The sequence below is a fragment of the Saimiri boliviensis genome, chromosome 8 (genome assembly GCF_048565385.1).
Source record: "Saimiri boliviensis isolate mSaiBol1 chromosome 8, mSaiBol1.pri, whole genome shotgun sequence".
Lineage (NCBI taxonomy): Eukaryota > Metazoa > Chordata > Mammalia > Primates > Cebidae > Saimiri > Saimiri boliviensis.
In genome coordinates, this window is record NC_133456.1 from 11167602 (window position 1) to 11439283 (window position 271682).

The following is a 271682-nucleotide window of genomic DNA, read 5'->3' on the forward strand; positions in this document are numbered from 1 at the left end:
GAAAGGACTGGATTGTGCAAAGATGAGCTTCCTGGCCCTGGAAGAATCCAAACAGAGGCTGTGCAAACCCTGGGAGCCCGGGCTTGGGACTGGTCTGCGTGTAGTGCCTGTTCAGCCCAGGGAAGTGAAGCAAGTGGTTGCAGAGGGCTGCATCCTGCCATCCCCAACGGCCCACAACTGTACACCCGGGCCCAGGTTTCCGCTTAGGGGGCCAGGAAGTCCAGGCCCTTTCTTTCTGCCAGCAGCTGGGCGTGCAAGCCCCCGACAGAGAGAAATCTTGAAGACAGCTAGAGCCACGGGGGCTGTGAGTTCAGCACATTTCCTCCTCCAGTCTCCGCTGAAGCTGTCACTCCACTATTAAATCTGTGACTCCAGGCCTTAAGCCTGTTGAAGGTCGAGCCCCCAGAAGGGTCACATATGCTCCTGCCTTGGGCCGCGGGGCCCGGGACTCTTCCCGCGGGTGGAATGGAGAGGAGCGGCGGGGGTCTGAGGCGTGGGGGCGGGGGCGCACCCGGGGTGCTCGGACAGCGGCTGGGGCGCAGGACGCGCAGGCCACTAGGGCAGGCTCCGGGCTGCGCGGGGACGAGAGGCGCGCGGGCACGGGTGGGCGCGTGGCCGCGGCGGGGGCGCGCGGGGGCGGGCCGGCCGGGGAAGCGGGAGGGAGGGAGACAGGAGGGCGGCGCCGGCAGGTTGGCGGCGGCCGCTGTTTGAGCGCAGGTCCCGGGCCGGGCGCTCAGAGCGCTTGGAGCCAGAGCGGCGGGGAGGTCGCAGCGCGCAGCCCGCAGCCCGCAGAGGCGCTGCGGCCCGTGCAGTCCCAGAGGCCCCGCGCAGAGAAGGCGGCGGCGGAGGAGAGGCCGAGGTGCCGCCCGCCGCCCGCCGCCCGCACCCGCGTCCCCCAACCCCGCCGCCGCCGCCGCCGCCACTGCCCCCCCTCCCCGCGGCGCCGCATCTTGAATGGAAATATGGCGGTGCCGGCTCGGACCTGCGGCGCCTCTCCGCCTGGCCCAGCGCGGACTGCGCGCCCGTGGCCCGGCCGCGGCCCCCAGCCCGGCCCTGGCGCCCGGCGCTCGCTGTGGCTGCTGCTGCCGCCTCTACTGCTTCTACCGCTGCTCGCCGCCCCCGGCGCCTCTGCCTACAGCTTCCCCCAACAGCACACGTAAGTGGCCTCGGCTGGCCGCGGGACCCCGGCGGAACCCTGCGCCCCGCTCTGCCCCCCAGTCCGCGGTGCTCCTTCCCTGAGCCCAGCGCCAGGGCAGAGGCGCTGGATCCGGCTGTCCGCTGCGCCCGGGGGCGGCCTCAAGCCCGGAAGGCTGGCAGCCGCGGTCCCGGCGCTCTGGCTGCGTCGCGAAACTTCCCCACGGTGCCCCTGCTTCCCTCAAACCCCCCGAACGAGGCAAGGCAAGATCTTCAAGCCCTGGGAGGAGTAGGGGGTCCGAGCTTGTCAGCTGAGTCCCCTGCCGCTGTGACCCGGTGAGGGGGAAACCCAGGGTGGGTGAGAGGGCGGCCAGTGACCCCTGCCCGGCAGAGTTGGAGCCGGAGGTGAGGGACAGCTCCACACCTGTCTTCAAGTGCCTTTTCCTTTAATGGGGGGCTGTATGCCCAGGATGCGAGCACCTCTTTGCTGTGGCCAGTGCCACAGAGGCAGTCCGTGTCCCCTGTTCTGGCCCCCCTTCACCTGAGGAGAGAGTCCCCTGGAGAGCCCAGTTGGGAGGTGAAGGCGTTGGGGTCCTGGCATAAGGTGAATGGTGGGAAGGACCCCTGCCTGCGCCTGCTGCTGCTGCCAATAGGGTAATAGCCTCTCCTGGCTCTGCCAGCTTCCGCAGGTTTTCTGGTCCTTCTGATCTTTCTCCTCCTCCCCAAGAGCCAGCAAACTCGGCTGCCTCCTCTGGGTGAGCTTGGCCAGATGTGTCTGGGGCTGGGAGTGGACTCTCAGTGCATGTGGCCTTTAGGATGTATCAGTTTCCTGACGCTGTGCCCGTCTGTCAGTGCCCAATGCACTATGTCAGTGCCCAGACGCCCCTTTGGGGCACAGTGACCACCCTGCTTCTGTTATCTGTCGCCGGGTCTGAGGAGCCACCTGTCCCTGGATTCCTTCACCAGCGTCCTGGCCTGGAGATTGGGGCATGAGTCGTCGGGCTGCTGGTGGCCAAGGGGAAGGGTCTGGCCTCAGGGAAAGGGAGAGGCTGGCCCTGCGTCATTTAGACCAGCTCTGCCCAAGGGTAGTAGCCCCTGGTTCTGCCACAAAACCTGCCGACTCTGGCTCGTAGGCTCTCTAAGATGAGGGAAAAACAAACTCAGAAAAAGCGCCTCTGGATCTCTCTCTCCGTCTTGTCATCTCCTTGCACAGCCTGGCTGTGCTCAGGCGGGTGATCAGTTGGCAAATTACAGGTGCCACACGGACGCGTCCTCTGTCAACCGTCTGGATTTTTCGTGTATGCGTGTTGGGGGTGCGCAGGGAAAAAAGAACCATGGAAGTTCAGGGCTGGTGTGTGCGTTATTGTCTTTCTTTTGCTGTGATGGAAATGGACTTCAATCACAGTGCTTAAAAAGAGCAAAAGCATTATTTTTTGTTCTTTCTTCCTCAAAGCCAAGCACGAGCCAAGCCACAATTATTTTTTTTTTCTTAGCTGTTACATAGCTCCTTGAGTGAAGGTTTAAGTAGCTGTCTCTTTCCACCTCTCCCGACCTCACTCCATTTCTCTGCAATGTGCAGTTGGTCAGATCGCTTCTGGGCCTGCACGAGTCTCCTCTAGAAGGCTGATGTGAGACCTGGCCTGAGCAGATACCTGTCCCTCTGTCCCCAGCCAGAAGATAGCAAGATGGGTGTGACGGCAGCGGCACATTTCCAGCTGGACGCTCTTCTCTTGTCGATATAGTTGGAGCTAATTTGAGGGTTTGGGACATGTCTTGCAAACCATAATTAGAGAATGAGAGTGGGGATGGGGTGGGGACTGCGCCGCTCTGAGGGTCCAGGGGGAGGTGACTAACGGTACAACGACACAGAGGGTTTGCTGTAACAGCCAGCGCCCTTCAGCTGCCCTGGTCCCGCAGACGTGATGCCCATTGATCCTTGGAGGGAGAGAGGGGAGGGAATCTTGAAGCTCCCCACACATGACCATGGCCAGTGGAAATGGTGCTTTTGTTCAACTGATAAGAAATGTTTAGGCTGTTGCTGGGGCCAGAGGGTTCTGTGGGGCTGCTGAGGGTGGTCTCCCAGAATCTTCTGCTGGGTCAGTGTGGCCAGGCCTGGATGACACTTTGATACAGGTGGATTTCCAAGGAGGAGAGTGGGTCCCAGCCTCATGGCACTGGAGTCACAATCCCTCAGTGGGGAGGGCCCTCGATGAGTAAGTCATTTTCTCATTAGTGTCTGCCAGTGCAAAGGGGACCAGCTTCGCAAGCTGCTGGATTTTAAGCAAGTGTGGGTTTGGGGTCCACTAGCTGTGATTTCTGCAATCGTTCTGGCAGCATGGCTCTCTGCCCACCAGGCAAAATGGACCAAGGCTGCTGCTAGATCGAGAAGGGCAGAGGGGTTACTGCTGAAGGGAGGACAGGGCTTCAGGGTTTTTTGTGGGGAGGGGGGCTCTCTCGCCTTACCTAAACCTGGATCAGAGTTTCAGACAAGGAGGAGGTCACGTGTGTGCACGTACGTATGCATACATGTGTGTATACTCGTCCGACTGAGTGTGGGGGGCCTGAGATTGAACACACCTTTCCACTGCCTCCTCCTCTTTCCAATTATGCCCTCCTCAGCATCAGGCCACCACCACCAGCTGAGGGGCAGCCCTCACTGCTTTGCTTCCCCTTGTGCCTTTCCCCATTCCTCCCCTGTCCCCTTTCTTAGGGTCTTTCATTAAGTGTACCTGTCCTTCTCTGCCCACCTCTTTTGTCCTCTCTGCTGGGTCTCTGTACCCTGTTCCCCAGTGCCCCCAGGTTTCTCTGTCCCCTACTCTGTGAAGTCTTGGCTGAGTGCTGGGTGGAGCACCCAGCAGAGCTGGCCTGCCTGACTGCACCCTCTTAGCCCAGCTCTGCCCTAGCTATAGTGTTGGCCAGTGCCTCCCTTCCTCTGAGAGTGGGCAGAAGCAGTGAGGGGCCTGAGGGGTTTGGACCCCTAGCAGATTGATGACAACCAGAGTACGTGCTCCTCTCCCGAGTGGACACATGGGGAGCAGTGCCCACAACAGGGCATGCGTCAGTCTAGCTACAGTTAATGGTGGGTGACGTGTGTCTGTCTGGGCCCGTGAGCACCTGTCTCCACCTCCCTGTGGCTCTCCCTGTTGGAGGGAGGCAGCATCACACATCTGGGTCCCCCATCTTCCCAACAACCTGCCGCAGCTTTTGCAGGAGGGAGGGGTGAGGCTTTGCAGCCTGCTGCTGCCGTCACTGAGACGCAGAGCTGCCAGGTGCTCACAGCCCTCCTGGTGTGAAGGATTTTGGGGGGACCCTTGGCTGCTGTTCCTCTGGACTCCATCTTTATCAGGCATCTCCTTGTGGTCAGCTATGCCAGGCTAACCCCTGAGAAAGGAGGAAGCTCATTGTAGGATGAGTCCCCTCATAGTCTGCAGGTGAATATCACCCCAGATTCTTCATCATACTCGTGTCCCCATAGAGGGACTGACTCCAGAGTGAAGCTGGCCTCTAAGTGGACTTCTGCAGTCAGTGTCCCCTTCTCCCCTGCCTGTGTGCAGGTGGGCACTGCCAGCTCCTGGCACCTCAGATGTGTGTGCGTGGACACTGCGAGCTCCTGGGAGGATGTAGTCTGGGGACATGCTGGGTATGCTGGGTGTCAGGTGTAGACCCTGCGGGCTCCTTTGGGATGACCTTGCCTTAGTTTCCGCAATTGAAATGATAGAATCTGCTTAAGAGGCAGGTGGTAAGAATTAATGGGAGAGGATGCCACCTCTGGTGGGCAGGGAGAGCTCTGTCAGATGCCATGGCAGCCACTGTTAACATCAGCATCAAGCCCAGATGCTGCAGCCATGCAGTAGCCAAACTCCAGGGCTCCCACGGACTGGGTGCCCACCTATGTCTCTACTTTGCTCATGCAGCCCTGCCATGACTGCATGCTTTTCTCAGGGGTTTAGATCCCCTCCTTCAAGGCCTCACACCTGAATCTTCTAGAGGCCTCCCCCATCCCAGCTCTGGGCTGTGCCACTCTCTCAAGGCTACGCCCACCCACACCAGACTCTAGCTCCTTGAAGGAGACACTGGGCCACCTCCCTCCCTCACTCCCTGCAACACAGCTTGACTGTGGTGGGGGACGTCGCTAAGCTAATGGTGATTTCCCCTACGGAGCCCAGGCCAGGCCCTTACCCACATTAGTGCCTTGACCTCAGAGCCTGTGGTCATGTCCATCCTCCAGATGGGGAGACTGACCTCAGAAAAATGAAGGGACTTGCTTCAAGCCCACAACCATGAGCGGCAGGGCCGGGAAAGGATGGATCTGTCAGACACTTCACTGCCCAGCTGGAAGGCTGGGGACATCTGGGCAGTGGGCCCAGGAAGTGGAGGGGACTTGAAACTTAAATATTTGGGAAGCAAATGAAGAGGCCTAGGATGTGAGAGCTGGGCCTGGGGCTTCCAGCTGTAACTTTACTGTGCCTGTCTCTCTTCCTTGGGTCTCAGGCAACCCTGAGCGGCCTTCCTTGGCATGAGGCTGTCCTGCCAGCCCCAGCACTTATAGCCCCAGTGCTGACCTCAATCTGCCTCCCACATATGCACAGGCCATTGTGGGGCACCCCCAGCCCAGAACTTTCCCTCCCTGAGGCTTTGAGTTATGGGCCAGGCCTGCTCTGCATGGTGGGGGCGGGGTGGAGGAGAGGGGGGCCTTCATCTCAACCTGAGATGCCATTTCCCTCTCCAGATTCCAGTCTGATTCTGGAGAGAAAGGTCATGGAGATGGGGGTGGGGCTGGGGGTTGTTCATGGAAATCTGAGGCTGGCTTTTCTAGTCCCTTGGCAGTTCTGCCAGGCCTGAGGGGACTTCACTGGACTAGGATCTTATAGATGCTTGGGGGAACTCATGCCATCTGGATGGGTGGCACTTGGGGGGTTTGGGAACCAGGGTTCAAGGGCTTGTTGCTAGGGAACTCTCCAAGGGGCAGCTGGAGGTTTGGGAGTCAAGGCAGGTGGACCTGGGCTCTGTCTGGCAGGGTGGTGTTTCTCTCTCTTCCCGCTTCCAGCCACCCACCCCACTCCCATGTGGAAATTTGTCTCCAAACATGGTGCCTTGTGTCTTTAAGTGACTGGGCTGCGGCCTCAGGCCGGGGGGCGGGACATGCTGGGGCGGGGTGGGGGTGAGGGGCTTTCCCATTGCTGGCTACAGCCCTCCAGCCAACTGGGGAGATTCTCTTCATGTCAAGTTTTTTAATTTTTTTTTTTTCTTCTGGTGCCTACTGTCTAAACAAGAAGCTACAGAATCAATATTCCTATTCCCCAAGGGAAGTGTATGTGTGGTTTTTGCTTTTTTCCTTTTCCCTTCTTCTCTTGTCCTGAAGAGCCTCCAGAGCTGCCTGTGGCTAAGGGCAGAAGGTGGGGCCAGTATAGGTGACCACAGAGATTGAGATGGCCTTGCCAGCTTGCAGGGTCCCCACAGGGGTCTCTCAGGGCCTCCCTAAAGGAGTCAAGGGTTTTGTCATTCAAGTCTACATAAGGTCAGGACCTAAGGGGCAGGCTCAGCCAAGCCCTGCCCTGCCCTGCCACTGTGAGATTCAGGCTGTTGGCTTGGTGTCCCTGGTCCTGGCCCTGTTGGGCCCTATGGTGCTTTTTCTTCTGGATCTGGCCTGGCCCTGCTCAGTCCCCAGCCATTGCTGTTACTCATGACTGAGCCTGGTGAGGAGAGAGCCTCAGAGACTAGGAGACTGTCTAGCTTGGATTAGGTGGGGAGAATCTTCACAAAGGAGTTCCAAAAGCCCCCATCTTAGGTCAAGGGCAAGCCCAGCCCAGTCTTCTCAGTTGGGTAGCTTGCTTGGTGGCCTTGGACAAAACCCCTCCTCCCCCTGAGCCTCAGTTTCCTCTCTTCTAAGATCTTTCCAACTCTGACATTCCAATGCCCCAAGGCGACAAATCTGGGGTCTTCCCGCTCTTCTCCATGTCCTGCTTTAGCCGCTGCCGCTGGGCCTCGTCTCTTCCCGTGCAAGGGTGCCTGGACCTCCCGTATTCCTTTGGCCATACCTTGGGTGCCTCACGGCTGCTTTTCAGATTGATCCACTTTGAGCTCTGATCAGCCTAATTGTTTAGCAGAGAGGGAGGGGCATGGGAAGCCTTTCCTACTAATTAGTATCCATCTCTCCCACCTTGGAAAAAACAAAGGGGAAGGGATGGTGAAAAGGGTGAGAAGTCACTCCCTCTACCTGTCTTTTCCCCGCCCCCCTTAGACCCTGGGCCCCTTTCTTCCTCTTTGATGCTTGTCTTCCCTGCTAGCTAGTTCTTTCTGAGCAATACCCATCTTGGCGTGCAGTGAGACTCTGCCACACCTCGCAACAGCTGTGTGACCTTGGGAACTTCCACAGCCTCTCTGGGTCTTGGGGCCTCATCTGTAGAACAGGGCTTCCGTGGCTGTACAGCCACATAGGGTTGGGATGTGACAGCCTGTGAGGGATGGTGCTGGCCTCAGGGAGTCTGTGACAAGGACATGTGGATTCCGACTGGATCCAGGGGGTGTTCACAGTCCAGCTGGGCCTGCACTGCAAGTGCCGAGCCACTGTCCCCTCATCCATAGCACCCAGTACCCATCCAGTACCCATCCAGGCCCTGCAGGCACTTGGGACCCACTTGCGGTTTGTGGGTCTTTCCTCTTGTGCTTGGCCCTTACCTTTGCCTGTGTGCATGTCAGCTTGTATGTGGGAGTGTCTATACCTGTGCATGTGCACATGTGTCGGATGTGTTCACATCTAAACATGCTTGTGGGTATACCCACTTGTGTGTGTGTGTTTGTACTCACACATGGATGCATGTGTGTAGGTGTGTGTGCCTGGGCATTCTCGTGTATAGGCAGCAGTAGGGGTATGTGTGTGTGTGTGTGTGTGTGTGTGCGTGCATGTGCATGTGCACATGAATTCAAATGTGGGCATGTGCTTGGGAGCCTGTGTAGTGCAAGCATATGTGTGGTTTATCTCTGTGGCCAGAATGGGCTTCTAGGGCCCACCTTCACCACCCGCCTTTGAGGTTAATGCCAGGGCTTGGCTGGGCAAACACTGGCAGTGGGAAATAAAGCATCCTGATCGTTAGGACCAGTGTTTTACAAACTTTTATGTTAGAAACAGCCTGAGTTAAGGCTGAGCTGGAAAGTTTGATCTTCTACCAACTGGCGTGATGACAGTCTGTGAAGGAAACAGAGGCTGCGTCCTTGTGATTCAAATTTTTGCAAATTGAATGGTATTTAGATTCACTGGAGGACTTGGGACTCAGTGGAGCTCTGTGAGTCCTTTGTGAAGTGAAGCATCTTTGCAAACAGCCCTTTCCCGTGTGGAAAATCTGGAGGGTGGGCGTGGAGGCTGGGGCTCAGGCAGAGTGGTTAACTCTTGCTGTGTGACCTTGGGCTGGCATTTTGCCCTTTCAGAGTGGGTGCTTCTCATTTGCACACTGAAGGGCAGGAGACTGGCAGCCCTTGAGTATCTGCTGTGGGTTTGGGTCCTCCCCCTCCCCGCAAGACACCGTGGGCACGATTTGGGCTGTAAAATCTTTGGCTTGATGATCCCTGCATGTTCTCTATCTGGAGCATTTCCAGCAAAGACACTTCCCTTCAAGGATGGATTTTTGTCTACTGAGTCTTCATAAATAAGGCTGTCCAGGTGCCCTGTGATGGGCCCTGGCCTCAGGTGCTGTGTGGACCCAGTTCTTGTGGGTTCTGGTGTCTGAGATAACTGTGAGTTTTGCTTTCCTGGCATTTTTAGGGCCTGCCTGTATGTTGTCAGTGCTGCGATGGCCCAGGACCCTTCGCATTTTGGGAAGTGGCTGTGAGGGGTTCAGGAGCCTATAGGCTGGGGTAGGGAAGCTGGGTAGAACCATCTCCTTGGGCATCACGGGCTTTGCATGCTTCCCTGACTTGGAAAGGACATGCCACAGCCACAGAAATCCCTGAGGTCCTGATGTTGCCATCATATAGACAGGGAAACTGAGGCCCAAGATGGGTGAAGGGAACCTTCAAGCCCCACATTTCTGCCAGCTGCACATGCTCTGTGGGCAGGGCCCAGCCCCCATCCCTAATGCTTAATACAGACTGTTAGGAGGGTGACTTCACATGCAGCCTTCCTTGCACTGACGTACAGCTGTTTCTCTTAAATAAAAATATTCAGCTGGACGTAGTGGCTGACACCTGTAATCCCAGCACTTTAGGAGGCTGAGGTGGGAGGATCACTTGCGCCCAGGAGAAGAAGACCAGTCTGGGCAACATGGCAAAACCCTGTCTCTACCAAAAATACAAAAATTAGCCTGGTGTGGTGGTGCACACCTGTGGTCCCAGCTACTCAGGAGGCTGAGGTGAGAGGATCGCTTCAGCCCAAGAGGTTGAGGCTATAGGGAGTTGTGATGCTGCCACTGCACTCCAGCCTAGACGACACAGTGAGGCCCTGTCATTTATAAATGAATAAATAATAAATAAATAAAATCGATGGCATGGGGTCAGGGAGCAAGTTGAGGTCTGCTTTGGCAAACTCAAATGGTATGAGGCCCCAACTCCTAAGGTTTCTGTGGGGCAAACTCTGATGATGCGGTGCTGTTTCAGAGACAAAAGCTTTCTGGGTCCCCTTGGGAGCGACAACTTTGTCACCAGGCAGCGTGGCCTTGGAGGGTTCGGTATGTTCCTGAGATGGTAGAGGCCCGTGCTCTGCCTTGAGTTTCCAGCCTGACATGGCATTTCAGTCTTGATCACTTCCTCCCACAGCCATTTTCTCCTCCTGCTGGTGCTGCCTAAAACACTGCATTTGAAGCCTTAAAGGTCAGGCCTGGTGCTACCACCAGTTCCAGCAAACAACTAAACAACCCACCCCCGCCCTGCCCCCTTCTTCAGTTATGAGAAAAGAGAATGAGCTGGCAGAGCAGGGCTCTGTGCTCAGGGCCCTTGCAAATGGGCATTTCTCCTTTCTCCCTGTAAGCTGAGTCCTTGGTGGGTGTGTTAGGGCCCTGGAACACCTTGTCTAAGTCCTTGGTGGGTGTATTAGTCCTCGGCGGATGTGTTAGGACCCTGGAAGTCTTTGTGTCTCTCCTTAGACCACTCCCCGAGGCTTGTTGGAGTGTCTTCCATTGGGGGCTATCTAGGACCTTGTACCCCAGAAGCCTGCCATAGGCAGAGCCCCACTTCTCCATCTGGCCCCTCAGGTCTTGCCTTGACTGGCTCCAGCCTCTGGCCTTGGGACTATCTGGGACACTTGAAGGTCCTGGGAAGAGCTCCAGCTTCCCCACCTCTGGCCTTCACTCGCCTTGTCCCTCTTCAGGCTGCTGGCTCTTCCCAGGGCCCTGGGGCAGGAGCCTTCCTGACCAACACCCTCCTCTAGCTCCCTGCCCTTTGTGGGTCCCTCCTCCAGCCCCATGCCCCTCCTCCATCTCTGTGCAGGGTCATGGGGTCTTGAGGAGTAGGCATTGAGCTGACTGCCACCCCGCCTCAAGATCTGAGTCTGAGTGCATTTGGCTGCCAAGAAGAGGCTGCTTCTGTGCCTACCATGGAACCCCAGTGTGATGGGTTTTCCTCATGGTGGGCCCTTTATCCCAACAGGGAGCCTACAGGTGTGTGGTGCGGCTATCAGCGAAGACCAAGTGTTCACCTGTGCTCAGCCTGGTGGCCTCGCTTTTGTTGTGGCTGTCTGTCCTTGGCCAACTTCCTGTATGGCAACAAGATGGCTGCCACAGCTCCAGGCATCATGTGCAGACCCAGGCACTAGGCATGGAAGAGATAGCTCCTCTAGGAGCTATCAAGAAGGGAGGAAACCTTGCCCAGAAGCCCCCAGCTGACTTCCCCTCACACCTCATTGGCTGGCACTGGGTCACATGCCCACTCTAAACCAATCACTGGCAATCTGAACAGTACACTGTGATTGGTTCAGGCTAATCAGGATTTACCCTTGAGCTGAGGGTGAGGTCACCTTGGGGCTGGAGGTGGAGATTCTGCAGAAGACAGGGAGTGATGGAGGATGGGGAGGCAGTGTCTGCTGCAGGGTCAAGAGGAGAGGATGGATGGTGGGAGTTGGGGCCAAGAAGAGGTGGGAGGCGAGGGGAGAGGTGGCCATGCCAAGGAAATGTTTATAAAGGAAGTAGTTGTTTTAACCACATCAATCAGTACAAGCTGGGCCCTGGGTGGTATACTTCACACATGTTAGGTCAGTCCATTTTTATCCCAGTTTCACAGATGAGAGAAATTGAGGCTCAGCCAGGCTAAATGATAAAATCACACAGATGGTGAGTGGTGGGGGCAGGATTCCTCCTAGTGCTTGGGTCCAAGCACTCAGCCCTGCCAGACACATCCTTCCTGCATCTCACCTCCTCCAGGCAACCCCTGGCCACAGGACCCTCAGGGTGTCCCTACACTCCCACAATGTTCCATCATGTGTCCCCTCGGCAAGGGCTGCCTTGCTCGTCAGGCTGATGTCCTTGGAGAGTCTATTTCTTACCAGGCCTGTGGTGCCCCCAGGTTCCTTGGAGGCACCTCAGGACCAGAAATAGGAGATTTTTGGCTTCCAATCCCCCTCCCAGTAGAACAGCCCCACCCTTCCCTGTGTTATAGATGGGGGTCAGTGGTAACTGTGGGACCAGTTGGTGAGTTTAACACTCACGTGGTACAGATGGAGAAACTGAGGCCTGGAGCGGGACACTGCCTTGGGCCTCTCAGCACTTGAGGCATGGGCTAGACCCAAACCTGGGGGTCGGGGGAGCAGCCACTGCCCTGGAGTTGCTGTGCTGTGCCAGTGAGGTTTGGTCAGTCAAGGGCCTGAAGGAGGCTATTCAGGCCACCCCCTGTCTCAGGCGTTGCCCAAGGCAGAGTGTTGAGGACAACAGCAAGTTGTGGGTTCAGATGACGTTTAAAGATAGGGCTGGCATGAGTGGGCTAAGAGGATGGCCAGAGGGGCACATCCTGCTGCTGTGAACAGCACAGCTGACCTGGCATTGGAGGGCCACAGCCACGGAAGTGACACATGGACATGGCCAAGAGCAAGGCCCAGACTTGGCTGGGTACTGCTTGTGAGACTTCATTCTCATCTTGGGGGAGGGTGACTTCAGGGTGGGATGTACTTGCCTATAGTGGGGTATTCTTTTGCCTACTCACCACGGAGGACTGGGTATCATTGGTCAGCACCCCTGGTGAATATGATGAGATCCATATTCCACTGTGGCCAGGAGCCTGGCCCTTCCCATTACTCTCTGGTTCTGTTCCCTGCACCAATCCTGGGTCCAGGCTGGGCAGTGTCCAGGAGCCAGTCAGCCAAGGGCACAAGTCTTGAGGTAAGCCCTGGGCTCTGTCCTTCTTCTGGATTGGGGTGCCCCTCTGGCCAGTGTTGTTCCCCACATGCCACGTGAGGAAAAAGGGATCTCTGGAGCTGTCCAAGGATCAGGGAAGGGAAGAAGCTGGCCTCCACTGGCCACGGTTGTGAGTCCCCCTACCGACAGTCCTCTGATCTGGGTCTCCTTCTGGGGCTTTCTCCCAGTTGCATGCTGGGACTGGTGGTACTATTGCCTGTTCTCACAGAGTAGCCAGGCAGGGAAGTCTGAACTCGCTGTCAATTCTCCCACCCTCCATCCTTCACCCTCCTTCTTCCTCCCCATTCCATGCCCACCTCACCCCCTGGACTGTGCCTAGCAGTACCTGGGCAGAGTGACTTGTGGCGAGGGAGGCAGCATGTTTAATTATTTAAACCACACCTTGGCTGGCACACGCCCCAGAAACCCTAGGGGCTTGTACAGCAGACTCGGTGGGCCTCCCTTGGCCTTCTTCTCCCAGTCTTCTCCTAACCCACCTTAGCCTGACTGTGGTAGTCTGGGCAAGCCTCCTGCCCTCCTCATCTGAGCCTCGGTGTCCTCACCGTTCTCAGCACCCTCCATAGAGAGGGATCCTTCTGCAGCTGACGATGGTGTCCCCCTGCCACCTCATCTGCATAGCTGTCATCTCTGTCCTGCCCTATAACCAGTACTTGTGGAGACCTCAGCAAGGAGGCTGCTTCTGATGGGCATGGGGGGTGGGCACGGGGGGGGGAATCTCTGTCCTCAGGACTGAGTGCCCAGTGGGACAGAAGCCATCTCCTTCCATGGGGGCTTAACAAGCACCTACTATGCACTGAGCATGGAGGAAGCTGGGGAGAGGTTGGATGGGCTGCAGAGGGCCCTGCCATCCCCAAGCAGGATCCACCTGTTGTCCCGCTGACCTCTACCTGTCCTTCGGTGCTTGGCTTTGAGTCACTGTCCCCTGAAACCTTCCCTGACCTCTTTGTTTGGGTCAGGGGCCTCCTAGTCTGCTTCAAGCCTCTCTCCTCCGCATTCTTGTCCTGAAATAGACCTTGCTGCCTGGCTGCTCAGGGGCAGTGTGCCTGGGCAGGGTGGGCGCAATGGCCCATTGCCCTTTGCTGAAGCTCCAATCTAGTATACACCATACACCCAGTACTCAATAAATGTTTTCTGAGCAGGGAGCCCATGGTCTGCAGGTGTCCACAGAGCCAAGCTGGTCCTGACTATGAAAGATGGAGCAGCCTCTTACATTGCCTGGGACAGAGCCTGGCTTTGCCGGGGCCAGAGGGCAAAGGCCACCCCCACATATCTTCCTATAGCTTTTGCAAGGAGTTTTGCCAGCTCAGAGGCTGCCTCCAAGGGCTTCCCTCGGGAGAGGGGTGAAGGGGGGTGTCCAGGGATCCAATAGGCTATATTATTTAATGGGGTGGGGGCAGGGCCCAGGAATTAGCATGTTTTCTAGGACTCCCTCTTGCCCCCGCCAAGTTGAGCCAAGGTAGAGGACTGTGGCCATAGGGGATAGAAAGGTAAGCACAGGACCCCCACCCTCTGCCCATCAAGGGGCACAGAGGCTTCCAGGGATGGGGGATGGTGTGTATTGGTTCTTAGCAATGTCCTGACCATGGTATCTATGGGAGCCAGCAGAACCCAAATGCCTGTGCATTTGGCCAGTCACTGAAGTCTGTGGCCTGTCCCAAGGAGATCATGTGACTTCCCAGCCAGCTGCCCTGCTCCTTCCAAACGGCTCCTCTGCTTAGACACTTGCCCATGCACCATCTGCCCTGTCACCCACTCCACAGCTTGCCTACCTTTCAGAACCTGCTTCCCAACCATCCCTTCCCCACCTGAATCCACTCCCACACTTTAGCTATGTGTTAGCCTGAGTGGGCTCTGGGATCTCCAAGGGCCAACTGGGTCCTTGCCCTTGGGATACTCAGTCCATAGGGTACATAAACAGTGAAGAGGACATGGGAGTGAGGCCAAATAAATAACACCGTGCATGACTCGTGCTCCAAGCAGTATCCAAGGGGCCATGAGACATCCTGCCTCAGGCCTGCAGGGTCCCCTGCCATTCCCATGGCCCTGGGCCTCCCCAGTCATGGTGTGGGGATCCTGGGGAGATCACCTGGACCCATTTTTCTCCAAGGATAAGCCATTGATGAGTGGGGGAAAGACAAGGGGCAGGGGTGGAGTTGGGGAGAGGCTAAAGTTGCATATAGATCCAGCCCCAGCCCCAGTTCTGGAGGCTCCCAGCAGGCCCCACCTCTCTTACTGATGCGCTTCCTGGGACTGCTGCTCCCCTGGGCAGTGCCTCCTAGCACCTGCCACACCTTGGGCTGCCCAGACCTCATGACTATGGCCCTGCCTGTCTGGTAACCCACAGCCCCAAGTTCCCTGGTACAGAGCAGCTGGGGGAGGGGGTTGTGGGGAACAATCCCAAAGGCCATTAAGCCTAGTGATTTACACAGTTCCTGAGCCAGCACGGGGGAAGTATATTTCATAGGTGATTTCCAGACTGGTGGCATATGGAGGAGGCCATTACTCTAAAATGAAGAAGGATGGAGACTTCATGGGGCCATCTAGAGGGCCCAGGAGCCATGGGCTTTGTTGGCCTTGATGCATATGCCTGCTGTGTGGTAGAAAGCCTGGTTCTGGGAATTATAAAGGGAACCCCATATGTGACCTTGTTGGTGCCTCAGTTACCTCATCTTTAAAATGGGATCACATTTCCTATGTTTCATAGTTCTAAGGATGGAACATACAGTCATTCAGCCACCATTTTTTGAGCACCTTCTGCCTGTCAGGCGCTGTTCTCAGGAGATGATGTTCTAGTGATAATATTTGTGTCAAAAAAAAATACCAGGAAAATGGTGAATGCTTTGCACTTGTGGGCACCTCTTACTGAGAGGTGGTGGGGGTGCTGCAGCAGGAGGGAGCTCCCGTGGAGCTGTGGGAAGAGGTGTGGGTGGGGAGGTGGCGTGGGTAATAACAATATCACCAGCCTCTAACGTTTGTTGGGCTGAGCCTCATTACTCTGCTGCTCCCACCCTGAGGGCAGGATTGCAAGATACAAAGTACAGAGCAGTGTCAGGATGCTGGGGCCAAGAGGCTCTGCATCAGAGCCCAGTGGTGATGGTTACTGCTTTGTGTCTGTGGAGTGAATGAATGAAACCAGTTCCTGAGAGACTAAGCTCCCACTCAAAGAGGCCCGCTTCCCTGGGTGCAGCAGTCTCACTGCCCTTCCGTCCAGCGTGTAGAGGTGCTTTCATGTACTTGAGGATAGGAATTCTGCAGGCCTCAGTGTGGGAGCAGCCTGCCTTGGTGCCTGCAGTCCGTCTGTGGGTGGTCACAGGGTATCACTGTGTGCGGAGCCCACTGCTGGGCCTTGCACATGCTGTGCCCTCCATTTGGATTGCCCTTCTTCTCTGTGGTGCCACCTTCACCTGGCCAGCCCCTAAGTCCAGGTCAGGCCCCTTCCCGTGCATCCCATGTCCTGTCCCTAAGGCTTGCTGGACTCCTCATCAGGCCCTGATCTGGATCAGGTATCAGCTTCCTCTGCTTGGATTCCAATCTCCCAAGGGCAGGCCTGCATCTGTCCTGCTTGCTGCCAGATCCTTCCCAGGTGCCCATAGTAGGTACATAGTTACCATCAGAATGAATGAATGAGTGAGTGGGGACTGAGCTTGGGAATTTACAGAAAGTTGGAAGCACCTGCAAAGTATTTTTTGCCAGTAATGAGACCTGCTGGTTCAGCCACCTGCCTCTCCTTAAGCCAATCCTGAGGCTCACCAGGCAGGGTGGCTTCTCTTGGACTGGGGAGACCAGAAAGGTAGGGTCTCTGGGTCTGCACTAGAAGCCCCTTCCTCATGCAGCTGTGGATCCCTCACAGCCTGCAGAGGGGATTTGCATTGCTAAAGGATTCACCACAGAACATCAGAGTCACGGGTTCATGGCGTGTCAAGGTAGGTTGAGGACTCACATTCCATTTACATGCAGCTTGGCACACTCTGAGGGTCCAGGCGCTAGCAAGAAGCAGATCCCAGAGGAGGCAGGTGTTCTCCCCATAGCTGGCTCAGGCTCCCTGGTGGGGGCATTAGAGGGAGCTGGGTCTCTGTCCCGCTGTGACAGCGTTCCTACAGCAGGATAGCCCTGATGGGGTATAAGGAAGGACTTCCCCATCACACTCAGCTTTGGCTTGTGGAGGCAGTGAGTTCTTGAGGTAGGGGTGGGCCAGCCCCCTTCTCAAAGTTGGAGAAGGCTGTAAACAAGGGGCAGCCCTTACCTGCAACCTACTTCCTGTGTGGCCATTGGAGTCCACTTTGAGGTTAAGGAGGCCTGACGGCCGAGTGGACAGGGCCATGGCTCTGGAGCCATACTTGACTGGGTTCAGATTCTGGTTCAGCAGTGTGGTCTCAGGCAAGTTGCACCATCTCCACAGGCCTCAGAGTGTTCATCGTGAAGTGGGCATGAACTGGCCTGCGCCTGACCCAGGTACCATTGCTGTGGTGGAAATCTCACGGAGCGTCCAGCATACAGGCGCTCCGCGTCAGCGCTGCCTGTCCCTGGTGCTTGACTGCCTGCTCAAGTGGGGGCCCCTTTCCCAGCCCTGTCCTCCAGCCTCTCTCCTACTGCAGAGGGAGGTGGTCAGGGCAGGCCAGTCTGGTCAGGGGAAGATGTTCTGGTAAATTTATCCCCAAGCGTTTCCCAAAGACTCTCCTTGCCCAGGCTCCAAACTAAGCTCTGTAAAAAGCTTGATGATGGGACTAGGCTGCAGCCCCAGCCTAAGGTGAGGCTTGGTAAAGAGTGGTAAGAACTGTGGCTTTGAGAAGAGGGTGGGAGAAATCTAGGAAGGCTTCCTGGCAGAGGTGACTTGGCCAGGTAGAGGAGGGACAAGGCCATAGAACAAAGCTGGTGGCCCTGATGGGTTGAGTTCTGTCTTTGCTTGGCCTCTCTGTACCTGGGATGTTCATGGGGGCTGGAGAGCTCCTACAGAGGCCTCTGCTCTGAGGGGGAACAGAGGACCTTGAGGGGGTCTCTGTCTTCCTCAAAGCAGGAGGCCATGTTGAGGACATACACAGAGGACAGCTATTTGTGGCTTAGCAAGGATTTGACTCATGCTGTGGGGTGGGGAAGATGCGCAGGAGGGGAGATGGGGATGTGTGAGTCAGAATCTGACCAGAATGGTTGGTGACACATGGACAGGGTCTGTCCTGCCACCTCTAGTCCAGCTTCAGCTCCTGGTGTGGGGCAGGAACAGAACACTTTAGCTCCTGAGTTCCTCCCTGATGCACCTGGTGACCTCCACAGGTGTCTCAACTCTACTGTGCTCTCTGAGATGAGGCTTGGGTGTGGCTGCCCCATTACAGCACTGGCTGGTCACATAGGGACTGCAGCAGTGTTCACCTCCTGAGAGCCACTCACGCTGAGCCTCAGCTTACCCGTTTGTGAAATGGGCTTGAGTAGGACTTATTATGTTCCCTGGGGGATATGCTGGGGAGAGGAGGTGTTCCAGACCCCAAAATGCCTGTAGTCTGTGTCAGTGGCCGGGATAGGTGGTTCCAGGCCTGGGGAACCCTGGATCCATCTCCTGGATTCCTGTCCCCATGCCCCTGGCCTTTCCCCTGGGATGCCCGGACTAGTTTGTTAGCACCTCTCACTGATTGCTATATCCCAGCTCTAGACTTCTGGGAGATTCACAAAACACTTATACCTGGTGCCGGCACCTTGGTGATCCCTGAGCCTCAGTTACCAGGGCAGTTTCTGGTTTTACCCCAGACCTCAAGAAAGGGTTCTCCCTCGACCCCTGCATAGTGAGCTATAAGTCACTGTTACCGTGTGTGGCTGCCTGTCTCTGTATCCTAGGAGTTTCTCAGTAGAGTGCAAAACACAGGAATAAATGGAGTGCTGGGTGATGGGGGCTGCTGAGGCCCCTATGGCTCCCAAATCCAGATGCTTCAGAACAGCCTCAATGTTTGTAATGATTATTTACTCAATACGGAGTCATGTTTTACAGCGCTACCTTCTAAAATACATTTATATTTATAACTACCCTACCAGTTACATATTGGAGCTCCACACAGGATTTGGTTGGAAAAATAAAAGGTGAATGACCTTGCTGCCAGAACAGTTTGAAAACCACCAGGATGGCCCAGTTCTGTCAGTCCACAGATGGGAAACCAAGCCACAGACAGGGGAGGGTGTGAGCCTGTGCAGAACCCATGGACTCTGGCCCCGGGAACTGGAGCCCAAGTGTCCAGGAGAGAGCTCCATGGGGTGAGTGAAGGTTCTGGGTGGCCAGTGTCTGGGGACAGGGTGTCAGAGATAGGGTGGAGGACAGCCCAGGCCTGGGTACCTCTTCTTCAGCACTTTCTTCTTGCTTCCTGGAAGAAGTGGCTGCTCCAGCGCCAGGCCCTTCTGGGAGAGCCATGAATTATGCACGGAAGCCACAGGCCTGGGCAGGCCCATCATACACAAGCCTTAATAATTCATATAGAAAGGAGCCAGGGGAAGGGAGGGCCTCCTGGGCCAGCCCTAGGGCAGCCACCATGCTGCTAACTTCTCCACGGGCTCCCCCTGCTCTCCCCGCCTGCCTACCCCATGGCCGGCCACACACAAGCTAGGCAAGAGGGCTGGGAGGTCAGCAGGACTCTGGGGAGGTGTATTCACTCAGCAAATGGCATGTTCTTCCAGGCTGGAGAGCAGGAGCCTCCTGGCTCAGGGCTCACAGCCCAAGGCAGAGGCGAACAGTAAGTGAGAGGGAGGATGTCTGATGGAATACTAGCCGAAAGAATCACCCCAGGAGGGGACATGGAGATCAGTGCCTCTGGGAGGTGCAGTTTCGAATGGAGGGGCAAGGGGGTCTTCACAGAGCAGGTGATGTGTGGAGACTGGAAGGAGGTGAGAGGCCCTTGAACTTCTGAGGACTGTTTCAGGCAGAGGGAACAGCATGTGCCAAGGCCTGTGCAGGGACTGCAGGGGCACGTTCAGGCCACACCAAGGGGCGAGGTCAGGGGGTGCCGCTACAGGGGATGCAGCCACTAGATGTGGGCTTTCCCCTAGTGCGATGGAGTTGACAGGGGACGGACGTGACAGCAGGGCACTCCAGCTGTGTGTAGAAGGGAACAGATTGGGAAGGTGGGTGCCGGCCAGAAGCTGGAGGCCAGTGAGTGAGCTGCAGCTGCAGCGGTGCAGGAACCCTAATGGGCGCCTGGCCAGGCTGGGGCCAGGGAGGTGGTCAGCAGTGGGTGGATTCAGGCACATTGCAAAGGTGTAGCACTTGCTGATGGATTGGATGTGGGTGTGAGAGAAAGTGCATCCTAGGTCACCCCAAGGCTTTGACCTGGACCCAGGGAGCTGCCAACAGCAGAGGCAAGGAGTGGGGAGAAGAGGTGGAGACGGTCCCAAGGGAGGTCAGGATCTTGTTTCGGACACTTTCGGTTTGAGAGGCCTCTTAGCCACACCAGCAGCTGGGCATTGAAGACTGGTGTTCCAGGTTGAGGTATGTGCAGCCTGAGTGGCGTGTGTGAGCACTGTGACCTGGAGCACATCACTCAATTTCCCTGTGCCTCAGTTTCCCTCTGGATTTCAGATAGTGATCTGGCTGCTGTGCAGATGAACTAAGGCAGTGCAGTAAGGTCCCTGGCCTGTCACTGGCTTAGGCCTGAGGCAGCGAGGGCCCCATCAGCGCCCTTGAGGTATGGATCCCTAAATGGCCCATGGAGGCCTCAGGCTACCCCTTCTTGGTTAGAGAGGGAAACTGAGACCTGCAGAGGCCAAGAAGCAGGGCTGAGTGGGCCACCTGAGCACTCTCATTCCTAGGTAGTGCTGCTCCCTGGCTGCAGGCTATGCTGCTTCCCTCGGCTCCCAACAACCCAGCAGGCTACTATGAGTAAATACTGGGCTGGACCTGGTGCCCTAATTAATGCCGGATGATGGCTCACCGTTAGTCTGAGGGGGAGGCACAGGGTGCTGCCTCCCAGCTGAGCACCAATTAAAAGGAAAAGCTCTTTCTCAGCAAAGAAAGGGAAGGGATAGCTCCGTAATTAATAACCTTATAAAGGAGCAGGAAGTATTTGGGCAGGGTCCCAAGGCACATGTGGTCAAGGCAGATGGCTTTGGACCAATTTATGCTTGGGCAACACCTGCTCCTCCCCAGCTCCTCAGGGTCTCCAAGGTCCCTGTGCAAACTTTGCTCCTGTGTGCATGGGATGAGTGGGTGAGATGGGGATGGTGCTCCTGGAGGCATCATGCTGCTCATTCTGGGGTCCTTTCAACTGAATCACAAATAGATTGAAGATGGGTCTATGGCCATACCACCCTTAATGTGCCTGATCTCATCTGATCTCAGAAACTAAGCAGTGTTGAGCCTGGCTGGTACTTGGATGCAAGATGGGCCAGCCCCCTTTGAGTTCTGTCCTTCAGTTTACCAACTTTTAAAGTGGTGGGTGGTTAGCTGAGGAGCTTTACTCTACCATGAATCAGCTGAACAAGCATGCTTTCCTCTCACTCTGGCTCCAGTTTCCCCTCTGTGGTCTATATAGTGTGAGGCCAGTGCTGATTGGCCCCCACATCTGAAGGCACTATAATCTTGATAGCCTGGAATTGCATGGCTCAGGTGGCCTCTGGGGAGTGAGTGACCTCGGCTAGACTGTTGCCCTCTGCCAGCCCTGTCCTTCTTGGGAGACCCTGCCCTGGGCTTTGAGCCCCCAAAGCTGCCAAAACCTGAGAGCTTTCTCTCTTGCGTGGACAAGCAGAAAGGAAGGTCTGGTCACAGGAGGCCCTGCCCTTCCCCAGCTCCCTGGACAAGGCACCCTACCAGGTCTCTGCTGCACTGGGTTTCTAGGGGCAGTGCAGGGAGGGGCTGCAGCCCACCTGAAGGCCACAATCTAAGGAGGAGGCGCAGTCATCCCACACTTAGGGAGCTGCAGGCTTGAGGAGGGAGGCTTGACTGTGGTGAGAGCAGTCCTGCCTTCTGGATGGGCCTTCTGTGTGCCATGAGTGTGTAGGGCAGTCATCGCTACTAATGTGGGGCTGTAGTTTCCACTTACCTCCTCTTTGGGTCCTTGGAGGTCCACGGAATGGTGAACTGTATCTCTATTTTCCAAATGTGGAAATGGAAGCCTAACAGGAAAGTTCTAGTTGAAGGTCTTGCAAGAACCAGGGCTGGATCTGGGCACTCAGTCCAGATACACAGGGACATCCACCCGAGTGGTCAGAGAGGACTCCCCAGGGGAGGTGGCCCAGGAAATGCCGCCATCCTGGAGTTCATCCCTGAGCTTCCCGCTGTTTGCAGCAGGGCAAGTGCCTAAGGGAGGGACTAGCCTTGTTCCAAGCCCTGCTTTAGCTGCTTTCTGAACTTGGAGTGACACCTTCTCCAGGCTGGGATTGGGGAGTGGCCTGCTTGCCTCCCCACCCTGTCTGTCTTTCCCCTTCAGAAGAATGCAAAGATGCTGAGGTGGGAGGTAGCAGGCCAGTGGAAATAACCAGAATAATTAAGTAGCACTTTATATTTTATAGTTTTTGTTTTTTGAGACAGTTTCGCTCCATCACCCAGGCTGGAGTATAGTGGCACGGCCTCGGCTCACTGCAGCCTTGACCTCCCAGGCTCAGCGATCCTCCAACCTCAGCCTATCGGGTAGCTGGGACTACAGGCATGCAACACCACATTCAGCCAATTTTTGTAATTTTTTTGTAGAGACAGGGTTTCACCATGTTGCCCAGGCTGGTCTCAAACTCCTGGGCTCAAACTCCTGGGCTCAAGCAAACTGCTCACCTCAGCCTCCCCAAATCCTGGGATTACAGGAGTGAGCCACCATGCCCGGCCTGCACTTTATTTTAAATTGTTGCCTTCCCCAGAGCCGGGAGAATAATTGGCCAGCCTATCAGGAGAAAAGCAAGAGACCTGGGGCACCACCATTGCCAAGTTTGCTTCACCGTGTACTTGGCAGCAGTGGCCTTTGCTGTGCTTGCTCCCTCACACTCCTCACCTGCCCCAGCCTCATCTTGTCCTGTCATCCACGGCTCTTGCTTCCCCTGCTGCCCCACCGCAGTATGTACCCCTACTCCCTCATGCAGTGGCTGACCCGCCAAGCTGAAGGGAAGGCCACAGACTGATTATAGGTGCCCAGTGGAACAAACACGGTCGATCCAGACTGGCCATCTGGGAGAGGCAGCAGGGCTTTGATGACAAAAATGCCTCCATGTGAGTGGTGAGAAGGCCCACAGAGGCAGAGCTCCGGCGTTCCGAGCTCCTCCTCCCTACAAGGCCTTGACCTTTCCTGGCCTGCCCCTGTCTGCTCTTGAACAGAGCCCCTCCCCCATCCTTTCTTGCCCCTCGGCTGGGTCCAGCCGCCCACACCCACCCGTGCCCTCTGAGGGTGAACCTGCTGTGTCACCTGTCTCTGGTTTTTTGATTTGTTTAATTATAGATGAGTTTTCTGCATAATTTATTCCAAAAGCCTGGATTATACTGTACAATTAAATCACATTCTGATCAACAACTTCACATATAAAATTAACAACTGGCAACAGTTTAATCTGTGCTGCTGCATCTGCACACGGACTCCTCTCCGTTTTCCCCCTCTCCTTCTCCCCCTTTCTCCCCTCTCCTCCTCCCCCTTCCTCCTTTTCCCCCCTTCCCCCCTTCCCTGCTTCCCTTTTACCCTCCCCCTCTCCTGAGCATTTGCAGCTGCCCCTGAGCGGGAGGGCCCCCACCTGAATGTGTTGCAGTTCCACCTGGGGCCTCTCCAGCCTTCTAGCTGGGGTCTTAATGGTCCTGTCTGCTAAAGGGGTCCTCAGCTGCAGCTCCTTACCCCCCCCACAGATGATGTCACTCCCTGGCTTGATAGTGACAGCCCCTCTCCCTCCCTGACTCCTCTTGGACCCTGGAAACCAAGGCCTGGCATCCTGCAATACTGGGTGTCATCTTTCCTGCAAAGCTGCCTCAGCCTGCCAGGCCTTTTCTGAAGCGCCCCTCCCCACAAGCCTCCCCACCCCTCACACAATTTTTCATCGAAAACATCCTGAGCCCTCAATAAGTCTTTAGATCTTCGAGGAGGAGCTGTATTGCATGAGCTGTTAGCCCTCAGGGGACTGCCCAGTAAAAACCTGTGGATTTGCCCATTAAAACTATTCAGCCAGTCATTATTACCCCCATTTACAGATGGAAAAGCTGAGGTTCTGAGGGTCAGAATGCTCCAAGGTCACGCAGCAGCAGAAGTGCCTTTTCCCTGAGGCTTCCCAAAGGCTGCAGTGTCCTGGAAAGATGGGGTCATGGAACAGATGGAGTCAGGACAGGTGTGCTTCTCTCTAAGTATGTGATCCTGTACTCATCCTTGCCAGGGGCTTCAATTTTCTTGTCTGGGAAATGGAGCCACAATGTGTTCACTTCCCTAGAGTCGGGCACATTGGAGGACGTGACTCAGTCTCTAGTCTCTTGTGCCCACGCCAGTCATTAAGCCACTGCAGCACCTAGATGCCTGCATCTCCTCCGGGCCAGTCTCCCCTCACTGCCCTGTTAATTTGGCACTTAGAAGCACTTAGGGATAAGCAGTGTCATCTCAATGAAAAGCATGGAAAATTACAAGGATGTGGGGAGCCAGCAGGTGCACCTCCCTGTTGGGTGTGGGGCCTGTGGGCAACACTGTCTGGTCAGGGAGGCATTGGCTGAGCCAGGTGCTTGATTCCAAGCAGAGGAATCAATACCTCAGCAGAGGGAAGTCTGGGCAGGATTTGATCAGCTTACCTTTGACCCAGTGCAGGTAGGGATTCCCATGCATCCCTTGTGTTTCCAAGGCCCCCTCCCTTCTGCTGGAGTGAGTACGATTGACTGGCCAGGGTTGGGCCTCGTTTGGTGGGTAGCTTCTCAGCCTCCAGGCAGGAACAGTGCAGGTGCATAGTCAACTCCTTGCCCCCTCAGTGCCTCTGTGTCACCCTCTGGAGCTGGCACTGGGACACTGGCCAAGTCCTAGAACCCACAGTCACATCTCTGTGACAATGGAATGAATTATCTATCATTTTCTTTTTAACTCTAGGATACACATATTGCCTCCTAATTGGGTTTGGTTTAAATGAATAATCAGAGTAACTTGTTTTCCCTGGCACTGTGCTGATGGGCAATATGCTAGGGCCTGGGGTCTGCCCAGCAGGTCCAGGATGCCAGGCAAAGGGTTGGAGCCACTCCTAGACCTTGGGAGGATGTGTGTGTGGCCTGCTGTGTCATAGCAGGCCAGTTTCTGCAGTCCATAGCAGAGTCTAGAGCTACTCCGCCTTGTGGGTGGGAGTGAGGAAACTGTGTGTGTGTAAGAGAGAGAGAGAGAGAGGGAGGGAGAGCAAGCGTGTATGTCTTGGGGAAGAATTGGACTTTATCCTGAGACTTGGCTCTTCTAAAAATTATTTTAGTGTTGAAATAGCCTTTTTAGATGAAATGATGATGATTATAATAATAATGTGTTGTCTGGGCAAAATAAAACTTGGCATCCATGTCTCTTCTCCCAATTAATTTTCTTTTACTTATCTGTGAAATCCTAGAAGCAGAGACCTATAGACGTACTAAGAGTCGATAGTCTTGGGTGGAACCAGTGATGTGCTGGTAAATGTTTACAATTTGCTCTCCAGGGGGAAAAACATGGTTTCTAGCATGTGCCAATTCCTGTGGTGTAAATATTCCCACCATGACCTATTTCAAGCTCCCCAGGTGATGGTACCAAGTGCAGCGTTGGGAGGAGGTGCACAGAATCTACTTTTGTGAGTCAGCTCTTGTGACTCCATCGCAGTTCTGGAGAAAGTCCTATGTTCACTACTTCCTGGATAGGTGACCTTAGGCAGGTCGATAAACCCCCTATGCCTCAGTTTCCTTATCTGTAAGGTGAGATGATAGTGTTTGCTTCTTTGTGAGGACTGAAGCAAGAAAGCAGGTGATGTGGTGGCACTGCACCTTGTACATAGTGGATGCCCTTGCAGATAGGAGTCCCAGGAAGGATTGATTGGCATTTTATCCCCTACACCAATCAGTGGCTAAGGTGAGGGTCCGGGCCAGGGCAGAGCTAATGGTTCCCTTCAGGGATCAGATCCTCACTCTGCCCATTTGCCCCCTGCCTGACTGACTGTGATAGCCCATCCCAACATTAGTCCCCAGGGCTCCATCTCAGAAACACAAAGGAGCCACCGGCTAGGTTGTCCACCCACAGCCAGGCCCAAGAGATGAGTGCCCGATGAACGGGGCCAGGGGTCATGTAAGCTCTCGATTCTTTGCTGCCCTTTGCCCTCCCCAGGCTGGTAGCTGAGGCCTGCTTGCCCTTCTTAGCCCAGGCTGCAGTCTGGCCTCCACACACACACTCAGGGTTAGATTTTCTCCTGTGGTGGGGAGCGGAGGAGGGAATCAGGCCGTGGCTCAGCCAGCAACAAGCCGAAGCTAATACCTCTTTCGTTTGATGTTGATTTTTTTCCCATCATGGTCCTGACATTCAGCTTGGCAAATTGCAATTAGTGATCTGCCTGCCTCCTGCTCCGAGTTCCCATGCCAACCGACCCAGGCACATACACCACAGTGGCATGGGCCCAGCCCCCTAGCCACAGGCCTGAGGTGGGAGGCAGGGCAGGAGGCCAGGTGGAGGCTTGGTCTCTTCTGACCCATGGAGCCAGAATAGTCCTGGCCCAAGTGTCACTGGGGAAGGCAGCAGGCCTAGGGAGTTGGGGCCAGATGCAATCTCCTGGACCCCAGGGCTTCCGGGGTACCTCCAGAGACTGGGAGACTGGCATCACCCTGCCCCTGCTCCACACTGTGGTCTGTGTTTGACCCATGGCTTATTTAAATCTTCATGGTAATTTTTCTGTGCACTCTTCCTGGAAAGGCCTTGGTTTGTAAAATGGGAGTGTGTCAAGTGGGACAGAGAAATTGAGATACCTTTTCAGATGCATGAGGGCAAAGAGCACCTTTGTGGTTCTGTGTGTGGCCTCTGGCAAGGTCTGGTGTGGTTTTGCTCACCTCATCCGGCTCTGCCTAAGGGAGTGGGTCACGCATCTGAACCCAGGCAAGGCCTCGCCCCAGACACCTTCCCTCTTGTGGGAAGGAATAGGGTCGGAGAATAGAGGGCCATGTGACCAACTGTCCATCCTGTCCACTCACAAAGATCCCCGTGCAACGAGCGCCCTTGACTGACCTATTCTCATGTGTTCTTATAACACCCTGAGAGGTGGCACCAAATTATCCCTGTGAGAAGGAAGCTGAGATGCAAATGGGTTAAAATGATCCCAGAGTGGTACCAGTGTGAGGGAGACCTGTGCAGGCCGTGGCTCAGGTAGATTGTGGGGCAGGATGGTCTGCAGTGGACCCATGAGTGGGTGGTTCCTGCTGCACATCCAGCAATGAGCCTCAGGTAAGCGTCTGTCTACAAGGGTATTGGACAGGCAAGGGCTGCCTGAACTGGAACTCTCCATGTCCAGTGCTCAGGTGAGACCTAGAGGGGCAGGGACCTGCCAGTTATGCAATGACTTGGTAACAGCAGTGTTCCCTCCCCTTCCCCAGGCCCCACCTGGCCTTGGGAACAGGTGGCTTCAAGATTCAGCAGACCTCACCCCCTGAGGCTCCTTCGTGTCCCCCTCCTCCCTAGTGTCCAGAAGTCCCCATGTTCAGAGCAGCTACATCAAGGGCTGGCTCTTCACAATGAACAGTGGCCTCGCTGCAGGCTTCTCCGAGCCGCTGAACTCCCTCAGCACATCCACAATGCAGTCTTCTCTCCTCCCTGCCGCCCCACAGTGCATGTGGAGAGCCTGGGCCACCAGGTCTGGACTTCAAAGGGGAATCGCAGGCGCTTGCTGGTTCCTTGCTGTGGTTCCTCCTCCAGTGAAAATTAGGGTATGAGTGGATGACTGCCCCTGGTGCCCCCAGGTGGCTGGGGCGGGGCTGTGCCAACTCCAGGTGGGCCCTCCTGATGCCTCTCTCCTCTCTCTGCATGCAGGATGCAGCACTGGGCCCGGCGCCTGGAGCAGGAGGTTGACGGCGTGATGCGGATTTTTGGAGGCGTCCAGCAGCTCCGTGAGGTGAGTCCGGTGCCACTTGCTATCTCTTCCAAGGGAAGGGGGAAAGCTTCAGAAATAAGGAGTGAGGAAGATTGGGTTTAATGGATGTCCTGGTGTGGTGGGACCTGGTGGGACCTGCTGGGCCCACGGTGGTGGGGGAGGTGGGGACATGACTGAACAGCAGCGCTCCTCCGGGGCCTGGCCTGCTCTTCCTGAGGTCATGGCCAGAGCAGCGACCCAGCTTGGATGCGACCCTGTTGCTGAGAGGGATTTGCAGCTTTTTGGGCTTTCAGGAGGGAGAGGTCTGTGTCTGAGGCACACCTGGGATGGGAGCTCAACCCAGGAGGGACCAGTGGACGTGGGGGGTGCATGGGAGCCAAAGGGATCCAGGAAATGACGGGGATGGCCAGTCCATGCCAGTCCGAAAGCGGTGCCTGAGGTGCTGTTGCAGGAAACAGTGGAAATCCCATGCCTGGTGAGATGAGGGATTCAGGTGCGGGAGGGGTGATTGATTAGGCACCAGCCACCACATCCATCCTGGGAGATTATGTTAATGTTTGAAATAGTGATGTGAAGAGCAGGCCATCCGTCACCCCCGGAAGCTGCAAAATGTGCTGCTGTCAGGCCCCGGGCTCCTGAGCCATTGCTCTCTATGTGGAGATGCAGCGCCTGGGAGGGCCGAGCTCTTGGAGTGACAGGGCTGCGACTCCCGGGGTACGTGTGTGCGCTCTTTGAGGATCTTGTTGCCTGGGGCTTGGGCCAGGAGGTGCTGACCAGAACGGAGCAGGGGATTAAATGGGGATCTCCCACTGAGAACTGCAGGGTAAACCGGCCTACTGTGGCTGGTTCAGTCGGGAGTCCAGGTCCAGGGTTTGGGGATTATATACCCACTGTGTTCCTGTTGTCCCTGTTGGTCAGGGCCAGGGTCAGCAGATGTGAGGCAGGGACCATGGGGATTGTCCCGAGTCCCTTCCTCATGCTTAAGTTATAGCTGGTACCCAGGAAGTGGGTGTGGCAGCCAGTGTGTTGACATTGGGTGTGGATGTGGGGCCTCTGGCACAGGCTGGGGCAGATCAGGGTTGGCTAAGGACGTGGCAATGCTGTGGGGAGGGAGAGTCCAGGTCCTGGAGGTCTGTGTCCTCCCCGTCAGTGGCCCAGCGACACTCAACATCCCTTTCCTGGTTGCTAGGCTTGGATCTCAGTAGCCCCCATCACACTCTCTTCCTGTGAACTCTGAATGACTCAGCCGCACTTGGAGGCCGGCAGAGCTTTCCAGAGACAGTGCTGTAGGAAAAGCTGTTCCGGAACAGGACTCAATTTAGGCTCAGGAATAGCACCCAACACTAACCGGGCTCCAAGCAGCCACTGCCAAGGATAGCTGTGTGGGCTAATGAAGGAATGATAGCTCCCTGATATGTACATCTAGCACCTTTCCAAGTTTCGTATCAGGACATAAGCTATACCCCACATCAGGAGTTAACTGTAGCCCTCTGGTCAAGAATCCTTCATACTTTGAACCATCAGCTTGAGGATGTTTATTTTATACTTACGGGCAACTCAGGCTCTGAATGTCTGGCAATGAGAAAATAATGTACACACATCAAGCTTGAGGTCTGTCTGGACCAGTGAGCTTGCTGGATTGTGAGAACCAGAGATGGAATCCCAGCTCAGCATACCCATCGTGTGCCCCTGGGTGAGCCCTGGATCCTCTCTGATCCACATTCTTGATCCCTGACACAGCTGAGAAGTCTGACTGAAGGACAAAGTGGTTAAAATAGCAATGGACAGGGTGATACAGATATGCTCCTTTTTTGGAAATCAAATTTGAATTTCCCTCATTGATCGTTTTCACTCCCAGGGATCATTTTCCTTCCTTTCTGATGGGACTTGAGAGATTCCAGACACTTTCATCGGTGAGCCTGTCCCCACCCACTCCTGTTCAGCAATCACCAAGGTGGTCATGCTGCTGGCTTGTTGCAGAACTGGGGCCTGGACCCTGGGCTCCTGACTCCTGTTCAGGGTGCAGCTCCGGCTCTGGCTCTGCTTCCCCTCTTGGTAGGGTGGACAAGATGAGCCTCGGGCAGTAGGGAGCTGGGTCAGAGCAGGGCCATGCTCAGTGCGGCAGACAGGCAGGCAGAGAAGTGCTGACCTGGCGTCCCTGGCTCCTCCTGGCACTCTGGTGGAGCGCCTCTGCCTGCCAATGGCTGCCAGCTCTCCAACGGCAATCTGTACTGCTCTAGTTTTCCTCATCTGGTTCCTCAGCCTCTTACTTCCTGCAGATAGCTATGGATCTGTTTCTTGGCACAGAGCACTCTGGTGAGGTGGGTGTGGGGGTAGGGGGGCAAGCTGTAGAGTTCTAGAGGAAGAGGGCAACCCTGTGGGGTTGCTCCCTAGCCCCTCATGACTCAACCCTGACCCTGACTGAGCCACCATTGCTCTCCAAATGCACACAAAGATGGTCCATGTGCCCAGCCCATGGCTGGCTCTGACAGGTCAGGAAGATGCTTGGAGCAGAGCCCTGACCCAGCTGTGATGCTGCTGCAAACCCTGGCACCAGCCCTGCCAAGCTGGCAGCCTTGGCCCCACTGGGGCTGCCCTTCCTCAGCCCTCCTTGATCTGATTTTGAGTTGCCCCCCAAACGGCTGGTGTGATCCTGGCATCCAAGCCCCTTGGCCTTCTTCCCTTTGAAGGCTGCCCAGCCTGCGTACCCCCATCCTAGAGGCTGCCCTACACCCAGTAGCTCGGAGCCATGAGGGCTGGCAGCTGCCAGAGTGCAGAAACTCCAGACAGTAGCATTTGGGAATGTCTTCCTTGCCTTGGCACTTTCCTCCTCCTGACCTCACCATAACCCCCGTGGGGGCATGGCTGGGTGCAGACTGGCCCATTTGCAGGTTGAAAACCATGGCATACTTCTGTGGCATGCGGGCACTCCTGTGAAGACCCCATTTCATTTCCTCATCTAACACCACAGCTAGTGCATAGCCGGAGCTCTCCTTGTGGCCTGGTGCTCACGTGCTGGTCCCATCCCCATGCTTGGCCAGACACCCTGAGCCGAATCCTCCCGGGTTCCCCAGCCCAACTCCCACCAGCCCTGGCCCACTCTTGGCCTGAATAGGCCACAAAAGTATGGACCCTACTGTGTTCTCCCCCTACAGAGCCCCTGGGGCCTGAGTAAGGTGTTTGGAGCCTCCTTTCCACCCTCCCCTGTCAGTACCATATTGTCCCATCCTCAGGGAGAGCAGAGTGCATATGCTTGGGCTCTGAGCTCCCTTACATAATGAGGTTGATCAGGATGATGAATAATTAATTCATCAGGTGCCTGGGGGTGCATGGGGAATGGGGGTGGGAGGATGTGGAGCTGGGACAGGTCTCCCCTCTCTGAAGCCCAGGTCACTCTGATGGGTACAGCCAGGAACCTACCTTCATCCGGCTAGGTGTCTAGGGTCCAGGGGGAGCAACGCTGGGAACCTGGTGGGTAGGAAAGCAGGAGAGATTATAGTCGGACAAGATGAAGAGCTGGTTGGCTCCTGAGGCACACCACTCCCGGGATGCATTCCTGACTTTGGAGAGACACGTTCCTTGGAGGATCTCCAGAAGGAGGGAAGCTCCTCTGCCCGGGATCGGGGCTGAGGCTAGAGCTGCCTGGCCAGAGCTGGGCTAGGAGCAGGAACCTGGGACAGCCATGTTTGGAGGCCACAGGCTACCCTCTGGGAAGGCTCAAGCCAATTCTGGACCCATGGAAGCCTTTCCCAGTCCTCATCAACTACTCATAGCTTGCCTGCCAGTCAGGGCAGAAATGGCATACGGTGAGACCCATGTCCCAGCTGCCTCCACCCCATGATGGCCTTAGCCCAGCTACATGCTACTAGTTATTCCTGTGGTTCTATCATACAGATGGGAAAACTGAGGCCCTGGCTGCTGTCTCCACCAGCCAGTCCCATCCTGGATCCCTGGCAGGCAAGCCCTGAGTGGTGGAGGGGAAGCTGGCTAGCAGAGGAGCCACCCAGGGCAGCCCCTCCCCTGGACTGCTGAACCTGTATTCATAGAAAAGGTGACCTGAGGACTTGGAAATCCCCCCAACCTGAGTCTTTTGTTCCCCTCCCCAATGCTGTGCTTCTCTGGACAGTCATGGTGATTCAAGTTGATGGTGTCTGTGTGTCCCCACTTCTTATGGGTAGTCGGGAATGGCATTTTCCAACCAGTGGTTGCGGCACAGTCCTACTCCATCTTGTCTGCCCCCGGCCATCTCTGTGCCCCGTCTGCTCAGCACTCCACAGGAATGTGTAATTAATATTTGTGGAGTACTACATCTGGAGCTGGCTCCCAGCATGGACCAAAGCCTGGCCATGTTCAGGGCCCCTTTCCCGAGGGGTCAGGGAGGTAAGACAGGGCCCCTCTGCAGGTGCGTTTGCGACAGGCCTCCTCTTGTCCCCTTCCACCCTCCTCCTCAGCTGGTACAGCCAACTTCAGAAGCATGTGCATACTCACACACTGACTCCGGGGGTGCTGGCTGAGGCTGCACTCTGGTTCCATCTAGGAGGGTGCCCTCTGGGCATCTGGGCATCCCAAGTGGGGTTAGCAGTGCCTGAAAGTACCAGGGACCCTCAGAACCTTAAAGGGGCTGGAGCAGAAGAGGAAGAAGGAAGCCAGTGGGGAGGGGTGCCCTGAGGGCCAGATAAGAGTAGAACAAGAAATTGTCACCCCCAGACCCCACAGAAGGTCCTTTCACCAGAGCACTGTGGTTCACATGTGCCCCCAGGAGACAGGCATGCAGCTCCTTGGCCAGGACCCCCACTGGCACAGGCTGTCACACTGATGCAGTCAGGTGAGGGGTGGAAAGCGCAGCACAGCCCCTCTGCAGGGCTCCTGCAGCCTTGGAGCCGGCATCTCAGGGCTCTGCACTTGCTTATTGTGCAGCCTCCACCCCTCTACCCAGCCACCTCCTGGTGAGGCCCAGCGGCACCCTCCTCTCCTGGTGTAGATGATGGGGATGTGGGGCGCATCAGGGTAGGGGGTGACGGGGAAGCGCGGGTGTGAAATATGCCGCTGGATAGGGATTGCTGTCGCTTGCCTCCCTAAAAACCCACATATATTATTCTTTAATGGAAAGTTAATTGTCTTATTATTCCCTCCATATGGTCCTCTTGCTTGGCACCCAGCGGGGATGCGTGGGACTAAAGGGGGGGCTCCTGGGAGGGCGTCTGAGACGTGGTGAGGCCGCTGCTCGAGCATAATTGGGTAGAGAGAGGCAGATGCACAGCAGCCTGACCAAAGCCCTGCCTAGACCCCCTCTGTGTCCCCCCAACCCAGCCTGCTCTCTACCTCTTTCCTTCCCATGCCCTGACCTGGGGCAGCCTCTTCTGATACCCACTACCCCCACCAACCATAAAGTCTGGGAATGTTCTCTCGTGAGCACTGTGTGGGAGACACAGGATTGGATTGGGAGTGGCTGTTGCCCTCCTGGCCCCTCCAGCCCCGCCCCCCGCCATACACGCACACACTCTGTTGTTCCTGGCAGCAGAAAATTCCATTTTTGAGAAGCTTTTCTAAAGCCATTTTGTCCATGACAGGTGCTCTGGCCTGGGCCAGCTGACTGGCTTAGGTGGCCCATATCCTTCCACACACCCTCACCAGAGAGGGGCTGTGTGGTCAGGGGGACTGCCTGAGATGCCTGCCCCAGGGACCTGGCTTATGTTGGCCACCCCTTCTGTGGTACCAGCCACCTGGAGGCTCCCCCACCCTAGTGGCTCCTCCAGGGCTGGTGAGGATGGGCCAGGTATGGATCCCCTTCTCAGCCCCTTGCTCCCTGCCAGGCCTCCTCTCTTCCTGCTCCTTGGGATGAGGGTATCATGTCAGAACAGCCTAGAGCAGATGGAGATGTAATGACAGGAAGGCTCCAGAGAGGCCTGGGTGCACATGGGTGCCTGGCTTCTAGAGTCCAGGCAGGGCAGGACTGGGGTAGGGAGCCCTGCTCGGAGGCATCTGGGATTCTGAGCAGCCTCAGCAGGGAGTTGCCCCCTAAGTTTCTATAGAGGCCATGGACGTAGAGGGGCAGGTCTGTGGGAGCAGCATCTCTGGGTAGGATCGGCTGGTGGTGCAGTCATGGAGAGGGCCTCCAGCTTCCAGCTTGTGCCAACGGGTCACTACAGGCACATCCAAGATCAGTTCCCAGGACATAGGGAACAGCTTCGAGTAGGAGAGAAGCGGTAGGAAAAGCTGTGCCTTCTGAAGGTAGGACCTGCCTGTGGTCCCACAGCTGAGGCCTAGCTGGATTTGGATTTGAATCTAGGGTCTGTGCTGGGGCAGCAGCTGGATGGTGGGAGGTAGTGAAAGGATGAAGTGGATAGGAAGGGCAGGCACTGTGGGACCTGGAACATGTCCTGCTTCTCTGAGCCTTGGTTCCCTCACCTGTGAAATGGGGATCCAAGCAGTCCTGTCTCACGGGGTATGTGAAGATCTCAGGGGAGCAGGGGCAAGGGACAGCTGCAGATAGAGCCCTGCATAAGTGTGGGGTACTTTTGTACTACTCACCCACACAACCACTATCAATTGCTTGCCCTTCCAGAGGTCGATCATAGTTTAGAAAAGTTCACATGCCCAAGGTGTCCTCTCAGCTTGGTTCAGCCCAGGGGTTTAGAAATTGGTCCCCTCTTCTCTGCTGATCATGACACCTTTTGGGGACAACTCCCTAAGATAGATACAGAGGCTACCAAGCTGGGGCAGAGCTTGAAAACACAGGGCCTGTGGACCAGGGAAGGAGAGGTGGTTTCTTTGACCGGATATCCAGGGAGCCAGCTGCAGAGACACTGCAAGGGAGGGAGAGGGTGGAGACAAAAGGAGGAGCCCTATACCCTGGAAGACTGTGAGTCAGTTTCTCCAATCAGTCAACAAGTTGGCAACTTGTGTCTTAGGCCCCATGGGCTTAGAGAAGGGAAGGGACAGCTGAGTGTGGTGGCTCATGCCTGTAATCCCAGCACTTTGGGAGGCTGAGGTGGGCAAATAACTTGAGGCCAGAAATTCAAGACCAGCCTGGCACACATAGCAAAACCCCATCTCTACTAAAAATAGAAAAATTAGCTAGGCGTGGTGGTGGACACCTGTAATCCCAGCTACCCTGGAGGCTGAGGCAGGAGAATTGCTTGAACCCGAGAGGTAGAGGTTGAACCTGGGAGGTGGAGGTTGTAGTGAGCACAGATTGCTCCACTGCACTCCACTCTGGGCAACAGAGTAAGATTCAATCTCAGAGAGAGAGAGAGAGAGAGAGAGAGAGAGAGAGGGAGAGAATGGAGTGGAGTGGAGTGGGGGACCTACAAAGCCATCCAGATCTGAGCTGTGCCTAGATGTTGTTGGGAATGGGGAGGTTAGTGGGTAAGAAAATAGAGTGGCTGAGGCCAGGGCTGAGAATCAGGGGTTCTTGAGGGTAGAATCTCTCAGGATCTCTGCAAGGTTCTCTGCCTGGGTTCTCTGTCCCTTGGTTTAAGTGAGAGACCATCTCAATGGCCATGAGCAGAACCTCCCTAGGCAGACAGCACTGCTCTGCCTGGAAGATTTTAGTCACTAACCCTTGGCTTTGCTGCAGGGCCCTTCCCTGAAGTGAGGGTCACTCAATCCTTCCATCCTGGGAATTAGCAAGGTTTGTCTGAAACTTCCTAAAACCCTAAACACACACACACACACACACACACACACACACACACACACACACTCTTCTGATGCACTTGCTGGTTCTCTTCAGAGGTCCCCAGGAAGGCTGGTCTTGCAGCAAGATGGCAGGGGGAGGTCAGCCTGGACTCAGCCCTTACATCTTGTTGAACAGTGGCCAGGGTCTACTGTCTACCCGACTGGCCTCTGCATCCATCTCTGAAGAGGGACAGGCCTGCCGTGTCCAGAGCCAGAGGCTGTTCTGGATGTTGGAGGGTGGGAGATGGGGCTTGGGGATGGAGGGCTGAATGGGTTTCGTGCTCATCCCCCCTGGGGACAGTTGAACCAATCTGCATTCCTCCCCCATCCTTCACTCCCTTTCATTGCTGGATCGGTGGTAGCCACAGGGACACTTGCTTCAGATTCGTGGAGCCCCAAGCACTTGGTGGAAGCAGAGATGTAATTGGTTCTGACAAACCACAGCCGGCCCCAGGGGCGGCAGGAGCAGCATTTACCACAACCAAGCAGGAGATGGAGGCTCAGTACGGCCTCCTTCCACCTTCTTCAAGTGTGACTGCCCTCACCTTGTAAGTAGAGATTTTGTTTGAAGAAAGTTTCTGAGCCATAAACCTTTTCTCTTTCTTATATCTCTCTCCCGGCCCTGGGACCTGATGGTTCTGAACTGAGGCTGGCCTGCTCCATGGAGAGGGGAAGAGACTGAGGCAAGGGGTGGCTCCTGGGAAAACCCCCTTCTTGTCCTCTTTAGGTTCTCGTGAAGCAAGGAGCCAAGTGAGCGACCCTCAGGGTTTGAGTGCCTGACCTCAGTATGCAAGGATGTGGAGTCTGGATGGAGAGGCAGGCTACGCACACACACACACGCAGGCGTGCAGGTGGCATACGCGTGCCTGTGGGCTATACATGTCCATAGGTGCCCACAAGGCTGGCATGGAGGAGGTGCCCAGCTAGTCACTATTCAGTAGATGAAGAAGCAAAGTGGCAGGCCTCTGGGACTGAAAAGGGACAGATTTGAACTCTGACTCTGTTCCATTCAGGCTTGGAAACTGTCCGCCCCCATGGAGAAACTGAGACTAGTGCATCAGGGTTGACTGAGCTTTGATGCCAGATGCCCTTGGAGAGGTAGCAAGCATGGGGTGTCTGCCAGGACTTGGCTCCACGTAGATGATCCCTGGATTGATCTTTGTGAGAGTATGGAGGGCTCAGAGGCAGTGGAGAGGAGCTGGCTGTGAAAGTGTGCTGGCCATGCAGATATCGGTCTGGGGCTAGGGAGGCTGGCCATTCCTAGAGTGACTTTAAGTCATGGCCCAGGTGTGTGGCTCTAGGTCAGGGTAGCAAGGAGCCTTTTTCAGGCCTTTGGGTGTCCTCCCCTTCACTCTCACTAGACCTCTCAGCTTCTTCAAGTCCACTTGCCACTCTCCTTGCTCCCGCCGCCCCCTGCAGGCCTCTCCCAGCTTTAAACCCAGTCCACAGCTCCCCTCCTCCAGGAAGCCCTCCAGATCAATGCTGAGGCCAGTGGTGTCTGATACTTGCTGCTGCCTTCAGCTTTTGCATCTTTCAGGTACAGATTGACGATGGGGGTTGCCAGGAATCTTTGGCAGGCCCAATCTGGTGTTCCCATCATATGAGGTATGGAGACCATGGCCAGAAGACTGGGTCATGCCAGGCTCTCCAGGAGTCCACCTGAGCGGAGGTGGTCAGACTGGAAAGGCAGCTAGCCCTGGTGATTCTTGGTCCCGTAATCCACTGTAGACCCAATTCCTGACCTGCTGAGGCTTGTGTGAGGGGGAACATGGGCTGATCGTGCTGCATGAGAGATAGGCAACACTGCGTGGGGAATGTGAGCACACATGCCTGCACATAGAGAACAAGTGAACCCATGTATGTGAGTGCTATAAGTAACATGTGAGCATTTGTGTGTCTATAGACGGAAGTGGTCATAGAAGGTGAACGTGTACATGTGTGTGTGCTCAAAGGCACGATTCTGAGTGCTGCCTGTGGAGATGTGAGCAGGCGCACATTAGGGTCGGGTGGGACTGTGAGGAGGCAGGTGCAGAGAGCTCTGTCACCCGAGGAGGCGAGAACTACTTAGCTGATTAATTAGCAAAGCTGAGAAATCTCGATTGTGGGTGAGGAGCATGCGCGTACACACACAGACACACACACAGACACACACACACACACACACACACACACACACACACACACAGTTCCCCCATGCATGGTGAGCATCCCTCCAGTCACTCTGCCTGACACTGCTCAGCAGCCCTGTGTGGGAGCTGGCTGCCAGGTGGTTGTGGGTGTAACCTGGGATGCGGCTGGACCAAACATTCCTACTGCAGAGATCACAGGTCTTGGCCAGGGCAGTTCTCGTCCCTAATCCAGTGCTCACAGAGGCTGGTGGTGAGGCCACCAAGGACCTTGTCCCCATTTCAGACATTTGCAGCCCACTCAGCCCCATTTCTCAGATGAGAGAGCTGTGGCTGTTAAGGAGCATGGAGCCAGAGCCTCCTTTCCAGGTCCTGGGCCTGCCGGGGAGGCAATCATCCTCCAGAGTTTGCAGACATGGTCAGGTGATTATCCAGTATGCTTGGAAGAGTTACCTTCCAAAGCAGGGGGATCTGTCTGTCTTGGTTCCTTTGGGCTTAGAGAAGAGCTGGTGTCCATCAGGGAGCTTTCTACAGTACAAGATAAACCACTCCCACTAATAACCCCTAGATGCTTGTCACAATCTTGCTCCCTCTACATGCTTTGTAGGCAGGCCCCGGGAGGCCTCATCCCCCAGAAGCCTTCTTAACACCTCCCTTCATCTGACCCTACAAAGTGAGGGTCCCCCATGCTCCCCAACTCCCAGAGCCCTGGTGCGCCTCCCCCTCAGCATGAATCACTGTGATTTCGGCTGCCCGTTTCATATCCAGCATTTGAGCACAGCTCCTGGGACCCTGATGGGGTCTGCTGAACTTGTACCTGAGTCTTAGAGTCTGGGTTTGTTGCTGACTCCTGGCAGGCAAGCCTGTGCCCCTCAGAGACCCGTGGCCTACCAGTACACTGCATCATCATGCGGGGAGACCCGGAAGCTGGGTCAAGTGGCAGCCACTTGCCTCTTGATCAGGAACTGACGGAGGAGCCTTCATTATGCTCCATCTACCGGTGTGGAATAAATTGGTTTGCAGTGAATTTATTCCTTTTAAAGAGGGACTTTCACACCAGGGAAAACTTTTAAAAAGAACATTTATATAAAAAGCAATTACCGTGCCAGTAATTTGTATGTATTCTACCCCTTCCATCGCTGCCTTTGTGTTCAAACGTGGCCACCTCCTGGGCAGCTGCAGCCTGGCTCCCAGCCTCCTGACTGCAACCTCCTGCCTGCTGGAGTGGCCTCCTCCTCCGGGAAGGGTCAGGATGCAGGGCCTAGGCCCAGCAGGGGTATAGACTCCAGGAGTTCAGCTGGGTGGATTTATGTTCAACACAGGTGCTTTGGAAATTTCCTCCGGTGTGTATCTCTGTCCTGAAGTTGCTCCAATCCCAGTCTCAGGACTGGCACATCTTTCTGGGCCCTTCTTGGCAGCAGCCAAGCACTTACAGACACCTCCTTCCCAGCAGCCTCACATCCCAGTTCGCTAGAGGAGGAGGCAGTGATGTGGGAGCAGGTATTTTCCCTCCGAGGAGCCACTAACGGGCACCCTGCTTCCCCAGCCATTATTGCTCTCACATTCGATGCATTATGTAAATTGTCTCCGTTGCTAAGTGGTAGAGGAGCCACTCAGGGGAAACGAGGGAACGGGTCTAGAGCCTTCGTGGGGGAAAGCAGGAGACTGGGCCCTGCAAACTCATCCTCTGCATCAAGGAGGGTCTGGCAGCCTCCCCTCTTAGACTAGGATCCCTGAAGCTGGCATACTGTCTCCCCCTCAGACCACAGCTTTTTGTGGGTTGTGGCTTCAACCACCACAGCAGATAGGGGTTCCCAGGAGGCTGGATAGGTTCCCTCACTGAACAGGGCCACTGGATTGAGGCTTTGGTTTCCACTCAGATTGGCTCCTGGGGTAGGACACACGCCCCTCTGTTGCCCAGGGAGGTCTGCTTCTGCCACCTCCATGACTTTCAGCAGTGGCTGGGCACTGGAGCCCTCCAGGAATGTGCACACTCACTCACAGCCTTTGAAACCCTTGGAAAACTAGAGAAGGTCATGTCTAGTCCTGAGCTAGGTGATCTGCTTCCTCCACAGATCCTAGAGGACCCCAGTGAAGTGAGTACCCAGTGAACATGGGATGTAGAAAGGTGAATATTTGGGGCAACCCGACATCCTGGGGTGCCAGCAGGTTCTTGGGTCCCCAGCAGGGCTTCAGTCTCAATGAGCCATGTCCTGGGCCTGGTCAAGGCCTGGGCAATGGAGGGAGCTTTCCCAGGGTACTCACCTGGCCTGCTGTCCTGCTTTTTGAGGAGCTTCCATGCTCCTCTCTGTGATCTACAGAGCCCACCCGGGGGTCCAGATTCAGCATCTCCCACTCTGAGGAGCCAGGCGCTCTGGGCTTCTTCCAAACTGTGTTGGACTCCTCTCAGCTGAGCTTGCCCTTGGCATGAGGCCTGCAGTGCAGGCTCACATGAGGGAGTATCCTCCCTCCCTGGGACTCAGGGGCTCCCTCACTCCTAGCGCTCATTCTGCCCCTAGGAAAGGATGTCTGTCCCATACAAGGAGGCTCCTGGGTTGAGGGGTTGCTGCTTTGTGCATTTCCTGAAAATTACACAGAGTTCGGGATTCCAGGGAGGGTGTGAGAGGTGGCAAAGACATTTGCAGCCTACTCGGCCCCCTTTCTCAGACAGCCCTCCTCTACCCCTGTCCCTTCCCAGGCAGGGCTGTCTGCCTGGGTCAGGGTGAAATGGTACAGTTTTACAAAGACAGTGCTTCCACGGCTGCATAAACTCTGGGGGAGAGCAGCCTGGACAACATGGGAAAACCCTGTCTCTACAAAATATACAAAACTTAGCTGGGCATGGTGGGGTGCACCTGTGGTCCCAGCTACTTGGGAGGCTGAGGTGAAAGCATTGCTTGAGCCTGGGAGGTTGAGGCTGCAGTGAGCTGTGATCATGCCTCTGCACTCCAGCCTGAGTGACAGAATGAGACCTTATCTCAAAAAAAATTAGGAGAAATTTGGAGCTTCTTCCTTACCACCTGACACTGTCCCCTAGGATGGATGGCATTATCTCTCAGACCTCTGTGGCTGCTGTCCCTCAACTTGCTTTGTGATTACTGCCAGCTTTTGGGAGTGTTGGGGTAGTACCCAGGGATCACCAACACCAATTCAGTGTTTTGGTCTAAGGAGCCTGGTCTGTACTCAGCTGATCAAGGAATTGAAACCTCAAACTGTGTTCATTGCAGTAAGAGTAAACAGAGGTGGTGATGTCACCTGCTGCCCTTTGGTGTCCGCTGTCCTGAAGCCAGAGGCTGGAGTCAAAGCAATCAGTCCCCTGTCCCTGACTCCTCTGCCTACTCCTCTTCTCCTCCTCCTCTGTCTCACTCTATTTTTCCCCTCCCAGCCTTCCTCTCTCCTTTTTTTTTTCCTTTTTCTTATATTTCTAGATGGATTTTTAAATTCAGGTTTTTCAAATCAGCGTTGCACAGGTGCCTGGTGTAAAGTCATAGTTTTACCAGGCAAGTTATGTTAGGAGCACAGCAGCCCCTTCCTCTCCATTTCCAACTCCCCAGAGGCTGTCACTTTCTAATCTCTCAGCTCCATATCTCTAAATGACATACTTATGTCGCTACTTCACGATTGTTCAGTTTTAGGCATTATCCATGGGCGTCATCCTGTGGGAGAGAGGACTTTGCGCCCCTCTCCCAGCCCGCCCCTCCCCTTCTTATGCACCATGTGATATGGTGAGGTAGGGCTCACTGGTAACATTGCCCTGACCTGGCAAATGCTATTCAGAACTGCTCCTCATGGAATGCTTTTGGGTATGATTTTTTTAGTTGTTTCCTGCAGGTCCAAACTGTCTAGATTTTGTTAGTTTATCATGTTTATTATTATTTTGAGACAGGCTTGCTCTGTCGCCCAGACTGGAGTGCAGTGGCACCATCTCACTGCAACCTCCACCTCCCAGGTTCAGGTGATTCTCCTGCCTCAGCCTCTTGAGGAGCTGGGATTACAGGCGCTCACCACCACACCCAGCTAGTTTTTGTATTTTTAGTAGAGATGAGGTTTTGCCATGTTGGCCAGGCTGGTCTCGAACTCCTGACTTCAAGTGATCTACCCGCCTTGGCCTCCCAAAGTGCTGGGGTTATAGACATGAACCACTGCGCCTGGCTATTGTTAGTTTATTTGCTTAGTCTTCTGTGAACCTTTACTCTGCCCCCAACTCCCGGCCACTTTATCTGACCTAGCTCTCATACACCTGTTAAATTCAATTCACCTTCCAAGAAAGTCCTGCACAGAGCCTCCCACTTTGCTCCAATGAGGACCAGCTGTTCTCCCAGCCTGTAGCACCGATGTGTCCCCAGGATTTCCTTTCCCCTTCTTGGGGTGGGGATCTACTCTTTCATGGATCCTATGGCCTTCTCCTCTTCCTTGAACTTCTCCCTTCTCCATCATTTTGGTAGAGAACACTTTCTTTTTTTATTTTTATTTTTAGGTGGAGCCCCCAGGCTGGAGTGCAGTGGTGCGAACTCGGCTCACTGCAACCTCCACCTCCCAGATTTAAGTGATTCTCCTGCCTCAGTTGCCTGAGTAGCTGGAATCACAGGTGTGCACCACCACGCCCAGCTCATTTTTGTATTTTTAGCAGAGTTGAGGTTTCACCATGTTGGCCAGGCTGGTCTTGAACTCCTGACCTCAAGTGATCCATCCACCCCCCTTGACCTCCTGAAGTGCTGGGATTACAGGCCTGAGCCACCGTGCCCAGCTGAGAACATTTTCTGTTGGCTTCCTGAGGACAGGCAGAAGGGAGCCAGACTTTGGAGACTGTCATGTCTCAGAAAGCCTTCCTTCTCCCCAATCCTCAACAGAGATTTCAGGTGGGTTGGCAGTCCAGGGTGGAAACCATTTGCCTCAGATTTTCTAAGGCAGCACTCCATTCCTTCCAGCTTCTTGAATTGCTGTGGAACGGTCCCCAGTCATTCAGATTCCCAATCCATTGTACATGCCCTGGTTTTTATCAGAAACTTGTAAATGTTCTCTCTTTGCCCACTGTTCAGAAATTCCACACTGATCTACCTTTGTGAGGTTTACTTTTATTTCTTACCACTCACTGTAAGGTTTATTTTCATTTCTTACCACTCACGCTTTTGAACTACTTGTGTCCCTCAGTTCTGGGATGTTTTCTTGAATGGTTTCTTTGACTCTTTCCTTCCTCTCGTTTATCTGTTCTTTCTAGAAACTTTAACTCAGGCCCTGTTCTTTTTTCTTTTTCTCCTCTAATATTCCATCTCTGTGCCTTTCTGTGAGGAGATTTCTCCATTTTATCTTCCCATCAAATTTTACATTTAACCATTGTATATTAAATTTCCAGGATGTCTATTTTGACCTTTTTAAGAATAATATCTTGTTATTGTTTCATTCTTGCCACAATGTCTATTAGTTGTCTGAGGACAGTATAGTTTCATAGATTTTTAAATTTATTTTGAAATGATTTTAGATTTACAGATTTTTTAAAAAAATAATAATTTAGATTTACAGAGAAGATACAAAAATAGTGCAGAAATTCCCTAACCCTTTGCCCAGTTTTCTCTAAGTTATCATCTTGCATAACTATGGTATAAATATCAAAACTAAGACATATTTAAGATATTTAAGATATTGGCACAATATCGTAAACCAAAGTGAAGACCTTATTTGGATTTTACCAGGTTTTGCACTAATGTCCTTTTTCAATTCCAGGATCAAATTCAAGGTACCAGTTTGCATTTAGTTGTCATGTCTCCCTAGTCCCCTTTATTTTTTATTTTAAAAAACAGGCTTAATTTACTTTTTTTTTTTTTTTTTTTTTTTTAATACCCGATGTTGTAGCTGCACCTGGAGCCTGCAGGGGTGTCAGGGGTTTACTTGGGATCAGGCAAGGCAGCCAGGATGGGAGAGTTCGGGACAGCTCCTGGTGCTGAAGAGGACGGAGGGTGGAAACAGTGCCTGTGGGCCAGGGGATCTCGGGCAGGAGCAGGCTGCAGGGTGAGAAGGCTGAACTCGCAGGAACCAACGGGGATGGTGGGGAAGCAGGCGGCGCCTCCTGCCTGCCTCTCATATTCCTTCCCCAGATGTCTGCTGACCCTTCCCCAGGAGGCAGCCAGTGAGCTGGTGGGGTGCAGCGGTGAGCAGTTCCCAGTCACCACGGGTCAGAGGGCATGGCCTTTCCCCTGGACTCACTCACATCCCAGGGTCCTGGTGCTAGTGTAGCATCAGGTCCATGTTCTTGGCTGGAGTTCTGTGGGCTTGAAGCTTTTCTGACCTTGGCTTCAAGTGCTGGGGGCCTCAGGGCCCTGCTGGGGATAGTTTTTAGACCAATGGGCTTTGGAGACCCAGATCATCTTCCTGTGTCCCTGTAATGCTAAGGGCTGAAGAGTTAGAGAGCAGGGCACCATGGGGTGGGACAAGTGCCCTGGGCTGATGCATCCCCACCATGAGTCAGATGGGAGAGTTGAGAAGACCCTGTCCCCAGGCCCAGCAGATTAGCAGTGAGCATTTAAAGAGAGAAAATGGACCCATGTGTGCTTCACCTATGGACAGCAATGACACCCAGCCTTGTGACTGTAGCCTGAGTGAGGGGGGCAGCTGCCTCCACTCCCGATGGCCCAGGCGGAAGCACCAGGCCCACAATCTCTTCAGGGTGACCCTGACCTTTTCCACCATCCATGTGCATACCTGGGCTCCCTTTTATCAAATATTCTTCTGCTAATCTCATCTCCCTGTATGACTGCCCTGTGATTAGCTCACTTTACACAATATGATGTCTGTCATAGTTCCCCCTCTAAATTTTTATTTTCCCAGGAAAGAGTAAGGAGGGAATGGAATGAAGAAAGATTTCTGGATGTGGGGCCACCTTACAGGTCAGCTCTGGCCCCCTCCCCTGCACACAGGGACCCATGTACACCGACACATGCCACCCCAACACAGTGCCAGCTCAGCTCCAGAGCTTGTAGAGTCAATGGAGGTCAGTGGGCTGGGCCTGAGAGTGTCAGAGACCTCCCAGAGCCCGAGGGAAGGAATGGCACAGGCCTGACCGAGCAGGTTCCCCAGAGAAGGTTCTCCCAGGCTCCTAGCTGGTGTTTCAGGGCCTAGCCTTTGGGGTTCCCCAGCATTAACCCATTGCTACTAGAAGTGAACCTGCCAGGGCCTGGTAAGTCAATCACCACGGTCTGTCTGCTCCAGCTTCCAAAATGTTGTTCCTAGTGCCTCCTGCACACCTTTGTCCCTGTGGGTTTTGCCATTTTGAATAGCCCTTAACTGTCGTATCAGGGGGTTTTGGGAAAGAGAGAAAGTTCACCCAGCACCACCATTGTTTCACTTCTCTCGCAGCAGCTGAGTCCTTACTGTTTGGTTAAGTGAAATCCACGCTGGGACCTGGACAGTGAAGGATGAACAGGAGGTCCTTTGGCTAAGTGGGTAGGCAATCCCGGGCTGGTCTCTTATTTCCCTCTCACTATCCCTGACCCTCCACATAAGCCCAGAGACCCCCTGTCTACTTCCTAGAGCTCCAGGGAACCCAGTTTGAGAACTTCTGTCCTGTGCCTGGGAGTGTGTTGGGCACAGGACTTGGCTTGGAGTTAGCAGCAGGGAGTATCTGGGATTTGGAGAAGGTGCAGAGAGGCAGGGGCTCAGCTCTAGCCTCACAGGGACACTTGAGCAACCTGGTTCTCTCCCTGTGGTCAGGTATCCCTCATCCCAAGTCTCAGTTCCCCATCTGCACAATGGGAAGCCCTGGCAGGCCTGGCTTACACAGCCAGTGGTGGGGAAAGGCTTTGCTAATAAAGCAAGTTATGCCTTAGCTAACAGTGGGCCAGCTATTCCCTGAATATCTCCCCAACCCAGCACCTTCCCTGTGCTCATAATATAGCAGGTAGGGTTACCTGGGGTACCCGTGGCTAGGGGAGGGCACTACCCTGAACCTGGTGGGTGACTGAGGCTCATCTCTTTGGGGCAGCTCCCTAAGATGTAGCTGGTTCTGAGTGAGTCAGGGCAGGTCTCTGAGCCTCCCCAAAGCCATACCATAACCCTCATTAGTCTGTCCACCTGGGCTGCCTTCCTCATTCCCCATCATCCCTTATTAAGATTGAGCGCCTTCTCCTGAAGCTGAGGAAGTAGGAGGGCCAGGACCATGAGAGCAATCAGACCAAAAGAACCACCTCAGAGATCAGGTGACCTGGGCCTCATTTCTTCATATATAAAATGTGGAGGGCAGTCTCTGCCCTCAGCATCATTGCTGTTAAGTGATGAAACCAAGTCTTAGGTGTGTTGAGGCAGTGGCAGAGGTATGTGGGGTTGTGGGTGCAAGAGCTGGACCTGGGGCCAAAGGCTAGAGCAGGAGACAAGAGCAGGACCTCAAGACACAGCTGGACCAGAGCACTGCAGCCAGGGATGGAGTGGTGGGGGAGGTGCAAGACAGAGGCTTCCAGGAGCTGTGGGGAGACACTGGTCCCTGAAGAGAGGGTGGGCAGGGTAGCACCTTCTAGACAGTTTTTGAAAAACTCAGAGCCCAGGTTATGTAGCTATATTTTGCAGATAGCTGATGGTTACAAGGAACAATATTTAGCAAGAAAGGAAGCCTCAGTTCTGACTCTGATGGCATTTCCAGAGACTATGCGAGCTGGACCACCTTTCACAGCCCAGTTTATCGTTTTTGGTTGTTGTTTTTTAAGACAGTCTTACCCTGTCACCCAGGCTAGAGTGCAGTGGTGCAATTTTGGCTCACTGCAACCACTGCCTCCTGGGTTCAAGCAATTTTTGTGCCTCTGCCTCCCAAGTAGCTGGGATTACAGGTGCCCGGCTAATATTCGTATTTTTAGTAGAGGTGGGGTTTCAACATGTTGGCCATGCTGGTCTCAAACTCCTAGCCTCAAGTGATCTGCCTGCCTCAGCCTCCCAAAGTGCTGGAATTGCAGGCATGAGCCACCACACCTGGCCCCAGTTTATTGTTTTATTTGCTGGCTTCATTCCATTACTGAATTCTGAAGGGACGGTACTGTTCTTGGGGTAGCCACAAGGAGTATCACAAAGGGCATGAGACCAGGATCAGAATCTGAGTCCTGGTCTGCTCTGCCTCCTCTGACCTCTGCGGGGGCGGCCTTGGGTGCATAACCTTCCTCTCCCTGTCTTTGAGTTTTCTCCTGTAAAACCAGGTGGTACAACAGGACACTGTCCGTGTTCCTAGTTCAGGCAGTTAGGAGCGGAAGGAAGGCAGGTAGACAGAGGCTGAGAGGTAGGAGTGAGTGAGGAAGGGCAATGTGTGAGGGGCAGGCCTGGGAGGGCAACAGGGTTCCTGGTGGGTCCTGAGCAGAGATGCCTGTGGGGAATGGTCGTTCTGACCACCTTGGCCCATCTCTCAGAAAATTGAGGCCTAGAGAAGATTGGGACAGACTCTCAGCCACACAGCAAGCTGGAGCCGGAACACAGGATCCAGACCCCATCTCAGGCCAGTGGGTGAAAATGGTGAAGTCACAATGTTGTTCTGGCTGCAGTGGGCAAGACACATCTGTGTGATAGACCACTCAGCCGTGAATGGAGCTGACCCCATCCTTGAAATGTGTGAGCCTCTCCCCTCTCCCCACTCTACCACCCCTTGCCTCTTCTTGCCCTGGGCAGCTTTTGTGTCTTGGGAGCCAACCAGAACTCAGGCTAGGTGCTAATTAAAAGCCACCTACCTCCTTGCTGCAGAGGCTGAGCCCCTCCATTTGCACACAGCCCTTGTCTACCATTGCTAGCCTCGGGCAGATGACCCCACTTCTCTATGCCTCAGTTTATCCGTAAAGTAGGGCTAACACTTCCTGTCTTGCCTCCCTCCTGGGGTGTCACAAGGTTTAAAGGACACATGCTATGCATATGCAGGGCTGCAGACATGAGGAGTCCTGGATGATGGGCGGTGGCTGCCCTCCGCGGGGGCTGTGGGATGCTTTCCCGGGATGGGTAGAAGTTGATGATGCGTAGCTGGGGACGGCTAGGATGGATGGGGGCAGAACGTGGAGCGCAATGGGGGGAGCATGTGGGCCCGAGTGTCTGTTTTGCTGATTGCTCCTTTTGCTTTCAAGGAGATTAAACTATTTTTAGTCTGCGCTACTGCTGGTGAGACGCCGGAGGAAGCCTTTCCATCGCTGAGATCTTCTGGAAGCTGCCAAGTGTGGTCTTCAGCTCGATTCTGGGAGCCTCCCAGAGCAGGCGGGAGGGGCGTCACCATCTGGGGGCTGTGGGGACAGGCTGGTGTGTGCTTGCTCCCTGAGGTCCTTGTTGCACTGGCCTCCCTGAGCCGTGTGGCCCTGGCCTGCGGAGAACAGTAATCTGATGCACCCGATGTTTGTAACACTGTGTTTAAAAAAAGTAATTTATTTTCTAATTATTCCTTGTCTTGCATAACCATGCATCGCCAAAGTGTCGCTATTTAAAATATTTATCTCTCCACGCCGCAGGAGCAGCTCTGGAGCGTGGAGGGAGAAGAAATAAAAGTCCGCGTGCCGGTTGCAGGCATATTACTTTGACTCGTCCTGGCGGCTTTGACGTCTCCCTGTAAATACATTTATTTTTCATTAGGACGTTTCTGAGCTCGTGGCCCCCGGAGAGCGAAGTGATTATGCCGCTCATCTGTGAGAGCTGCAATAGAGAGGTGCTCGATGAGTGAGCGCCACCAAATGCCTCCGGCGCTTGTCCGCATGGGCGAGAGTCTGAGTGTGTGTGACTTGGGTGTGCGTGTGCAGTGAGCGCGCGGTGCTCGGCTACATGTATACCAGGAGAGCATGTGGTCATGGACTTTGGACCTTGGGTGTGATGGGGAAACCAAGGCCCAGAGGAGCCTGCTTTGGAGTGGAATCCACCTCACTGGCAGTGGGCATCAGGCCTGTGACCTCTTCTATCCCCAGGGCGAAAGCCTTTCTCTTCAGCTAGGGAGACTTTTGGGGTTGGGTGCCCAGACATGCTGGGTGGCTTCAAGGGGGACGCCATCCAGAGCCTGAAGCAGAGGGCCTACCAGTGTAGTAGGCAGTGTTCTCAGCACGCAGGGCAGGAAAGGAGCTGACCCTTCCCTTCTCTGCCTCTCCGTAGGCTGTGGGCTTGAGCCACAGCTGCACACTGGCCCTGGCAGCCCCCCTCCTCCAGCCACCCTGTGGAGCAGGGACTGGACTTGGCTCCTCCTTCACTAACAGGCTCTTTTCCAATCAAAAAAAAATTTTTTTTTTAGCTCACCGAGTCTAAGAGAGAGTTTTATGCTGAATTTTAAAATACCTTATTTTTTCCAGTCTCTAAACTGCTAATCTCCCGGGCCGAGGGATTCTGGGACAAAGGCAAGGCCTCGAAGTGGAAATCTGTAAAATTAGCTTCAGCGGTATTAGTGTTTGCAGTTGGAGATTGAAAAATTGCTTTCCCAGGGCCTGATTGGAGGCTCTGCTCTCCTCAGGGGAGAGGCGAGGACTTGGCACAGAGAGACGCTGGAGGGCAAGCTGGGGGTGGCTGAGGGACAAATATGGGGGGCCATTGTGGGGGCCCCTCCCAGAGCCTGTGAGTTGGCCAGGGAGGGTACGCATCCTCTGCTCAAGTCTCCCATATCAACGCCCGGCTTCTCCGGCACTTTGGGTACACAGCATGCGCCAAGCAAATGCTGTTGAGTCCGGCTAGGTCCGTTTCCCTTCTTTTCCTGAGGCCTTCTGGACTCGGTTCCCAGCCCCCACCCCAGTGCTCAGACACAAGAGGGAGGGGGAGGCTTCCGGAGCCTGGCTGAGGGGCAGCTCTGGTGCCTGTGGGTGCGCCTGTGTGGCCCATCAGGCCTCTTGTGTGCTTGATTGCCTCTGATTGGCTGCAGCTGAATTCAGCAAAAGCTATTATTTGCCCTTGATGAGCCAATCAGATGGCCTCATTGGCCATTCAGAGCAGGCACCGGAACCTGGGGGGAGATGGGGGCTCCACGAGACGGGGGCAGGGCAGAACAGATGCAGGACTGGGGTCTGGTTGTGTCCACCGTGACCTTCACACTGATCACATCTCCCTTCCCTGACCTACCACCTCAAACCGGGGCTCCCCTCCATATTAGCCTACCTCCCAGCCTTGGCCCTTACTGTTTCCTCTTCCTGCCGTGCTATGCCTTGCACACCTACCTGTCTGAGGCCCTCAAGACCTCCTCCGTGGAGCCCATTCCCATCTCGCCAAGCTCCAAAGCCTTTACCTGCCGCTCTCTCTTCCTTCGCCAGGAGTTACAGAAGTTGTGGGGATGGTGATCAGGAAGATTCAGAGAGACGGGGTGCAAATCCTGAGCAGCCCCTTCCCTGTTCTAGGACGCTGGATGGGCCAGTTCCCCTCTAGAGCTGCTTTACCTGTAATGGAGAAGGGCCTAATAATCACACTTCCTTGAAAGGGGTGAGGCCTGAGTGCAGGGATTGGGGGTATGAAGGGTAGGCCTGGGGAAGTCCAGCAGCCCATGTGACAGGGTTTTCTTCAACTTCTGTAGGCTAGGCCAGGATTTGGCACTGGTGGGTGCACATAGGCCGGGGCCTTTTGAAATGGCTGTGTCCTATTCAGGGGACATTTGGATGCACAGGGATCAAAGCAAGTGACCTGCTGTAGGCTGTGTGGTGTGTGTGCACTGCAGAGGGAGAGGCTGCAAGGACGAGGGAGATGGCTCACCAGGGGTTTAGGGAAGGCTTCCTGGAAGAAGCAGGGAGCTGAGGGGTGAGCACTTCTGGGGAAGCATGGACAAAGGCTGGGCAGGTGGAACAACTCTGGTAGGAGCAGGAAAGAGAGGAGAGGCTGATGTTGGGGTCTCAGTGATGTGGAAATTGGCTCATGGACTCTTTCTGGACCCAGTGAGAGAACCGAGCCTTCTGTCTGAGGTCATATTCCTGGGAAAAGACTGAGACTAGAAGATTTGCACACAGGAGGTCTCTGCATCATCTTCAAACAAGGAGGAAGTCCTAGCTTTTAGCAGGGATGAGGGACCACTTCCGCAGCTCAGAGAGTTCGGCAGGTGTCTGTGGTTTGGTTTTAAGGTTCTCAAGTGCAGTGATTCAGTTGTTCCCATCCCACAACCCAGGGCCCCACTCCTTTGCAGTCAGGGGTCTTGGCCTGGCCTTGTTGTAACCAGCCTGCTGCAATTGAAACTGTAACCCCCTGAGGATCTTTGACTTTTACAATTAAGTCCTGAACTTTTCTGCCTCTGGCTGCAGATGAGAATCTTCTTAGATCCTGCCAGGGGGCTTCTGATTTTCACATTTTACCTTAAATTTGTTTTGAATCACACTCAGTCTTCCCTTGTCTTCCTCCAAAGCACTGATAGCCCCCAGCCATAGCCATCCCATTCCATAGTTCTTACAATTGCACTTCCCTGAGCCTCTCTGACAGCTGAGATATTGCACTCATTCACAGGTATCCCATCCTAGTTCACGATGAGCAGTTGCACCCATCACTTGCCAGGATTGTCAGGGCTCCCCCTGCCTCCATGGTGAGGTTCTCATTGCCAGCACGACAATGCCCACTTTAGGGTCTGCCTTCTGGGACCACTTTTTTTGTTTTTTGAGATGCACTTTTTCACTTGTTGCCCAGGCTGGAGTGCAGTGGTGCCATCTGGGCTCACTGCAACCTCCACCTCTCCGCATTCACACGATGCTTCTGCCTCAGCCTCCTGAGTAGCTGGGATTACAGGCATGTGCCACCATGTCTGGCTAATTTTTGTATTTTTAGTAGAGACAGGGTTTCACCATGTTAGCCTGGTCTTGAACTTCTGAACTCAGGTGATCCACCCACCTCAACCTCCCAAAGTGCTGGGATTACAGGCGTGAGCCACCGTGCCTGGCTCTGGGACCACTTCTGGCACTAGCCCAGTAGGGTCCATTCCCTGGGGTTAGACTCTGAGATGGAGGTCGTGTGCAGGTGTTTACTAGAGAGTACTCTCAGAAACCACACCTGTGAGGGTTGAAGGATGCAGGGTTGGGCAGCAGGAGAAGTTGGGCTGTGAGGCATTCTCAAGCCTGAACCAATTCCACAAATAGCCCTGGAGCTGGGCTGGCCCGTCAGAGCTGTCCCCATTGAGGCCAAGGGACCAGGCCTGTGTGCACCCCCACTCCACCTCTGTGTCAGCCACAGGGAGTGGGGGCACATCTGCTCAGGGCACGGCCTGGGGAGGGACTTGAATGAGAGGAGTCAGCAGGCAACACCTTTGGCAATGAGGGAATGAGGGCCTCGTGCCAAAGAGGGAATCTGGGTGACGTGCCCCAGCATCCATGTTGTGGGGCCCATGCAGCTTGGACTCAGGTTCTGGTTGTGCCTCTTGCCGGCACTGAGGCCTCAGATGAGTCACAAGAACTCTCTGAGCCCAGTATCCCACCTGCAAAATGGACCGTTGCTACGCCTCCACATCCTGAGGTGGTTAGGAGTGGGATCTGAGGCTGGTTGAGGCACAGTGTGAGCTTGAAGGGTGCACACATGTGGGGCAGGGCCAGGTTCCAATCACCATCCAGGTGGGAGCTAGGGGGCCTTGCAGCAGGCTCCCCATCCTCTCATTGGGCAGGGCTTTGGGCAGCCAGGTTTGAGGAAATGGGAAACATGGGCTAAATCTGTACCATAGATAAAACCTACGGAAGTTATCCGAGTGCTTGGTCAAGGGCCTGTGAAAATAGTGGCGGGGCACGCAGAGGGTGTCGGCTCAGCCTGCTCAGTGGGTTAATTAACTAGCACAGATGGAGGCAGGCTGGGTTCAGGGGCTGGACTCCAGGACGATGGATGGTGTTTGTTCAACAATGTGACCAAGAGTGGGGGGCCATCAGGCAGCCCGGGGAGGGGCCCTGGGCTGGGCTCATGCCTGTAATCCCAGCACTTTGTGAGGCCAAGGCAAGCGGATCACCTGAAGTCAGGAGTTCAAGACTAGCCTGGCCAACATGGTGAAACCCCATCTCTACTAAAAATACAAAAAGCTAGCTGGGAGTGGTGGTGCACACATGTAAATACCAGCTACTTGGGAGGCTGAGGCAGGAGAACTGCTTGAATCCAGGAGGTGGAGGTTGCAGTGAGCTGAGATCGCACCATTGCACTCCAGCCTGGGCTGTAACGAGCGAAACTCCGTCTCAAAAAAAAAAAAAAAAACCACTGATGGGAGGGATAAAAGTGATGATGGCAGAGGCAGGGTGGCTATCCATGGCAGGGGCACTAAGGGCCATTGGGGTGGACGAGGAGCCCCTGCAGAGGTCCTGGGCTGTCATTTTTGAGGCCTTAGTAGGCATGGTGGTTCTGTACACACCGCAAATAACTCCTTGTTTCCAAGGGCCCCATGTAGGTGCGGTGACGGCTCAGAGGCAGTCCCCATGTCCAGGACTGGCACAGGGTGAGACCCCATGGGTCTTGCTGGCCAAGAACACCCTTGACGTCGGCCAGCGTGGCTGGTGCAGTGGGGCATGAAGTTGGCAGGCGTCTTTCGGATGTGGCTGTGGGCAGGGAGGGGAGGCCTGCTGACGGGAAGGGAAGGCTCCGAGTTGGGCATGCGCGTGGCGGGCATGCCTTTTACAAACGATTATCAGCCTCAGTGTTCCAACAGCTTCTCACTTTGTAAAAGCCTTTTCTTTCAAAAAATAAAAGAAGATTGGAGGCAAGTACAATATTTGGCTGTGGCGGCTGTTAATTTAGCGCTGAATGTCACCTCCGCCTTTCTCTTCCCTGATGCCAAGTGCTCCTTTCCTGGCTTTGGTGGGTGAGAGCAGGGTGATGGGGGTGAAGGGCAGGCTCTGGAGCCTCTTAAGATTCGAGATTCATTTCCTTAAACACACATTGTCTCACTCCAATTTCACGTCCGAGCAGTTCTGGCGAGGAATTAGCAGCCCCTGGGAGAGAGCGGGCGGGTTCTGTTTACACGTGGCGGGGGCGGGGTGGGGGAGGCAGTGCAGGCAGGGGGCTTGGGGGCCGTTTGCACAAGGAGCTCACACAGGAACTGGGTCAGAGACTGCCTTGCCTGGCCAGAGGGCCCTCAAAGGGAGCTAGGCCGAGGCACTGTCAAAAGAAGGTGGAATCCTGCCCCATTTTAGATGTCCTGTGTGCATGGAAGGTGGAGCTGTATAATGATTTTGGGAGCAAATCAAGAACATTGGGCTCTCAGGTCGGAAATGACTGTTTGGCCGAGCTCTCCACTGAGAGGACTGGCTGAGACCCAGGGGCCACCTTCAGCTTGCCCTCTAATGTGGCATGGGGCTCACAAACTCTGGAGGCTGCAGTTTGCTTTGAGTTGGGCTCCTCGGCTGTTTCCCCACATGGAGGCTCACCTCCCACTATGTCCCCTTCACAACCTTTGTGGGCTTGGGTGGTGACAATCCTGTCATTGTGTGGGAGAAGCAGCTCTACTCTGTGGGTGGACCCCCAGGACCCAGCCCCAGGTCTCTCTCCCACCTACTCAGTCCCTGGGGCCTGGGTTGGATGCCTGTGTCTCTGGTGGGGAGCGGGGAGTGTAGTGGGCAGTCCTCAGGGCACAGGCTTCCCCTGCCACCGTCTCAGGCCACTGTGTCTTCAGGGCCTTGAGGTCATTCTGAGTGTGGTACGGTGGAGAAGTCAGAGGACCGTGCTTTAAGCCCCTCCTTAATGGTGCCCTTTCAGGCTGACACTATTTTCATCCCTCGCCTTGATTTGGGTCTTCCTGGCTAGGCTTGTTTTTGGATGGCTTCTGAGGCTGGGTCTGCCCTTTTATGCACTTTCTGCCCTCCCCATGCCCAAAATCCACAGTCACCCCCTAGTCCCAACCCCTACACCTGAGGAGTCTTAGCAGGGCTATGCACCCATGGAGGTGGCCTTGGGGCTGAGCCTAAGACATGCTATGGAGGGTGGCTCATCCCCCAGCTCTCCTGGGCGACTGCTCATTCATCACTTCGTAGAGGGGAGACCTGCTCATTTATCAGCCCATTAGCTGGGTACGAGCAGCATATGGACCGGATTCCTGCTGCCCTCTTCCTGCCCACCTCTGATAGCATCATCTGGGCAGCTCACTGTGAGGTCCAAGGCCCAGGGTTGGATCACATGGGTGGGGGCCACCATCTTGCCCTGAGGCTGAGCCCCTCAATGAGGCAGCTGAGGGCTTGTCACTCTCTTGGCTTCAACAAATCTACCTTTGGAATTCAGCAATGCAGTCTCTGTAAGCCACGGGCTAAGAAGGGCCCTGCTTTTAGGAAACTGGGCTTTATTTTTAGTATTCAGAGAGAGATAATTTTTTCTCGCCCACCATCAGCAGGGAGATCAGTTGTTTTCGTGATGTTTCCAGATCCTCTTGTCTGTGGGATGGGGGTGGGCAGGAAGGATCCCTTGCCTAAGGGCTTTGTTGCGGCTCTCCCCCACACGCAGGAGGGAATCTGTGCCCTCAGACTCTCTGTTGCAGCCGGCTTTGTCAATGGGGTGTTCTCAAGGTCTGGGAGGGTAGTGACTAGAAGGGGGCACCAGCACAGTGTGGCTGGTCTGGCTCTGGGGATATGACCAGAGCAAGGCTCTAGTCCCTCTGAAATGGTGGGTAGAAGGACAGGGACTAGTCTGCCAGAGGGTATCCTAGGCCTGTACACACACACATAGATGTCCTCTGAGACCTACTGTGTGCTGTACTTAAGCACAGGAGCTTGGAGCTGAGCTCAGGAGAGCATGCACCCTACCTTGTTCATTGTGAGCCTTCTGCCAACATGTGCCATAAACCTGGACATATACACACCAGGATACGTATGTGGTTGGACACACAGACCCTGGGATATGTGAGTACCTGGAGACATACACTGAGTCATGTGCTTGAGTCTGAATTGCCCATGGGAACACCATCACCCTTCCCATGCATGCCTGTGAGCATTTGTGCACATGCATGCTGCCATGTACCACACAAGCATGCCTTCCTACACACATGTACAGATACACTCAGGCATACGCTGGCTCCTGCATCATCTGGGTTTATGGCAGGAGATAAATTAGCAGTTTAGTACCCTAAACCTGCCAGCACTGTAAACTCAAAGAACCTGATAGCCAGAGCTTCCAGGCATGTTGGTGACTCCACAAAGCATGATACTGTGTAGGAGAGAGTTTCCCAGCCTGCTTTGCAGGACAGCACTGCAGGGTAGAACATACCCAGGCCTAACTGGTAAAGGAGCCTGTCCAGGAACTGCCTACCCCGTGCCAGGGAGGGGCCACATGGTTACCATTTTGGAGCTTCAGCCTAGGGCATCTCCAGCATTCCCTAAGGGCCCTAGGATAGGAGAATTGATAGCAACTAAGAGGGGTCAAGGCCCTGGGGGAGGCTAGGTTGTGTTCATGGAGGGGACAGGGCAGTCCAGAGACCAGGCTGAGGATGTGGCTGGTCTGGCTCTCAGCTTGTTCTGGAACCTGAAAACGGGGGCTTCCTGCTTAGACTCCTATGGGGCACTGAGAAGAGCGAACCTGAGCCTTGCATGGCATGGCAGGGACCTTGGTTGGATTCTGGAGGAGCTCAGAGTAACCCAGGTTCTGTGGTGACTGGGGCAGGGAGAGGCTTGGGGTATGGAGTTCTGGGCCAGCAGGCAGGGAGGCTGCCAGCTCAGGGTGCAGGCAGGAAACCTGGAGGGGCTCATGTAGTCTCAGAGACTCTGGAGGAGCAATGACTGAGCAGGACCAACCCAGGTCACTTGCCCGGTCATGTCTTGCAGACCCCAGGGGAGTGGCCAACTGGGGTCTATCCCTAAGGACCTTCCCCAGCACTTCTGGGTGACCTGCGCCCACAGCCCCTGCTTGGGGAACCACTGAGTGAGCCTTGTTGAAGGATCTCCCAGCAGGCCCAGTGGCATGGGAGGGACGTGGGGTAGGGAGGAACCTAGCTCTCAGTTCTCTCCTTGCTGAGGAGGAAGTAGGGCTGCCTTACGTAATCAGGGCAATTTGTTCCGCTCTTGTCCTCTGGCGTCATTGCCCTCACTGCCTCCTTGCTCAGGGAGCCCTTGACAGAGCTAGAAGTGCAGGCCTCCCTCCTTCCTGCTGGAGTTTGCTGACAGATGATGTGGAAGCCCAGGGCACCATCCCCTCCAGGACCCCATGGGTACCTAGCCATGGGAAGGGGGCAGTGGGGGAGACAAAGTCACACTGCATGTGGGGATCCAGGCCTCCAGCCTGCAGCCTCCAGACGACCCTACAGTTTCTCAGATTTCACACAGGCAGTGAGTTTCCAGTGACGGTTGGGGTCAGAGCTGCCCCTGCCTGCTAGTGGCCCCTCCCCCGGCAGCTGTCCTCACCAGCCTTCCTTCTCCTCCACCTTTGCATGCTATTCCCCTGCCGGGAAGGTACACATCTCTTTTAGCCCATCCACCTACACTTTTCCCTGGAGCGTCTTCTCTGACCTCCTAACACAGAAGGAGGTGAGAAGCTGGAGTCTTGGTCATCCTGGCTCTACACTGATGCTTACTTTGCCCACTTGGACATCAGTTCATGCACCTGTAGTCTAGGGTCCTGGACTTCAACCTTACAAATAAAGATGGTTTCCTACAGGTAGAAGCACATCCTTGAAGTCCACCTACCCTCTGGACTCAGAACTGTCCTTGGCTTTCCTTCCCCCTGCAATCCCTCTGGGCAAACAGGTTGGACAAATGAACCCTTGGGGTCTGGTGGACAGCACCAGGTAAATGAATTAGGGACTTGTTATCCTGTGGGTTGGATTCCTGGGAGGGTTCACCCAACTGTCTGAGAAACAGCCCTTGATGGATGTTCAAAGTAGGATGGGGTTTGTGAACTCAAGACTCAGCTGACCCCACTGATTTTCATAGCCCTAGGGCAGGTGGCCCAATGGACATGGCCTTGGGGGCAGTCAGAGTGGCTTCCCAAAAGAGGGGCCAGGGGCGGGGTGGGGCCTGAGGAGTTACAGGATCCCACAGGCTGGAGACCAGCTGCTGGGGAAATGGAGGCAGGATCTGGAACAGGGTCTGTGTTCATGCATGTGGTAAGTCTGTGTAGTCATTGAATCCCAGCTTTGCCAGTTACTCTTCATGCCTCAGTTGCCTCATTTGTAAAAAAAGGACAACTGGGGCTTGTGAGAATTTGATGCAATGGATTGCTGGTGGGATTGCATTATAGGATTGGCCCTGCCAGTAGTGGCAGCTAATCCCATAATAATTGTCACCCAACCCCACAGCCCCGAAACCTGGGCAACAAGGAGGTGGCACACTGTGCCTGGAGTGGGGACCCAGGCGTAGCATCTGCCTCCCCTGGGTACAGCACACTTAACTGAGAAGTTCATGGCTGTTCAAGCTAAGGGCCCTCGTGGTGTTTGCCAGCGTGGCCAGGCCATCAGTCCTGTTTGCACAGTTCGTTTGCATGGCAAACACTGCGCGCGGGTGCAGGAAGGTAAACGCTGGCCCCTGTTGCCACTGGAGTTTTGCATACACAGAGAGAGAACCTGGAGCTGGAGGTGCCAGGGATTGTCCCTCTCCCCCCAGAGTGAAATAAGGGGGAACTGAGGTACAGAGAGGGGCCAGAGCCTGCCCAGGAGCACCCCTATGGACTGGGTCCAGAGATCACTGACCCCAGCTCCAGGAAAGCTTTTGGTGGTGACCCTACCCCTGCATTTTTCAGGTCCAAAATGGGAGCTTTCTTGTGAGAGCCCAGGAGAGACTGTGTGGGTGTGTGTCCCCAGTGTGCGTGTGTCTTTAGAGCACGCATGTCCCTGTCCTCAGTGTATCTTCAGCCTATACAAAGCCTCAGTGTCTTGGTCTTGTTTGATTGATTATTTAAGCTTCTGACTTGTTCTACAGAAGATTTAATGGCACTTACAAGGATACATAACATTCAGAAAGAGCCTACAAATTGGAAGTAGGAGAAAAAGGAAAACTAGGGGAGGAAGTAAGACGGCGTGGGGAGGTGCTGGCAGAGGTGGTAAATGAGACGGCTCAGTCGTGGCGCACTCCCTCAAACAACTTGCTTGCACATTCACGATGACTCTGGTGCCTACTGCCTTGTCAGTGCCTTGTGGTCAGCCTACATCAAGAACTCAAAAGGGGGAGCCTAGCTGGGTTCTGCTGGGACCCTGGTTCAGAGGCCACTGTGGGTCAGTCCATGCCCTTGCCCCCACCAGGTCCAGCACCCATGCTGTTAAGAGCCTCTCTCTAGTGGTGTGTTCAGCAGGATCAAGGGTCATGACCTTCAGGTAGACCCAGCAAAGTTCTACTGTTTAAAACATTTCAGAAGACCACAGACCACTTTTTGAGGTATGGATGGACTCCCACAGAGCCTCACTCAAGCCTGGGGCTAGCAGTATATCCTGTGACAGTGGACAGGCCCATCTAGGCTGCGATGCCTTTTCTATGAGCCTAAGTATGAGACTTGAGCAGGATCTGCAAGGGGCTTCCTGAGTACTGGGTGTGAATGTGGGAGGTCAGTGTGTGTGACCTTGTATGCAAGGTCAAGTACATGTGCCTACAGCTGCATCTGTGCACTGGTACAGGGCAAGTCCCTGGGATCACTTTGCCCCAAAAGAGGCCCTTGATACCGTGAGAGGCCATGGGCTTATCTTCTGGGCTTCTCTCCATCTCGCCACCCTTATCCCCCACACCTGCCATGCTAAGATCTCATGTTTTCACAAGAGCAGCCAGCCTGAGGGCCTCAGCAGCACCTCTTATTGTGATCAGGGCTGTCATTGGTGCTGTCATTACTTGCTGACATCTTTAGCAAATCTCAGCAGCACAGAACAGAATTCCAGCCTGTGAGGCCAGGAAAATTGGTCCCTGCAGGACAGAGTAGATCAGGGAAAGTACTCAGGACCTTGGGAGCAACCCTGGAAGGCAGTCCCATGAAAAGCCACCAGCACCCAACACTTGACCTTCCATCTTTGAGGAATGCCAGGATGGCCTAGCTGAGATAGCTCAGGGCTATGTGGACTGTGAGGGTGAAGGCTCAAACCAAACCATGAGGCTGGTTAAGGGCAGAGCGGGGATGTGGGTGCAAGAGTCTGGGAAGTCTCCTCTTTGGACAGATTGTGACCCTCCTGGCACCTCAGTTTCCTCATCTGTAAGATGAGAAGCCAACCAGCTGCTGACCACCTCCTGGGTGCCCTTGTTACAATCATCTCTATCCCCAGGGCATGACTGGTGGCTTTGGGACAAGGTTAGTTTCTGACCACTCTGAAGTCCTTGGGGGACCTGCCCAGCCCCTGAAGAGGGTTGCTCACCTGACCTATGAGGGCTGTAAGGGGTGGATGGAAGTGATACAGAAAAAGCACATTTTGCCCTTTGCTCCCTGGCCTCAATTCCATCTCATGAGGGTACTTATGGGGGTGAATTTCTGCCAGCTCTAGGCTACAAGGACTCTGGGTTACAATGACTGTTTCATCTCAGATGAGAACTCCATGACCCATTGAAACCCCTTGGAGCTGTGGCATGATTGGGAGGCCTCCCTGGCCCACCAAAGGTCCACTGGGGCCTCTGTCCACCCTGACTTCCAGAACCCTTCACTCCCAGCCCACTGTCCTTGCGTCTTGAGAGGCGGATAAAGGGGGCTTTAACCTGTTTGACACATCCGAAGATGGGGGCACACGGGTGAAGGGGTTAAAGAGGCCAGATGGCAAGGCAGTGGCCTGGCTTGGGTCTCTCTACTTGGGCCATCATAGGGTAGAGGGGGCTGTTTGTCCTGCTTCGAGGGCAGGGTCCTCATCCATGACCAGGCTGGGCCAGGGCTGCTGAAGATAGAGAACAGGCTGAAGGGCAGGCCAGACTTGTCTGTGGGTCAGAGAACTGAGCCACAGCCGAGGCCTGGACCTGATGGCTGGGGTCTGAGAAGTCCAGTGCCACAGGTACTGCCATTCACTGCCTGTAGTCTGCGGCCAGTTTCTTATTTCCCAGAGCTGTCAAATGACGAGGACTCCATGGGCTATGCACTGAGCCCTGTCTGGCCACACAGAGGACCTGTCATCACTATCCCCATCCTTCTGCAGTTAAGAGGCTGAGGAGTTCTGATGAAAGGAAGGCAGGGCCAACTGGGTGTGGAGGCAGCGGGAGAGAGCAGAGCCAGGGTGGGTGGCAAGGGGGCCCAGACGCCGACACAAACAGTCTGCTTCCCATAAACATGGGCGCCCACACCAGCCGGCCGCCACCCGGCGACTTCTGTGAGTTGGGAAAGTGCGGGTATGTTTACTCGCACTCCCCCGTGCCAGCTGGTATGCTGGGCACAGCTTCCCTCCCAGCTGCCTCGACAGCCGGCAGCTCCCAACTCAGGGAGGGGGAGCAGGCAAGGGCCCCTGGATCTTGCCTGCAGTTTGGTTCACCTCGGGCTCAAATTCCCCACCCGATACTATTCCAGGCCACACTGAGAGGATGAGGGCCCCAAGAGTCTCTGGCTGGTGTCCCTGTGGCTGTGCTGTGCCAGAGTTGTCTCCCCTGCTCTCCAGTCCATCTGATTAGACAAAGACCTGGAGGCTGGAACCGTCCAAGGGCACTCGTCTTGAGTTTAGCCAACAGATGCCCCTCCAGTGGGTCCATGCCCACCTCCCTCTACCCCAGGTCCTTTCTCAGTAGTTGCTTCTCTCTGGGGTGTGCTCACTGCTCCATTATCTCAGCACACCCAGAACCAATGGATGCCTATTGTAGGTGGGCGAGGTTGCAGGGGACTAGTGCCCCATGGGCTCTGGGATGCTTGGGTTTCCATGCCTCTGCTCTGTGAATTCTGTGAATACCTTGTCTGAGCACCACTCAGCAGTGGCACCTGCAGGAGGTCATACATCATTCCCATAAGGTCAGGGCAGATGCTTGGCTATGAAGGTGTCTCCATGGTATTGCACCACTCACCCCAAGGCCTGGGTCACGCATCTCAGATCAAGGAGTGGTGGGAGCTCAGAGGCAGGGGCTCAGGGAAGCTGCTCAGAGAGCACTTCTTGGGCAGGCACTCAGCAGCCCATGCTAGAGCATTAACTTGTGACCTTGGAGATAGATCATGGGGGGCTTTGGCCCAGCAGTGTTTGTTTTGAGGTACACAGGAGTGTGCCTGATGCTGGCATAGGCAGGCAGGGACAATGGAGTGTGCCTCCTCTCCAGCTCTATGCTCTGGGCCATTTGGGATTGTCACCTCTGTAGTAAGGAGACCTCATTTGATTCTTTTTCACTCCCAACCTGTCCACAAAGCATCCCTTGACCACCAAGGGAGTCAGAGCTTAGGGAAGATACTGCAAGCTTCACATAGGCACATGGCCATAGGAATGCTGTTATCTAACAATGGCAGCCTGGAATCTAGCCACAGTGCTTGCTAATGATGGGTGAATCCCTCCTCAGCACTCCCGACAGCTGGGCTGGAATAGTCCCTGTGGCAGGGGGCTCATGCTTACCCAGGTGTTGCTTTCAGGGTTTGGGAGCCCTGAGTGTGAGAAAGTTCTTCCCACTTCCCTGAGCTGGAATCTGCAACCCCCTGTTCACAGAAGCCATCAGGAACCTTGGAGAAAAGACCTCTCATTTTGGAGCTGGGTGGATACCATTTCCCTCTACGACTGTTGTCCCCTGAGATACAGGCCCTAACACTGGAGACCTTGCTCAAATCAGGCCTGATGTAAATGGATAATCAGGATTGCCACAGTTTTCAAGTCAGTTTGGAAATTCGCATATGTTTCAGAGGAGCAAAGGGCTGCATCCAGGAATGGGCCATGCCCAGTGTTTCTGGTGGGTGGTGCCTTGCCTGGGGGCATGTTCCAGGCAGGCCTCACAGAGGCAGGCTCTGCATAGGGGCAAGCACAGGAAGGTTGGCACAGACTGGCCCTTGCTTGGCTGGGAGGATTTGGTTTATTGTTTTGTGTTGGGTTTTGTGTCTTTTGAAAAACAGGAGATTGAGCCTTTTTATGACATAGATTTTACAGCGTAACGAGGCAGCGTAATTTCCCATTCTCAGCAGCAAGTGCACTTTTTACACTAATTGCATAATTAGACATAATGTACTAATTGCGGTAATGGATGACAGTCAACTAAACTTTAACTTTAAAAACAGGGAGGCGTTGCTGGGGGTGGTGGTGTGGGCTTCAGGCCCCTGTGAGTTTTGTGAAGGGAATCCTGCTGGTGAAAGCTCCTAGAAGTTGCCTCTTGGGGACGAGGGACCACAAAGCTACCGGGCCTTTTTCACCTCATGGTCAGGCCACATATCTCTCCTTCCTGGAGGATCCCCCTGTCCCCACCACCTGGGTATCTGCTCTCCCTGCCCTCATACCCTGTATCCCCAGCTTCTGTCCCCCCACAGGCCCCTCTGCAGCTACTGAGCAGTCCCTTATCCCCATTTCTCCCACCTTTTTCACCTGGTGCTACTCCTGCCAAGAGTCCCTCATCCCCGTCCACCCACAAAAACTCCTGTCCAGCCTTTCAGACTGCTCAGATGTCCTCTCCCCCAGAAAGCCCTCCTCAGGCTTTTTGTTGCCCCACACCCACCACCCCCAAGCAGGCCAGCCCCACTCCCAGGTGTCTTCTACACACCTCTCTCTGCTGCCACCTGTCTGGGCATCTATCCCCTCTGGGTAGAGTCCCAGGAGGGCAGGGATGAGGTCTGTTCCATCTCTGCTGCCCCAGTGGGGACGTAAGGAGGTAGGGGTGGGGAAGGATATGCTATTAATGGGCTGCCCACCCAGGAGACCAGGCCAGGCACCCTCCTCCCTGCTCCCACACTGCTGTCTGACCTCCACTGTAGCCTGTGCAGGCCGATTGTAATGGCCTGGTTCTGTGTCTGTGATGCCCTCTAGAGAGAGCATTTGTCCCAAGCATTCTCTACTGGATATGAAGGGGAACTATTAAAGGGACATCTAACATCATGGTGTACAAAACCTGAGTGTGACAGAACAACATATATAGCTGAGTGACCATGGGGTCACCCCACCTGGGATGGTGGTCGTGTGGCATGGCCACTTAGGAACCTGACATGGCAGTTGGCAAATGTCAGCAGCTGATGAAGCATGTAAATGAGTGGCATGTAAACCCCTGCGTGGGCACCGGCAGTGTGCTCTGGGAGCTCCAGGGACCCCTTGCCCTACTGTAAGCCTTGTGCCAGGCTGGTGAGGGACAGGCCTCAACCACCACCAGGGAAGCTATCAGTCACACACCCAGTCTCATGGCTGGTGTGTCTCCAGAGCTACCAGGTTAGGGTTTTTGTGCACCCACCATGGGGCAGCCCCTCAGTCCCATCAAAAACTGAGTTATAGAGAGAGTCCTGAGGGGTGCAGCCTGTCCTGGATCTGTCCCAGGTGCTGTCAGTGGTAGAGGGTCCCCAGGTGCCTGGCTACCCTATCAACCCTCCAGTCTTCAAGGTGAGGGTTGCAGTTATGTCAATACCCTCTTTTTTCTCACTAAGGCAGGCCAGGTTAGCAGCCTGGAAGGGGTGGGTGAGACAGGGGGCCCGGACCTGGCTCTGCCCTGACTGACTAGGGTCCTTGAACTGGTCACTACCTGTCCCCAACTCCCCTACCTCCTTCTTGGCCCAGCTCAGGCTTCCCAAGCCACCACAAGCCCCCTAGCCACCACCTGACATGAGTGTAGCCCAGTCTGGCAGCTGACCCCGGCCTCCAACCCCAAACCCTATGGTCTCTTGAGGTGGTTCCCTCCCCAGGGCTTGCTTTTGTGGGCTGGGCCTCAGGAGGCCTCACCCACCATCTCTTGTTCACTGGCTGCCCTCTCCGCAGGGGCCTCATGGGCAGTTAAGACTTTCACCCAGATGCTCCCTATGGTGAAATATGGTGAGAGGCGGGTAGAGTGCCTGTCTCCCCGGAGTCATGTCTCAGGGCTCAGCCCCACCCTGCCTGTGACTTGTCCAGCTCCCCAGGCAGGTGGAGGAGGCCAGGGGTGCTGGAGCACCTGGCGAAGCCCAAGGTGAGCTGGGTCTTTGAGGAGACAGCTGGCAGCAGGGCCAAGCCTGCATCAAATCTTTCTTGTTCCATTTTCTTTCTGATTTAATTTTCCAGAGATTAGGGCCATTCGCCTTCTCTGCAGAGAGGAGCTTTGCGTGTGAGTGCCTGTTTTGACTCCCGGGGATGGGTGGGTGCTTAGTTGATTGGGCTGGCCCTGCCAGTCTTCCCCTCATTCCCCTCCAGCATGGCCCTCCCACCTTCCAGAGACCTCAGTCTTTCAGCCTCTGCCTGCATCCACCCCAAGCCCTTCAGGCCTTCCCAGTTCATCTCTATGCCTCCTTTCCCATGGCCTTGCCTTCAAGTGTAGGGATAACAGCAGGAAAAGGACTGCACAGAGTATGACCTAAAGCAAGGGCTTTGGATTCCACCCAGTTCAAACGCCGGTTTCACATGCGCCTTAACCTCGCTGACCTTCAGTGCCCTATCCCATGGAGATGATCAGAATGGACCCTCCTCAGGGGTTGTAGGAGATTAGTGAAGTCATGTGTAAAGCACCTGCCCCAGAGCAGCCAGAGCCAACACTCAGGGCAAACGGAGCTGTTCCTGCAGCCTCCTTGGCCCTTCCTCCCTGCTTTTCCCCCCTCTCCTTTCCCTTCTCTCCTCTCCTTTCCCCCTCCCCTCTCATTTTCCTCTTCCCTTTCAGCTTCCCCCTTGCCCTAGACAGGTTTGGTGCTAGCTCAGGTCTGGGCTCCCCTGCTGCTGACTTTCTGAGACTTTTCAAAATGCGCTCTGATTTGGGCCTGCCCAGGTCACTTGTCCTGAGGCTGTTAGTTTCCTGTGGTGGCTGTCTCTGTGTTCCAGGTACATTGGGGCTGCTAGCTGGACTCCTTTCTCCCAGGCAGGACTGTTAGGAGCTGTGGGGACGAGGCTGGCTCCCTTTGCTCCTGCCAGCATGCAGACTTCCTGTTCAAGGTCATCTTTCCTGCTGGGGTCCTCCAGGCTCACCTCCCACTTACGCAGAGCCATGGGGGAAGCAGGAGGCTGGGAAGAGGGTTCAGGGCTTCTAAAGGGTCATCAGCCCCCATGGGCCCTGTGAAGCCCTAGGCCAGAGGACTGGCAGGACTTGCCCTGATGCCTAATCAAAGAACTGCTAGAGCTGAGAAGGTTGGGGCTGGAACCAGCCCTGGGGGAGGGGATAGGTAGAGGGGCAGGTCTTTTATCACTGGTGGGATGGGAGTGCCCTCAAGGGAGGAGGGCACCAGCTGAGCCATGGTCACCAGTGCATGCAACAGGGTGGGGAGCTAGGGACTCCTGGAAACAAGGGGCTCCAAGCAGACTCCTGAATTGCCCCTTGGGACCTCAGCCACCCTGTTCCCCCTGTTCCTTAGTCCTCTCCCATATGCCCTGTCTCAGTCTGCCACCCTGTCCCACCAGCATCCTGGCAGCTCTTTGTGGGTTAAAGCCACTACCTCTCCCTCCCCATTACTGCTGGCACAGAGTTAGGGTACCCTGGGGCCTGCTGGACCCTATTGTGCTCCTTAGTCCAGCAGAGGTGAAGCTGTGCCGGCCGTACTGCTATGGAAGCTGTTGGCTTTTTCTAATTCACTCTCTGGGCCAAGGACATCGGCAGGAATTGCCGTCCTGCTGTGGTGGTTGAGGCCCTGCATCCAGTGCACCCTGGACTTTCTGCCAGTTCCCAGCTGGCCCTGGGAGCCATGGCTGGAAGCTGGGGCTGGAGTGGGGATAGCCCTGGGCAGAGTCTGTGCACTGGAGTTGCCCTGGGCTCTCCTGGGCTTCTGCTGTGCCTGCAGGTGGAAAGCACCTCTCTGGACCGCATCAGTGTAAAGATGACCTATCTCCCAGGGTGAGACCATCTGCTGGGCTGTGTCACTTAGATCTCCTGGGCATTTGGGGCTCAGCTCAGGGCCCACCCCAGAAGACAGGGACAACTGGAGCAAGTTCAGGGGACTGTTGAGGGGAGAGCTGTGGCACTCGGGGCTATCATTCGAGAACTGTTGCACCTTAAGGGCTCATTTGGGATTGGGGAGCAGGCTTGGCTGGCAGCATGACCAGCCCCTGCACTCCTGGGATTCTGCTCTCCTCTCAGAAACCCCTTCCAGCCCATTTCCCTAGCCTTGCCCTACAGAGGATTTAGATAGCAGGGCAGGGTGGAGGGGATGCAGGGGCAGCGTGAATCAAGGTATGGCTGTGGGAACCAGCCTGGGCTAGGGACCTGCAAGCACATGACAGGTCAGTGGGCTTGACAGGCCCCAGGTGATGGCCCCCGGGCCGGCAGAAGGGTGCTGGGGTGGGTCCTCAGGTAGAAATAGAACAGGAAGAAAGCACAGTGCATGCATCCCTGGGCCCTGAGGGCTTGCGCAGATGCAGGCAGAAGTTGAGGAACCAGACCTGGGCCCAGCTGGCCACAGAGATCTGCTCTTGGACATAGAATTCAACATGTGCATTTACCAAGTGTCCACTGCACTCAGACATGGTGCTTGGAGGAGAGAAAAGGAAGCTGGCCGTGGCTGTGCCCTGTCAGTGGCGTCCCGGTGTCTAGGCTCCACCATTATCACTCTGGGGCCGAAGCTGAGGTGTCGGAGACAAGGACAGGGTGGCTGCAGTGTAGGGAGACTGCCTACACTTCCAGGCCGAGCTGGGAGAAGAGGGTGGGGCTGGAGGTGGGCAGACCCCAGGAGACCGAGGCTACCAGCCCAGGAATGGAGCCGATGGCTTTGGACAGCCCCAAGTGTTAAGATCTAGCAGGGGAGGATGGGGGCAGGGAGGGACAGTGATTCCATCTGCAGAATTCTGATGATCCCAAACAATAGCAGTAACAACAGGAGCACAGGCTGCTCAAGTCATGGGTGTGCTGTCCTCAGCCTGTGAGGTGGGGACTGCTGTTCTCTCCTTTAAAAGATCGGACACAGAGGTTCAGAGGTGAGTGACTTTTGGCAGAGTCTCAGCTTCCAAAGCCTCGTGTCACCTGTTAGTGCCCTGAGGTATGTCCCTGCCACCTGGAGACCCAATGCCTCAGTGGTCCCCTGATCCCCAGCACAGTCATCATGCCAGGCTGCAAGGACTACCCTGGAGCCCTTGGGTACTCCAAGAGGAGGAACTCCTGGACATTCCCAGGAGAACCACATGGTCCTGCCTTGGATTCTGGGGCTACACAGCCATGAACAGCCCAGACTGTGGCTGTACCTGGGAATGACCTTGACAGAGAGTCTGAGGTATGAACTTCATCCCAGGCCAGGAGAAGCCAGGCAGTGGCGCCCCCTGCTGGTGCAAGTGGGTTGGGGCACCACTCTCCAGAGACATTGGTGGGCGTGGCTGAGAGCATGGCCACAACACACCCCAGAGTAATCTGTCAAGCGATGTTCCCAAACCTGGAAAGGCTGGGTGAAAGCTGATGGGGAATCTGGCTTTGCCACTCAGTCGCCTGGCCTTGACCTGTCCTTGCTGTTTCTGTGCCTCAGTTTCCCCAACAGTAAGGTGCTAGGTTCTAGGTTCCCTGCCTTTCCTCAGTGACCCCCAGGGTCCGACCCCTCCTCACCCTCTATCTCTATTACCGTCTCCCTCTGTAGACCTCTGTCCTGAGGCAGGGCCCAGGGGCCCAGGAAACTTCCTGGCCTGGAACTCACTTGGGGGCTTCTCTCCTCCCTGGCCATGTGGCCAGGCCTCAAGTTTCGCCCTCTGATTGCCACTGCTCTGCGGGAAAAAGCGACTTCACCACAAATTATTTTGTTCTAAAAGAAGGACAAAAAGAAAAGAGAAGCCGGGAGGGATGGGGGTGGCGGGAGAAGGAGAAGATTGCCTTTGTGCTGTGCGTTAACCCCTGGACTGCCAGGCACTGGGTATCGGCAGGGCAGGGGCGGCAGCACCCAGCCCCCCTCACCCCATCCCCCTTCAGATGACAAGGTCTTATCTCCCTGCCTTCTTGCTGTCACTCTACCGACCTTATCTCTCTCTGCTTGTCTGTCTTTCATCAGCTGCCTCTCCCCACTCCTTATCTTCCTCATCACCTCCTCTCTCGCTCCACATCCCTCCACTTCTGCTCAGCCTGTGGCTCAGTCACGGCAGCCTATTCTGTGACCTCCAGTGGTGAAGGAGCCTGTGCTTGAGGCACAGACCTCCTTGGGTCACCTCAGTGAACACATGGACCCAGTCAGGCTTAGAGACGCATGCAGAGGTATATGATGCATACAGATGCACAAACATACATGTGCATGCACACGCCCAAGACCCAGCTGTGAACAAAGACACTTGCAGAAATCTGCTCCTGAAACTCACAAGCCCCTGGGGGTTAGAGGCCCTAAACCCGCCCCACCCTCAACACACAGGCACATGCACACAAGCAGGTATGTTGAGCCATCACACACACACACACGCAATCAGATTTACACTGCCACATGCACCTGCACACACACCCACTCCCCTTGGAGGAAGGCTGGGCAGATTCATTCCCCCCAACCTGCCCCCTCCTCCCTGGTCCCCCTGTTCCCCATATTCTGTGCCCTGAATGACAGAGGAGCCCAGGGGGCTGCCCAGAGCTCCTGTTAGTTTCTAGTGCCCTGGGGCAGCACCCACAAAAAGGGATCCAGATGCCTGAGCAGTGTGGAGCCATGGCGGTGTGTGTGCACATGCGTGGGCATGAGCATCTTGTTGGGATGGGGTGTGTGGTGTGTGCTTATTGACTCCATCTCCCTTCAACCTCCTGCCTCCTCTCCAGCCCACCCTTCCTCTCTGCTGTTCACAGTTACCTTGAGCTAGTCAGGGGGTGCTACTCATAACCCTGGAAAGGGGGGACCCCGAGGCCCAGAGAAGGCAGTGACAACCCCATCCCACCAACCAGAACAACTAGCCTAAACTGGACCCTCATCCCAGATGCAAGCTACAGAGCCCCTGGCCTTGTCCTGCCTTCAGGTCGGTGGGGGTGCTGGCCTTCCATGCCCTCTCTCAGAGGCCAAAGCCAGGGTCTGGGTGCAGGTGAGGACTGTGCTGAGGTTAGCTGCGCACATGGGTATGCAGGGGCCATGGCATGGGGACATGGGACCACCTGGCCTCACTCCTGGCCTCTGCTTCCTTCCAGATTTACAAGGACAACCGGAACCTGTTTGAGGTGCAGGAGAATGAGCCTCAGAAGTTGGTGGAGAAGGTGGCGGGGGACATTGAGAGTCTGCTGGACAGGAAGGTGCAGGCCCTGAAGGTAAGTGCGTGTGTTGGGGGCAGAGGAGCGCTGATGGAGAGCCAGGCAGAAAGGTCCTACACCATGAGGGCAGTGTCCTGAGCCTTCATTGTCATGTGGCCCTCCTGAGTTCAGCTGGGCCAGCATTAGGGCTGTGCCCATGCAGAATGTGGGCAGCCACAGCAGGAACAGGATGGTATTATCTGGAGTAGCTGCATGAGACTTGGAGTCTTGGGGTTCTGTGTGCGCCTGAGGCTGGGACTTGGGCAGGCCCTACCCCTCCCTCCTTCTAGGCCTGGGGTCTTCCCGTACCTCTGGCTCCCCAGGTTTGTCTGTGTGTGGTGCCCTGGATGAGCACCTGGCCAAGACAGTGACCTGCTGTAGGAGGAATCTGCCCCTGAGGTAGGCTGCAGGCTCTCTTGGGGCAGTGTTGAGGAGCAGAGAAGACCACGTAAGGATGGCAGCTGCTCTGCCCATGGCTTTGAATGTTTCTCTGCTCTCCCATCTGGGCCTCAGTCTTCCCATCTATATGCAGCAGGTTGTACCTCTCAGCCTCAGGCCACTGTAGTTCTGAGGGTTAACAGTACCTGCTGGGCTACACTGACAAAGCAGGCGAGCCCTGACATTCAGCCCATCCCAGGGAGACTAGGTGGGATGGGACTTCTCAGCTGCCAAGTGCCCAGGGAAGGTCATGTGTAAATTAGTGAGAGGCATCCAAGCTGATCAGAGGCATACCTGCAGTTGTTCCAGCCTGTGTCAAAGACAAACCAATCCAATAAAAAGGAATGAAGCAGGGTGTGGTGATGTGTACCTGCAGTCTCAGCTACTCAGGAGGCTGAGCTTGAGCACAGGAATTTGAGGCTACAGTGAGCCATGATCATGCCACTGCATTCCAGCCTGGGCAGCAGAGTAAAAACCTCATCTCTTTAAAAAAGAAAAAAAAAAAAAAAAAAAGGAATGACGTCTCCTGACGCTTGCTACAACATGGATGAACCCGAAAACATTATGTTAAGTGAAAGAAGTCAGTTACAAAAGACCACATATTGTGTGATCCTATTTCTATAAAATGTCCAGAATAGGCAAATCCATAGAAATGGAAAATAGATGCATGGGTGCCTGGGACTGGAAAGGAAGGGATAGGGAAGGCCTGCTAATGGGTACTGGGTTTCTTTTTCGGAGTGATGAAAATATTCCAAAATTAGATTGTGGTGATGGTTGCACAACTCTGAATATTCTAAAAACCACTGAATTGTATACTTTATTTGGGTGGATTTGCTGGTGTATAAGTTGTATCTCAATAAAGCAGTTTTTAAAAATAAGCAAGTCTACACAAGCTGTGCCCAGGCCTAGGCCAGGGTCCTGGCAGGGTTAAGTCAGGGTGGCCACCCCAGCCCATACTCTGCCAGATCCAGGCCCCAAGAGAGGACCAGAATTCCCTTCTCCAGGAACTGGGCCCTACTGTTCCCCATGGGATCCCCTGCCTGTCCCCATGTGACCTGGGGCCATGGAATAGGTAGAGGCTGCTTACTGGGGCCAGGGTCCCAGAGAAGGTAGACTCTGAGGACCTCCCACCCAGAGGACCGCGAGCAGGGCTCTTCCCAGCCTTCAGGATCTCCTGGTCACGGGTGTAGGGAGACAGCCAGGAGCAGGCAGAGCCACGCCTTCTGTGGGGATAGCAGCCCGTTATGCTCGCCTCTCAGCCAGCATCATGCCCCACCTTCTCACCTTTCTGAACGGGGCTGGCCTGGATGCCCTCTTTTGTTTTCCTTGTTTTCCAACTCTGTCTCTGTGCTGCTTCCTTCAAGACCCCACATTTGCACACTACTTCCCAGCTTTGCTGCCCGCTGCCTGGTTTACAGATGTGGGCTCCCAGCCCAGAACTTGTGTTGGAACTGCCTGATAAATGCAGGAAGGGGCAGCCCTCAGGCCTTTTAGCCTGCCACTCCCCCAGGCCTCTTGACAGCAGGGGTGCTGAGTGGTGGCAGAAATAGCCGGACCTGCCCACCACAAGTAGAGCCCAGGGCCCAGCCTCCTGCCCAGCCTCTTGGGAATCACAGGGCTAGAGTCTCTTTCCAAGCTGCTTTCCCCATCCCTAAAGGAACAATCAACTCTGATAGCTTGGGAGGGGCAGTGGAAGGCTTGAGATCCTGATCCCTGCGCGCCCCTTGCTAGACTCTGCCATGTGAGGCAGATAGGCATCTGTCTCCTTTCCACTGCACCTGCAGCCCAGCCATAGCCTGAGACAGCCGGTGCTAAACAGAAATTATTTCCCTTTTTTTTTTTTTTTGAGACTGGCTGGAGTTCAGTGGCTCAGTATTGGCTCACTGCCACCTTCATCTGGGTTCAAGCCTCAGCCTCCCAAGTACCTGGGATTACAGGCACCTGCCACCATGCCCAGCTAATTTTTGTTTTGTTTTGTTTTGTTTTGTTTTGTTTGAGACGGAGTTTCGCTCTTGTTACCCAGGCTGGAGTGCAATGGCGTGATCTCGGCTCACCGCAACCTCCGCCTCCTGGGTTCAGGCAATTCTCCTGCCTCAGCTTCCGGAGTAGCTGGGATTACAGGCACGTGCCACCGTGCCCAGCTAAGTTTTTGCACCTTTTTAGTAGAGACGGGGTTTCACCATGTTGACTGGGATGGTCTCGATCTCTTGACCTCGTGATCCACCCGCCTCGGCCTCCCAAAGTGCTGGGATTACAGGCTTGAGCCACCGCGCCCGGCCTAAATTTTTGTATTTTTAGTAGAGACTGGTTTTCCCTATGTTGGCCAAACTGATATCAAACTCCTGACCGGAGGGGATCCACCCGCCTTGGCCTCCCAAAGTGCTGGGATTATAGGCATGAGCTACCACTTCTGGCCCAGAAATGATTTGTTATGAGAAATGATGGGGAAAGGCATACACTGACCAGACAGACACTCACTGTGTGATGAGTCTATTGTGTATCATTCTCACAGCAACCCAGAGAAGGAAAGCCTGTAACCCTCACTTCACAAAGAGGAACACTAGGACTCAGAGGTGCCATGCATCAGGCCAGGATGTGGCAGAACCAGGATTTGAACTCAGGTCTCCCTGACTCCAAGCCAGCCCCTTGACCCCACATTATTCCTGAGGCATGCACTGAGCCCATAGCCCTTGGCCTTCCAGCGCTCCTCGGCAGTGAACTCCTCCTGCTGCAGCACCCCCAGCTCCAGACCCACGAGATGTTCCTGCCCATATCCCCAGAGGAAAAGGAGTACCACCCTTCCCCCTGCTTGGCTCTAATTGTTGAAGATGAGTTTTGGTCTTAATGATGTTTTTTTGTTTGGTTGGTTGGTTGGTTGGTTGTTTTTTTTTTGTTTGTTTTTTTGTTTTTTTTTTTTTGAGACGGAGTTTTGCTCTTGTTACCCAGACTGGAGTGCAATGGCGCGATCTCAGCTCACTGCAACCTGCGCCTCCTGGGTTCAGGCAATTCTCCTGCCTCAGCCTCCTGACTAGCTGGAATTACAGGCACGTATCACCATGCCCAGCTAATTTTTTGTATTTTTAGTAGAGATGGGGTTTCACCATATTGACCAGGATGGTCTCGATTTCTTGACCTCGTGATCCACCCGCCTCAGCCTCCCAAAGTGCTGGGATTACAGGCTTGAGCCACCGCACCCAGCCCTTAATGATGTTTTAAACGTGCCTTTAATCAAGTCCTGGTCTCTTTCTCCTTTTCCACATGTTTGCAACTTGAGTTTATATGGAGGGAGGGCTGTTGGGGGACTGGACCCCGATCCCCTATTCCATTGTTCCTCTCTCCCATCCAGTAATCCAATTTAAATCCTTTGCTCTGGTCTGGAATTCTAATTGGGGGCTTGCAAATAGGGAGCTGAGCAACACAGGACGGAAGTTCATTGTCTCATCTAATCAGGGACAATCAGATGTTTGTAACGAGTTTCTCCAAGCTGCAAAGGGTGGTTGCTGGGGCCAAGAGTCAGGCAGGAGCAGGCCAGATCAGGGGTCTTGCAAAGCAAGCAACCAGCATCCCCAAGTCCGAGAAACATGCTGGGCCCTCTGCTTCAGCGACATGGAGGGGCACCTGTCTTGGAACTTTGACCACCTAGGGAGATTGCCTTCTGAGCCAGGGCCCACTCTCTCAGAGTCTTGAGTCCCAGGAGGAATAGGGAGGTGCCTAAGTCCTTATAGCAAAGCTGGACCCAAATCAGGACTCTCCTGCCCTCCCAGCTGGGCCCTGGCCTGTGGCTCTCAGGAAGGCCATCCCTCATCGTTACATTCCTCCTCCATCTATTCATCAACATCTGACGATGGCTACTGTGTAACATACTCTCTTCCTGTGTAACATACTCTCTTCGGGTGCTGGGGATGTAGTGATGAAGGACAGGCCCTGTTTCTGCCCTCATGGAAATCTCAGTCCATCCCTGTCCCAGGCCTTAGTTTCTCCCCGTATGAAATAGGAACGTGAGCACCTTCCTGGCCCAGCACTTCTAGTTTCACAACTCCAGGGGCCTCACTTGTAAAGGCCACAGTGTGGACAGTCCCTTGAGGGTGGTGCCCCTGCAGCAGCATCCTGTGCCGTATGGCTTGGAGGAGAGGCCATTGGGGAAGGGCAGGCATTGCCCAGGATTGGGTGAGGGGTGACCCCAGTGGGAGAGATTCCAGCCTCTTCTCAGGAACACGGCCAAGTGTATCAAGGCTCAGCGGGCTTGTTTCCTGGAGAGTGGGAAGCCCAGGGCTAGGATAGAGAGGCCAGGACATCAGCATGGTAGCTGGAAACCTGCTCTCTGGGAGGCCCTTTTGCCTCCTTCCTCAAACAAACCAGAGGCGGTGAGAGGCCCTGCTAGGAATCTAGCACCTGGAGACCCCAGCCCAGGACTCAAGCCCAGCACCCGTCCTACCATGCCTATGCCCCCTCCTCCCCCTCAGGTCCCTCCCATTGTCCTAAGGGCCGAACCTTTGCCTTAGTGCAGCGTTTCTGAACCCTGGTTGCACACTGGAATTGTCAGAGGAGCTTCTAAAATCGTGGCACCCAGCCCCCACCTCAGATCAAGTGCATCAGATTCTCGGGGAGCGGGAGGGACAGGGCATCAGGATGTTTTAATGTGCCACAGATGATTCTGCATAGATTCAGAATCATGTGGCTTTCTCCCAAAAATGGTCAGCATCTTTCCTTGCCAGAATTACTAGCCTCTTAGTGCCCACCAGGTGCCAGACCAGAAATGAGCCTGCATGCTCTGTATTGCTCCGAATCCTCACACAGGTCACTGGGTTACTCTCCTCTCTCCATTTTACTTCTGAGGAAACTGAGCTTCAGAGAGCTTAAACCACTTGCTCCAGGTATCACAGCAAAACCAGGGTTTATTTATTATTTATTTAGGAGACAAAGTCTCGCTCTATCACCCAGGCTGGACAGCAGTGGTGGGATCTTGGCTCACTGCAACCTCCACCTTCGAAGTTCAGGCAATTCTCGTGCCTCAGCCTCCCAAGTAGCTGGGAATACAGGAGTGTGCCACCACGCCCAGCTATTTTTTTGGTATTTTAGTAGAGCTGGGGTTTTGCCATGTTGCCCAGGCTGGTCTCGGAACTCCTGAGCTCAGGCAACCCATGCCCCTTGGCCTCCCAAAGTGTTAGGATTACGGGTGTGAGCCACGGCACCCAGCCAGAACCAGGGTTTAGATCCAGGTAGTTGGGCTCCAGACCCCACAAACAACTCCCCAGCCACTGCCCCCCTCTATGCTACTATTAGTAGCCACGTGGCATTTGCTGTCCACAACGGGACAGGGTTGAGGGAACAGGAGATGGGACACTGGTTTCCTCTGACAGGGGCTTACTCTGTGATGACCTCGTGGCCTTGGGCAGGTCCCTGCTCCCTCAGTTTCTTCCTTGAGCAGTGAAGACAAGACACTGAGCACCCCTCCCACACCCCCATGAGGCTCAGATGGATGAGAGGGGGCAGTGTGCAGTTCTGGCCTTGGTCCTGGGGGCTCCAGTGGGCATTGTTCCCACCGTCGGCAGCCTCTCTGGGGAGTGAGCATCATTTAAAGAGTAAAATTAAAAACCCTTCTGCACGCAGCCGCCCTGCTTTTGCTGCTAATGGCCACTTAACCCAATTAAAGTGATGCATTGTTGGCAGTGTGACCAGGTCTGTTCAGGAACTGGGCTCTGGGCTGGGCATTCAGAAGGGCAGGAGGTGTGAGCCAGGGAGGGATCCAGGAGCTGTAGGGCAGCAGACCACTCCCTTTGTCAGGAGGGAGCTTTTCCTCAAAGCGCTTGCCCAGCTCCCACCTCCTTTCTAAAGCCTCGTCTAAAGCAGGGCATCAGCCTCGGCACTGCTGAAACCTTGAGCTGCGTCCTGCCTTTTGGTGGGGCTGCCTGTGCACTGCGGGGTATTTAGCAGCACCCTTGCCCTCTACCCACTAGATGCCAGCAGTACACCACTCTTCCAGTTGTCACAACCAAAAATATTTCTAAGTATTGCCAAACGTTGCCCGGGAGCAAAGTTGCCCCAGTTGAGAACCACTGGTCTGACGGGACAGAGATGCAGTCATGGGAACCACAAGCAGGGAGAACTGGGGGCCTCAGAGAGGTGCAGACTGAAGGGCTGGCAGGAGAAAGATTCCTTCAGTCCAAAGAGGTCACGGGAAGGCTACCTGGAGGAGGCAGCAAGATGTGGGGGCAAGTGTGGCACTGAGGCAGGTGGAAGCCAGTTCAGCTGGCTCCCCTGGTGCATTCATTGACGAGAGTGAGATAAACAGGTTGGCCCCTGGAGGACCAAGCCATGGGTGTCGCCTACTGCCAAGGCCTGGCCTGGAACCGAACACGAGTTCTGCAAACTTGTGAACATTTGTAGAACTGATGCCAGGGCTGTGGCTCTGGGTTCTGGCTGGAGCTCAGCCTCTGGGATCTGACTCCATGCTAGGGAAGCTCTAAAAGGTGCAATAATGGTGGACAGACAGGCAGGAAATCCTGTGGCATTGGCTGCCTCCGCCCACCCTTCTCCGGGCAATTAAAAGGTGTTTATATGGGGCTGGAGATGGCTTCTGCCTCCCCTCCATTATGGACATTAAGAGATCTTGACCCTTCCACTTTCCTGCTCTTGAAAGGCGCTGCAGACACGTGGAGCCAATTAAGCGCACGCGTGGGCGCCAAGCGCTGGAGCAGCCTTTTCTCCCTGATTGCAGCGTTTACAGCTGATTATTCTCCCCTCACCCAAACAGTGCCGCTGCTTCCTGGCAAGGTGCCGCCCACAGGAGCTGGCTGGGGGTCCCCAGGGATGGGGGAAGCATTGGGGAATGAGCATCTGTTGGGCCCATTCCATTGTGTGGGCACCCTTGGGGCCCTCCGCCTACAGAGGGAGGCAGCCAGATTGCTGGCCGGCAAGGAGATAAGGGACTTGGTGGTGAGCGCTAGGAGCTACCAGGGAGCACACAGTGGCAGAGCAACCACCCAGGAGTGGGTGTCAGGGCTCCTTGGAGAGGGTGGCCTGGAAGTATGAGGAAGGGATGGTAAACCAAGGGTCCCTGGGGTCAGCATGAGCCCTGGGTCAAGATGCTACCTCCAACAGCTGGACATGAGGGTGGGGATGGCCTCCTGTGCCTGCCTTTGTCTGGCTGTCGAGAATCTCGAGACCCCTTGAAGGTCTCCAGCTGGGAGCTGGCCTCCCTGGGAAGGTCAAAGGAGACAGTGCAGGTGGAACATGGCTGGGGCATGGCCAAAGGGTCCTCAGGAGAAATATGTCATCTCTCGTCTTCACCCAACTGCCTGAGCTAATGGTAGTCAGATAAGGGCCTGGCCCAGACTGCCAGGCCTTGGGAAAGGTTGGATTGTGGATTTGGGCCTGAGCTTCTCTGGCTCCTGACACTGCTCTGTGGAGGATGCCCTTATCCTGAGACCTGCTCCAAGATGCAGGGGCCTCATGAGGGGTCAGAAGTCATTCCTGACTAGCATCTGCTAGTCAAAGGAAGGGTCTAGGAGGACTGGCGTGCAACACCCCTGAGGCCCACAGAGCCTGGTGGGTCAGCCCCACACATCTATACCCGGCCACTGAATTCTCCCTAGAGGCTGAAGGTCAGAGGAAGGGGCTGACAGCAGGTATGTGTCAGGCCTGGAAGCTCAGCACCCTGGATGTTGTGACTGGTATCACCTACCTCCTATGGGGACACCTTGGCTGAGACACCCTAGGCCCAGCTCTTACCACAAGAGCCTCTCCCACCCTATGGCCTTGCTTCTGATGCTAGGTGAGTCCCCTGGGAGTGCCATGCAGCCTCCGTGTCTTTCATTGCTCACTCAGTCATTCAGCAAATCTCTGCTAGCCCCAGCCAGGCCCTAGGCCAGGTGTGGTTCCAATCTCTACTTGCTATGGGGCAGAATGCCCATTTTACAGATGAGGAAATGGGGGCTGAGACTAGATGCTAACCCTGGTCACTGCCTGGGTGAGGCAAGTTCCCAGTTCCCCTTGCTTACCCTGGCTCCTAAGCGTGTGCACCTGCCTCTCCCGGAGCTCCCAGAGATTGGGAGGAAACAGAGTGGTGCTGGCTGGGGCAAAGGGGAAGGCCAGGGGCAGGTAGGGAAGGTGAGAGAACGCCGGGTGGAAGGCAGAGCCTAGAGGCAGGACCTTGACTGGGTGGTGCTGAGGAGCAGCTGGAGAAGGTGGCCAATCCCACTCAGACAGGGATCCAAGTGCAGGCTGGGAACTGTTGCTCCGAGTTTCCTTTTCAGTACCCCTGTACCCCACCTCCAGAGGAGAGGAATCCAGGGCGGGGAGATGGGAGTCCTTCAAATGGAGAAAATGAACCCCGGGGAGGGAGATGTACATGGCTCCACTCCCCAGAGAAGACCTGCACAGAGGGAGGATCCCCTGCTAGTGCCCACTTCTCCAGGGGTCCCAGATGGCGAAGGTAGCAGATGCAGGGAGGCGGAGGGAAAGGGCCTGCAGGTGCCACGGGGACAAACCAGTCTAATTTAGGATCGGAGAAGTGAGAATTTTAATTGAGTTTTAATAGTGTCTGGCCCTTTGTTCTGAAATCCTTGTGTGTGAGGCTGGGGGAGGGTAGGTGCATGTGAGGAAGGGTGAGCCAGTGGCCCAGCTGATCCCTACCCTCCAGGGCCCCACACTTCAAGGAGATGGGAAACAGGCTGTGGGGTCCCAGTGTGCAGAGCAGACAGGCAAGTCTAAGAAGACAGCCTGGAGGAGGTAGCGTTTGAGCTGAGCCTTGGAAGGCAGGAATTTCCAAAGGTAAAAGAAAGGAAGAAGGACGGTATGTCAGTAGAGTTCCCAGCCAGGGCACTGGCCTAGCAGAGAGAGTGAGCAGAACTGACTCAGGCTGAATCTGCTGAGATGGGAGGACTGGGGGCTGGGAGGGGAGCCTGGAAGGTTCAGCCTGGGCATCAGTTTCCACTGCAGGGGAGAGGGCACATGTGGGTGATGGAGACAGGGCACAGGACTCTCCACCTGAGTTCTGGGGTGGTAGCTGCATGTCCACAAGCCTGGCCCCATGGAAGCATGGCCCTGGGAGCAGCCAGTCATTTCTCTGGTCCTACTTTCTGTGCCCTAAAATACATAGCGAGGGATGCCTCTCTATGGCAGTGGGTGCCTGTGGGAGAAGGAAGCCAAGGCTGACGGGGTGCTGCTGAGGAAGGCACAGTGGTACAGACCCAGCCTCAGGGTAGGGGGCATAGGGTGGCAAGAAGGCCATCAGGGGCCTCCTATACCCTCAGCTTTCTTCCCCAAGCTAACACCTGAGGTTTCATTGGCCCCAGATGCCATGGTGACCCCAGGCAGGGCCCCCTGAGGTTTTGCTGGAAGAGGCTCCACCTTGACCCTGTCCTGGGATACCAGGTACCTCAGGTGCCCTTGCTTCAGCTTCTGTTTACTAAGCACTGGCCCTTGCAGTGTGCGGCACAGTAGGAGGTTACCAGGTATGGGGACAGCACGAATAGACCTGCTGGGCCCCTCCCTTGAGGAGTGCAGTCTACTGAAGATGGCAGTGATGTGATGCCTGCCACAAAGGGTGGAGGGAAGGCATGCCTCTGGGGATACTTGAACAGGCCCAGGGGACCTGCGGGGAGGGAGGATATAGCCAGTCAAGGAAGAGTAAGGGGGCAAGAGGGCCCAAGGTCCCAAGGTGGAGATGCACGTGTGTGTGTTGGAGTGTGTGCATGTGGTGGCAGAGGGTCTTGCCCACTGGCTGGCTCTGCAGAGCACATGTGTAGATGCAGTATGAGACCACTCTCGAGGCAGAGATGTGCATGGGGCTACCTGGTGTCTAGCTGAGACCCCACCCAGGGACCACATCCCACACAGTCCTGACCTTGCCCTGCCCCAAAAAAGAACCTGTGGCCAAATGTCCCTCTTTGGCAGGTGCAGCATGGCATGGGGTGCCCATGACTGGAACCAGAGCACAGAAGGTGGCCAAGAATCATAGCCCTCATACACCCTGTGCTGCAGCCCCCGCTCACACTTGAGCAGCACCAAGTCCTTGGCAAACCTCACACTCTGTGGGCCTCAGTTTCCCTACCGGTACAGTTGGAACAAGTGTGGGCACACAGATCTGTCATCAGAGATTATGCCCAGACTTTGGTGACACGCGTCCAGCGAGGGATGCTCCTGGGGGTACCACGTGGGACAGGCCCCGTGTTTAGACTGATCTGTCCTCCTTTAGCTCCGTCCAGTCCAATCCTGGGCTGCAGGGTCTCCTACCAACCTTCCCCTCTCTGGGGGCCTTGTCAAGGGCCCTGTCCCCAGCTTCCACCTCTGAGGGCCAAAGTATCCGGCTGCTCGAAGCTTCCTGCCTCCTGGCACAGACCCCGGGCCCTTGTTTGAGAGGCTGGGCACGGTTGTCAGGCCCTTTGTTGCAGCAGCCTCCTGTGTTTGCCCACTCTGTGCCTCGGCAAATGGGAGTTGCAGCATGTTTGCTGTGTCAACACCAGCTGGAGCCCAGTTATGGCAATCATCTAGGGCATGACGCCCCATCCTTCAGCCTCCCAGGTGCCCAGGGTCCAGCCCCTCCCTGGGCAGGGTTGGTGGACAAGTGGGCAGCTCCCCACTCGTGATCCACATCTTCATCCCACAGGACTGCCAAGTGCAGGCTGGGCAGGCATCTGAAACCAGCAGAGGCAGCCCTAGGCAATGGGGTGGGACTTAGGAAAGGTCAGCAGGGAAGGCAGACTCCACCTGGCACAGTGGCCATGAAGCCTTCAAAGATTCAGAGTGGGGTTTCCCAGCCTTCATTCAGGATCCCTCTGAGCAGCCCTGGTTCTCTCCTTCCCTTTGTTCCTAGTCATCAGGTCTGGCAGCCTCCGAGGCGAGGAGCCCTAGGTGGTCAGGCAGATGGACAGATGAACAGATAGACAGACAGTGAGACAGGGTCAGGGCAGGAGATGAGAACACCAGGAAAGGGCTTGAGGAGACCAGAAACCAGGCAAGCTGACATCCATGCATGAGCTGCATAGGCATGGGCCAGGGGTCAGGGAGCCACAGCCCAGGGGAGGGCAGAAATCAGCAGCTTTGGTTGGTGGCTGGCACTGAGGGGCAGCTATCAGAGACAGATGGGGGAACAGGGGACCAGGGAGGGGAAGCAACTTACCTTGGGTCTGGGGGGAACCCAGTTCTTTCACTTCAGCCAAGGCTACTCCACCACTTAGGGACCAGGTCTGTTGGCTGAGTAGCAAAGCCGGGCCTCTAAATCCTGTTTACTTCTGAAATAAGGCCCCCCCACCCGCTTCATAAGTAGGTTTTCCAGAAATGAGTCTGTGAGGGTAACTCGGCTTCCAGGGCAGCATGGACCAGGCAACTGGATGTAGAGGGAGAAGTGCCAGGTGAAGTCGCAGCTATAGCACTGAGCCATCAGCCGTGTGACCTAGGGGAGTGGAGTGGAAGATCCTCCAGAATCCAGGGTGGCCGCTAGCTTCCACTGTCAGGGGAGCCAGGCTCCAAGTTCAGAACTGGGGTAGGCAGTTAGACTCCAGTCCACAGGATGTGGGATGGTCAGGGTGGAGGCCATTGTGGTTGTCAGGGAGGAGGCCATTGTGGTTGTCAGGGAAAGGTCAGAGGCCTGCTGCCAGGGCTAGGACTGCAGGGGTGTTGGGGTTGAGTCAGGTTCAGGCAAGGAAACCAGGATGGGAGAGTCTGGGACAGCTTCTGGTGCTGAAGAGGAGGGAGAGTGGAAGCAGTGCCTGTGGACCAGGGGATCTCGGGCAGGAGCAGGCTGCAGGGTGAGAAGGCTGAACTCGCAGGAACCAATGGGGATGGTGGGGAAGCAGGTGGCGCCTCCTGCCTGCCTCTCATATTCCTTCCTCAGATGTCTGCTGACCCTTCCCCAGGAGGCAGCCAGTGAGCTGGTGGGGTGCAGCGGTGAGCAGTTCCCAGTCACCACGGGTCAGAGGGCATGGCCTTTCCCCTGGACTCAGTCACATCCCAGGGTCCTGGTGCTAGTGTAGCATCAGGTCCATGTTCCTGGCTGGAGTTCTGTGGGCTTGAAGCTTTTCTCAGTTTGCACCTTGGACCCTTGGCTCCAGGTGCTGGGGGCCTCAGGGCCCTGCTGGGGATAGTTTTTTGTGTGTGTTATTTTGTTTGGTTTTGAGATGGAGTCTCATTCTATCACCCAGGCTGGAGTGCAGTGGTGCTGTCTCAGCTCACTGCAACCTCCGCCTCCCAAGTTCAAGCAATTCTCCTGCCTCAGCCTCCCAAGTGTCTGGAATTACAGGCAGACAACCCAGCCCCCACAACCCCCGCCACTCACCATCACTACCATGCCTGGCTAATTTTTGTATTTTTAGTAGAGACAGGGTTTCACCATATTGGCCAGGCTGGTCCCTTGGCCAGGCTGGTCTCCAACTCCTGACCACATCATCCGCCCACCTCAGCCTCCCAAAGTGCTGGGATTACAGGCATGGGCCACTGTGCCTGGCTGGGGGATAGTTTTTAGACCAATGGGCTTTGGAGTCCCAGATCATCTTCCTGTGTCCCTGTAGTGCTAAGGGCTGAAGAGTTAGAGAGCAGGGCACCATGGGGTGGGACAAGTGCCCTGGGCTGATGCATCCCCACCATGAGTCAGATGGGAGAGTTGGGAAGACCCTGTCCCCAGGCCCAGCAGATTAGCAGTGAGCATTTAAAGAGAGAAAATGGACCCATGTGTGCTTCACCTATGGACAGCAATGACACCCAGCCTTGTGACTGTAGCCTGAGTGAGGGGGGCAGCTGCCTCCACTCCCGATGGCCCAGGCGGAAGCACCAGGCCCACAATCTCTTCAGGGTGACCCTGACCTTTTCCACCACCCATGTGCATACCTGGGCTCCCTTTTATCAAATATTCTTCTGCTAATCTCATCTCCCTGTGTGACTGCCCTGTGATTAGCTCACTTTACACAATATGATGTCTGTCATAGTTCCCCCTCAACATTTTTCTTTTCCCAGGAAATGGTAAGGAGGGGATGGGATGAAGAAAGATTTCTGGATGTGGGGCCACCTTACAGGTCAGCTCTGGCCCCCTCCCCTGCACACAGGGCCCCATGTACACCGACACATGCCACCCCAACACAGTGCCAGCTCAGCTCCAGAGCCTGTAGAGTCAATGGAGGTCAGTGGGCTGGGCCTGAGGGTGTCAGAGACCTCCCAGAGCCGGAGGGAAGGGATGGCACAGGCCTGACTGAGCCCTGCCCCAGGAGCACCCATGCACCCTATTCACGCCCAGGAACTGCCCAGGCCCAGGCTGGGCTCAGACTAATGAGATACTAAGTGGCCTTTCCTACTCACAGCCTGGCACATGAGGGCATGTGTGTGGCAGGCAGGCTGGGGGCAAGGAGGAAGGGGCAAGGGGGCAGGATGCCATCATGGCCTGTACTCAGCACAGGTTGCCACACATGGATGCCACACATGGATGGGCTATGCCTCTTGGCAGGCATGCAGCAAACACGGCCAACAGGAACCCCAGTGACCCTCACCATCACCTGTCCGTCCACCCCACCTGTCAGACAACTTCCCACACTGGTGGGCTGCTGCAATCTCCCACACCTTCCCACTCTCCCACCCTGACCGGTGTGGTTCATCTGTCAGGCAGGGGCTGCCAGGGGCTGTGGACTATGCCCAGGGTATATGTACAGCCCTGAAGCAGGTCATGTGCAGCCCAAGCCTTGACTCCGACCATGCATACAACTCCAGCCAGGGCACCGATCCTCCTCCTCCTTCCTGGCGGCAGGAACATCTGCCCTCCTGCCCCCAGAGGCAGAGCTAGGCAGAGGGAGCAACACAGCAATTTAAGCTGTTTTGAATCAGTATTTGGTGCTGCCCCGGCCGTAGCACCACTGCTGAGCCCCCGCCGCTCCCCAGGTGGAAAACCAGAGGTTGCTGAGGCCCTGTCTGCACAGAGGGCCCCGTGTGGCTCAGAGCCTGCCACAGTGGTGGACCCCAGCCGGGCAGGGGCAGCTGGGAGGACCACCTTTGGAGCCCTCAGCTGGCATGGCCTACTTTCCTGCTCTCCCCACCGCTGCCCCATCAGCTCCCTGCCTTCTCTCCCTGCAACTCCCTCGGGATGTCAGGACGTGAATTCTCTTAAACTTTTAATTAAAAACCTTCTTCTTTCTCCCCACAAGGTTCACTTCTCTGTGATTTTTCATCTTAGAAGGAGAGGTGGAGGGAAGAGAAACGACAGGCAAGGAGCAGAGGCCAGGTCTTCTATGTCTCCGCGGGGGACCTGGGGAAGCAGGGCCTGGCCCCAGGGAGCTGCTGGCCACCCTCTCCCCTGTGGCACCCTCTGTGGCTTCCTGTCATGCCAGGGGAAGCATTTCTTTTCTTTTTTCCCTAAAGCCTACAACACAAAGTTTCCTATGTGGTCTCCCATTCCAGTACTAACCAGCCCTGACCCTGCTTAGCTTTTGAGATCAGAAGAGCATACACACTCAGAGCGGTACAGCCACAGAAGTGCAGGGGGGCATCTGAGGACTCCAACCCTAGGTGGTGCCACTGCCAGATGTGGGAAATAGCACCAGCTCCTGAGGGCCCTGTGTGTGCTCCTGCCACATCCTGCATAATCACTCAAGTACAGCATGTGCCTATTAAACAGGCCAGGACTTCCCCAAGTAGAAGGGACCCCCACTTTCCCAGAAGGGTGCTGTCAACTCTGGTAGCTTCAGGGTCACTCCCAAGCCCACTGGTCACAGGTTGGGGAAGTGCCCACAGGGTTACTCATCAAGTGAGAGGCATCCCAGGGTTAGTGTCATGGGCCTCAAGGTCACCAAATGGGTCATCGATGCTTCCCTGTAGAATTTCAAACTCAGAGCCCCGGGCACGGTGTCAGGTCCTGGCTCACATGGTCAGGACCCCAGGTATGAGACACAGGTCCTTGACATCAGGGAACCAGAACAACATCTCTGATTATGGGGCTGGAGAGGAGCTGGCCCACCACTCTTTCCCAGGCAATGGCCTATTAGCCTATCCCTAACTCGGAAGGGAGATGCCGCCATGTCCTCAGGTCCCAGTTTTAGAGAGGGAGCCCACTAAACAGAAGTTCTTCCTTGTGTAGGACCATGATGCCTCTTGCAGAAGCCTAAGCCTCTTTCTGTGGCTCCATCTCTAGAGAACTTCAGCTGAGACTCCCCCTCCCGTAGTCCCTCCCTAGCCCAGGAAATAGGGGTTGAGTCACCAGCTCCCCATGTTCCTCTCACCACCACAACTCCTCTGCAGGCTGAGCACCTCCATCTTAGGGCTTCCAGATATAACCCAGAGCACACAGACTCTTCCAGGATCACCCCCCAATCCCACACTGAGGTGCCACTACCCGTGGTTGCACATCTCCCTCCCCCAGAGGCCAGGCTCCCCTCCAAACCCCCAAAGACTCAGGGACCCAAAACCCCAGCCATGCCCCAGCCGTGAGGGAGGAACAGGGGCACCCCTGAAAGCCCATGCCTCTGAGGGGTCCCACTCCTCCACTCCTCCATCCCTCTACCCCATTCTCCCTCTTCAGCCTGCAGCAGCCAGTGGACACAGCTGGCCATCATGGGGAGTGCTAGGACTGCAGAGAAGAGGCCGCCATGGCCCTGAGGGGCTGGAACAAGGATCCCTGCACACTGGCCCCTCAGGCTGCCCCGCATTCCCCTCCTGAGGCTCCCTGCATATGCTCTGCTTCACAGACCCCAAGCCCACCCCGACTGGCCCTGGGAGTGCTCAGGGAAACATCCCCAAGGAGTTGGGTGGGGCTGTGGCAAGATTTGGGAATGGCTGAAATTAGAATTATCCAGGAAGAGGGACAGGCAGGGCACGTAGGGGCATAGCACAAGCAAAGGCAGGAAGGGGCCTCGCACAAGGGCCTGGTTGGAGGTTGGGGCAGTGCAGGGCCAAAAAGGTAGAAAGAGCAGCGGGAACCTTCAACACCAGACAGGGATTTCGAACCTGGCATTGGACAGCCTGGCAGTCCCTTGAGTAAGGCAGAGGTGTTACTTGTACATTTCACAGACACATGTTGAGCACCTCCTGTGTGTCCTTGCCTGGCCCAGCCCCAGGCAGTGCCCACTTCTGTGGCTCTGGAGATGGCAAGGCAGGGGTAATCACAGGGGAGGAGCGTGTGATCCCTCCCAGGGAAGGGTGCAGTCTCCTTGGGCCAGTGGGAGCACAAGTACAGTCCTGCCTCTCACAGCACTGCCACCACCTCCCAGCTGGCTAATCCACAGGGCCCATTAATTTTCATACCTGATACAGCAGGGATGAGGGGCTCTTCCTCCCATTGTGGCACATGTCAGTGCTCCCTGAACCCCATCATGCCAGGCTCCACCCATCCATTCATTCCCCACATACACACTGAGTGTCTGCTGTGTGCCAGGCCCTGCTCTAGTTGCTGGGGACTGCACAGTGACAGATCAGCCTGGTCCTGCCCTTAGGGACCTTGTGGACCTAAGGAAGGAAGCAGAGCAGATGAGTAATGTGAGAATGCATAATGCGCTGTCACGGATGCCAGAGGACAAGCAGCGGCAGGGGCAAGGAGAGGGTGCTGGCTCCCTCCCCACATCCACAGGTGCAAACCTGGAGCCTGCACAGGCATGAAGACAGGAGGAGGAGGCGCACTTTCCTCCTGGCTCTGGGTCTGAGCCCCACCCACCCATCAGTGACCCAGCTTCCTGAGGATCTGTAGGGCCCTCCCCACTGCCCAGCCCTGCCAGGAGCCTAAGTAAGCAGGAGCCTCCTCCAAGTTCCCCAGGGGCCTGCCCAATGGTACTGGGAGCAGGTGGGGAAAGGTGCAGGGTAGGCCAGCAGATGGTGCTGTACCATCCTGGGTTACCAGCCCAAGGCTACCCTGAGCAGCTGCTGATGTCAGCAAAAGAGAACTCCAAGTGCCCTTTAGAGTTCACAAGCAAGGGTGGCAGGGCCTGCCTAGGCCAGAAATAAGCAGGGGTGTTGTCATGTGGTTGGGGTCTGCACCGTAGATATGTGTGCCTGTATGTATGGCTAAGGGGTGGGCCAGGGCCTCTGTGGTGGAGCCTGCATGCATGGGGATATGTGAGTGAGACGTGTGTCTACACTAGAAGAGTCTGAGGAGATGGGGCGGGAGGAGGAGGGAGAGCTCTACCATGTCAAAGTTCCTGCTGTGCCCACATTCCCATCTCACTTATGGGCTCTCGTGTGGGCATGCTTTAGGCACCCACAAATGCATGTATAAAACCCATAGACACACGTTTCTCCCCTCTCTTCCCCTGTCTGCAACCGCAGGAGCACACGTAGAGCCCGTGTTTTCATGTGGAGACCTGCAAATGGAGATGCACACACACGAGAATGGGATACATGTGCGCATGTGCATCTTGGCCCATGTATGCCCACGTGTGTCTGTGTGCACCTTATGGACACACGCACATACTCATTCACTCCCAGTGTGCAGCCCTACCACGGCTGTCTCATTCCTCCCTCTACTTGCCTCACCTCTGCACCTAAAGGTGGGCAGGTCCAAGATGAAGAGCTCTATGTTATGGCCTGGAAAACTGATGCTCAGAAAGGAAAAGAGACTTGCCTGAAACCATACCACGACTCCATGGCTCCAGCTGGGACCCAGGTCTTCCAGCTTCCCAGCTAGTTCTAACATGGCCACACTGCATGTGCTGTGATCTCCACACTCCTCTGCAGAGCCCATGGGGCCCAGGACAGAGCAGGAGTTTTCAGAGCCCCTGCCTTTCCTGTCTGCCCTCCCCTCAGCAGGGGTACCCTGGATCCCAGAGTGGGGAGTGCCAAATCAAGGGTCACTCCACAGTGGAGCTCTGAGCTCACAACCATAACAGTTTGGGAAGGAGAAACATTTCCCTGGGCCTCATGCACCACCTAAAGGTGGCCTGTAGGAGAAATAAAGGTCTCAGCCAGGCCTCTGCTGCCAGCCCCACCACTCCTGGCTCTAACTCATCCTCCTCCTTTCTTCGTGGGAATCTCTCCCCTCATGCTGCATCCTTCTGGCCCTGTCTTCTGTCTTGCTCTTCCAAAATTCCCTCTACCCTCCAGAGGTGTTTCTGCGTTTGTTTCAGCAGCTCCTGACGTTACCATCTGGAAAGCTCTCAGAGATGGGCCATGCTCTCAGCATGGGCCCAAATGGGCCCAGCCCTGGCCAAAGAAGGGACAAGGAAGAATCAGTCCTGACATGACCTCAAGAAAATCTGGTCCAGAGTGGCCACACCTGTAAATCAGTTGATGCCTGCCCCACTGTAACCACAGCTGTGACAGGGGCGCAGGGCAGAAGCTAAGCAGAAAGAGGCCCAGAGCAGGGAAGTAAGAAGCTGAAAGCCATTAAATTGCCTGTGCAAAGGAGGGGAATGCCCACAACATTCTGGGAAAAGGAAATTATGTGTGCAAAAGTACAGAGGTGTGAGAGTATAGCATAGTAGACATTCATCAAGTCTTCCTCGTGCATCTGAGTATATGTGCAGCCAGGTCCTTCCATTCATTCATTCACTCATTTGTTCACCAAATAGTTACCAAGTGCTGGACACCCTCTGGAATGGGGAAAAAACAAACAGCATTGTTCCTGCCTCTGAGAGTGCACAGCCTGTTGGGGAAATTGCAGGACAAAGCAGTGAGTTCCTTGATGAGGGGCACACAGGCACTGTGGGAGCCTGGAAGAGAGGACCTGATGGGACACACAGATACCTCAGGAGTCTATGGGAACCCCAAGAAGGGGTCTGGGCAGGACTGGGGCTTATCAGCAACTTCTTTTTTCATTTGTCTGTATTTGATATCCGGTCCTCAGCAGCTCTCATAGGTGGGAGGACCCTTGGCAATCCAAGTCTGTGTCCTTCATTGTACAGATGGTGAATCTGCAGCCCTAGGCCTAGAACTCAAGTCTCCAGGACTCCTATTTCCAGAGTACAATTGTATTGACAAAGCTCATCCATAGCCAAACCCAACCCTGCACTCACACAGGGCTCAGCTGTCTCTGCACAGCACCTTCTATAGCCCAAAAGTGGAATTGCAGGCCCAGGACACTGCTTCTTGGGTAGAGCCAGCCCTGGCTGGGCTCCTTCACAGTAGAGCCTGTGCCCTCAGTCTAGCGGGAGCCACTGGTGACTTTGGGCATTTCATTGGCCCTCAGTGTCCCACCACAGAATGGCAACAGGATTCCTAGCCTACCTATCACACTGGGTGGCTGTGGAGATAGGGATGTTGGCCCCCATGACCTGTGTTCTCCAGGAGGCCTTTCTGCTGAGGGGAGGAGAGACGGGCCCACTGCTGGCTTTCCCTCCTCTTCAGCGTCTCTGAAACCATCTGTCACTTACAAATTCTCTTCATTTCTAAATAAAATGATTTGTTAATTTGAGTGAGTGATCACTGCGCGCCTGAGCCTCTTTGCAGGCCCAGGAACAGCTTGTGGGCTCCCGGAGCCCTGCGCTGCCGGCCTGGCGCAGATTTGAAGGGTTGTTTTCGATTTAAATGTGAATTGGATGAGGAGAAAAATGTTTCTCTTGGCAATTTCATAGGAGCTCGCTTTTCTGACAGATGTTGGAGTTTATTATCCCATCGGGCCAGCGTTTTGTAGAGCAGAATTGCTAATTATTTCAGAGGCCTGGCCTCAGCCGACAGAGGTGGTGGGTGCAGCTTTGGGCAGCATCTCTCAACAGGGCAAGGCAGGCACTGAGATGAGAGACCCAGCCTACCACCCTTCCACTGCCCTCCCAGGATCTGTGATTGTTTGGAAGGGAGGCTGCCCTGCCCCTTGGTCTCTGTTTCATGGCTTACCCTGGAGGAGGCCATGGGGTCTGCTCTTGCCAGCCCTGCTTTGACCTCATGGTAAGGACTCTGGAAGGTACTTTTGTGGCCTCAAACTGCTTGTATATTTAGATAGTCCATGGGTTGTGGATGAGAAGACTACAGAGAGCCCAGTGGTTTTCTCCCTGTGTGAAGCTGGAGCTGCTGACTGTGAGGATCATACCTGGGCTTGGCCACGCTTGTGCAGTGTGGGCATGTGGCTCAGTGTCTCTCTAACCTTGGGCTCTGTGTGGGCCTGTGGGGGTTGGGCATGACTGTGTGCTGTGTTTGCGGGTCTGGAGCTGCCTGGCGTGACTGCATGCATCTGTGATTGAGATGTCTGTAGCTATGCTGCATGGACCTCAGAGGTATGGTTCCATCTAACTCATTTCTGTCCCCAGTCCCTGCACTGCAAGGGAAAGGAGGCCTTGGAAGATGGATGACCAGAGGGCACTATACGGCAGAAGGGATGGGGCAAGACTGGCTCAGCTACTTCAGGGATGTCCCAGGTTTCAAGGGGGCTTCATGGTGAATTGACTAGGGGGGTGGGTTTCATGGGGGAAATGTGGCCCTGGCAGCTGAAACTCTGGCTTCTGCTTCATTCAGCCAAGGAACTTTTTTTTTTTTTTTTTGAGATGGAGTCTCAATCTGTCACCCAGGTTAGAATGCAGTAGCACAATCTTGGCTCACTGCAACCTCTGCCTCCCAAAGTCAACTGATTCTCCTGCCTCAGCCTCCCGAGTAACTAGGTTAACAGGCATGTACCACCACGCCCAACTAATTTATGTATTTTTAGTACAGATGGGTTTTCACCATGTTGGATAGGATGGCCTTGAAATCCTGGCCTCAAGTGATCCACTTACCTCAGCCTCCCAAAGTGCTGGGATTACAGGCATGAGCCACTGTGCCCAGCCAGCCCAGGGACCTCAACCTCACTTGAGGCACCTTACAGCAGGGAAGCCCACCCTCCCAACAGAGGCCTCAAGAGTCCTGCAGTGCTTGATCCAGAGGCCTCCTGACTCCACACAGCCATGGTCCAATTCCAGTTAATGGTCTCTGACCCAGGGCTGAGGGTCAGGGGTTAGAGAGAGCTGGTAGAGGAGGCAGCAGTTCCTCCAGTGGTATTCTCTGAAAACCATCCTGCTGAGGAACACCCTCACTTCTGCTCCTATTCTTATCCCCATCTCTCCTTCCTGAGCCCTGAGACAAGGGACTGGATACCCTTAGTGCCCCCAGTCCTGGCCAGCTCAGGATTTAGGCCTGTCCCCTCCAGCTCCTCATGCTCCACCACCACCCCTCTACTCCAACCAGCTCCACTTCCTATTTTTAACACATAGGTGGCAGCAGCAGCAGCAGCTGGGTGGGATTTTATAACCCTAATTAACACTGATTCCCTGGGGCCCCAGCTCTAGACTCCTCATGCAACCTGAGACCAGCAGAGCACAGGCGGGGAGGGTCCACCCTCTGCCAGGTGAGGGAAGATGGAAACTTGCCCTCTCCCTGTCCCAAGTCTTGGGCCCTGGCAGTCACCCTAATAGAAGGCACCAGGAGACAAGGGAGGGGGTGCCCAGCACCCCGCCCCCAAGGCTGAGATGGTGCCAGGCATCTCTGACCATGTGTCCCTGACAACCAGGCCCCCTCTCCTCTGGATAAAACTCCACGGTGACATCCTTCCATTAAATAGGGCATGTTCAAAAAAGAAAATTGCTACTATTTTCCCCTTTTACTTCACTGTCATCAAAAATTGATCCCATATTGCATCCTTATTTCAAAGAACAAGCTAAAAAAATAAAATAGAAATTCCCACTCCTCAGAGCAGCAGCTACATCAAGCTTTCCCCCACCCCCATCCTTTGCCTCCCCGCCCCCAAAAAAGAAAAGAAAAACGGGGCCATGAGGGAAGGCGCCTGCTGGCCGTCTAGGGCTGTTGGAGTGGCCGTGGCTTTGGGATGCACGTGACCTGGGAGCAAGGAGGGGCTGGGCACGTGACTCTGCAGGCAGAAGGGGTTTCGATCTGGTGAAATGTGGTAGAAAATGGGGTAATTGGGGGAGGTTAATTTGGATCTAAATGGAGCGATTCGTTATCTCAATAAGAAATGTCTCGTTTTCCAGGGAGACGGCTGCGCCTGCCAGATGCTGACCTGCCCGCCGTTGGGGTGGTAGCTCATAGCAGACCCTGCAGCTAGCCTAGCCTCACAGGGCAACCCACCCTGCCCAAATGTGCGGGTTGGGGGTGGAGATAGCTTAATTTGGTTGATTCCCCAACACATCTGGCAAAGTATTCAGTAGCGCTTCTCAAATGCAAAATATGAATAACAACGACACGCAGAGGCTGAGGTGAGCGACCTGAAGACTAGGCACCCGGTCTAGCTGAGCCCAGGTTCACCCCAAGCCTCCTGGAAGTCAAGGAGACCCTGTGTTTTGTGTTCTAACTAGAGGAGAAGCCCAGTGTCGCTTGCCATGGGAAGGTGTTTGCAGGGTGGGGGTGGGGGGACTTCCAGGATGGTGCCCCTCGGCCCCATCCACCTTTGCTAGGAGCAGGGTCTGGAAGCTCGCACCTGGGCTGAAGTGTGACCCTGGGCATATCCCTTCTCCCCAGGCCTCCAAGCCCCATCCATTCTTTCCCGGGGGCCGCAGGCAGAGGCCGCTAGCAGTGCTGGGAGTCCCGGTCACACAGGTCTACAGGGCTTCTACTCCTGTCGCTCCTCCTCTGTTCTCCGGTCTTATTTGGTATAGGTCTTTTGAATTCTTCTGAGAGTTTCTTTAGGCAATTAAAAACAAATACACATATGCGAAAGGAACCGTACTATCTATATATGATATTTTGTACCTTTTTCAAACGTAACACGTGACCATCTCAGGCTGCAATGTGGAAAGCCTGGGCCCAGCAGCTGAACAGACTTAGATGTGAGCTCCAGCTTCTCCTCCTGCCAGGTGGGTGGACTTGGAGCACTTACTACATTGTTCTGAGCCTCCTTCTTCTGAAAAATGCATAAGTAGCACCAGCCTTGTACCCCAATGTTGTGACGGTCACATGTGGACACCAGGTACCCGTAAGTGATAACTGGAATCACAGAGGCCTCTGGTGGACAGTCAGTTGGGAGCTGGCACACCAGATTTCCTTGGTCTAGCCTGGTATTGGCTGCACTGTGTCTGGAATGAGCTGGGGGAGGGTGAGCCTGGAGACAAGTGGAAGCCCCATCCCCTCCACTCTGGTGGGGCCAGATCTGATTCATCCTGTGTCTCTGGCACCTAGCACAGACCATGAGCATGTAAGCAAAAAGAAAAAGAAAGGCCCTTCCCTTTAATTCCACACTGTAGTGTTGGTTGAGATAAAACAAAATTATCACAGGCTGGGGTGAGGGCTCAGAGGGAGGTGAAGAAATACATAATTGAAGGGCACACTTGAGGAGGGCTCCCCTGGGTAGGGACCAGACAGGTCAGAGCCAAGATCCATTTGTCAAGGCATTAGTGGTCAGGCGGTGGGGCCTATGGGTCCCAGAGACACAGCCCAGTGAGCCACCCCATACGCAGCCCCAGCAGGAACAGCCCTACCCCTCCTGTACCTCAGGAGGGGAGTTCTGGGTGTTAAAGTTGTTGATGGATCAGAAGCGAGCCACCAGATGCACCAGAGCACATGTTGGCAGCATGCATGTGCTTTCCCATGTCGGCACATGTGCACGTGTTTGCATGAACACACACACATCCTCCTTCTCCAACTCCAAGCCCTCCACCCCCAGGATTGCAAAGCTGTTGACCTCAAAGTCAGATAGAAGAAACCTCCTCACCCATCCCCACTAAAGCCACGGACCTCTGGCATCACCTTCTTTGAAACAACTCCCTCAGTGGACACCCAAGAGGGCTAGTCACAGGGGTCCCACTTACCCCCTTTCCCTTGGAGGAGTCCTGCAGTGGAGTGGCCTTGGGGGCAGGAGAGCAACATAGGACTCCAGAGTGGTGGAAAGGGCCCAGCCCTTTTTCCAGACAACAGTCTTTGATCTAGGTAGGGCCAAGCACAGCTGCCACCAAAGGGTCACTGGGCTCAACACTAATCCACAGCAGTGTCCCCAGCACTGATGCTGTGTGGGCCTGACCTGAGCCTGGCAGCAGTGCTGGAGGCTGGCCACAGGTAGAAGAGGGCTCTTGGGGGGCAGAGCTCCCTGGGTGGCTTTGAGGAAGGTACACAACTCCCTGCCTTTTTTAAGGACCCCTCCTATCTCATCTGTCCTCAGTCTGTGCCCTGGGAAAGTAGCAAGAACTCCAAAGCCACATGGGAAGACAAGTGCCCTGAGACCGTGGAGGGAATCTGAGGCGGCACTCAGGCCCGCTCAGGTCTCCTCCTGCCCGCTGGGTCCCTCCCCAGCTACAAAGTGTCTCCCACTCCATGCTTTCTGATCCGCAGCCAGCCAGAGGCCCACTTCCTCCTCAGAGAGGACTTAGGGTATCTGTCTCCTCGGCTAATAGGCAAGTAGGGGAGGGGGACTTGATGACACAGCCAGGTTCAACCCTCCACCCTGTGCTCAGAGAGCCATGGCCACAGACAAGCTGAGGAACCACCTCTGAACTCAGTTTCCTCATCTGCAAAATGGTGTAAAAATGGGACCCACTTTGCAGGGGCTGCTGTAGGCATTAATGAGCGACGCTGGGCACAGCAGGTGCTCAGTGGCATCGCCCTTGACAGCTCCATATGCAGCACAGGCGGTGCTGGTGCTGGGTCCCACAGTGGCTCTGCAGGTACAGGAATTCCTTGCTGACCCATATATTTCAGGAGTACTTTTTGCTCAAAGCCCTACCTGCTCACCCAGTCATTGGGCTTCTCTCCCTGGAAAACCCTTGCCCCTTCCCTGCAGCTTGCCCTGCTGCCTCCTCCAGGCAGCACCCAGGGTCCACACCCCACTTCCCGAGTGTCAACTGACTCTATCTCCAGCCCTTCTTCATGTATCCGAGTGCTGTCAGCCTCCATGTGGCCAGCACTTCAACATTCCTCTGTTTTATCATTAATGTGGCCAGGCTGCCTGAGTGGATGGTGTCATTTTCCCATTTTGCAGGGAGAAAAACTGAGACCAGGAAAGCTAAAATCACTCAGTCAGGGTAGATCTGAGTTCAGTGTGGACCCATCACTAGAAGGGTCTCTCCCTCAGAAAATCCAGCCCAAAGGGCTGAGGAGGTTGGGGGCTAAGCCAACTGGGATTCAGGGGTCCCTTTCCTAGAAGATGGCATGGTGGATAACAGACCCTTGTCCCAGAGGAGAGAGACTGCAGCCTGAAGGAAGGGAGAGGTGGCAACAATGCCCCAAATATTGCAGGCACGTGTGCACGGCCATTGCCCCACCCTCTCCAGTTGGTACCACAGCTCTGTGGCCGTTGCTAGGCATCTGTGAAGCCCAGGTGGGCCCTACCTGTTGTGGAACGGCTGTGCAGTGTAGGGTAGGCTCAGGCCCAGGCAGGAGCAAGGCTGCCTCCGCCTACCCACCCTCCTCTCACTTGGCAGCAGTGAGCAGAAGCCATTAGCGCCTGGCAGTTCATGTCCCACAGCTCTGACAAACGCCTTAAATGTTGTCACCACGGCTCCAGCTGTCCCACCGGTCGCCTTTACTCCTCGTAATAACCAAGTGTCGAGGCTGATTGCGGCAGCTGGATGCAGCCAGTATTCAGAGCAGCTCTTACCCTGGGCGTTTACACCTGGCAGCCAGGCTGTGCCCACCCCACCCACCACCTCCAGCCCTTTGTCTGCCTGTCACCTCCACCTGGGCCCTCAGTATCACCCCCAGGGCCAGCCAGTGCCTGGCTTTGTGTCCCAATGCTGGTGGGCAGCAACAGGGTGGGGCCTCAGGCATCCACCTCCAGCAGAGTGACAGCCTAGCTGGAAGGATCTGGCTCCTGCTCCCACTCTTCTGGATGGCCTATGCAGGGAGCCCTGGCTTTGTCTTGGTCTAGCCTCATCTGTTCAGGGACACAGGGAGTGGTCAGAGCCCGTCCCTGGCATGGACAAAGCTGGATTCAGTATGAGCTCTGCCATTTTAATCACTGTGCGGTCTTGGGCAAGTGAGTCACCCTCTCTGAGCCTTGATGACCTCGTTGGGGGAATGGGAATAATGTCTGGGCTTCTTGGGGCTTGGTGGGAGCATGTGTGTGAAGCAGGGTGCAGATAATGAAATGAGGACCTGTGGAAGAGGCTAGGCCACGTTCATAAGCACCAACCCCTGCAGCACCAGTCCCTGAGTCCAGGGAGGCCCAGGAGAATCAAAGGCCGAAATCGGCTCCCCTGGCCTCCATTACCCTCCTTCCCACCCCCACATCTTTGCCCTCTGGGCATTACTTCCCCTCTCCCGTTCATCTGACCTTGCCCTTTAAGTTTTGTCTGCTGCTCCCTTTCCCAAAGCCCACCCGGCTTAGTCTAACCATACTCCTCTCCCGTAGGGTTTATTTGCCCTTCGAAACAGCCCTGGACACTCACCATTCTCCTCTCATGTCTGCCTTCATCCTCGAAGTATTGTAAGATTGGGACTAGTAGAAGCTCCAAGTTAGAGAGGAAGTTATCAGGATTGAGAGAATGGCATCAGTGCTGTGCATTACACATACAGCTTCTGGCTCTGCCCCGTGGGGTACTGTGGCTGCTGATTACTGTCTGACCAACCCCAGGTCCTGATAGAACCAGGAGAGTAAACTAAGCCCCAGTCTCTTCAGGGGCCCTGGTAGAGTGGACAAGCACCCCATTCCACCCCCTGGCCTTGAGGGCTTTCCTCCTGAGGTACCTAGACAACAATCACTAATATCCAGGCTAGATCTGGGTTGATTATGAGGTCTCTGGTTACTGAGTCATTTGTTTACAGGTTCCCCAATCCTCTGATGATGCTAGAGGGCAATGGGTGGAGAAAGGTGAGGAATGAGTTGTCTCTGTCTGTTTATCAGACTCTTCTCAGGGATGCAGAGGTGATGGTGCAGTTAGCAGTGAGGACGGTAATGATAGTGGTGATTACCAGGAGATGTGAGTGCTAGCAGAGGTGACCACAGTGGGGTGATGGTTGTAGTGGTGACCGTGATGGTAAAGGTGGTGATGGAGGTGATGTTAGCAGTGGAGTTGATGGTGGTAGATGATGATGATGATGACGGAAGTGATGACTGTGATGATGGGGATAAAGGTAGGGATGGTGGAGCTGATGGTGGTGGGAGTAACATTGACAATGATGATGGAGTAATATTGGCAGTGGTGATGGGGAGGATGTTGGCAGTGAACATGGGAACATTGATGCTGATTAAATGGGGAGAACAGTGATGATGGGGATGATGGCGATGATGGTGAGAGGAGTAGCATTCTGGTGGTGCAGGGATAATGTTTGTGGTGGGTGATGGCGGTGATAGGGCTGACAGGGGCTCCCTGTGGAGTGTACCTCTCAGGGACAGTCCTCCAGGCAGCCCTGTCCCACTCGTGGGCTGTGCCCTCGCTGGAGGCTGGACACAGTGTGGCTTGCTTGGTGTTTTTTTTCTTCTAACCTCCAGTGAGCATAGCCTTCTGGGTAATGAGATGCAAATTGACAGAAAAGACAATGAGCCAGCCTGCGGCCAGTGGGGCAGCTTTTAGAGTCAGGCTGATTGCCTCTGTTCCAATTTGCATGGCATTAACTGTGCATGTCTTCTCCAGCGGGTTCGTGTATTTCATCAGCGGTCACCTGGATGGTTGCATCTGACAAAGGGTGATGGCCTGTGATCCCAGACCAGGGGTAGGGGCAGAGCCACTCTGACTCTGACCTGAATAGGGCTCCAGAAAGTGGCTACAAGAAGTCTGAGTCTGTGGGGAAGGGCAATGGATAGTGGGTGGATTGGAGAATCCTCATGGCCACCAGGAACAGAGCCAGAGCAGGGGCCAGAGCCCATGAGTGGCAGGCCTAGGAGGTCTGGTTAGGGCAGCACCATGATTTCATCTGAGCATGTGATGCAAGAGCCACAAACAGGCCTTAGACAGACGAAAGATCTGGCCCTGGCCTGGGATACCTTAATACAGGCCCAGGCTCTGTCCCTAATGATACAGTGGCCTGGACAGTCCCTCCAGGCCTCAGCTTTCCCTTTGTGCAGGGTGGGGGGGTCCAATGGGCCTCTGACCTCATTGTCTTCACACTGAAGGGGAGGATCGTCAAGGCAGGCCCTGTCTGTGGTGTTTCGTAAGAGTTGTCGGGGCCAGTTCTCCATGTCCAGGGTCACACATTGCAGCCCACTGAGAAGGCCTACCCTGTTTGTCACTGTCACCATTACTCAAGGTTAAGCCTAGGATCATTTCTCGAGTGCCACCCAGGAGGCCTAGGCAGGGTAACACCCAGGTGATTGCCCAAAACCGGCCCTGACTAGCCTCCCCACCTCTGTCCATGGTGCTGAAAGTCTTGGCCCAACCTGCTCTGGTGTTCCTGCTGCCTAGGTGGGCTGGGGGCCCCTCCCCTACTGCCCTTGCTCTCTGACCCTGCAAACCCTTTGACCCAGTGCAACCCACAACTCCACTCCAAATCTCTTCCCCAAAACAGGCAACAATGGGGCTAGGGGCTCTTCTCCACTGCCCTCTACTCCCGTCCCAACCAGTGCCCCTCAGGCACATTCCAGGGCCCTTTTGTCCTCACCTCCCTCTTCACTGTCCCACTCCTTCTCCTGAGATTGGGCCTAATCAGAGCTAATCAGAAAATTATGAGCTGTCTGATTACTGATTAGGTTCCTAATGTTAATAGAGCTGAGAAGGGCCCGCTCAGGCTGTGTTTTAGGAAAAAGTATAAAAATAACATCGTGGAAAGGGAGCCTGAAGGCTGGGCTGGGACTCAGGCTCTCCTGTTCTAGCTGGGGTGGGGTCCCATGCTTAGCTTTCAGGTGGGAATGCATTCCCATGCAGGGGAGCTTCCTAGCACCCTAAATTATTGCAGTGAAGGTGCCATCCCAGGCAGCTCTTCCTATAGAGGCCTCTAGCAAGTTCTCTGCTCAGGACAGTGGGACTGAATTGCAGTGGGAAGAAGTTAGGGGGGATATAAAGAAGAACTTACTCCTGGCACCCCACGAAAGAGCAGGGCCATGTCCGTAGTGCTCACTGACCTCCTCATGCCTAGCACAGGCCAGGCACACAGTAGGTGCTCAGTAAACATGCATTGACAAGAAGGAAGGAGGGTCACATCAATCCCTTCCCATGGGGACCACCGCCCTCCCATGTCCTGCCCCTGAGCCACGGCAGGGCATAGAGGCATCTGAAAAGGTTTCTTGGAGGAGGATGTTGCGGCATGTCAGGAGAATGCCCTGGTCTGGCACCAAGGCAGAGGTACTGAGCTCCCTGGGGACTCAGCTGGGGTTAGGCACTCCTGTCCACCACCCTCCGTCTCTCATTCAAGCAGAGACTTGGGGCTTCTTCTTCCTCCCCATGCTATTACTGACTTGACAGCAGCTGGGCAGAGCTAATGGGTAACATTTTCACAAGGTCCAGAGTGGGGTTATGGTCCTGGAGATCAGACATCAACAGTTCAGACCCCAGAGGCTGCCTCTTGGATGCCTCTTCATAGAGCACACAGTGAGGCCTGTACTTAGACTCAGCCTCACCCTACTCACATTTTCACCCCCGGTACCATCTTGGATGCCCTGTTCTGTCATCGGCACCATTTCCGACCTGGTTTCTGCCATCTCTATCCCAAGGAAACCCAGAGCCTCCAAACCAGCAGGTCCCCAAGAGCACCTCCTGATCCACCCCTTGACTTGTTGACTGATGGGAACCCGAGGTCACTTAGCACTTCCTCGCTGAGCTGGCTTGTGTAACACTGAGGCCACACAGATCCATGAATCAAGTCCCTCCCTTTGAGGGAGGGAGTCAGGTACATGCAGTGATGGAAACCCCAGGGCAATTCTGGGCACCCGGCCTGGCAGGGCACCAGGATTCCTGGAAGAGGCAGAAGAGCATGACTCCTACAGGATGAGAAGGAGCTGGCCAGGAAAGGAGATGAGAAAGGACACTCTAGGCTTGGGGTGCAGCACAAACAAGGCTTTGGAACCACAGCATGGCAGGAAGGCAGAGTTCAAAAATCATTGTGGTGGAAGAGAGATGAGGTTGTCAGGACCTGGTAAAGGATAGTGTTAGGAAGGAGTGGTCCAGACATCCAGGAAACACTGGCAGGTCACAGAACTTTGTAGGGGAGGCCTGAAGGTGTGGGGGCCTGGGCAGAGGAGCTCATGCCAAGCAGCTTGGGTTGGGAGTCTGAGGTGGGTTGTGGGGCTCGGGAGAGGTCTGGTCAGGAAGGTGAGAAGGGAGTCATAGGAGTAGGACTGGAAGCCAGGTAGGGCTGCAGAGGGGCAATGAACAAGATCTCCAGAGAAGTTGGTGCTAAGGAGAAGGGAAGCCCATTGGCACAAGCTGCAGAAGAAAATAGGTCAAGCCAAGGTCAAAAGACCCGAGGGAGAAGCTGAGTTTGGGGGAGGGGGAACCAGTAAGAAGCCCCCTGGAGTGAGGTAAGGGAAGAAGCAACCCAGAACCTGGGGTTGTGTCTCCAATTTCCAAAGTGAGTCCCCATCCTGTTCTCTGTCTATGCCCTGTTCTCCATCCATGTCCTCACAGCCCTGGGAAGGGCCTGGGCAGGGTTTTGGTCCCTCCCTGTTACACAGGTGAGAGATCAAGGTACAGAGAGGTGAGGGCAGTGCTCCCCAAATTATGTGCTGGGTCAGTTACCGAACCTGAGGAACTTGGGTCCCTGAGCTCTGTGCAGGACGAAGGGGGAAGGCACTGTCACACTCAACACCACCCCTGTGCTCACACACATCTCTAGAATGGGACCTGATAAGGGGACAGGAGGCAGCACCATGTATCACAGAGCACTCAGATAAGATGTGTCCCTGCTCCCCTAGCCAGAGTGGCTGACAGCCCCCAGACAAGTACCTTCACCCAATGCTATCTGCATGGTGTTTTCTAAGGATGAGAGAAATGTTGATGAATTATGGATTATAATTTAGAGGGAGGAAGACTGACACAAAACTGACAGAATTATGAGAAATTCCACCTGGCTTGCCAGGGACCGATTGACCTGTGGAGATTCGTACATTTCATGCTGGGGTTTAAGGAAGGGTGCCAGCTGGTTTGGTGGATTCCCACTCATTTGAGTCCCTGTGGGATGGGACAGGGCAGTACCTTGAAAATAGCCCCAGCAGCCTAGGGTAGCCCTCAGCTATGGGTTCCTTTTGGGGTAAAGTGCCTCCATATGGCTGGGTTCCAAAGCCACAGTCCAAACGCAGACCTGAAGCAGTTTGTTGCATATATTGGTGTATTTCTCATTGGGAGACCTCTTGCAAGTGCTCAGTAGGAGACCTGGGAGCTCAACAGGGGACTGGGTAGGACAGAGACCTGCAGCCCTGAGCCAGAACTTTCCCGCAGCCTCCAGCATGTGGCTGTCCAGGCTCATTCCCACACCTCCTCCCAACTTAGCCTGCCACTGCAGAGTTGAAATCTCCAGAGGGCGGGTTTCAGTCCCAGTTCCAGAAAACTGGTCTGTAAATTCAAGCTAATTTCTGCAAATGCTCAGCCCAGCCACAGAGTCCCCTTTCCTCACCCCTTCCCTGTTCACACTGGACACATTTGGCTCCTGTCCCAGGACACACCCAATCTTCTCTTTCTGTATCGATAGTGGTTCCAGCAATGAAAGCCAGTGGAATTCCTGTTACCACCTGTGAGTGCCACTTCCTTTGCTTCCTTGGGAAGGGATCTCAGAGCTCATGGCCTTCCTTTTCTTGATGTTACATTTTAGTCCACTTTGGCCAGTTGCTGTGGCTCACGCCTGTAATCCCAGCACTTTGGGAGGCCAAGGAAGATGGATCACCTGAAGTCAGGAGTGGGAGACCAGCCTGGCCAACATAGTGAAACCTTGTTTTGACATGGTGAAACTAAAAATATAAAAATTAGCCAAGTGTGGTGGCGTGCACGTGTACTCCCAGCTACTGGGGAGGCTGAGGCCGGAAAATTGCTTGAACCTGGGAGGCAGAGGTTGCACTGAGCCAAGATCTTACCACTGCACTTCAGCCTGGGCGACCCACTGCGCTTCAGCCTGGGCTGCAGAGCGAGACTACATCTCAAAAAAAAAAAGGAGCCGGGCGCGGTGGCTCAAGCCTGTAATCCCAGCACTTTGGGAGGCTGAGGCGGGTGGATCACGAGGTCAAGAGATCGAGACCATCCTGGTCAACATGGTAAAACCCCATCTCTACTAAAGATACAAAAAATTAGCTGGGCATGGTGGCACGTGCCTGTAATCCCAGCTACTCAGGAGGCAGGAGAATCGCTTGAACCCAGGAGGCGGAGGTTGTGCTGAGCCGAGATCGCGCCATTGCACTCCAGCCTGGGTAACAAGAGTGAAACTCCGTCTCAAAAAAAAAAAAAAAAAAAAAAAAAAGGAACTAAAAATAAAAATAAAATGTCTACTTTTTGGTAACATATGAGTAATAAGAGAAAGTGGGAGTTTTTTCTAAGAGTCCTCTCTTGGCAAAATACAACATAGCAAGGATCCCTGGGAGCCCAGGATGTTCTGGGAAATTCTGTCTGACCTGAAATTCCGGCCTCTAGGATACTAGGTTCCCCATCCTGGCTGGTCACAGTCATGCCCTCTTGTGTCTCCATCACAGGCCACCCCTCATTTCTTCATATTTTTCTTAGGAAATTAAAACACAGCCTGACCCTTCCAGGGTGGACTGAGGGGGTGCAGGGACTGATAACCAAGCCTGTGACGCCCACAGGAAGCCGGCAGGCCCGGGCCGCATGGAAAGGCGGCTGCCCTGCTGCAGAGGGAGACTGCAAGTCAAATGAGTATTTCCCTGTTACATGGATTCTGACCTTTTTTTAATAAAAAAAAAATCCATTTTACTAAATTTTTTTTATCAACTCATGGAAGACACATGAGGCCTGTGAGGGAAAAGGTCAGGGAGCCTGTTGCTGCCAACAGCGGTGATGGCCTCCCATGCCAGCCTTCCCCTGAGGCACCCTGTGTTCCAGAAATGTTTATTTTCCTTGCAGGCTTCTCGTTGCTTGAATTGTGATCTGGGGTTTGAGTGTTTTTTATTGCTCAGGTGGTCATTTTATCTTTAAGCTATAAGCATGGTTAATACAAAAAGAGTAGGTTTGAACTTTAAGATGTACCATGGGCTGGATGTGGTGGTCATGCCTGTAATCCCAGCGTTTTGGGAGGCAGGGGTGGGAGGATTACTTGAGGTCAGGAGTTCGAGACCAGCCTGAGCAACATAGCGAGACTTTGTCTTGTAATTAAAAAAATAATAATAAAAAGGGCCAGGTTTGGTGGCTAACACCTGTAATCCCAGTATTTTGGGAGGCCAATGCGGGCAAATCACCTGAGGTCAGGAGTATGATACTAGCCTGACCAACATGGAGAAACCACATCTCTACTCAAAAAATACAAAATTAGCTGGGTATGGTGGCGCATGCCTGTAATCCCAACTACTCAGGAGGCTGAGGCAGGAGAATTGCTTGAACCCCGGAGGTGGAGGTTGCAGTGAGCCAAGATTGTGCCATTGCACTCCAGCCTGGGTGACAAGAGTGAAACTCTGCCTAAAAAATAAAAAAATAAAAAATAAATCTATTAAAAAATTTTAAGGAAAAAATAAAGATGGGACTGGAGCCAAGTGTGTCCAGGGTAGATGCAACCAAGGGGCGAAGGAAGGGACCTTGAGGCATGGGTAAGCCCGGGTGTCTGTCCTGACCCAGGGGGCTCTCGCATCAGCAGTGCCCCCAACAGGAAAGTACAGCCACTGGCTCGTCTCCATCACCCGCAGCAGTCACGGATCCTGCTCAGCCCTTGCTGCCCATCCTGCTACACTTCTCCTTATCCCTCAGAACCCAGCAAAATGTGGAGTCAGGGCAAGACCTGCCCTCAGAAGATAGTGAGTGAGCTTGTGTCCATAAAGCTCTGAGAACATCGTGTAAGGGCCACAAAGTTGCTGAGGTGGTCATTGTGCACACAGCAGGCACTTTTGGTCCACACACAACCTCCCTCACTCCACGAGTGGTGCCAGGACCGGGCCGAATGGAGATTCTCCTGGTCCCTGACTGTGGATGCACCTGCTTGGAGCAGAAGGTGGATGGACAGACAAATGCCCACTCAAGCCCAAAGCAGCAGCAGGAGAGGCCTACAGGGACCAGCACCCTCACACCCACCTGCACTCCTGCTCCTGCTGTCAGCCCTGTGGCTCCAGCGCCCTCCTTGTGGAGCTGCATCTTGCTTCATTATTATGCAAATATTTTAATTATGCAGATATGTTTTTAGACCATTTTAAATATGTATATTATTTACTCATTAGACCATTACAGCTCTGGAAATTGGAAATCTGTATTTAGTGTCTATCTGTGCACAATACACAGCTAATGCAGGACCCACAGGTAGAGAAGGAAGAGGGTTGGCAATGGGGCCAATGCTAGGCCAGGCAGGGGCTGCTGGGCATCCTGGTACTTGCCCCCTCCTGTGGCCTGGACCCAGCGATACCAAGGCTTGTGGGGGCAACTGGGAGGGACAGCTGGGAGGCCAGTTACTGATCCCCTCTCCTAGGAGAAGGGCAAAGGGATCCCTGAGGGGTGGCAGGAGGGACCTGAGCCCAACCAGCCAGGCCCCACCTGGCCAGGGATGGTCCTTTCCTGGGATAGTCACTGTCCAACATTTCTGGGCTTTAGCATCAGGCGAACGTGGGTTTGATGCTCCCTCTGCCACTTCCTCCCTAGGGGTCTGGGGCAGCGACACTAATACTTTAAGCCTCAGTCCCCTTGGCTGTAAAAGGAGAGGAACAGGAGAATCTACTTCTCTTGAGTCTTGCTGGGGAAGCAGCAGTGAAGCGTCGCCCAGGGTAGGCACTGGACCACATTTGGTGATATCGTGTCTTTGCTACCTTCCTTGCAGCCCTCCGGCAGCGTTCTCAGAGCATACTACCCCCAGCCTCCACCCTAGAGCCTCACTCCATCACGGCTTCTCCCTGGCCCAGCCCCCAGTGCCCTAGATCTCAGTATCCTGCAGTGGGTTCAGGGCCTTTTCTTCTAAGCCTCTCATATCCTCTAGGAAGTGGGAGTAACCGTAACTAATTAAGACCAAAGAACTCTTACGGCATTTCCCTCTGGGCTGTACAGAACAAGTCCTCTTTGATGGGCAGTTGCTCCCCAGGCTCTTCTGGGCCACCAGCACTGGACAGGGAGGGACTCCCAGGGGAGAGTTGGTGAGGAGAGGAGGCCAAGGAGAAGTGGGGAGCACCCAGCCTGGGGGTGGAGGGGGGAGCAGGCCTTCTAAGAGGGTGAGGGCACCCAAGAGCTCCAGCCCTCCATCACCCAAGGCTCTCTGCCCTTGGCATGCAGGGGGCCTTCCCATCCCAGGTGTTGGCCTCTGACGGGTGCCCATCTTGGCCCCAGGTCCCTGATCGCAGGTTCTTGCCTGTCAGCCCCCACTGCAATTGAAAGCTGTTTAACATAGTGAGATTTGCAGGTATCTGTGTAGGGGCTACTCCCCAGGGGAATATTGTCCCCAGCCCAGTACATGACCAGTCCTCCTCTTTCTTGCCTTTTCCTGTAAGAACGGTTCCCAGAGCTGAGGGAAATGGATTGTTAAGTGAAACTCTCTGATAATTGCCTCTGAAATACCTGCTGTTATCATGATGGACTTGGCTATGAGAAGCGCCACTCAGAAATCCCACTGAGGTTCCCTCTAATACCTTGGCCATGGTGGGGACATCACGGGCCAGGCAAGGGACCATCAGTGACTTCATAGCCTCATTGCCATAAGCAGCCCTTACCCCCCAGCATATCATGAAGAAAAGAGGCTCAGAGAGATTAAACTACACACCCGGGGTCACAGAGCTGGCTGGGCAGAGCCAGACTGAAGCCCAGGCCTCTACACAGGTCCAGAGACACCTCAATCTTGATTTAACAGACATTCATCGTGTACCTACTGTATGCCCTGGGCCAGATTACCATAAACTTAACAGCCACAAGACACTGCCCCACCAAACCTAGTGCTTAAGGGAAAAGCAGATATGGAAGAGAGTTCCCTGAGTGCCAGGGTCAGGAAGTGGACATGGCTAGAGGAGTCTGGACAGGAGTGGCCAGGGAGGGAGCAGCATGTGCAGAGCTTGGTTGCAGGGTGACCAGAGACTGCAGGAAGCTCCAGGGGCAGAGCCCAGAGCCCAAGCAGGGAGCTGCTCCCAGGGGGACAGGCATTTGGGGTCAGGGCTAGGAATGGAGTGCATCTCCCAGAGACAGGCAGGCACTCCAGAGAGAGGCACCTTGTCCCTGCCCTGCAGGGTGTCCTAGTAGGTTCTTCCCTTGCCTCTGGGCCTCAGTTTCCTGCCCCTTCCAGCCTGTCCCCAAGCCATCAGAAGTACTGGAAGGAGAGGAGAGAGAAGTGCTAGGAGGGGTGAACCTCCAGGGGTAGGGCAGGGTGGGCATTGTCTCCCGGCCAGCCCTCAGCGGGCCTGACTGTTGTCAGCTCTATGGGGACAGGAGCCCAAGGTCTGGGTGCTCAGCCTGGGCCAGGCAGGTGGGGCTTAGCTTGGGATCCCTGCCTCAGGACATATCCTGCTTGGCAGGGGGGAGGGAAGCCCACCTTGTCCAGAGGGCTGGATAAGGGCAAATGGAAGTTTCCAGGGGAGGTAACACAGTCTGATAGGACTAAGCAGACAGAAAGAGCAGATAGCAGGAGGGCCCAGAGGTAGGCAAGAGCCAGCAAGAGAAACCTCAGGGGACTGGTTGCCTATGTGCAGCTGCTGAAGGTTGGGGGAAGGGGGCTGCCAAGAACCCAGCCACCCTGAGTGGGTGCAGTTACTATGTCCAATTTATAGGCAGGATGTTGAGGACCCAAGTGTGAAGACCCTGCTCCAGGAAGTCAGGCTTTGAACTCAGGCCAGGGCTGGGGGGCTCCAGGGTCCAGACTCTGATCCCTGCTCAGGGCCCCTCATGTGCACCAGTGGTGGTCCCAGTCCCCTCATCCTCAGGCCTGATGGGACTTCGTGGCCAAAGCCTGCCCACTCCACTGCACCCCACCAGCTGCCTCAGCCCTTCCTCCCCTACCACTGGGCCTGCCTGTTTAGCAGTTTCCACACGTCCAGTGCCTGGAGATGGACTGATTGATCTGTAACACCGAAAAAATAATAATGGCTTGATCGTTACTGAGGATTAAAAGTAATCCTTTTGCTGTGGCTATTGCAACTCCGTTATTCATGAATCAGCGGGCTGACCCAGGCCTTTGAGCCCATGGGACTCCATGAGCTCAAGGAGGCTGGGGGCTGGGGCCTCCCTATCTGGGCCTCTCTTGCCCTGTCTGCTAGACTCTGGAGCCAGCAAGGCCTGTAGCCCCCACATTTTGGGGCCCAAAAGTTTCAGGGACAGAGCTGAGCCCTAAGAAGGTGAAGGAGCTGGCACCCCCTGGCCAGGGGGGATGCAGGGCCAGGAGAGGATAGTTTGCCAGGGTCATGGCCCAGCCTGGAGACTCCCACTAGTGTTAGTGTGGTGTCTGCAGCCCCATCAACCCTGTGGCTTTTCTGCGGCAGGAAACCACATCTTCCCACACTCTGTCCCAATGTCAACCCCAAGGAAGGTCAGTGGCCTCAGCAGAGCCCCACTCTGAGGAAGATTTGGCATCCCTGGGAAGGTAGTGGGTCACCAGGCAAGGAAGAAGGGGCACAGTAATGACAAAGGCTCTCCCCACGCCCTCGTCAGGCTTTACACAGCCTCCGGGCTAAGTGCTGAGCTCGGCGCCTGCTGCACTGCAGGTGCTCAGCTAACAATGGTGACAAGTGTCTTGAACTGTGCAAGTCACACAATAATGCCCTCTACACAAGGGCACCACAGGCTTATGAAATGGGGGCCTCATTCATCCCTGGTTTTGGGGTCAGAAGGTGGGCATTTATGGTTTAGGCCAAGAAAAGTCTCCAGGATGGAAAAGGAAGAAGAGGAGTCAGGTGGGCCCTACAAGACCTCGAGAAGGTTGCGCCTTTTACATGCAGAGAAGTAGAAGCCACCGAAGGGTTTTGGGACAGGGAATGGTGACATGGCTAGATCTACATTTGGAGAAAAGGTGTTTTGTGGAGAATAGATGATGAGGATGAGAGGATGCAGGTTCTGGACAGGACGGAGCCTGAGCTGGGGGTGCATGGGAGGTGGTGTGAGGGATGCCAGGGGTGGAATGGAGGCAGCAGAGGAGCTGGGGTGGAGTGGATGGCCTGCTCCCAGAGGGGCACTCTGAGTTCAGGTAGGTCTGAGGGTCCCTCCAAGGAAGTGTCCAGCTCAGGAGGGCCAGGATTGGAGGCAAGACATGGGAGGCATCATGGAGTAGAGAGGCCTGGGGCCCCTGAAACCCTAGGAGTGTGAGACTGGGCTGGGGGGAGAAGAGGGTGTGGGTCCCAGCCAAGGAAGCCCTACACAAGGGCGGTGGGGGACAGAGGGCGGTGGGGTCAGAGGACCGAGCCTACAAAAGAGAGAGAAGCAGAGGCCAGGAGGGCTCAGCTCTGTGGGGTGAGAGGGTTTGACCCCAACAGGCACTTTCTCCCCCTGCTCCCGGGACCCAAGCCTCATAGCCTCCCCACCACTCAGTGTTCTTGGCCTGGGGTGTGAGAGCCAGCCCAGTGGGACTGGGGATGGCCATGGTTAGCCTTCTAACTCTGGGGGTATGACATCCTATCCCAGGAGAATAGAGGCCGCAGCTCCATAGGAGGGCCCCACCTTGCTCCCTGCCCTGCTATTCCATGCTTCAGAGGAGGAAATGCCAGCCTCCATGTCCTGACTCCCACTTCCCCTAATGGGCAGCTGACAGGCTGTGTTAGGACGTCCCCTCCAGGGCCCACATGCCACATCAGGCCTGGACTCGTGGATGGGGGTGAGATGTCCTGAATATGAAGGGCCTCCTGAGTATGGCTGTAGGCCTGGAGATGGGATATGCCTGCTTCACCATGGAACAGGGTAGGGTGGGGATGAGAGACCAGAGCCACCCACGTCACTGGGCATGGTGGCCCCAGAAGAGGCTGGTCCTTGGCTCTTGGTCATGGGCTGAGCAAGACAAATGCAGTGGTGAGGACTGGGGCCAAGCCTGAGCCGAACTCACCATGTGACCTTGGGCAGGCTGCTCGCCATCGCTGTGCCTGGCTGTCTTCATCTGATGAGGGCCACAGTGGCCCCATGCCAGACAGACTGTGAATGGTACTGCTCTCAGCTCTGCAGAAGGCCCCCGGGGCCAGACTCAGTTCCATCCTAGGGAGCCCCAAGGTTTCCTAGAGAGACGGGATCCTCAGGAAGTACCAAATAAGAAACTCCAGGTGACCTGGGCTTAGGCCCAGAGAGTGGCCAGGCCCCAGTGCCTTCTCCAGCAAGCCTTCCCTGAGGTCCCAAGGCCCCACAGCACTGTGCTTCCTGCCCTCAAGTACTCCTGCCCTGATGGTTCTGCAAGGTTGTGCCTGTGAGCTGCAAGAGCCAGGACCAGGCCTGCCAAAGTCAGCGCAGTCTGGCACCCAGAGTGCCCAGTGGCAGACCTGGGATGCAGAGGCACACAGCTATGCCCTGAGGGACATTCTGCTCTCAAGCACAGGAGCTTTGTTGGAACCAGCCCCAAAGAACAGGACAGGCTCTTGTGGACAGAGGGCTTGAGAGCCCTGTGGGAAGGGGCCCAGGAAGTCTGGGAGAGGGACCATGGGCCTGTGTGGGCCTCTCCTGTGGGGCTCTGGGCAGCTGACAGAAGGGCAGGGTGAGGCGAGGCACTCTGTAACTTGCAGCCCAGCCTTGGCTGTCGAGGGGCTTCCTCTTGGGACTGGGGTGGCACAAGTGTATGGGGTTAGTGGTGCTGGGGCTTGGCCTAGTACAGGGAGTCCCATAGAGATGCCACTGGAGTCACTTTGTGCAGGCTTCACCTTTCCTGCGTGGACCCAGCTGTGATCCAGGAGGTGCCCACACTGCAAGTTCAGGAGTATCTGAGGCAGAGAATCTCTGAGAGTCTCATAGGATGATGGGAAGGGAATCCCTGGTCCAGCCTGGCCCTACGGAGTGCTGGGGATGGAGAGGCTTTGGGGTGGGCATAGGGCAGGCTGCCCCCTTGGCCTCTGACCTCCCTGTGCTCTGTCCCTCAGAGACTGGCTGATGCTGCAGAGAACTTCCAGAAAGCCCACCGCTGGCAGGACAACATCAAGGTAGGAATCCCAGCACTCAGGGCATGCCCATCCAAGGGTGGATATGAATGAGGAGGGTGGCGACTGCCCAGACACATGAGAGACATGGAGGGGTCTGTGGAATAGAGCCAGAAGCCTGTGTCCAATACTCAGCAGCTACTCTGGGCGGCCCCTCACTGCTGTACACACAGTGAGATACGAGCCCCATTCACACCAGAGGAGCTGTGGAGTCGCCTGTGAGTGGGAAGGCTGCCTGAAGGTGGTGTTCCCCGGGTTCCTCAGATAAGGTGTCCAGATTCTTGGAGAGCCCCTGGGTCAGAGGCCTTTGGATTTCAGGGCTTGTCAGAGGATTTAATACAGTGACCTGCAAGAGATGCTGGGAAAAGGGGACCGGACACGCTTCCCTGACTTCCCTTCCCCAACTTCCCTGAACAGCAGCCTGTCTTCCCAGGGGGCCCTCAGGCTGGACTCAGAGGACTGGGATGCTGTGGTCACAAAAGCCTCTCCTTCTACCTCAGAAGGAGTGCAGGATCACTTCTTGGAGCAGAGGTGCAAGAAGCTGAGCGCACAGGACCTAGAGCGTGGGGGATGGAAGGGGAGCCTCACCCATCCCAGCCTAGGCCTGAGTTGCCCTCACCAGTTTCGTGCTGTGTTTGATTTTGGCTGGAGCTGGATACATCTACCCTCTGGCCAGCATCAGACAGAGGCAGGGCTCCTCCTGGACTTAAGGAAGCCCCAGGGCCAAGGATGAGGGAACCCTTGAGAGCTGTGTTCTCCACAGCTTCGTAGGTCCATGAACCATGCCTCCTAGTTGTCTTGTGCTAAACACAGGGAGGGACAAGTTTGGGGAGAAAGACCTTGACTCACTCCAGCTCTGGGCCAGGCACATCTGGGCCAGGAAGCAGGTGGGGTTTTATTGTCCCTATTCAACAAGAAAACAGAAACACAGAGTGGGTAGATCTGCCTGAGGTTACCTGTTGGTGGCAGAGAGTCACAGCCAGCTGTTGAGTGCCAGGGGGTTCATGCCTACGATCCAAGCCCTAAACCAAACCCTAAACCTCCTCCCCAGTCCCCATCCCCCAGGCCACCCTGAGGGTGCTTCACCTTGCACACACCATGGTATTCTTGCTTTGCCCCTGGCAGGTGCTGGGTGCTGCCCTCAGGGAGTTCACATGATTTTGGAAATGAAAGATGATTTTCTAAAGAATGAGCTAGTAACTCCCTAAAGCAGTCTCCCTTCCCCTGGAGGCTGGGGACTGCTTCTCTCCCTCTCCTGCTCCAGTGCTGCTTGGCCACAGTCCCTGTGGGACCCAAGCGAGAGCCTCAGGTTCCCCATTTGGCAAAGGACTGGCTGGTGCTGGTGCCGCCTGTCAGCTAGGTTATGAGGTGTGAAGGAATCAGTGCACATGTCAGGCGTGATGGCATGGATGCACTTCTGGCCACACCAGTCCTCGGGGCCTGAGTACTTCTGTCCTGAGATGAGTCCCAGTGGCCCCCCTCCCTCTGGCTTGACCTGAGGTGCCCCAAGCTGTGGGTGTGACCATAAGCAGCCCTGAGCACAGGGCCAGCTGGGCCCGGCCTTGTTCATCTGATGTTCATCACCCTCCATGCCACAGCCCATCAAGGTGCCCACCTATGTGTCACACTAGTGTCTCAGGTAGGGTGAACAGGGTTGTAGTCACCTCCCTCCTTCCCAGCTACCGGGTCACTGCTCTTCCCAGGAAGCATTGCTGCTGCCAAGCTGAAAGGCATCAATGCTAATGGTGGGTCCGTGAGCCCAACACCAGCCAGCTATTCCTGGGCTGCCAGGGAGAGCTGACAGCAATGATCACAGAAGGGACTGTCCATGCCAGGGGAGGGTGCAGGGACTTGAGGCTGGGAAGGGATGTTGTTTTGTTCCTTGGAGGCACACCACCCACCCCTGAAACCACATCCTTCCAGCAACCTTCAGGAGATGACAGACAAGGAACCATGTTCCTTCCCAGAACCCAGGAAAGGCACCTGGCCTGTGCCACAGTTCCAGCCTCGAACTCAGGCCCTCTTCCTAGGAATGGCCTTACCCACCCCTCCTTCAAGTGCAAAGCCTCTCTCTCCAGATATGTCTGCTAGGAATCCCTTTTCTAGCCCCAACCCTAGGATCGGCCCCACTGCCCGCAGCAGTAACAGCATGACCAGGAGCAGTCTTCTTACCTCTGAAATGGAGAGGATGGCACCCAGCTGTTCTGGACACAGAGGAAATGCTTGGCCCATGTGGCCAGACTGGAATCCACTGCACCGTCAGCTGGGTGTGGCCTTCCCTGTGTTGACAGCATACGGCAGGTCCAGGTGCAAACCTCTGAAGAACAGACAATGGTATCAGTGGTATACCCACATCCACATGCTCACAACTCCTCTAGCCCAAGCCTGGGGGTTGGGGGATCCCGGAGTCTGCAGGGTCAGAGCTGGGACAAGAGATCAACAGGGCAATGCCTGGATGTAAAGCTCCTACCCACTTTCCTCGTCCCTGGCCAACCCAGACCCTTGGACACCAGAGAAACAATGGCCCTGATTAGCAGGTAGCGCCTCCCATGCCCCTGCAGGCAGGCAGCAGGTCCCTGGTGCCCATAACACTGAGGATAGATGAAGAGGGGCCACCTGCCAGATCACACCTGGTGCCAGCACCACACTATGCCAACACTGCGTGTCCCCAAAGCCACCACCAGGGAGGAGCCGAGCCAGGGCATGGATAGGGGAGGGGAGAGTGGCCATTGACCCCAGTGCCTCAATGCCAATGCCAGGGCCTACAGGAAACAAAGCCATGGCCCGGGAGTGGCATAGAAGAGACAGCCCTCCCCTGGGGAGTGTGAGGGAAGGACACAGCCTTGCCCTGGGGAGTATGATGGTGGGAATGGATGGAGCTCTGCCTAGGGACTAGAGGGAGGGCTGTGAGGGGGCTAGGCCAGGCTGACAGAGCCAGCTGGACAGGACAGGTGGCCTTCCTGGCCTGAGGGTCTGACCCAGCCATAGGGCCCCTGCCTGCCTCTGCCAAGCCAGCGACAGACGGCTCTCTCAGAAAACAGTCCTCTTGGCCGGGCTGAGCTGGCACTGGGCCAGGGCAGGAAGGCCAAGCGTCCTCACTGGTGCAGCGGGTGGCTGGCCTGGGCCTGCACAGGCAGCTGGTAGGCAGGTGGCAGTCATGTCTGGCCAGGCCTTGGCAGCCACCTTCCAAGCACTGAACACAGTTAACAACTGCCCTTCCCTTGCTCACCCCGCACTCACTTCCGCAGCCTGTTCTCTAAGACCTACACTCCTCACACCTCTCTAGGGCTTGGCTCCTGCTAAGGAGAGTGTATGTCACCAACCCAAGGATCATGAGGACCCCCCTGCCCCGCCCCTCTATTCTTACCTGTGTACCCACATCTACATGGGCGGGTACGTGTATGAGCTCAGGGGGGGTGGCTCCCCCAACTCCTACCCAGTTGGGCAAAATGGACCCTAAAATATCAGGTAACTGGCCTGGCATGATGGCTCACACCTGTAATCCCAGCACTTTGGGAGGCCAAAGGCGGATCACGAGATCAAGAGATCAAGATCATCCTGGCCAACATGGTGAAACCCCGTCTCTACTAAGTATACAAAAATTAGCTGGGTGTGGTGGCACGTGCCTATAGTCCCAGCTACTCAGGAGGCTGAGGCAGGAGAATCACTCGAACCTGGGAGATGGAGGTTGCAGTGAGCCAAGATTTCACCCTTGCACTCCAGCCTAGGTGACAGAGTGAGACTCTTGTCTCAAAAAAATATCAGGTAACACAGGGTGTGTCAGGGGAGTGGACCCCAGACATTAAGGACACCCGTTTCACCCCACCCAGGTCTCTTCCACACTCAGCCTCTCCTCTAGGCTGTGGAGTTGCAAAGACAGAAGATGCCCACCCATGGGCAGGGTGGGCCCTACCCCTGGAGAGGCCCTCCCCATCCTCTTCACACCCTCAGAGGAGGCCTCATCATCCTGATATTACAAGTGGGGAAATAGAGACCCAGAGGTGAAGCCTTATGGAGGCTGTATGATTTAACTGGGCAGCCTTGCCTTCTCGGGGGTGACCCCTGGGAGTCCTCAGGGGGCCACTGGGACAAGCCAGTAGGCTGAGACCTTTTTGGCTTGGCCTCAGTCTTCACTCAATGCCCAGAATTCCAGAGCTCACATGTCCAGGTTAGAATTAGAGGCCAAGACTCTTTGGCCATCAGTCACTAGAGAATACTGCCTCCTTGTTGCTTAACCCAGGAGGTAGCCACTGCTGGTAGACATTCAGGTACTGTACAGACTCCAACAGAGGCCTTCTTGGAAACCCTCCCACCCTGACCCTGACGGTCCCCTCCTGCCACACTCCCAGTGAGTGCTGGCTCTGCCTGCCACTTCACAGCCAGGCCCAAGGGAGCTGACTTGGTCCCCACTCCCACTTGCAGACCCCCAGCTCCACACCACATCATGCATAGCAGTCACAGCTGTATTTATGATGTATGTTCACATGTGTGACCTTGTGTGCCACCATCCATGCTCTTCTTACCAAGGAAGGGCATGGTCTGGCCCTCCTCGAGGCAGGAGAGGCCAGGAGGGGTCCTCCAAGCCCTGTGGGGCAGGAAGTCCATGCAGAATCCTGAGCCTCATCTCTCATCTGCAGGGGACTGAGAATCCTCCTGGGTGACATGTCCCCCTGTGTCCCTGACGCCACCAATATCTGATGTTCCACTGACACCATGAAACAACAGAACAAATAGAGAATCGAAGCACCTGGAGCAGCTGGAGAGGTGGCCCCAGTGAACTCTGAGGCACCCAGTATTGACCCAGGTGCAGGCAGGACTCAGCTAGTCTATGAGGGGAGCCCCGAGCTCCTGAGGGCTGCAGGTGACCATCCCCCGCTCGTGTCCTTCCCATCCTTGCAGAAGGTTTGCCTAAAAAGTGGATGAGTGAGGCCCCAGGCTGTAATCTGCAGTCCTCCCACCACAGCCGCCTGTTTTCATTATGGAGGGAAAGAGCATCAGAGCTGTGTTTATAACCCCCTTTTAGATAACAAATCACATTTTCTTTTCACAGCGAGTGTGTTGAATTGATATTTTTTTCCCCTCAGTTTAATGGGTTTGTGTGTTCAGGAATGATCTTCATCAACCGAAACTCCTTATTGTGTTTGATGTAATGTCAGCTTTCATTATGTGCTTCGGTCGGAGCTGGGCGCGGGGAAAGGCCGAGCACCCTGCAGCCTGGGCCCCTGCCTCCGCCCCTGCCCCAGGCCCACCAGGGCTGCAGTCTTCTTTCACTGCTAGGTGGGTAGGGGGTGTGGGCAAGGTTGACTACGGGCTGGGAGGGCAGGTTGGAGCCAGGGTGGGAAGGCTTTCTTCTCCCTGCCCTCACAGCCTCTGATGAATGGGGTCGTAGGGCTGCTGTAAGAAAGCACCAGACTCAGCAGGCAGCTGGATACTGGAACTCTAGGGCTGCCTTTGGTCTTAGGTTCCTCAGGAAGTTGTGGTCTTGCCCATCCTGGTGCCAGGCCTAAAGTCGGTATTCCAGAATGTTGGGACTAAGCCTGCATGTCTAACCAGTGGCCTGCAGCTCCTAGACCCCTGGTGAGAGACAGACTAGGACTGTTCCCTGAAACAGTCCCAGATACCGACACAGCCCCTGGGCAGTCACCACAGCAGGCCCCTCCCCAGAGTGTTGCCTAGGGAGCCTGGGGCTCAGAGAGGGAGTGGTCTAGCCCTGGGGTCACACACTGAATGAGCCCCAGCTGGGCCTTGGGAAGCAGGTGTCCTGGGTGACTTCTGCCCGGTGGAGTAAGGCCCCACTTCACAGCCAGGCCCTAGGGAGCCCACTTGGTCACCACTCCCATTTGCAGACCACAAAGAAGCCCTGAGCGAGTGAGGGGCCACTGGTGCCACGAGGCAGGTTTTTGCTGTACAGAACAGCGCTGAGGAGCACTTGGACAGCAGCTCTGTCCCGAGTCGTGGCCCCGGAGCCCACGGGGGCAGAGTGTAGCAGCCCCTCCTGAGCCGGTGACACTTGGCTGACACCGGGCTCACCTTCTGGTGGCCTCTGTCAGCCGCGCTCGGTTCTGATTAAAGATCATTACACATGAAATTAGCCCGTTTGTGCTGTGGGTCCCCGGGGCGGCCGGTGATTATGACGCACAGATGGCCAAGAACCCAGGCTACTGGCAAGCAGGCATGGACCAGGGATGGGCGAGACAGACGCGGGCTTGTGAGGGCCGGGAGGCAGGCGCCAGGGCCGGGCTTTGTTTTCTCCCGCTCCTGTTGTGGAAACCCCCTCGCATTTCACAACAAATCACAGATAATTAATAAGTACATGCCCGTAATGAGCAGGCTTTTTAATAGAAGAAATTGGAAGATGCAGCGTCGAGTCATTATTTCCCTCCGGCCCAAACTCGGCTCTGTTCTCCCGTCTTCCTCGCTCCCTGGTGCTGCCTCAGCCTCTCTGCAGACAGCCTGGAAGGGCCGAAGCCCAGGGCCTCTGGCCTCCGAGTTAGGGAGGCCCAGGGAACCTGACCCAGGAGTACTGCGTGTTTCTGGAGCCTGTGCAGGGGCCCCTGAAGACGGACCTGGCTGCATTCCCAACCCTGACCCATCCACCCCTTCAGGAGGGTGGCTCTGGGTGGGAGAAAGGGACAGTCTCTGCCCTAGAGGAATCTAAGGGTGCCACGCAGGCCTTGGGGCTGGGAATCCTGTCTGTCTCGGGACCCTGAGCAACGAGTGCTGAGGCCTCTCTCCCCCCATCAGGAGGAAGACATCCTGTACTATGATGCCAAGGCTGACGCTGAGCTGGTGAGCACCCCCTCCTGAGCCACACCTCCCTGCTGGGCCTTGGTGGCCTCAGCTGTAAAATGGATGTTAGAACTCAGCCCCACACGTTCTGAGTTCAACCCTGCAGAGCCGTGGTGACACAGGCCCCACCCGCCACCTCCCACAACTTCCTAGAAGTCCGGACCCCTTCAGGGCTGCGTCTCTGCACACTGATGGGCTGAGCTTGACTGCAGTGTGGGGTGGGCAGTAACGTCCTTGGACCTCCCCACATGTGGCGGTTTAGGTCCCAGATGGAGCAGGCCTCTCTAAGTGCAGAGAGAGGAAGGAGACGGAGCAGCTGGGAAGGCTTCCTAGAGGTGGGCAGGTGTGAGCAGGATGCAGGGAGGTCCAGGTGCATTTCCAGGTCAGGGCAGCTCCCTTCCCTGTGCTGAGCACCCCACATCCTGGCCCACTGTCAGAGCCTGGCCCTGAGCTCACATGGGATCACCCACCTCAGAAGTGGTGGCACTGGGACTGTCCGTAGAGCCCAGAGCTGCACCATCCTGCTGCCTCCATGTCATTCACTGGCTCAAGTCCGCCTCGGCTGCTCTGTGAGGTAGTGAGGTCCCCGTCACCAAAAGACTCACATGAAAGCTGTATGACCATTTGTAGGGGAGGTGGCTACAGAGAAGACAAGAGTGTCTGAGGGTGTAGGGCACTTGGAGTAGACAGTGTTTGCTGAGCTTGTCAAGGCCCACGACCCTTTGCCTGATTTTAAGGCAAAAGTAGTTGGACCCGATGGTCCCCTCTGTAAACAGAGGTGTCACAGCAGCACGGAGTCTGGACTGCTGGCTGATTCGGAGGACCCAAGATCCAGTCTTCCTCTCCCAGGCCTGAGGGCTTGATGGGTTTCCTGGGACAAGTGAGAGGTATCCAATGACACCAGGAGGTGAGAAGGCTGGAAAGGATCCCTGCGCAGGATCCGCAGTGCCAGGCTGGCCTGGAAGAGCTGCAGGGAGGGCAGAGGGCCCGAGACAGAGTGGGGTGGGCTCAAGCAGGTGTGCTTCCCCTTGGCTGAGCTCCGTGGCTCCCAGAGAAGTTGCTAAAATTAAAGCTGGAATCTGAAATTCAAATGAAGAGCGAACCTTTAATTAGACCCTGAATCTAATTCCTTAGCCCCCTCGGCATCAGGCTGTAATTTTAGCAATCAGTGCATTAAATATAAACCAGGAGACTGCATTTGTCCACCATACAAAGCCCCTGGGCTGGGGGGTGGCACTGAGGGGCTCCTTGGCCAGCCTGGTACCCAGCCCCTCCTGGGATGCTCTGAACCTGCCTCCAGCATCCCGTTTCCAGGGCCCCAACCCCTCACTCTAAATCATTGACTCCTTGCCCCCAGCCCCTTGGACTTCTGCTGGGGGGCTAGGGACTGCCCGATGAGGGAGCTTCACTCTGGGGCCCAGCTAGACTAGGGTCAGCTAGGCCAAACGCCTGGTATAAATGACAGCACGCACACATTTTCCGAGACTTCCCTGCTTGTTGTGTTGTTTTGTTTTTTTAATCTTTGCCAGAGGTACAGTTAAAGATCTTTCTAGACCATTTACTTTTAAATTACTAGCCAGAAGGTGGGGGTGGGGGAAAGAAAAGGAAGGGAAAAGTTCGCCAGCTGATAGCTTATCAGAACAGAATCCAAATGTCACATTAGTTGGGAAAGTTGGGAGATTAAATTTTCTAGTGCCCTTCATCTGCTGCTGACATTTCGGGGGCTTTCTTCTCCCGAGCCTCCCCCTCCTCTGAGCGGATCATGAGTGGTGCACGCCTCATGGGCGGCTGGCTCCCACTCTGGCCTCCGTGCTCTGAGGCTGCCTGCCTTGGCTCTACCCAGCACCCAGGGTCTTCTAGGGTGGGCAAACGATTGGCACACTGCAAGAGGGCAGTGGGAGTACAGCAGACAGCTTGGATTCTGCTGTACAAAATCTACCCTCAAAGAGATGAAACAAGTGTCTGCCACAGGCCATTCAGAGCCGTGTCCCCGGGGTGTGGAGAGCTCATCTGGCTGTGTGGAGAGGCATGGTCACCCTTTCCCCAGACAAGACACAGCCTGGGCAAATGCCTAGAGGCAGAAACACAGGGGAGGGACATGCCCAGGACACAGTCAGCAGTGGGGGTCAGCCCATGTGGACCCATGGGGGAGAATAAATGAGCTAAACCTGGGCTGAGGGTAGTCACAGAGGCCTTGAGGGGCAGTGAGGGAGCGTGGGGGAGGTTCAGCTGCTTCTGATCCCTCCTAACCATCCTAGGAAGCCCCCCAGCTTTGCTGTCCACCCTTAGTCTCCTTCTCTCCCTTGCCGCCCAGTCTGGCTTTTTCCTCTTTGCCTTCACTCTCTAGCACCATCTTCCCTCCCTTCCCTTCCTTGCATACCTGCACCCAAGCCTGCCTCCCCAGCTGCAGCATCAACACTGTAGTCACAGGCCCACTCCTGCCAGCCTGTAATGGTGGGGGAGGGCCAACAGCGCATGCCCAGCCTGCCCGGCCATGCGATGCCATAATTGGCACCTGTCATGCCGCTGTGGCTCATTTTAGAAAATCAACAGGGGCCCTTTCAATCTTGCTGCTAGCAGGCACCACAGACCCTCCCTCTGGAGGTCAGCAGTTCTGAATGGTAGCCCCCAGCCCAGCTTTCCCAAGGTAGCCTCCCCAGCTCAGACCCTAGAGCCATCAGGCTGCAGGGGATGGTGCCCTGCCTTAGATGGGGCTAGGGCCCTCCCCCTGGAGCCAAAGGAACTCCATAGAGGGGCTGGGCAGGGCCCAGTGATGGCTGTGGGAGCACAGAGCTCCTGGGAGGGACTGCTGAGGCCTCCCTGTGAGTGCACCAGGCACGTCCTTCTAAGCAGAATTCTGGAGCCCACTCCTTCTAACTAGCTCCATGATTCGCCTCCTTCCCTAATTGGTTTTCAAGAATGTGAAGAAGGGGTTGGTTTAATTTTGGTTTTTAAATTTGGGTTTAGCAAATGTGGGGATGGGGAGGTGGGCAGGGGGAGGTGGAAGTCCAGGCCTCTTGGGTGAGGGGTCCAACCCCATGTCCATCTGTCCCCATGTCTCTCCATCTGTCTCCTGCTGCGATCGTCTCTTTTTGAGATGCCCCTATTTCCTGGACTCTGGCCCTCCCTGCCCCTACTTGCAGGCCTCTCCAACCCCATTCACCATTTTCCAGCCCTGACACTGCTTGGGGGTGCCCTTTCTGCAGGACGACCCTGAGAGTGAGGACGTGGAAAGGGGGTCTAAGGCCAGCACCCTAAGGCTGGACTTCATCGAGGACCCAAACTTCAAGAACAAGGTCAACTATTCATACACGGCTGTACAGATCCCCACGGACATCTACAAAGGCTGTGAGTATGCAAAGCAATCGGAATAGCCCCTCCCGCCTGCCATAGGGGCAGGCCCACTGCCAGGGCATTGCAGAATCCTTGGGGACAGAAAGCCAGTGCCATCTACCTCTGGCCTCCTACACCTGAGATCACTCCTGCTCGCCTCTCAGATTCACTCACATGCAGGCATCAAGCACTCACAGGCAGAGCCTCACCCTAACACTCAGCAAGTTGCGAAACGCTGAGCCTCTGTCCCTGTGCATGCACGGTCTCCTGCCCACATATCCACAGGCACCCACACAAATGCACGCACACACACACCATTCCCCACATGTGGGACTGAGTGTCCGCCTGCCCCTGAAGCAGCGCCTCACCACCCTTCCCCATTCCCTGGCCCCAAGTCGGAGTGGTTGAGAAGCTGCCACCCATCACATGGACACAGAGGGTAGGGGGACAGGGAACCACTCCTCACTTACAGATACCAACCCTATGACACTGCCCTTCTTCTCCTTGACACAGAACCAAGAGGGTAGGGAGTTTTCCTGCCCAAAGCAGCCAGGAACTGGGGGTACGGGGAAGGGGGATGTAGAAGAGAGTGGTTGAAAGTCCAAGCTCCAGGGACAAGGTGGCTTTATACAATGGGGAAACGAGGTCACTATAACTACAAGGATTTAAGTCAGACATGAGGAGGAACTTCCTGAAGCTCCCGGGAGGTAAAGGGGGAGAAAGCCAAGAGTCAAACATGGAGGGGGAGCTCTAGCAGCAGGATTGAAGGCATGAGGCCTGTTGTTTCTGGCATGGCTCTATGGGCACCTACAGAGTAGCCTCAGAATCCAAGGAGTCCACTGGTCTGGGACTCAGAAGTCCCAGAGCCACTGCCTCGACTCCGAAATGCCGGGAATTCCCAGGCTTCTCAGGGAGGCCCTCTCCACCTCGGAGTCAGCTAGGCCTTCTGGGCAGCCTCAGACCAGGGTGGGGAAGGGTGCTTCTCCCTGTTCCCCACAGACTCCCCGCAGGCCACCTGCCTGAGCCAGTCAAGGGGCACTATCGCAGGCAGGCGTGCTAATTAAAACAGAAGTCACACTGCCCTCCCCAGTCACCCCTGGCTACCCACACAAATTACATTTTATATGTTTTTTATTTACTGTGTCACTTTTAATTAAATCTGTAATCACCTGCCTGAGGGGGCATGGTCCCCTTTCCTAACTCAGCGTTATCTGAGTGTGGGTGTGCGCACATGGGGTTGAGTAGCAGGCCCTTTCCAGGCGGGGGCAGGAGTGTTTGCACGAGTGTATCTTGCCTGAATGGGTATATGCATGTGGGGGTCACAGGTGCCTGCAGGGATAGCCCACACAGAGCAGGGGTCTTCTCTTGGCCCTTGACCTGAACCAAGGATACCCTTCTGCTCTAAGCCTGTCATTATGCAGATAGGAAAGCCGAGGCACAGTGAGAGGTGGGGCCTGATAGGCAGACTCTCAGGGCAAACAGTGCTGTGTGAAACTTTGGAGGGCCTGACTTTATTTTTTCCTTAGAGAGAAAAATAGAAATTGTTCAACTCACTAAGTTTCTAAATTAGGAACAGGACCATAACATAATGTTCAATAAGCAGAGCCAGCACTCGAAATGTGTTTTGTTTTCACATTACGGACAGTTACGGGAAGCACAGGAACAGAGTGTGAAGGGAGTGGGAGCAGGAGACAGAGATCAGGCAGCAGACACAGCAGAGGCCCCACGCTCCAGAGGGGCTGCCCGAAGGGAGAGTGCCCAGGAGCTTGTCACCATGTCACCTCCCTGGGGCCGGGGCAGAGGCTTTCGAATTGTAAATCACGCTTTCTGCCTTTGCCTGCTAAAGGTGGTCTCTGGTTCTCACTTGGGGTAGATTTTTGATGGGGATCCCTGTACGGGGTGACAGTGGCTGAGCTCTATGTGGGAAGAAAGGGTGGAGGTCCCTGGAGGAGGGAGGAGGCACAGAGGCCTGGCAGAAGCAGCCGTGTCCCACTCCTGCTGTTTTGTCCAAGTGTCCAGGAATAGGGTCACTGCCCACATGAGAACATGTCCCACACACACACACATCGGGATGCCCCAAGTTGGGGGTCGAGGGTACTGCTCAAGCCATCCTGGGCCTCTGCCCAGGTCGAAGGGTCTGCAGGATGGAGTCCATTCTCTGAGAGGAACCTTGTTCTGTGTGTGAGTGCAGGGCTGGGTCTGGTCAGGGGATTGTACATGTCACTTACAAGGGTTGGGGAGAAGGGAGAATGGGGCAACTGATGGTAGGGGGTTGTGAACAGGACCCCCAGGCGTCCCCTGTAGGTACAGAGTGGTATGTAGATATGAGTGTGTGTGTGCCCTTGAGCCCATGGCAGCAGCTGGGTTGCTGGGCAGGTGGGTTTCATCTGGCTGGAAACACACAGGTTAGACACAGGTATACCTGTTGGGGGTGCAGATGTGTGCGTGTGCGTGTGCATGTGTTGGAGCAGGATCTGGCACTGCCCCTGCCCCTCCAAGAGCCCCCACCCCCACCCCTGCTTGCTTCTGGCCCAAGTTGATTAATCATGGAGCTGAGTGGCTTCCAGCTTATCAGGTACCTTAATAGCTGAATAATTCCAGCCCCATCAGCGGGCCCTTAATTGCTTTCTTGTGGCTGCAGACTGGAGTGCATGCTGAATGGGTGAGCTCCTCAGGGACCAGCACTAACTCCAGGCAGCATGCTGGACCGAGGCCTCCTAGCTCCCTGTACCCTGCCACCTGGGCAGCCCCTCTCCAGAGGCTACCAGCCACAGCTGCCCTGCCTACTCATGTGGGGCCTGGAGGAAGAGTAGGCTGAACTGTTCCTCTCAGAGCTTGGGAAGGGGTGAGGACCAGGAAGTCTTCCTGGAAGAGCTGGGGCAGCCCCAGCTGGGTCCTGGGAAATAAGGAGGGTCTGGATAGGCCGAGAGCAAGTGGGGCATTCTAAGTGGGGCCATGGGCATGAGTGTGGTGGTGGTGGATTGGGCGGGACACAGCCCAGGTGCTCCCCACCCAGCTCCCCACTTCCCCCCAGCCACCGTCATCCTCAATGAGCTCAACTGGACAGAGGCCTTGGAGAATGTGTTCATGGAAAACCGCAGGCAAGACCCCACGCTGCTGTGGCAGGTCTTCGGTAGCGCCACAGGAGTCACTCGCTACTACCCAGGTAGGTACAAGCCCCTATCCCCTGTCCCCCAGCACGCTGCCTTTCTCCATCTGCCAGCCCACCTATCCTGGGGGAAAGGGGCAGGATGGCTGCCCCGTAGGCTGGGGTGGCCTAGCCACCCACCTCTGCAAGGCCTGCCGATCCAGATCAGCCCTTTCCTGCCAGTAGAGTCCCCCTCACCTTCTCTCCCCCTTCAGCCACCCCGTGGCGAGCCCCGAAGAAGATCGACCTGTACGATGTCCGAAGGAGACCCTGGTGAGCGAGCAAGAAGGAGCTGGGGAGGGACACCCCCTCAGCTCCCCACCTCTCCTGCCTGCTCCCCTCCCTCCTGATTTCCAAGCCTCCGAGCAGGGTGCAGCCAGCTGTATCCAATTTTCATTTCACACATCGTTGCCACTGGAAAATGGATCCCATCACCCAGGCAGGGCTCCCAGCTGCCATGCCCCCAGTCCACTGCCCAGCACCTCCACCCACTCAGGACTGAGAGATTGTACCAGAGGGGGTCCCCAAAGGCAGATGTAGCTTCTGTAGGGTTAACCAGTCCCTGCCCCACCCATCTGAGCCCCAGAAACCCCTCCCCTCTACTCTGCCCCTCCCGCAGCTCCCTATGACTCTCTTTCCCTGCCACCTGCACCATGCCAAAGACTGCTAGACTCTGCCCTTGGGGCCCTAACCCGAGGCAGAGGACACAACAAGCCACTGTGGAAATGTGCCTCCTGCCCGCTCTGGGAATCACCTGCTCATATATCCCCCTGTGACTTTTTCCTTGCTGAGGAACCAGATCATTGATGTCATGGGCAAGGACGGTGTCTGTTTCATTAAATGTGGTGTCGTCAGTGCCTAGAACCCTGTCTGGCCCACACAGTGCATGCTCAAGAGAAACGTGTTGAGTCAATATGTGTGTGAAGGAAGAAAGGACTCACAAGGTCCCAGTGGGTCTGGCCCTAACAGCAGCATCTCCTGGGCAGGTATATCCAGGGGGCCTCGTCACCCAAGGACATGGTCATCATCGTGGACGTGTGAGTGAGCAGTGCTGGCAAGTGGGGCCCGGGCTCGGGCGGGGGTAGGGAACAGGCTAGACTCTGCTGCCCTGAACATCATGGGGGATGGGCAGGAGAACACTGCAGGTTCCCCTGGCGCCTCCACGGCCCCTGCCTGACCTCTCCAGCAGTGGCAGTGTGAGTGGCCTGACCCTGAAGCTGATGAAGACATCTGTCTGCGAGATGCTGGACACGCTCTCTGATGATGACTATGTGAATGTGGCCTCGGTGAGTGCCAAGGCAACAGACAGGGCGAAATGTGTCACCCCACCTGCCCTGCTCCTATGACCACCACCAGCCCCACACAACAGCTGCCTGCCTGGCCAGCCCGAGGCCGCTCACCACCCTGCTGTTCCTACAGTTCAACGAGAAGGCGCAGCCAGTGTCATGCTTCACACACCTGGTGCAGGCCAATGTGCGCAACAAGAAGGTGTTCAAGGAAGCTGTGCAGGGCATGGTGGCCAAGGGCACCACAGGCTACAAGGCCGGCTTTGAGTATGCCTTTGACCAGCTGCAGAACGTGAGCCCCATGGGTGGGCAAGCGGGTGGCTGGGGGAGGGGAGGGCCCAGGCTTGGTGACACCCAGAAAATCAAGACGGATGGCCTCGTTAGCACCAAACAGGCAGCTTGGACAGATAGCACCATCTGCTGTGGGGGAGGAGGGCCTGAGGACCAGGCCTACCGGGGGATTGAGGCCCTGCCCCTAGACCAGGAAGGACTGAGAGCTGGGACTGAGAGCTGCCTGCCTCCACCTCACTCCCCGCAGTCCAACATCACTCGGGCCAACTGCAACAAGATGATCATGATGTTCACGGACGGTGGTGAGGACCGTGTGCAGGATGTCTTTGAGAAGTACAATTGGCCAAACCGGACGGTGAGGCTCAGCCGAGGCAGGGGCTGCCCTGACCTGGGCCCAGTACACAGGAGGGCTGTGCCCTGGTGGCTGCGGCAGTAACCTCAAGCCCCCCACAGGTGCGCGTGTTTACTTTCTCCGTGGGGCAGCATAACTACGATGTCACACCGCTGCAGTGGATGGCCTGCGCCAACAAAGGTGCCTCCCCAGGGCATCACTGCCGGGGGCCTGCCTGCCATTTCTTTTTGTCCATCGCATTTGTTGTTCAAGTGTGCATCCATATGCCCAGCTGTGTGTTCACCCACTGCAAGACAGTGCCTCCTCCCATCCACAAGGCTGTCCCTCACTCTATCTGGGGGCTAACGTGTTGTTCACCTGCCTGAGTCTCTTTCTGCCCATCTGTCTATCTGTCCATTGTCCATCCATCCCCAGCTTGTCTGCTCCTGCATCTGTTTGCTGATCCATCCATCTCTCTGTGCACTTGGGCCTGGCTGCCAGGTGGACTTTGAATGGCATTGCATTCCAGAATAAGGGACCTCAGACCTCAGTCTCCTGTTTGCCCATGTTTGCCCCCTACTCTGCTTCCTGATACTGCTGCATTCGTTCCCCCTCCATAGCACTGCCCATGGCAGGGCAGAGGCCAGGTGCACTAGAGGGAGAGGATGCCAAAAAAGAGAGAAGTCCAAAGGCAGGGCTGCAGACACACCCCAAGGGCAGGGTCCCCTGCACATGGGTCCTGCAGCGCCAGCAAGGCTCACCTCTGCCTCTCCCTCCTTCACAGGCTACTATTTTGAGATCCCTTCCATAGGAGCCATCCGCATCAACACACAGGTGAGACTGGGAGCGGCCCCTTCTCCCAGTCCCTGGCTTCCCTGCAGAGATGCTGTATGACTTGGGCTGCTGTGGGCCAAGGGCGCCCCCTAGTGGTGGCTGGTGCACAAGCCCAATGCCTAGGGAGGCAGAACAGGCAGTGCCTGGGAAGGGCACTCTTGACCCCTACCACCGCCCCCTCCCCAGGAATATCTAGATGTGTTGGGCAGGCCCATGGTGCTGGCAGGCAAGGAAGCCAAGCAGGTGCAGTGGACCAACGTGTATGAGGATGCACTGGTAAGGTCTCTGGGCAAGGAAGGAGTGGGGCTGGCACTCTTCCCCCAGGGATATCCCCAAGGGTCAAGACCCTGGAGGGCCCCCTTATGGGGTGAACCAAGCACAAGAGAAAGAGGTGGCCTGAACCTGAGCCCTGCTCTGAACACTTGGGATGGGAGCAGTGCTGGCCACAAGTGACTCCATCATCTTCCTCTCCCTTCAGGGACTGGGGTTGGTGGTAACAGGGACCCTCCCTGTCTTCAACCTGACACAGGATGGCCCTGGGGAAAAGAAGGTGAGGAAAGGGGATGGTTGGGGCTATGGGCGTGCCTGGGGAGGGATGGGCATGCCCCCAGCAGGTCTGGAGGTGGAGGAGGGGCAGGGCAGGCCTGCACACTGCCTGTGAGAGCAGTTCAAGGCCTTGTTGAGGGTGGCTCCCCATGGAATTGAGCCCGTCTTGGAGCCCCCCATGCCTCTGCTCCCAGAACCAGCTGATCCTGGGCGTGATGGGCATCGATGTGGCTCTGAATGACATCAAGAGACTGACTCCCAACTACACGGTGAGCATCCACCTGCCCATCCGCCTGCCCTGCCTCCCACGTGGATGCAAGGCAGGCTCAGGAGGAAGACTAATGGGTATTACAGCACCTCCATGGAGACCTCTGAGTTCAGGGGGTCAAGGAAGGCTTCACCAGGAAATGGCCTTGGGTCTCGAGCAAGGTGACCTTGGGTTGGCAAACTTTATGTAAAGGGCCAGACTGAATATTTCAGGCTTCACCAACCTAAATACCCATCTCTTACTCAGTTCCACTGATGTATTGTGAAAGTAGCCACGGACAAAACATAAACAAATGGGCATGGCTATGTTCCGATATAATTTTATTTGTGTATACTGACACTTGAATTTCGGATAATTTTCACATGTCACGAAGTACAATTCTTCCTTTGATTTTTTTCCAGCCATTTAAAAACATAAAACCATTCTTAGCTCATGGCCACATAGTAATGGGCAGCAGGCCAGACTTGGCCCATGCACGTAGGCAGGAGTGTCCCGGGCAGAAGGGAAAGGAGGAGAGGCCGAGGGAATTCTCTGGCCAAGGGCCTAAAGGTGAAAAACAGAATCATAAACCAGGGTAGGGGCAAGATGGCAGTGTGGCTGGCCCAGCGCCTGCAGTCAGGGAGTCTGCATCTTGCCTGTGGAAGGGGGAGAGGTGTGGTATGTATGACAGCATCATTAAGCCTGAGCCCCCTTAAGCCCCTGCTTGGCCCTGAGCAGGCAGGGGCTGTGGCATTGGCCTCCAAGTATAGTGACAAACTGACTCGGGGAGGTGAGGGCTGGGTCCGGGTCCTACTTACTCCTACTTCCCTCCTACCTGGAAGGGAAGCCCCAGGTAGGATTCCCAAGGGGCCAGTCATCCCACTGCTCTCCCCTAAGATGGGAACGCAGAGGCACAAATCAGTAGCACTAGTGGCTAGTGGAGGGCCACAGGGGTACAGGAGCAGCAGCCCTGTGGGGCCAGTGGAGGCAGAGAGATCAGCCTGACTGACAGCTCATGAGAACCAGGAGAGGATGAGGACTGCAGAGCGGCAGGGCACACGGCCGGCCGATTAGCCTTGGCAAAGGCTGGTGCATAAGGGTCACCCTGCCTGTGGGCCTGTCTGGAGAGACAGGCTTAAGGCCATGTGGCATGGGGGTCCCTTAGCCCAAGGCAGGCAAATAGCACCTCTCAGTGCGGTGGAAGGCTAAATAGGGAACTTCGGAGCCCAGGGAACCCCAGCCCAGCCCTCCAGACCCTGAGCCCCGGATCTGCGCCTCCAGCTTGGAGCCAACGGCTACGTGTTTGCCATTGACCTGAACGGCTACGTGTTGCTGCACCCCAATCTCAAGCCCCAGGTGAGCCCGATGGGTGGCCAGGAGGGCAGGCAAACCTTCCACGATGGGGACTTCTGACTCTTGCCCTGCCTCCAACAGACCACCAACTTCCGGGAGCCTGTGACTCTGGACTTCCTCGATGCAGAGCTGGAGGATGAGAACAAGGAAGAGGTAAGGAGAGGAGAATAGGGTGGAGGACAGAGCAGAGGAGCCTAGGGACCCTGCCCCTCACATCTCTGGCCCTTTCCAGATCCGTCGGAGCATGATTGATGGCAACAAGGGGCACAAGCAGATCAGAACGTTGGTCAAGTCCCTGGATGAGGTGAGGAAGCAGGGCAGGGGGCCAGGGGGTCAGGGTGGGCACCCTCCTACCCCACCACCCCTCCTGCCAGCCCAAGTACCTGACCCAGCCTTTTCTCCCAGAGGTACATAGATGAGGTGATACGGAACTACACCTGGGTGCCTATAAGGAGCACTAACTACAGGTGAGTGAGGCCAGGGCTGGGTGGGCAGAGAGGGTGGGGCAGCCCCAGAGTCTGAGCCCAGCTGCCCGCTCCCTCTCCCACTGTGACCACTGTCCCAGTGGGGCACCAGTGCCCAGGGCTGCTGACTACTCACCCTCAGACGCTTAGTCTGCCAAGAGCCTCCCTGGCCCTTCAGGAACAAGCAGCAGGTCCCGAGAGCACAGGACAGTGCATCCGAAGTCTCCTCATCACTACTGGGTCGCATCCCTGCACCCAGGATACTGTCCGCACATTCACCACCTGCTCTCAGCCCGCCTCACAGCCTCGGGATGGAGCGGGTCCCTTGTGTCTCAGGCTGAGTTGGTGCAGGCTACACTCTGCATGCCCCTCACAGCTAGTCCATCCTGAAATCCCTGGGCATCCTCACAGCCCAGGCCAGCCCACAACTGTCCCCCATGCCCCACCATATCAGCATCAGCCCTGCTTCCTGCTGGCCCTCCTGTGCCCTCAGTATCTGGGGGCTGGTGACCCCACTCCCATGGCGGCACTGGCACGGCAGCTGGCTCACAGCAGCAGCAGCATCTGCCCCTTGTGGGTCAGAGGGAGGCTGCTGGAGGGAGATGGTGTGGGGAGTCACTCAGGGCTGTTTCTCAGTGAACCCCAGGAGGGTTTGAGGAGTGGAGAGCCCAGGCTCCTGAGAGTCTGCAGGGTGCCAGCCCCTAGACCATGAACCTCCCACAGCTAAGCACAGCTAAGAGGGATCCCTGGTGGTGGGAGGATGGTATGCTGGGGCCTCTACCCAGCTCCGTGGCCGTGGGGAGGGGGTGCCAGTATGGCCCACCTCTCCCTAGCAGTGACCCGTGCTTCCCCCCCTCAGCCTGGGGCTGGTGCTCCCACCCTACAGCACCTTCTACCTCCAAGCCAACCTCAGTGACCAGATCCTGCAGGTCAAGTGTAAGTGGCCTGGCCCCTGCCTGCGCCCTGCACCCCGCCTCTGTCCCGCACCCTGGCCGGCCCCAGGCAGCACAGGCAGCGCCGCCTGCTGGCGAGGCGGTCCCTCCTGCCCAGTCTGCCCACCCTCAGGCGCCCGCAGGCTGGGGCATCTCAAAAGTCTGTGGCAATCTGCATGCTCGCCTTTTCTCAGATTCGGTTCCAGACCATTCTTTCATGGTTTTTGTTGAGGTTGCTGTTTTTGGTTTCTCCTACTCTGTGTCTTCCCTCCTTAGCCTGCCTGCCCCACACACTCCTGGGGGCTGCATTCTTGGAAGACACCCCCTCTCCTCACCTTCCCCCCTCCCCTCACCTTCCCCTCTTCCCCCTCGACTTTCCCCTCTTCCCCCTCGACTTCCCCCCTTCCCCCTCGACTTCCCCCCTCCCCTCACCTTCCTCCTCACCCCTCACCTTTCCCCCTCCTCCTCCCCCCTCACCTTCCCCCCTCCCCCATCACCTTCCCCCTCCCCCTCACCTTCCCTCCCCTTGCCTCCTCTCCCTTCCTCACTTCCTTCTTCCCCTTACCTCCTCCCCAATCCTGCCTCTCCTCCCCTCCCCATCTCCTTTGCTCCCCTCCCCTCCTCCTCCTTCTTCCCCCTTCCCTCCCCTTGCCTCCTTCCCCTCCTTACTCCACTCCTCCTTCCTCCCTCATCCTTCCCTTTCTTTCCCCTCTCCTCCTCCTCCTCCTCCTCCTCCTCCTCCTCCCCCCTTACTCCCCCCCCTCCTCCTCCCCTCTCCTCTTTCCTCCCTCTTCCTGTTCAGCTCTCTTCCTCTGTGGTGTCCTCTTCCCACGGTCCCTCTCTCTCTCTCTCTGCCCCTTCCTCTGTGTTCTCTCCTCCTCCATCCTCACCCAGTTCCCACTTACCCTCTCCCTGTATCCAACCTCCCTCCCTTATACTATGTCCTTGCCCACCCTCCTCTCTTCCTGTCTCTCTCCCTCCTTCTTTTCTCCCTGACCCTCCTCTATCTCCCTCTCTCTCCTGCTCACCTCCTCCATTTTTTTTTCCCATTCTCCCTCCCTCCTGCTCTCCCCACCCCAGCACCCACCCGCCTCTCTCCCTCAGTCCCACTCCCCGAACTCCCTCCAGTCTGCCCCCTGGCTCCCTCCTCACCTTCTTTCCTCTCTCCTTCATTCCCCATCCCCCTTCCTCTCCCTCCTCCCCACTTTCTCCCTGGTCCCCCTCCTTCCCCACCTGCCTCTCCCACTCCTCTGCCTGTGGCTCACCCCTGCATGCCCTGCTCATCCTGGGCCTCTCCCGAGAGAGTCTCTAGAGCCTGTGGCCCTGCCTGCCCACCATGCCCGAGGTCACTGGGAGGGAGGCCGGGGCTCCGGCCCCACCGGGCGCCCCCCACCTGCCTGGCCGACTGAGGCTCATCTCCTTTGAGTTTTCTCGCTCTCTCTTTCTCTTTCATGTCGTTTTTTGCACGAAGTTTCCTTTCGGTATGATGATGAGACACAATATTTTCATTCAAACAGCCATTGAATAAAATATTGTTTGTGCCCCTCCCCTTCCCCTCCCCCTTTTCGTTTGTTTTTGTGTTTGTGTTGTTTTTGTTTTCCTCGCTTTCTCTCTTGGTGGACTGTCCCAGTGCCAATCAGCAAACTGAAGGGCAAGTATATTCAGAACCAGTGCACCCTCCTCTCCCCACCCCTCCCGCCCTCACACCCCTGCTTGCCCCCCTCCCTGCCCAAGACCAGCCAAACCCCTGCTCTCCAGGGCCCCTCCCAGCATCCCCTTGGCTCCTCTAGTTCTTGCCTTTCCTCTGATTCCTAAGCCTCTATGAGAGCCAGTGGCCCGTGCCCCTGGCCCTGCCTGCAGGGTGTTCTCCGGCGTTTTCTCAGAGCCCACACCCTTTCCTTGGACCCCTCAATCTCTCTAGGAAGGCCACTGCCTCCCCCACGTTCTCTGTCCCTCCAAGACAACTCAACAGTAGGGACAGCCTGGACGCTTCTCCGCCACCTCCCACCCAGCAGGCTCAGGTGAAGCTGGGGGAAGGGGCCAGTCCACAAAGCTTCGAAGCTCTGAGGTAGCTCCCCCTCCTCTGATCTCTGGCCATAGCTCCAGAAGCTGGCAGCCCTCCAAGAAGGGAGGCCGAAGGCTTGGAAGCCTCAGGCCAGATGCCAGGGCCAAAGGGCAGCATAGGGCAGGCACCCAGGCCACTGAAGAGCAGGGCCGACCCTTGCCTCCTGGGCACTGACACAGGAGCTAATGCCCCGAGTCCCACAGAGGCTTGGCTGAGGCCCCTGGGCCAGCCCTGCCCTGGAGTGGCTCAGCAGTATGGAAAAGGTGCCCTAGGAAAATAAAGCCAGATTTGGGGACCAGGGGCCGGGACAGGGATGGAATGGGATCTGTCTAGACCCCAAGGGCCAGCAAAGGCATTTGGAGGAAATCAGGCTGGGTATGAAACAAAGGTTCTGGCATGTGGGGTGTCTAAGCCAAGGAGACTTCTGGAAGAGTGGGTAGTGAACCCCCAGGCCCTGGCAGAGAGTAAGGGGAGTGAAAGAGGACAGCATTACAAAGGTCTCAAGAGCTGCCTCTCCCAGGGAACCCCTGGGCACATGGGGTATAGAGAGCCCCAAGGGGATGTCCCCATGACCTGGAAGCAGGGGTGCCCAAGAACCCCAGGGCACCCTGTCCAGCCTAGTCCAGCAAAGGGGGTAAAGAGGACAGAGCCACCCTCTGATGGCCTGCTTGGGGGTGGGGGATGTGCCCTACTCCCACTGGCTTGAGTTGTCTTTTTCTCCCCACCCCCCCAGCATCCCACCCAGTGACCCCAGAAATACAGGGCCCTGGTAACAATGACAACATAGCACAGTCTCCTTCCCTACTCCTTCTCCCTCCTTCTTTTTCCTCCTCCTCCTCCTCTTCCCCCCAACCCCTTCCCTATCGGCTTGTGTCCAAACCCTGCCTCACAGTCCTATCAGAAAGGAACAGTCCAACCAGTACTGCTCAGCCCTCCAAGCACCCCAAGTGCCCCTCCCTGGAACCTTGCAGTGCATTGTGGGAGTGTTTGAGAGCAGGGACAATCCCTCTTCTGTACAAATAAAGCCCTGGGGGCAAAAGAGAGCTCAGAATCTGAGTGGAGACAGCCTAAAAAGGTGGGCCACCCAGAGTGAGACAGGCCAAGAGCAGAGGGACTGCTCCCAGGTGCAGACCAGCAAGGTGGCCAGTCCAGCTGGGGAAGGAGAGGCCGCAGAGGAGCCCCAGCGGCCACATCCTCAGATTCACTCTCAAACCCATGCAGAGATACACAGGCACACACACACACTCACACATGCATGCTTGCTCACACACACATGCACAGCTCATAAACCCAGGACACACACCCAATTGGGTATGCCTCAACAGTAGCCCTATGCCCCCCTGGATCCCCTAGCATCCCTCCATGGCTGCTCAGAGCCCAGACAGGTCTTAGGAAGGGTAGAGACCCGCCGGGTGCGGTGACTCACACCTGTAATCCTAGCACTTTGGGAGGCTGAGGTGGGTGGATCACCTGAGGTCAGGAGTTCAAGACCAGCCTGGCCATCAGGGTGGGGTGAAACCCCATCTTTAAAAAAAAAAAAAGAAAAAGAAAAAAAAAAGGAAGGGTAGAGACCCAGCCCGTCTCCACGCCCCCAGCCAAGGGAAGCAGGTATGCAGTTCCAGCAGCACCCCTGTCCTCCTCCCAGCTTCCCAGACTTTCTTCCCACACTGTGGGAACAGTCCCAGGCACTTTGAGGGTCTCCCTTCACCTCCTGTCCCAGGGAGGACCACCAGACCCCCACAATGCACTGCAGTGTACCCTCAGCTGCCCCTACCTGTCTCTGGTTGGACTGTTTGTGCCCATAAGAAACCCCCTCGGTTTGGCCATGTTGATGCCTGACACAGAACAAAAGCAAGACCTACCAAAATGCAAACAGCTGTGGCAAAGAAAGAGAGATAAAAATCCGCAGCCAAAAGCCAATTCCCTTCCTCAAAGTCTCTTCGGAGGCGAAGGAAGCTCAGCATGCGGTTTTTTCCATTATGGATGTGATAAGAGCGAGACTGGCGCCTCCCCCAGACCATGCATATATATAGCAGTGTGTGTATATATATATGTGTGTGTGTGTGTCCGTGTATATGTGCTATACAGCCGTATGGAAGCATATACAGCCACGCCAAGGGACTCACTGCCGACAGAGGACCAGGCCCGGGCAACATATTGGCTATAACTGCCCTCCTCCTGCGATGCTGTAGTCTCCACAGGCCCTCCACCCTCCCCACCCGTCCCTTCTCTCTGGCTCCTGAACGTGGAAGTGGCGGGTTTCCTCTTTGCTGGTGTCTCCCCTTCCCTCCAGCTCCCCTCTCCCCTGTCCTTCCAGCCCCGTCAGCTCTGAGCCCCCTGGCCTCCCGCCTCCCCAGCCCCCGCCGGATAACCCCCCGTTTCTGTTGCAGATTTTGAGTTCCTGCTCCCCAGCAGCTTTGAGTCTGAAGGACATGTTTTCATTGCTCCCAGGTAGCTTGCGTGTGGCCTTGCTGAGGTGTCCTCCCCAACCCTGACCGCCCCGGCCCCACCTCCTGCACTGCTGCCTGGAGCTCTGTGTGTCTGTGTCCTGTGCAGTATCATCCCCCGGCTCCCCTACATCACCCAGTATGCGCGGCTGTGTGCATACCCAGGCCATGTATCGCACTAGGCAGCAGTGGCCAGTGGCCTCACGTCCCTAATTCCCACCAGGCCGGGGCAGGAGGGCTCCAGACTCATCTGCTGACTTTCCCTGCCTTCCCAGGCAACCAGGCAGGAGCTCTTTCTGCCCTGGGCTGGCTGTCCGAGGCACGCCCGCCCCTCGCCCCTCGCCGGGCAGCTGCTGCTCTGGTTTGTGGTGTCCTGCCCGTCCTCCAACCCCGCACCCCATTGTTGTCCTGTGTCAGTCAGTGTTCATGTGGGTCTGGGGGCCGAGCCAGCCAGAGCCCCTGTCAGCAGGCAGTACTGGGTCTAGGCCTGGTGCTTCACTTGGGGGATTGGGGGAGGAGGGCAGGGGCTTTGAGGAGCTGCTCCAGCAGTTGAGGAGTTGGGGCCCAGAGCAGGCCCAGGCCTGGACCATCCCAGAGTGCACACTCAGTGTGCACACACGTGTCCTCTTGCACACACCCTTGCCTTTGGCCCATGTCTGGGGAGGCTCGGTCCCCTGGGTGCTGAAGCCCTTCTGCAATCCAGGCTTGGGATAAGGGCAGGTGGGTGGATGCAGCTGACAGAGACCCATGGGCACTGGAAGGCAGCACACAGGGGCTCTGGACATGCCTAACCTTCATGTGTGTGCACGTATGTGCATGCACCCAGTTTCTCTGTGACTCTCTCTGTAGATGTGTGTTTGTATTTGTGAGTCATCTTGTACGTATCTAAGAGTCCGAGCATAAATGTGGGGCTCTGTGCCTTAGTGAATGTGGGAAGGTATGAAAAGGCCTATGTGGCCCACATGACCCCAAGGAAGCTCTCTTGAGGGCAGGGACCCTATTCGTTTTTGTCACCTCTGTATCTGTGGCTTGAGAGAGCTCAATAATATGTGGCGGGTGAGTGAATGAAGCACCCCACAAATGTGAATGTGCATACTGTGTGTACAGGAGAGACTGCAGGTGAATTGATGTATCTCAAGCACAGTCATGTGGGTGTCACCCTGGGTGTGTCTGATGTGGCCTCTAGGCACAGAGGTGCAGGCTGTACACTGCACAAAGGCCCTGGGGGCCAAGGAGTGAGTGGGGCCTGAGATCCAGTTCCAGTGCCCTTACCAAGCCATGAGCCTGGGGAGGTGGCACATTTTCAAAAACTGCACAGTTAGTGCCATATGGGACAGTGAAGCAGTCCCTGGTGGCAGAGGTATGAATGAGGGGTAGGGCAAGAGACATAGCTCTACCTATCAGGGTAGAGGAATTGCTCTCAAGACTTCCTAGGAAGCAAGCCCCAAGCAGACCCCCTCACGCCCCACAGCCCCATGTTCTCTGGACCCAGAGCCTGAACCCAGGGACCTTGAGGGGAGGAACATTCCAGGCAGAGGGAACAGCCAGTCTGAGGACCCACATGTTCCCACTGACTTCCTGACACCCTCTGTGGTATGACGAAAAAAGCAAGTATCAGAGAGCATGAGTGAGTTACCTAAAGGCACACAGTCAGGAAGAGGCAGGGTGGGGTTTTAAGACTCAGGCTGACAAAAGCCTGTGCTTGTACTTGGGTCCCACCTGGTGCCCACGGAACACTCTAGGACATACAGGTGGAAGAGCCGGCTGCCAGGCACTTCCTGGGGCCTCCCAGGTGCACTATCTGGGTCCAGCTACACTGGAGAGACAGGAGGCTCTGCAGAGCCATGCCCAGGAGAAAGAAGCTGCCAGCATGGAGGAAGTAGGCCCTCATTCTTGTGTCAGCTCTGTCCTGACAGACCCCAGCAGCCTGCCAGGCATGTAGCAGCTGCAGCCAGGAAGAACCCACGTGCCCCTCCCTGAGGCCTGGGCTTCTCAGTGAATGGCCAGGTGGGCCTGTTGGGAAGCCTTGACCCCACTGCCCTGTCCAGCCCCCCAAGGCCACTCTTCTTGCCCTTCCCCACCCCTAGAGAGTACTGCAAGGACCTGAACGCCTCAGACAACAACACCGAGTTCCTGAAAAACTTTATTGAGCTCATGGAGAAAGTGACTCCAGACTCCAAGCAGTGTGAGTGCCTGGCAAGGCAGCTGGATGTGGGCAGTGCCCAGGCAGCATGGGGCCAGCCCAAAGGAACCCAGAGGCCGGGCAGGTGTAGAGGCCAAAGGCTGGGTCTGGGCCAGGTCATGGGGGAGACTCCTGGTGGAGCCTTGAGGGTAGGGGTGAGGGTAGACAGGGAGCTACAAGAAGACGCCCCCTCCAGCCCTGCCCTCCTGTTCCAGGCAACAACTTCCTTCTGCACAACCTGATCCTGGACACCGGCATCACGCAGCAGCTAGTAGAGCGTGTGTGGAGGGACCAGGATCTCAACACGTAAGCATCACCCAGCCTGTGGGGGCAGGAGACTGGGATGGGCCCAAAGGCCCTGGCCCTGCCCAGTCCATGGCAGGCCTGTGACCCCACCCCCCACCACCCCCAGGTACAGCCTACTGGCCGTGTTCGCTGCCACAGATGGCGGCATCACCCGAGTCTTCCCCAACAAGTGAGTGACCTGCCCTACTACCCAAACCCTTCCCCTGCCAAGGAACCTGCATCTGTTCTTCCCAGAGGCCTCCTTGCACCTGTGGAGACCAATGTCCCTGACAGCCACCCCTTCCCCACCAATCTTCCTCTCTTGGGTGCTCCAGGGCAGCTGAGGACTGGACAGAGAACCCTGAGCCCTTCAATGCCAGCTTCTACCGCCGCAGCCTGGATAACCACGGTTATGTCTTCAAGCCCCCACACCAGGATAGTGAGTGTTCCCACCAAGTGTGCCCAGCAGCAGGCAAGGAGCCTCAGCTTCCCTATCTGCTCAGCCAGAACTGGGCTCTGCTCTCTGAGGCCCCTCCCTAACACAAGGCTGGCTGAGGCCAGGGCAGACGTGAAGAGAGGGATAGACTGTGCCAAACACTATCCCGAGTGCTGGGTGCTTGGGCTAGAGTCATCCCTGGGTTGGGCTCCTAGGCTTGTAGGACCCAGCATAGAGTGATGAGTGTGGAGGCCAGACCCCACTCCTGACTTCCCCACCCAACCCCCAGCCCTGTTAAGGCCGCTAGAGCTGGAGAATGACACCGTGGGCATCCTCGTCAGCACAGCTGTGGAGCTCAGCCTAGGCAGGCGCACACTGAGGCCAGCAGGTGAATGCTTGGGATGGAGGCGGGGGAAAGAGGCAATGGGCAGGGTACTGCCTGAGCAGGTAGCACTAATGGTCCCTTGCTCTCCCCCAAAGTGGTAGGCGTCAAGCTGGACCTAGAGGCTTGGGCTGAGAAGTTCAAGGTGCTAGCCAGCAACCGTACCCACCAAGACCAGCCTCAGAAGGTATTTGGGCAGGGGAGGGGGCAGTAACCCAGCAGTGCCCTTTCTGGAGTCCGCTGGAACCCCTACCAACCCTCCACTCAGTGGCTCCAACACCTACGCGGAGGCAGGGGTAGCTGCAGATGGCCTGGGTACCCAGATGCATGAAAGGTGATGGGAGGGAGAAAAACTGGTAGGTGGCTTACATTCCTCACTCTCTGCCCAGCAGTGCGGCCCCAGCGGCCACTGTGAGATGGACTGCGAGGTTAACAATGAGGTGTGTGTGCCCTGAACCTACCCTGGACGCTAGCTTACCCAACTTCCTGACTTCCTAGTCCCAGATGCAACTCCTGGCACATCCTGTGGGTCTCAACATCCCCACCCTGACTTCACAGTCTTCCCAGGACTGGGGGAATGATGCCCCTCAACTGTGAACCACCAGACTGCCTGAGGTGGAAGGTCTGAGACCCAGACCCTCTCCATTTTCCTCCCCATTCCCTACCTCTTAGGACCTACTCTGTGTCCTCATTGATGATGGAGGATTCCTGGTGCTGTCAAACCAGAACCATCAGTGGGACCAGGTGAGGATCAGGAAGAGAGTGAAAGAAGAGGGTAGGGATTTGAGCTTTCTAGGGGCATAGCACTGCCAGCCCTGTGACTGTGGCTTTCTCCTGGCATCCCCAGGTGGGCAGGTTCTTCAGTGAGGTGGATGCCAACCTGATGCTGGCACTCTACAATAACTCCTTCTACACCCGAAAGGAATCCTATGACTATCAGGCAGCCTGTGCCCCTCAGCCCCCTGGCAACCTGGGTGCTGCACCCCGGGGCGTCTTTGTGGTGAGTCCCCAGAGATGCCTGGCCTGGTGATGGGGGGTACTGGGATACCTGCCCACAGATGACCCCCTACCTCTGACATTTGATACAGCTGGGGGTGACCTAGGGCGAGGGGCAGCAGTGGCAGTTCACACCCCTCTCTCTACTACAGCCCACCATTGCAGACTTCCTTAACCTGGCCTGGTGGACCTCTGCTGCCGCCTGGTGAGTGCTGAGCGGGAGGTGGGTAGAGAAGGTGCTCCCTAGCCGGGAGGGCTCAGAAGAGAAACAGGGCATGGCATCGTCCTCTGCTGACCACCTGCACTCGGCTCCCCTGCCCGGCAGGTCCCTGTTCCAGCAGCTTCTGTACGGCCTCATCTACCACAGCTGGTTCCAAGCAGGTAGGTAGGGCTTTGGAGGCGCCTTCTCACGAGCGAAGACGACTCCTTGGGGAGGGCGGGACCTATAGCTGAGCGAGGCCAAGGCCGGAGACCTCGCCAGGGTCTGTGGGCGGAGCTGAGGCGCTCTGGGCCCTCGCAGACGCTGCGGAGGCCGAGGGGAGCCCCGAGACGCGCGAGAGCAGCTGCGTCATGAAACAGACCCAATACTACTTCGGCTCGGTAAACGCCTCCTACAACGCCATCATCGACTGCGGAAATTGCTCCAGGTGCTGGGAGTGGGGCGGGACCAGAGGCCGAGGGCGGAGCATGTAGGCGGGGCGAGACGCTCGGGAGAACGGACGGGGCGGGGCCTCCGGGTGGGCGGGGGCGGGGCGAGCTCAACGCCCCGCCTTTCCGGGCTGCCTGCAGGCTGTTCCACGCGCAGAGACTGACCAACACTAACCTTCTCTTCGTGGTGGCCGAGAAGCCACTGTGCAGCCAGTGCGAGGCTGGCCGGTTGCTGCAGAAGGAGACACACTGTATCCTGCCCCCGCCCTCCCCGCCGCCCGCACCCCCTCCTGCCCCGCGCGCCCCCCTCCTTGCCGCCGCCTCCTTGACTCCCCACCCATGCCCAGCGGACGGCCCCGAGCAGTGTGAGCTGGTGCAGAGACCGCGATACCGGAGAGGCCCTCACATCTGCTTCGACTACAACGCGACGGTGAGGAGTGGGGCAGCGGGCCTGAAATCCCGAGGCCTTGCGCCCGCCCAGGCCGACCAGCTCCTTGTCTCTCCCCGCAGGAAGATACCTCAGACTGTGGCCGTGGGGCCTCCTTTCCGCCGTCGCTGGGCGTCCTGGTCTCCCTGCAGCTGCTGCTTCTCCTGGGCCTGCCGCCCCGGCCGCAGCCTCAAGTCCAAGTGCACGCCTCTCGCCGCCTCTGAGCGCCCCGCTCCACCCCCCCTCCACTCCCAACCTACCCCACCCGGCCTCTTCGCCTTCCCCACCGTCCCGCCCCACACTCCCCGCCTTAGAGCCTCGTCCCTCCCTCACTGAAGGACTTGAGCTGGCCAGGCCCGGAGAGTCTGGTCTGCGCCTTAGAATGGGGATTCCCAAAGCGGGACCCGGCAGGTCTTTGGCACTTAAACCACATCGCACTTCCGAACTGTTCAGGTGTCCCCAGACCCTTCATCCCTGCTGGGCTCACCCCAGTGGGATGGGACAGGGAGGCCACACGCACTGGTGCCAAAACCAGGCCTCTGCTGCTGCCCTGCCAGGAGGCTTCCTATGTGCGGAGGGACCCTGTCCCAGCTGGACTCCTGACCTGGCCTCTCTGCCCCACCCAAGCCCAAACCTGATTTCTATGAGAATAGTGGAGGAAGGTGAGATGGTCAGTTTGAGGCCTGTGCCTCCCAGCTTAAATCCTAGCAGGAGAGAGGCCCTGGGGCAGTCCCCATGGGCTGCTGCCCCTCTCAGGCCTACAGCCACATCTCGAAGCCCAGCAGGTGTCAGGATAGTCACAGTGGTACCAGTTTAGACACTACCCCGTATACACCTGGAAATTTGAGGACAGAAACTGGACTCATATTAGACATACCCCACTGGGCACACGCAAAACACACACACCATGGGGTGGGATGGGGGTAGGAGCTTACAAAGCCTTACACAGGGCGAGGGGTTCGTGGGAGGGTTGGCACCTGCACATTCCATCTCCTGCTTACACCTGCCTCTAATCTGAGCTGCAGCCTGGCTGGCCCTCCCACCTCTAAAGCTGAATGTCAAACAGTGCCAAATGCTGGGGCAGTGGGTGAAGAACCCTCTGTCCCACCCCTAGCCACCAGTGTCCTCCAAGTGCCCCTCACCTTTCCAGGTGCTCATTGTAACCATTTCTCACTAGTGTCAGGCCCCCAGTGGGACCACGTACCACTGCCTGCACCTGTCGGCAGAGGAACCCCCACCAGACATCACCCTTTGCCTTAGCAGGGGTGACTTTGTCTCTCCTGGCTGGGCCATCCTTCCCCCAATCTGGCCCTTACACACTCAGGCCTGTGCCCACTCCCTATCCTTCCCCCACACACACTTCCTGCTCCTAGGAGGCCAAACTGCCCCTCCCTGCTAAACGCATACACACACACACACACACACACACACACGCGCGCGCGCGCACACACGCTCTATGCACACACAGAGGTGGGGCCTGGGCACAGCTCTTCACACCATTCATTCTGGTCATTTCCCCCAAAGGCATCCCAGCCTGGGGGCCAGTGGGGAACTGAGGGCAAGGGGATGTAGCGATGGGGCTCAGATGGACTGGGAGGAGGGGGGAGGGTGATGCATTAATTAATGGCTTCGTTAATTAATGTCACGTTGCTTGTCGCTTTCTCAGTGTGTGTGTATGGTCCATGCCCGCTGCTGGTGCCAGGGTGGGTGTCCATGATGTGCACCTGGCCTGGATGCCAGCTGTGTCCTTTAGGGGAGTGTGTGTAACTGTAGTGTAGTCAGGTGCTCAATGGAGAATATAAAAATAAAGAAACATATACAGAAAAATAAATATATATTTTAAGTTTAAAAAACAGAAAAACAGACAAAACAATCCCCATCAGGTAGCTGTCCAACCCCCAGCTGGGTCTAATCCTTCTCATTACCCACCCGACCTGGCTGCCCCTCACCTTGGGCTGGGGGCCTGGGGGCCATTTCCTTTTCTCTGCCCTTTTTTTGTTGTTCTATTTTGTACAGACAAGTCAGAAAAACAACAGCGACAAAAAAGTCAAGAAACTTTGTAAAATATTGTGTGTGTGATTCCTTGTAAAATATTTTCAAATGGTTTATTACAGAAGATCAGTTATTAAATAATGTTCATATTTTCACTTCAAATGGTTCCCATCCACTGTATCTGCCTGGGGGTGAGGACTGGGTAGGTATGAAGACAGTTGGCCAAGACCTCAGAGTCCCACTTACTGTTCTGCTGGGGGTGAAGACCATGGTAGCCCAGGCCTCTGGCAGCCATAGATGCGGCATGACCCTTGCTTCCACCAGTTAGGTGCCAGGTCCTTGACATAATTTGTCTCATATCTCCTCAAAAAGCTGTCTTTTAAAAACAAGCAAAACAGCCTGGGCACAGTGGCTCACACCTGTAATCCCAGCACTTTGGGAGGCTGAGGCAGGTGGATCACTTGAGGTCAGGAGTTCGAGACCAACCACCCTGGCCAACAGGGTGAAACCCCATCTCTACTAAAAATTTTTTAAAATTAGCCAGGCATGGTGGCGGGCACCTGTAATCCCAGCTACTTTGGAGGCTGAGGCAGGAGAATTGCTTGAACCAGCGAGGCAGAGGTTGCAATGAGCCAAGATCACATCACTGCACTCCAGCCTGGGCAAGTGAGTGAGACTCCATTTCAAAAATAAATAAATAAAAATCAAAACAAGCAAAACAAACACCCTCCCAGAGCCTGAAAGCCAGGACCCCGGAGGAAAGAAGACGGATCAGAGATGCTGGTTTAGTGCAGAGGTGAATCTGGCAGTCTGGTCAGACCACCAGGGCCTGACAGACAGGTCCTCTGCCTGGAGCTATGAGTCAGCACGTGGTCAGTGTCCCTACTGGGCACTGGAGGGCCCAGTCCTGCTGTCCCAAGAAGCCCTGACCACAAGTGCAGCAACGGCTCCTTCCTGGCCCAGAAGAGCCTGAGGCTGCAGCTGCTTACACTGGAGCCATAGGCCGACTCCATTTTTTGTGAATCCTCTCGAGCTTAGGCCCTAGTTCATTTTCAACCTAGTCAGTGTGACCTTTTCGATCTTCTCATGTAGAGAGAAGTATAACCTGTAACTACCAGAGCACAGGTGTCCCTGCCTTCCCACCACAGCACACTGTGTCTCCTCCCAACACTGCTCACTCCGCAGTCACCTGGGTGAGTCCTTGCCACAATCTCTGGGGCGGGTACTAGTGTATCCCCATACCACAGGTGAGCAAACTTAAGGAAGGAGAAAGCCTCTTTCCCCAGGTGAGAAAGCTAAAAATCAGCAAAGATTTGAGAGGAGGTAGCCACCATGGGTCTGGGGGTTTGGATGCTAAAAAGATGAAGGGGTTTCCAGGCCTGAGCCAAGATGGGGATTTTTTCTCACTCCTCTGCAGGGCTCCGCTGCAGAACAATGCCTAATCCACAACCCCCAAGACAGCTCCCATGGCCTGCAACAGCCCCTGCAATCTTGGATAGGGTTGACAGATAAAATACAGAACATCTAGTCAATTTTGAATTTCAGATCATGAATAAGTCATACCTATACTAAAAAACTGGGGGCTGGGTACAGTGGCTAACACCTGTAATCCCAGCACTTTGGGAGGCTGAAGCAGTAGGATCGCTTGAGCTCATGAGTTCGAGACCAGCCTGGGTAAGATGGCCACCCCGCCCCCACCCATATTAAAATAAGAAAAATTATCTGGGCACAGTAGTGTGTGCCTGTAGTCCCAGCTAATCAGGAGGCTGAGGCTGGAGGATCCCTTGAGCCCAGGAGTTTGAGGCAGCAGTGAGCTATGATTGTGCCACTGCACTCCAGCCTAGGACAAAGCTAGACCGTCTCAAAAAAAAAAAAAAAAAAAAAAAGGGACATGTTTATACTCGATTATTCATTGTTTATCTGAAATTCAAATTTGACTGAGCATCCTGTATTTTGATTTGCTAAAACTAGCAATGTTACCCTGATGTGGCAACCAGTGGGAACCCAAACCCAGAAAAAGAAAAACAACACCCTTTGTAACTGTAGGCCATGCACACATCGGCGCACACTGAGATCAGTGGCTGAAAGGAAGGGATTCTGTGCTTTGTAAAAGTACTTTGCCAGGCTTAGTGTCTCACGCCTGTAATTCCACCACTTTGGGAGGCCGAGGCAGGTGGATCGCCTGAGGTTAGGAGTTCGAGACCAGCCCGATCAACATGCTGAAACCCTGTCTCTACTAAAAATACAAAAATTAGCTGGGCATGGTGGTGTGCACCTGTAATCCCAGCTACTTGGGAGGGTGAGGCAGGAGATTTGCTTGAACCTGGGAGGCGGAGGTTGCAATGAGCCAAGATTGTGCCACTACACTCCAGCCTGGGCAACAAAGTGAGAATCTGTCTCAAAACAAACAAAAAAAGTACTTTGTCATATAATTATTTTAATTACATGTACACTTTATTAAAAGTAACTCAATATACCAAAAAAAAAAAAAAAAAAAAAAGACACAGGACACAACCTGTCAGAAGCCACCGTGGCATGAAGTGGAGCTGGAACTGGCCTGGCCCAGGCCTGTAGAGAGACTTCTCTTCTCGGCAGTGATTAGAAGTCCCTGGTGGGGAGGAGGGTCACTGAGGGCAGCCTAGCCCTCCCTCCTGTGAGGGAGCCCTAGGTTCATGCTACAGGTACATCTCACTTGGAAAATGGGCAACGTGAAATAATAAAAAACGTTTCCAAGTGGGAGAAAACAACAAACAAAAAAAAAGGCAACATGGGCAACACTGGCTGAGCATCCAGGGTGGACTGGCATTTTACACCCCTTTCCCCTTTGATTATTAGGACAGGAAGATCATGTCATCATCTACATTTTATGGTCCATGAAACTGAGTCTCGAAAAGGTTGTTAACCAAGGCCACACGGCGGCCAAGGCAGAGCAAGGATTCCAGCCTGGATCAGGTCCCATTCACCAGACCACGGAGGTTCTGTTTCTCACACAATGACACACACCCACACGCCTGCAGACAAGGACACACCCGCTTAGATGTGCATTCACAAATAGAGCTACTCTTCCTGGGGAAGCTTGAGGCCTAGAACTGCGTTGCTTCCCGAACCCCTGACGCCGCTTTCAGGGGTTAGAGATGCTAATTCATCCCTTCCTACCTCCTGAGAACCCACGGAAACAGCCCCTGAGAACTACAACTCCCAGCACACGCAACCCTCTCACTACCAAAGGGACCGGTTCGTGCGCATGCCTCCTGGGGCTTGTAGTTCTAGCCAGAACCCCGTTCGGTTCTTCCCCGGCTGCAACCACGGACTCGGTATCCCAGCATGCAGAGGAGCCGGAAGATAGGCGCTTAGAGGGCAGCCCGCTGCCGCCGGCGGCGCGCAGGCGCAGCACCCTGTTTGTCGCCCCCCACCACCACCCTATCACCCCCCCGCCGAGAAAGGAGGAGGTACGGTGGAAGCCAGAAGCCAGGCCGAGCGGGAGCTGACCTGGCTTGACTCGGGTACGGAACGAGGCACAGTCCCCTTGCGAACCGAAGGGCCCCGGAGTGAATGGAGGAGGCCCAGCCCTGAGATCAACGCCAGCCCGGCCAGCCTGGCACGGGGCCTACTGGGTGGGCAGGCGGGCGTACGGGACCAGGGCCTTCCCTCAGGTCCCAGGCCGGGGGGGGGCCTACGCTGCGACCCGGCGACAAGGCCCGACTCGGCCCCTCGGAACCAGAGCCCCACCCGATCGGAAGTGGATACTTTACCAGGGCCATAGGCCAGTGACTAGGCCGGGCCTGGGCCTCCCATCGGGGCCGGACTGGGACGAGGCCCCGGGGAGGCCCCTGGCCTACCAGACCCTTTCCTCAGGCCGACAGCCGCCGGGAAGATGCAACGTGCCCTGCCAGGCGCCCGCCAGCACTTGGGGGCCATCCTGGCCAGCGCCAGCGTGGTGGTGAAGGCGCTGTGTGCGGCGGTAATATTGCTCTACCTACTCTCCTTCGCTGTGGACACAGGCTGCCTGGCGGTCACCCCGGGCTACCTCTTTCCTCCCAACTTCTGGATTTGGACCCTGGCCACCCATGGGCTGATGGAGCAGCATGTGTGGGACGTGGCCATCAGCCTGACCACGGTGGTGGTGGCAGGGCGTTTGCTGGAGCCCTTATGGGGGGCCTTGGAGCTGCTCATCTTCTTCTCCGTGGTGAATGTGTCTGTAGGGCTGCTGGGGGCCTTCGCCTACCTCATCACCTACATGGCTTCCTTCAACTTGGTCTACCTGTTCACTGTCCGTATCCACGGCACCTTGGGCTTCCTAGGTGGGGTCCTGGTGGCACTCAAGCAAACCATGGGGGACTGTGTGGTCCTGCGAGTGCCCCAGGTGCGCATCAGTGTGATGCCCATGCTGCTGCTGGCACTGCTGCTCCTGCTGCGGCTCACCACGCTGCTCCAGAGCCCAGCGCTGGCTTCCTATGGCTTCGGGTTGCTCTCCAGTTGGGTGTATCTTCGCTTCTACCAGCGCCATAGCCGGGGCCGAGGGGACATGGCTGACCACTTTGCTTTCGCCACTTTCTTCCCTGAGATCCTGCAGCCCGTGGTGGGGTTGCTGGCAAACTTGGTGCATGGCCTCCTGGTGAAGGTAAAGATATGCCAGAAGACGGTAAAGCGCTATGATGTGGGTGCCCCATCCTCCATCACCATTAGCCTGCCAGGCACAGACCCTCAAGATGCCGAGCGGAGAAGGTACTGTGAAATTTTCCAAAATCTTGTCAAGCTAGGAGCGTACTGGTTGAGTCACATGCCATCTGTTGAGGTGTTTGCTGTACATAAGGTGGAGACCTACAGTCAGGTGTTGGGGCAGATCCAGAAAGATAAAATCCGTTTTTGGGCTTGAGGAACTCAGGTGTCTCGGCTCCACGAGGCACTTTCCTCACCTCTCAGGCCACTTAATAAATCTCAAGAAATGCAGTTTCCTTTGGTGCTATGAAGGCCCAATGGAGGTACAGAACCCTGGCCTTGCCTCAGAATCTCAGAATCCTAGACATTGGGCCTGTGGGAACCAGAAGCAACCTGCTGGTCCTTTCCCCTGAGGGAGGGACAGGGAAAGAGGCCTGGGGTCCTCAAAAAGTGATCTGGGCCACTCCCAGTTTCCAAATGCTGTGTCCTCTTCCTGGACTTTAATTCAGATGCTGTTCTTCTCTGCCACTTATTTATCGAGAGGGAAGCTTGAGGGTATTACCAAATTTACTGCCTTCTCCAGCAGGCATGTGTCACCAAAACCAGGGACAGGCTACATGACCCACTGAGGGAGCCTGCTGACCACACCAGGGAATGGCAATGGCCCTTTTGTTATCTGTAAACCAAGCCATCCACAGCATTAGGAGTCCCAGCTGAATTCTTTTTTTTTTTTTTTTTTTTTTTTTATTTTGAGACGGAGTTTCGCTCTTGTTACCCAGGCTGGAGTACAATGGCGCGATCTCAGCTCACCGCAGCCTCCGCCTCCCGGGTTCAGGCAATTCTCCTGCCTCAGCCTCCTGAGTAGCTGGGATTACAGGCACGAGCCACCATGCCCTGCTAATTTTTTGTATTTTTAGTAGAGACGGGGTTTCACCATGTTGACCAGGATGGTCTCGATCTCTCGACCTCATGATCCACCCACCTCGGCCTCCCAAAGTGCTGGGATTACAGGTTTGAGCCACCGCGCCCGGCCTGAATTCTTGACTGAATGTACTTTGGCCAGGGCAGGAGGGATCTTTTTAAATTCGGCTCTTATTCTTTCTCCGAGATCTTGCCACCCAGCAGAGTGGTCCCAGCTTTCACAAGTTCCACAGCTCTATTGCCAACACTTTCCTAAGTGTTTTGAGGCAATTACTTGAGTAGTAAAATCTGGGGCAGGCTTGTCTTGCATTGCCAAGGCTCCTGCTTTTGCTCACCTGTCAATGGGCTCCGGCTGGAAGCTCTGTGAATTCAGCTGCAGTTATCCCTGTATTGACTGTCCACTGGACTGTGGAATTGAGTGTGGGATACATTCCTTTCTTGAAGGATTTCCAGCTGGGGAAGGGCTACAGATCACTATGGCCCAAGGTGTGGTAGGTGTTGTAAAGTATATACAGCATGCTGTGGGGCATAATTCTAGGCTCTATAGCTTGGGTTTTTATAGTTGATAAGCCCTAAGGACAGAAGTCTGTCTTAACCTTAGCCAGTATTAAAGATGGGGCCAGGAGAGCTGGGCCTGGTAGGAACTGAGCTGTCCCTCAGAGCTATTCAGATGGGGCCAGGCTGGTGGGGACCCCTCCTCCACTGAGAGGTGTCGGATTGTTAGGGTTGACTGGACATTCAGAAACCTCTGCTCAGGCCCAAAAATCTGGACGGGGGAAAGCAGGTTGGTGGGGAGGAAGGGTCAAGAGGCGAGTTCTTGGCATAGCCTTATGGTAGTTAGCTTACATGGGAGTGGGTGTTACTCTTCCAGCCAGTTTGACATCTGACTGCATGGCCACACCCAACTCCAAAGGGCTACGGGGAGTGGGAGGAAGTGACCAGCGTGACACTAGCTCTCTGCTTTGGCAGGCTTTAGATGAAACTGGCAAGGGCATCATTAGGATGGGAGCCTGGGAAGCAGCAGGGAAGGCCTGTCCTGTCTATACCAACATGTCATGTGCCAGATTGACGAGCAGGGTGGAAGTGTGCTAGGGCTTTCTACACCCGTGTCCTTGTTGCCTCTCTTGTCATGTTCCCTGGCATGGTGGAGACTTTGGTTCTCACTTGGAACCTGGAAGGCTACACAGGCTGTCCCCACATTGGTGGCACAGAGAGGCTGAGGCATAGGGGTCCACAGCAGTACTGCTGGAACTGTTCCCTAGCAGCTGAGGCACTCCACCTCAGGGTCCCAGGCACATGTGTAAACCTTCTTCTATTGGACTTTCTCACCTGCCCTCAAAGCGGGGCCTCTAAGGGTCTACCCCGTGGAACCAACAGGCTCTGGCCTGTGCCTCCCATGTGGGCTGTTTCTCCTCCTTCTCCTCTTGCAAGGGCTCCACTAAGTCCCTGCTCTAACAAGGGCCTTGGTGGCTTTGGTGATTCTTCTGAGAGGGAGAATATTAGCTTCAGGAGGGGTAGACTCACCCAAGTTAGCCTTGCTTCCTGGGCTGAGAGCCAAGGGAGGTGTTGAGTTCCGGCCTTCCCCATTGACCCTTGCCAGGAGGCTTGAGATACCCTAACCAGGAGAGGGGGAGAATTAACCTGTAACCCTTCCTGGCAGGGCGAGGTGGCTCACACCTGTAATCCCAGCACTTTGGGAGGCCAAGGCAGGTGGATCATGAGGTCAGGAGTTCCAGACCAGCCTGGCCAAGATGGTAAAACCCCGTCTCCACTAAAAATACAAAAACAAGCCGGACATGGTGGTGAGCACCTGTAATACTTGGGAGGCTGAGGCAGAGAATTGCTTGAACCTGGGAGGCAGAGGTTGTAGTGAGCCAAGATCATGCCACTGCTCTCCAGCCTGGGCATAGAGTGAGACTCCATCTCAAAAAAAAAAAACACAACCCTTCCCTTGGATGTGATGCCAGCGCCCAGACAGAAACTCCTGGAAACTCCAGGAACTTGCTGTTCCACCCACCCTTAGATACCACCCTCAGAACCATTCCTATGGCTGGCCTGGTGGGCAGTCTGGCAGACACCCAGCTGACCTTCCCAGCCTGGAGGTGCCTCGGCTATGGAATGAAGATTCTTATGGCCTTTGGGTTATCATTATGATGGCAGAGTGGTCCCTAAACCAATCTCAGGGGAGCCCCAGGCTCTGCATGGGGAAGAGGAAACATGGGATTCTGGGGGAGGAGTCAGCCTGCTGCAGAAGGGGAGACGGCATGAGCCAAGGCCAAACCCAGAGTGACCTGTCCTCTCTCCTCTGGCCCCAGGCAACTCGCCCTGAAGGCACTCAATGAGCGGCTGAAGAGAGTGGAGGACCAGTCCATCTGGCCCAGCATGGATGATGATGAAGAGGAGGCTGGGGCCAAGATGGACAGCCCCCTACCCTCAGACAAAGCTCCTGTACCCCCAGGGAAGGGGGCTGCCCCAGAATCCAGTCTAATCACCTTCGAAGCAGCTCCCCCGATGCTGTAACTCCAGACCAGCTTGAGTATGACACCTCTCCCGAGCCCCCCTTGACATCCTCTCAGCTACTCTAGGGCTCCTGACTGCTCTGAGGAGAGGGAAGAAGGTCCGCTGGGGGTGTCCATGGCCTTCTGCTGTTTCTCACCAACACTACCCAGGACTCTTGCTACCTGGTTTCAACTCCAGACAACCACTATGCCAGGCCTGGGGTCTCTGAGGCATTAGCCAATCCAGGCCCTCATCTGAGGTAAGAATGTACCTCAGCTGGCAGTCCCAAGCAAGTGACTGCAAGGACACTGATGCCACAGCTCCTGGGCTGGCCCTTACATCTGAAACTGGTTGCCAGAGCCTTGAGCTAAGGCAAGGATTTGCCAAAAATGTTCTGGGGGCCCAGCAAATGCAGGAGCCCACATCTCCAGAAAGACTATTCCTGCCGGGATTTCTTGTTTCCCTCTGCTGTGGCCATGACTGCTTCTGGACTAGAGCAGCTCCAGCTCCCAGGTATTTTCTACAGGACCACCTGAGTGTGCAGCCAAGCCCAGGCTCGCAGTATCAATAAAGCAGTTCTTTGAGGAATGACCCCTGCCTGGGCTTTTGTCAGGCCACCTTGTGCCGCCCCCCTGCCCCTCCATCACATTCAACTGCAAAGTTAGAGACTTGGTTGTCTCCATGGTAACTCCAGCTGGATAAGAAGTCCATTGCCCCAGCTCCCCACCACCACCACTACCACATGCCCAGTACCAAGCAACCTTCCAAGAGCTATTACCTCAGACCCTTACTCCCTTTTTTCTTCCCCTCCGATCCCCAATTTGGGAGGCCCTCTGTCCCTGCCTAGATCTGATGGTAAGGGCCTCTCTATCATAAGGCATTGTTCTTATCCACGGTTTACTTCTAAGACAAATACTCATTGCTTGCCACCCCTGGAGACAGCCCACCCCCAGCTCCCATCCTGTTACTGTATGTATCTAACCCCCAGTCTGGAGACTCCACCGCAGTGGACAGCTGGGGGATGCAAAGGACACACAGCTGTACCATTCACAGCTGCAGCTGTAGGGCCTGCCAGGGCCCTGAGTGTCCTGGGAAGCTCAGCAGCTAGATCCTGGGGACTTGTGTGCTGGGAGAGCTTCAGCCCCTCAGGGAGCAGCCAAGGATCGGGAGGGGTCCCCATCTTACCCAGCAGCCCATTTTCCAATGCCGATGACATTAACAAGAACCATTCCCAACTCTGGACTGCTTCTCCCATCAGTCTTTTCAGTCTTTTTTTTTTTTTTAATTTTTTACTTTTTCCTCTCCTGAAATTTCTGGACATACAGTACAAGTATGAGCTGCCTTGCAGGGGAAGCAGTCCTACAGCCCCAGCTTCATCCAGACACATGATGCCTATGTTCCTCTGGGATGATGAAGAGAGGGGAAGGAAATGGAAGGCACTCCAACATGAGGAGCAGGAATTTACACACGGGCCTCCAACTGCCCAACTGTCCCAGTGCCTGAGGTGTCCCCCTGACCTGAGAGAGTTCAAGAAGTACCTAGTCCCAACTCCTACATGGAGGGACAAATCCAGGCTTCCCCTAGGCTGGGAAGAGCTCATGGTTGGATCCTCTTGCGGTATAGGTAGGCATTGCTTACCTGGTTCATAATGACCAAGCTGGTGAGGACAGGGCATAGTACAGCTAGATACCAGGCTGCACCGGTGACAGAGGCAGTGAACCAGAGTGAGCACATGCCCAACAAGAGGCTGGCACTACCCAGCAGGTAGCCCACGAGCCCAGAAGTAGCATGGTATAGCTTGAGCTTTGCCAGGGGCCATCGGGGCAGCAGCTTGGGATACAGCAGCCCCACCCCACCTGAGCACTGCAGCCCTGCCCACAGTACAGCCAGCAGCCCTGCCTGACCATGCCGCGTGGCCAGGTGGGCTTTGCCAAGCTGTTCTTTGTGGAGGATGACGAGGCTGAGGCCCAGCAGTGCACACAACAGAGCCAGCAGCTGCAGCACCCAGTGGCAGCGTGCTCGGCCCTTCCGTGAGAGGGAGCGCAGCAGCGAACTCTCAGGAGAGAACACCAGTAATGCCTCGGTCATCAGGAAGGAGAACTGAGGAGACAGGGGATGGGAAACTTAAGTGAGGGTGCTGCCCCACAAGAGGGGAAGAGAGCTTTATGTAACCCTCAGTCAGCGAATCTGGGCTGATTCCCCTTTTTCTTTCTCTCCCCACTGACAAGACTATCCATTTGGTGAGGCAAGAGTGGAAAACCCCATCTGGGATGATATATGTGCCCTGAATAATCTCCACACTTCTTCCTAGGTGCTAGTCTGAAATGTCATCTCTGCTATGTTACCAAGCAAACACAGGGTTTGAGATGTGGCAGTTATAAATGATTCACAAGCTTTGTTTTCCTAACTTCGGGCTGGATACAATTTCTTGGCAAGAGCCGGCCACATGAGTGGACTGTTTCAGGGAAAGTTAGGTGCATCACCAGAGATTAAGGTAAAAAGGAACAGAGGGTACATACATCCAAATGCAATTTCTCACCTTTCTGCCCGGAGGTGGGTGAAGCCGAATTTTGTGCTTAGACAAACCTCACCTGTTTGACCTGGGTCTTAATTACTCTGATTCAAGTCTTTTTTGTGGGGGCGGGGAGACAGAGTCTCTCTTTGTAACCCGGGCTGGAGTGCAGTGGAGTGATCTCGGCTCACTGCAATCTCTACCTTCCGGGTTCAAGCGATTCTCCTGCCTCAGGCTCCTGAGTAGCTGGGATTATAGGCATGTGCTACCACATCCAGCTAATTGTATTTTTAGTAGAGATGGGGTTTCACCATGTTGGCCTGGCTGGTCTCAAACTCTTGACCTCAGGTGATCTGCCCACCTCTGCCTCCCAAAATGCTGAGATTACAGGCATGAGCCACTGCACCCAGCTTCGAGTCTTAAATATATACCATGGGCAGGAGTAGCTGGAGCATGCAACTCTTCCAAACAGATATTAAGTGTGGACAAAGATTGAGAGGCTGCCAGGGCCACCACCCATGCCCATGCTCCCACCCCTAAGAACTGCCCAGGCCCACTACTTACAGCCAGAGACATAAGTACCGGGTGCCAGGAGAACAGGCCTGGAATGAGAAGAAGAGGCCTCATGGGGCTGAGGCAAGAAGAAAGCAGCCATACCGATCCTTAAGGGTTGAGGAATACCAGCAGCCCATCACCCAAGGAGGTACTGCCAAACTGTGAGTCCCTTCTTGCTTTGCAACAAACTGACCCCACACCTATCCTCTCTTCCTGGCGCCTTCCTGGATCAGACGCCATGCTTTGCCACTTCTCTGGCAGTCTTCCCTCCTTCCCCTGCACCTCCCATGAGGCAGCCAAATAGAGCACTCAAATAAGGAAAGAGACGCCAGGAACCCTGTGTGGCCCGTCCACACCTACCTGCTCCACCCCACTCATCCCTCCAGCACGGAATTCCCTCAGCTAGCCAGGCCTGCTCCCGAGAGTCCCACTGCCCTTCCTCCCCAGGAAAAGTGGCCCTTCCCCTCCTAGAAGTCAACTATGAATTCTACTTACTGGAGCCAGGCCTGGCAAGCACAGCCACAAAGATGGTAAAGCCCAGGGCCACAAGGTGGGCGGCAGCCCCAGAAGCAGTGCGCAGAGCTCGATAGATGTGCGACTCGGTCTCCGCAGAAAGGGCCATGGTCAGCCGTGCCAGTGGCTGCAGCCTGAAAGCATAGTAGCGTGGGCCAGGGTCTCAGGTGCCCACTGTTCACTCCTCACTGGAGAAAAGGCTGCAAGGCAAGAATGCCACCCTCTTCCAAGAAGTTATGGTAGAAAAGAACAGTATCAAGCCCAGCACCAGGAATGGTCACAGCAGGCCAGTCGAGGGCCGGCAGCCTGTCAAGAGTGTACCCACGTCTGAACTGGTACCAATCGCTGGCCCGCCTTCCAGGTAGGATTCGTAAAGCCATGTAAAACTACAAATCCCAAAGTGTACCACGCTGTCGCCGGCGGTAGAGCCAGCTGGGAGGGCGCAGAGCACTATGGAAATTGTAGTTCCCTGGTGCGGTCCCAGTTACAGCGTGAATCCCTTCGCGCGCCGCCTCCCCAAGTGGTGCCGGCATACTGCCCCTCCACGCTAGAGACTTGCCTGCCTCACCTGCAGAGCAGATCTGATGCGGTGGTTTCCTGCAAAGAAAGCGGGATATTCCAGGCCCTACCGCGCGCACCGCTGCTCCGTCGCGGAGCCGCTTTACTTCCGGGTGCGATGTCTTCCCATCCAGGACTTCCTGGGACGAGCCCCCCACCAGCCACGCCTCTGGGTCGCGCTGCGCAGGCGCCATTGGGCAGAGGAATTCTCAAGCTTCCATGCCCCAGCGACACAGGCCTCGGGCTGTCTCTGACAAGTGTTCACAGCAGGTGGGGACGCCTCCGCGCGAGGGACGAGGAGCTACGGGCCTGGGCCCGGCTATCGCAATGGGCAGCGGCTGCCGCATCGAATGCATATTCTTCAGCGAGTTCCACCCCACGTTGGGACCCAAGATCACCTATCAGGTGCCACCCGGGCTCTCAGGACTGGGCGGGGAGAGGGACGTTCTTGAGAGCTCAGCCAGCTACCTAGAGGCGGTAGATCCCGTGCTGCACGCAGGCACGCTACTTCATTCGCGGACAACTGTGAGGCTAGAGGATAGTCAGACCCAGGCCTCTGGCTCCCGATGTGGCAGGGAAAACATATGTCACATTGGCAGTGTTTGTAAGATATCGGGCTGTAGGAAACCGGTTGAGGTGTTCCAGATCCCACGGAAGGTGAGGTGGATGAACCATGAGTATCCCTGAACTGATTGAAGAGTAAATGATGCATTAGAAGTTTAAATAGGGAGGAAAAAGTGTTCTGGGTAGAGGGAACAGCATATGCACAAGCCAGGAAGGAGATTAGATCATAGCGTGTGATTGGAAACAGAAAGAAGTCACAGGCCTGAGTGGGTGGGAGAGAGGGGAACGCTAAGACAAGAGGACTTGGGCCTGGGGAGCATGAGGAGATCACCATTTGTACTACACCCAGTACAAATGTCCACTGAGGGGACCATTGCCACTCCCCTCCCCAGGTCCCCGAAGACTTCATCTCCCGAGAGCTGTTTGACACAGTCCAAGTGTACATCATCACCAAGCCAGAGCTGCAGAACAAGCTTATCACTGTGTGAGGCCTTAGCTTGGGATGAGCGGGGGAGGGGAGGTGGCAGGGGAAGTCCCAGGAGGAGGAAGGAGGAGGCTTAGGTGCCTGACTCTGTTCCAATTATCCAGCACAGCCATGGAAAAGAAGTTGATCGGCTGTCCTGTGTGCATCGAACACAAGAAGTACAGCCGCAATGCCCTCCTCTTCAACCTGGGCTTCGTGTGTGATGCCCAGGCCAAGACCTGTGCCCTCGAGCCCATCGTTAAAAAGCTGGCTGGCTATCTGACCACACTAGAGGTCTGCAATGAGATGGGCTTGGGTTTAGACAGGCAGAGTTGGGGAAGGTGTTCCTATGTCTCCAAAGTCCCCCAAACCTGGGACCCTGCCAACCAGCTCAGGACTCAGCGCAACCAGCCAGCCAGGGGTCCTGGGATATGCCCACCATGCTGTCCATGCTCTATCTAGCTAGAGAGCAGCTTCGTGTCCATGGAAGAGAGCAAGCAGAAGTTGGTGCCCATCATGACCATCTTGCTGGAGGAGCTAAATGCCTCGGGCCGGTGCACTCTGCCCATTGGTATGGCCAGCCTCTGCAAGGACAGCACAGGGGTAGAGGAGAGATGGGAAAGTGAGTCCAGCCAGTAGGGGGGAGGGACAAGACTCATGAACAAATTGGTGGCCAAGAAATAGCCACTGGCTGAGGTGCCCATGTCCAGCGTCCAATGCATGATGGAGCCCGGACTGGGGGTTGGGTGGGGGGAAGTGGAGCTCTCCAGCTTTGCCCTTTGGACAATTCCTTCCCCTTTTTGGGCCTCAATTTCTTACTCCATAAAAAGAGAAAGACTAGCCCTACTGAGAGGCACCTGCCTGCCCCAAGGGATGCTGGGAGTACTAGATGGTAATTGAAGGCCTCTTGGAAGAAGTGGCACTTAGGATGTGGTTGGGACCTCCTGTAGATGAGTCCAACACCATCCACTTGAAGGTGATTGAGCAGCGGCCAGACCCTCCAGTGGCCCAGGAGTATGATGTACCTGTCTTTACCAAAGACAAGGAGGAATTCTTCAACTCGCAGTGGGACCTCACTACACAACAGGTATGCCATCCCTCCCCGGGTATCATCATCTGGGCTGGCCACAGCCCTGGCCTCATCCTGTTCCCTCTGACCCTGTCCTACTCTGCTCAGATCCTGCCCTACATTGATGGGTTCCGCCATGTCCAGAAGATTTCAGCAGAGGCAGACGTGGAGCTCAACCTGGTGCGCATTGCTATCCAGAACCTGCTGTGAGTGGACCTACAGTCACACCCAGTACAAGGTCACCAGCCAGGGAAGAGCTCAGGGACCCTAGGGTATGAGGGTTGGGAAGGCATGGTCCTCAGAAGCTGAACACAGCTGTCTCTCTCAGGTACTATGGCGTTGTAACACTGGTGTCCATCCTCCAGGTAGGTGAGTTGGGTTTGGTTAAGTGGAGAGTGGACTGTGTGGCTGGACCAGATCAGGGCTGTGTCAGTTTCCCAAGCCCCTCACTCAGGCCCCTATGCCTTCTGCTGCCCTCTAGTACTCCAATGTGTACTGCCCGACGCCTAAGGTCCAGGACCTGGTAGATGACAAGTCCCTGCAGGAGGCATGTCTATCCTATGTGACCAAGCAAGGTATTGGTGGGCTCTGGGGGAAGCCAGCTTGGGGAGGGCAGGGCCAAATGGTAAGCTGACCCCTGGCACCCACAGGGCACAAGAGGGCCAGTCTCCGGGATGTGTTCCAGCTATACTGCAGCCTAAGCCCTGGCACTACCGTGCGAGACCTCATTGGCCGCCACCCCCAACAACTGCAGCATGTTGACGAACGGTCAGATAATTCGCTGGGGTATTTGGGAGTTACCTGAGGGAAGCTAGACTCTTTATGTCTCTCAGCAGCCCTGGGTCATGGGGCGCTGCTAATCCAAGCAGGCTTCCTGGAGATGATGGGCTACTGAGACAAAACTGAAGGGAGACTACAGAAAAGAGTTGGCCTGCCTGAGAGAAGGCCTGGCCAGGGTATCACCCTCTGTCCTCTCATCCTCACCCTAGGAAGCTGATCCAGTTCGGGCTTATGAAGAACCTCATCAGACGACTACAGAAGTATCCTGTACGAGTGTCTCGGGAAGAGCAGAGCCACCCTGCCCGGCTTTATACAGGCTGTCACAGCTATGATGAGATCTGCTGCAAGACAGGTGGAGGCAGGTGGGCAGTCAGGGTTGGGTCAGGGTAGGGTGGCCAGGCCAAGGCCACTGACTTCTTCTCCACAACCCCACCCAGGCATGAGCTACCATGAGCTGGATGAGCGGCTCGAAAATGACCCCAACATCATCATCTGCTGGAAGTGAGGCTGGTGGTGGCTGGATGCACATATTGCTTTGGGTAGTCCCTCCTGCAAGTAGGCTTGTCATACTGTCTAGAGGTTGACTCTTAGTTCTGTAAATAAAGTCATCCATTTCAAACTATCTTACTGAGTATTGCCTCTGAGCCGGCCACAGGAGACCCAGCGATGAATGAAATAGCTATGAGCCTGTGCGCTAGATCGCCATCTGGTGGACACGACTGACAATCGACAAGTAAAAGCGCTGGTTAATTATCAAAAAAAAAATCAGCCACTCAGGCTGCAGTGAGGGGATCGCTTGAGGCCAAGAGTTGGAGGCTACATTTAGCTGTGATCCCATCACTGCACCCCAGCCTGGGTGACAAAGCAAGACCCTGTCTCAAATAATAATAATAAATAAACCTAGAAAGAAACAGATGTAGCATGGCCCAGTGGCTCATGCCTATAATCCCAGCACTTTGGGAGGCTAAGGTGGGCAGGTCACCTGAGGTCAGAAGTTCGAGATCAGCCTGGCCAACATAGTGAAACCCCATCTCCACTAAAAAAATACAAAAAACTAGCCAGATTACTGCACACCTGTAATCCCAGCTACTCAGGAAGCCGAGGCAGAAGAATCACATGAACCCAGGAGGCAGAGGTTGCAGTGAGTCAAGATCATGCCACTGCACTCTAGCCTAGGTGACAGAGGAGACGCCATCGCAAAAAGAAAAATGTGATCAAGAATGAGTTGGGTTGGAAGCAGGGACTGCTCTGGATTAAATGGCCAAGGAAGGCCATCCAACGTGTAAATTGAGCCCTGAAGGAAGAGTATTCCAGGCACAGTGCAAAACCCTGAAGCAAAAACCTCTTTGGAATGTGTGAGGGAGATCCAGGGGAGCAAGGGAAAGAAGCAGGAATCCAAGTCCCAAAGTATGAGAGAGGGCAAGAAGTAGATCTTGCAGAGATGCTAGTAAGCCTTGACAGACCTAGCATTTGGTGGGCCGGAAGTAGCTGCAGAGCCTCTCTCATGCCAGGGAGTAATTGTACACTTTTTTTTTTTTTTTGAAACAGAGGGTCGTTTTGTCCTCCAGGCTGAAGTACAGTGATGCAATCTCGCCTCACTGCAACCTCTGCCTCCCAGGCTCAAGCGATTCTCCTACCTCAGCCTCCCGAGTAGCTGGGGCTACAGGTGTGTGCCACCACACCTGGCTAATTTTTGTATTTTTAATAGAGACAGAGTTTCACCATGTTGCCCAGGCTGGTCTGGAACTCCTGACCTCAAGTGATCCGCCTGCCTCAGTCTCCCAAAGTGCTGGGATTCCAGGCGTGAGCCACCGCGCCTGGCCTGACATACGCTTTTTAAAAAGAGGTTCCGGGCTGTTCACGAGGACCAAGCGTAGAAATAAGTCTAGAGAAAAGGCTACCACAGTTATCCATTGACAGGTGATGACATTCTGGATGGAGAGAAGTCGTGCGCCCTGGTAGTAAGTATTTCGGGAGCCAACTAGAGGAGCCGGAACGCGAAAAATAGCGGAATCAGGAAGCCATAAGGAGGAGGAGCAGCGGGTGGGTCAACATGCCGCCGCCGCCGCAGGAAGAGCTGGTGGGGTCGGGGTTACCCCCATCCCTGTGCAGGCTGATTTGGCGTCCTAGGGAAGAGTCCAGGCCACAAGAATCGGGAGAGACTTGTGGGTCACAGCCCGAGAAAGCTCTGGGAATCCACGTACTGTAGCGATTGGCAGCGGCTTAGGCGAAGCGGACGGTAGACCCGCCCGGATTTAGGCGAGAGCTACCTCCAGGGGCGGGCCCAGGCCGCAATGCGCAGGCGCGAAGAACCCGTTTCCATGGCTGCGAGAACCCACGCTCCCCAACCGCCCAGTAACTGTCCGGTCCCAGACTTTGGCACCGTCGGGCATTGTCCCCGTGTGTTAGCATCCCCACCCCGACTGCTGCCAAGCGTCTGCCGGACCCCGGCCTCGACATGGGAGACCTGGAGCTGCTGCTACCCGGGGAAGCTGACGTGCTGGTGCGGGGTCTGCGCAGCTTCCCGCTACGCGAGATGGGCTCCGAAGGGTGAGGCACCTGGGTCAGGCGGAGTCATGGGGTCATTGTCCTTGAGTGGGGGAGCTGGGGCCTGACGTGGGCGGAGGGGCTGCTCAGTGTGGAGGGGCCTCCAAATGGGGAAGCAGAGGGTTCGGAGACAGGAGTATTACTGCTCCTGAGGCCCCTGTGGCCCCTCAGGATCAGGTTAGGTTTCAATAGGATCCAGCCCCCATCCTCACTCCTAATGCACACACGTGCACCCACATGCACTTACCCTCTGGGGCAGGTGGAACCAGCAGCACGAGAATGTGGAGAAGCTGAACATGCAAGCCATACTCAATGCCACAGTCAGCCAGGACGAGCCCATTCAGGAGCTGCTGGTCACCCATGGGAAGGTACCCCAAGGTCACAGGCAGGATTCCTGCCTTCCTCCATACCTCACCCACTCTGCCCCTCAGGAATGCCCTGTGTGTTTTGCCCTCTAGCCTGGTATACCTGTCATCCCTGAAGGTGAAACAGGAATGTGTTATGTTTCATTTTGTATCCCTATGGACAGGACTCTGGCACACCAGGCCGGGTGCAGGGCATGAGTTGAATAAGGAGAAAGTTGTGGGTCCTAGAACAGCTTAGGATTCGTAGGGAAGGCCCAAATGCTAAAGGCATCTGTGAATTGACTGTAAGGCTGGGGGGGTGGGGAGGGGAGATAACTTAATTGGAAGTGGATCTTTGGCAGGGAAGGAAGCAGCCTTCCCAACATGAGAGAGGGGAGTTAGAAACCAGGGAGATGCCTGGCTGGAACATGGACCAGGAAGTATCACCAGCAGATGACCTGAAATAACAATTCACAAAAAAAAAAAAAAGTTCCTTTGCAAGAGAAAGGTGGAGCTTACTACTAGGGGATAGGGTAGGAACAGGGCACTGTGAAGGGTCCTGAGTAAGAGTGAGGCCAAGGCACACAAGAGCCTTGGAGGACAAGAGGGAGGGCATGAGCAGAATGGCTAGCTTGAATGCCTGAATGGGGGGAGAGAGGATAAGGATACAGGTGCAGGCAGGGCAAGGCAGTCTGAGGACTGGGCAGGAGCCAGTCACATAAGCATGGGGGACATCCACAGAGGTGTTGGGAGCAGCTGGAAATGAAGGTCCAAGTTGCAAAAGAAAAGGAAGGATACTCATGGGGTCTAGGAGAGTCTAGGGACCCAGCAGTGTTTGAGGAGATCTGGGCTGAGCTGAGCCAGGGATGAGAGGGTTGCCAGGCTAGGCCCATCTCACCCCTGTCCTTTGCCCCCACTTCAAAGATCCCAACGCTGGTGGAGGAGCTGATCGCAGTGGAGATGTGGAAGCAGAAGGTGTTCCCCGTGCTCTGCAGGGTGGAGGACTTCAAGCCTCAGAACACCTTCCCCATCTACATGGTGGTGAGCTGGCCCCTAGTTCATACCTCCTCCCACTCCTTCAGAGGGCTCTGGACCCGGGAGGAGAGCTGGTGGCCCCTATCCCTCCCTCAGGCCCTGTCCTTTTTGTCTAACAGGTACGCCACGAGGCCTCCATCATCAACCTCTTGGAGACAGTGTTCTTCCACAAGGTGAGAGACTATCTCTGCCCATGGGCCACTGTTCCAGGTCAGGGCCTGGCAGGAAGGAAGGTTGCATCTGTGTGGGGAGGGCATCAGACACAGAAAGTTTCCCTCCCCACTTCACCCAGGAGGTGTGTGAGTCAGCAGAAGACACTGTCTTGGACTTGGTAGACTATTGCCACCGCAAACTGACTCTGCTGGTGGCCCGGAGTGGCTGTGGTGGCCCCCCTGAGGAGGAGGGGTCCCAGGACAACAACCCCATGCAAGTAGGTTGAGGTTCCCCAGGGTTAAGAAGGCCTAGGTCCGGGTTCCCCAAGGCCTGAGCAATCAAGAGTGGCCCAGCATAAACACTGTGTGGCCTCCCAGGCACTGCAGAAGCAGGCAGAGTTGATGGAATTTGAGATTGCTCTGAAGGCCCTCTCAGTACTGCGCTACATCACAGACTGCGTGGACAGGTGGGCAGCCTGACTGGGCCTGGGCCTACTGTGGAGGGCTGGAAGACTGGGCCTGTAGCCTGCCTCTGCTCACCTCCTTCCCAACATTCCTGCCCCTAGCCTCTCCCTCAGCACCTTGAGCCGCATGCTCAGCACACACAACCTGCCCTGCCTCCTGGTGGAACTGCTGGAGCATAGTCCCTGGAGCCGGTGGGAAGGAGGTAGGGTCCTCCCCCACTAGCCTAAGCCCCAGGCTACTGCTTCAGGATATCTTTTTGGTAAAGGGGGACAGCTTGCATATCCAAAGACAAACCCTGTCCCCAAGCCCACTGAGGATACCAGGATGCCTCAGCCAAGCTTGGTCTAGACCTGAGCTCTGCAGCAGGCCAGGTATCCACTCCATGCGTCCACTACGGAAGCTCATCCTGCTCTGGGGTGAGCAGCACTATAGCCTGTCCAAGTCCTGTGGCCCAGGTTCTCCCACCATTCCCAGGCAATGGTCAGTCTCCCAGGCCCCACAGCTGGCTCACTTGAAGAGAATGCAACGCCTGCACCCAGTGTGCTGGTTCCTCTCCCCAGGCAAACTGCAGCAGTTCGATGGCAGCCGTTGGCGTATTGTGGCCCCCTCAGAGCAGCAAAAGCTGAGCAAGTTGGATGGCCAAGTGTGGATCGCCCTGTACAACCTGCTGCTAAGCCCCGAGGCCCAGGCGCGCTACTGCCTCACAAGTTTTGCCAAGGGACACCTACTCAAGGTCGGACTCCCTCCACACCAGTCCCCACAGCCCAAGCACTACCCCTCCCCATCCTACCCCGACTTCGTCCCTGCTGTTTATCTTTGCCCACCCACCTCAGCCCCAGTACTCTTTTCAGTCCTTGGGCCTCAGGTGACACAGCAGCTAGTGGGACATGGGCCCCTACAGGCATGCTCAGCCCAACCCAGCCCCTTCCTTTACCTTGGCCCCCTGGCGAGCACCTGCATCACACTGGCCTCCACTGGATACCCTTGCAGCTTCGGGCCTTCCTCACAGACACACTACTGGACCAGCTGCCCAACCTGGCCCACCTGCAGAGTTTCCTGGCCCACCTGGCCCTGGCTGAAACCCAGCCCCCTAAGAAGGACCTGGTGTTGGAACAGGTAGGCACTGGAAAGTTAGCTGCTCAGGACCACTGTCCTACTTTACCAGCTTCTTCCTGCCACTCTTCACTTCTCTCCCCTAGATCCCAGAAATTTGGGAGCGGCTAGAACGAGAAAACAGAGGCAAGTGGCAGGCAATTGCCAAGCACCAGCTCCGGCACGTGTTCAGCCCCTCAGAGCAAGACCTGCGGCTGCAGGCACAAAGGTAAGGCCTGTGGAACTGGCAGGGTGGGGTGGATGGGATGCAGGAGGCATGGATGTGGGCAGGGGTGCCCCCCGCTTCCAGGGCCAGTCAGACCTTCCTGACTCTCCCCAAGGTGGGCTGAGACCTACAGGCTGGATGTGCTAGAGGCAGTAGCTCCAGAGCGGCCCCGCTGTGCCTACTGCAGTGCAGAGGCTTCCAAGCGCTGCTCGCGATGCCAGAATGAGTGGTATTGCTGCAGGTGAGGATATGCTAGGACCCTGGACTCCTAAGCCCTACTCCCACATCCCCCACATGTGCCGCGAACCTCAGTACCCACCTGCCTGCAGGGAGTGCCAAGTCAAGCACTGGGAAAAGCATAGAAAGACTTGTGTCCTGGCAGCCCAGGGTGACAGAGCCAAATGAGGGCTGTCGTTGCTGAGAGCCGACTAACCCATGCGAAGGGAATCCACCCAGAACGCACCCCTGAATCTGAAGATCACGAGCCAGCCTCTGCCAGAACCCCAGTCTCCGTGGTGGAGAGCAAACCGGGTGGTAAAGCTGCTGACCCATCCCCCTCCTCCTCTCCCCAAGGGAAAGCTCGAGACTTCCTGCCCCACCCTGTGGGCAGGCCAAGTGCGTTGCCTCAGCAAACCGGCCCGGGAGGGCGAGGGCGGGATGTGGGGACCCTCTTCCTTTAGCACGGTAAAGCTGGCCTCCAGAAACACGGGTCCACGTGGTGTTTTGCGGTCGCCGGCGTCGTGGCCGTCGGGGGTTGGGGGTGAGGAGGAGACGAAGGAGGGAAGGAAGGGCCAGGCGGGAGATCTGCGAGACCGCCCCCACCCCCGCCCGGCCCAGCCCCGCCTCCGGGCCCCACAGTCCCCCCACCCAGGTTTCCATTGCGCGGCTCTCCTCAGCTACTTCCCACCCCGCCAGCCTAGACCCCGGGGGCGGCGCTGAAGTCGGGCCCGCCCTCGTCCCCGCCCGGCCCGCGCTTACTAGCGCGCAAAGCCAGCGAAGCCCCGGCCCGACCGGGCCATGTCGGCAGAGCCTGAGCTCATTGAGCTGCGGGATCTGGCACCCACCGGGCGCGCCGGGCAGGGCCGCACCCGGCTGGAGCGTGCCAACGCGCTGCGCATCGCGCGGGGTACTGCGCGCAAGCCCGCACGGCAGCTAGTCCCGGGCCGTGGCCACCGCTTCCAGCCCGCGGGGCCCGCCACGCACACGTGGTGCGACCTCTGCGGCGACTTCATCTGGGGCGTCGTGCGAAAGGGCCTGCAGTGCGCGCGTGAGTAGCGGCCCCGCGCGCCTACAAGAGCGGAAGGGGCAGCCAAGGGGCAGCGCCGTCGCCGCGGGTCAAGACGCGGCAGAGGGGGTCGGCGGGGACAGCTCCCGTGGACTAGGTCCGTTACTTTCGCCCCATCGCTGTGCGAAAATGGTTTATCCCTTTTTGCACTCCTCCCGTATCTGGGGCACAGATGGGCAGAGGTGGCTGCTTGTATGTAAAAATGTGCTGATTTCAAGTTTCTTTAAAATGCCTTGGCCTTTCTTGAGAAAGCGTTTGTGCCTACTGTCCTCTTGAGTCCATCTTTCCAGGCTTGCCTCTTCCCAAAGATTCACTCACTGTGACCCCCCTCCAGAACCTTTGGTGTAAAGTTACCCACCTATATGGGAGGGAGCCTGGAAAAAGTTAGAACCTTGGGTGGGCCCCCTTTAAGCAGGAGTTTTGTTGAATCTTAATTTAGCAAAAACCCATTTCTGACCCAGTGAATCAGATGCTAAAATATGGAATACAGTCACACACCCAGCAGTCCTTCTGCACCCCTGGGAATCGCCAGCAAGGCAAAAGTTGCTCTCCCATAGCTAGACACCAGCTGGAATCACCAGGGGCACTTTTACAGCCCTCTGAACCTCTATGCCTGGATCCCAACTCAGACCTGTTGAATAAACTGCTGGGAGTGGACCCTAGGCATCAGCAAATTTTTAAAACTCCCCAAATTATTCTAACATTTAGGAACTTGTGGATGGATGGTGGCCCAGATCTGTGTGTGCATGGAGATGCTTTCATGTGGTACAAGAGAATATCACAAATTCAGCTGGGGGAAGCACAAAGTTGTGAAAGAACACAGAATGAACAAGGGGACGGCCGTGGTGGCTCACATCTGTAATCCTAGGACTTTGGGAGGCCGAGGTGGGTGGAACACCTGAGGTCAGGAGTTCAAGACCAGCCTGGCCAACATGGTGAAACTCCGTCTCTACTAAAAATAAAAAAATTATCTGGGCGTGGTGGTGGGTGCCTGTAATCCCAGCTACTCAGGAGGCTCAGGCAGGAGAATCGTTTGAAGCCAGGTGGCGGAGGTTGCAGTGAGCTGAGATCGTGCCACTACACTCCAGCCTCACGACAGAGACTCCGTCTCAAAAAAAAAAAAAAAAAGAACAAGGCTGGGATATTGTAGTGTTCTGAAAGAAAAATAAAGTGGCCATGGAGAAAAAAAAAAAAAAAAAAAAAAAAAAAAGCAGGACAATTTGGGTGTGTAGAGACAAGGGAGGAATCAAAGATAAGTTTAGGTTTTTGTCTCCAGTAACTGGGGGCATAGTGGCCATTTTTGCTGCAGTGAGGAAGCTAGGCAAGGGTAGCAGTGAGGTGGAAGAAAGGGGAATTAAATTTTGGCCATGTTCACTTGAAACGTCCTTTAGACATCCTAGTGAAGGTACTGGCACAGAGGATCTAATCTAGGTCAGTGTTTCAGCTGTGGATCTGGGGCAGGTGAGTGTAGAGAGACCAGGCCAGCTATCAGGACTGAGCCCAAACATCACCGTGAGATCTGGAAGTTGAGTCAGAATCTGCAAAGGAGCTGAACAGGAGCTGCAGGGGGATAGGAGGAAACCTGGGAGAGTGTGTCCCCTGGGAGTCAAAGGGAGCAAGCTTCAAATGATGCTGAGGGGGTGAGAATGGAGACTGGGACACTGGATTCCATTTGGCAGTATGCAGATCGCTGAGGACCCTGTCCTGGGCAGTTTCCTGGAGGGAGAGGCAAGCCTGGCTGGAGTGGGTGGAGGAGAGCGTGAAGGCGGATTAGAATCTATAGAGACCAGTGTTTTGGTCTGAGGGAAGTAGAGACAGATAACAACCAGAGGGAGGACGTAGGTTAAAGATGTTTGGTTTTGGCCAGGCGTAGTGGCTCACGCCTGTAATCCAAGCACTTTGGAGGCCAAGGCGGGATCACCTGAGGTCGGGAGTTCAAGACCAGCCCGACCAACATGGTGAAACCCCGTCTTTATATAAATATATATATTTTTAAAAGATGTTTGGTTTTTCCCTCAAGTAAATGGGCAGAGGTGTTACATAGAAGTTGCAAATAAGGAAGAGGGAACCTCTGCGGGAGGCGATGAGATCCAACTGTTGAGCAGGCCTGGGTCCCTAGCTGCCTTTGGCCTTCTGGCCAGCTTCCAGACGCCCAGGGTGACCAACACTAGAGTCCGCGTAACAGTGGGAGGTAATCCACTGAGATAAGCCGGGCCTCTCTGGAGCCTGGCGGGCAGCGGCCCTCTCCCTGGGGCTTCCCTTCAATCTCCGGGACAATTCCCCGACCTGGGGCTGCTCCGCCTCACGGCCAGGCCTCTCTGCAGATTGCAAGTTCACCTGCCACTACCGTTGCCGCGCACTCGTCTGCTTGGACTGCTGTGGGCCCCGGGACCTGGGCTGGGAACCCGCGGTGGAGCGGGACACGAACGTGGTGAGCGCGGGACTGAGGGCGTATGGGCAGAGCGAGGAAGGGCAGGCCACATTCATTGCAGGCGTTCCCGAGGGCTGTCCGGTGCTGCGCGCAATGAGCGTTCTAACTGCCGATTTCCTAGCGGCAGAGAGAGGCTAATTCTGCGCGGGGGCTGGGAGGGGTGCCTGGATTGCCGGCTTGGCACAGACTGCAGGCTGCTAGCGGACCGGGGCTGAGGCGGGCCCACGCTCCGCGCAGTTCCCACACGTTCCGGCCCTAGCCTACGGCCAGCGGCGACTCTGGTGCGCCTGCGTAGACGCTGGCACCCGCCCTGTTTCCTGTAGGAGGTGGGGTCTGTAAGTGGAGCTGCCTGAGCGATGAGGTCATTCCTGGGGGCGAAGCGTGCGTGTCCCCGCCCCGACGTTCCTCTCCCAATGAGACAAGAGCTAGATCCCGGCGATCTACGTTTCAGTATTAACGGTTGCGCTGGCCGGGGCGCACGCGCACACTGACACGCATGCACGCGCACACTGACACGCATGCACGCACGCGACCGGGGCGGTGGTTGGCGGCTGCGGACTCTCGGGACTAGAGGGACGGGCGGGCAGGGCGATGGGCGAGGCGGAGACGCCTTCTTTCGAGATGACCTGGAGCAGCACGACAAGCAGTGGCTACTGCAGCCAAGAGGACTCCGACTCGGAGCTAGAGCAGTACTTCACCGCGCGAACCTCGTTAGCGCGCAGGCCGCGCCGGGACCAGGTGGGAGCCAGGGGGTGCCGTCAAGGGGCGGGGGGCGGTCGCTGGAGCCCCGCCCTCCCCGGTGAGTTGCCGCGTCCTGGGTCGGTGGGTAGCCCCACCCTCCAGGCTACGTGGCTCTCCGCGGGTCCTGGCCGAGAACTGGCCCGCGGAACTGTGTGTAAGACCCCGATTCCAGCGTCTCGCTACTGGGTGCTGGGGTCCCCTTGGTTTCTGTCCCCGACCGGTTGAACAGGGAAGGCAGCTGTGTGGCTTGTGGTAGATGTGAGCCGGGCATTATCCAGTTATGACTAAAGCCGACCGAGCAGTCCGGACTAGAACCTCGATTTCCGCGTTCGGATGGTCCTACCCCCTCCTTGGGGAGACTAGGGGAGGAAGTGGAGAGGGAGGAGTCCTCTCCAGGAATTGAGAAGTATGGTTAGGAAAACTGAGAGACAGAGGGAGATCTCCTCCTTAGGCACTCCTGGCTGAAGCCAGCTGAGTCCTTACCTCTTGCCTGTTCTGGCTTGTCACCAGCTGCTGGATTGTGGAAGATTCTGATCCCTCCTCTAGGGTGGATCTGGAGAAAGATTTGGGAATGGATAGGAAGGAAGTCTTGTTTTGGACCATAAGCATTCAGGAGCATTTTATCCACAAGAAGGAGGAAGCTTAGATTGTAAAATGCCTAAAGAGGTGGAAAGAGATCCAGGTTACTGACACAGAACTGTAAGGTGTCTTGGACCCTCCTAGGTGTCCCCATTATAAGAGAACTCTGTGCTAGGTGCCATGGGTGTAACCACCAGGCTCAGAGAACCAGGCCGGGGCACCAGGAGAGAGAAATAGGGACTGTGAAGCTCAGTATGCCTGGCAGCAGTGGGGTGGAAATCCTTATTTAAGTAAAGAAAGTGGAGTTGTGGGTGATGCTTTAGATAAAATTTTACAAAATTTCTTACAAAGGGGTTGGTGCTCAGCACCCCAAAATCTCAGCCCATAGCTTGGGTGCAAGAGTTGAGTGTAGATCCCTGGGCTTGTCTTCATGTCACTCAGTCCTAAGCCATTTTCCACTGTGGAAAGGTGGGAAAACTAACCAGTTGAAAAGGGGGGCTAGGAATGGTGGCACACACCTGTAATTCCAGCTACTCAGGAGGGTGAGGCAGGAGGATTGCTTGAACCCGGGAGGCAAAGGTTGCAATGAGCTGAGATTATGCCACCGTACTCCAACCTGAAGCAACAGAGGGAGATTCTGTCTAAAAAAAAAAAAAAACAGTTTTTATGAACAGTGGTAAAGTGGAGGGTGGGTCCCTATGATGCAGAAGGGAAATTCCATGGTCCTGCAGTACATCCGACTGGGGCATGGCTGTTGAAATCCTCTTCCAGCAGGCAGCTTTGGAAACAGAAAAAGAAACTCTTCCTCCTTTAGAATCCTGTGAGGACTGTGCAGTGCCTCTAGTCCAAGTCCTTTGTTTTTTGAATGAAGATAGTGAGGGAGGTTCATCTCCAGAAGGGAAGGGGCTGGAAATGAGGTCACTACATCCCAACCCAGGGTTCCTGGATGATCCAGGAAGGGAAGAAGGAACAAGCTTTCTCATTCTTAGGTAGGAACCCAGAGCAACACAAGAATAAGTTAGCACCATCCCTATGCCCTCCCTGTTCTGCAAACAGAATGATCTTCCTTCTTGCCCAGGCACTAGTGTGCCTGGTATTTCTCTTACCACTAGTACCCCTCTCATCTGGGTACTTCTTCCCATTGTTACACTGAACAAATACATCCACTGCTTACTCACAGCTTGCAGCCCTCATTTTCCAGGGCCCACACCATTTGTTTACTAACCCGACAAGGTTGCCCACTGTCCCCAATAAGTTTTGTGCTGGGGTTTTCACTCCAGTGCTCTCCTCCATCCAGGAGACCTTTAGATACTTGGGGAAGCAAATGAGCTTCAGTTCCACCCCTCCCACTGTACCTTTCTCCCGTGAGGCCCTGGCCTCAGTTCTCAGCCCCACTTCCTTGCTAGCTGCAGAATAGCAGTGGGTTCTGGGTGAGGAGCATTCTGCTAAAAGGCCATGGGCTCCACCCTGCTCCCTCATCTGTCCTCTCCTTTTGTCCCCATCAGATGGTTTAAGCAGCTTAAGGGGACTCCAAGGCGTAGTCAGGGAGAACCCTGGCTCTCCTGGACTGGGCACAAAATCAGTCTACAGGAAACCTTGTGGGAATTCTTCTGGGACAAAATATTGGTCAGTGCTGAATTCAGCTGTGTCTGTGACACTCCCATCCTAACTAGGGTCTATCTGACGTCAACAGGAAGTAAAGCTGATGCTGTGAGCCCAGGGAGTCTGAAAGAAGAAAGTCAGTTCAAAGCCCTGGCTGCCCTGTCCCACATTCCACCCTTCTGGCAAGAATCCAGTTCCTAGATGAGGTGGGGAGTGAGTGGTAGAGTTAAAAATCTTTGGGCCAGGGACAGTGGTTTATGGCTGTAATCCCAGCACTTTGGGAGGCCAAGGTGGGTAGATCACTTGAGGTCAGGAGTTTGAGACCAGCCTGGCCAACATGGGAAACACCATCTCTACCAAAAATACAAAAATTAGAGCCGAGTGCGGTGGCTCACGCCTGTAATCCCAGCACTTTGGGAGGCCGAGGCGGGTGGATCATGAGGTCAAGAGATCAAGACCATCTTGGTCAACAAGGTGAAACCCCGTCTCTACTAAAAATACAAAAAAATTAGCCGGGCATGGTGGTGCACGCCTGTAGTCCTAGCTACTCGGGAGGCTGAGGCAGGAGAATTGCTTGAACCCAGGAGGCGGAGGTTGCAGTGAGCCGAGATCGTGCCATTGCACTCCAGCCTGGGTAACAAGAGCGAAACTCCATCTAAAAAAAAAAAAAAAAAAATACAAAAATTAGCTGTAATCCCAGCTACCCAGGAGGCTGAGGCAGGAGAATCACCTGAACCTGGGAAATAGAGGTTGTAGTGAGCCAAGATCATGCCCGCCGCACTCCAGCCTGGGTAACGGCAAGATTTCGTCCCAAAAAAAGAAAAAATCGGCCGGGCGCGGTGGCTTATTATGCCTGTAATCCCAGCACTTTGGGAGGCCGAGGCGGGTGGATCACGAGGTCAAGAGATCGAGACCATCCTGGTCAACATGGTGAAACCCCGTCTCTACTAAAAATACAAAAAATTAGCTGGGCATGGTGGCACGTGCCTGTAATCCCAGCTACTCAGGAGGCTGAGGCAGGAGAATTGCCTGAACTCGGAGGTTGCGGTGAGCTGAGATCGCGCCATTGCACTCCAGCCTGGGTAACAAGAGTGAAACTCCGTCTCAAAAAAAAGAAAAGAAAAGAAAACATCTTTGGGCTAAATCTCCAGACAGCACGGGCAGGTGCAGAAACTCACCAGGAAGCTGTCCAGACCCAAGCCTTTTGTGCAGCTTGGGTGAAGGCTAAACGTCATGTCACAGTGATTTTTCTTTTTTTTTTTTTGAGACGGAGTTTCGCTCTTGTTGCCCAGGCTGGAGTGCAGTGGCGCGATCTCGGCTCACCACAACCTCCGCCTCCTGGGTTCAGGTAATTCTCCTGCCTCAGCCTCCTGAGTAGCTGGGATTACAGGCACGCGCCACCATGCCCAGCTAATTTTTTTGTATTTTTAGTAGAGACGGGGTTTCACCATGTTGACCAGGATGGTCTCAATCTCTTGACCTTGTGATCCACCCACCTCAGCCTCCCAAAGTGCTGGGATTACAGGCTTGAGCCACCGCACCCGGCCTCACAGTGATTTTTCTCACTATGTATGAGACATAGGGAGTTGACTCTAAGTACTATTGCTCTGCCCACTGGTGGCTGGACTACTAATGTGTACCACTCTCCACTCCTCTCACCCTGCAGTGGGTCATGGCCCTGTGCTGGGGCAGAGGAGAAAAATGGGCTGCCTTCTTTAGGACAAACCCTCACTCCAGCACAACTAGGGTGCTGTGATCAGAATGTACAGTTGAGGTGTGATTTTACTTTATTCTTTGTTGTTTTTGTTTTTTGTTTTTTGAAACAGGGTCTCACTCAATTGCCCAGGCTGGAGTGCAGTGACACAAAAATAGCTCACTGTAGCCACAATCTCCCAAGCTCAAAAGATTCTCTCACCTCAGCCTCCTGAATAGTTGGGACTACAGGCACATGCCACCACATCCAGCTAATTTTTTTTCTTTTCTTTTTTTTTTTTTTTTTTAAATTAGAGATGAAGTCTTGCTATGTTGCCCAATCTGGTCCCAAACTTGTGAGGATCATCAAGTGATCCTCCTACCTTGGCCTCCCAAAGTGCTGGGATTGCAAATGTAAGCCACTACACCCAGCCTGATTTTACTTTAAATGAGAGTCCCTCCTTAGAGTCCCTCAGCTGTTCCTGGCCCCTGGCCATGCACCTTCAGTTGCCCCTGCTTCTGTGGTATCCTCAGGGCTACATTGAGGCACTAGGCAGGTAGCAGAGAGAAGCCAAATGATTCTGCCTTTGCCTTATCTACTCATAGTGTGCAGAACCAGAAGCAGTTGCGGGTTCAGGGCAGGCACCAGCTGGGCAGCTTTGTATATATACATCAGCGACAGGGCCAAAGACAGTCAGTTTCCAAGGACTGTTCCAGAGGCCATTTTTCAGAGAAGCTCTGGGTTCCTCAAGGGCCCTGTGTCCATGCTAGCCCATCTTACAGGACGAGCCTGTGGAGTGGGAGACACCTGACCTTTCTCAAGCTGAGATTGAGAAGAAGATCAAGGAGTACAATGGCCAGATCAATAGCAACCTCTTCATGAGCTTGGTGAGTTGACTGCTCAGGAAGCGGGTGTGGAGAGGAAGTACCCAGCTGTGTGCCTGATACCCAGAGGATCACAACTGAGGTATTCTTGGGTGGTGATACCTCAAGTAGTAATTACCAAGCAGTAATTAGTACATACCCAGCCTAGCCTCAGGTAGACAGAACCCTAGTGCATCATCTCACCTGGTACCTACTGTCAAGGTTTGGTTTCTCTATTTATTTAGAACAAGGACGGCTCTTACACAGGCTTCATCAAGGTTCAGCTGAAACTGGTGCGCCCTGTCTCAGTGCCCTCCAGCAAGAAGCCACCCTCCTTGCAGGATGCCCGGCAGGGGCCAGGACGGAGTGCAAGTGTCAGGCGCCGCACTTCCTTTTACCTGCCCAAGGATACTGTCAAGCACCTGCATGTGCTGTCACGCACAAGGGCACGTGAGGTCATTGAGGCCCTGCTGCGAAAGTTCTTGGTGGTGGATGACCCCCGCAAGTTTGCACTTTTTGAGCGGGCTGAGCGTCACGGCCAAGGTGGGCTTCCTACCCCACCCTGCCCCATGTGAGGGTATATACCGTGCATGCAGGGACTGAGCAGCTGGCCTGTCTCTGGTCATTACTTTCCCTTCACAGTGTACTTGCGGAAGCTGTCAGATGATGAGCAGCCGCTGCGGCTGCGGCTCCTGGCGGGTCCCAGTGACAAGGCCCTGAGCTTCGTCCTGAAGGAAAATGACTCTGGGGAGGTGAACGTGAGTATATACTTCTCCTTAGTTTCTTGGTTGTCACTGGACGGGGCTGATGGACTGTTGCTACAGTAAGGCTTGGAGGAGGAATTGTGCTGGAGGACAAGCCTTGCGAAGCAGTTTTAGGAGTGTATAGGCATTGTAACCCAAGTGAAGGCTTCCAGACCACTCATGCCAAAGCATAGGGTTGTCCTGAGAGGCCAGGAAGAATTGTCTTGGTGCTTTGATCTTTCCTGGTGTGGAAGATCTTCTGGAGATGCAGGAGTCCATCTAATGACATGAGGGAGCCCCTTCAGGCATTAGACTTTTTACCTGGAAGCTGTGGAGTGGAATTAGACCCAGAATGTGCCTGACCTGTCCACAGGAAACATCTGATTTGGTTGCCTCAGTAAGGTGACCATTTTGTAGGGCCCGTCTTCCATACAAACTGCTGTCACAGATCCTAGCAGAGCTCATTCAGCCAGAAGCCTGACATCAGAAAGCCCAGCCCTAGCTCTTGTGAACATGAGGTGCTAGTCTTCTCTGAGGAGGGTCTGCTGGCTTGGCCATCCCTTCTGTAGCCCGTATTCCCCTTTACCCCCTTGCAGTGGGACGCCTTCAGCATGCCTGAACTACATAACTTCCTGCGTATTCTGCAGCGGGAGGAAGAGGCGCACCTCCGCCAGATCCTGCAGAAGTATTCCTATTGCCGCCAGAAGATCCAAGAGGCCCTGCACGCCTGCCCTCTGGGGTGACCTCTTGTACCCCCAGGGGAAGGCGGAGAGCAGGCAGCGCCAAGAGCATGCTGTGTTGCTGTGTGAGTGTGACAGGGCCAGTGGGACCTGTGGAATGAGTGTGCATGGAGGCCATCCTCTGTTGGGGGAATGAGCCCAGAGAACAGCGAAGGAGCTTGCCCCCTGTGTCTACCTGTGGGTGTAGCTGGGTATGGCTCTGTACCCCTCTGCCCCTCTGTACTGGGCGTTGGTGGGCCAGGGCTACCCTGGGAAGCTGCTCTAGGCTTGGAGCAGGAGTGGAGCAAACAGAAGTCTCCTCAATTTGTGTCTCAGAAGTGAGAATCTTGGAGACCCTACAAACAGAACAGGGTCATGTTTGCAGGAGTGAGGGCCCTCATCTATTATGGGGAAAGGTTTTGGATCTTGAATGTGGTCTCAGGATATCCTTATCAGAGCTAAGGGTGGGTCCTCAGAATAAGGCAGGCATTGAGAAAGAGTCTTGGTTTCTCTCTACAGTGCCAACTCCTCACACACCCCAAGGTCAGGGAGTGCTGGTTCACAGTGCAGCAAGTGCCTTAATGCCTCATAGGAGGAGGATATCCCTGGGCCAGGGTCTGTGTGAATGTGGGCACTGGCCCAGATTCATACCTCATTTGCTAATCAAAGCCAGGGTCTCTCCCTCAGGTATTTTTCATGAAGTGCATGAATGTTTGTAATGTGTGGTGGCCTCAGCTGAATGGCTCCTGTGGGGGAAGGGTCGGGGTGACAGTCATCATCAGGGCCTGGGGCCTGAGGCCTGAGAGAATTGGCTGAATAAAGTTTTAAAGATCCTCCTGCTCTTGGACTCTTTTTTACATATAAAGTATAGTAGAGATGGGAGTCTTTCTGTGTTGCCTAGGCCCCTGCCAACTTGGCCTCCTAAAGTGTTGGGATTACAGGTGTGAGCCACCGTGTCCAGCCTGGACTCTCTATTACAGGCACACAGCTGCAGTTGCCCCTCATGCTGCTGGAAATTGCCAAGGGTGATGGACAGGCCCACAGGTGTCTTGCAGAGTCACCATGGACCAACTTGTGAAAAGATGTATCCATATATATATAGTTGGTCATCACTCAGCTCCCTGAGGCTCAGGTTGTGGTGGGGACAAGAATGGACTACAGTTAGAACTTAGGGAAACTGCCCTGGGCATGATGGCTCACACCTGTAATCCCAGCACTTTGGGAGGCCAGGGTCGATCACCTGAGGTCGGGGGTTTTCAAGACCAGCCAGACCAACATGGTGAAATCCCGCCTCTACTAAAAATAAAAAAATAATAATTTTTTAAAAGCCGGGCCTGGTGGGGGTGCCTGTAATCCCAGCTACTCGAGAGGCTGAGGCCGGAGAATCGCTTGAACCTGGGAGGCGGAGGCTGCAGTGAGCCAAGATCGTGCCACTGCACTCCATCCTGGGCGACAAGAGGGAAACTCCATCTCAAAAAAAAAAAAGAAAAGAAAACCAACACACACACACCACGCTCTGGGAGAAGCTGTGGCATAACCCCTTCAAATACTGACCTGCCATCGCGCACCAGACTGCTCATGGCACCAAGGATATAGCTGTTAACAATTCTTGCTTTCATTAGGCATGCACTCGCTAGGTTTGAAAACACAATTCGAAGTTCTTCAGACCGGAATGTAACTATATGAATTTGGCCAGTTCCTTAATTTTCCTTCGACTTGGTTACATGGCAATGACAAAAATACAGCTGTGAAAACAGAACCCAGATGGGCACCCAGCGGTCGGGCCTGAGGCCCTGAAGTGCTGATTTGAGGACTGGTGGTTGAGAAGGCCTGCTAGGCCTGAACTCAAGTGTTGGGGGACGTCGGAGCTGCCATATACACCCAAGAAACTGGGAGGACTCACGACCACCACTTTCCTCGGTGGGAGCTGTCCCAGTTGGTCAGAGCGCGGCTTGCTGGGACCTGGGATCTCGCAACGCATGCTGGGGTGCACAGCATCTCAGGACGACCATTGGTCCCGCCCCACGGACCGACTAGAGCAACAGCCAATCAAAGGCGGCAGCGTGCGGAACCGGAAGTGAGGTTTCTGTGGAGACAGCCGAACCTGCGGAAGGCGGCGGCGGCGGCGGCACCTGTGAGCAGCTGCTGGAGCAGGCTATGGTGGCGCCGACTGCGCTGTAAGCAGAGCGGCCGCGGGGCCAACCATGCGCCGGCGGCCCTGACATGGGCGCCAGCGGCTCCAAAGCTCGGGGCCTGTGGCCCTTCACCTCGGCGGCCGGGGGCGGCGGCTCAGAGGCAGCAGGCGCTGAGCAAGCTTTGGTGCGGCCTCGGGGCCGAGCTGTGCCCCCCTTCGTATTCACGCGCCGCGGGTAAGGGCATGGGTTCCACCCTAGGTGTGGGGGACAGGCGGGCGGCCTTCCACTGCTGTACACCACTACAACCGAGCCAGGACGACCCCCATATTCTGAGCCCCCATTGGAGATAGGGGTGGAGAAAGCCGGGGAGTGGTCTCCAGGCGGCTTAGCCACTATGAAGATCTCCCTAGAGAATAGTGAGCCTGAGGCTTGTCACTGGGCCGGCCTTCTGCATGGTAAAGCTAAGCTAGGGCCTCCATGAGACATCAGGACCTCTTCTTTTCATCGCTTCCGTCTCAGTCTGCATATTAAAGGCTCCTAGCCTTTTCCCATCAGTTCTTCCAAGGGGATAATGACCTTCTGTTTAGGCTGCTTTTCCTGTAGTGATGCAGAGCCTCTGAGGGTAGTGGCTGGGAAAGCAGGGATAGGCCCCAGTATTGGGAGTGAGCCTGAGGAGAAAAGACACTCACCCAGTTATGTTTTCCAGATATAGAGCGCTGACCTACCCACCCAGTCCCCACCCCAGTCTCCTAGGGGCACAGACAAGAGTACCAGATTGGCTTGGTCCTAGTGGACTCCTGGAGATGGGTGCTCCCCGTGCTGGAGATTTGGCTGTAGACAACAGGAAGACCCAACAGTGGCAATTCACCAGCCACTTGGGGCATGAGGTCCGGGAGACACTGCCTTCATCCCTTTGGGCTCCTTCCTAGCTTAGGCATCTGCTATCTCAGTCTTTGACACTGGGCCAACAGCATCTTCTGGAGTGAGACCAACATGCCCAGGCCACAACCCTGCCCACTCTTGAAGTCCTGGGTGAAGGCAAAGGCCTCATATTAGAATAGCTGCCCTTTCTGAGCAAATCAGTGATGAGAACTGGCCTTGGTGGGCTGCCTGGATAGTGCGCTCTGGTGTGGCCTCTCTTCTTGGGGGTCTGACATAGTAGCACTGCCCACCCATCACCCCACTTCCCACTTTCTTCTAGTAGACTCCAAGCCCCAGGGAAAGGATTCTCCAGGCAGGCCAGACACGGTGGCTCACACCTGTAATCCTAGCACTTTGGGAGGCCAAGGCAGGTGGATTGCCTCAGTTCAGGAGTTCAAGACCAGCCAGGGCAACATGGCAAAACCCCTTCTCTACTAAAATACAGAAAATTAGCAGGGTATGGTGGTGCATGCCTGTAGTCCTAGCTGCTTGGGAGGCTGAGGCACAAGAATTGCTTGAACCCAGGAGGCAGAGGTTGCAGTGAGCCGAGATCGCAATGCCGCACTCCAGCCTGGGCAAAGAGTAAGACTCTGTCTCCAAAAAAATACAAATTTTTTTTAAAAAAGGATTCTCCAGGCGTATTATTCTCTTTTCTTCCCACCTGGGGTTGGGAGGACCTTCTCTGAGGTCTGTGACATTTGCCATGCCCAGGTTTGGGGCTCCAGCTCAGCCTCTTCCCCTCTCCCTCTACACAGCTCCATGTTCTATGATGAGGACGGGGATCTGGCTCACGAGTTCTATGAGGAGACAATCGTCACTAAGAACGGGCAGAAGCGGGCCAAGCTGAGGCGAGTGCATAAGAATCTGATTCCTCAGGTGAGGGGCTGGACAGTGGTCACAGAGCCTACACTAAGCGTGTGGAGGCAGACCCAGATGGGATCTGCTGTCATGGTGGGGGCTCTTGGGGTGGGAGGGTTCTGGGAGGAACAAGAAAGCTTCCTGAAGTGGAGGCCCTAACCTGACCCTCACTAGCTTCTGTTTCTATGGTAGGGCATCGTGAAGCTGGATCCCCCCCGCATCCATGTGGATTTTCCTGTGATCCTCTATGAGGTGTGAGCCTGGGAGGTGGCAGACAGAAGCATCCCCTGCCCCAGCAAGAAACTCCCAGGCTCGAGGTGTGGCTTCCATTGAGGAGCCCCAGGCTGGGACCACAACCCTGAATAAACTCCGTTGGCCCATAACCTTCAGCTGTGAGCGGGTCAGTCCCACAGTATTGGTTGGGTGTTGGTTTGTGTGTTGACAAGAGGTGGTTGGTGGCTGGTGAAGGCTAATGGCAGAGTTAGCACCCCCCTCTCCCCAGCCACCCCTGCAAGAAGCATGGCAGGGCATATACCAGTCAGGAATGCCCAGTACCTGGTTCCTTGCCTGGTCTGCTTTCCAAGTTTTCCTGGGGCCTAGCCCTGCTAGAGGCTACAGCACTTTACAAGCAAGGTCTGCCTTCTCCCAGCCCCTAGGCTGTGGGCACTGTCCTTTCCTTCACTTCCCTTTTGACCCCCTAGTCAGAGCATTTCAGCCATTTGCTACCTCGATTCCTCCTGTGTTGGACAGAGGCTGGGGGCAGTGCCAGCCTGATTCTTCCTACCTACCTGCCATTTGTTCCTGCCTTCAGATGGATGGACAGTTTGCTGGCTATTGATAGGAGTGGGGACCAGGTGGGGGCTTCTCCCTCTACCCAGGGCTGGGCTGATCCCCCTACTGCAACTCGTTGTTGCCCCCCCACACACACACCCCCACTTGAGGAGTTGAGAGTGTGCAGGCCGGGGTCAGGACAGGCTGCAGATGCTTGTGCCTATGGGGAGTTACTCCAACCCACCTATTCTGTCTAATCCCCCATGCCTTTGCATCAAGTCCTCCACACCCTACCAATTGGAGGGGTCTATTCACTACCTTGTGGTAAGGGACAACACCCTAAGGCTGGTGCCAGTAGTTATGAGTAGCCTGCCACCCCTTCCCTTATAGTAACCACCCCCAACCCCATTTCAGGATGAGTCAGGGGAAAGTACTGGAGCCCCTGGGTAGGGACGGAAAGGAGGGAAAACCATAAAAGGAATACTTAAAATGTGAAGGTTTGTAAATAGTCCATGATGATGTCGTGGCAGAGTCTGATTTCTATATAGAGGTGACCTTTTTTTTTTAATACTGTGCAAGCACTGTGCTTCTAGAGTGTGGGAAATGGCTTGGGGAGGGTGGGCCCCAGCCTAGGAAGACTGTTGTGTTCTTTGTTCAATTTCAATAAAATGATTTGTAGATCCTGCACTTGAGAGTGGCATCCTATGGGGCTGTGACACCCAGTGTCTAGACTACTACTTAGGCTCAATAGGTAGGCCTGGCTCAAGACTCTGGCAGGCCCCCTAAGGCCAAGCAAAGCCCAGGGGTAAGCCTGAGCCCAGCCTGTGGCCATCCCAGCTGTGGCCAGCAGGTGGCTGTGTGTTCACACAGACCTCACTGCAGGCCCCCTCAGGATTGGGCTGGGAGGGCACTAACTTATCTGTTATGTTCAATGTGGCGGTGACCCTTGGAATCAAAGCCCTGGGATACCTCACTTAGGATTGGCCCCACCTGCCTGACCTAAGGTGAGAGAGTATGACCCCAGATAGTTCTGAATATATGCCCTAGCTGCAGCATTGCCAGCTGACCCTAAGTGGGGTCATGGCCTGAGCCCCATGGACCTTAAAAGCCCAGCTTTAATGGACAGCACTTAGATAGGTGTCCCCACACCCTTGGCCTACTTCCAGGCTTGGCACCCCAAACTCAAGTGCCTCCTCTGAGGCCTGCCTGTGGACACCATGGGAGAATGAGCTCAGGCTTCTGTTTCAGCAAGCAAGGCTCGGCCCACCAGTATTGCCCCTGCTCTCTGTTGCCTCCATCTTCTCACCACCTGCAGCCTGCCCACTGTGGTCATTCTACCTGCAGTTCTCAGGGACTGCTATGAGGCAGATTCTCTGCTAGGCTTAGCCTTTGACTCTAAGCCCAACTACTAGTTAGAGAGGGGAGAGTTCAGGGACAGGCTTCTGAGTGTAGGGAGCTGGCCTCCCAGGTTTTGAACTTGTCAAGCCCAGAGCAGGATCACCATATCCAGCCTGGACTTGCAGTTCTGTGGGGTGTAGGGCTGAGGGCCCCACAGGGTCATGGGGTGAGCCTTATGCTGTGCTGAGGCACAGTATCTGAGAAATAAAGACAGGACACAGAAGTACAAAGAAAATGTAGCTGGGCTCAGGGGGCCGCACCACCTATGAGTGGAGTGAGGCGAGGCCCCGAATATCCAGAAGCATGAATATTTATTGTGTATAGGTTAGGGGGCAGGGCAGTGAGTGAAATCATCTTTAAGGATAGTGATAGGGTCGTGAGCAATAAAACATGGGGTCCACCCCCATTAGGTCACCTAGGCCAGGAGGTGGACAGTGCACAGCAAGGGGCCTGTTCCCATGAAGGCAAGGGAACTTGCTGTGTGCAGTAAGGGGTTCACCCCCATTAGGTCACCGTGGCTTGAAGGTGGGCCGTGCACAGTGAAGAGGGTGCAGTGTGCAATACTTCTATCTATGGGCAAACTACTAAGAAGATGTATAGGAGGATGCTTTAAGTCACAGAGCAGTGACTTAGCAGTGACTTAAGCAGTGACAGAGCTGTCAAGGTTACCACCACCTTCTGGCAGCTTCCAGTGGGTTCTATGGGAAGATGCTTTTCAAGCAGCACAGTAGCAAGAGCTGATAACGTTCACAGACATCAAGGTGTATTGCTGGTCTGAGGGCAGCCTTCCACAAGAACTGGAGCAAGGTCCTACAACTCCTTTATCAGGAGGAGTGGCTCTTGCCCCAAGCCTGCCATACAGCGGGTATCTTTATATACTGAACGCTGCTGCCTGGGCCATGGATTCTTGTCCTGGTATAACTGTTTTTCCCTTAAATCATGCTCTGCACTGTGTCTGCTCTAGGCATTCCTCCAATTATCACTGCTTATTCCTTAATGCATGCTGTGTACTGTGTCCAGTCTAGGCATTCCTCAGATTATGAACTAAGATATATTTATAGGTATATATGTAGGAAAATATTCTTTAGGCACTCATACTATCAACTATTATATGATTATATATAGAGGATTATATAAAGGGATTCTTCAAGCCCTAATTCTATAAACTAATATATGATTATAAAAGGAAATAGCTGAGTAGTAACACTATAAATTGAGATATTCCTCAGGCCCTAACTGTGCCAGAGTTCTGCTTAGCTCTCATTCCTCAGTGCCTATATGGGGGGTTACCCACAGTGGGGTGCCTCCCTATACCCCCCATAGGAAGCCAAATGAGGCCCTGTCATCCTCCATGGTCCCCCTCTACTGGCTGTTCAAGGCCCAGGGCTCTCCCATCCCAGATAGCATCCTATCTCCTACCACCACTGTCCCAGCCTGGGGGAACTCCCTGTGCTGGGCCTGCCCAGCTGACCCCAAAGCTGGAAACAATGGAGGTCAGGCAGCACTTCCCCACTCTCTCCCGCTGGGCTGTGCTCATTTCCTTCCTGCTGACTGCCTGAGGAAGTGTCCCTGCCCTGGGACAGTCTGGCCTAGCCTTTGTTTCCCCATGGGTCTCCACCCATGGTGCTTCCAAGGCCTCTGACCCCTGTGAAGCCAGCACAGTGGCACAAGGACACTGCATCTTCCCCTACCATGTCTTGGACTCCTTGGTCCTCAGGGCTAGACTCCAGGGTATTCACCTACCCCTCACACAGCCTTCTCTTGGGGGAGAGGCTCCTGGACATTGGGACATTGGGTTGCTGAGGGGTTGGCTCGGGGTGATTTGAGGGTAGGCTGACTTGGCTTCACCTCTGGAGAGGTCTGCTGGAACCTTCCTGCAGTCCTCCCTAGGGCCAGCCACAGGAACATCCCTCCTAGAGGAATATACCCCTTTCCTCATCCATGTTGTAAGAAGCCCCCTACTCTGGGTAGCAGATTCTGAAATCCACCCAGGAATGTCTTCCAGCACGAAAGCACTCTGCAGAACCCTCCCAGCCCCTGTCCCCTCCTCCCCAACCCACACAGTCACACTCACCAACACATTGTCCTCTCTGTCACACGGGATGCTTCTGCTCTCAATGGAAAAAAAAAAATGGACTCAGCTACTGGAAGTTCCCCGGATCCTTGCCCCCCAGGGCTAGCTCCCTTCTTTAGCACCTGCTCTGGGGGACCATCAGCTGAACACCCCCCAGGTATTTTGACTCCCAAAAGCACCACCATCTGACCCATCCTCTCACACCCTACTGGATTTGAGGATGGACCCCAACCCTAGGGGAGCAGTGAAGAGGTTCCTTAGTGTTGGAAGCTATGGGTGTGGGGGATATTGGCACCTGATCCTGAGCCCATAGCCTTCCTGTCACCTGGCGCAGCTGGCAGGGGCCAGATCCTACTCAGGAGAAGGGTGGGGAGGGCAGCCAGCCAGCAGGCATTCCGGAGGGAAACAGGGTCAAGGCGATCTCCTCCCCCGCGCCTGTTCCTGGCCCTTTCCTCTCAGGGGGCAGCAGGAAGTGAGGAGAAAGGGCTGGGATGGGAGGCGGGAGCGGATGGGAGGGAATGGGGTTTATCAAGTCCTCGGCGGGCTGCCCAGCGGGCAGCAGCTGGCGCAAGTAGCCTAGCTGGAGAGGCTCACCCCAGGAAGGAGGGAGGCCGCCGACCTACTGGGCCGACGGACTCCCACACAGGTGAGCCAGTGCAGACGACTGGTCTGCACCCCCACAGATGCGCTCGAGCAGCGCTCCCTGCCTCTCCTGGCTCTTGGGAGGGTTAGGGGCTGCCGGGGCAGACGCGGGCCCTATGGGGAACTGAGTTTCCCACAAGGGAGCGGACCTAGGAAGAGCCGAGGTGGTCTCGAACGGGGCTCGCCAGGGTCCAGCTCTAAGCCTGCTCCCCACCGGAAGGGGCCTGTGGAGCGTAGAGGGCTCTGGATACGGGGTGGAAACCCTGGGAGAACCCTCTTGCTGGGTCTCTCGGAGGTCCAGCCAGAAACTGCTGCAAGGTGTGGCAGCTTCCTCGGGGTTGAGAGGGAGCCAGGCTCCCAGAGGACCTGAGACTGGGCAGAAAAGAACAGAATCTCAGGGATGACTGGCCCGCCCTGATGCGAGTCAAGGAGGGGGGCGCCCAACCCCCTACACCCCTCTGAGCTTCCCTGTCCCCAGCCCCGCCGGCCAAGCCGCTCGCTACCCATAATCGGGGTGCCAGGACAATGACTGCCTTGGCCCTCCCCGGGCAGGCTAAGAAGCGGTACTTGGCCCCTTCTCTCAGTCTGGCAGAGGGCGGGGCCTCCCTTTAGACAGCAGATCAGAGAAGGGGGCCCCTGATTCGTGGGAGGCGGGGCATTACTGAGACCAGAGGTCGCCTCAGGTCAAAGTCCCTTTTACCACACAAAGGGGCCCCACAGCTGGCGTCTACGTTCGGGGGTGCAGAGCCAGATCTGTGCTGCCCCCCGCCAACCGCGGAGTACCACAGCATCTCCTGACGGCCGAGCGGGGAAACACCTCCTCCTGTTCCCCTCCCCGTCGCCCACCACGTCCCTCACACTGTCCCTTTAAGGGGCTGGCGGCGCCGCGGAGCGGGCGGGACTGTACCACCGGCCTCGGGCTGCAAGGGGGAACATTTCAGGCTGACTGGCGCTTGTGACTGAGACTCCTAGAGAAAGCCCTGCTCAGAGGGGCCTTAGGATTCCAGATGGGTGGCCAAGTTCCTCTTCAGAGGACCTGGGGATCTTCGCGCCCGAAACGCGGCACTGGCACCGAAAAAGGCGGAACACACCTTCCCGACCCGGTCGCAAGTCCAGTCCCGGGCCCACCTCCACAGTGGAGTCTTAAAGGGCCCGCGGGCCTGGGGGCGGAACCAGCAGAGGCGCTGAGCCGGGGCCGCGCCTGGGCGAACGGCCGGAGCGGGCTGAGCTGGGCCCGGGATGGCGGTGGCCCTGGCGCGGGTCCCGGTCGCGCTCCGCGCGAGGTGAGGGCGGGCGGTGCAAACCTGGCGGCTCTCTCTCTTTGGGCTGGGGTCTGAATCCCCGGGGGTGCTCGCGGAGCGGCGGCCCAGAAACCCTACCCCCACCCGGCTGGGCGCAGGCCCCACGTGCGGGGCGGGGGCGGGGTCCCGCACAAAGGCCAGGGGGAGCGCGCTCTAGCCCTGAGCGGCTGGGCGGGGGAGGCGGGCGCGCGCATTCCCCGTGGCGGTGTAGGGAAGGGCTGATCTGCCGGCGCCGCTGTGGGAGGTCCGCTGACCCTTTGTCCCCGCGGGGCCTCTAAGCCGGGAGAGTTTCAGCACTCGAGAGAAAGTCCTGACAGCCTCACTCTTTTGCCGGGCCGGTGTTACACGGATAGAAGCCTCGAGGCTGCCTTCCTTCTAGCTTCCTAGCCTCCAGGAGCTGAACCCTGCTTTACCCAAATGCTCTCGTTTCTCTGGATCAAGGGTTCTTCACGGTATACAGGGTGGGCATCAGGGGTTCAGGGTTCTCTGAAACCGTATACTTCATAGTATGCAGGCATATATGTGACTGGTGAGCCCCATTTATCCAATTCTTAAAAGGGTCACAGACCTAATAGAGATTTCTGCCCAGCCATAGGCTACCTGCTCCAGGAAGGAGCCTTGTGCTCTGGCAGTGAGTTCCCAGGGTGTCTTGCCTGCCCTGCAGTGGCCTGTGATCTCTCAAACCTGTTACAGCCATGAGCACAATGCCCCACACAGCATGGGCTTTGGGAGCATAGAGGGACTTAAGGTAGGCACCTCCAGGATTCCCCAGACTGACTTGTTGTCCCCCACCCTTCTTCCAGTTCCTGAGCTGGTGCCAGGCAGGTGACACTTCCTGCAGCCCCCAGCATGCGGGTAGGCCCAGGCCCCGCCGTCACACTGGCCCTGGTGCTGGCGGTGGCATGGGCCATGGAGCTCAAGCCCACAGCACCACCCATCTTCACGGGCCGCCCCTTTGTGGTGGCATGGGACGTGCCCACACAGGACTGTGGCCCACGTCTCAAGGTGCCACTGGACCTGAATGCCTTTGACGTGCAGGCCTCACCTAATGAAGGTTTTGTGAACCAGAATATCACCATCTTCTACCGCGACCGTCTAGGCCTGTATCCACGCTTCGATTCTGCGGGAAGATCTGTGCATGGTGGTGTGCCACAGAATGGCAGCCTCTGGGCACACCTGCAGATGCTGCGGGATCATGTGGAGCACTACATTCGGACACCAGAGCCTGCGGGGCTGGCGGTTATTGACTGGGAAGACTGGCGGCCTGTGTGGGTGCGCAACTGGCAGGACAAAGATGTGTACCGCCGGTCATCACGCCAGCTGGTGGCCAGTCGTCACCCTGACTGGCAAGCAGACCGCGTAGTCAAGCAGGCACAATATGAGTTTGAGTGTGCAGCACGGCAGTTCATGCTGGAGACACTGCGTTATGTCAAGGCAGTGCGGCCCCGGCATCTCTGGGGCTTCTACCTCTTTCCTGACTGCTACAATCATGATTATGTGCAGAACTGGGAGAGCTATACAGGCCGCTGCCCTGATGTTGAAGTGGCCCGCAACGACCAGCTGGCCTGGCTGTGGGCTAACAGCACAGCCCTTTTCCCATCTGTCTACCTGGATGAGACACTCGCTTCCTCCGCCCATGGCCGCAACTTTGTGAGCTTCCGTGTTCAGGAGGCCCTTCGTGTGGCTCACACCCACCATGCCAACCATGCACTCCCAGTCTACGTCTTCACACGGCCCACCTATAGCCGCAGGCTCAGGGGGCTGAGTGAGGTATGTCTCCAGGGCCCTGCCTTTTTCCTCCTTGAGGGTCTACTGAACATTTGGGGTACCAGGGGCCACTATAGGACTATGCATACCTATGGTTTATTGGCTGCTCCACATCCCCTCAAATATTTTCTCTCTAGGCCGGGCTCGGTGGCTCAAGCCTGTAATCCCAGCACTTTGGGAGGCCGAGGCGGGTGGATCACGAGGTCAAGAGATCGAGACCATCCTGGTCAACATGATGAAACCCCGTCTCTACTAAAAATACAAAAAATTAGCTGAGCATGGTGGCGCGTGCCTGCAATCCCAGCTACTCAGGAGGCTGAGGCAGGAGAATTGCCTGAACCCAGGAGGCGGAGGTTGCGGTGAACCGAGATCGCGCCATTGCACTCCAGCCTGGGTAACAAGAGCGAAACTCCGTCTAAAAAAAAAAAAAAAATTTCTCTCTAAACTCAAAGGCTGACATCATCCCCATTTTTCAGATGAGAACAATTGAGGCACAGAAATGCTGAGAAGTTTGCCCAAAGCTACCTAGCAAATCCAGACCAGAACAGAGACTGGGGCTCAGGCATTCTAACTTTGGAGTCCATCCTGATCGCTGCACCCTAGGCTCGAGTGTGCCCTTGGCTTGGGAAACAGGCCCAAAAGTGGGGTGGGAATGGACTTAAAACATTTAAGAAGAAAGCAGCCAGGCTCGGTGGCTCAAGCCTGTAATCCCAGCACTTTGGGAGGCCGAGGTGGGTGGATCACGAGGTCAAGAGATCGAGACCATCCTGGTCAAAATGGTGAAACCCCGTCTCTACTAAAAATACAAAAAATTAGCTGGGCATGGTGGCACGTGCCTGTAATCCCAGCTACTCAGGAGGCTGAGGCAGGAGAATTGCCTGAACCCAAGAGTCGGAGATTGCAGTGAGCCGAGATCGCGCCATTGCACTCCAGCCTGGGTAACGAGCGAAACTCCATCTCAAAAAAAAAAAAGAAGGAAGCAAAACAGATGAGCCTCTGCCTGGAGGTTGGGCTGGGAGGTCAGCAGGTTGAAACAGGCTGGTGCCTGACTGCCCTGTCTGTCCCTGCCACCCTGTGGTTTCAGTCTTCCCCAGTGACCATCCCTTTTCTTGAATAGATGGACCTCATCTCTACCATTGGCGAGAGTGCAGCCCTGGGCGCAGCTGGTGTCATCCTCTGGGGCGACGCAGGGTACACTACAAGCACGGTAAGTGAGACCCAGCCTGCCAGATCTCAGTCTACGGGATAGGCAGAGAGTTAGGGTCTTTGACTACCAACCTCAGATGGGCAAACCTAGTTCAGTCCCCTTGTCTGTCTCCCACCCGAGGCATCCTGGGTCCCAACAGAGAAGGAGGTCACCCCTGCCCTGCTCTCAGGAAAGAGGAAATGCTGTCCTGAACAGCTGTTGAGTTCCATCCTTCCCCATCTGCCCAACTGGGTTCCGGTCTCTGCCCCCACCCACTTCTCGGCAGGAAGAGGGACCGTGTGTCTCAGGCACAGATTGAATGCACAAATGTGTGCAGTTAAAATAAGGTATGGTCATCATAGTGTGGACACAGAGTTTCCGTCTGGGCCTGTGGGCTGAGACAGCTGACTCTGACCTATGGTCCTTGGCTTCTGCCTCCAGGAGACCTGCCAGTACCTCAAGGATTACCTGACACGGCTGCTGGTCCCCTACGTGGTCAATGTGTCCTGGGCCACCCAATATTGCAGTTGGGCCCAATGCCATGGCCATGGGCGCTGTGTGCGCCGCAACCCCAGTGCCAGTACCTTCCTGCATCTCAGCGCCAACAGCTTCCGCCTAGTGCCTGGCCGTGCACCTGGTGAGCCCCAGCTGCGACCTGTGGGGAATCTCAGCTCGGCTGACCGTCACCACCTGCAGACACACTTCCGCTGCCAGTGCTACTTGGGCTGGGGTGGTGAGCAATGCCAGTGGGACTATAGGCAGGCAGCTGGGGGTGCCAGTGAGGCCTGGGCTGGGTCCCACCTCACCAGTCTGCTGGCTCTGGCAGCCCTGGCCTTTTCCTGGACCTTGTAGGGGTCTCCTGCCTAGTTGCCCAGCAGACTGGCCTCTACCACAAGGGCTCTCTTAGGCATATAGGAGCCTGCAGGGGGTGGACAAACTGGAGTCTGGAGTGGGCAGAGCCTGCAGGATGCCCAGGAGGGCATCTATAACAGCTCGAACCCCCCTGTTCTAAGGGGGAGGGGAAGTCCCCTGGGAGGCCCCTTCTCTCCCTGCCAGAGGGGAAGGAGGATACAGCTGGGCTGGGGAGGACCTGACCCTACTCTCTTGCCTTGGATAGTTTATTATTATTATTTTGGGGTCTCTTTTGTAAATTAAATATAAAACAACCACTTCTCTGCTTGGAACTTGTACCTGGGCTAGAGTATGTGAGAGAGTCCAGAATCTCCCATGGGGTTTGAGCCCAGCTCTGTCTCTATGAAACCCTCTGCTGGGGGCTTCTCAAGTAAGATATATTCCCCAAGACCTGGGGTCCCAGAGCTGCCCACTCTGGAACTGTTCTGCTGGGGCAGGAGCCACTGGAAGTGAAGGGACCCACATTCCATCCCAACACCAAAGACCTTGCTTTCTCCAATATTGGTTGCAAGGGAATTGGGCCTCACCTTGTGTGAGGGAGGGGGTTCATTGTGTTGCTACCACTTGCCCCTGTCCCCGCAGCCGGGCCAGTGCCATCTTCTTTGCCAACCCAGGGAGAAACGTTTGATCTTCCCTGCAGGTCCCAGAGGCAAGTGTGTCTCCTCCACTCCCTGCTCCCAAGGGCAGTGGACTCCAGCCACATGCACCTCTCATCACGGTCACAGCCCTCCCTCAGATCTGGTGGTGGGAGGTGGGCAGGGGATTGGGATCTGAATCCTGAGGTTCAGTCCCTGTCCCATTCTGGAGATGCCTGATGGGGCTAGAAGGAAGCATCTTGGGCCTGGGTGTGGGAGAGCACGGCTAGTCTCTCCCCAACGAAAGAAGGAGCAGCTGGAGTCACCAGCTCTGAGATGCTTCACTAGCCCTGCCTCTGACGGGAGTGCATTCTGCCCCTCCCCTCAGCCCGCAACCCCAAACCTGGGGTCCCATCCGTGTCCATGATGACTCATCATGCAGCCCTGCTTCAAGAGATTCTGGCTCTGGGGAGACTGACTCAAGAAGCCACTGAGTGGCAAGGGCAGCCAGCAGCAGAGAAGCAGGAGTGATGCCTTTGGAGGTGCTTCCCACATTGGGTTCTGAAAGGTGAAAGTGGCAGCTCGATGCTTGGGAAGAAGTCGTGGGCAGAGGCTGGAGGAAGTTGGAGTGGGTAAAGGTGAACATGGAGTTCAGGGCTGATGTGTGGCTTAGGGGCTGCTGTGGGCAGAGGCAAGAGGGGCAGCCCTAGAGCAGCACCAGGCCTGACTTGGCCTGATGATGGAGATGGCCTCACCATTCAGTAAACACTGAGCACGCAGTGCGCCTGTGCTGGGAATGCATCCGTGAATCACCCCAACAAAGACCCCTGTCCTTGTGGGAGTGACAAAGTAGAGGTAGATGCACACTAGATGTGAAGACCAAGATGCCAGATAGGAGAAAGAAGCCCGGCCAAGCCAGTGCCAACCCAGTTTGTAATGACAGCCTTCCCTCACCTCTCTTGCCGGTGATGGGTAGAGAGTGAAGAGGAGAGAGTGAGGTGGCAGCACCGGAAAGGTGACTTGGTAAATTCACACACTAAAGGAGGCAGACACAGAAGTGGAGCAGTCTCAGGTGCTCATGGCCATGGTGTGGGAAGGCCAGGCTGGAGAGAAGATTCAGGTGTTGGTCAATAAAGTGATGGGCCGGGTGCAGTGGCTCACCCCTGTAATCCCAGCACTTTGGGAGGCTGAGGCGGGTGGATCACTTGAGGCCAGGAGTTCAAGAACAGCCTGGCCAACATGCCGAAACCCTGTCTCTACTAAAAGTAAAAAAATTAGCCGGCCGTGATGGTGCACGCCTGTAGTCCCAGCGGCTTGGTCATCCGAGGCACAAGAATAACTTGAGCCCAGGAGGTTGCAGTGAGTGGAGATTGCACCACTGCACTCCAGCCAGGGTGACAAGTAAGACTCTGTCTCAAAAAAAAAAAAGTTGGGCCGGGCGTGGTGGCTCACACCTGTAATCCCAGCAATTTGGGAGGCCGAGGCAGGTGGATCACGAGGTCAAGAGATCGAGACCATCCTGGTCAACATGGTGAAACCTCGTCTCTACTAAAAATACAAAAAATTAGCTGGGCATGGTGGCACATGCCTATAATCCCAGCTACTCGGGAGGCTAAGGCAGAAGAATTGCCTGAACCCAGGAGGCGGAGGTTGCAGTGAGCCGAGATCGCGCCATTGCACTTCAGCCTGGGTAACAAGAGTGAAACTCCGTCTCAAAAAAAAAAAAAAAAAAAAAATTTGCAACAATAAGATGATGGTGCTCAACAATGGGACAGCAAGAAAGGAGAAAGGAGCTGTGGCCTGTCCCCCACACCTGTGACCCCCTCCACACAAATGGGGTCCATGTATACCTGTGAGCTACCCTACCCATACCCAACACACAGAGGTGATCCAGACCACACCACTGTGACCTTTCCCACCTAACTATGTGCCCTATATCCCTGTAACCCCTCCCATGTATGACCCCACACAGCTGTTACCTTTTCCACATAGCTGTGACTGTTCCTGCACAGCTGTGACCTGTACCCATCCAGCTGTGACCTCCTCCATACAAGCCTATATGAATCTCATATTTCTTCCCCTGGGGGACCTGGAAGACAGTCCTAGGGAAAGTGCAACTCAGGGAGAGCCAGCACAGTTCTGTGGGGAAGGTGGGGAGTGGGCAGGAGTAAGGTAATGGGGAGTGATGCGGGTCAGAGGCTCAGGTGTTGCACAGCAGAGACAGCAGGTCCATCAAGTTGATGGACCCCAGACACACTCATAGACACGACTTGTACCAATCCAATCTGACCAGCCCAGTAGGAGCAGGCCCTGTAGGTGGGCAAGGCACTGGGGTGGAGGAGGACTTCAGGCACCCTCAGCTTCTATTTGCGGTTCCACCATTAGAGCTTCTCCCTTGAACTCAGGCCAGCTGGAGAATGTTGGCCTGGTGGTTGCCTGGATTATGCCAACTGCATTGCTAGGTTTCTGGGGGCACCAGGAGGTGGCATGAATCCTCAAGGAGAGAGGTGGGGGGCTGCCTTGATGTTCTGTTCTCTTAACCCTCAAAAGTTGTGCCAGGCTTCTGGGCCTACATGGTCATTACGCTGGGACCCTGCTTCTTGAACAGGAGCAGCAGTCACCACTTCTGGGGCTTGATCCTGTGCACAAGTCTCATCCTGTCCCCAGGACCTTGGGCCCTTCTCTCCCTCACCCTTGCCAGCTTTTCTATCCCATGCAGCCTGGAGGACCAAGCCCAGGTGGTAGTCAAGCTGAGGTGAGTTTCATTGCTTCAATGGCCACCGGTGCCAGGGGTGGCCTGGCTCAGTCTCAAGATTGTTTTTTGTTTCTCCATTCCTTCTCCCTATTTTCTCTTCACAGGACATGAGACTTCATGCCTGCTCTGATCCAGGAGCAGTCACTTGGGCAGGGACAGGTGTTTCCTTCACCCCGCCCTGGCAGGCAAGTCTGGGCCTAAGCACCTAGCAGGTCTCAATAACCAGCTTTTGAATCAGCTGTGAACCCAGAAAATCTGAGACAGGTCTCAGTTAACTTAGAAAGTATTTTACCAAGGTTGAGGACATGCCCGCGGCATAGCCTCAGGAAGTCCTCAGGACATGTGGCCAAGATGGCTGGGGCACAGCTTGGTTTCATACATTTTAGGGAGACATGAGACATCAATATATAAGAAGCACATTAGTTCCAGAAAGAAAGGCGGAGACAGCTCAAAGCAAGCTCCCAGGCTCAAAGCACTGGGGACTTCTAGGTTACAGATAGGTGAGATACAGATGGTTGCATTCTTTTGAGTTTCTGGTAAATCTTTCCAAAGGAGGCAATCAGAATATGCATGGATCTCTGTGAGAAAAGGATGACTTGAATAGAATGGGACGTAGATTTGTCCTGAGTTGCAGCTTGAAGAGGCCCAAGATCTTTTCCTTTCATATTTCCCCCATTTTCTTTTTAAAAATATTTTGGAGCCGGGCGCGGTGGCTCAAGCCTGTAATCCCAGCACTTTGGGAGGCTGAGGTGGGTGGATCACGAGGTCAAGAGATTGAGACCATCCTGGTCAACATGGTGAAACCCCATCTCTACTAAAAATACTAAAAATTAGTTGGGCATGGTGGCGAGCGCCTGTAATCCCAGCTACTCAGGAGGCTGAGGCAGGAGAATTGCCTGAACCCAGGAGGTGAAGGTTGCAGTGAGCCGAGATCGCGCCATTGCACTCCAGACTGGGCAACAAGAGCGAAACTCTGTCTCAAAAAATAAAATAAAATAAAATAAAAATATTTTGGAGAAAGCATTTTGCAAGAAAATGAGTCTCTGGTCTCAGGTTTCATCTGACCTCTCATGGCTAGATATAGGTCTGGAAAGCTTATTTTTAGCATGTTGTGAAGTCTCATGTCCTGTGAGGGAAAATAGGAGGAATGGAGAAACAAAAAACAACAGGCTGGGCACGGTGGCTCAGGCCTGTAATCCCAGCACTTTGGGAGGCTGAGGTAGGTGGATCACCTGTGGTTCGAGACCAGCCTGGCCAATATGGTGAAATCCCATCTCTACTAAAAATACAAAATGAGCTCTACTAAAAATGCAAAAATAAGCTGGGCGTGGTGGGACATGCCTGTAATCCCAGCTACTTGGGAGGCTGAGACAGAAGAATCACCTGAACCCGGGAGGCAGAGGTTTCGGTGAGCCGAGATCGCACCATTGCACTCCAGCTTCGGCAACAAGAGTGAAACTACAGCTCGGAAAAAACAAAACAAACAAAAAAAAAAAACAGTCCTGGAAAAACATAGGCCACATTACTCTGAAGTCCATACATTAGTAAGCAGGTATGAAAGGCTTATATATGTAAACAGATTACTGTTATTTTCTTCTGAAGTGTAAGTTGTCTGGCTTTTTAAAGAAAACACCGTTTTGCCGGGCGCGGTGGCTCAAGCCTGTAATCCCAGCACTTTGGGAGGCCGAGGCGGGTGGATCACGAGGTTGAGAGATCGAGACCATCTTGGTCAACATGATGAAACCCTGTCTCTACTAAAAATACAAAAAATTAAGCCGGGCGCAGTGGCTCAAGCCTGTAATCCCAGCACTTTGGGAGGCCGAGGAGGGTGGATCATGAGGTCAAAAGATCAAGACCATCCTGGTCAACATGGTGAAACCCCGTCTCTACTAAAAAATACAAAAAATTAGCTGGGCATGGTGGTGCGTGCCTGTAATCCCAGCTACTCAGGAGGCTGAGGCAGGAGAATTGCCTGAACCCAGGAGGCGGAGGTTGCGGTGAGCCAAGATCGTGCCATTGCACTCCAGCCTGGGTAACAAGAGTGAAACTCTGTCTCAAAAAAAAAAAAAAAAAAAAATTAGCTGGGCATGGTGGCACGTGCCTGTAATCCCAGCTACTTAGGAGGCTGAGGCAGGAGAATTGTCTGAACCCAGGAGGCGGAGGTTGCGGTGAGCCGAGATCGCGCCACTGCACTCCAGCCTGGGTAACAAGAGGGAAACTCCGTCTCAAAAAAAAAAAAAGAAAGAAAAAGAAAACACCGTTTTGCCCCGGTGGCTCATGCCTGTAATCCCAGCACTTTGGGAGGCAGAGGTGGGTGGATCACGAGGTCAAGAGATCGAGACCATCCTGGTCAACATGGTGAAACCCCGTCTCTACTAAAAATACAAAAAATTAGCTGGGCATGGTGGCGCGTGCCTGTAATCCCAGCTACTCAGGAGGCAGAGGCAGGAGAATTGCCCGAACCCAGGAGGCGGAGGTTGCGGTGAGCCGAGATTGCGCCATTGCACTCTAGCCTGGGTAACGAGCGAAACTTCGTCTCAAAAAAAAAAAAAAAAGAAAAAAGAAAACATCGTTTTAAGAAAATTTAGTTTTCCGTGACTCCCAATTAGGAAAATGAAAAAAAAAAAAAAGGGAGAAAAAAATTGAACACTTTTTTTTTTTGAGATGGAGTTTTGCTCGTTACCCAGGCTGGAGTGCAATGGCGTGATCTTCGCTCACCACAACCTCCTCCTCCTGGTTCAGGCAATTCTCCTGCCTCAGCCTCCTGAGTAGCTGGGATTACAGGCACGTGCCACCATGCCCAGCTAATTTTTTGTATTTTTAGTAGAGACGGCGTTTCACCATGTTGACCAGGATGGTCTCAATCTCTTGACCTCGTGATCCACCTGCCTCGGCCTCCCAAAGTGCTGGGATTACAGGCTTGAGCCACCGCGCCCAGCCCCCATGGTTATTAAAGTGTGAACCCAGAAAATCTAAGATGGGTCTCAGTCAATTTAGAAAGTTTATTTTGCCAAGATTGTGGACACACCTGTGACACAAGCCTCAGGAAATCCTGATGACATGTGCACAAGGTCAGAGCACAGCTTAGTTTTATATATTTAGGGAGACATGAGATATCAATCAATATGTAAGATGTACTTTAGTTCGGTCCAGAAAGGCAGAGACAGCTCAAAGCAAGCACACACCCCACCCCACCCCCGCCACTGGAGTCTTCTAGGTCTCAGATGGTGAGAGACAGATGGTTACATTCTTTTTCTTTTCTTTTTTTTTTTTTTTTTTTTTTTTTTGAGACAGAGTTTCGCTCTTGTTACCCAGGCTGGAGTGCAGTGGCGCGATCTCGGCTCACCACAACCTCTGCCTCCTGGGTTCAGGCAATTCTCCTGCCTCAGCCTCCTGAGTAGCTAGGATTACAGGCACGCGCCACCATGCCCAGCTAATGTTTTGTATTTTTAGTAGAGACGGAGTTTCACCATGTTGACCAGGATGGTCTCGATCTCTTGACCTCGTGATCCACCCACCTCTGCCTCCCAAAGTGCTGGGATTACAGGCATGAGCCACCGTGCCCGGCTGGTTACATTCTTTTGAGTTTCTGGTTAGTCCTTCCAAAAGAGGCAGTGGAGGCAATCTATCTCCGTGAGCAAAAAGGATGACTTGAATAGAATGGGGGGCAGATTTGCCCTGAACAGTTCCCAGCTTGAAGGGGCCCAAGATATTTTCCTTTCACACATAGAACAAGTAAAACCACAAATGAATGAACAAGCATGTGCTCACTGACAGCTCATAGGCATAGTCACACAAACACGGTGTCTCATGCTCACAAGACAGCAGGGCTCACACACCCGGTCCCAGGCACTGGGTCCCACACTTATACCTACTTGCCACTGGAATTTGTGCAGAGGCCCAGATGGTCACTAAGTGGGGCTTCACAAAGATGCAATCACTGTCCCAGAACATATAGAAAGGGTGATGACACAGCCCTGACTCCATGAACACAGTGACTTTCAGAAACAGGTCCCTACAACAGGGATGGCTTATCCACTAAACACAATAGGCCCAAGGCCTAGGGCCATAGTACTTTCAGGGGCCCACAAAAATGTCTTTTTAATCAGAAGAAGAATATGAATATATTAATAATTAATATATAATAGCATAACCCAGACATGACCTCCTCGGCTCCAGCAATCCTCCTGCCTCAGTGTTCCATGTAGCTGGGACTACAGGTATACACCACCACACCCAACTAATTTTTAAATTGTTTGTAGAGATGGGGTCTTGCTACGTTGCCTAGGTTGGTCTCGAACTCCTGGGCTCAAGCAATTCTCCCACCTTAGCCTCCCAAAGCGCTAAGATTATAGGCATGCCGGGCGCGGTGGCTCAAGCCTGTAATCCCAGCACTTTGGGAGGCCGAGGCGGGTGGATCACGAGGTTGAGAGATCGAGACCATCCTGGTCAACATGGTGAAACCCCGTCTCTACTAAAAATACAAAGAACTAGCTGGGCGTTGTGGCGCGTGCCTGTAATCCCAGCTACTTAGAAGGCTGAGGCAGGAGAATTGCCTGAGCCCAGGAGGCGGAGGTTGCGGTGAGCCGAGATCGCGCCATTGCACTCCAGCCTGGGTAACAAGAGCGAAACTCCGTCTCAAAAAAAAAAAAAAAAAAAAAAAAAAAAGATTATAGGCATGAGCCACCACACCTTGCCATATTTCAAAAATTTTTTTAAGGAGGAAAGGATCCACAAAGGTAAAGTGCTGGCCGGGCGCGGTGGCTCAAGCCTGTAATCCCAGCACTTTGGGAGGCCGAGGCGGGTGGATCACGAGGTCAACAGATCGAGACCATCCTGGTTAACATGGTGAAACCCCGTCTCTACTAAAAATACTAAAAATTAGCTGGGCATGGTGGCGTGTGCCTGTAATCTCAGCTACTCAGGAGGCTGAGGCAGGAGAATTGCCTGAACCCAGGAGGCGGAGGTTGCGGTGAGCCGAGATCGCGCCATTGCACTCCAGCCTGGGCAACAAGAGCGAAACTCCGTCTCAAAAAAAAAAAAAAAAAAAAAAAAAAAAAAAAAAAAAAAGGTAAAGTGCTTAGGGCCCATCAATGTCAGATGCAGCCACGTGGGGAAAGAACATTCCCTGAGCACAAGACACTGAGGAACCCAGTCTCCAGTGTCACAAACAGGCCTGCCCAGCCAGGTCTGCCCCCACTCACCCCCTCCAGCCCGGGTAACGCCACCAAGCCCTGCCCTAGTGCTGACAGCGTGGGAGGGGCCACTGCTGGCCCAGCCTCACCCCCAACCAAGAGCCCTTTGCCAGGCATTCTGAGGTAGCCCTGATGCCTGGCCTGGCTGGGCCTCCCAATCCAAGGCCCGCCCCTTGGCCCGCCCCTGGCTGGGGTGGGGTGACCCACACAAAAGCTCAGAATTTCCAGCAGCAGCTTCTTCCTCCAGGAGTCTCTGGTGCAACTGGGGTGAGAGTTGAGGCACGGAATCTGGCCAGGCCCTGCTTAGACCCCCACCCTGGGATCAGGAAGTATGGAGGATGAGGCCCTTCAGCCCTAAGGTCAGCAGGGACAAGTGGGCAGACTGGGGGGTATACAGGAGGGTGGGGTTAACCTCTCCTTGGTCACTGAGGCCATTCGATCTTCCTCCAGTGGCTCTCAGGATTTCTGGTGGAAAAGACAGGAAAGCCTCCTCCCCTGGGTCGGGTCTGCCTTGGGGCTGAGGGCATGGCTATCAGCCAGTCTTGCTAGAACAGATGTCATGGCTTCAGTGGCTCATGGGAAAGCGGGGGTGGGCAAGCTTAGGCCAGAGTGAGGCTTGTGGGAGATGGCAGAGGCCTGGTCCGAGAAGCAACTCAGATGGGTCCTCCAGCGGCCATGCTCCCCTCCGTCCTCTGCCCTCCCGGAGCCCTGTAGGTCAATGTTTAATGGAAACCAGAGCAGGGGTGGATTAACGCACAAGGGCTTAGCCCCCCAGCCCTGGAGAGGGGGTCAGAAAGTTTGCAGCCTGTTCTCAGCTCTGCCTCCCCTGGCCAGGTTGCCCTCGATCAATCCCATGCCATGGCAGCCCACCTGCTTCCCATCTGCGCCCTCTTCCTGGCCTTATTTGATATGGCCCAAGGCTCCAGCGGCCCCTTGATACCCAACCGGCCCTTCACCACCGTCTGGAACGCAAACACCCAGTGGTGCCTGGACAGACACGGTGTGGATGTGGATGTCAGTGTCTTCGATGTGGTAGCCAACCCAGGGCAGACCTTCCGAGGCCCTGACATGACAATTTTCTACAGCTCCCAGCTGGGTACCTACCCCTACTACACACCCACCGGGGAGCCTGTGTTTGGTGGTCTGCCCCAGAATGCCAGCCTGATTGCCCACCTGGCCCACACATTCCAGGACATCTTGGCTGCCATGCCTACTTCTGACTTCTCAGGGCTGGCGGTCATCGACTGGGAGGCATGGCGCCCACGCTGGGCCTTCAACTGGGACACCAAGGACATTTACCGGCAGCGCTCACGGGCACTGGTACAGGCACAGCATCCTGAATGGCCAGCTTCTCAAGTGGAGGCAGTAGCCCAGGACCAGTTCCAGGGAGCTGCACGGGCTTGGATGGCAGGGACCCTCCAGCTGGGGCGGGCACTTCGTCCTCGAGGCCTCTGGGGCTTCTATGGCTTCCCTGAATGCTACAACTATGACTTTCTAAGCCCCAACTACACAGGCGAGTGCCCATCAGGCATCCGTGCCCAAAATGACCAGCTAGGGTGGCTGTGGGGCCAGAGCCGTGCCCTCTACCCCAGCATCTACATGCCTGCAGTGCTGGAGGGCACACGGAAGTCACAAATGTATGTGCGGCACCGTGTGGGTGAGGCATTCCGTGTGGCTGCGGCTGCTAGGGCCCCCAATCTGCCAGTGCTGCCCTATGTCCAGATCTTCTATGACATGACAAACCACTTTCTACCCCTGGTGAGTTGTCTTCTGTAACCCGCCCACCTTGTCAACCTGCCTTGTCAGATATTAGGTCCAGCCTTGGGGCACTTTAGCCTTGGGACATTTTCATCCATTCATTCTTTTTTTTTTTTTTTTTTTTTTGAGATGGAGTCTTGTTTTGTCACTCAGGCTGGAATACAGTGGCAAGATCTCAGCTTCTGCAACCTCCACCTTCCGGGTTCAAGTGATTCTCCTGCCTCAGCCTCCTGAGTAGCTGGGATTACAGCACCAGCACGCCTGGCTAATTCTTGTATTTTTAGTAGAAATGGGGTTTCACCATGTTGGCCAGGCTCATCTCAAACTCCTGACCTCAGGTGATCCTCCCACCTCAGCCTCCCAAAGTGCTGGGATTACAAGTGTGAGCCACCATCCCGGCCCATTTGCATATCCATTGAGTGTGTACTTTGTGCCAAGTTCTGTGCTAGCCACAGGCAATTCAACATTTATTGGAACGATGTAGTCCCTGTCTGCATGGAATTCATTGGCTAGGGGAGGAAGCAGTTTGACTCTGGCCCTATGGCCAGAGCAGCCCCAGTTGAAGGTTATGATTTGTCCCATCCAATGGTGTTCCAGCAATCCGCCACAGGGAGGGAAGGAGGACCCACAGAGTTGTGCTGTCTCCTTCCCAGGATGAGCTGGAGCACAGCCTGGGGGAGAGTGCAGCCCAGGGGGCAGCCGGAGTGGTGCTCTGGGTGAGCTGGGAAAATACGAGAACCAAGGTGAGTTAGGCCTGGCATGGGGGTGGGGCTAGGGTGGGGGTGGAGGAGGGGTGGGGACATTAAGCTGACTTGGGAGACCCTGGCTTACCTTTTCTACCCTCAAAGTCCTGGCTGACCAGCAGGTGAGTGCCTCAGTGCTCTAGACAGGTCCATGCATGGCCATGGTGTCCCTGACACTTTCCTCCCCTCCCACCTAGGAATCATGTCAGGCCATCAAGGAGTATGTGGACACTACTCTGGGACCCTTCATCCTGAACGTGACCAATGGGGCCCTTCTCTGCAGTCACGCCCTGTGCTCCGGTCATGGCCGCTGTGTCCGCCGCCCCGGCCACCCCAAAGCCCTCCTCATCCTTAACCCTGCCAGTTTCTCCATCCAGCTCATGCCTGGTGGGGGGCCCCTGAGCCTGCAGGGTGCCCTCTCACTTGAAGATCAGGCACAGATGGCTGTGGAGTTCAAATGTCGATGCTACCCTGGCTGGCAGGGAGCGTGGTGTGGGCGGAAGAGCATGTGGTGATTGGCCACACATTGGGATACACACATTGAGAACCTAATGCACTCTGGGTCTGGCCAGGGCTTCCTCAAATACAGGCACAGTCATGCAAGTCATGGTCACAGGAGTACACTCAGCCACTGTCATGAGCATATGCCTTCCACACATATGCGTACTTAAACAGACTGGCATAAGGAATTAGAACCACAGCAGACACCATCCATTCCATGTCAATATGCATCTACTTGGTAGGATGAGAGACAATTCCTCCAGAGACACTGAGCCAGTCTTTGAGCTGCAGCAGTCTCGAAGGCTCACAAAGCACCTACTCTTTGCCAATCCCCGTGCTACGCATTTTATGTTGACTTATTCTTTCCTCACAATGAGGCCATGAGGAAACTGAGGCACTCACAGTAAGGGTAAGCACTTTGCCAAGGTTGCACAGCAAGAAAAGAGAGAAATTGAGATTCAAAGCCAGGCTGTCTGGCTCCAGGGGTACAGCCCTGGTACTCCTACTGAGTGTATGGTAACCAGCCCTGCACGACCCCTGAATCTGCTGAGAGGCAGCAGCCCAGCAAATAAAGCAGTCATGATTTACTTAGCTGTTTATTGAGCGCCTAAAATGTCCAGGCCCCGGTATCCAAAGGGCACAGGAAAGGCTTGTCAGTCTCACCAGATCTGACGTCAAAGGGCGGCTGCTTCCCAGGGTAGGGCCCAAATTTCAGGAGGAAGCCCCACCTGATCTAACCGTTTCCAAGCTGTCCTGGAGCAGGAGGCCGGCGGGAACTGAGGCAGGGCTGGCGGAGGCAAAGCCAGCTGGAGGTGGGGCCTGCGCCTACTTGAAGGGGTGACTCGCAGGGCCTTGATAAAGCCAAACCGAGGAGGGACCTAACCTGTGACGCAAGGAGAAGGAGGCGGGGCCTGCATAGGGCCGGGCCGGGAGGAGGCGGAGTAAACTGGAAATGGGGTGGGGCTCAGCAAGGGCGGAGCCAGAGCGGAGACTGAGTCTGCGCCCTCTGAGTTTTGTGACAAGCACGCGAGGGGAGGGGCCTAGGCGGGTATGCGCGGGCGCATTGGCGCGCCGCGGATAGCGACGGCTGCCGTACAGCCGCCGCAGCACTGGGGGCCAGCGCTTTCGGACTTAGGAGTCCGAGCCGGCGACTGAGTGAGATACCCAGCCGTGCGGAGTTAAGACGCGGAACATCCCGGAGGCCGGCATCAACATGTCAGTACCGCCCCCTCCCCATTTGTTGCCTGTACCTCCACCCCGCGCGTGGGGTCCCCAAGTGGGCATGTCACCCCGCACGCCCTCCCTGCGTCGGTCGTTCCTTTCCAGAGCAGGCCGACTCACACCTGCTCACAGCTCTCGAAGTCCCAAAAGCTCCACAGCCTGTGACTCACTAGGAGGGAGGAGGAAACCGAGGCCCAGGAGAGGCGGTGAACCCACTCTCTGGGGACCCCGGAGCCCCGCCCCGCCCACAGTGGGTGGGGTCAGCACTGAAGGGGTTAAGGCCGCCGGGTAGTCCCTGGCTCAGGCCTAGGGGCGGATCCTGGGGCTTCCTCCCTCCAGACCGAAGAGTGCGGCTGCTGCAGAGGTGGCTGATGCAGGTGAGGGGCTTATAGCCCTGAGAATGGGGTGGGAGGTGAGGGGTGGGTGCTGCCTGTTACTGGCCAGTGTTGAATTGGCCTCAAGCTCAGGAGAGGTAAGGGGAGCCAGGAGGCCCCCACAGGAGCATGTGAGTAGAAGGATGGGTCCAACTGCCTGCCCACCCCTAGAAAACCCCCAGTGTAGACCTGCCTGACAGCAAGACCTTGGTTAAGATGGGCAAACAGTGGGGTTTGGGCACAGGTCTGGGCCCCTAACCTGGCCCCTCCAACCTGGTGACCGTTGGATACCCTGTGGATATAGGAAGGAAGCTGTGGTCTTTATCTAGGGTGCCTGCGAAACTCAGGCCGGTGGGGAACCAAGCCTGCAGAGGTAATACTGCTGTGTGACTGTGGGCCAGGCAGGCCCAGTGCTGGTGCTGCTGGGGCCCCATCTGAGGGGACAGTGGGGTCTATATCCAAAGTGTCCTGAGATGGCAGAGTTGGGAAGGGGACCATGGGCTCCAGGCAGGGAAGGCAGCCAAGACAGGCTAAAGCTGAGCCTCATGGGTGGGTGAATGGAGCCCCAGGATCCACTAAGGCAGTGGGCATTGCCCAGGTAGTTGAAAAGGCTGGGAGCTGGAGGAGACTCTGAACGTAGGGAGAAGAAAAGGACAGCAAGACCTCTAGGGGCAGTATTTCCTCTGGAGGGAACCTGGGGTAGGTTTGGGCAGGGAGTATGGTGTCTGTTTTGCACCTTCTGTCCCGTGTCCTAGCAGTGTGGACTAGGACTACTGGAAGACAGGAGGCCAGCAAGTAGATTGGGTTAGCTGTCTTATAGACCTGGTGGTTCAAAGGCCCCCTGTGAGGGGAGGTCCTGAGGACAAATTTGTAGCCAGAGCAGGCTAGGGCCATGACTCCTGGGTTCTGTGCCAGCCTTAAGCAGCTCATCCATCACTCCCAGCCTCCCTCCAATGTAGGACGGACACCTGGATCTATCTTCCCTGCTCTCCCCTATACCAGGAGTAGGGAATGGGTCTCTTTCGGGTCACCTGTGCCATAAGGTGAGTGTGGGACAAAGTGTAGCTCACCACTCCCCAGTTCCAGTATGCATGGTCCCCCTTGCACTCTGTCAGCCCTTCCCTGCCCCAACGCCATCCTCCTTCCTGGCACAGCCCAGCATGGCTGTTATATACAGGAGGAGAGCCCCTGTGGTCTGAAGAGATGCCACTGCCTGGAGACTGGAGTCTTAACCTCTAGCATGGCACTGAGCCACCTGCAACCTAGCAGGTTACCTTGGCTCTCAGCCTGACTCAGCTGAACCCGAATCCTATGCGTAGGCAAGAGCTGACTCTGAGCCCTGGCCCAACCAAGCTGACCCCTACACTAGACCCTAACACACCAGATGGAGCTGATCCTGAGTACCAGCCCAGCTGAGCTGACTCTGGATCCTACCTGCCAGCCAGAGCTGACCCTGAAATCCAGCCTGACCAAGCTAACCCTGGATCCTACGTGCCAGTGAGAGCTGCCTCTGGATTCCACATGCCAACCAAAGATGACCTTCAGTCCTAGTGCAGCTGAGCTTACTCTGGATCCTGAACACCAGCCAGAGGAGACCCTAGCTCCTAGCCTAGCTGAGTTGACCCTGGAGCCTGTGCACCGCCGACCCGAGCTCCTGGATGCTTGTGCTGACCTCATCAATGATGAGTGGCCCCGCAGCCGTGCCTCCCGCCTGCACTCCCTGGGCCAGTCCTCAGATGCCTTCCCCCTCTGCCTGATGCTGCTGAGCCCCAACCCCACACCTGAAGCAGCACCCATTGTGGTGGGCCATGCCCGCCTGTCACGGGTGCTGAACCAGCCCCAGAGCCTCTTAGTGGAGACGGTGGTAGTGGCCCGGGCCCTGAGAGGCCGTGGCTTTGGCCGCCGCCTCATGGAGGGCCTGGAGGTGTTTGCTCGGGCCCGGGGCTTCCGCAAGCTGCACCTCACCACCCATGACCAGCTGCACTTCTATACCCACCTGGGCTACCAGCTGGGTGAGCCTGTGCAGGGCCTAGTCTTCACCAGCAGACAACTGCCTGCCACCCTGCTTAATTTCTTCCCCATGGCCCTCTCTCCCCGGCTACCCTGGAAGGCCCCAAACCTAACTGTCCAAGCTGCCCCAAGGGGTCCCAAAGGGCCTCCATTGCCACCACCCCCTCCCCTACCTGAGTGCCTGACCACCTCACCCCCAGCTCCATCAGGGCCCCCTCCAAAAAGCCTGCTGGAGACACAATACCAAAACATGAGAGGGTGCCCCATATTCTGGATGGAAAAAGACATCTGAGGCCATCCAGGGCAAGGAGTTGTCTTTTGGGGTCAATAGACTGCCCCGGACAGTCTACCAGCCTCATCCCACCGGCCATACCTCAGCCGCTAGCCCCTGTGGGTCAGCTTTAGCCTGGGCATGTTTCCTGGGTACTAGTGGGGCCAGGAGGTGGGGCTGGCTCAGAGCCGCCAGTGTGGCTGAATAAAGGCTCTGTTGGGTGTGGCTGTGACAGTTTGTTTGTTGAACCCCCCTACCCTCACCTCTCACCTCTTCTGCAGGTCCCCTATCCCTGCAGAAGCCCCCAGATTCGCCTTGGCCCTGAGGCCATTGATGGGAGGATGCCTGTCCTTTACCCTCCCGCCCCAACCAGGCCCAGGAGACAGGGTGGCTGTTCTCTTCCCCATTGACTCACTCACTACCATTCACTAAGCCCAGAACAGGACATAGGCAATGGGGAACTAGACAGGCAGGGTGACGGATAGGGAGACAAACAGGCATACAGTGGCAGGATCCATGTGGCACAGGGGAGGTAAAGAGGCTTTGGAAACCCAAGTGCCTTCACTCCACCTGGGGATCCAGGAGACCTCACAGGGCAGTGATGTCACAGCAGAGACCTAAGTGCTAGGTAGGAATTAAACCAGGCAGGTAAGGAGGTAGAAGCGGAGTGTTCTTGGAACAGGGAACAAGGTGTGCAGAGGAAAGAAGGAGACTTGTAACAGCTGTAGGAGGACACTGGTGTCTTCACAAAGATGGGAAACATGGGAGGGAATGTACCCTCAGCTCACTGTAAAGCACACTTCGGTGTGTACCTGCCACTCGATGCCTGAGAGATCATAGCCAGCTTATGGTGTGGCTGCTCTAAAAAGCTCAAGAGGGCCGGGCGCGGTGGCTCACACCTGTAATCCCAGCACTTTGGGAGGCCGAGGTGGGCAGATCATGAGGTCAAGAGATCGAGACCATCCTGGTCAACATGGTGAAACCCCGTCTCTACTAAAAATACAAAAAATTAGCTGGGCATGGTGGCGCGTGCCTGTAATCCCAGCTACTCAGGAGGCTGAGGCAGGAGAATTGCCTGAACCCAGGAGGCGGAGGTTGCAGTGAGCCGTGATCGCGCCATTGCACTCCAGCCTGGGTTACAAGAGCGAAACTCTGTCTCAAGAAAAAAAATAAAAATAAATAAAAATAAAAAGCCCAAGAGACCCCTGGGGAAACATGCTTTCTCTAGGCTCCTCCCATAGGATAATGAGGAGCTGGGGGAGCTTTCCTAGCTTTCCTTGCTATGTGGAAGGTGTGGCCACGGCCATGGACTCTAAGCTCACACATCCCTCTCTCCTGCAGGTTTCCATCCTTGGGGCATGACCACGCAACTAGGCCCAGCCCTGGTGCTGGGGGTGGCCCTGTGCCTGGGTTGTGGCCAGCCCCTGCCACACATCCCTGAACACCCCTTCTCTGTGCTGTGGAATGTACCCTCAGCACACTGTAAGGCCCGCTTTGGTGTGCACCTGCCACTCAATACCCTGGGCATCATAGCCAACCATGGCCAGCATTTCCATGGTCAGAACATGACCATTTTCTACAAGAACCAGCTGGGCCTCTATCCCTACTTTGGGCCCAGGGGCACAGTTCACAATGGGGGAATCCCCCAGGCTTTGCCCCTTGACCGTCACCTGGCACTGGCTGCCTACCAGATCCACCACAGCCTGAGATCCAGCTTTGCTGGCCCAGCAGTGCTGGATTGGGAGGAGTGGTGTCCACTCTGGGCTGGGAACTGGGGCCGCCGCCGGGCCTATCAGGCAGCCTCTTGGGCTTGGGCACAGCAGGTATTCCCTGACCTGGACCCTCAGGAGCAGCTGTACAAGGCCTATACTGGCTTTGAGCAGGCGGCCCGTGCGCTGATGGAGGATACGCTGCGGCTCGGCCAGGCACTGCGGCCCCATGGACTCTGGGGCTTCTATCGCTACCCAAACTGCGGCAATGGCTGGCATAGTACAGCTTCCAACTATACCGGCCGCTGCCGTGCAGCCACCCTTGCCCGAAACACACAACTGCATTGGCTCTGGGCCGCCTCCAGTGCTCTCTTCCCCAGCATCTACCTACCACCCAGGCTGCCAGCTGCCTACCACCAGGCCTTTGTCCGACATCGCCTGGAGGAGGCCTTCCGTGTGGCCCTTGTTGGGCACCAACATCCCCTGCCTGTCTTGGCCTATGTCCGCCTTACACACCGGAGATCTGGGAGGTTCCTGTCCCAGGTAAGTGGGAGCTGAGGTCTAGGGGCCTGAGTCAGGAGGTATGGCCCTGTTTTTGGAAAATCCCAGAAGACCTTGCCTAGGGGTAGGTCCTAATCTAGGGGTTTTGAGCAGAAGACCCTGTCCTGGAGCATCTGATGAGGGAGGTATGGCTCTGCCCTGGAAGATCTTGAGGCGTAGGGAGGCCCAGCCTTTGGAGCCCTGGTTTGAGGGGAGAAATTCTGAGTGGAAGGCCTGAGAAGCCACTCAGAGACTTGATACAAAGGAGCCCTACTTGGGCTGGTGAGTGGCTCACACCTATAATCCCAGTACTTTGGGAGCCTGAGATGGAAGGATTCCTTGAGGTCAAGAGTTTGAGACCAGCCTGGGCAATATAGTAAGACCCAGTCTCTACCAAAAAAATTTTTTTGAAACAGAGTCTTACTCTCTTACCCAGGCTGGAGTGCAGTAACATGATGTCAGCTCACTGCAACCTCCACTTCCTGGGTTCAAGCGATCCTCCCATCTCAGCCTCCTTCCAAGTAGCTGGACTACAGGTGCATACCACCACACTCAGCTAATTTTTATTTTATTTTTGAGGTGGAATCTCACTCTGTTGCCCAGGCTGGAGTGCAGTGGCCGAATCTTGGTTCACTGCAACCTCCGCCTCCCAGGTTCAAGCGATTCTCCTGCCTCAGCCTCCCAAGTAGCTGGGACTACAGGCGCATGCCACCATGCCTGGCTAATTTTTAGATTTTTAGTAGGAACAGGGTTTCCCCAAGTTGGCCAGGCTGGTCTTGAACTCCTGACCTCAGGTGATCTGCCCACCTCAGCCTCCCAAATTGCTGGTATTACAGGTGTGAGCCATCACGCCCAGCCGCTTATTTTTTATATTTTTGTAGAGATGGGGTTTCATCATGTTGCCCAGGCTGGCTCTGGACTCAAGCAGTCCTCCCACTTTGGCCTCCCAAAGTGCTGGGATTACAGGTGTGAGCCACTGCACCCAGCCTAAAAAGTTATTAGCCAGGTGTTATGACATGGGCCTGTAGTCCCAGCTACTTGGGAGGCTGAGATGAGGTGGGAGGATCACTTGATCCCTGGAGTTCAAGGCTGCAGTGAGCTATGATTATGCCACTGCACTCCAGCCTGGATGACAAAGCAAAACCCTGCCTCTAAAACCAAACCAAACTAGAAGGGCCCCACTGCAGAGGTAGAATCAGATTGTGGCAGTGAACCAGAAGAGTTTCTTGAAGGTGGATATGGACCCACATGGATCTGGCCAGCCTAGCCCTGGCTTAGCAGCTCTCTGCCTCTAGGATGACCTTGTGCAGACCATTGGTGTGAGTGCAGCACTAGGGGCAGCCGGCGTGGTGCTCTGGGGGGACCTGAGCCTCTCCAGCTCTGAGGTGATCATTGCCCCTTTGAGCCTGTCATGTAGCACATGCTGGGGTCCCAGGGTGAGGGATGGCCATGTCAAGACTGTGGAGCAGGCATATTGACACATCCCTTCCCTTCTTAGGAGGAGTGCTGGCATCTCCATGACTACCTGGTGGACACCTTGGGCCCCTATGTGATCAATGTGACCAGGGCAGCAATGGCCTGCAGTCACCAGCAGTGCCATGGCCATGGGCGCTGTGCCTGGCGAGATCCAGGACAGATGGAAGCCTTTCTACACCTGTGGCCAGACGGCAGCCTTGGAGGCTGGAAGTCCTTCAGCTGCCAATGTTACTGGGGCTGGGCTGGCCCTACCTGCCAGGAGCCCAGGCCTGGGCCTAAAGAAGCAGTATAAAGCCCGGGCCCCTGCTACTGCCTCTTCTTTTGCCTGCTGCCACTTTTCCAGTCCAGGAGCTACTCTGTCCCACTCTTGCTCTATTCAGCTTACCAACCCTCCCAAAAGCACACACCCCACTTCCCTTGGAATCCCTGAGGCATGGAAGGGGCCAGAAAAAAGGCTTATAAAACCAGAGGCCGTCTGAGATCATGTGACTCCTCCATGGCAAGGAAGCAGTTCCAGGGAGAGTCACGTTCCAGCTAGTTAGGGGTGCCAGCCCAGGGCTTTGTACCTACACCTCACTAGGCCCATGGAGAGGTCACAGGAGATGGGCCATGCGCGGGGAAATCGGCCCCAAAAAATCTTGGCTAGGGTCTGTAAAGTGCTAAGCTGTTGCCTGTACTCTTTCATCATAAAATCACTTTTTCTTCCACTGCCTGAGGTTTGGCTGCTCCTCCTGTTATTCCAAACTCTAAGCCCTTTCCGGGGTCCCCAGACCTAGGCAGAGGTCGGCCTCATCGGGAGTGTCCTGCCAAGTGCCCTTAGAAGCCAGTCCTGCCGTGGCGCTCCACTGAGGGACCCTTCGGAGTTAACGACCGTGCACTAGTGGCCACCAAGGAACTGAGGCACGCGCAGGGCATTGTGGGAACATAGTTAAGCTAGCGCGTCGTCAGCTAGTGGGCTCCAGGCGTGGACTACCATTCCCGTGGGGCTCTGCGCGCAGCTTAGGCCCCTGGGATTAGTAGTTTTGGCCGCGTCGATGTGGGTCTGAACCGGATGGCCGGGAACTCGCCTTCCCGGCGACCTGTTTGGCAGGGCGGGCCGCCTCGGGAAGATGGTGGCGCGCGCGGCGTGTGGCTCCCGCCTGGCCAAGTCTATGCGCAGCGCACCGGCCGGCGTCTCGCTGGCCTGGAGCCCACACCCACCGGGTCCCTGACCCCGCGCCCCCTGCGCCCCCCGCGCCCCCCGCGCCCGGTTCCCAGCATGCCTCGCGCCCGTAAGGGCAACACGCTCCGAAAGGGTGGTCAGCGCCGTGGAGGAGGTGAGTGGGGTGGGGGGCGCCGAGCTTACGAGCAGCAGGCGGGGGTCCTGCTGGATCCCTGTAGTTGTTCCCGAGCGCCCTGGGTGGGGAACCCTTTCGGCCAGCCCCGGGCAGCTTCCCGGAACTCTACGGAGGCTGGCACGTGCCGCAGCAGTCATTGGCCACGTGCTTGCCCAACCTGATCTCGCTGCCCACTGCCTGTTGGGAGCCCGCGCTCCCAGCGGTGGCCCGGCCAGCCCTTCCGGGCCTCAGTTTCTCCATTGCCTCTCTGCCTCAGTTGCCTGCTGGGGTGGACAAACTCACCGGACAGAGCAGAAAGCCAGTCCCCTTGCCAAACCCTGATCCTTTCCTGGACTGGTCAAGGAAGTTGGCGGGAGTCCTGAATTGCTCCGGTGAACAGAAGGAGGGGGCTCTGTTGGGAAATTACAGAATTAGGGCCTTGGCAGCTTGGCAGGCCTGACCCCGCAAGGTGGCTGAGTATCCTGGAGCCTGAGGCGGCCTTGGGACTCGCTTATCAGCTTAGACCAGGAGCCTGTCTTAATGCAGTAAACACATATGTTTACTTTGCTGGGATGGGGTGCCTACTATGCACAATTTTATTTATTTTTAGTTTTGACGGGGAGAGGAGGAAAGCCTGGCACAGGAAGGAGGAAAAGACCTAGGCACAACTTTAAACTGGCCACCACCCTGGTGGGATTTGGGTGGGGGACATCTAATAGGATATAGAACATGTTCAATGAGTGGTGTCAGCTCCAGACTTAGGACTCAGGTAGGCCTGCGGGGAGGTACTTCTGGGTAAGTCCCAAGAAGATGGAGAATAGACCAAGTTGTGCAGAGGCCTGGCAGCTGGAGGGACCCCAGCACAGTGGAGTGAATGAGGGAAGGCTTGGCTGCTCTGTCAGGTAGGATAGTAAGATAAAAGGGGAGCAGAGGCCAGTGTGCCATCTGGACTTTGTCCTTCAGGTGAGGGTTGTGAGTAGTTCTGAGAAGTAGGTCCAGCCTGATGATCAGACCCTGTCCAAAACTCTGCCACAGCAGCCACCCTTGCCAATGTCAGCCCTTGGCCCTGGACAGACCCCACGTACAGGAGTGCACCAGCCCTACTGACCTGACCCTTGGCTTTGATTTTTCCTCTCCAAGAGGGTGCACCATTCCATCTTTTGGGATTATGAAGTCAGGTGAGGTACCCCAGCCATCCCTCATCAGTGAAGGCAATTTGAGTGTCCTATTCCACCTTCCCCAGGTGCCCAGAGCAGTGCCCAAGCTGACTCAGGTTCCAGTGAGGATGAGGCAGCCAGTGAGGCCCGCAGCACCGCCAGTGAATGCCCCAGCCTTCTCAGCACCACTGCAGAGGACAGCCTTGGTGAGAGCAAGTGGAAATTTGACAGGGGCTTGGTGAGGGGGCTTCATGGGACAAGAAGAAGTGCTGACCAGGTGGCCTTGCAGGGGGGGATGTCGTGGATGAGCAGGGCCAGCAAGAAGATCTTGAGGAAAAGCTGAAGGAGTATGTGGACTGCCTCACAGACAAGAGGTACCCCTGGCTGCCAGCCAACTCTTACACCCAGCTCCAAGTGTGACCAAGGGAGGGCTGGCCCATATGACCCCTCTTCTTGACCTCCCCCAGTGCCAAGACCCGGCAGGGTGCTCTTGAGAGCCTGCGCCTGGCCCTGGCATCCCGCCTACTCCCTGACTTCTTGCTGGAGCGCCGCCTCACGCTAGCTGATGCCCTGGAAAAGTGCCTCAAGAAAGGTTGGACCTGGGGGTGCATGGGAGACTTAAACTTCGCAGACACTGGCCCTTGCTGCATGGGCTGACTGGAAAGCATCCCACAGGGAAGGGCGAGGAACAGGCCCTGGCTGCTGCTTTGCTAGGCCTGCTCTGTGTGCAGCTGGGCCCTGGACCCAAGGGTGAGGAGCTGTTCCACAGCCTGCAGCCCCTGCTGGTCTCTGTGCTCAGTGACAGCACAGCTAGCCCTGCTGCCCAGCTCCACGTGAGTGTGCCCATGCCCCGTGAAACCCTTCCTCCACTTTATCCCTCAGCAGAATGGTGGGTTCCTCCTGTCTTCAGCCTCCCCTACTCTGAGGGGGGTGAGCTCCAGGGCTGGGAACGCAGGTTCACCTGCTGACCGTGGCATGGCATTGCCTTCCTCCCAACAGTGCGCTTCTGCTCTTGGCCTGGGCTGCTACGTGGCTGCCGCCGACATCCAGGTGAGTGGTCTTTGGGCACAGGTGGTAGAACACCTAGGCCTGTAACTCTGCCTCTGAGCTCCCCTGCCTTCCTGTGCTCCTAGGACGTGGTCTCTTGCCTTGCCTGCTTAGAAAGTGTTTTCAGCCGGTTCTATGGCTTGGGCAGCTCTGTAACTCCTGTGGTCCCTGCCAGCCTGCACGGCCTACTCTGTGCTGCCCTGCAGGCCTGGGCATTACTGCTCACCATCTGCCCCAGCACCCACTTCAGCCACATCCTTGACAGGTAGGTGTGGCTGTCCACTGGGATGGGGAGGGGATCTCAAAGAGGCCCCCAACCCACACATGTAGCTCAGCCTGCCCCTTCCCTAGGCAGCTGCCCCGGCTGCCCCAGCTCTTGTCCAGTGAAAGTGTGAACCTGCGGATCGCTGCTGGTGAAACCATTGCCCTGCTCTTTGAGCTTGCCCGGGACCTTGAGGTGCGAGGGACAGGGATGGGGGTGCTTGGTGACACCACCTGCCCATCGAAGGCTGGATGCAGGGGTGCAACAGAAAACAGAATAGCTTTAGGTCATTATGTAGAGGAGGTGGCCCCAACACAGATTAATCTGCCAGATGTCATGATGGGTGCCCTGAGCCGGGGTGTCCTGGCTAGGCAGAGGCCAAGGAGGGGTCCAAGGGGCCAGGCAGAGAAGAGAGGGTCTCTCAGTGAAAGGAGGGGTTTAGGCAATGCTGTGTTCAGAGCCAGTAGAGGTCAAGCATCTGCTACACACCCTCCAACACTCACATTGCAGGAGGAGTTTGTTTACAAGGACATGGAGGCCCTCTGCAGTGTCCTGCGCACTCTGGCCACTGACAGCAACAAGTACCGTGCCAAGGCCGATCGCCGGCGCCAGCGCTCTACTTTCCGTGCCGTGCTGCACTCTGTGGAGGTGTGTGTAAGAACATGTGTCCTAGCAAGGGTGCACCCCCAGGCATAGCAGCCAAGCCCAGTTGTGTGGGCCCCTCTACCCTGCAGGGCGGTGAACGAGAAGAAGAGACAGTGCGCTTCGGCTTTGAGGTGCTCTACATGGACAGCTGGGCCCAGCACAGGATCTACGCTGCTTTCAAGGAAGTGCTGGGTTCGGGCATGCACCACCACCTCCAGGTGCGGGGACGGACAGGGAGGGAGCACCTGGCTTGGCTGCTTGAGGCTGGCCTGGGCTCACTGCCCTCTGCCCCCCAGAACAATGAGCTGCTCCGTGACATCTTTGGGCTGGGCCCTGTGCTGGTGCTGGATGCTGCTGCCCTGAAGGCTTGCAAGGTTCCACGCTTCGAGAAGGTTTGTACCCTTGGGTACCTTCCTCTTCCCCCTATTCCCCCGTTTCCTGGAGGCCTGGAATTCTGCAGTGGCTGGAAGAGGAGCCCCAGGCCTTTCCCTTCCCTGCTCCCCAGGGTATCACTCTCTGTCCCCACTCCAGCACCTGTATAATGCTGCCGCCTTCAAAGCCCGGACCAAAGCTCGAAGCCGTGTGCGGGACAAGCGGGCAGACATCCTGTGAAGCAGGACCAGCTGAAAAAAAGACTCTCCATACCTTTGGTCCGTATTTTTAACAGAAGACAATGCGACAACTGGACTCCACCAGTATTTGTCACTTTATTTTTTTAATGAGAAAATCAAAAACAGACATGGGGTGGGCAGCTGGGGGCCCGGACACTTGGGACCCTGGCTCCTTTGTCCCTGCACTCAGCCCTGTGGCCTCTTCCTGCCTTGTCTCAGGCCAGGCTAAATATGTGCCTATCCCAGGGCTGTGGGGGAGGCCCTAGGGGGTCTTTCCCTTCCTTTTCTTTCTCAGGCCTTGCTCCCCTAGGATGACCCACTCTTAGGTGGGTGGTGGCATCTGGACAAATGCCACCACAGCAGGTGGGGAGACAAAGCTACCTGGAATGGATTTGTGTGCTGATTTTTAAGGATTATTAGAGATATTAAACAGAATGCTCAGCCTTCTGTGGTCTTAACCCCTGAGTATTTTTCTTTTCTCTCTCCCCATCTCTGTACCACCCCACACTTGGGCCCAACTGGGTCTTCCCCCATGTCACATTTGCCCTCCAAGGCTCCCCCAGGTGGCGCCTCTACCCCAACTTAGAGCTCCAACCTGTCTTTGAGAGCTGAGGCTGGACCCCCACTGGGAGGCCTGGCAGAGTTTGGTGACTGCCGTGGGGGCAGCTATTTCTGGACTTCAGAACCTGCCATCTGGAGGTAGACAGAGAGTGCTGACAGGCCACAGGAGGAGCCAGGAGGCTGGTATACCTTCCCCTGACCTTGGGTCACCCAGAACAAAGCTTTGGTACCAGAGGCTTGGCTAGGCCTGGCTTGAAGAGATCAGGAGAGGCAGGTAGCTGTGAAATCGGTATCAGGTTTTTTGTTTTTGTTTTTGTTTTTGTTTTTAAGATGGGGTTTCACCATGATGGCCAAGCTGGTTTTGAACTCCTCCCAAAGTGCTAGGATTACAGGCGTGAGCCACCACACCTGGTGGTATCAGGTTCTTTTTTTTTTTTTTTTTTTTTTGAGACGGAGTTTCGCTCTTGTTACCCAGGCTGGAGTGCAATGGCGCGATCTCGGCTCACCGCAACCTCCGCCTCCTGGGTTCAGGCAATTCTCCTGCCTCAGCCTCCTGAGTAGCTGGGATTACAGGCACGTGCCACCATGCCCAGCTAATTTTTTGTATTTTTAGTAGAGACGGGGTTTCACTATGTTGACCGGGATGGTCTTGATCTCTCGACCTCGTGATCCACCCGCCTCGGCCTCCCAAAGTGCTGGGATTACAGGCTTGAGCCACCGCGCCCGGCCGATATCAGGTTCTTATAAAAAATCTCACCAAGGAAATAATGTAGATGTGGCAGCCAGCAGTAAGGAAGGAGAGACCTGCCCATAGCCACTTTATTCCTCCCAACACACACCCCCAGGCCCCAGATCCAAGTGGCATCAGCTGGGTGCTGCTTGGGCCTCACTGGAGTTGAGCCTCCGAAGCTGGCTGAGGCTGGCCAAGCGGAGTTTGAGTAGTGTCTCCTCCTGCGTGTGCAGCGTGTGTGCCAGGATACGTAGGGATTCACTCTGCAGCACTATAAATGAGAAGTCGGGGTTCATCAGACCATGTGCCACCCTATGACCCCTGCACACCCAGCCCAGGACTGGGGGCACCCGTGAGCCTCCCATCCCATCCTTCATTGTTGTAGCATCTGCAGTCGCTCCTTCCAACTGCATAGAAGTGCCCCCCAGGCTCCACTGCCCTGCCCTCTTCCTACCAGCACCCTGTGCATCCATACCGCTCAGGTAGACAGCCAGGAGTGCGAGTGCCAGGCAGGTGAGCACCAGCAGTGTGATCAACAGCAGGAACCCTCGTCTGTACACAGGACTGCAGCCAGCCTGGGCACACAGCGACGGCGGCAAAACGTCCAGCAGCTCATCCCATGGCCGTGCCTCTTCAGTCAGATACGGGCGCAATGTGCCTGCTGGGTGGATGGGATAGCAGGAGGGTGGTGGGTGCACCTGCTTTCATCCCCACCCCCAGCATATTATCCACGCCTGTCCCGGCTCACCTCCGCTGTGCAGGTCGCTGATGGACTCCACACGGTGCAGGCGCACCTCCTGCACGTGGTTGGGGGCCAGTGCCCTGCTGCTCCTCTGGCTGGGCATCATTGGCGCCATGGAGTCTGCAGGGCCAGTGCAGGCTGATTTAGCCAGTAGTGGATCAACTCCCTTCTATCAGGTGGCTGGCTGATCCTTCAGGCAGCAGGGACTTCAGAGGATAGGGATAGTGGGGCATTTGGCTCCAAATCCCCTAAAACTGACTCTGGAATGACGCTTGATTTGGATCCAGGATGATCCCGGACCCTTAAAGGCTTATTCTGTACCCAGGAGCAGCAGATACATTTGTTTCCTTCCAAGCACCCCAGGGACTCGGACTTTCCTCTGCTTCCTCATTTCTAGTAGTTATCAGCCTTTTACACTAAACCCACAGAGAATGCAATTCAGTCCTGCCTCTTCTGTCACTTCTCCCTGCAGACCCAATACCTGGCAGCTTCTGGTCAAAAAGCCCTATTGTAGCCACTCTGGTGCCTTTCCCTCCTGGCCTTGGTTCTGCATTCTTTAACATAATCAGTGTGACTCTGCTATATATGTGTGAACTCTGCTGTTTTTATTGAACATTACCACTGGAGAGATGCTTGTTATACTGTTTCACATGCCTCTGAGGTCTCTTCACACATGCCTCTGAGGCTGCCTGAGTATCTAGGTTGGTTGTGGGTCCCTTTTTTTTGTTTTTTGTTTTTTGTTTTTTGTTTTGAGATGGAGTTTCACTCTTGTTCCCCAGGCTGGAGTGTAATGGCGTGATCTTGGCTCACTGCTGCAGTTACCCTTTGAAATTAACTCCCAGGACATCCACTGTTGAGTATGAAGGGTTTTTTTCCAATTTCCTGATAGTTATTCATTTCAGTTCCCAGAAGTGGAATTATTGCATCCAAGAGTAGGGATTTGTTTTGTTTTTGTTTTTGTTTTTTGAGACTCTATCTCAAAAAACAAAAACAAAAACAAAAAAGAGTCTCCCTGTGTTGCTCAGGCTGGAGTGCTATGGTAAGATCTTGCCTCCCTGCAACCTCCACCTCCTGGGTCCAAGCAATTCTCCTGCATCAGCCTCCCGAGTAGCTGGAATTACAGGTGTGTGCCACCACGCCCAGCTAGTTTTTATATTTTTAGTAGAGACAAGGATTCACCATGTTTGCCCAGCCTGGTCTTAAACTCCTGACCTCAAGTGATCCACCTGCATTGGCCTTCCAAAGTGCTAGCATTACAGGCATGAACCACTGCACCAGGCTGGTTTTTGTTTGTTTGTTTGTTTGTTTTTTTAAATGGAGACAGAGTCTTACTGTTGCCCAGGCTGGATTGCAATGGCGTGATGTCGGCTCACTGCAACCTCTGCCTCCCAGGTTCAAGCAATTCTTCTGCCTCAGCTTCCTGAGTAGCTGGGACTAGAGGCATATGCTACCATGCCTGGCTAATTTTTTATATTTTAGTAGAGATGGGGTTTCACCATGTTGCCCAGGCTGGACTCGAACTCCTGAGCTCAGGCAATTTGCCAGCCTTGGCCTCCCAAAGTACTAGGATTACAGGCATGAGCCACTGTGCCAGGCCAATTGTTAGTTTTTGAGACAGAGTCTTGCTCTGTTGCCCAGGCTGGAGTGCGGTGGTGCAATCCTGGCTCATTGCAACCTCTACCTCCTGGATTCAAGTGATTCTCCTGTCTGAGCCTCCCAAATAGCTCGTTATTACAGATGTGTGCCACCTCGCCCAGCTAATTTTTGTTATTTTCTTTTTTTTTCTTTGAGACGGAGTTTCACTCTTGTTACCCAGGCTGGAATGCAATGGGGTGTTCTCGGCTCACTGCAACCTCCGCCTCCTGGGTTCAGGCAATTCTCCTGCCTCAGCCTCCTAAGTAGCTGGGATTACAGGCACGCACCACCATGCCCAGCTAATGTTTTGTATTTTTAGTAGAGACGGGGTTTCACCATGTTGACCAGGATGGTCTCTTGATCGCGATCTCTTGACCTCGTGATCCACCCGCCTCGGCCTCCCAAAGTGCTTGGGATTACAGGCTTGAGCCACCGCACCCGGCTAATTTTTGTATTTTCAATACAATGTTTCCATGGTGAGTTTACAGGTGTGAGTCACCAGGCCAGGCCCAATTTTTTTTTAAAGCTGTTACCAAATTGTCCTCCAGAAGCACTGTCCACAGCCCCCAACAGAGTTTGCCACCATTAGGCATCCCCGAATAAAAAAATTATATTTATGTGCACACATATTTGCTATGAGAGATGAGAAATGGCCTTTCTTGATTGATTTTATTGGGTTTCTTAGCCAAGAGAGTGTGACTAATATGGGTGTGGCTTTTTTTTTTTTTTTTTTTTTTTGAGACAGAGTCTCACTCTGTGGTTCGATCTTAGCTCACTGCAACCTCCACCCAGCAATTTCATGCTTCAGCCTCCTGAGTAGATGGCACTACAGGCACCTGCCACCACACCCAGCTAATTTTTGTATTTTTAGTAGAACCAGGTTTTGCCATGTTGGCCAAGCTGGTCTAACTCCTGACCTCAGGTGATCCATCTGCCTCAGCCTCCCAAGGTTTTGAGATTACAGGTGTGAGCCACCACACCTGGCTAAAGGCTTTTCTTTTTTTTTTTGAGACAGTCATGCTCTGTTGCTCAGGCTGAAGTGCAATGACATGATCTTGGCTCACTGCAAGCTCTTGTCTCCTGGGTTTGAGCGATTCTCCTGCTTTAGCCTCCCGAGTAGCTGGGACTACAGGTGTGTGCTACCATGCCCGGCTAATTTTTTGTATTTTTAGTAGAGATGAGGTTTCACCGTGTTCTCCAGGATGGTCTCAATCTCCTGACCTCGTGATCCACCCACCTCGGCCTCCAAAAGAAAGTGCTGGGATTACAGGTGGGAGCCACTGTGCCCGGCTGCTTCTTTATTATTAATTTGAAGCCTCTGCCCATTTAGTTACTTGGGTATGTGAACTTTTCTTGTGATTTTTTAATTTTTAGACTTTTGAAGTTTTTTGTTCTTTTTTTTTCTTTTTGAGACAGAGTCTTACTCTGTCACCCAGACTGGAGTACAGTGGCATGATCTCAGCTCACTGTAACCTCCGCTTCCTGGGTTCAAGTGAATTTTCTGCCTCAGCCTCCCCAGTAGCTGGGATTACATGCATGTGCCTGGATAAATTTTGTTTTGTTGTTTTGAGACAGAGTTTTGCTTGCCCAAGCTGGAGTGCAATGGTGCAATTTCAGCTCACCGCAAACTCCGCCTCCCAGGTTCAAGTGATTCTTCTGCCTCAGCCTCCCGAGTAGCTGAGATTACAGGTATGCGCCACCACACCTGGCTAATTTTGTATTTTTAGTAGAGACGGGGTTTCTCCATGTTGGTCAGGCTGGTCTTGAACTCCCAACCTCAGGTGATCAGCTTGTCTTGGCCTCCCAAAGTACTGGGATTACAGGCATGAGCCACCATATCCGGATTGTATTTTTTTTTTTTTTTTTTTTTTTAAGAAGGGCTTTCAGCCGGGCACGGTGGCTCAAGCCTGTAATCCCAGCACTTTGGGAGGCCGAGGCGGGTGGATCACGAGGTCAAGAGATCGAGACCATCCTGGTCAACATGGTGAAACCCCGTCTCTACTAAAAATACAAAAAATTAGCTGGACATGGTGGCGCATGCCTGTAATCCCAGCTACTCAGGAGGCTGAGGCAGGAGAATTGCCTGAACCCAGGAGGCGGAGGTTGCGGTGAGCCGAGATCGCGCCATTGCACTCCAGCCTGGGTAACAAGAGCGAAACTCCGTCTCAAAAAAAAAAAAAAAGAAAAAAAAGGGCTTTCACCATGTTGGTCAGGCTGGTCTTGAACTCCCAGCCTCAGGTGATCCGCCTGCCTTGGCCTCCAAAGTGCTTGGATTACAGGCGTGAGCCACTACGCCCGGTCCCAGCTTGTATTTTTAGTAGAGCTGGGGTTTCACCATCTTGGCTACGCTGGTCTTGAACTCCTGACCTCAAGTAATCTCCCCACCTTGCGCTCTCAAAGTGCTGGGATAACAGGTGTGAGCCACCGTGTGTTAGGCCAATATTTAATTGTATTTTCTTCTGGTTGTTCTTTAACTTGATTTCTAAAAATCCTGGTCCAGATGCCAACAGCTCCAGAGACCCACCTAGAAGCTAACAGTGGGGAAGAGCGCTGGGGGGACACCTCCAGATAGGAGCAAGGGCAGCCTCTATGACTTGAAACTGCCTCTTGACATGCTCAAAAGCAAGTACAATAAAAACAAGCAATTGCTGCCAGTCACTATGTCTGGGTGGTGGGTTGAAGGTCATGTTAAATTCTCTCTTTGGGCCAGGCACCGTGGCTCATGCTTGTGATCCCAGCCCTTTGGGAGGCCAAGGCAGGAGGATCATTTGAGTCCAAGAGTTTGAGGCCAGACGGGACAACACAGGGAGACCCATCTCTACAAAAAACTTAGTTGGGTGTGGTGGCATGCTTCCCAGCTTCTCAGGATGCTGAGGTGGGAGGATTGCTTGAGCCCAGGAGGTCGAGCCTGCAGTGAGCTGTGATCGTGCCACTGCACTCTAGCCTGGGCAACAGAGTGAGACCCTATCTCCAAAAACAAACAAAAAACCAAAAATTCCCTCTTTGTACTTTGTTGTGCTTTTCTCACACTTTCTTTCTTTCTTTTTTTGAGACAGAGTTTTGCTCTTGTTACCCAGGCTGGAGTGCAATGACCCGATCTAGGCTCACTGCAACCTCCGCCTCCTGGGTTTAAGCAATTCTCCTGCCTCAGCCTCCCAAGTAGCTGGGATTACAGGTGCATGCCACTATGTTCAGCTAATTTTTGTATTTTTAGTAGAGATGGGGTTTCACCTTGTTGACCAGGATGGTCTCGATCTCTTGACCTCGTGATCCACCCACCTTGGCCTCCCAAAGTGCTGGGATTATAGGCATGAGCCACTGTGCCCAACCTTCTCACACTTTCTAAATTGAATGTGAATTGTTTGTTACAGGTAAAACACACAGTAAATGTTATTGTTAAGATCCCTAAAGAGGCCAGGCATGATAGCTCATGCCTCTTATCTCAGCACTTTGAAAGGCCAATGTGGGAGGATTCTTGAGGCCAGGAGTTCAAGACCAGGGAGACCCTTAACACACACACACACACACACACACACACACACACACACACACACAGAGAGAGAGAGAGAGAGAGAGAGAGAGAGAGAGAGAGAGAAAGAGAGAAACATTTCCCCCTACCAGGAGAGCCAGGACCCTCTCCTACAGTACGAAATGTCGAAAATGTTGGCTAGGCATAGTGGCTTACGCCTGTAATCCCAGCACTTTGGGAGGCCGAGGCAGGTGGATCACCTGAGGTCAGGGGTTCAAGACTAGCCCTGGCCAACACAGTGAAACCTCGTCTCTACTAAAACTACAAAAATTAACTGGGCGTTGTAGCACACTCCTATAATCCCAGCTACTTGGGAGGCTGATACGAGAATCACTTGAACCCGGGAGGTAGAGATTACAGTAAGCCTAAATCACACCACTGCACTCCAGCCTGGGCAACAGAGAAAAAAAAAAAAAGTATCTGGGCGCGGAGGTGCATGCCTGTGATACCAACTACTCAGGAGGGTGAGGCAGGAGAATCACTCGAACCTGGGAGGCAGAGGTTGTTGTGAGCCAAGTTTGCACCACTGCACCCCAGCCTAGGTGACAGAGTGAGACTCTGTCTCAAAAAAAAAAAAGAAAAAAAAAGGAAAATGTGGCTGGGCGCGGTGCCTCCTACCTATAATCCCAGCATTTTGGAAGGCTGAGAAGGGCAGATCACTTGAGGCCAGGAGTTCGAGACTAGCCTGCCAAAGTAGTGAAACCCTGTCTTTGCTAAAAATACAAAACTCGCCGGGCACGGTGGCTCAAGCCTGTAATCCTAGCACTTTGGGAGGCTGAGGCGGGTGGATCACGAGGTCAAGAGATCAAGACCATCCCGGTCAACATAGTGAAACCCCGTCTCTACTAAAAATACAAAAAATTAGCTGGGCATGGTGGCACATGCCTGTAATCCCAGCTACTCAGGAGGCTGAGGCAGGAGAATTGCCTGAACCCAGGAGGCGAGGTTGCGGTGAGCCGAGATCACGCCATGGCACTCCCCTGGGGTAATAAAAGCGAAACTCCATCTCAAAAAAAAAAAAACTCAGCCAGGTGTGGTGGTGTGCACCTGTAATCCCAGGTATTTGGGAGGCTGAGGGACGAGAATCACTTGACTCCAGGAGGCAGAGGTTGCAGTCAGCTAAGATGGCACCACTGCACTCCAGCCTGGGCAACAACAACCAAAAAAGTTGAAAATGTGATGAGAGGAGCTTACTAGCTGAGCCAAGCTGGGTCATGGGCTATAAGATGGAGCAGCCAGTCCTATGTGCTGGCCAGCAGTGGACCTGTAGCTTCCTTGATTCCTGCCGCCCTGGCCCCTCAGCATCGGTACTTCATTTTTTTTTTATTTTATTTTATTTTTTTTTTTGAGATGGAGTTTCGCTCTTGTTACCCAGGCTGGAGTGCAATGGCGCGATCTCGGCTCACCGCAACCTCCGCCTCCTGGGTTCAGGCAATTCTCCTGCCTCAGCCTCCTGAGTAGCTGGGATTACAGGCATGCGCCACCATGCCCAGCTAATTTTTGTATTTTTTTTTTTAGTAGAGACGGGGTTTCACCACGTTGACCAGGATGGTCTCGATCTCTTGACCTCGTGATCCACCCGCCTCGGCCTCCCAAAGTGCTGGGATTACAGGCTTGAGCCACCGCGCCCGGCCTATCGGTACTTCTTATAGGCAGAGAAGCAGTTAGACGAGTGGCCACCAAGCTCTTGACTAGCTAAGTCTCAGTCTGACCAGGCCAAGGGACCCCCAGCCCTAGCCAGTTGGGGATATTTAGACCTAAGTCAGGGGAGGCCAGAGGCCTATCTACTTCCTAGTCCCTGGGACAGGTGCCCAAATGCTTTCTGGAACTATTGCCCAATCCCAATCCCAGCTTCCTCCCTTAAGAGCTGAACTGGCTGGGCAGCTGTCCGGATGCCCACACCCACTTCAGCGTAGCCGGTAGCTGACCCACTCCTAACTGGGTAGCTTCCCCCATCCTCCTGATGTCCCCAGCAGGGGAAACTGAAGCAGGGCCTGAGGTGGCAAGGGGTTCCAGGCATGGCAGTCTTTTCCTCCCTGCACAGGGAGCAGGTTCCTTTACTGGAGCTGGGGCATGAAAATGGATAACTATTCAAGACAGTGAGGTCAGTGGGGCAGAAGGTGGGTCTCTCCATGGTCCACAAGGTCACAGGACTGAGTCCTTGCCCTCCCTCATGGTCACTCTCTCCTACCTTCTTGGGTCTCCTCGGGCATGGCAAGCAGTGGGCAGTCAGGGGCCGATGATGGCATCCAGTAGCAGGACTGGACAAAGACAGCAGTGGCTCCTTTGAGAGCCTGGGGAAGGCCTGGCTGCCTCCCAGACTTGGCCTAAAATAGGCCTGAGCTCAACCCAAAGGGCTATATTTAGAGGGGGCAGCCCTTAGCCATGGGAAGGGGTGGAGTGATCCACGTGGGCCTGCCTGAACTATCTACCTGGAGAGGGAGCCAGCCAGGAGCCTGCCTCCACTAGTCCAGGTGCCCAGGGACCTTCAAGGCAAACCACACCTCTTCCATACACCCAGAATGAGCCCCCAGGCTCAGCAAGGCCCCACGTGTCAGGCAAGACATACAAGGGACCCCTGTGCATCTCTACTCGGCCACCCCTCCACCCTGCAGACCCCTACCCATAGCCCAGTCATCTCTCCTCCCAGCAAACACGAGACAAGCAGCCTCCACCGCATGACTTGCTAGCACACAGTGCTATTGTGTGTGTCTTATATAGAGGGTGATGGACAACTGGAGCCTGATGCCATGAGGGCTCTAATAGCCTCACAAGTGGGCAGATACACACACAGCACCCATGCTGGCCAGTGGGTGGACCTAGGCTGGAGGCTGGTTCATCTGTTACTAAGCTTACAACCTTAGGTAAAGGATCTCCCCTCTCTGAACTCAGTTTGCTGTGTAAAGTGAGAATAACAATGGCTTCTCCCTGGCAGTGTACACTGAGAACCACATCTGGAGCATGTAGCGCAATGCACGGTTTTGGTCCTCCCCCGCTCCCATCTCCACAAGGGTAGACACGTTCGGTAAGGTCATGTAAGGATGCGCATCACCGCTTACCTCGAAGCAGGGAGGTGGTCCAGCTTCCAGCCTTCCCTGTGGTTGGATCCCTGTGGCCCTTCTTCCCAATGGGGGCAAAGCAAGAGTGTGGGCTCTACTTCCCACACACTCCAAACCTGTCACACACTGGCCTCACTGATGTTCCTCAAAGTCAGCAAGCTTGTTCCCACCTCAGGGCCTTGTCAGTGGCTGTTCCCTTCTGGAATGCTCTGCCCCCAGATAGTCTATGGCTGGCTCCTCCTTGTCATGGAGCTCAAATGTCACCCCTTCAGTGAGGCCTTCTGCTCACATGCTTCTCCACATCACCCAGTTTTTTTGTTTTTTTTTTTTTTTTTGTTTTTGTTTTTGTTTTTTTGAAACGGAATTTCGCTCTTGTTACCCAGGCCGGAGTGCAATGGCACGATCTCGGCTCACCGCAACCTCCGCCTCCTGGGTTCAGGCAATTCTCCTGCCTCAGCCTCCTAAGTAGCTGGGATTACAGGCACACGCCACCACGCCCAGCTAGTTTTTTGTATTTTTAGTAGAGACGGGGTTTCACCATGTTGACCAGGATGGTCTCGATCTCTCGACCTCGTGATCCACCCGCCTCGGCCTCCCAAAGTGCTGGGATTACAGGCTTGAGCCACCGCGCCCGGCCACCCAGTTTTATTTTCTTCCTAACACTCAGCCCTGAAGTTATACTATGCACATATATAATGTACGCTGCCTGTCAGTATTCCCAAAGGCCCTACAGAACCTGTTCAGTCACGTGGAACCACCTTTCACCCTCACCAGGCAACCTTGGACAAGAGACACTCAGGCCCTAACACGGCTACGAAGGTGCCTAAGACCACATAGCAAGGCCTAGGACTGGGGTTGTCTGCTGGGGCCATTCCAGCTTTGGCTGATAATGCTTTTATTGTTACTTTAGTACAGTCGGCCTGCCTCGCTCCACCTCCAACAGCCCAACCTGTTCACAGCTTTCTGCTCACTGCTCACTACCCAAAGAGGTGGGGTCTGTCCCCCAGGTTGGGCACTCCAGGCACCTCCTCGGCCCTGGTTGTTGCTCTGGAGCCCGGCTTCCTCGTCCCTTCCCCCCCCCCCCCCCCCCCCGGCTGAATCCTGCGCCTGGCCTGTGCCGCCCTTCCCAGAGCTACTACATTCAAGGGTTATCCTGTTAATAAATAAGCCCGCGCAGTTGCCCTTGGCCAGGGCCTGTCGGTGGGTGTCTATGTCGGCCGGGGACCCCCAACGTGCCCGGCCCAACCCGTCCGTCTTTTCAGGGTCTATCTGCCTCCTCTCCCGCCTGTCGTCTCCTGCTTGGTCCCTGGCGTGGGGACAGCCCGGTCACCAGTGAGTTGCGCTGCGCGGCCCCCGCTCAGCGCGTGGCTCAGGAGAGTGCGTCCGCCGGTTGCGGCCCTTATTCCTCCGCGACTCTGGGGGCAAGGAGTGCTGCGCAAGCTGCGGTCGGCACATGCGCAGGGAGTTCGCGCTGCCACCGCCGCCAGGCTCCACTAGCTGTAGAAAGTCCCGGTACCAGAGTTTGGGGCCCGGCGGAGCGGCGGGCGCAGCCTCCTCGGCCCGCGCCAGCCGTTCGGCCTGCGTAGCACTCAACACGTGCAGCGACAGGCGACGGAGCGGCTGCGAAAAGCCCTGCTCGACGGCGGCGCACAGGTACACGCCCGAGTCTCGGCGCCGGAGCCTGCGCAGCAGTAACCCCCGGGCGGTGCGCTCCGTTCGCTCATCTGCCAGCACCTGCGGGCGGGGGGTAGCGTGAGGCGGGGGCGTCGGGCCCCTAGCACCCGAAGGAAGAAGCCAAGAGTCATTGGGAGCCGAGGGGGAGCGGGAAAGGGGTGCCCGCGGGTGCATATTTGAAGGTTGAGTGTTTGGGAGCTGGTGGTCTTCCAGGGAGGATACAAACGAGGCGGGGTTTGCAGGAACGTGGGGCCTGGGTCAGGGACCTCAATAGGAGGGTCGAGGGCGAGTCTTCTCCCGGATCCAGGGGAGGCGGGTCAGAAGCCTGGTTGGACCTAATGGAGCCTCCGCAGCTTGTGGAGTGCAGGTGAGGGCCCAAACTGGGCGGGGAGGGGAGGGAGTCTGGTTGGGCGAGGCCTTGTTGAGCAGGGTGAGGCGTCTCCTGGATGCAGCGGGTGAGACAGGAGCCTGGTGGGGAGCGCGGAGCAAGACTCACCTGGGTGTGGGCTGTCACCCCTGAGCGCTGGAAAGTCCACTCGACGCGCGCCTGCAGCGAACGGGGCTCACACTCCAGAAAGGCGCTGCTGCCCTCCACGCCGAACACCTTGTGTTCCAGCAGTGCGGGACGAGAAAAGTCTTGGGGCGAAAACAACGTCAGATTTAGACAAAGCAGGGAAGGTGGGGTGTTTTCTGGGGCTGAGGGTAGGGGCAGCTGGGGGACTCACCACCTGAGCACAGCATGCTGGGGTTGCCATTCCTTACGTCTTGCCGCCGGAACCGCCTGAGAGGAACATTGGACCCTCCGTGAGCCCTTCTTTCAGCCCTGGGCAGCAAAAGACCCTTCGCATCCCTCCCGGCGGCCCAATCCCAACCCCGCCCACCTCTTGGTACTGAGCTGGAAGCGCGTGCACGCGATCCCGTCCCAGGCGCAGTAGGGGTCACGCGCCAGACAGCATTCGGCGCAGGCACGGCCGTGGGCATTGCAGCGGTGCAACGCGATCTGGGCCACCGCCTTCCGCGAGGCTACGTACAGCTGGTGCTAGGGGGCACAAGGGGCTCTGGGCTGACCGAGGGCGGCCCCACGCCTGCCTCCCATCGGTCAGGGATCCCTTCTCCCACTCGACAGATGGGAACACTGAGGTCTTACGCCTCAGGTCATACAGTCTAGCAAAGGCAGAGCCTGTACTCAAACCCAGGAGTGCAAACTACCAAGAGGGGCCAGAGGCTTGGGACGTGCCAGGCACAAGCTCAGTCCATTCCACCCCCACCCTCATCCTCTGGTCACTCACCCTCTTGGAGGAGATTTGCATGCTGGTGACAGCGCTCGAGTCCTGAGACGGAGGAGGGGCGACGGGGTCAGGGCTTAGTGGTTTGGGGGGGGATCCCAGGCGACTGGGGGCGAGGCCTCACCTCAAACACATGCAGCTCCTCCAGGAGCAGCCCTTCTGCGCTGGGCCTGCTGCCCTTGGGGACCGATATCACCTTCAGCACCGTGCCAGCGTCTGCAGGGATGAGAAAGCATAATGACCATTGGTGCTCCCGGACAGCTGGGACTCGGGTCTCCTCGCCTTTGAGGTGTCTACCCTGAGCATGTTTGGATTGTCAAGCGTGGACTGGAAAAGTGCAGGTTGGGCAGCATCCAGAAGGTGGAGACATAGCCCAGGAAAGGATGTGAAAACGGAACTGAACAGGGAGAGCTTCCACCAGCAGGCCACAGTGCCTGGATGGGAGCCTGGAGGTCTCTGTGGAGGGCCCCTGACCTGTGCCAATGAAGAGGACGTCATAGTGTCCGTCAGCGGCTGCAACCCGGTCCGCGGCAATTTGAGTGAAGGTGTAATTGGCTCCAACTTGTAGGAAAAGAGGCTGCCCCCCAATGGGCAGGACAGAGTTGTACATAAGGGGGTGGTTCCGCGCAAAATGGATGACATCGTCGGGGAAGTCCTTGGTGGAACTGAAGGTGCCAAAGGTCTTGCTGGGGCACTGAGGGTGGGGGGAAAGGAGGCACAGCAAGGATATAGATATGCGGGCTTCATGAGCAGCCCTCCATGCCAAGCTTCTGGGAACATGGAGGGGGATGGGGACAGACCCTGCCCTGGGAATTTGAGAGACTAGATGCAGCCTTGTCCTGGGAAGTCAGAGGTGGCAAAACAAGCCTTGTTTTATGATGAAAACCTTTTCTCACCCATAACTAAAAGAAGAAACCACATTCACCAAGAAGACCCCAGGCCAAATTCTCAAACCCTTGAGGCTTTGAAGGGGTTGTGAAGTGGGTTGTGGCAGAAGTCCCTGGCCTACGCACCATGCCTGGCCGCGGGTAGGGGACGCGACCCTGGTATGACACCCACTGGTGCATGGGCCCCTCCTTATGTGCAAAGGGTCCCAGGAAGGCCCGGCGCACGTCGTTCATGCTGTACACGCACACCGCAGAGCCCTGGAAGATGCTGCTGTAGGCGAAGAACAGGGTGGGGTGAGGGGCTGGGTGGAGCCCAGGCCTGCCCCGGGCGCTTTTTACCTCCCGCCCCTCACCTGGACGTGGAGAAGACGGCATAGAGCAGCGGGGTCCGATGGTCCCGCGAGGACAGCAGAAACACATCCTCTGCGGGGAAGGGGCCTAGCTGGGGCAGGGCGCACAGCCCTGCTGCGGCGGGGGCTCCCGGAGTCTGCGCGCTGCCCCCCTCCCTAACCCCATTCCCACTCCCGCACTCACGGAGCTGATCGAAGTGGGTGTCGCCCTCAACGCCGGGCACCGAGCACACCAGCCGCGCCTTCAGGAACGTCGTCCACTTGTTGACCAGACTGCGCTGGCCGCCTACGTCGTTCTGCCGGACGAACAGAGGGGATGAGGGCAAGACCAGAGCAGGCAAAGAAGCAGAGGCAGGGCCGCGGGGTGTGGCCAGGGCCTCCTCACCCGGCAGATCTGGCCAACGCGGGACACCAACAGGCGTCCCATTGCTGGCGCCGCCTCCACCGCCGTCTCACGAAAGAAGAAGTAGATTTTGTCGTCATCTGGGTTCTCGCTCTCCGGGATCCAAAATACCTTGACAAACTTGGGCTCTGACCGCGGCAGGAGGCGTGAGTCAGCGGGTCCTGGCCTCGCCCCCGATACAAGACCCACGCGCTGCTTCCCCTTCCTGGAGCGCGGGCACAGCGCCCGGGGTCACAATGTTTGACCACCCAACCTTTAGGACCACGCCTAGTTGGCGCTCTGCGCAAACCGAATCCTAAGGATCGGAGCCTATGAGGCAAGAAGCAGCCGCGAGGGGGAAGCAGAGACCGTGGCTACCTAGGCGCACAGGGGGAAAACCCAGCTGGCCTCCGATTTCGCCCCACACAGTGGCCCAGCACCATAGGCTGGGGTAGGAGGGAGATGGAGTAATCTGGTTTCACCTTCACTCATGAATTGTCCTCCCTAGCATAACCAGATGCTCCCCACTCCTGCTTCAAATCCTTCTGCTGGGTCCCATTGCCCTTTATTTAATTTTATTTAGTTAGTTTTTGGAGACGGAGTCTTGCTCTGTCGCCCAGGCTGGAGTGCAGTGACTCGGCTCACTGCAACCTTTGCCTCCCGGATTGAAGAGATCCTCCTGCCTCAGCCTTTCGAGTAGCTGGGATTACAGGTGCACACCACCACGCTCAGCTAATTTTTGTATTTCTTGTAGAGACGGGGTTTCACCATGTTGGCCAGGCTGGTCTCTAACTCCAGACCTCAGGTGATCCGCCTGCCTCAGCCTCCCAAAGTACTGGGATTACAGGTTTGAGCCACTGCACTCACCAGCCCATAGCCCTTATTTAATTTTTATTTTATTTAGAGAGAGGGTCTGCTCTGTCCTGCAGTGGCAGCATCATGGCTCACTGCAGCCACCAACTCCTGGACTCAAGTGATCCTTCCTTCTCAGCCTCCTGACTAGCCAGGACTACAGGTGTGTGCATGCCAGTGCCCTCGGCTAATTTTTTTTTTTTTTTTTTTTTTTTTTTGTAGAGACAGTATCTTGCTTTGTAGCCCAGGCTGGTATGAAACTCCTGGCTTCAAGCAATCTGCCTGCCTCAGCTTCCCAAAGTGCTGGGATTACAGGTGGAAGCCACTGTGCCCAGCCCCCATGGCTCTTAGAATAAGTGGCTCTGGCCCCTAACAGTCCAGGCCCCACTATCACTGCTAGCAGGTCTGTTCCTTTCTTGTTACTGCATCCAGGCCTTTGCACTAGTTGCTCCCTCTGCCTGGAATGCTTGTCCCTGCATTTTGCTGGCTGGCTCTCTTGTGCTTTGGGAATTAGCTCATACTCCCCAGCACAGCAGCTTCCTTTACCCAACCCCCTCCACCCACCCAGTCTCCTTTTCCCTTCCTCTCTTGTCTTTCTCTGGCCTCATGGCCATTGGACTTGATCTTATCACATATGTGATCTGTGAACTCAAATAGGGGTCAAAGAGGTCACACTTGTCTGTCTCTGTGACGCCAGTGCCCGATTAAGGTGGGTATTTGGTAAGACCTGGCCGCTCCCACTGCTCACTTACTTTATGGGCCTTGCTTGGCACCTGCCCTGTGGGATGGTGATGGCCCCCTCCCACAGCCCCACCAGCCTCTCACCATTGAGCCAGCGGGAGTCATGTGGCTCTGTTCGGAGACTTGGACGTTGGCCCAGGCTTCGAAAGATGGTAAAATCTCGGCCCATGAGGTCTGCTGCCACCCCTGAGTATAGCTCCTCCCCTGCAGACAGGGTAAGGGCTGCTTAGCCAAGCAGAGGACTCGGGGCAGGAAGGCCTGGGGAGCTCTGGGAGCTCTTAGGGAGTCACTGAGGCTATGGGAGATCCCTGGAGCTCTTGGAGGTCTTGGAACTTTGTGAGGTTCTGGAGTTTCCTTTTTTTTTTCTTTTTTGGAGACAGAGTCTCGCTCTGTCGCCCAGGCTAGAGTGCAGTGACATGATCTCGGCCCGCTGCAACCTCCACCTCCCGTTCAAACAATTCTCCTGCCTCGGCCTCCTGAGTAGCTGGGACTATAGGTTCACACCACCACGTCTGGCTAATGTTTTTGTATTTTTAGTAGAGATGAGGTTTCACTGTTAGCCAGGATGGTCTCAATCTCCTGACCTCATGATCCACCCACCTCACCCTCCCAAAGTGCTGGGATTATAGGCGTGAGCCACCGTGCCCGGCCAGTTCTGGAGTTTCTAAGGGGTTCTGTTGGGGCCCTAGCCCTTGGACTCACCCACCAGCACGGAGGCAGCCCGATGCCTGGGGTCATAAGGACTCTTCCCCTTGCCATCCTCTATCCTTCCCGGTTCTAGCCGGAGCACTGGCTCCTGGGAGGTGGGGGAAGTTGTTACTACCAGGCCCTTCTTACCCTCCTGACCTCCCTCCCTGTCTAGATCTGGCCTTACCTCCAGCCGGTGGCCCACTTCCACAAAGGCACAAGTTGGGTGGAAGGCTCCCGTGCCACAGGCCAGCAGGTGGGTGTGGTTGTAGGCATGCAGCAACTTCACGAAGTTCATGCACTCAGTCTAGTAGGGTGGGAGGCATGAGGTTTCCCCCAGGGACGTGGCCGTAAGAGGTCCCAGCTCATCAGTGGCATCCTCATCCCTCCTCTCTTCTGCATTGGCCCAGGCAAGTGCTAACATGGACTATAGGGACCTGGGGGCCCTTGCTGACCAGCCCAACCTGACTGGGGTGGGTGTCTGGGGAAGCACATGCCTGCAAAGTCTCCCATGACTCAGAGGCTCCCCAAGAAGAATTACATGAGCCCCCACCCTGACTCACCACCCCCAGACCTCAGCCACCTCAACCTCCCTGCCTTCATCCCAGCCAGAACAGGCAGGCCTCTGTTTTAGCCCTGCCCTGTCTCTGGGGTGAGGGGCTGACCCTCCCCACTCCCTGCCCGGGCAGCCGACACTCACACCAATGTCCTTCCCTGCCCAGTTGCACTCCTCTCGCCATTCCACAGGGGCGGGCCAGGCCAGCTATGGGGAAGTGGGGAGAGACGGGACACACGTCAGGGACTTGGGATTTCTCCATCTCAGGGGACCCATTCCCCTGAGTCTCTCCAGACAGGCTGGAGTGGGGTCTTAGGGCTCCTTCCCTGGGCAGTGCTGGGGTTGGGGGTCCCTGGCACCTTCTTGGCCTGCTTGCTGATGTTGTCCAGGCTGAGAGAGGCCACATGGTTCTCAGCACCCACAAACAGACGTCCACGCTCCTCATCCACCAGCAAGGCCTCATAGCAGCAAGTCCGCTCCAGGCTGAAAGTCTGGAGACCATGCCAGGCCTGGAGCTCTGCAGGGTGGGACACTGCTGAAGACTCACCAGCCATGCTGGAGGCCTCCCCCACGTCCTGCCTAGTGGTCGCTTTGTGGGCCAAGGTTGTCCTTAGGGCCTGGTGTGTACACATGTGAGTTTCCATGTATGTCAGTTTACACACGCAAAGCCAAGCCCACCCAGGTGCATGTACAGAGCAGCCAGGGTGGGCAGTAACCCCCCAGGAAGAGGAAAGCAGGTTGAACTTGGGCATGCTCAGATGGGTGGTATCTCCAGGTGGGCACACTAGGGGGCCAGGCTCATGGGCACCAGAGTCCTGGGGGAGACTGGCATGCAGGGATGGCCAGAACCCCAACTCCCGAAAGTCAGGCTGAGTTTACCACCAGCCTGAACTCAGCAGAACTGCCTATTCACTGCCACTGCCCAGGGGCCCACCCTCCAGTACTGGGGGCTCTGACTTCCCTGTTGCTCAGCTAAAGGAGTATGGCCTGGTTGGGGGTACTAAATGGAACAGAGACAAGGTCTGTTGCTATGGGGACAGGCGGGGTCTTCCTGAGAAGGCACGAGGAGAATGTGGGCAGAGGCTGGGGGCTGAGGCCCGGACAGGGTTAACTGGAGGTAGCCTGAGAGTGCCCACTAATCCCACCAGAGTCGGGTGACAGGCATGCACATGGGGCGACAGCCAACACAGCCCCCTGGCCACACTGGGACCCTTTCCTGCCCACCTCAAGCTGGGCCCTCCCACTTGCCAGGTGCACCTACCTTGGAAGGAGAGCCGAAGGCGTGGGGGGCTGGGGGCAGCACTCCCCAGCCCCACTGCCCAGAGCAGGGCCAGGCCTGGGATCATGGTGGCGGCCCTGGCCCGCCCCATCCCAGAAGCTCAGGGAGCTCAGGGTTCAGCGCGTGTGTGTGTGGAGGAGCCTTGAGCTGCCCTGGACTCTGCCCCAGGATCTGGAAGAGAAGTAGTTGGCAGAGAGGGCGGGAGGCTAGGGGGGAGTCCCCAGGGATCAGATTACAGCCCCTAGGGGAAAGAGGCTGGGGGGTCGCATTCCATTTCCGAACCCTCCCCTCCAAGGGTGCCCCGACTGGCCACAATAACAGACACACCCACGCCACCAGGCACACCCTCAGGGTCACCCTGCACTGGCAGTCCCGCCTCACCACGTCACCCTCCCCAGAAACCTCCCCTCTTGCATACACACTTACAGACATTAATTCACAATGTGCACCCACTTCATGCCAGCCTCGGCCTGAGAGGAGTAATACTGAGAGACATAGACAAGGTCCCCGTGTGAGTGGTGACGGAGCGCCAACAAGGAATCGGATGGGCGCAGAGGGTGCCAAGTGCAATGAGCAAAACAAGCCAGTCAAGAGAGCAGGAGTGGCAGGAGGGGGTCAGGCTCCGGAGGTGGCGGTGCCCCCACAGTCCCACAGGGAAACAGAGGCGCTTTTGGGGCTGGAGCTAAGGGTGTGGGTGCCTGTGAATGTGAATGTGTTTCTGAGTGTCCCCTTGTGGTGTGCGCATATGTAGTGTGTGCACATGTGTACATGTCTGTGCAAATGTATAGTGTGTGTCATATTGCACATGTGTGAATATAAGTGTGCACACGCATGTGGCATTGTGCAATCTATGCGGTGCGTGTGTGCAATATGTGCATTTTTGCACACAGATGTGTTGCACATTTGTGCATGTGCAAGTGACCATGCAAGTGAGCAAATCCAACTGCAGCATCAATCACTCCAATTCTATAACACCTATTCCTTAGAGGGAGAAGTGCTACTCAGGAGACCCGAGACCAAGGCAGAAGCCTCAGCCTCTGACTTGGGGACTGGTCCCAATCTAGCTGAAGCAGCCTCTGCATTTTAGCGTGAGGGCTCTCTCTCCACACCCCTGAGGAATTGGGGAGGGGCAAGGTGAGGCAGCCTGTCACTCGCACCCCAGCCTCCTGGCCTTGCTGAACTGGCCTTCCCTCTCAACACCTCCATGGCCTCTCTGAGACTCTCCCTCCACTTCTCTCGGCCCTCAAGGTTTCCCCATCTTTGAGCCCCTTCACGCTAGGAAAGAGACACCTCCCCCTGGCCCTTAGCTGGGGCCAAGACCTGACTGCTATGCCCACCCTCCTTCCCTGGAGCCAGCTGGGCAGGTGCTGGACATAGGAGCCCGGGGAGTGGGGCAAACCTCAAGGTGGGATTAAGCAAGGGGAGCAGCTGCTGGGGCAGGCTCCAGCCCCTCCACCCACGCTCCTGCCCGGCTCCCCAGCTCCTGGCCCCCTCCCAGGCCAGGACCCCCACTTCCCTCCTTCCACCTCCACCCCCCGACACTTGCCGCTGCCTCTTCTCAGGCTCTAGAGGTCTTCCAGGCCAACGCCAGGTGCCTTTCCACACTCCACTGAGGACTGCTGCAGCAGCACCTCTCCACTCTGGCCCCTTCCTGCCCTAGGGCCGCAGGGGACCCTCTAACGGCTCCTTTAAGGAGCAGCCCCCGCCCCCACCAGGCCAGCCACCGCCCCATGCGCCGTGCCGTAAAGTTTAGAGGGCGGATCGGGTGACCGGGCAGGCAGCCGGGACCGGCTGGAGACGGCGGCCAGGCGGGAGTGGAATGGGTGAATGGGCACAACGGAGGGGATAGTAGGGAAGACCCCTCTCCTGTTGGGCCTCAAGGCAGAAGGGTGCCATAGGCAGGGGTCCCAAGAAGCCAGGTGGCCAGCCAAGAAAAGGGAGGAAGAAGGCCCCAGCTCCTGGGGCTCTGCAGGCAAAGGAAATCACAGGGTGGGGGCACCTCTCAAGACTCCAGTATCTCACCCGTCCCTCCACAGCTGGGGAGCTATGGGGAGAGATCATGGAGAGCTCAGCTGCCACCTTAGTTCTCAGGGACCAGCTGGGGTGGGCGGGCAGCCGGAACTCAGGGGAGGGGCTCTGAACTGGAGGTCTGATGGGCCCTCAGGACTCAGCCCTGTCCTTCCTCACCACTTGGCCACTTAGTATTTCAGCAGCCTGGCCAGCAGTGGCTTCTTCCATGACAGCCAGGTGGGGGAGGGAAAGGAGGACAGGTAAGGGGCAGATGCAGGAGGAGCAGCAAATCTCACTTCTGCACCACAGGGCGGGGCCAGTCCGAGGCCCCCATCCTGGACAGGTGGCTCTGCATCTCTGCTGAGAGGTTGGGGGGCGGACTATGTGACCTCCCTTCCTCTGGCTTCTCTTCCTAGGTTGGAGGTGGGAGGAACAACCCCTGCCAAACCCAGAGCTAAACCTGAGGGAGTTTTACAGATAGGATGGGGCTCCGGCACCTCGGAGCCTCAGCTGGGAATGACCTGGGCTCTTGTCCTGAAGCTGAGTCTGGTGAACGTGCCCCATTTGTAGGATGAGGGGTACTTCTCTGGAGAGACTGAATGTTGACAGTGGCATAGTGGACCCCTCAGGTTGACCTGAGTGAATATACCAGGGCTTAAGAATAGGCTTTGATCCTTCAATCCCCACAAAAGGCATTCTCCTACCATTTCCCAAGACTGATGGGACAGTGTGGGCACTCTAAGTGAGCAGTTCTGTTGCCCAGCCCTGGATACTTCCAGCCAAGCAGGGACAGAGGTTGGGGGCACATCAATAAGTCCCCTGGAAGTAGAAGTGGGGCCATCCCCCTCCTCCCTGAGCCTGAGGACCTAGTGTTCCCAGCCTGGCCTGTCCAGCTGGCAGGTGAATAACAGGGACCAGTGGGAGCAGCAGGGCCCTTCAGCAGGGCAAGTGGAAGGACAGATCCATGCCTGGGTTCATGGGTTTCCTGGATGCGGCCTTTTCCTACCGGGACTAGCTGCCTCTGGCCTTGGACCTGGGCAGGCTCTCCTGGCCCCATGCAAGCAAACAACATTCTTGGGCTGTTTACAGCTTCCCACCCAAGCAGCCAGGTTCAGCAAGTGCCTTGGAGGCCCCCATCTACTCCCACTGTGCTCCCGTCGGCCCTCACTGCCTTCAGTTCTCCAGGCCCAGGGGCCTGGTCCCTGTTTCATCACGTCTGCACCCTCCTCCACCAGCCCTGCATTCGCTCTGAGAAATGGGATCAGGACCGCCCCCCCCCCCATTATCTTTCCAATAACCTGGATTCAACCCCAGCCAAAAGGACTGGGCTGTGTCTGTTCCCTTTGAGTGCTGCGCCCTGCTCTCTGTCCTCTAGACATGTCCCCTCCCTCGAGTAGGAATGGAAGTCCCCAGGGATGGGAGGTCAAGTTGTCCCTGATTCCACATGGTCCCCTTTCTGTTCCTCGGCCCCAGGTCCAGTGTGCCAGGCCATGGGTAGGGGCCCCCATGGAGGCCAGCACTCCAGCCAGGAGCAGAGTCACTGCCTGTGGGTCACACTGGGGCCTGGAAGGCCTCGAGGATTCTGGAATCAGGCAGCCTGGGCCTGGGTCTTAACAGAATGGGGCAAACCAGGGGAGGCAGCTGGGGTCCCTTTTCCTGCCTGTACTTCTGCCCTGGGCCTCTGTCTTTTGAGGGCACTTCAGTGGTCAGAGGCCTGCCTGGGTTCTTGCTCTAGGGCTGCCTGCCAGTGGCATGGTCTACCATGGTTTCGGCTTTTCCTTCTGGAAAAACCTGGATTGTTGTGCCAAATCTGAGCACCTGTCTCCCCACCCCTGGCCACCAACTGGGCCTGCCCCTTTGCCCCTGCCTGGACTCCAGGTGGTGTGGCTGGGGTGGGACGTCCATCTGAGGAAGGCTGTGCCAACCCTCCCAGTGCCCAGCCTGGGCTGGATGGGATCTTGGGCGCCTCACTCACACCTGCTTTAGTCATCAGGGCTGGTGGCTCCAACATCATAACTCTTCCTTGTTTTGGTCACGTGGGCAGCAGGTCATGCTGCCCAGAGGACTTAGGCACGGTGGGGGCAGGCGTGGGTGGCCATAGGAGCATCACCTGAGACCTCACTTCCCAGACACTCTAAGGCCCTGCCCTAGGTGCATCTGCTGGGGAAACTGTTAGAGGCATGTCCTCACCGCAGCCTGGTCTCCATATTCCCAGGGGACCCTGGCCCACCTTTTTTGAAAGATTAGCTCCTCCCCTCCTGGCCTGTTCCCCTTTCCTTCTGAGGACCCTGTTAGAACTGAGATGGAGGTGCCGAGGGAGGGGCTACCAAGAACCCTGGGCCTTTGGCTGTGGCCCTACCCCCACCCGCCCCACCCCAACCCTCCCCTCCTGCACATTCCTCCCAGGCTGAGGTCAGTCCCTCTGGGATGCAGGAGCCCCCCCACTACCAGCCACATCACAGCTCTTCCCTCACTCCTGTTTTCCTCATTGCCCAGCAGGGAGGGGAGGGAGGAGAGGGGGCTGAGGGCGGGGCCTCCTTCTCTCTCCCTCCTCCAGAGCCAGGCAGGGTGGAAGGGGCTGTGCCAGGAATGCTGGAAAGTGGACTCTGAGGGCATTCACATAAATACTACATTCTCCTAACTGGCTGGGGAAGAGCCTCCCAGAAGTGCTGGGTGAGGGGCTCTGAATGCTGGGGAGGGCTGGGGAGTCTGGAGTCACCCTCAGCAATCAACCCTCTTGTAAGTCTAGCGGGAGGCGGGGTTGAATCCCCACACTGTCCCTCACTGGGCCGCTTTGTGGCCCTAGCTGGAGTCTGCACCTCTCATTTTCTCTGCAGCTGCAGATGGTGGCCAGGCAGGTCTGGCACACAGTGGGGGTACCATAAGTGTGCACTCTTGCTGCCACCTCAGCTCTGGGCATCTTGGGCACCCAGGCCTATGTGGGCCTCAGTGAAACCCTGCACTCCTGCCTCTTCCACCCCAGCTGAACGAGGCCCCTTCTCAAGCTCAGCTTCTCTCTTGTCCTTTTTGTTGTGCCCCTCAGCCCAGTGTTCTTTTTTTTTTTTTTTTTTTTCCGAGACAGGATCTTGCTTTGTCAGCCAGGCTGGAGTGCAGTGGCAGGATCATGGCTCATGGCAGCCTCGACTTCCTGAGTTCAAGTGATCCTCCCACCTCAATGTCCCGTGTAGCTGGGACTACAGGCACATGCCACCATGCCTAGCTAATTTTTTATTTTATTTTTTGGTAGAGATGAGGTTTTTGCCATGTTGCCCAGGCTGGTCTTGAACTCCTGGGCTCAAGCAATTCTCCTGTCTTGGCCTCTCAAAGTGCTGGGATTACAGACCTGAGTCACCATGACTGGCCACCTCAATACAATTACTTCCTCAGCCCTCTGACCCCTGTGCCCAGGGCTCTACTCAAATCTCCCTCCCTCCCCTGGGTGGAGGCTCCTCAGTCTTCTCACTTCCCAAGTCTCCAGCCCACTCCAGGCACTGTTAAGCCTGCCCAACTGAGAACCCCTACCTTCTGTCTTAGGACAAGCACTAACCCCTTTATTCTCCCCCAGGCTGTGTCCCTGGGGTCATTCTGCCACTTCTCTCCCCATGCTTCCCCTCTGCAGGACGCTGTCCCCCATTCCTGACTCAGCATGCTAAGCTTAAGGGTATTACAGGCTCTTAGCCACAGGGCCACTCTCTTTTTTGTCCTTTTTTTTTTTTTTTTTTTTTTTTTTGAGACAGGATCTTGCTTTGTCACCCAGGCTGGAATGCAGTGGCAGGACCATGGCTCACAGAAGCCTTGACCTCCCGAGCTCAAGTGATCCTCCCACCTCAGCCTCCAGAGGAACTGGGACTACAGGCACACACCACCACACACAGCTAATTTTTGTATTTTTGTTGTAAAAATGGGGGTCTCACTATGTTGCCCAGGCTGATCTTGAAGTCCTGGGTTCAAGTTATCCTCCTGCCTCAGCTTCCCAAAGTGTTGGGATTATAGGCCTGAGCCACCACGCCGGGCCCACAGGACCACTCTGTAGCTTGGCGGGGCCCATCTTCCAGTGTTCCACCTGCCCTATTTCTGGGATGCGTCAGCACTTTTGTTGCCAAGACTTTGCGTGGGCTGTGCCGCCACCTTTTAGACCCTTCTTGTCACCTGCTGGACAACTCCTCACTGTTCATGATCCACCTTGGCTGTCACCCATTTTCTGTGAAACTCCAGACCCCTGTGGTGCCAGGTTCAAGCCTTTCACCAGGGCTCTGGGTTCCCCACTGTGGGGGAAGCAGCAAGGGCTATAATACTGGAGACCCCAGGACCCAGCAGAGGACAGGCACAGGGAGGCAGGAGAGATGGTGTGTCCACAGGAATCCCTTCCACCTTCCTTTTTTATATATATATATATTTTCTAAATTTAAAAAAATGTTTTTCTTTTCTTTTCTGTCTTTTTTTTTTTTTTTTTTTTTTGAGATGCAGTTTCACCATGTTGGTCAGGCTGGTCTTGAACTCCCAACCTCAGGTGATTCACCCGCCTTGGCCTCAAAAGTGCTTGGATTACAGGCGTGAGCCACCATGCCCGGCCTTTTAAATATTTTTTAAATAAAAAAATTTTTTTCACAAGCCTTTCCATCTTCCTAGGCATGCTGAGTCTCCATGGGGGTAGGGCATGGATGGAGAATGGATACCCCTTAACTCTGTCCCAGTCCCCCAGGCCTTGACTACCCTAACCTCAGTAAGGTCAGAAAGCAGAAGGCAATGGGACGAGATGTCAAACTCTGATTTTTCTCCCAACCAAGAGCACCAGGGGCTGTGGGACTGCATCTCAGGCAAGGGGAGAAAAGGACTCATGGCCTTGACTTCTGCTCCTCTTAGATATTAGCACCCATCACTGTGTGACTGAGGGCTGAGTGGCTGCCAGGCATGGACACATTTACTGCTTCATAGTGCACACATATTCCAGCTGACTGGAGGCTGTCCCCCTGGGTGATGAGAGGTGCTGCCTTACCTCTGGGAGTCCATGGTAGGGATGGGGATGGCTAGGATCTTTTGTTTTGAAGGTCCGCCTGGCTCGGTGGGGCTCAAGCCTGTAATCCCAGCACTTTGGGAGACTGAGGCAGGTAGATCACCTAAGGTCAGGAGTTCAAGACCAGCCTGGCCAACATGGTGAAACCCCTGTCTCTACTAAAAATACAAAAATTGGCTAGGCATGCTGGTACATGCCTGTAATCTCAGCTACTCAGGAGGCTGAGGGAAGAGAACTGCTTGAACCTGGGAGGCAGAGGTTGCAGTAAGCCGAGATCATGTCACTGCACTCCAGCCTGGGTGACAGAGCAAGATTTGGTCTAAAGAAAAAAAGAGAGAGAGAGATGGGGTCTTGCTATGTTGCCCAGGCTGGTCTCAAACTTCCGGCGTCAAGTGATCCTCCTGCTTTGGCCTCCCAAAGTGCTGGGATTAAAGACATGAGCCATTACATCCAGCCAGGGTCTCTTTTTAGGGCAGCAGACAGAGTTTGGGGTCAGTTCTGGGGAGTGGGGCCAGATCCAGAACCCAACCAAGCAATGCTGTAGTCTTGTCCTTGCCCCCTCCCTGACTCCCAGGGTTGCTAGAACTTGGTTGGCCATGCCACTGACCAGGCAGCTGGAGTCAGGGCTTGTATTCTCCACCAAACTAGTTTGGCACTCAGTTTGGGTGGGGTGGGGTGAAATGATTCTGGGGAACTGAGAGGAGTAAGTTTTCCTGACATCAGAAGCCATGGGGCTCCCTGGAACATGGTGGGAGTTCTTCCAGGCCTAGCTGTCTGCACTTCAGTGATCCTAGCTCTAACCCTGGAGAGGGCCGTTTCCCTCTTCTGCAACAGGCATTTGTGTCTGCACCTACCTGCTGGGACACAGGGTGGTACGGGCTGTGTCTAGGTCTGGGGAACTACTGAGACGGCCTGCCTGGCTCCTCCTTACAGGGTTTCCTCTACTCTTCTCTCCCAGGCCTCTCTGACTCTGAAAGCTTGCCTCTCTCTTCCCAGCTGTTCCCCCACCCCACAAATGGGTTAAATATACCAAAGTTCCCACCACATCAGTAGCCGGAGCAATTATTTCAAGTGGGCCAGGCCCTCTGGGAAGCATATCAGCTTCATGGTGGTCTCCACAGGCTGGAGACAACCCACCCCACCCTAGGAGCATATGAGCCTAGGTCCCTGCCCAGCTCTGCATATTCTGCTAAGGGTCCTGGGCCTCACATCTGCAGCTGCCCATGGGTGGGGACAGAGGGATGGGGTTTCTTAGGTGGGAGGACTCTGGGGATGCAGAGCCAGGTACACTGAATTTCTGGCTCTCCTCACCCAGCCGCTCCTGAGGGTTGATGAATGGCTGAGGTCCAGCCTGGGACAGCTCCAGGCAGTGGGGGATGCCCAGGAGCCAACCTCATGTAGTCCCTTCAGTTGGGGTGCAGGACACCTGGGCAGCCCCTCCCTGCCTCCAGCCCCCCATAGCTGGGAATTTCCCAACCACCAAACACAAGGCCGAATTGACAGGCCACCTCCGCCAGTGCTGGGACAATGGAGCCTTATGCCCTGGAAATCCGAGCCTGGGTGGGAGGCCCGGGCAGGTGGAGGGAGGCCTAGCTGTCTGCATTCAGGGAAGCCCTGCCCCCAGGATCCCACCGGGACCCACTGCCAAGACAGCAACCAGGGCCATCCTGCCAGGGCTCCGCATGGCCCACCCAGGGAGGAAGGCACTTGGTGAGTTAGGCAGACAATGCCAGCCCCTCAATGGTCCCTCTGTGCAGGGGTCCCCCTCAGGACAGAAGGAAGAAACCATCTCCCGCCCGCTTCCTGCTGGGCGGGCATCTGGGCTCTGGCGCTCTTGCCGGCGCTTTTGCAGCACAGCGGGGTGCAGGCCTGGGCCTCTGAAGGAAGGCGGGGACCTGGCTTGGGCGCGGAATCCTGTTCTCCGTGTCGTCGGCCCTCGCAGGCAGGGGCAGCAGGAAAGGCCCGAGGAACTGGGGCGGGGACTGGGCTTGGGGGGCGCCGATGTCCTTCCGACCGGGCGGCAGCAGCCTCTCATCTCCTGCCAGTGCCCGGGGCCGACGCCGCGAGACACTGGCAGGTGTGCGGGGGCGGGGTCCAGGGTCTCCGGCTCAACCCTGCCTCCCCGCCTCTGCGGCGCCGACCCCAGCCCGCCTCCTCTGCCCAGGCCGCTCTGTCCCGGAGAGGCTGCGGAGCCGTCACCGCCTTACAAAGCTGCCTTTATGTCCAGCGGCCTCCGCGGGACCCGCTGACGTCAGTCTGCGTGACCAGCCCGGCAAAGCCCAGCGCGGGCGGCTGTGCCCCCTGGTGGCCGGAGTCGGAGGCGCCAACCCTGGAGCCCCACCCAGTCGAGGCCGGCCTTTCCCCGAGTCCGCCCCACACTTTCAGGCCATGGCTGCCCCTGCTGCCCATGGGAGAAGGTCCAGGCACCTCGATGGCACTCAAGGACCGCCCCGGAAGCATCACTGGCCTTGCCACCTGCAGTTCCCTTCCCCAGCAATGCACGGGCCCTTCCCACAGCCTCATGGAGCCCTCCACCTTCAGAGCCATTGACCTGCATGCAGCCCTCCAGGCCCAGCCCGCGGCAGCCATCACATGGATATGTGGCTGTCTGTCACTACCCCTCAGGTTTGGTGGGGTCCCTCTGGAGCAGGGATCTTTCTGAATATGTTCTGAATATGTCAAGGCCCCTACTCGTCTTCTGTGTAGGTAAGGCAGGACTACACACGGCCCACCTGGCAGTGCGACCTTGGCAACTCTGGGCCTTAGTACCTAAGTCAGAAGTGCTACTTTTTCCTTCCGCACTAGAGGCTTGCTGGCCGCCCCTCCTGCTCCGGTGTAAAAGAGCACCTTAGAACAGCTCGCCAAGAAGCCTGCCCAGCTGCCCCAGACCCAAGGCTGCAGAGTGCTGGGAAGATGGGGACACACAGGCCCCACGTGTATGCTGCCTAGGCCAGGTGGGAGAAGTGAAACCCAGAGCGTTGGACTCCAGGAAGGCCTGGAAAGCTGAGCTGCATGTCAGGGCCCTGCCCCAGGTTGAGGACTGAGGTTGGGACCACCATCACCTTGGCACACCTTAGCTTGGGCCTCTGCCTCTGGGAGAGAATACCCATCAGTTCTCAGTATTTTTTTTTTTTCTTTCTACATTTTATTATTTCAAACCAGGTGAACAATTCCATAAAACATGTGAAAAAAAGCAAGGAAGTGTTCAACGCTGAAGGCCCCAGGCCTGGGACGAGGGCATGAGGGGCGTGGCCCCCCAGCAGGCAGCGGCGGTTCCTAGGTTAGCGCTAAGGAGCTACATTTAGGTTAATGGAGCCTGGGCCCAGGGCCGCTGGGGCAGGGCCCTCAGTGACGTTGGCAGTTGTCTGGAACAGCCCTTGGAACCCAATTCTGTGGAGGACAGGGCAGGGGTGCCGCTCACACAGGGGCGGCCAGCAGAGGGATGGGTGTAAACACGCAGACACACTCAAGGCACGGAGTCACTTGGAAGGGGCTGAGGGGGGCTGCTGGTCAGGATCTGATAGTTTTAAATAGTTTTTCTCTAAAAAGTTTTCTAGATTTGCATTTTTTTTTTTCCTTTACTTTCATTTTTTTAAAAAGCTACGAGAATGAGCAGGTGGACTGTGGTCTCCAGGAATGGTGGCGTCTCACGTTTCTTGTGCTTTTTCCTTTGGGGCCTCCAAGCGGCTGGGGGGTGGGGAACTGGGCAGGAGGCTCCCTGTAAACATTTGGACTTGGGCTGGGGCAGGGGCTGGTGTTGGGCAAAGCCAGGGGTCCAGGCTGGAGAAGCGGGGGCTCCTCCAGATGCAGCCTTGGGAGACTCAGCATGTGCCCCCCTCCCCCCATCACAGAACAAGACAATGGTTAAAAACCAGAACAGATGCCCAGAAAGGGGGTACCATGGCCATTACCGGCACCTCAGACAAGGGCAGCCTTCAAACAGGGAGGCCTGTGGCAACCCCTCCCCTACGTCTGGAGCTGAGGGGACGGGGGAGCTGAGAACAAAGAGAGGAAAGAGGAGAAAAGCGGCTGGGGGAACAGGCGGGGAGCGTGGTCTTCTTGCCCCCATCTTCCTCAGGGGTTGAGGGTACAGAGTCGGCGGTGGCCCTGGAGGTGGGAGACAGCACATGGATGGGGAAGCAGCCAGGGTGCGCCTCTCCTCCCACCTCCCTAGACAATGACCCTTCTCCATTTTTCCCACCCATTTGTTACCAGGGACACAGTTGCCGCCCAGGAGCCAGTTTCTGTTGCTGGGTTACATGGGGGAGGGGAGTCTGTGGCACTGGGAGAGTCATCCCCACCTCCACCAGGGACAGTGGGCCCAGCCTAAGCCCAGGACGCTCAGACAGGTCCGAGGCTAAGAGCTAGAGGTGCACACGGAGCTGGTGATAGTGGGCAGCAGGGCTGGGCTCCGCTGGCCTCCAGCTTCTGGCAGGCTGGGCCAATGGCCTGGTGGGCGAGGAGGTTAGATTTCTCTAGAGAACATGACGAAGGCCTCCGAGTCTGTCCCAGGGCAAGACCAGGCCTTTCTGTCTGGGTCACTGGGCCAGGCCTGCTTGTATGACTTCCTCCATGCCCTGCACTCCACTAACTTGACCTCCTGATTCCTGTGCCTCCCTTGTTCCCTGGTCACCTACGGCCCTTCCTGCTCCAGGCCCCCTCCCCACTGCCGCTGGGGCTCCAGGCCTGCTCAGTTCTTTACCAGCTCCCTGCCTCAGCCCCTCTGGCTCACCATCCTGCCAGGACCTGCTGCCCCTCAGAAGAGGCCGCAGTCCTTCAAGTTGTTCTTGATAATGACGTCGGTGACGGCGTCAAACACAAACTGCACGTTCTTGGTGTCGGTGGCGCACGTGAAGTGCGTGTAGATCTCCTTGGTGTCTTTGCGCTTATTCAGGTCCTCAAACTTACTCTGGATGTAGCTGGCTGCCTCATCATACTTGTTGGCCCCTGAGGGAGAGAAAATGGTGAAGACTTGTGCTGCATGTGGTGGGCAGGCCCCAGCCTACGTGTGCAGCAAGGCAGGGCTCTGTGTGTGTGGACGGGCAGGCACACAACATGTGCACGCATGTGCATAATGTGACAATGTGTGCAGCTGCCCATACAAGCCTGATGTGCAAAGGGGTACCCAACTGTGTGAAGGAGGATGCCGATGTGCACATGTTCGGGGTACATGCTTGAGTGTTAAGGGCTCCACGTTTACACACACAACTATACAAGCCTAAGTGAGGCACCTGCCCCTGCAAGTGTCCCAAGGTTACGCTTCCATCCAGTGGGGGGCGCCTGAGGGCCACCTGGTCACCACCAGCTACTCGGGACAGGCAGCAACCCTCTGGAGGCCCTGTCCCCACAGTCCCCACACCTGTGTACTCAGGGAAGCAGATGACCAGGGGACTGTGTGTGATCTTCTCCTCGAACAGGTCCTTCTTGTTGAGGAAGAGGATGATGGACGTGTCTGTGAACCACTTGTTGTTGCAGATGCTGTCGAATAGCTTCATGCTCTCATGCATGCGGTTCTGGGGACAGAATAGCAAGGTCAACACCAGCCACTGCTCCCCATACTCGCTGCCCCCACGTGCAGCAGTCTCTCACCATCTCCTCGTCCTCAGCTAGCACCAAGTCATAGGCGCTCAATGCTACGCAGAAGATGATGGCTGTGACGCCCTCAAAGCAGTGGATCCACTTCTTTCGCTCAGACCGCTGACCACCCACATCAAACATCCTGTGGATATAGGATCACCTTAGCTCCAGGAAGGGAGCCCCAGGGGAGGCTTTCTGCCCTATTTCCCATGTTGGCAGACTGAGGACAGAGGCCTGCCCAGAGTGGGCCAGCTATCTTCTGGAATCATCCACAATTGCCCACCTCACCCCTGGTTCTGGATCAGGGGCCTGGACAGCAGGCAGGCTGCGAGCAGCTGGCAGAGGTGGCGTGGATCCTGACTGCTGCTTCAGTAGGTGGTGAGGATGTGCTTGCCCAGAACACGTGAGTCTTGCAAAACCTCAGTGGGGCTGGGGGATCCTAGACCAGCCCCTGCCTCTGCTACCCCAAAGGCTGACAGGTCCTGCCCCTCCCACCTATCCACATGCTCGCTTACTTGAAGTGTAAGTCCTTGAAGGTGAAGTGTGTCTCCACGATCCCCGTGGTCTTTACTCGGGTCCGTAGCACATCTTGCTGCGTGGGGATGTAGTCACTCTGTGCAATGCGCTCCAGGTCATTCAGGTAGCTGGGGGTGGGTTTGGGAGGGTCAGTGGGGGCCAGCAGGCGGCCTCCTTACTGGACCTTGGGCCAGCTGAAAGAGGCCCCTTCCCTCCCATGCTATTTCTCAGGCAAAATCCTTGTTTCTTTAACCCCTGCCTGCATTACCTCATTGCTCAAATGAAGAAACCTGAACTCAGAGCCCCTGGCCTCCCTGCTGTGGAATGGGAATGGAAGGAGGTGCAGCTCTGTGGCCAACTAGCCAGCCAACCTCCAGCACCCAGGGTCTGAGCCAGGCCTGCCTCAGAAAGGATCCAGGATCTGGCACTACAGGCAAAGGGGGTGGGTGGGGGAAAATTAGTCCTTCAGTGAAGGATTCAGGATGCTAATTGGCACAATTATGGCACCAGCCGCAGAGCAGCCTGGTGCGGTCCCTCCATATGGGGCTGGACAGGTTGGGGCCTGCCAGGCCCAATGGGCTCTTTGCCCAGCACCCAATGAAGTCTGGGCTCCTCAGGGGGAGGGCACAGGCACCTGCTTGGCAAGGATCCCAGGGGCTCCTCATTACCAGCTCCCTTAATTAGTATCAAGGCTGCCCCTACAGGGCCCTGCTCTGCTGCCTGCCTCAATATCCCTGCCATGCCCTGGAGGCTGGTCCCAGGCCTATAGGCTGCTGCCCAGGGCCGACTTCTCGTTCCTGGGGCAAGGCTGCTGGGGCCAGCCCTTGGCGTCCACCAGCAGCCAGGCCAAACCAGGCCAGAGGGAAATGATCTCAGAGTAGCAGGCACAAAACAGAAAAACAGGAAGGGCCATGGGGAACCATGACGCCTGTGCTGTGACCCACATATGTGCCCCGTCCCCTACTGCCAGAACCTTCAGTGTGGAGGCACCATGGTGCATGCCACACCAGCCTCTCCCTTCTCCCCAACAGGCAGGTTCACCCCAGGGACCCCCTGCCTCACTGCAGTCTTGGAGGGTTGCTGTGAAGAGGGGCTGGAGGAGCCCTACTCCCTGTGGCGTTCCAATCTGCAACCCATTCCCCTGGGGGAATCTGTCAGAGCATAAACCGGCCAGGGAGAGCAGGCCCTGTGTTCCCTCCCAAACCTCTACTCCCAAAACTGCTGGGCACACAGTGGGTGCCTAATGCCTGGAGAATGGAGAAACAGGATGATAGAGAAGTGGGAGGTGGCCTGGAAGTGGCTGTATCCCTGGTTCCCTTTGAGTATCATGGGCACCAAGGTCCCTGCCTCTCTGACCCACAAGTTCTGTTGGTGGCTGGGCCCATGATCCCAGAGAGGGTCAGTACTGAGGCCTGTGGGTCCCCACAGCATTTGGCTGTGACTCCACAGCTCCTGTAGGGGGAACATATTCACAAGAGCATTCAGGCCATGTAAGGAGGGTAGGGGGAGGCTGTTCATGTGACTGGGGCAGGGCTTAGGAATCAGAGCCAGGCAAGACCCTCCTCCTCCCACCTCTGGGCGGCTCAGGATTGGATGAGCAACAGGAGCAAAAGGGTGTTCCAGACAGAGGGGAACTGGTGTAAGCAGAGATGGGGAGGTTAGAGTACAGGAACAACAGCCTATCTGGTGACACCATCCAAAGCCTGTGCATGTCTCCTGCAGCCATCCTCAATGGCTAAAGTCCTGTCTGTTCTGTTCCCCATGGGGTCCTCAGCACCCTGCACCCATCCAAGCACATGGCAGATACCACAGAGAAGGAGTTCAGACTGTGGAAAGGGTGCAGGCCTGTCATGCCTCAGGGACTGCTGGGACCCCTTGTAATTCTCCAGCTGAGTCCTCGGCTTAGCCTAGGGTCAGCAAGGGTCAGGGCTGAGGTCCAGGGGCTCTGACCTGCACACACACTTGTCTCCGCCCAGTTAAATTCTTCCCCTTGTGGCCCCTCCAGCCAGTCTGCACAGCCTATGTTCAAGCACAGCCAGCTCTCCACCACATGCTGCAGGATATTACCCACCCCCACCTGGATGCTGCACAGGCTATGCCCCGCGCCTGGAACCCCATCACCCACTCCTCCCCTGGCTGACTCTCCTTCAGAGCTCAACAGTTCTGCCTCTGGGCCAACCCCACCTCTACTGTGACACTAACACCCTAAATTGTCACTGCATGGGGACTTTGCTCCACTCATCACTGTGTCCCTGAAGCCTTGCACATGGCCTGGCAAAGAGCAGGTGGCAGTAAATGTTCTTTTTTTTTTTTTTTTTGAGACGGAGTTTCGCTCTTGTTACCCAGGCTGGAGTGCAATGGCACAATCTCGGCTCACCACAACCTCTGCCTCCCGGGTTCAGGCAATTCTCCTGCCTCAGCCCCCTGAGTAGCTGTGATTATAGGCACGCGCCACCATGCCCAGCTAATTTTTTGTATTTTTAGTAGAGATGGGGTTTCATCATGCTGACCAGGATGGTCTCGATCTCTTGACCTCGTGATCCACCCACCTCGGCCTCCCAAAGTGCTGGGATTACAGGCTTGAGCCACCGCGCCCGGCCACGTAAATGTTCTTTAGAAGACTGTGTGTCAAGAGATCAGGCTCAACTGGCCTGGAAGAGATGTACTGTATAAGCCACCTGCCTGTCATTCCTCCTGGCCTTTCAATACTGTGTCACCCACCATCCCCCCAAACCAAAAAACACCAAGGCCTTAGTTGACAGTCATCAGTTTCATGAACAAAGACCAGCAGTGTCCTTCTGCGCGTTCTCAAGCCCTCCAGTCCAGCCTTCAGTCCTCCCCCACCCCCTGCCCTGCCCAGCCCCTTGGAGCACTCACTAGGCGGCTGAGTCGTTGAGCTGGTATTCCCTCGAGCGGCCAAAGCAGGCCTGCACACCATGGTCAGCCCAGAGCCTCCGGATGACGCCGGACAGGTCATCAGGGAGCACGCCCTGCTCCTCAGCAGTGCAGGACAGTGCAAACAGCTGCCTGGCATCATCCTGGGCACAGCGGCAGATGGTCAGGCAGTTGAAGGAGTGTACCCCCACTCTGCCAGAGGCAGGGAGACCTCAGGAATGGGGCCCAGGCCAGGGTATTCTTGGGTTCCCCAGGATGAGACTTGCCCTGAAACCTTTTGGGAGGTGAGAGAGGGTGGGCGCAGGGCACATACCGCTCTGGAGGGGTCGGCGAAGTCGATCTGCAGGTTGCCCATGGCCTTGACAATGGCCATGATGGACTGGATGGTGTTGCTGTAGACAACCGCCCGGTACTGCCGGCATTCCTCCTCGGAGTAGCCATCCTCGTGGATGATCCTGACAGCCAGGGGCCAGGAAGGTTAGTGACCCCAGGGCACTGGGAGTTCCCATGGCTGCCGGGGGCTGCTGGGACCTGCTTCAGAGAAGGGGAAACTGCTCCTGACCCACTGGGACCCGAGGATAGGTGACTGCCTTTGAGAAGGTTCTGGGCCCGGCTAAGACTGGCTGGGCCTATAGTGGGAGGCAGTACAGGCCCAGCGGATGAAGAGGGGAAGCTGGAGTTTGGGCACTGCCTCTGGTGCACAGCACTTACTTCATCTGCTTGACGATGGTGCTCTTCCCTGACTCCCCAGCACCTGGAACAGAGGGCACAGGTGGTCAGGCCCGGAGGGGCTCCACAGGCACAGAACAAATGCCCCTGTAGCCCAGGAGGCAGAACTAACCCTCCCATCGGCTGTACCGTGAGATGGAGGCAGCTGGGCCTGGTGGGCAGTTTGAGCTACCAGGAATGCAGCTGTAGGACCACAGTGATCAAGGTAACCTGGAGCACCTGTACCTCATCGCAGACTCTCTGCGGGCCTTTGCCTCCCATGAGCTCTGCTGCCCACCATGGCTCCCCACTGTCCTGGTTGAGTTCAGGGGTCTTGGCTGGAGACTTGGCCAGCCCTGAAGGAGCCACCCTGTTATCACAAACATGAGTTTGCCACCCTGTGCAGCTGGTGCATGCCAACAGCGTGCCTTGGGCAGAGCTGGCAGGAAGATGCCCTGCATACTCCATCCAATGGGGTGGCAGCCCTTCTTCTCCCCACATTTCCGAGCCTTAGCAAGGGGCCTAAGCAGGAGCACAGTGTCACACCTGAGCTTTCAGGACATGGCCCAATGCCCTGCCTTCTGCCCACTGTGCCCAGGTCTGACCTGAGCAGATGGAGGCTAGACAGCCATAACCTAGGACACCTACAGCAACATACACACACACACACACACACACACACACACAATCTACAATCTGGGAGACCTGCAGCCTATCTCACTCACACATCCACACCCACACACGCCCATATTGACTCAAGCTTTTCACTGGCCTGGTAGAGCCCTGCCCCATATTTCTCCTTAGCTGGTACTGAAATAAGCCACATTCTCTCCTGTGTTAGTCACAGCAGTCCCAGAAACAGATACTGTTCCCATTCTATAGATGAGGACATTTGAGGCTCAGAAAAATAAAGTCTTGATCTAAGATCGCACAGCCAGGAATCAGAAGAGCAAGAGCGTGCAGGGAACCATGATACCTGGTCCACCCTGCCATTCTCAAAATGTGGCTGAGACCCTGCAGAGCAATGCCCGGGGAGGTGTTTAAAAAAGCAGATTCCCGCCAGGCACGGTGGCTCAAGCCTGTAATCCCAGCACTTTGGGAGGCCGAGGCGGGTGGATCACGAGGTCGAAAGATCGAGACCATCCTGGTCAACAAGGTGAAACCCCGTCTCTATTAAAAATACAAAAAAAAAAAAAAAAAAAATTAGCTGGGCATGATGGCACGTGCCTATAATCCCAGCTACTCAGGAGGCTGAGGCAGGAGAATTGCTTGAACCCAGGAGGCGGAGGTTGCGGTGAGCTGAGATTGCACCATTGCACTCCAGCCTGAACAAGAGCGAAACTCCGTCTCATAAAAAAAAAAAAAAAAAAAAAAAAGCAGATTCCCAGGTACCATCCCAGACAACAGAGCCAGATCTTGAGGAGTATAGCCCAGGAACCTGAATGACCCAGGGAACGTGTGTAAGGAAGGACCAGGAGGGCCATCCATCTCCCAGGCTGGGGGCTGGAGAGAGCGGAGGCAAGGCCTCACCTTGCACTTGCCCCCTAGCTGCTCACTGTTTTGAGCTCCAGGTCAAATGGCCCTCAGCTGGGCCCCCGCTCTCCTTCCCAGACCCTCTGCTCCTGCTCCATCACTGCCAGTTACACCTGCAGCTCAACTGCCAGGCACTGCCTCTAGCCACCTCCAGGACCCTACTCATGCTGTTCTCTTTGCTGGGAATACCTGCTCCATGCCCCATTCAGAGAGTCCCAATTTTCCTGATCACTGTGGCATGTCTGTCCCTCTGTGCAGCTTTGCTGGGTGGGCAGTGGGGTCTGTGCAGAGGTCAACTTGGGTACTCTGACCACCTTCACCAGCATCCCCTGGGGCTGGTCAAGACAACCTCAGAGGATGAAGGTGCTAACACACAAATGAACACAAGCAGCAACAATAACATCAGCAATAATGACAGCAAAGCTATATGAAAACAGTGCCCACCATGTGCCAGACGCTGCTCTACATCGAGGTCACCCACCAACTGCTGTCTCCACAGCAATCCTGGGAGGTAGGTTCCATTCTCACCCCACTTTAACCAATGAAGGATCTGAGGTCCAGGGAGGTTGAGGTCACAGGGTTATAGTCCCTGCTGCAGGGAGCACATGTGTCCGCCATGCAGTCCCTCCTAGAGCTGTCCTGAGTGCCTGGTACTGCAGTGGGGACACACAGTCCACCTGTCACTGGGTCCACTCTCTACCTCCCCAGGCAGACTCAGGGCCGTGTCTGCAGTGCTCAACAAGCAGCAGTAGGCATTGGGACATGGTGGCAGACCTTGCCAAGGCCCTTGGCCACCTTCAGCCCCCTATGCCAGAGACCACCCTGAGGGGAAGGGCCTGAGCCCTCCTCATAAATGCCACTAGGTGCCTGCCATCACTGTGCTTCTGATTGTCCCAGGCTCGCTTTCCAGGATGAGAGCAGGGGACTTGGGGAGATGGGGAGTGACAACTAGTTGAGTATGATGTTTCTTTTCAGAGGTGGTGATAATGTTCTGGAATTTTAGATAGCAGTGATGGTTGCACAACTTTGTGGACATACAAATGTGCAGGCCCTGGCTGGGGCAGCAATGCCCTCTATTGCTTCAGCCCCTGGCCACTAGAGGCACCAGGCCCAGTATCTTCACTGGGGTGTATACCGGAGTATATACCAGCAGGGCCATGCATGGCAGAGGCACAGCCAGGATGTCCATACTAGCACTCCTCCACCTGCCAATGGGGACATGGGGGAAGGTCCCAGGAAAGCTTCACAGTGATGTCCGATCATAAAGGCCCAGACTCAAAGAATCCACTGGGGCAGGGAGGGCAGCAATGGCTATCCTCCCCACTGGCTCCTTCAGAGCAGAAGGAAGAACCAAGGGCCAGTCACAGCCAGGATGGGGGGCACTGGGGGAGCAGAGGCCAAGGATGTGAAGTCATGGGTTAGATCTATCATGTCATCCCCAGCCAGGCAAGCCAAGACTCAGCTGGCAGCTACCCAGGCCACGGGGGACCTGAAGACTAGGGTGAAAGCTGCCCCCTCTGTCTGACTTCAGGGGCTCCTGCCCACCTGAGGCATCAGTTTCCCTATATGGCCACTGGGAGTGAAGAGGGGGTCTGGCCTTTTGACCACTCTTTTTTTTTTTTTTTTTTTTTTTTTTTTGAGACAAAGTCTTGCTCTGTAGCCAGGCTGGAGTGCAGTGGTACAATCTCGGCTCAATGCAACCTCTGCCTCCCGGTTCAAGCAGTTCCCCTGCCTCAGCCTCCTGAGTAGCTGGGAGTACAGCCACCACACCCGACTAATTTTTTGTATTTTAGTAGATACAGGGTTTCACCATGTTGGCCAGGATGGTCTTGATCTCCTGACCTTGTGATCCTCCCGCCTTAGCCTCCCAAAGTGTTGGGATTACAGGCGTGAGCCACCGTGCTTGGCCCCTTTGACCACTCTTAATAGGTGATGTGGGCTGCTCTGTGACCCTGCCCAGGGACAGGGATGAGGGTGCAAACTTGCTTTGCATCTGATTTTCCTAACAGCAGCTAGACCTGGTAGATACAAGGTGGGCAGCATGGAGCCAGTCACGCTAGGAGCCAGGATATCCCCAGCCAGGGAGGGCTCACTTCCCTGTCCCCTTCAAGTTTTGGTTTTCCCTCCTAAGTCCTCTTAAATGTTAAGAGAACATTCTCGGCCGGGCTCGGTGGCTCAAGCCTGTAATCCCAGCACTTTGGGAGGCCGAGGCGGGTGGATCACGAGGTCGAGAGATCGAGACCATCTTGGTCAACATAGTGAAACCCTGTCTCTACTAAAAATACAAAAAACTAGCTGTGCATGGTGGCGCGTGCCTGTAATCCCAGCTACTTAGGAGGCTGAGGCAGGAGAATTGCCTGAGCCCAGGAGGCGGAGGTTGCGGTGAGCCGAGATCACGCCATTGCACTCCAGCCTGGGTAACGAGAGCGAAACTCCGTCTCAAAAAAAAAAAAAAAAAAAAAAAAAAGAGAACATTCTCTACCCCCAGCAGGGGTCACTGAAAAAACAGCCCCACTTGACAGGTAAGCAAATCAAGGTCATAGAGCCTCTATCCATAGACTTGGGCTGGTTGGTCTCTTTCTTTCCAGCAGCTGTGACTCAGGCAGGAAGTAGTGAGTGGCAGGACAAGGGTGTGGTGCTGGCAGCCAGGCAGGAAACAGGGAACACCGGGATGGAGGCAGGGGCACAGCCCAGGAGCAGCTCCAGGAGAGAAGGGGGCTGGGAGCAGAGATGGGTGGAGCCACAGTATGGCCTCTGGGTGGAATGGGTGGGGTGAAGAGCTCTCAAGTAGCCCACAGGCTAAGTGCCCTGGCACCTGTGGGGCAGTAGCCTCACTTTCCACACCTCTGGCTGAGTCCCCTTTCCACCAGGATCTGAGGGATGTACCCTATCAGATAAGCTGACATGTGGCCGAGTTTTGCGTGCACCCAGTTCCTCTCGAACCTGCCCCTCAGAGGGATAGCTGAGTCCAGATTTCTTTTTTTTTATTTTATTTTATTTTTATTATTATTTTTTTTTGAGACGGAGTTTCGCTCTTGTTACCCAGGCTGGAGTGCAATGGCGCGATCTCGGCTCACCGCAACCTCCGCCTCCTGGGTTCAGGCATATTCTCCTGCCTCAGCCTCCTGAGTAGCTGGGATTACAGGCACGTGCCACCAGGCCCAGCTAATGTTTTTGTATTTTTAGTAGAGACGGGGTTTCACCATGTTGACCAGGATGGTCTCGATCTCTCAACCTCGTGATCCACCCGCCTCAGCCTCCCAAAGTGCTGGGATTACAGGCTTGAGCCACCGCGCCCGGCTCTTTTTTTTTTTTTTTAAACAGTCAGCTAGGTGCAGTGGCTCACAGCTGGGTGTGGTGGTTCATGCCTGTAATCCTAGCACTTTGAAAGGCCAAGGCAGGTGGATCACCCGAGGTCAGGAGTTCGAGACCAGCCTGGCCAACATGGTGAAACCTCATCTGTACTAAAAATACAAAAATTAGCCAGGCATAGTGGTGGGCGCCTGTAGTCCCAGCTACACGGGAGGCTGAGGTGGGGGAATCGCTTGAACCTGGGAGGTGGAGGTTGCGGTGAGTTGAGATTGCACCACTGCACTCTCCCACCTGGGTGACAGAGTGAGACTCAGTCTCAAAAAAATGAATAAATAAAAAAGAAACAGTGTCTCACTCTGTCACCCAGGCTGGAGTGCTGTGGTGGTGCAATTTTGGGTCACCGCAACCTCTGCCTCCTGGTTCAAGTGATTCTCCTGCCTCAGCCTTCTGAGTAGCTGGGACTACAGGCATGCACCACCACACCTGGCTCATTTTTGTATTTTTAGTAGAGACAGGGTTTTGCCATGTTGGCCAGGCAGGTCTTGAACTCCTGGCCTCAAGCGATCCATCTGCTTCAGCCTCCCAAAGTGCTGGAATTACAGACATGAGCCACCGTGTCTGGCCTGAATCCAGATTTCTGAGAAGGTGCTGGGTAGGGGAACTGAGGCGATAGAAGGTGGCGTGAGTCAGCCCCTCCTTCCCGCAGAGGGCCTCACTAAGTACTCTATCCCCAGCTGGGTAAGACCAGAGAGGCCTGCAGATGTTCCCTGGGGTGGCCTTGGCATTCCCACTGAGTCATACCTCTTCCCACCAAGGAAGAAAGCTCTGCAGCCTTTGCCCCGTGGTGCAGCTGCTTGGCCCACAGCAAGCGGGCAGTAATCACAGTGAAGTGCTGCGCGGTGGCAGCTGCTCTGCATTAGAACATCTGCTTCCACTCTGGGAGTGCTGAGCCCCAGTGGAAGAGGGAACGATGAGAGAAGGGAGACACTACCACTTCACCTGCGCAAACAAGGCCAGTGGGGCCCCTGCAACAGGAGAGACAGGCCCACAGGTCTGGTTGCTTGATGCTTATTCCAGGTCCCAGCACTCAAGTCATAGCATCTGTTCATCTTGGACCCCTTAATTCCTTAATAGGCTTTGATATGCTGGAACAGGTGTCCCTAAGCTTTTTTTTTTTTTTTTTTTTTTTGAGTTGGAGTTTCACTCTTGTTACCCAGGCTGGAGTGCAATGGCGCGATCTCGGCTCACCGCAACCTCCGACTCCTGGGTTCAGGCAATTCTCCTGCCTCAGCCTCCTGAGTAGCTGGGATTACAGGCACGCACCACCATGCCCAGCTAATTTTTTGTATTTTTAGTAGAGACGGGGTTTCACCATGTTGACCAAGGATGGTTTCAATCTCTTGACCTCGTGATCCACCCGCCTCGGCCTCCCAAAGTGCTGGGATTACAGGCTTGAGCCACCGCGCCCGGCGGCCCCAAACTTTTTACACAGGGGTCCAGTTCACTGTCCCTCAGACCGTTGGAGGGCCGCCACATACTGTGCTCCTCTCACTGACCACCAATGAAAGAGGTGCCCCTTCCTGAAGTGCAGCAGGGGGCCGGATAAATGGCCTCAGGGGGCCGCATGCGGCCCGCGGGCGGGCCGTAGTTAGGGGATGCCTGTGCTGGAAGGCTGAGACTTGCTCCTGTCCTTTCTGGCTTCAGTCTCCCATGGGCAGAACTGTCAAGCCTCAAGCAGCCAGCCAGCCCACCTCCCATTTTCAGATCATCTCCCAGAAGGAGGTCCAGACTTGCCACAGCCCTGATGTCCACCCTGATCCTTCCTGAGATCCCCAAGAGTTTCAGCTCCTTTCTTGCTCTTTCTCTGGCACCTCATCTGTGAAATGGGATAACAGTGTCTCCTCCTGAGAGATGGGTAAGGATTAAATGCAAAGCTCTTCTCACAATGTGGGGTACATGCTGAGCATTCGGATGAAAGTTACCACTATTTTTCTGCTCTTTGAAGGAGTACAGATTTTCCCAAACCTCTCATTTCCTGCAACCTGCAGAGTAGAATACTGTGGTCATCTCATTTGAAGGAGAGCTTCTGAAGGCTTGCAGATGAAGAGCAATGAACAGCGGCTAACAGGCTGATTCAGAGCTGTGGTGGTTCCCTGCTGGGACTCAGCATAACCTGGGACAGGAGTCAGAGCTACTGGCTCCTCTGCGGGCTTTCCACTCTGTGTTGTCACTTCCCTTCCATATAACCCGGCACTCGTACACAGCTGGGGCCTCCTTCCTGCCCAGGAGCCTCACTGCCATTTGCTCACTAGCTCCACACACCCAGAAAGCCAAGCAGAAGCCCTCCCTGGAGAGAGCCCCAATGATGGTGGGCTCCGTGGGAACACGTGGGGCCAGGGAGAGCAGCCAGCTGACGTGGCAGGCCCCAGGGCAGAGATTCTCAGAAGCAGCAGCGGCTGGGACCACAGGGCAGACTTGGGCAGCAGCCCAACTCAAACCCACAGCACCAGGCATGCCCACACTGCCACAACTCCCCGCCTACCCCGGTGGGGCATGGTGGGGCAGGTAGGGGTGAGCCCTGAGCCCACCCCAAAGGCAGCCCAGACACCACCTCCTACTGTCATCCCAGGAAGGTGCCACATCTTCAGCCCAGCCTGTGGTTCTCAGATCCTATGCACCTCCTGGCCCCCTGCAGCCCGAGGGGCCCAGGCCCTGCCACCACCAGGGGGCGCCCAGCAGCCAGAGATGCTGTGGAAGGAGGTGGGGGCTGGGCAGCACTGGGGAGTGTTTTTGTTTCAGAAAAGCAGCCTCGGCCAGGGGCAGCTGGGGAAGGTGCCCCACCCACCACCTCATCCCTGGGACACCCCCAGCCGGTAAAGACTCTGCACACACAGAAACCATGGCAACGGGAGGGAGGGGCAGAGGCCCCGCTAGACAAAGGCCCTCTGAGCCCCGCCCATGGCATCTCTTCCTTCCTCCAGGTGCTGCTCTCTGGCCGCTCATTCCTTCTGAGGAGGCTCAGCATGCGTCCAGCTCTGGGAGGCAGGGACTTGAGGTGTTGAAAAGACCCGGCAACACCCCTACCCATGTGTGTAGCCCAGCCCTATACCGGATGCCTGAACAGAACAACAGACCCCACACCTCCCTCCCACCAGCCTCCACCAGCCTCCGGCACTCGGCTGCCTCCAGTGGCTTCCGGGGGTTCACAGTGCCCATCAGGGGAGCACTACCAACCAGGGCCTGCTTGCTACTGCCAAGCCAGAGATCTCTGTATTAGGGAAATTGAGGCCTAAGGTCCTGCCCACACATGGGAAAGGCTTTCTGGGGCAAGGTCTGTCTCCCTCAGTGGGACCCTTTCCATTGCACAGAGGGAAACTCAGGCATCAGGTGAGGAAGGCCTGCCTGATGTCAAGGAGGCCCCAGACCTGTTCATCGTTGGCCCCTCAGGCCCCAGGTCCCGCCCTGTGCAGGAGCCAGGAGGTGCTGGACAAGACCCAGATCACACGGAGCTGGACCATTTGGCACCCTTTCCCTGGGGGCCTCTTCATTTCAGGCATCCCTCCACTGTTCCCAAGGCGCCTGAATGACCCCTCCTCCCTTCTGATTCACGGTGGTGGACTCTGGTACCCAGAGCCTAGACCTCATCTACAAAATGCACTCCTCAAGGGAGCGTGCCAAACCCAAGGCCTGCCCTGAGTAGCCTCCCTTGGGTCTGCACACTCACCTCAAACTGCCTCAGAGCCCAACCCAAGCCAGCAGCTGTCCTTGTGTCCAGAAGCCAGAAGACCATGCTAAGAATCACAGCATCACAGGTTCTAGTACTGGACACAGAGAGGGAAGAGGACAGCCTGAGGTCACACAGTGAGAAAAGTGAGGAACTGGACCTTCTGGGACCCAGAGTCTTGGGTGGCCATGAGGATGCACAGGTCTCCTCTCTGTGCATGGCCTCGTGGCCCAGAGAAGCTCCGACGCTTCTGCTCTAGCCCCTCAGGCCCCTAGTCCCCTAGGGCCCGGCCTGGCAACACAGCAGAAACCCTAGGAACTCCCACAGGACAGGATAAGGCCCCACTACGCCACAACACTGAGATTCGGGGGCCAAGGAGCGTGAGGAAGCAGCCTCATCAACGATCATGCAGTCACCAGCTGACATGGCCACATTCAGCCACCACACAGCACCACACACACACCCAGCGCTGAGCCTTTGCTCACAGTGGGGCCCTAAGGAACACACTTTCCTTTCACTTCTCTGGACAATTCCCAGTCTCAGAGGCCCTCACTGTGGACTTCAACAGCTTCTGAGCCTTCCCCAGGCTTGGTCTCAGTCCCCCTAAGACTGGGGCTTGTGGGAGAAAAAGCGTAATATTAGGGAAAAAATTAGTCCTAAGTTGCCAGCTGTAACTTGAGCATCACTGTGAGGGTATATGGGCTAGAAGGAAAGGTGGGAAGTAAAAATGGAACAGCTATAGCCAGGCTTGGTGGCTCACACCTGTAATCCCAGCACTCTGGGAGGCCGAAGCAGGCAAATCACTTGAGGTCAGGAGTTCAAGACCAGAATGACCAACATGGTGAAACCCTGTCTCTACTAAAAATACAAAATTGGTTGGGTGTAGTGGTGCATGCCTAGTGCCAGCTACTCGGGAGGCTGAGGTAGGAGACTCACTTGAACCTGGGAGGCAGAGGTTGCAGTGAGCCGAGATCTCGCCACTGCACTCCAGCCTGAGAGACAGAGTGAGACTCTATCTTAAAAAAAAAAGGAGGGGATGTTCCCCATGACCACACGGCCGTAGAAAGATTCATACACAAGTCTTGGGTCCCGCCTTCCAGGTCGGACAGCTCCCTTTCCGTCTCCTAAAAGAGGAATTGAGGCCTGCGAGCCAAGGCCCATAGGCACGTACAGAACACACATGCACCCACACCATCTGCCCGCTGTCCTGCCTGATCCGTTCCTTCCAGCCAGCACAGACTCCCAAGGGGCCATGGCAGTTGGAGACAGGTGCATGGGTCATGTCCTGGCATCTCTGCTTCTTGTGTAAGTGACATAATGTCCCTGAGCTTCAATCTGTCCATCAGTGAAATGGATGTAATGTCAGTCCCAGCCTCACAGGATTAAATATGACAAGATCATGAAGAGTCCAGCTCTACAGTGAAGGCTCAATCAGAGACAGCTGTGGCTATCACTTGAGGGGAAACTGAGGCCCTGTGAATGCACCCACAGACCCAGTGAGTAGGTGCTGGCAGGGGAGAATCCTTAGGATGAGGCATGGGCTCCTTTGTCCACCCTAGCAGGGGAAACCCAGAGTGAGTTCATCTCGGCGCTGCTGCTGCATTTCCAGGCATTCATCTCGGCCTGTGGCTGGCCTTCCGGCTTTGGAGAGCAATGGTCGCTCGGGAATCTAAGAGCAACCCTCTGCCTTCCTGCTAGCCTTCCCACCAGTGTCCCTCTCCCAGCCACAACTTCCTGTGGCCAAAGGAGGGGCCTGGAATCCTCTCGGAGGCACCACCTTCTCTGGGATCTTGGGCTCAACAGTTGCTGGGGCAGGACAAGGGACAGAGCTACCTGGACTGGCTCCAACCCAGTGACTGCCATTAGAATGGCCCACAGGAATGCACAGCTAAGCCTAGGCAGGTGTTCACCTCCTAGACCCTTCCAGTTGGCAAAGCCCTGGGGGGGGCCCTTGGGCTCTTACCCCCACCCTAGCATCAGGCAGCCCTCTGGCCTCTTCCTCTTTTGGGCTCCTCCTCCCCCAGCTGCTTCCTCCTTTTCCTCCTGTGTGGACACCACTTCCCCGAGAGGCCCAGCCTTGTCCTGCCCTGCTGTGCTGTGCAGACTTCACTACCTCCTCGTCCCCGCCTGGGACACACACAGTAGGTGCTACCAATACCACCTTTGCAGATTCTGAGGCTGGCAGCAGCCTTGAAGCCCCCAGATTCCTCCAAGCCATAAGGACACCTTCTCCCCAACAAGGCTTAGATGACGCCACCTTTAGGCCTTTGCTCAGACTGGTGTGGTGCTGCCTTTCAAGCCTTCTTAAATGTGCACAGAGGCTGGCACAGAAGAGCCAGCCCAGCAAATGTTTGGTTATTCCAGATTCTTCCTCCCCAGTTACCAAGAGCGGCCACAGCCCTAAGGAGTAACATCAGGGTGAGGGTGGGGTTAGGGTTTAGTAAGAACAAGAGCTTCAGGCTAGAAGGGCTGGGTGGGGCTGGGCAGACAGGGCCCCACCCTGCCCCTGTAGCTGAGGGAAGGGCTGCCTGAGAGCATCAGGTACCAGGGCCACCATCAAAGGTCACAATCCTTTGCCTTCCCCAAAGCACCTATCAGAGCATTCTTAGGCAGGGTGCATCAGCAGTGGCCTGGCTAGACCTGTTGACCCCCTTCCCTCTCTTCGCTGAATGCCTAGGCTGGGACTCCTGGCCCAAGATGCTGGGAAGATGAGACTGCTCCCTGGCCTATGCCTTGCCCCCATCTGCCCAGTCCTGCCTCCCCCCACAGCACAACAGGGTATAGGGGAGGCAGCACGCAGGCTCTGGGGCAACAGTCTCCTCCTCTTCTGGGGGTGGGGTGGGGTGGGGGGAGGCCCTGGTTCCTCAGTGGCTAAGAGCTTGTGGGAGACAAAGCTTCCTCCATCCTGTTCCTGCCAAGTGAATGGGTGGATTTTAGAGACAGACTGAGAGAGACACAGCCAGGGACCAAGAACTGAGATCAAGGTCAAAGCAGACAGGACCAGTGTGTCTGCCTGTGGTCCAAGTAGCCCCAAGTGCACCTACTGCCCACCTCCACAGCGCTGGAGGCCTAGGGACCGTGCTGGGATCTGACCACACCCCACCCTCAGTACTACCTGTGCCACTTGATAGGCAAACAAATGTTCAAGGGCCTGGGATATCAGTGATGCCACTCAGTGACCTATCTCTCAGGCCACCCAGGGCCAACCCCTGACAAGCAGCCCCGGGCCAAAGGGGTCCAGGATCATGCCCAGCCCCCATCCAGCAGCCTAGGCTTAGACACATAGTGGGTGGTGAGATGCAGCTTCAAGGCTTCTGGCATGGAAGTTCCTGTCCCCCAGCTGGCTTGACTTCCACCTCCAGACACAGCTGCTCATTCCCTCTGTCCTCCTGTCCTCACACCTGCTTTACCCTCTGTCTGGGGTTCCCCTCCCCCACCCCACCTGTGATGCCCCTAGCCGAGCTCCAGCTGCCCTGATTTACCTAGTCTCTCAGCTCAGAGGTATCCCTTGAAGGACCTAGTCTCACTCCTGCCCTAGAAGTATGACCTCATGTTGGCTGCGCTGACACTGGCATGAGGGGCAGGGCCTGAGCCTAGCAGAACTGGGCAGGATGCAGGCAGAGGGGGTCAGCTATGGCTTGGACCCCTGCTCACTCCTTAACGTGGGAGCTCCATCTCTGCCTGCTCCAGCAGACAAAGCCCCACAAGGCCTGGGGGAGGGGTGGGAAGAAGAGACTCAGAGGCCCAAGCCGCCCCGCCCCCTATTCAAGTGCTAATGAGCTCCAGCAGTGAAGGAGCGGGCTGGGAGAGAATGTCGGGGCTGGAGGCCAGCCTGGGTGGGTGCTGGCCCACCTGGCGCCCAGGGCCCTGCCACATCTCCAAACCTAGGCCCCCAGAGGTTGAGCCTAAGGTGCCCAGGACAATCTGTCGCCAACTATCTGCACACCTTGGGCTCCCCACTTGCTGTCAATGGCTGCCTCCTTCCCACCAAACTCTCAGCAGTGAGTCTCTCATCCACTTTCTTTTTTTTTGAGACAGAGTCTTGCTCTGTCCCCCAGGATGGAATGCAGTGGCACCATCTTGGCTCACTGCAGCCTTCACCTCCCAGGTTCAAACGATTCTCATGTCTCACCCTCCTGAGTAGCTGGGATTACAGGCACGCAGCACCATACTTGACTAAGTTTTTTGTATTTTTAGTAGAGATGGGGTTTTACCATGTTGGCCAGGCTGGTCTCGAACTCTTGACCTGTGACTCCTGACAGGTGCTCCGCCTGCTTCAGCCTCCCAAAATGCTGGGATTATAGGTGTGAGCCACAGCACCTGGCCTCCCTCACTCATTTTCATACCTCCAGGGTTTGGTGGACTGTCCCCATAACACCTGCGGCTGCAGGGAGGCATCTCTGCCTCCAGGTTATGAATGGAGAGCAGGACTCCTTCCAGGGCTTCACCTGATGCTAAGTTACTCAGCCAGTGCCTTAGGTGGAACTAGGATTCAAACTCAGGTCTGGGTGAGCCCATGGGCTGATCCAGGGAGGATGGGCCCTCCCACAGCCCTGCCAGGAAACACCCACCCAAGGTCTTGGGAATAAAGGGCCAAGTCTTTCTGCTGCAGCACTCTTGTCGAGTCAGTCCCTCTGCCCCCCAGTGCCTGGCCCTGGCAAATGGTGTTCATCCTTCACAGATGCCCACCAGACCCCTCCTCCTCCAGGAAGCCCCCCTTCACAGACACCACTAGAGTCTAACCCACCACCCAGCCAGCCAGAATCCCAGGCTAGCCCTTCCCATCTATCTCCTGCTAGACCAGGCTCTAGGGCTGCTGCAGGATTAAACTTACCCCTCTCCCAGGAGCTATGCCCTGTTCATGGACACGTTCAGTCACTTCATTCTGTCCATATACACCCATTAGGCATCTATAGTATGCCAGCCCTTTGCAAGAGACACGGACAGGACAGAGGCCACAAAATTCCCTTTCTTTTCTCTTGGTAAACTTAACTGAGCCCTTTCTATGTGCAGTCTCTGCACTGGCCAGTCCCAGGCCTCTCACAGCATTGCTCTGGTCTGAGCCCCAGAGCAGCGAGGCAGCCCCAGGGGGACTAGCCAGCTCAAGCTCTACTGTAGCTGCCAGAGTGGCAGAGACAGCAGCCCTCCAGCAGTGCACAAACAGCCTGAGTTGGAAGAATACAAAGCCACTCTCCCAGATGAACAGGCTGCAGGCTGCTCAGCAGGAGTTCTGCAAGGGGTGGGGTAAGAACTGTTTCCGAGGTGCCAGCATAGCCTGTGGCAGGGCTGGGAAGAAACAGCCTGAAGAGCTTTTCTCAGTGTCCCCTCAGTGCTGGTCACCGACCTTGCAGTGGGCCTGGGGGCCCTTGCCACCTGCCCGCAGTATCCAAACAGCTGCTCAGTTTACTCCTCCATCTACCCAAAATCAGGTTCAGAGGATACTTCCTTCTTTCAACAAACAGATGAGAAGCACCCAGTAGATGCCAGGCTCCATGCCGGGCACAGAAATGAAGAGGACATAGCCCTGCCCGGCAGTCTTCAGGTATCTGATGGGGGAAGCAATAGCGCTGGGAGCCAGAGATGTTTCACCAGCCTTGGTCGAGGGAGGATGTCCAGGAAGGATCCTGGGAGGTGATTCCGGAGTAAAGCTTTAAAGCACAATCAAGTAGGGAACAGCAGATGCAAAGTTCCAGGGGACAAGAGAGAACAGCTATATTTACATTCTGAAGCCTTTATGGAGCCAATGGTGGACACTGTCCTCTGTATCTGTGAAGCTGTCCACACAAGCCCATCCCAATTCAGAGACTATCCCCCTCACACACACTATGGCTTCCTTTCCCCTAAGTGCCCAGCCCACAGCCCCAGATTCCATCTGGGCCTAGCTGGTTAGTCACATTGAGCTGGGTAGGAGTGGGGAGCATCCCTAGAGTAGGATTGGTATCTGCTCCCCCAACCAAGCTGCCAGGAAAACTCTGTGTGTACCACATCAGCCTCTGCCCTGGTGACAGGACTGTGCCCGCTTGCTGGCAGGGCTATCCAGGATGGGAGGGAGGGAGGCAGTGTGCGGGCGGGGCAGCAGGTGTGGTTCTGGCTGGGAGGGAAGGCTGGCAATTGCCCAACCTGCATCCCGTTGCCTGGACAAAGTCTCCCGCTACACGGGACAGGCGCCCAGAACTCTGAACTTGTCACAGCTGGACTCCCATCACCACCTTGCACCTGGATGAGAAAGGCTTGACTTAAGCCAGGATTCCTCCCCAGGCAGCGAAGGCAGATTGGGTCGTCAGTATCAGGCAGAACTTGGCTGGAGCCCTTTGCAGCACACACTCTGCGGTGTCTTAACCCCAGCCCACAACCCCAACAAGAACTACCAGGAGGCTCTTATTCTCCCCATCCTGAGCTGGGGGACTCCTTTGGCCCAAACCCAGGAAGCCCATTTCACAGAGTAAGCAAAGGCCAGAGGGGCGAGACCCCGGGGTGAACTCCCCAGGCTAGAAAGTGCTGAGCCAGACCCTGCACCCCTGGCTGCTGCAAGCCCAGTGTGGGAAGAGTTGCTAGGTCCCACCTGACTTAGCAGAGGCCTGGAGGGATGGGGGACCCTTCTGGTGTCGGGACACAAAAGTAGCCAGAAGCCCTGGGTTCTCCCAGCTCTATGGTCCAGTCTCACATCTCCGCCACCACAGTAACTGCGATTAGCCTGCGAAGAGGCTTCTGGCTGGGCACTGGGAGGCAGCGGTACCGGAAGTGCCCTCCCCAGGCCCGGCGGGCAGCAGCAGCAGCGAAGGGCATTCCGCCGCGTCGACACCCACTCACTGCCGCTGCCGCACTCACAGCAGAGACAGGAAGAGGCAAGCGCCCAACGCAAAGCAGCCCAGGAGGCTGGGCCGCCGCCCCTTCCCGCCCCTTCTCTTCCTCCCTGAGGCAGCAGCGAAGCGGATGCCATTTTGAAACCTCCGGGGCTGTGCCCCTGAGGCCGCGTCCCCCAGGACAGTCAACAGATGGGCCCGCAATGGACATAGATGCTGCTCCTTGGCCACAAGCCTAGCATGAAAAGCCCTGCTTTTCACAGCCTGGGGCCCCATGACAGTTCTGAAGCCGAGGGGCCACACCCCCCCGTGAACTACCCAGCCTACAACGGTGCTGCGCTGTTACGAGAGTCTCCCTTCCCCCAACTCTAAAACCCCCAAATCAAAATCAGACTGCCACTGGGCACCACCCCTGCTTCCAGTGGGAAGCTGGATGGGGACAACCAGTAAGCCCATGGTCATTACGAAAGGCCAGCTGGGATGCTCAGAGGCACCCTGGCCCACCCCCAACTAGCCCCTCAACTCTTCATTCGGCCAGTCCACCATTTCCCTTCACAAGGCCCCAAGATCAAACAAGTCCCCCTACTCTCAGAGGCTACCTCCCAGGCCTTGCAGCCCGGAAGGGGTGTGGGCAGCCCAGCACCTACTAGCAGATCTTCTGGGCCCACCCGCAGGGGCAGCAATATGTCTGCTGTCTCACCACTTCCACTTCCCCCCACCGCTCTAGCAGCCACCATCTTCCCTGGCCTTGGAGGCGGCCACAACCCTAACTCCTCCACACTCTTTCCTATTTCCCAGACTGTAAAACATAGAGCCCGCAGAGCCTTCCTGGGAAGCCTGAGGCCTGGCCCCCTCCCGCAGTGTGACCAGTGGAGCCTCAGTCCAGCCCCGTGGGGGTTCTGCATAAGGCAGCCTAGGCCCTCTCCAACGCAGGGCTCCCTCCTCCTAGCCCAGCCCACTTGGTGCAGGAGGGGTGGAGGGATCTGGGGAAGGCCAGAGTGTAAGAGGACTTAAGGGAAGATCATCAAAGGGATTCGGGAGTGATGTCTGCAGAGAGGGATCTGTAGGGCAGGAAGCAGGGAGCAGGGCTCGCTGAAGGGGTTCCAACTGGAGAGGGGGCTCAAGAACAGTTTCCCACTCGAGAGGTTCCTTGGGTCGGAGTGCACAGGTGGAGGATACAGATTCCAGACTAGGAATGGGGCACAGAGGGAGAAGGAGGCAGTGGGTGGGGGGCCTGGTGGGGGGGCCTGGCAGGGGCCCGCGGGATGCTCACGCCCGACAGGAATAAAAGGCGCAGGTGGGGAAAACAAGTGGAGCCTGAGGGTTGGGGAACAAGTGGCGGACGTCCTGGGTGTTTGGGTAAAGTGTAGGGAAGGATGGCGGGGGCTCGGAAGTTCTGTGAAGCTGTTTAGCAAGGGCGGATGGCCAAGCAGGGCTCTGGACCGCGGGTGTTGGGGCACTGTTGACTGGATTTGGAGGTCTGGGGTCTGGAATGAGATGGGGGTCTGGCCTAGAGTCTGGGCAGGATCAAAGGTCTAGCCCACCCTAGAGTTTTCAACCCTGGTCCTGGCCTAGGTGTGGGGATCCAGGCGGGCCTGGGAGTTTGAAGCCCTAGTCTGGGAGATCAAAGTCCTCGTCCGGGGGGATTCAAGCTGCGGGACGCGGCCTCACCCAACAGCAGCAACTTCACCTCCCGCGCCGCCTTCTCGCCGTCCTCCCGCAGGTTCTTGTCGATCATCTTAGAGCGCTCGGCCGCCGCCTTGTCCTCGGCGCTCACGGTGCACCCCATCCCGCCGTCCGCCGGCCCGGCCGCCGCCCGGCCCCCACACGGCCCACGGCCCGGCTCGGCCCCGCCCGACCCACTCCGCTCCCACCACCAGCCCTATGCGGGAAGCTCTCGGGTCTGCAGTTCCGAGCGTCTGCGGGAGGTGCCTTCCCGACCGCCGCGCACCGACCGCGGGGCGGGTCGTGGGTGGGGCCTGGGCGAACCAAGACGGGGACTGGGCCTGGGCGGGTCTGGAGGCGGGGCCAGAGGAAATTCGAAGCTGGTGATTGGCTCGAGGGCGGAGCGAAGCGAGAAGTTAAGCGCAGCCCAGGCTCGAGCCTGGGCTGCAGGCGGGGCCACGCCGAGCAAAGGCAATAGGGTTGGATCCGAAAGAAGGGACCCGGCGCTGGGCAGGCTGCAGGCGGGGCCGGGCTCCGATTGGGTGCTGCGGGACAGCCGGGAGGGCAAGGGTGGGGATCTCGTGTTCTCGAGAGCTGAGCAGGAACCGGCCCTCTGAGCGTCAGTGAGTTGGGCGAGTTAGGTGGAGGAGGCGTGTCTTTTGTCATTTGTTTAAAGTTAATGGGCCCAATAAACTTCTTTTGGGATCTACAGAACCCGGGAGCCCTTCTGGACTGCAGTTTTCTCAGACTTAAGGCGGGTTTACCCCTTTCTCCCTCTGGGTTGCAGCAAGTCGAAAAAGGAAAAAAAAGGCCTGGCGCTATGGCTCACGCCTGTAATCCCAGCACTTTGGGAGGCCGAGGTGGGCGTATCACTTGAGATCAGGAGTTCAAGACCAGCCTGGCCAATATGGTGAAACCTCATCTCTCCTAAAAATATAAAAATTAGCCAGAAATGCCGGGCACGGTGGCTCAAGCCTGTAATCCCAGCACTTTGAGAGGCCGAGGCGGGTGGATCACGAGGTCGAGAGATCAAGACCATCCTGGTCAACATGGTGAAACCCCGTCTCTACTAAAAATACAAAAAATTAGCTGGGCATGGTGGCGTGTGCCTGTAATCCCAGCTACTCAGGAGGCTGAGGCAGGAGAATTGCCTGAACCCGGGAGGCGGAAGTTGCGGTGAGCCGAGATCGCGCCATTACACTCCAGCCTGGGTAACAAGAGCAAAACTCCGTCTCAAAACAAACAAACAAACAAACAAACAAAAAAAACTATTAAAAAAAAAATTAGCCAGAAATTACAGGTGGTGGGCACCTGCAATCCCAGCTACTTAGGAGACTGAGGCAGGAGAACCACTTGAATCCGGGAGGTGGAGGTTGCAGTGAGCTGAGATCATCATGCCATTGCACTCCAGCCTAGGCCACAGAGCGAGACTCCGTCTCAAAAAAAAAAAAAAAAAAAAAAAAAAAAAAAAAAAAAAAAAATTCGATTTCTACCTATACACCTTTGCCTAGGCTGTTTCCTTCAGCTGGGTGTCTTCTCAATAATCCAAGTCTTACCCATCCTTCCCCAATCTACCTGGAGGCATTCTTCAGGCAGCCATCCTGGACTCCAATCTGGGACCAGGCAACCAGAACCCAAAGGAGGAATGGAGAGAGGGAGAGAAGGTGGAGAGGGAGGAAGAGGGGAGGGCAGACAAGCAGGGTGAGGGGGTTGGGAGGGAAGAAAGAGGAAGAAGTTGCCACTGGACTTCTAGAAACAAAAGTGGTCAGGATCTTATGATCTGTCTTTTCCATGGCCCGTCCACGTCTGGAGGTGGCCATGAACCCACATCCCACCCTCCTGTGGCCTGTCCCCACTGAGCAATGGCTGCAACCCTATGGCCAGGCAAAGGTGGGGTGGAGGCAGCAGTGTTTCTAGCTGAACATTTCAAATCTTTCTGATCCTGCGCTCCAGGAGGAGCCCACAGTTCCAACCTCGACTGGACATTGGAAGGGTCTGCCAAATATTACCCACAAAGGTGTTCTGTGTGGCCCCAGTGCCATGAGGCCAGGAGGCCCCAGCCCAAAGACAGGGAAGGTCCCTGAAGCAAGACAGGGTGCTTGCCAACAACAGCCCGCTGTTTAGCACAGGCCACTTCCTTAGAATGTTGGTACACATTTTGGCCAGGCACGGTGGCTCATGCCTGTAATTCCAGCACTCTGGGAGGCCGAAGCAGGCAGATCTCTTGAGGTCAGGAGTTCAAGAACAGCCTGGTCAACATGGTGAAACCTTGTCATTACTAAAAATACAAAAATTAGCTGGGTGTGGTGGCGTGTGCCTGTAATCCCAGCTACTCGGGAGGCTGAGGCAGGAGAATCACTTGAACCTGGGAGGCAGGGGTTGAACTGAGCTGAAATCACACCACTGCACTCCAGCCTGACAACAGAGTGAGACTCTGTCTCAAACAAACAAACAAAGCTTGGTACACATTTTGTCCCAATCCCCAGGCTGGCTATTCTCCCCAGAGTGTCTGCATATCCCTATCTGAATGTTTCTCTTGCTAAGGAGTCATTGTCCTGGAAGTCTTCCAATGACTCCCTCAGGGCTCCCTCCTGTCCTGAGACATGGGATATGGTGCCCCATGTCCACCACTGCTCTGAAGCTCAGGCAGGCCCTGCCATGGACGTGCAGCATGTTGAGGACACATAATGCCCACCAGGGACATAGATATGCTGTATACACCCACACATAGGTCAGCCTCCAACATGCCTTAAATCCACAGGACACACTACAGAAATGGGTGCATATGGCCAAGAATATAGTCTGTCCACGCACAGACTACAAACTAGCTTCCAAGGTGGGCCCCTCCCCTTCCCTTCACGAGTTGCCCCGCCCCAGACTTGAGAGCCGATCCTAGCTCCTCTGGCCTCTCTAGCCTGCTCCTAGCAACAGCCAACAGCTCTCACAGTTGCCAGGCAACAGGGAGAACCTGTCAGCCCCTTGGAGGCCCAGCTCTCAGTAGGTGGGCACAACACAGACCCCAATCTATGGAAGCAGGGCAGGATGGAGCCTGGCCTTCCGCAGCCCCAGGACAGGTCCTGTGGTTATCGCACCTTTCCTGCCGGTTAGCTACTCCTTTCCAGTCCTGTGCTCTTCCCAGAGAGCCCAGCAACCCTTGCTTCCACTCAGCTGGCTGCTCCTTCTCCATCTCCATGGGATCCCCAGGGCTGTGGCCAGACCTCTGCTTGCCACTCCAGTCATACAACTCCCACTTTGGAGGCTCAGAACCCCACAGGGTCCTTTCCACTTCCCTGATTGCCAGCCCCATGTCCACCACTGCTCTGAAACCTCTCCCAGACACTTGGGCACCTCAAACACTGGGTACATCCCATCCCACTGACCCCTGTTCCCAGGCTCTCCATCACTTCATGGTCCCCCAACCAGCCACAGCAACAACCCCCCTCCCCCACCCCTATATGCCGTCAGGCTCTTTCCTACCTCAATTTCTCCTCCAATCTGTATCTGTTCTCTGTCCCTACTATCTCCCAGTCTAGGACTCAATGCTCTTCCTTGGCTCTCCTGTTTCCCATGCAATCCATCCTCCACATGGCAGCCAAGGATATCCTACTGAAAGACATCACATCACCAGGCGCAGTGGCTCACACATGTAATCCCAGAACTTTGGGAGGCCAAGGCGGGTGGATCATGAGGTCAAGAGTTTGAGACCAGCTTGACCACATAGTGAAACTGTGTCTCTACTAAAAATACAAAAATTGCCGGGCACGGGGGCTTACGCCTGTAATCCCAGCACTTTGGGAGGCCGAGGCGGGTGGATCACGAGGTCAAGAGATTGAGACCATCCTGGTCAACATGGTGAAACCCCGTCTCTACTAAAAATACAAAAAATTAGCTGGGCATGGTGGCACGTGCTTATAATCCCAGCTACTCAGGAGGCTGAGGCAGGAGAATTGCCTGAACCCAGGAGGCGGAGGTTGCGGTGAGCCGAGATCACGCCATTGCACTTCAGCCTGGGCGAAACTCCGTCTCAAAAAAAACACAAAAATACAAAAATTAGCCAGGCGTGGTGTCAGGTGCCTGTAATCCCAGCTACTCAGGAGGTTGAGGCAGGAGAATCACTTGAACCAGAGAGGCAGAGGTTGCAGTGAGCCAGGATCAAGCCACCGCACTCCAGCCTGGGAGACAGAGCAAGACTCCATCCCCACCCCCAAAAAAGAAATAAATAAATAAATCACATCACTCCCTTGCTTGGAAATCTTCTGTGGTTTCCCAGGGCCCTGAGGATAGATAAAGCCCCCACACAGTGGTTTGGACTCTGCAGGAGGTGGAGGCTGTAGACTGACAGCTGGCAGCAGAGACTCTGAGGAGCAGTCTCCAAACTTGCCAACTACTTGTTACTTTGGACAAGTATCAGAAACTCCCTGTGCCTCAGTTTTCTCATCAGTAAAATGGGTCTAACAGTTATACATGCCCAAAGCACAGGCAAGAGGTCAGGACTCCAGGAGGAAACATGTAAAACATGCAGAATGTGCATGGTACATAGGAAGCCCTCAATAAATATGAGGTGTTACAGTAGTGATTTCTGTTTTTGAGACTGAGTCTTGCTCTATCAGCCACGCTAGAGTGCAGTGGCAAGATCTAGGCTCACCACAACCTCTGCCTCCTGGGTTCAAGTTTCTCTCCTGCCTCAGTCTCCCAGATAGCTGGGATTACAGGTGCCTGCCACCGTACTTGGCTCATTTTTGGATTTTTAGTAGAGATGGGATTTCACCATGTTGGCCAGGCTAGTCTCAAACTCCTGACCTCAGATGATCCATCCGCCTTGGCCTCTCAAAGTGCTGGGATTACAGGTGTGAGCCACCACACGCAGCCCTTGTTTTTTTTTAAATAGAGATAGGGTCTCACCATGTTGCCCAGGCTGGTCTCAAACTCCTGGGCTCAGGCAAGCCTCCTGCCTTGGCCTCCCAAAGTTCTGTGATTACAGGCATAAGCCACCATTCCTGGCTCAATAAATAGCCATTTCTGTAAATCTTTATGACTGTCCCTGCTCAAGGGTCCACCTCATGTCCCTCCACTTGCAACACACTGGCACTCCAACTATCTGGCTTGCCTTCTTCTCTCCATTCCCCCGCCTCTTCCCTCCCATCCCCCTACCCTGTAATTTAATCCCTCCTCCCCACCTTTCATTCCCTGGCTGTGAGCTGAGCCTCTCTGAGTCCTATTGTCCTGGGGCTTCCCCTTCCCCAGCCAAATCCTACTATTCTGGTGGTGGGTAGGTACCACTCATATCCCTAATTCCAGGCCCCTTGCAGGGTGGCAGGTAAATACATGTCAAATTAAATGAATGAATTACACACTCTACCCCACCCTGCCAGGGGTCTCTTTATCCTGGAGCTGCGAGTTGCTGCCCTGTGGAAATATTCATGTAGTTGTATATGCAGAGAAGAGAGAAACCAGTGGTGCCTGGGAAGGTCAGGAAGTTTTCTTTGAGATGATGCAGGAAGTGCTAGAGGCAGAACAGTGAGGAAGAATATTGTAAGAAGATGGAAGAGTACATGCAAAGGCAGGGTGGTAGGTCTGAGAGGGGAGGTCTGGGGAAGAGCCAGTGAGAAAATCAAGGCTGAGAGCTGGAGAAACAAACCCCTTGCTTTGCAGCTGAGTCAGCTGAGGTTTAGAGTGGGCTAGGACCCAGCCGCAGTCATCAGTGAGGTACCTTGTGGGCATCCTGGTTTCTTCACACTCAGGAATCCAGGAGTCCTTTCAGGAGAGGTCATTTTTGGGGCAGAGGGTAGCTGCCCAGCCAGGGCCTCATGAGCACAAGAGGAGGCATGACTTGTCCCCGTGCCCACCAGGCCCAGCACCACTTGGACTAGACCATGAAGGACAATGGAATGACTTCAGCAGAGCTGAGGGTGGCACCTCAGCCGGAATGGAGAAGTGGCAGCTCCTGGATCACCCCTACAGCCAGAATAGCCTTGGGGTTCACCACAGGCCACAGAGCAGGTCCAGCATGGGCCGAGTTCCTACTGAGCAGCAGCCCTGAGTGCAGTGAGGAACGAAGACCCTCTCAGTGGGCTGTGACACCCTCGCCTGCAGGCTCCAGAAAGGGGAAGCTGCTAGCACTTCCCCAAAGGCAGTTTCAGGGTGGGTGTGCCTGTTGCTGTCCAGAGTCCAGGACCAGGTAGGACCCCACAGGGATGCCCAGAGTTCAGGATACTGACCACCTCCATGGCTCCCATGTGACAGCGAGTCCCTGGCCAAGGACCTGTGACTACTCAATCACAGCCTTGCAGCTACTGCTCGTAGACCTCAGTGGTCACAGCTTACTCCCTCCTTACTGCCCTGAGGCAGGCTCCACTTCCTGGTGCATCTCCTGCATTTTCCCCTTCCTGCCTCTTAGCCCAGTGGCAGTTCTGAGACTGGACTCAGCTATTATGCCCTCTCTCCCTGCTCCCTGCCAGACCCCTCTTCCCAGGCCTTTCTACCCACAGGAGGAAAACCTACAAGCCTGGGGGTCCTGGGTCCCAAAGTCTCCCTTTCTGGTCCTCCACCCTCTTCCATATCATTGGAGAATTCAGGCCCCTGCATTCCTTCCCCATAAGCATCTGGATTAGGCAAGGGGGCCCAACCTGACACAGGGGTGGGGGCTGGGAGGCTGTCAGTACAGGAAGATCCAGAGGGAGGGGTCATCTGTTCAATCACTGTTCCCTGAACATATTGCCTACCAATGTGCTGAGAACCCTGTGGTAAAAGAGGCAGCTGGGCCCTATCCTCTAGGAACACACACCAAACAAACAAACAGGGAAATGAACTTCACTATTTCGGAGGAAATCAACAGGGTGACACTAGAGCCACTGGGAGGCATGTGCAGGAGAAGACAGTCTGAGGAGGGGACCTTGAATCATGATCTCAGCTCACCACAACCTCTGCCTCCCAGGTTCAAACGATTCTCCTGCCTCAGCCTCCTCAATAGCTGGGATGATAGGCATGAGCCACCACACCTGGATAATTTTTGGTATTTTTAGTAGAGACGGGGTTTCTCCATGTTTGTCAGGCTGGTCTTGAACTTCTGAGCTCAAGGGATTCACCCGCCTCAACTTCCCAAAGTTCTGGGATTACAGGCATGAGCTGCTGTGCCCAGCCTAGGACCAGTCTTGTAGCAGCCAGAAGAGAGTGACGACAGAGGAAGCAACAAGTGCAAGGGCCCTGGGGTGGGAAGGAGAGCTGGATGCTCCTGAACCAGAGAGGAGGCCAACCCGGCCAGAATAGGGAGAGCAAGAGGACACTGGTGTGAGAAGGGACTGCCATGAGGCATCACGGAGGAACAAGCCACATAGGGGGTTCCCAACTCTCCAGGGAATGCTGAGGTAGGGGCACCAACATCTCCAAGCCAATGACCTATGTCTAGCCCTACAAACCCAACAGGTCCTGGCCTTCAGAGTGCTCCTGTATGATTGGAGAGGAGCTACCTAAGCCCGGCAGGGAACTCAGGAGCCCTCAGGGCTTTGGGGCCAAGGACTAAATTTAACCTCCCTCCTTCTCTTTGTCCTTGAAGAGCTGATGGTACAACCTGCCACTGTGCCTGTTGCATAGGCAGCCTCCAAAGGCCACCGCCTCTGGGAAGCCCTGGGTCCTTGGAGGGCCTGGAAAATGATAATCAGCTCTATCCCCAGGAGCTACTGCTTTGTTCACGTTATTACCTTATTGCCTAGTCCACTTTACCGTGACTGGGGCTGGTAGCCTCTGCAGCGACTCGTTAGGGCTGTCATTAGCACTGCTTCCTGGAATTTAATTTAATGAAGGAGTAAAAACAGCCCTAATGAAGGTGATGCAACAAGCAAGCAGCCAACCAAGGTGCACCTTGGCACCTGGGCTCAGGGGCTTCCTGTAGATTGTGACTAGGAGCAAGAGAGTAATAGAGGAGGAGGGACCTGTTGCAGGAGGGAAGCTGGTCACTGAGTCCTGGATGCACAAGCATTGCTCTGCCTGTACTGCATGGGGCAAATGCTGCGACCAAAGCCAAGCAGACAGAGGTAGGGGAATGGGTCTGGTCAGAAGCGACTTCAGGCTGTTGGAGAAAAAACTTTTTAAAAACCATCAGCCAGGCAGGGTGCGGTGGCTCAAGCCTGTAATCCCAGCACTTTGGGAGGCCGAGGCGGGTGGATCACAAGGTCAAGAGATCGAGACCATCCTGGCCAACATGGTGAAACCCCGTCTCTACTAAAAATACAAAAATTAGCTGGGTGTGGTAGTGTGCGCCTGTAGTCCCAGCTACTC

At 55.6% G+C, this 271682-nt stretch overlaps 15 protein-coding genes across 48 annotated transcripts; 11 read left to right on the plus strand and 4 right to left on the minus strand.

The window, feature by feature from the left end:
- Window positions 1-240: 240 nt before the first annotated feature.
- Window positions 241-141033, plus strand: CACNA2D2 (calcium voltage-gated channel auxiliary subunit alpha2delta 2). Of its 9 annotated transcripts, none has more exons than XM_074403798.1 (39): window positions 241-304; window positions 27386-27467; window positions 69124-69240; window positions 109490-109549; window positions 116291-116335; window positions 119542-119683; window positions 122703-122834; window positions 123032-123089; window positions 123803-123853; window positions 124003-124102; window positions 124236-124394; window positions 124641-124748; window positions 124847-124925; window positions 125509-125558; window positions 125745-125834; window positions 126037-126108; window positions 126299-126373; window positions 127633-127707; window positions 127786-127857; window positions 127937-128008; window positions 128110-128171; window positions 129028-129104; window positions 130731-130751; window positions 133556-133616; window positions 135700-135797; window positions 136010-136100; window positions 136207-136269; window positions 136415-136518; window positions 136805-136903; window positions 136996-137084; window positions 137287-137337; window positions 137570-137641; window positions 137745-137897; window positions 138046-138098; window positions 138219-138274; window positions 138414-138540; window positions 138683-138791; window positions 138882-138971; window positions 139052-141033. In XM_074403798.1, exons 2-39 carry the CDS (start codon window positions 27387-27389, stop codon window positions 139190-139192), a joined length of 3255 nt encoding a protein of 1084 aa, XP_074259899.1. In that variant the 5' UTR covers window positions 241-304; window position 27386; the 3' UTR covers window positions 139193-141033. The 9 variants fall into 9 exon arrangements, with proteins under 9 accessions (XP_074259899.1, XP_074259895.1, XP_074259893.1 ...); XM_074403794.1 differs by lacking the exon at window positions 241-304 and adding an exon at window positions 647-1156 and having other exon boundaries at window positions 138683-138792; window positions 138889-138971; XM_074403792.1 differs by lacking the exon at window positions 241-304 and adding an exon at window positions 647-1156.
- Window positions 141034-144300: 3267 nt separating this feature from the next.
- Window positions 144301-149630, plus strand: TMEM115 (transmembrane protein 115). The gene is made up of 2 exons (XM_003936626.4): window positions 144301-145685; window positions 148856-149630. The coding sequence occupies exons 1-2, from the start codon at window positions 144835-144837 to the stop codon at window positions 149058-149060; spliced, it is 1056 nt and encodes a 351-aa protein (XP_003936675.1). The 5' UTR covers window positions 144301-144834; the 3' UTR covers window positions 149061-149630.
- A 74-nt stretch (window positions 149631-149704) lies between these two features.
- Window positions 149705-153302, minus strand: CYB561D2 (cytochrome b561 family member D2). Its single transcript, XM_010347111.3, has 4 exons — window positions 153188-153302; window positions 152602-152753; window positions 152116-152153; window positions 149705-151139 (listed from the first exon to the last, which is right to left on the minus strand). The coding sequence occupies exons 2-4, from the start codon at window positions 152726-152728 to the stop codon at window positions 150636-150638; spliced, it is 669 nt and encodes a 222-aa protein (XP_010345413.1). The 5' UTR covers window positions 152729-152753; window positions 153188-153302; the 3' UTR covers window positions 149705-150635.
- Window positions 153303-153329: 27 nt separating this feature from the next.
- On the plus strand, window positions 153330-156675 carry NPRL2 (NPR2 like, GATOR1 complex subunit). 3 transcript variants are annotated; one of them, XM_074403810.1, is made up of 11 exons: window positions 153330-153582; window positions 154134-154225; window positions 154330-154498; window positions 154667-154826; window positions 155155-155291; window positions 155382-155479; window positions 155602-155638; window positions 155755-155848; window positions 155924-156041; window positions 156263-156415; window positions 156491-156675. In XM_074403810.1, the coding sequence occupies exons 1-11, from the start codon at window positions 153397-153399 to the stop codon at window positions 156504-156506; spliced, it is 1260 nt and encodes a 419-aa protein (XP_074259911.1). In that variant the 5' UTR covers window positions 153330-153396; the 3' UTR covers window positions 156507-156675. The 3 variants fall into 3 exon arrangements, with proteins under 3 accessions (XP_074259911.1, XP_074259910.1, XP_003936671.1); XM_074403809.1 differs by having other exon boundaries at window positions 153331-153582; window positions 156263-156405; XM_003936622.4 differs by having other exon boundaries at window positions 153333-153582; window positions 154667-154775; window positions 156263-156405.
- A 96-nt stretch (window positions 156676-156771) lies between these two features.
- Window positions 156772-162651, plus strand: ZMYND10 (zinc finger MYND-type containing 10). 4 transcript variants are annotated; one of them, XM_003936621.3, is made up of 12 exons: window positions 156772-158603; window positions 158860-158968; window positions 159869-159985; window positions 160099-160152; window positions 160272-160409; window positions 160510-160598; window positions 160698-160798; window positions 161157-161329; window positions 161587-161712; window positions 161796-161917; window positions 162030-162155; window positions 162244-162651. In XM_003936621.3, exons 1-12 carry the CDS (start codon window positions 158512-158514, stop codon window positions 162317-162319), a joined length of 1323 nt encoding a protein of 440 aa, XP_003936670.1. In that variant the 5' UTR covers window positions 156772-158511; the 3' UTR covers window positions 162320-162651. The 4 variants fall into 4 exon arrangements, with proteins under 4 accessions (XP_003936670.1, XP_010345414.1, XP_010345415.1 ...); XM_010347112.3 differs by having other exon boundaries at window positions 162297-162651; XM_010347113.3 differs by lacking the exon at window positions 160272-160409.
- Window positions 162652-162867: 216 nt separating this feature from the next.
- On the plus strand, window positions 162868-173403 carry RASSF1 (Ras association domain family member 1). 4 transcript variants are annotated; one of them, XM_074403812.1, is made up of 7 exons: window positions 162868-163181; window positions 163908-164084; window positions 165524-165630; window positions 171028-171132; window positions 171354-171651; window positions 171751-171866; window positions 172448-173403. In XM_074403812.1, the coding sequence occupies exons 1-7, from the start codon at window positions 162932-162934 to the stop codon at window positions 172592-172594; spliced, it is 1200 nt and encodes a 399-aa protein (XP_074259913.1). In that variant the 5' UTR covers window positions 162868-162931; the 3' UTR covers window positions 172595-173403. The 4 variants fall into 4 exon arrangements, with proteins under 4 accessions (XP_074259913.1, XP_010345416.1, XP_010345420.1 ...); XM_010347114.3 differs by lacking the exon at window positions 163908-164084; XM_010347118.3 differs by lacking the exons at window positions 163908-164084; window positions 165524-165630 and having other exon boundaries at window positions 162900-163181.
- Window positions 173404-174644: 1241 nt separating this feature from the next.
- On the plus strand, window positions 174645-177942 carry TUSC2 (tumor suppressor 2, mitochondrial calcium regulator). Its single transcript, XM_003936627.3, has 3 exons — window positions 174645-174939; window positions 176382-176502; window positions 176677-177942. Exons 1-3 carry the CDS (start codon window positions 174794-174796, stop codon window positions 176740-176742), a joined length of 333 nt encoding a protein of 110 aa, XP_003936676.1. The 5' UTR covers window positions 174645-174793; the 3' UTR covers window positions 176743-177942.
- A 3288-nt stretch (window positions 177943-181230) lies between these two features.
- Window positions 181231-186792, plus strand: HYAL2 (hyaluronidase 2). 2 transcript variants are annotated; one of them, XM_003936624.4, is made up of 4 exons: window positions 181231-181373; window positions 183474-184440; window positions 185555-185644; window positions 186065-186792. In XM_003936624.4, the coding sequence occupies exons 2-4, from the start codon at window positions 183520-183522 to the stop codon at window positions 186473-186475; spliced, it is 1422 nt and encodes a 473-aa protein (XP_003936673.1). In that variant the 5' UTR covers window positions 181231-181373; window positions 183474-183519; the 3' UTR covers window positions 186476-186792. The 2 variants fall into 2 exon arrangements, with proteins under 2 accessions (XP_003936673.1, XP_003936674.1); XM_003936625.4 differs by lacking the exon at window positions 181231-181373 and adding an exon at window positions 181393-182652.
- Window positions 186793-194822: 8030 nt separating this feature from the next.
- On the plus strand, window positions 194823-198649 carry HYAL1 (hyaluronidase 1). Of its 4 annotated transcripts, none has more exons than XM_074403806.1 (4): window positions 194826-195327; window positions 195895-196818; window positions 197416-197561; window positions 197759-197850. In XM_074403806.1, the coding sequence occupies exons 1-3, from the start codon at window positions 195193-195195 to the stop codon at window positions 197536-197538; spliced, it is 1182 nt and encodes a 393-aa protein (XP_074259907.1). In that variant the 5' UTR covers window positions 194826-195192; the 3' UTR covers window positions 197539-197561; window positions 197759-197850. The 4 variants fall into 4 exon arrangements, with proteins under 4 accessions (XP_074259908.1, XP_074259907.1, XP_010345422.1 ...); XM_010347120.3 differs by having other exon boundaries at window positions 194976-195327; window positions 197472-197561; window positions 197759-198649; XM_003936630.4 differs by having other exon boundaries at window positions 194978-195419; window positions 197472-197561; window positions 197759-198649.
- An 88-nt stretch (window positions 198650-198737) lies between these two features.
- Window positions 198738-206375, plus strand: HYAL3 (hyaluronidase 3). Of its 4 annotated transcripts, none has more exons than XM_003936632.3 (4): window positions 198738-199660; window positions 203280-204190; window positions 205483-205572; window positions 205686-206375. In XM_003936632.3, exons 2-4 carry the CDS (start codon window positions 203297-203299, stop codon window positions 205953-205955), a joined length of 1254 nt encoding a protein of 417 aa, XP_003936681.1. In that variant the 5' UTR covers window positions 198738-199660; window positions 203280-203296; the 3' UTR covers window positions 205956-206375. The 4 variants fall into 4 exon arrangements, with proteins under 4 accessions (XP_003936681.1, XP_010345427.1, XP_010345430.1 ...); XM_010347125.3 differs by having other exon boundaries at window positions 198738-199277; XM_010347128.2 differs by lacking the exon at window positions 205483-205572.
- On the plus strand, window positions 199671-202163 carry NAA80 (N-alpha-acetyltransferase 80, NatH catalytic subunit). Its single transcript, XM_074403813.1, has 2 exons — window positions 199671-200700; window positions 201099-202163. The coding sequence occupies exon 2, from the start codon at window positions 201192-201194 to the stop codon at window positions 201957-201959; it is 768 nt and encodes a 255-aa protein (XP_074259914.1). The 5' UTR covers window positions 199671-200700; window positions 201099-201191; the 3' UTR covers window positions 201960-202163.
- A 79-nt stretch (window positions 206376-206454) lies between the features above and the next one.
- IFRD2 (interferon related developmental regulator 2) lies at window positions 206455-211148 on the plus strand. 3 transcript variants are annotated; one of them, XM_003936636.4, is made up of 12 exons: window positions 206455-206979; window positions 208223-208342; window positions 208426-208510; window positions 208604-208728; window positions 208812-208969; window positions 209136-209186; window positions 209270-209448; window positions 209535-209640; window positions 209956-210093; window positions 210180-210308; window positions 210387-210482; window positions 210622-211148. In XM_003936636.4, the coding sequence occupies exons 1-12, from the start codon at window positions 206715-206717 to the stop codon at window positions 210700-210702; spliced, it is 1533 nt and encodes a 510-aa protein (XP_003936685.1). In that variant the 5' UTR covers window positions 206455-206714; the 3' UTR covers window positions 210703-211148. The 3 variants fall into 3 exon arrangements, with proteins under 3 accessions (XP_003936685.1, XP_010345423.1, XP_010345424.1); XM_010347122.3 differs by lacking the exon at window positions 206455-206979 and adding an exon at window positions 207074-207371; XM_010347121.3 differs by lacking the exon at window positions 209535-209640 and having other exon boundaries at window positions 210622-210711.
- Window positions 211149-211180: 32 nt separating this feature from the next.
- LSMEM2 (leucine rich single-pass membrane protein 2) lies at window positions 211181-221721 on the minus strand. Of its 2 annotated transcripts, none has more exons than XM_010347130.3 (4): window positions 220090-221721; window positions 212741-212854; window positions 212468-212650; window positions 211181-212263 (listed from the first exon to the last, which is right to left on the minus strand). In XM_010347130.3, exons 1-4 carry the CDS (start codon window positions 220145-220147, stop codon window positions 212127-212129), a joined length of 492 nt encoding a protein of 163 aa, XP_010345432.1. In that variant the 5' UTR covers window positions 220148-221721; the 3' UTR covers window positions 211181-212126. The 2 variants fall into 2 exon arrangements, with proteins under 2 accessions (XP_010345432.1, XP_010345431.1); XM_010347129.3 differs by having other exon boundaries at window positions 212468-212653.
- Window positions 221722-221835: 114 nt separating this feature from the next.
- On the minus strand, window positions 221836-232296 carry SEMA3B (semaphorin 3B). Of its 8 annotated transcripts, none has more exons than XM_039477097.2 (18): window positions 231198-232296; window positions 229634-229822; window positions 228732-228889; window positions 228517-228579; window positions 228004-228123; window positions 227832-227925; window positions 227214-227333; window positions 225540-225685; window positions 225339-225450; window positions 225158-225227; window positions 224931-225072; window positions 224392-224611; window positions 224042-224133; window positions 223921-223962; window positions 223513-223670; window positions 223357-223412; window positions 223128-223267; window positions 221836-222691 (listed from the first exon to the last, which is right to left on the minus strand). In XM_039477097.2, the coding sequence occupies exons 2-18, from the start codon at window positions 229740-229742 to the stop codon at window positions 222284-222286; spliced, it is 2250 nt and encodes a 749-aa protein (XP_039333031.1). In that variant the 5' UTR covers window positions 229743-229822; window positions 231198-232296; the 3' UTR covers window positions 221836-222283. The 8 variants fall into 8 exon arrangements, with proteins under 8 accessions (XP_039333031.1, XP_074259905.1, XP_074259904.1 ...); XM_074403804.1 differs by having other exon boundaries at window positions 224392-224494; window positions 224931-225075; window positions 228732-228904; window positions 231198-231396; XM_074403803.1 differs by having other exon boundaries at window positions 228732-228904; window positions 231198-231393.
- Window positions 232297-239797: 7501 nt separating this feature from the next.
- On the minus strand, window positions 239798-263694 carry GNAI2 (G protein subunit alpha i2). Its single transcript, XM_003936637.3, has 9 exons — window positions 263415-263694; window positions 246375-246417; window positions 245977-246118; window positions 245646-245806; window positions 242768-242896; window positions 242265-242394; window positions 242035-242188; window positions 241408-241622; window positions 239798-240782 (listed from the first exon to the last, which is right to left on the minus strand). Exons 1-8 carry the CDS (start codon window positions 263530-263532, stop codon window positions 241432-241434), a joined length of 1068 nt encoding a protein of 355 aa, XP_003936686.1. The 5' UTR covers window positions 263533-263694; the 3' UTR covers window positions 239798-240782; window positions 241408-241431.
- Window positions 263695-271682: the final 7988 nt, after the last annotated feature.

What these genes read in the sequence shown, in the direction of transcription:
- ZMYND10 (XM_003936621.3), top strand. Translation starts at nt 158,512, where the DNA reads ATGGGAGACCTGGAGCTGCTGCTACCCGGGGAAGCTGACGTGCTGGTG. An exon ending in CGCGAGATGGGCTCCGAAGG is followed by an intron (nt 158,604 to 158,859) that starts GTGAGGCACCTG and finishes CCTCTGGGGCAG; the next exon opens with GTGGAACCAGCAGCACGAGA. An exon ending in CCAAGGGACACCTACTCAAG is followed by an intron (nt 161,330 to 161,586) that starts GTCGGACTCCCT and finishes ATACCCTTGCAG; the next exon opens with CTTCGGGCCTTCCTCACAGA.
- RASSF1 (XM_074403812.1), top strand. Translation starts at nt 162,932, where the DNA reads ATGTCGGCAGAGCCTGAGCTCATTGAGCTGCGGGATCTGGCACCCACC. An exon ending in TGGAGCGGGACACGAACGTG is followed by an intron (nt 165,631 to 171,027) that starts GTGAGCGCGGGA and finishes CCCATCTTACAG; the next exon opens with GACGAGCCTGTGGAGTGGGA. An exon ending in GGCTGAGCGTCACGGCCAAG is followed by an intron (nt 171,652 to 171,750) that starts GTGGGCTTCCTA and finishes TTCCCTTCACAG; the next exon opens with TGTACTTGCGGAAGCTGTCA.
- NAA80 (XM_074403813.1), top strand. Translation starts at nt 201,192, where the DNA reads ATGACCTTCAGTCCTAGTGCAGCTGAGCTTACTCTGGATCCTGAACAC.
- NPRL2 (XM_074403809.1), top strand. Translation starts at nt 153,397, where the DNA reads ATGCCCCAGCGACACAGGCCTCGGGCTGTCTCTGACAAGTGTTCACAG. An exon ending in GCTATCTGACCACACTAGAG is followed by an intron (nt 154,499 to 154,666) that starts GTCTGCAATGAG and finishes TGCTCTATCTAG; the next exon opens with CTAGAGAGCAGCTTCGTGTC. An exon ending in GGGACCTCACTACACAACAG is followed by an intron (nt 155,292 to 155,381) that starts GTATGCCATCCC and finishes TACTCTGCTCAG; the next exon opens with ATCCTGCCCTACATTGATGG.
- SEMA3B (XM_074403799.1), bottom strand. Translation starts at nt 229,742, where the DNA reads ATGGGGCGGGCCAGGGCCGCCACCATGATCCCAGGCCTGGCCCTGCTC. An exon ending in GCGTTGGCCAGATCTGCCGG is followed by an intron (nt 225,451 to 225,539) that starts GTGAGGAGGCCC and finishes TTCGTCCGGCAG; the next exon opens with AACGACGTAGGCGGCCAGCG. An exon ending in CCTACCCGCGGCCAGGCATG is followed by an intron (nt 224,612 to 224,930) that starts GTGCGTAGGCCA and finishes CCCCACCCTCAG; the next exon opens with TGCCCCAGCAAGACCTTTGG.
- TMEM115 (XM_003936626.4), top strand. Translation starts at nt 144,835, where the DNA reads ATGCAACGTGCCCTGCCAGGCGCCCGCCAGCACTTGGGGGCCATCCTG. An exon ending in CAAGATGCCGAGCGGAGAAG is followed by an intron (nt 145,686 to 148,855) that starts GTACTGTGAAAT and finishes CTCTGGCCCCAG; the next exon opens with GCAACTCGCCCTGAAGGCAC.
- HYAL1 (XM_010347120.3), top strand. Translation starts at nt 195,193, where the DNA reads ATGCCTGGCCTGGCTGGGCCTCCCAATCCAAGGCCCGCCCCTTGGCCC. An exon ending in GAGTCTCTGGTGCAACTGGG is followed by an intron (nt 195,328 to 195,894) that starts GTGAGAGTTGAG and finishes TCCCCTGGCCAG; the next exon opens with GTTGCCCTCGATCAATCCCA. An exon ending in CAAACCACTTTCTACCCCTG is followed by an intron (nt 196,819 to 197,471) that starts GTGAGTTGTCTT and finishes TCTCCTTCCCAG; the next exon opens with GATGAGCTGGAGCACAGCCT.
- HYAL3 (XM_003936632.3), top strand. Translation starts at nt 203,297, where the DNA reads ATGACCACGCAACTAGGCCCAGCCCTGGTGCTGGGGGTGGCCCTGTGC. An exon ending in CTGGGAGGTTCCTGTCCCAG is followed by an intron (nt 204,191 to 205,482) that starts GTAAGTGGGAGC and finishes CTCTGCCTCTAG; the next exon opens with GATGACCTTGTGCAGACCAT. An exon ending in TGAGCCTCTCCAGCTCTGAG is followed by an intron (nt 205,573 to 205,685) that starts GTGATCATTGCC and finishes TTCCCTTCTTAG; the next exon opens with GAGGAGTGCTGGCATCTCCA.
- TUSC2 (XM_003936627.3), top strand. Translation starts at nt 174,794, where the DNA reads ATGGGCGCCAGCGGCTCCAAAGCTCGGGGCCTGTGGCCCTTCACCTCG. An exon ending in TTCGTATTCACGCGCCGCGG is followed by an intron (nt 174,940 to 176,381) that starts GTAAGGGCATGG and finishes CCCTCTACACAG; the next exon opens with CTCCATGTTCTATGATGAGG. An exon ending in ATAAGAATCTGATTCCTCAG is followed by an intron (nt 176,503 to 176,676) that starts GTGAGGGGCTGG and finishes TTTCTATGGTAG; the next exon opens with GGCATCGTGAAGCTGGATCC.
- CACNA2D2 (XM_074403792.1), top strand. Translation starts at nt 963, where the DNA reads ATGGCGGTGCCGGCTCGGACCTGCGGCGCCTCTCCGCCTGGCCCAGCG. An exon ending in ATGGCCCTGGGGAAAAGAAG is followed by an intron (nt 126,109 to 126,298) that starts GTGAGGAAAGGG and finishes CTCTGCTCCCAG; the next exon opens with AACCAGCTGATCCTGGGCGT. An exon ending in CAAGCCCCCACACCAGGATA is followed by an intron (nt 136,519 to 136,804) that starts GTGAGTGTTCCC and finishes CCCAACCCCCAG; the next exon opens with CCCTGTTAAGGCCGCTAGAG.
- CYB561D2 (XM_010347111.3), bottom strand. Translation starts at nt 152,728, where the DNA reads ATGGCCCTTTCTGCGGAGACCGAGTCGCACATCTATCGAGCTCTGCGC. An exon ending in GCTTGCCAGGCCTGGCTCCA is followed by an intron (nt 152,154 to 152,601) that starts GTAAGTAGAATT and finishes TTCTCATTCCAG; the next exon opens with GCCTGTTCTCCTGGCACCCG. An exon ending in CGGTACTTATGTCTCTGGCT is followed by an intron (nt 151,140 to 152,115) that starts GTAAGTAGTGGG and finishes CTGTCTCCTCAG; the next exon opens with TTCTCCTTCCTGATGACCGA.
- IFRD2 (XM_003936636.4), top strand. Translation starts at nt 206,715, where the DNA reads ATGGCCGGGAACTCGCCTTCCCGGCGACCTGTTTGGCAGGGCGGGCCG. An exon ending in AGCTTGCCCGGGACCTTGAG is followed by an intron (nt 209,641 to 209,955) that starts GTGCGAGGGACA and finishes CTCACATTGCAG; the next exon opens with GAGGAGTTTGTTTACAAGGA. An exon ending in CCGTGCTGCACTCTGTGGAG is followed by an intron (nt 210,094 to 210,179) that starts GTGTGTGTAAGA and finishes TCTACCCTGCAG; the next exon opens with GGCGGTGAACGAGAAGAAGA.
- HYAL2 (XM_003936624.4), top strand. Translation starts at nt 183,520, where the DNA reads ATGCGGGTAGGCCCAGGCCCCGCCGTCACACTGGCCCTGGTGCTGGCG. An exon ending in GGCTCAGGGGGCTGAGTGAG is followed by an intron (nt 184,441 to 185,554) that starts GTATGTCTCCAG and finishes TTTCTTGAATAG; the next exon opens with ATGGACCTCATCTCTACCAT. An exon ending in CAGGGTACACTACAAGCACG is followed by an intron (nt 185,645 to 186,064) that starts GTAAGTGAGACC and finishes TTCTGCCTCCAG; the next exon opens with GAGACCTGCCAGTACCTCAA.
- LSMEM2 (XM_010347129.3), bottom strand. Translation starts at nt 220,147, where the DNA reads ATGCCATCATCGGCCCCTGACTGCCCACTGCTTGCCATGCCCGAGGAG. An exon ending in GCCCGAGGAGACCCAAGAAG is followed by an intron (nt 212,855 to 220,089) that starts GTAGGAGAGAGT and finishes CTGGCCCTGCAG; the next exon opens with ACTCCATGGCGCCAATGATG. An exon ending in CCTGGCTGTCTACCTGAGCG is followed by an intron (nt 212,264 to 212,467) that starts GTATGGATGCAC and finishes TCTCATTTATAG; the next exon opens with TGCTGCAGAGTGAATCCCTA.
- GNAI2 (XM_003936637.3), bottom strand. Translation starts at nt 263,532, where the DNA reads ATGGGGTGCACCGTGAGCGCCGAGGACAAGGCGGCGGCCGAGCGCTCT. An exon ending in CTCAACGACTCAGCCGCCTA is followed by an intron (nt 242,897 to 245,645) that starts GTGAGTGCTCCA and finishes ACCCACCCCCAG; the next exon opens with CTACCTGAATGACCTGGAGC. An exon ending in CTGCTTCCCTGAGTACACAG is followed by an intron (nt 241,623 to 242,034) that starts GTGTGGGGACTG and finishes TCTCTCCCTCAG; the next exon opens with GGGCCAACAAGTATGATGAG.